We start from the raw sequence: 228428 nt of genomic DNA, 5'->3' as shown, positions 1-228428 counted from the left end.
AAATAAATTACCGAATCATCAGTAATTAAAAATCTAGACGATTAATTTTGTTTGTGATTTCTCAACATTATAAACACGCCATTTAGGATCAAAAATTCATTTTATTAACATTTAAAAGAGGCTAACAAATTTGTTGCTAGCATGTAGCATACAAAAAAAATTAAAAAAATTGTCGGAAGGCTCGCATTTGATACCGAATACTGTAAAAACCATGAAAAGAGTTTTAAATGCTGACAGTATTTCCGGTCCTATGGGAATTATTACATCTCTCCAAACTAATGAGCAGTCTCCTTCGCCAAATTCCTCAGACATCACTACCATCAGCGGCGTTTCCGGATGCCTTGAGTCGAGCTGGAAATATGAAAATAAATATATATATTGATTTCTGGTTTACAAAAATTTTCAATATTTAATGATGCATATAAGGTATTGTTCAAATAAACTTACTTTGATCCATTGAATTATTCCATGCATTGGGTTATTTTTTCGCATATCCCCCAAAGTTTTGTCTCAATGACGCTTTGAGCCTCGAGTTTGGTGTTTTCCCTTATGAGCGCGAGTGCTGTGATAAAATCGCGTTTTATAAAGCGAAGCATTCAAGCTTTTATTCAATATTTTTACTTGCAAGTGGTTCCACACTTCTTCGAAGATTATCCATATTTACCTTTTTTTCACTAGAGAATTTCATCAGAAAATAATCGCGCAATGCGAAGCGAAAATGTTACGCGGCAATAAGTGACAGCTGTTGTGCTGAATCTCGGCAATAGCTAGCGCATATTCCAAAATCTCGGCAAACGTCTCCGCTGATGCCGGCATATCTGTTGTTTACTGATAAATTCAACAAGCAATTATGCCAAATTTCGGCAAAGTGAAGCATTTTACCGAAATATCAGTGAATGCATTTAACGAAGTTCAGAAACATGCGTATTGATTACTGAGCAATCAGCAAATTTAAGCGTTGCTGATCAGTTTCGACATTTTATTATTATTTTTTGAACAATACCGTATATGCATCATTAAATGTTGAACATTTTTGTAAGCCAAAAATCAATATATATTTTTATTTTCATATTTCCAGCTCGACTTAAGGTGGTCGCATCTGGAAACGCCGCTGTTTTTTATGCTACATGTTTTCAGGTAGAGGCTTTAAGCACTACTGCCCGCATACGCATGGCTGCCAGATGGCTGACTAAACGCTGCCAGCTGGAAAAATATGGCTGGCAGACATTCTGGTGACCGGCTGCCTCATCGCTGCCAGGAATACAACTCAAACGATACAACCGTATCCACCAGGATTTTTCCACATTGAAATCTTTGACATTTCAGCGAAGGTGAGAAGATGAAAACGCTCGGCTAACTTGGATACAGGCGACTTTGTTTTGTCAAATTGGATTTGACAACCGTAACTGAATCAACTTTGGTAGCCTTCTGGTGGCCATGGCTGCCCAGGTAGCCAAAACGCTATGCGGGTGGCAACAAATTTATAAGCCTCCTTTAAGTGTTAATAAAATGAATTTTTGATCCTGAATGGCGTGTTTATAATGTTGAGAAATTACAAACAAAATTAATTGACTAGATTTTTAATTACTGATGATTCTGTAATTAATTTTTTCATTTTTTCGTTTTATTGGATTGCCGAATATCCAGTGAACGTTTCACTGAGAAAACAGTAAATCTTATGCTGACGATTTCGGCAATATTTGACGTTTGTCAAATTTGAGGGTGCCGAGACGCTCAGTAATTTTATTTTTGCCGAGATGATTGCTGATTACTCGGCTGTGCGAATCTCGGCATTTTTTTGCCCAGACTCAGCTAAAAAATTTAAGTGTGTACTTTTTAACCAAGCTGCCTCACTAGGATGTAAACAGTCCTACTGCATTAGGTTTTTTACCGTCACTGCTAACCTCAATCGGATGAACACATTTTGACAGTTCAACAGTACTGTTTGTGAACAGTTTTTTTTTTTGTTTGTCTGTTGACAATTTGATGAGACGATTTACGGTCCATATAGCCTAAATAGAGTTTTAAAACATTTGTTCACGATTGGATACGGTTAGTTTTTGAGATTTAGGCCCTTATTACCGGTGTCACAACACGGTAAAAACCAAGTGAAGTGATTGTGACCAGAGCTAATGAAAGTCATTTTCATTGACTAAGAATAGACGAAACTGACATGAAATTACTGTCACTCTCAGCTTCGCTTGCAAACTATGAGAACGAAATCCATGTCCAGTCAATGACATAAGCGAAACAGTAGTTTCAAAATTGTGCTTTTCTTCCATCTGTTCTTTCAGTCATTTGCAGTTCTCAGTGAAAATCCCATAGTATGCAGTGTCGATATTCAACGTCACGATAAAAAGTCTAATTAGGTTTTGCAAGATGACGTCACAAATTAATTTGTAGTGAATAAAGTTCATGTTTTACATGGACCAGTGATTAGTTTACATTTGCTGTAACAAGTATTCAAATTAGAATGAACACGTAAACAAACCATCGATAGCTGTCACATGATGTTCATTCAGTGAATTTTGAGAGGTTGTGTCATGTTCGTGCAAAACCTAATTAAATTTTTCACCGTGCCGTCACAAATAAACAAGCATTAATCCTTGACAGTCCAGCGGCCGTTTACAAACAAGCTTAAACAAAAATCGAAGAACACATCTTTAACAATCACGTTTACACTTTGCAATTAGTCACTTTTATTGAATAAGTCTTTGAAACAAACCGAATCGAGTCGTCAGCAAATGTTTTCAAATTATTTAGGCGAGATCGGAAATGGCAGATATTTTCATAGACGAAACTGTCGGACGTAAACAGAAAGGCGCACAAACCTTTTGATAGCTGTTTATTTTAACGCTTCAACTAAAGGGGGTTCACAATTAGTTAATTCACTTTTTCATTACATGCGAACTTACAATTTCAGTTTTCTAGTCGCGACAATATTTCTTCTGTACGTCCTATCGAAACTGCTTTCTGCAGTTTTTTCAGGTATTCACAGGTAAGTATTCGGGTAACTAAAAAGGTAAGTATAATTTTACATAACTTGAACGGTCACTTCAACGTATGATTAAAAAAGAAATTATCGGTGCAAAAATGTGATTTTGTCGATGACGGCTTCAGTTCTGCTGTCGATTGATTAGAGTGCCTATAACTAAAGTGACGACTTCTCATCCGTAATGTTGGCAACAATTCAAAACATTTAAACCGAAATGTTGGCACTGTCGTTAGCTTTACATTGCAATTGACAGGTCATTTGCTCGTTTGGAACTGCCACGCTTAAAAATAGTTACTCAAAAATGAGTAAGATCTCACTCATCTACATAAAAAGTGGAACAACTCTAATTTAGAGTAACTCCGAAGTTACTCAAATTTGAGTTCTTCCACTGGAAACGATATTTGAGTAAAATCTGCTCATTTACTGAGTAATACTTTATTTGTACATGTACCAAAAATAGAGTAACTATCACTCAAATTTTGAGTGAAATTTTATTTCACATATACCAAATTTGCAAAAAAAAAATGCTCCTTTCACCAGAGTGATACGCGCTAGAGTCAGATTTTTGCCACACCGAGGATGAAAAAAACGAAGCACCGCACAAAGAGGAAAGCGCACTTCTTCTCAGTGTCGAATAGACAGCATTTGAGTGTGTGCTTGTGGTTAAAGCAGCTGGCGCGAGTGAAACACATTCTCTTCGCATGAATCGCTCACACGCGCTCTCGTCTAAATACACCCAAGTGACCACTGGCGCGTGATGGTGAGCGAACACTTCTGTGAACTTCAATTAATAGAGAGTAGATCTGGCCTTGCTATGAAAAATTTGCAAGGAAAACTGAAAATTTTACGATAAATTGTTTTGTTTTGCTGATTTTGCGTGTCCACGCTTCATCTACGAAAACCATACAACAGAGTGCTCACCGGCGTGTACACCTCTGTGAAAGTATCTGCATCCACCTCAGAGAATTTATTAGCTAATGCTCTAGCACTTTGGTGCGATTCAGTTGAAGAGGTAAAAGGAAATAAGCAAACGCACAGAGGAGATAGACATCTCTTCTTTTCTGAGTGTATTGTATTAAAATATTAGGTAATTGAACTCAATACTATATCAAGTGGTGGTCGCTTGGAGTTGTGTGTCAATCGCAAATTAACATACATGTCAGTTATGCTCAGGCACCAATCATACACTTATTCCTCATAAATGACATTTGAGCATATTCGGTTCCATTCTAAAGCACAACACGTAGTTTATCATTCCGGTTTTGCAGACACAACACCGTTTGTGTTGAGCGACTCACCCTCGAAATACGCGATCTCACTATCAAAATATACAACCTGTTGCTACAAATGGTTATTACAACTTTTAGACTGATCTTGCGAATAGTAACAAAAAAAACGAGTTATTGCGTTAAACTCAAATTTAGAGTAGGAGTTACTCAATATCATTGATGATAACTACTCAATTTTTGACGTTTCCATGTATCATTTGAAAATGAGTAACTAGTACTAAAACTCTGAGTAACTTTTTCTAAGCGTGTGGAAGCTGTCTTTTCAAAGAACAGCTGTCGTCACTCTGGTTATAGGCACCAGCGTTGCCAGGTCATTTTTCCAAAAATCTGTATTCGACGCAAAAATCTATCTGTACCATATCGGTATCAGAATCTCGTCAACATAAGTTCACGGAAATGTCACCAAAGCTCATTTTGGTGAGCGAAAAAAAAAGGTCTCGTAGCAATCTTTTCTCCTGTATTTCTATACTATCAACGAAAATCGGTATTTATCTGCACGATCCGTGAATTATCGGTATTTTGGGAGAACATATCTGTATTGCGGTATAAAGGTCAAATATCTGTATAAATACCGATACCGGTATACCTGACAACGTTGATGGGCACTTTATATAAGATTGATGATGTCATGTGATGACAGATCGGTGTGTTGCTAAAGACCGTCACCTTCACGATTTTCTGTGTTGACAACCCTGTATAATAAATCTGTATTTATTTGTGTTCACTAATAAAATGAAATTTCTGATACTGAATGTTATTAAAAGATATCTCAACAGATTGGGGCTATACAATCCGATGAGCATTCATTCTCCACATCTTTGTAGCTCACAAGACTATACAACGACGATATTTTATATAAACATTTATTCAACAATTGAATTTCAATTCCATATACTATATCTTATCTAGTTTGAAAATGTTGACTTCATAAGTTGATATGGAATGCCAACACCTAATCTGCAACCTCCGTCAAGTCATAATGCTTTTTCATCGACCTATTTTCCATATTTTTTATGAAAAAATGCAAAATGCTGTTTGAATGATGCGTTTATTACGCAAAACATTTGAATTAATTTTTTTGAGCGATAACTCTAAACAAAAATATCAGAAATGACGTTTTTTTATCCCTTAGGCCCTAACCATGCTGAATGGGCGGCATGCCCTATGGCTTTCTATTGGCATGAACAGTGAGGAAGCACAAGAAAGTCGAAATAAATCAATTCACAAGTATGGGAACTCCATGCGCGGAAATTCATTCGTTTCTATAATCAGGAGGATATATATCCAAACAATTGCTTTTAACTTCAGATACTGTAATAGCATTATTATTAGCTCTATTAGAATAACTGTAACACTAAAACCGTTAGAGATACCATCGGCATCTTCGGCAAAGTTGATTGATATAAGTTTTCTTACAATTTTTCCGAAGAATGCAGTCCTCTATCTCAACACATTCGGAAAATATTGTTTGCAGCGACCTAATAATAAGAGCCACCCTCATACCATATGCATCAAAATATGGCTCATCTGTCACTGGTCTTTTTTCTGAAAACATCATAGCTCTAAAATATAAGACTAATGTAGTTTTCGCTTGATGCCAAACCTAACCCAGTCTCAATTCTAACTGCTGTCAAACCGTTTGTTTAGAGCAGGGGGTCATGAACCCCTTTACTAAATTTAACTTAGGCCTCAGACCCCCAAACTCCTTTGAAAATTAAATTTCTTGCTTTTTTATATTGATGTAAAATACTTACCAATTTCTGCGGATGGTCAAATGAACACAACTTTTTAGCTTTCACTTATTTCAAATAACAACTTATATCACGCAATAGGGGGTCGATTTCTAGACCTCGTCGACCCCCATAATAAGTTTTTGTTTACGTACACCCCCGCAAAAAGGATATCGACCACCTTGGGAACCCCTGGTTTAGAGCCAGTTTCGAACCTAGTTTCAACGTTGTTGAACTGAAAATCGAGTCAGTTTCGAACCTGATTTTTATCTCAGATTTGCTCAAACTCCATTTGCTACGTGCGAAATCAACACAGTTTCATGAAAAGTGTTTGATGACACTACTCTGGGTCAGTTACAGTTTTCTCAAGCGAAAACGACATAAGTTTCTAATGTTTTGTCCTCCTAAATTGTTGATCCGGACCACTGTGCATTGTATGCAAGCTTGAACACAAGAGCCCATAAGCGATTTCTGGGCTGATCACTTTGTCAAACAACCGTACAATTTCTTATACAAATCCAGATCTCTACTTGGCTGTCTGTTCTCTGTGATTACGTTTACTATTAAAATATATAAAGCAGTCTTGGCATTACATTCCTTTTGTGGAATTTGGCCTTTCTGTTTCGACAGACTTCGCAGCCGATTCTTAGTGTACAGAATCATTCCATGGCTAGTACTATGGATCCTACTGACAACACTAAGAATCCTTCCAGGTCGGGGCTCGAACATACGACAACTGGCTTGTAAGACCAGCGTCCTATGTATTGAACCGTCAACCCGAATATATCGAGACTCGAAATAGTGAAGGAGAAGTTTTACCGTAAACTGGAAAGGACCTAGAACAGCTGGTCATGGCGGGATGCGAAACTTGTTGATGAAAGTGCTCTGGTAGGTCCGGATATAAAACCAGCATACGCAAATGACCAGCGATAACATGGAATGGTAATTCAAAGCGACTTATAGTCATCTGAGCTTCAAGCAGAATACCAAATCAAACACGATTTCATCGACGTAGAATTCTCCTATTTCCTTCAGTAATTGAAACACATTTTGCTATATCTTAACAATTCAATTTATTGTTCTTCTGTTTTCCTCTTAACAACCTTCACCAGTCTCAATTAAAGGGCCTAAATAAGAATGTTTATAACATTCGCCAGCATAGATTAATTTTTTCAATTTCATAAGCACAATTTTACCACGTTTTGCGTTTTAACGCAACAGAATCCAAGCAGTTCAGTTTCACTGCAAAGGAATTTTGATCTTGTATTTCTAAGTAAATAGTTTTCAATTTCACGATTCAACCTTTAATTCGATTATTGGTTCGGAAAAAAACGAGACGGCAAGAAGTTAAGTCTCACAGCATATTCATTCGTTAGTTGAAGTATAAATCCTAGATTGCAATTCGATTAATGTAGGTATGATGCATAATGCGTATATTATTGGTTCCTATTCCTTCCACGGGTATCTAAAGGAAAAGCACTTTTCAACAGCCGGCGGTGAAATCCAACATTTGAAAAATCCCCATCTTAGTTCTTCTTGCGCGAGATTACCACCGGACCGAGATTATCCTGGCATTCCTTGTTGTGGGAACCATGCGATCCATCACAGTACGGCCACTGAAAAGAAAAGCGTTGCTCGTTACAATTGTTTCATCGATTAGTGCTACTCGGGCTACTTACATTGCTAGATTTCCAGCACCGACAGAAGGCGGCCTTTTCGGCAATATCTTCGATATCGATCATGTCCACCACCTTACCCTCGGACATCCGAATCTTCCGGTTGACCTTGGTGCTTGGCTTTGGTCGACCCTCTGGACAGAAGGCCAAATACGACATATAAACGAGACCGCCCAGTGCGGCGGTCGGCGGAATCAACGAGAGCCAATCTTTGACTGTTGGAAAGATGAGAAAAACGTTTGTTATTTATCGTAGTATCAAAACTTTAATGCGACCATTTAGAAACAGGTTCAGTAACCTTCCAGAGTGATTGGTAAATACTATGACTAACCTACATATACTGATTGACTAGTACTGCATGCGTACTGTATTCGAGACATACACTTACAAACTAGACTCGAAAACAAATCTTATATAATCGCAACTAGGTATTTAGCATCTGATGTTTTCTAGGATTTGTCATGATTGAAGAGCTAATGCAATAAAATGTTAAATGATCACACCTTCTTTTTCAATTTTACAACACCCTTCGCGGGCCAAGTCAACCGTTGCAAGAAATCGTGCCCAATTCAATTTTTTTTTCTCGCCACCTTTCTCTTCTCGCAACGGTCGCGTATGGCCTTCGCAATTGCCACACTAACTTGCCTATGGAATTTAGCTCACTATTGGAGGCCGGAGGGTCAAAATGGAGTCATGTACTTACAGCCAAGTCGAAACCATCCACCGATGCTGTCGGGAATGGGCAGTCCGGCTAGGTAGTTCGGTAGTGTAGTTTTAATCAGCCCCGAAAGTGTTTCCATGTTGTTCCGATGCCTAATACCTTCTCGAAAACATGAAAAAATCACTTACACCTGATGGAAATGACGAAATGAGAAGGAGAAGGTCTAACTACTTACCACTTTTTAATACTCTTAACAGACAGAACACCGTGATCCAATTCAGACAGGTGGAAAATCAGAAAAATGGTGCTCTGTTGTTTCCTTACACAACGATCAGCTACCGAATGATTTTGCAAGTATACCCACCGATAGCCCTGCGGGTTTCAGTTAGTACGGTTGACGGACGAACTAAATGTCAAAGAGTTCAGCTAAACCAAGATATCACATAATGGTGTTCACTTTTCTTCAAACGTGAGCGCAGTTGTCATTTTCAATATAAATAAAGAGCCACACAAAACAGGTTCAGAGGGTCGCAAAGTTTGAAGAAAAACATATATACAGGCTCACATATGAGCTGTGTGTAAAATTTGCTCTTCAGTGTGGCGAACACTTGCAGATGTCTTGTTATACTTCAATTGTATATATATTTTAGATTATTTTGATGATGCTCTTATGTTGAGAGCTTCACCGGAAGTGGCGGACACATTTCCTCAAATGTGAGCGCAGTTGTCATTTTTTAATCAACCGGGAAACAACTTGACACATGAGCTGAGTTTCACCAGACCCTGTCAGTTTGGAGCGAAATCAATCTTGAGTTCAGCAACCCCATCGCACGGCATCACATTCAACATATCATGTCAATTGTATGGGTGCGCAGTGCTGCTGTTTTGGCGCGCACGAATTTGACATTTCTCTCAACTACTTGTATGTACAAGATTCGATGAGGACTCGCCTGAGGGCGCCATGCTCGGGAAATGTAAGAGCTGGAAATGTAATAGCTGGATGTCTTGTTAATATGATGTCTTTGGTTTCACTTAATCACTTTGAAATTGTAGTCTGAAACTTTAATTAACTTGTAAAATGGAACGTCCATTGAACATGCAACTTTGTATTACTATAAAAAATCTTGTGTTTTGTAGAATCGTACGGACAAACAGTTGTTGATGGGCGTAACATATGACAAGGGCATACCTATAAAATTAATTGTATGAAATGTAATGCTTATTTACAATTTTTAACGGTCATTTCGAATATTCCTTTAGTTGGGAGAGTACTCGCATATATCAGACCCTGTCAGCTTGGAGCGATCTCAATCTTCAGTTCAGCAACGCCATCGCACGGCATCACATTCAACATATCATGTCAATTGTATGGGTGCGCAGTGCTGCTGTTTTGGCGCGCACGAATTTGACATTTCTCTTCCCTACTTCTATGTACAAGATTCGATGCGAACTCGCCTGAGGGCACCATGTTCGCAAAAAAGGATGTTGTCAATGATTTGTTCGGGAAATGTGAGAGCTGGATATCTTGTTAATATGATGTCTTTGCATATATCATGATCGCACCACGTTACTCTATCAAAAACATCAAGTCTGTCATCTAGACTGTGTTTATATTTTCATTTACCAACAGACTTGCCATTCATACAAAATTATCTATAATGTACTGATTTGTATGCGTCAATGCGGATTTCATGCAGGATACAGATTAATACAAGACTAAAGACAGAACTGTGCCTACTTCTCATCCTCCAACGCAATACAAAGTCGAACCCATGCTTTGTTACGATATTTACTTGCTTCTGGCCTGCCGCCTTCTAATTTTGGGTGAAAATTACCAACACAATCAAAACTAGCCTTGATGACTACAAGTTCATTTGTCATTGGATCAATATCACAGCTATGTCCCTTTACCCACAAAGAACACCAAAAAAAAATAGATTTTTAATTCAAATGAAAACTCTACAATAAGTTACTTACAGTTCATTGTTTTTAGGAAATTTATAAAACGAAATGTCGTCACTGCGTCACTTTCGATTCCCATGCAAGGGAAAACAGCAAACTCTAAAAACATAATTTAATTTAATAGCAAAACAATCACGACAATTTGACATGCGATATTAAGCTACACAAAAACAAATTTGCGTCATTGAAATCTACCCCTGAAACACATCTCAGACATCTGGGACTGTTCGCCACACCGAAGAGCAAATTTTACACACATCTTGTTGCGAATGCAACTAGACAAAAAGACAGTTTTCCGGTTTTTTGAACGTGTATTCCATTTTACGCCATTGTGTTGAGCAAACGTTAAGGAACGTTAAAAAATTCCTGCCAATACAACACGAATTTCTATAGCAAATCTTTGTATACATATTTAAGCATTAATCAAACATAATCACTGTACATAGTATATAGTTCCTTCAGTAATATTGCATATAGTTTATCAGATATAATTAATTAAAGTAAAAGAACTTACGTTTTAGTGTCCCTTTTCCTATTTAATATTAATGCTATCAGCCACGCTATAAGTAAATTAGTTTAAGGTTAGGTTAAGTTAATGAATTCACTTATAATTTTACCTTTCAGCAACATCAAATATAACTAGATATAATGATCCAAAATAACTATTTCATGTAACGGAGCTCACGTAGAATACAAATTACTGATTAACAGCTTAATACTATCGCAATATAAGTTCAATATATTCATACAGAATTTTCGACACCTCTTTTAGCAATGACCAGCAAATTTATACAAAATGTCTTACCCGATATCAAAATGACGTTTTAACGCCCAGCGGCTCACCATAAGAGGGGAATCCGGTTGACAATATCACGGTGTTGGATGTAAGGGCGTCGCAACGAGGGGTTTGCGACACTCCCCCCCAGTACTTCGAGGTCCCTGAGCCGACGTACTCACTGTTGCACCGACGTCCAACACTGCGAGTTTTACAGCTGGTCTTTCCAGTACACCATGCGCAGTTTGTACTAGAGCACGACGAACCTGTCCGTCCTTGGATCGATGCACATTGATCACCCGGCCTTTTGGCCAGCAATTCCTCGGTAGTGTCTCGTCCACCAACACAACAATATCTCCGACTTCGATGGGTTTTGCAGGGCTGAACCATTTGGATCGTCGTGTAAGTGTTGGCAGGTAATCGGAAACCCATTGCTTCCAAAACCTGTTAGCGTAGACCTGCGACATCTTCCAGACATGCTTCAGAGCGTAGCTACTGTTATCGTATGAGATCGGGGGCTTAGAACCGTCTGACGACCCGAGAAGAAAATGATTCGGGGTTAGTGGTGACGATAGTTCATCGTCTAGTGGTAACTCAGTCAACGGTCTAGAATTTACTATCAGTTCGACCTCGGTCAACAGGTTTCGCAGCAGCTCATCGGTTGGTGTACGTGTGAGTTGTAGGTGCTTGAGATTTTTCTTTACTGACTGAACGAGGCGCTCCCAGGCGCCTCCGAAATGCGGTGAAGCAGGAGGGTTAAAAGACCATTTTATTTCGGTTGTGACGAAGTGTTCCATTAACTTTTCCTGATCGCACTGTTCAAGTGCCTGCTTTAACTCGCGACTTGCGCCTACGAAATTCGTACCGCGATCACTGACTATTTCCAGAGGCGTTCCTCTTCGGGCGATGAAGTTTCTGATGGCTAGAATGCATGAGTCCGTCGTGAGGCTGTGTGCGACTTCAATATGTATTGCTCGAACGGTAAGGCAAGTTATCAACACACCCCAACGTTTTTCAGTTCGCCGACCAATGACGACGTGCATCGGCCCAAAATAATCAATTCCGATAAAGGAGAACGGACGACAAAAGGCTTTTAGGCGCAATGATGGTAAAGCTGACATTTCGGGTACATTCGGCTTAACAGCTTGATTCTTACAATGCTGACATCTTGCTCGTATACGATTGTATTCCGAACGGAGTTTTGGAATGTAGTATCTACGTTTGATCTCGTTCAGTGTCGTTTTATGGTTCATGTGACAGTATCGCTGGTGAGTATCGATAATGATGAGGTCTGAAACTGGATGGCCTCTAGGTAGCAGTATGGGTCGTTTCGTACACTCCTCTACAAATTCACAGGCGTCGATACGACCTCTCATGTGTAGCAATCCATCTGCCTCCAGAACTGGGCTGAGCTTGTATAACGAACTATCTTTCGGCAACACGTTCTTCCAGGGCAAGGTATTCGGTTTCGCAAGAAGATGAATCTCCTTCGCGAATTCAGAGTGTTGAACGAACTTCAGTATAGTCGACTCCGCCGCCTTCAACTCTTCTTGGGACAATGGACCGCTTTCGACAGGCTTGCTAGAGATTCTCCTGCTTAGATTTGCAGGGAACCGTTTCACGAAGGCTACGTGACGCAGTAGTCGTTTCCAATTAGAGAAATTTTCCCAGATGAAGGTATCTCTTGCAACAAAATGATGAAGCAACCGTTCACGTTTCTCTTCATCGGTTTGACCCAAATTCAAAGCCGTACTAGGCCATAGTTCTTCAGGTTCCCAAAGGAATTCAGGCCCACGAAACCAGCGACTAGTAGGAGCAAGGTCTGGAAATCTCTGCCATTTCGTGGCATCATCGGCAACGTTTAACTTTGATGGGATCCAATGCCATTCATGCGTCTCCGATAACTCTAGCATCTCGCTTACTCGTACTGCAACGAACTGGCTATATTTCCGGTGATCAGAAACATCAGATTTAACCAACATAGAACATCTCGTGCATCTATCCAGAAAAACCGTTGCGTTGGTTTCAACTTGTGAGACTCTATCACCAGCGTTGCTAAACGAGCTCCTATTACTGCCGCCTGAAGTTCCAGTCGGGGTATCGATACGAAACGTAGGGGGCCACTTTAGTTTTCGCGCCAACTAACGCACATTCCGTCGCGCCTTCCTCATTAAATCGAAGGTATGCTACCGCTGCCATGCCGTTTTCAGATGCATCGACAAACACATGAAGTTGAATCGAATTTCGGTCACCAATACTTGTCCTCATCCGATAACACCTCGGCACTCTGACTTTTTCTACTTCCGGTAGGACTTGTAACCAGACTCGCCATTTTTTCATTTGTTCACTGCTGATGGGATCATCCCAACTCACACCGCTTCGCCAAATTTCTTGAAGCAATATCTTTAAAAACATCAGAAAGTTCGCCAGCAATCCCAATGGGTCGTAGATCATCATCAATGTGCTTAATATCTGCCTTTTTGTCGGGATAGCATGACACTGAATAATTGCTGAATCAATCCGCGTGGAGACCTTGAACGTAAAGGTGTCGGTATCTGTGCACCACCATAAGCCTAAAACCTTTTCAGTGCCTAACGTATTCTGAAGGTTCAAGCTCTTCTCACCTGGACTTGATTCCAATTCCTGTAGAACTCGGTTCGAGTTTGATAGCCAGTTTCGTATTTCGAAACCAGCTTCGGCATGAATAAGCTGGACATCCTTCGCTAACTTAATTGCTTCATCTTCCGTTTCCACGCTAGACAGCATATCATCAACATAATGTTCTTCCATTATCGCTTCAACTGCTCTGGGAAAACGATCTATGAATCTTTGAGCATTTTGATTTTTCACGAACTGTGCACTGCTCGGCGAGCACGTTGCGCCGAACGCCATCACCTTCAATGCATAAACATCTGGAGCACGGTCGGATTCACCGTTCCGCCATAGAAATCTCAGACACTGTTGATCATTCTCGTTCATCATAACCTGCAAGAACATCTCTCGAATGTCACCGGTAATGGCAATTCTGAATTCACGAAAACGATGCAGAACAGATACGAGAGAGGTGAGCAAATCTGGACCGGTAAGTAAGCACGAGTTCAGGGACACTCCCGCCACCTTTGCAGCCGCATCCCAGACTATACGCAGTTTTCCTGGTTTATTGAGATTGGTCACAGGAAAAATCGGCAGATACCAGACGCGTGGGTACTTAGCGGACAGCTGCCTCTCGGTCAGTTTCTCAATGTAACCACGTCTTTCATAATCTCGAACTTTTTCTTTCAACGATTCGGCCAGGCAGGGGTCTCGTTGCATGCGCTTCTCCAGGCAAACCAACCGTCTCGAGGCCATCGGTTTGCTATCCGGTAGTTTAATATCATCGCCTCGCCACAATAATCCAGTCTCATACCGTTTGCCTTTGACGCGAGTCAATGACTTCAGTAATTGCTCGGCACGCTCATCATCCTTCGAAAGAAGTTGTTTACCCGTTTTCAGTCCAATGCTATCCAGAGTGAAGTAAGATTTTACCGCTTTATGCAATTCCGCATCGTTTCTTTCGTAACACGGACACACGTGAAAACTGTGGTACGCTGTCGACACAGGCTGGGAGAGAACAGCGCAGGGACCACATACTATCCAACCTAAACGGGTTCTAGTAGCAATCGGCTCTTGTTTGTCACCTTCTTTGCTGTCCAATGCATATCTCAAATGGCAATTGTCCATTCCGATAAGAATCCTCGGAGTCGCATCGCGATATGAATCAACAGGGATGCTCCGCAGATGTTTATAACGACGTGTCAAATCGTTCAGAGCTAGACTCTGCCGCGGCAAGGCTAGGCTTTGGACAGTGTGCACCTTGGGAATCGTATACAACTTTGAATCGTGCACTCCTGATATCTGCAACGAAAGTTTAACTGATTTCGGTTCTTGGCGCTGATGATCCGATGTCCAGCCCAAACACAGAGGATGCGCCTCGCCTTGAATTCCTAATTCTGATAGCAAACTGTGATCCATCCAAGTGACCGATGAACCGTCATTCAAGAATGCGAAGACGCGGATGGATTTTCCGCGTCCATGTAGTAGAACAGGAACGTAACGAAACAACACCTTGTTTACAGAATTCGAGTGCGTGTTGCAGGTTTCGACTGTAGTGTCACTAACTACTGGCAGTGATCTCTGAGGAGTGTCCCTGCGTTGGTATCTGGAATCATCATGTAGCAGATTGTGATGCATGTATGTGCAGCCATTCTTTCCGCATACTTTCTTTACGGGGCACGCATCAAAATGCTTCGATAAACATTTACGACACAGCTTGTACCGATTCAATGCCGCCCAGCGATCGCTGACCTTCATTCCACGAAACGTTCTACACGAACTGGGATTGCCACACGCTTCACGACAAATGACGCATGCAGTAGACGCTGAGCTGGACGCAACTCTAGAAGTACTCGCTGGAATTGGATCAGAATTACCTTCGGACTCAACATGTACGTACATTTCCTCTTTTCGACCTCGTTTATCTGTTTTAGATGCATAGCTGTTGAAAGATGAGGGAACTGTTACCGCGCATGCTGCTTCCACAAGCGTTTCCAGCCATGCACTGAAATCCGAAAGAGTAACGACATTCAATACTTGGCGGTATCTAGCCCAGTCGAGCTTGATAGTCGGTGGCAATCTTTCGACAAGTTCTTGAAGAAGTGCTACGTTGCAAAGATGCTCGTTTAATCCACAGGCAACTATTGTCGCACACATATTCTGTACTGCAACGCCGCAATCGATCAACGTTCCGAGCTTTTCCGTTTTCGGTGCTGGCATTTCACGTATCTTGCCAACTAGCGAATGTACGATAACTTCTGGTCGACCGAATAACGTGCGAAGCGTATTTATAACACCTTCCAGTCCTGTCGGATACAAAAGTCGGCTGCGTACAGCATTCCGCTGCGTACGGATTCCACAGCCTTCACTCGTTCCTCAAGACGCTTCGATTCAAAATCTTGCTTTTTTGCCATCTCTGCAATCTGCCTTTCCATCCGTTCGAGGACTTTACACATTTCATTAGACGTACGCTTTTCGCTGACTAATGTTGTCGAATTCGCCTTCGGCAGAGTAACGTTCGGTGGGACAGTCAATTCATCCCGTATTTGCTGCTCTCTAATCTCCATTTCTCGCTGGAATTGGATTTGCAAATCTTTAACCGCGTTTTGCATCTTGTAATGGCTGGCTAGCTAGTGGTTCTTTTCTCAGGGTCGGCTTACCACTGTTGCTCTAGAGGACTCACAACCGTTACTTACCCCGCAACTAATACGGCTCACAATTCAGAACGACACATAGAAAAGACTTGAGGGCTCAATAGTAAGAAAATAACAAGCAAATATCTTCATTTAACTAATTTATTAAGGGGTTCATACATATATTGGGAATTGGGGATAGGGATTTGATGCGGCCGAACCGGAACCGATGGAGCTCATGCAGTTGGATGCGAGAGGGTTATAATAATCTCATACCTGCGAGATAGCGATATTCCGAAGGAATTCGCTGATGAATAGAGCCATGCAGGGTCATATGTCAGTTCTCGCCTCCGAATACCACTGCAAGGGAAGCGATTGACTCTATTCCGGGTGCTCGTATACAGTGGGTAAACTCATCGGCCCAATCATCAGTGAGCGGGGGCCAGGCTCAACCAGACCTCACTGGGATCAAGCCTCCTAAACGTCCGTTTCCGCAAACCGTACACGTGTGACACGACGATATCGAAACGGGGCTCGCCGGCCACCAGCACCACTCGCAGTTGTATCGTTAACCGAAAGATGGACTCCTCACTGTCCTTGCCCAACGGTCGGAAATCGGCACACCGCCGATAGGTCGAGCACGTAGTTTTCTGGAGTACGATGATATAGGATGGGGCTCGCCGGCCACCAGCACCACTCGTAGTTGAATGGTCGAATTATCACCTCCGTTGGAAGCAGGATGCTTTGCTTTTAGACTGGATCCTTCTCCGGTCGAAATACGGACACGGTTATTTGTCGACTTCACCTGCTGAACCGACAATCCGATCGTCGTCCTCCTCTGCGTTGGCTTGCTGGATCTCTTCCGAATTTCACACCGCACGTGGGTAATCAAAAAAATTTGCCTTTTCTTGTGCACCGAACCGCGTCCGAAGGCCTCAGCAGTTTACGGCCGACTCCCGGTTTCCAATTCTTCGATACTTTTTCTCTCCATCTAACCCTCTTTTTCCTGTCCCTCTCGCTCTATCGGATACAGTGGTGTCGCGATGAAGAAACGGTGAAATGCGCACCCACGTTCGTTGTTGACATGTGAGGAGTGGGATTCTAGGTTATTCTTTCTAACGGGCCTATCCTTATTCTATAATAATCTATAATTGACAAACAACTAACTGACTAACAAAATTTTAATTCAATTCAAATTAATTTATGCAAAAAAAAATAACAAGAATATTTTGTGTGTGGGCCTGCCGAAATTGTGACCGGTTTATCAACGGTAACAATCATCCTCCCGCCAGGAAAAAAATTGCTGAAATCTGTTCAGGATTGGCAATTTTTCTCGATACACCGTACAATCCGCCAATGATCTCCCTCAAACCACTCGAATACATCGGGGCAATAGTCTGGAACAGGTTATCGTTAAAATGTTCTATTTGAAACACATCCTCTCGGACACCCGTGAAACAGTCAATATATTTATTTTCGTTACCTCTTCTCTTCCACCAAAAGCTCAGGAAAAACTTCCTAACTTTCCTGATTATGTCGACTTCCATAACTTCTTGAAATACTCTAATACTTATGGCCAGTCTAATCTAAACTCCTGACAAGCTATCAGTATTCACGCGGAAATATCTAAAACTACTCTAACCTAATTATTTCTACTGTCAAACTTTCTGCATTCACTCGGGTACCCTTAAACATACATTCGTTTCTCTTTCATTCATCTAACTTTCAAAAAACTATACCTATGTTAACCTAATTATCCTTGAAGTCTTTGTTTACGACTTCGAGGAGACGTTAGGGCCAAATATACCACCAACGAACTAAACTTTCTATACCTGATTCCTTGGGAAGATCAACGTTTTCTTATCAAAAAGATTAACTTCCGCAATTGACACGATGTTGATTTTTATCTCATTCATCTACAGGCCTGACGGTTACTTCAATAAAGAATCAGAGAAATCACGTTCAATGATAATTGATTCAATTTTATATAATGGTCACCCTCTTGGAATTGAAGATGTGAAGCGCTATTCTTCGTTAAATTAGAGGTAGGCCAACCGTGCGCATACTGCGAACCTGACGGTGGCTGTCAAAACAAAGATAAGATGGCTGTGGTATAATTGCGAATAAAAGAGGGAAGAGTAAATTCACTTTTTACTTCACCGGGAAAGGATGTTTTACCATTTCGAACTTTGATTATTGCCTCGAGGATCATGTGTTTGCTGAAAAGGGATGTTTTTCTTGTTTTTGTGCTGATAACAATGCTTTTCTCTATTTCAGGTTTCGAGTCGGGTTGCGGAATGAAAGTTACTACATTTAAGACTGATCATAACCCAACAGCTTCTATCGGATCGCGAAAAGATGAATATTTATACATTTAATTTTTTTTTTCGAGATCGGCGTCAAGTGGAACTATACCAATAGGATCATTGGAAACAAATTGAGATAAGGCTGGATCACCCCGGTTTCAGATGAACGGCCGGCCACACTCCCAGTGACTTTCCGTCGAGGTCTTCCAGCTCATACGAAGAAGAACCTTTCTTATTTTTGATTCGGGCTGGCAAATACTGAGGTCCGTATTTTGCATTATAATTTTCTAATGCGTTTGACAATTTCATGTTGCGTTTATACACCAATTGTCCAACCAGGAAAACATTACCGTGTGTTCGGTGTCTTAAATTGTATCGTTTCTGTCCCTCCCTGTGGGCTTTTGCTAAATTGCGCTGGACAAGATCCGAAATTTCATTAAATAATTCCTTCTGGTGGGACACACGATCATCAGGCGATTTATTTTCATTGTCAATAATCTGCTGATGTTCGGTCCCTTTCCAATACATTTCATACCCATGTGTCGTGAAGTAAGGGGTAAGTAGGGTTGCAGTATGTACTGATGAATTCAATATTGTTTCTATTTCAGATAGTTTACTATCCCACAGCTTTTGATCATTCTTTACATACGATCTTATAGCTGCGTTAACCGTTCTATTCACTCGTTCAACGGGATTAGCCTGTGAGTGGTAACGGGAATTGAGCCAATGCCGAATGTCAAAGCGCCGCAGGAGAGTTTTGAATTCTTTCGAGAGAAAGCAAGTGGCATTATCCGTAATTATTATCTCTGGGATGGAGTTACGGAAAAACCATTGATCCCTCAACGTTACGCATAAAACTACACTATCGATTTTCCGAAATGGTACTAGCATAATCCATTTACTAAATAAATCAACTACCGTAAGTATGTACTGGTTTTGTTTTCGACTTCTCGGTAGAGGACCGATGAAGTCCAGTGCAATAATTTGCCATGGATGGGTCGTTATGCGTTGTTCGCCCATCGGGGGGGTCATAGCTGTGTTCGGCGCTTTAGTTTCCTTACATAGACTGCAATTTTGTATATGCTCCCGGACTTCGACGGTCATGCGAGGCCAATAGTAACGCTGTCGGATACGGGAGAGTGTTTTATCAATTCCTAAATGCATAGATTCATCGTGATACTCGCGGATTATTTCTGGTCGTTTATCGGGATCGGGGACGAGTTTCCAATCGTGGCGAGAATCGTGGGGCGAGTCTGGTACTGATACATATTTGTAAAGATTTCCCTCTTTAACTTGAAAATCTACATAGTCTTCAGGGCTTTCCTGTAACTTTTCCACCCAACCTTCATACCAGGCGGATGCATCACTGACTGCAGCTGCGGAGACGGATCTTGACAACGCGTCAGGTACTATATTATCTTTCCCCTTGCGATGTACGACAGTCATGTTATGTTGCTGCAGAGAAAGACACCATCGACTACATCTTGATGCGGTTTTCCATTTAGAAGACATTATATGGGTTAACGCGGATGAGTCAGTCATCAGTGTGAAATGCGAGCCTTCTATATAACCTCGGAATGCCTCGATGGCTAATAGGGCGGCCAAAGCTTCCTTCTCACACGCATGATAGTTTCTTTGCGGAGTTGTCAATTTATGTGAAAAGTAGGCAATAACTCTTTCGTGTCCATCTTGAATTTGAGTTAAAACGCCAGCCACAGCGACATCACTGGCATCGGTTTGAACCACGAATTCTTGGGAAAAATCCGGACATGTCAAGATAGGAGCAGAAATTAATTTCTCTTTAATGTTATTAAAGGCTTTCTCAGCGGAGTCATTCCAGGCTATGGTCTTAGTTTTGGTCTTAAGTAAATCCGTCAAGGCGGAAGTTGTTCCACTAAAGTCATCAATAAATCGGCGATAATAATTAGCCATTCCCAGGAACCGACGTAATTTGGTTACCGTTGTTGGTCTCTCGTATTCCACGATAGCTTTAATCTTATCGGGGTTTGCGCGAAGACCTTCAGTAGTAAGCAGGTATCCCAGGAATGCCAATTCCCTAACACCGAACTTGGATTTCTCTAGGTTGATGGACAGGTTGGCCTCTGCTAGACGCCTCGCAATCTCGCGGAGTAACCTTATGTGCTCCTCGAACGTCTCCGAAACTACGACGATATCATCCAAGTATACGAAGACGTTCGGTTCCAATTCACCATGCCCCAAGACCTGATCCATAAGTCGGGATAGGGTGGCAGGACTATTGACTAATCCAAACGGGAGCCTAGTGAATTGGAACATCCCTTTGCCCTGGACGCTGAAGGCAGTATATTTCCGGGAGGTTTGACCCAAAGGAATTTGAAGGAACGCCTCCGATAAATCAATCGTACTTAAATATTGGGCGCGGGGTATTTGTCCCAGAATGCGTCCTGAATGGGGCAAAGGGTAGGCGTCACGTATGGTTCGCTCGTTGATCTTACGAGCGTCTAAGCAGAGACGGATCTTACCTGTAAGTTTGATTACCGGTACGACGTTTGATGACCAATCCGAATGAGCTCGTTCGATTATTCCGACTCGCAACATTCGTTCTAATTCCTTTCCCACTTTTTCCTGTACCTTGGGAGAAAGTGTGAAGGGGTACTGGCGCACTGGAGGTTTTCCTTTCCAGTGGTCAGCAATCTCAATGTGATGAGTTACTAAGGGGGTCGTCGTTAACTTCTCGGTATTAGCGACCAAGAACATTTGCTTTACTGATTCTAACTTATCGGTTTCGCTTACTGTGAGCATAATTTCTTCGCTTCTCTGGCGAAGTCCGTCTTCTTCACATATGCACATGCACTCTGATATGGTTGGCCAAATTTTAAATTTAACCCAGAAATCCATACCAAGAATGCAGTCCACGGTTAGCCCTTTTATCACCAAGGTGGGCACTATTTTGATCTGTCCCTGAAAATTGAAAGGGATAAATAATTGTCCTAAAACGTTGAGTTCCGATCCGCCGGCTGAGCGTACGGTAACCGGATGATATAGGGGTTTTAATTTCACAGTGTTGAACTTATCGTGCATTCTTTCACTAATCAGGGTGAGCTGGCTACGCGAATCGAGGAGACCTTTCGCAGGCTGACCGTATATTTTAATACTAGCATATGGTCTATTGTCATTTAGATTGGAAAGAGATATAGTAAGTATTTCGGGATATTCGTGTTCATAGTCATGTTCTTTAACGGGTTCCCAATATTTTGGAAGTGGGGAGTTCAATGGTAAGTTTCTTACGCGGGTGGCTGTGGCGGTCGGCGATTTTCGATCACCTGCAAGCCGTTTTTTTGGCAGTATGGACAATGCTGCGTTTCGAATCCTTTGAAACCACATATCAGACACATGAGACCTTTATAATATCTACACGTATCTAACCCATGATTGGGTTGTCGACAGTAGAGACATTCGAAACTTCTAGGTGGGCGATGAGAATTAATAAGCGTTTGCAAAGTGCGGGTCGGCTTAGAGGGGCCTTCTTTGGGGTCCTCCTGACCAACTAGTAATGACTTACTTTGATGGTGTCCCGGGGCAACTTTGGACTCATTCAACTGGTTATCTTTCTTTGAGTAATTACTATCTTTTTGTTTATAAGAATTATTATTCTGATCTAATTGTTTGATAGGGGGTTTACTTGCATTTCTGACTTTGTTTTCGGATTTACCATTTCTGGTTTCCGAAACCACGTTGGTGGATTTTTCAATACCAAACAGCTTTGAGTACAATGAAAAGTTAGACGCATCAATCACATGACCTGCCTCTAACAGTTCTGTAAGGTGACTTATTGGCTTCCACAACAGGGCTTTTTTGTAGTTCATCCTCATGTTTCGCTTTAAGATGTCTAACTTTTCAGCCTCGCTCATGGGTACTATCATTGATCGAAACATACTTTCCATATCATAATAGTACTCTTGGAAGGTTTCATTCCGCTGCTGCCTACGTTGATAGACTCGAGTGCGTACAAGGGAATCGAGTTCAGGATGAGCAAATGTTTTACGCAGCTCATTGACCAGATGAGACCAATTCAACAAGCGACCGGACGATCGCATAGACATGTACCAATTGAGAGCAGGTCCGGTAAATAAATGGAAAGCAGAATCAAATAATTCGGCTTCCGTAGTATGCTCTGATAATGCTAACTGTGACACCAGAACCAAAAATTCGTTTAATTTTAACCCTTGGTCAGTGCCTGCATATTTATCAAGCTTCCATCTTGACACAGGTAAGGACTGGTGATGACTAAGTACACGCATGGCGTTACTTGTGATCTGCGGAGTAACCGATGGCGGTATACGATCATAGGGCTGTTGAAGTGGAATGGTTGGAGTGGATAGCATATCTATGTTGTTCGAAATCGTAGTTGTTGGGTAATTTAACCGGTTAGACATCGGAACAGAGTATGGGGCCGGAGGAAACGACCAAGAATCCATCCAATTATTTGAACTTGATGTTTGTATATATGAAGAAGTTTAGGTTCGTGAAGTGTAAATGGGTTGATTATATGTGGATGTTGGATACCGTGCTGTAGTTACATTCCATGGATAGCGATCAACAGTTGAAGCTATACGTGGGGGCGAATAAGAAGAAGTTAATGTAGTTAAGGTTCGGCTAACTGAGTTGTACGATGAAATGTTGATAACGGAAGTGGGTATAGAAGTAACCGTATTATAGTCTTTACGGATGGTACCTGTGTATGTGGTACCCGGTAGTAAATTACTGGTGATCTCCGGGCAATATGGTGAAAACGAATTTGAGGGTTCTCGTAATTCGGGGGAAGCTTGCGTTTGCTTGAGATTTCTCAAGGCATACATGTCCTGTTCTAATTTTTCAACGGCTTTTTTTATGTCAGTTATGTCGGATTTGTCTACACCAAGCAGTCCTAACTTACTCAATAACTCAATTATCATTCCCTGATCATTTTTTAAGGAACTGTTCTGATGAGATGGTAATATTGGTTCCGAACCTGTTGTTGAAATAATTCCTGGAGGAAATTCGGGGAGAGAAGTAGATTTTCTAGGAATATTCCTGGGCTCCACGAATAGTTCGTGCAAATTTAGTATTTCCGGATCATGCAACTGGCTTGTTGCGGACCTTCCATAAAAATATTTATTCAAGTAAAATATCACACGTTCCTGCATTTTGTTTAGGGCGCCTATATCTTCTAAAGCTACATAGTTTTTTAATAATTTAATTCGGTTTCCCGGATGCAGTAATAATGACTGGCATCTAGGTGGTAATTCTTTTGGTGCTTGTTTAATGCTTCCTACAATATGTGCTAGTTTACTCTCGCACGCTTTCATTTCTTCACTCGGTGACCGTTTTAGTATTCTGGCATTCGGTGAATCTTCTTCTTTCTCTTGCTTAAGCCTTTCTCGCAGAGAACGGCGTTTTCTAGACATCGTATCATCACAGACTAACAGACAGGACACTCAAATTAGATTCTTCAATCATTTTAACGGTCATTTCGAATATTCCTTTATTTGGGACAGTACTCACATGTGTCATGATGGCGCCACGCTACCCTATCAAAAACATCCTGTCTGTCATCTAGACTGTGTTTATTTTTTCATTTACCAACAGAGTTGCCATACATACAGAATTACCTGTATTGTATTGATTTGTTTACGTCCATGCGAATTTCTTGCAGGATACAGATTTAATACATATTGCCAAAACTATATACATAATTGTGCCTACTTCTCATCCTCCAACGGAATACAAAATCGAACCCGTTTTGTTACAATATTTACTTACTTCTGGTGTGCCGCCACTTAATTTCGGGTGAAAACTACCAACACAATAAAAAATTGTCTTTATGAACAACGTTGAGTCAAATAAATGGTTATCTTCGCGAAAAAGTTAAATGTATTATCAACGTAATCCAATAATTTATTGTGTCGATTCATTCTCAAATATGTTGATGAAATCAGGCATCCCTGCAAGCAGCTGATCGGTGTTGACAAACGAGGGGAAACCAACTAGTAAAAAAACTTGTACATAACACAAGGGGTGTACAGATAGTAAATAGTTCGCGCAGTACAATATAGGTGGAACTAGTGCATCACGAAAAATTATTTTTAAAAGAATTTACTCATACTGTCATGTCTGTTAGTCTGTGGTATCATCCTTTCCAAAAAACACTTCCCTAATTTCTAGTTCGAAATCAAGTTCATCTTCATTGAGATGATCAACTCTTATATCATAAAAATAAGTCTCTAAATCATGTTCTTGTAACCCCGTCACTGTACGTTGAGCTTCTGCCATGTTAAAATACGAATTTACACTAGAAAGTGAATTCCAAACAATCAATGAAAGAAACAAAGCAACGATCTTATATCAACGTTCTATACTATTTCACAGGAGTTTCTTAAGAAGGAGATTAGAAAGCTAAGTGTCTGTGGGTGTCCTCAAGGTGGTGTACTATCCCCACTTTTATGGAACCTTGTCGCTGATGGTTTGTTAAGGAAACTTAATAACCTTGGATTTCCGACTTATGGTTTTGCCGACGATTATCATATATTGATGACCGGTATAAGCATTAACACTCTCTTTGATTTAATGCAGCAAGCCCTGCGATCTGTTGAACAATGGTGTTGTCAGGTTGGATTATCTGTAAATCCGGGCAAAACATCAATGGTGCTTTTCACTCATCGTAGGATAATCACAGGAGCTCGTCCGTTGCAGTTCTTTGGTTCAGAGGTCACTGTGGTCGAACAAGTTAAATACGTCGGGGTTATTCTTGACTCAAAACTGAATTGGTCTGCTCACATTGACTTCAGAATTAAAAGAGCTTGCATGGCTTTCGGCCAATGTAGACGAGCTTTTGGAAAATCATGGGGACTCAAACCCAGATATATTAATTGGATCTACACAACTATTGTTAGACCAATTTTAGCATATGGATGTCTTGTATGGTGGCAGAAAGGAGAAGTCGCGACAGTTCAGTCAAAGCTAAATCATCTCCAAAGGATGGTCCTAATGGCGATGACAGGAGCATTCACGACAACTCCTACTGCTGCTCTAGAGGCGCTACTGTGCATTAAACCACTACATGTGTTCCTAAAACAAGAAGCATTATCTTGTGCATACCGTCTTAAGGTTACAGGGCTTTGGAACAGTAACCCATTAGATTATGCTACCAGCCACACTCGCTTGTGGTCTCAAATGGTTACGTGGGATGAGTATTTACTCGCTCCTAGTGACCTAACTCTCACATGCAGTTTTCCTTTCAAAACATTCAATGTGAGCTATCCTTTTCGTGAGGAATGGTTGTCTGGTTGTCTGGAACGACAACTTGATGAACACATAGTTTGTTATACGGACGGTTCTCTGTTGAATGGTCGTGCTGGTGCTGGTGTCTACTGTCGTGAAATGAGGCTGGAGCAGTCTCATTCACTTGGTAGATACTGTACTGTGTTTCAAGCAGAAATCTACGCGATTCTGTGTGGAGTACAATCGGCACTTCAGCAGAGGATCTGTGGTAAGCGAATTTATTTTTGTTCCGACAGTCAGGCAGCCTTAAAAGCACTCAGTTCGAATGACTCACGGTCGAATCTAGTGATCGCATGTCGAACTCAAATTGAAGACCTCAGCATTTCAAATGCTGTTTACTTCTTATGGGTACCCGGCCATTCTGGTATTACTGGAAATGAATGGGCTGATGAGTTGGCTAGAGCTGGTGCAACGAATGATTTCGTTGGTCCTGAACCAGCTTTACCACTTTCAACTAGTTGGATAAAGCACAAGATTCGTTCTTGGGCTGTATCCAAACATGCCAGCTACTGGCGCAGCTTGCAAACTTGCGCTCAGGCAAAAGCATTTCTACCAGATTTAAATCTGAAAATGTCAAAGTGTCTACTGCATTTCTCCAAGCATCATTGCAGTATTCTGGTCAGAGCTCTGACTGGACATTGCAAACTCAATTATCACATGGCTACTATTCAACGTGCTGAGTATTATTCGTGTGATTTGTGTGAATGCGATTATGGTACTTCATATCATCTGATATGTAACTGTCCCGCATTGACGCAGCTACGTATCCGGGTTTTTGGTTCTCCATACATGGTTGAGTCTGTGTATGCGGAGCTAAAATTGAAGGATATTCTCTCGTTTCTTACCCAATGTGGTAAGGAGCTATAGTCAGAAGGGTTCATCGTTCTTCCTGGAGTGAATGAATCCCTTCTGTATTTACCTTAAATTGGGTTTAGCAGATTGTTTGGCATCTTTTAGGGGGTGCCGAATTTACTTCTGCTCGTACATACTGCGAATCGTTCTGCATTCTTCCGGGAGTGCAGAATGGTGTCGCTTTTGTAAGATCTTCAAATCCTCTCGGGAGTTGGAGGTTTTATTAACAGCGGACTGTTCGGGACCTCGTAGAGGTTCAGAATTTACTTCTGCTTCCACTAAATGTGATCCTCAGCAGATTGTTCGGCATCCCTTAGGGGTGCAGAATTTACTTCTGCTTTTATGTGTTTTTGTGTCGTCAATTTTTCCCATCCTCCTAGTCCAACCCTTACCATTTCCTTTCAATCCTTCCCTCTTATATATCGGGAAAATGATGCTAAAAACAAATTGATGGCAAGGCACAAATCTCCAAATATCAAGGGGAACGTGCCATTTGAGCCAATTTGTTCTGATTCCTGAACTAGTAAAAAAACTTGTACATAACACAAGGGGTGTACAGATAGTAAATAGTTCGCGCAGTACAATATAGGTGGAACTAGTGCATCACGAAAAATTATTTTTAAAAGAATTTACTCATACTGTCATGTCTGTTAGTCTGTGGTATCATCCTTTCCAAAAAACACTTCCCTAATTTCTAGTTCGAAATCAAGTTCATCTTCATTGAGATGATCAACTCTTATATCATAAAAATAAGTCTCTAAATCATGTTCTTGTAACCCCGTCACTGTACGTTGAGCTTCTGCCATGTTAAAATACGAATTTACACTAGAAAGTGAATTCCAAACAATCAATGAAAGAAACAAAGCAACGATCTTATATCAACGTTCTATACTATTTCACAGGAGTTTCTTAACGATGTGTTCCAAACAAAATTTCATTTACTGACGCCTTTTGCGTTTTTTCGCGTTTACAAGTCAAACAGACTCTTTGCTGATCCAATAATATCGAACAATAAGAAAAAGATCACGACAAGCTGCACGATACACAATAGGCGGTATCGTGAGTCTCCCAGAGCACGTGGAAAAAATATTCTCAGTAATGCTGAGAATATTTTTTGGTTTTTTTTTTTTTACGCGGATCGCCAAATGTAATGGCTGGCTAGCTAGTGGTTCTTTTCTCAGGGTCGGCTTACCACTGTTGCTCTAGAGGACTCACAACCGTTACTTACCCCGCAACTAATACGGCTCACAATTCAGAACGACACACAGAACAGACTTGAGGGCTCAATAGTAAGAAAATAACAAGCAAATATCTTCATTTAACTAATTTATTAAGGGGTTCATACATATATTGGGAATTGGGGATAGGGATTTGATGCGGCCGAACCGGAACCGATGGAGCTCATGCAGTTGGATGCGAGAGGGTTATAATAATCTCATACCTGCGAGATAGCGATATTCCGAAGGAATTCGCTGATGAATAGAGCCATGCAGGGTCATATGTCAGTTCTCGCCTCCGAATACCACTGCAAGGGAAGCGATTGACTCTATTCCGGGTGCTCGTATACAGTGGGTAAACTCATCGGCCCAATCATCAGTGAGCGGGGGCCAGGCTCAACCAGACCTCACTGGGATCAAGCCTCCTAAACGTCCGTTTCCGCAAACCGTACACGTGTGACACGACGATATCGAAACGGGGCTCGCCGGCCACCAGCACCACTCGCAGTTGTATCGTTAACCGAAAGATGGACTCCTCACTGTCCTTGCTCGCCGGCCACCAGCACCACTCGTAATTGAATGGTCGAATTATCACCTACGTTGGAAGCAGGATGCTTTGCTTTTAGACTGGATCCTTCTCCGGTCGAAATACGGACACGGTTATTTGTCGACTTCACCTGCTGAACCGACAATCCGATCGTCGTCCTCCTCTGCGTTGGCTTGCTGGATCTCTTCCGAATTTCACACCGCACGTGGGTAATCAAAAAAATTTGCCTTTTCTTGTGCACCGAACCGCGTCCGAAGGCCTCAGCAGTTTACGGCCGACTCCCGGTTTCCAATTCTTCGATACTTTTTCTCTCCATCTAACCCTCTTTTTCCTGTCCCTCTCGCTCTATCGGATACAGTGGTGTCGCGATGAAGAAACGGTGAAATGCGCACCCACGTTCGTTGTTGACATGTGAGGAGTGGGATTCTAGGTTATTCTTTCTAACGGGCCTATCCTTATTCTATAATAATCTATAATTGACAAACAACTAACTGACTAACAAAATTTTAATTCAATTCAAATTAATTTATGCAAAAAAAAAACAAGAATATTTTGTGTGTGGGCCTGCCGAAATTGTGACCGGTTTATCAACGGTAACAATCTCGCGTTCTTTCACACGAAGTAACTTTTCATACGATCGTTGTTGCTCGTCGAACCGAATTTGCATCGGATCCATCTTTTTCCGAAACTCGGCGAGTTGCTGGTTCTGCAACTGAATGCCATCCGATCTTGCGTCTACGTCACTCTGTACTGGTACCGTAATGATTGCAGGAACGCCGTGCGCTGTCCTTTTAGCTTCGCATTCTGAACAGTTCCAGTCAACTTCCTCGATGCTTTCATCAACGCCCACGCACTGAAAGTGATACCATAAACCGCAGTCGTCACAGCACACCATCCGGCTGTTGTCCGGATCATTGCACACTCTACAACTCACACTTGACTTAAGATCTTTTATCCGATTAACATTTGACATCGTTCTATTAGCCCCCGATCGCGAGTAAAACGAATTTTTTAAATTGTTGCGAATGCAACTAGAAAAAAAGACAGTTTTCCGGTTTTTTGAACGTGTATTCCATTTTACGCCATTGTGTTGAGCAAACGTTAAGGAACGTTAAAAAATTCCTGCCAATACAACACGAATTTCTATAGCAAATCTTTGTATACATATTTAAGCATTAATCAAACATAATCACTGTACATAGTATATAGTTCCTTCAGTAATATTGCATATAGTTTATCAGATATAATTAATTAAAGTAAAAGAACTTACGTTTTAGTGTCCCTTTTCCTATTTAATATTAATGCTATCAGCCACGCTATAAGTAAATTAGTTTAAGGTTAGGTTAAGTTAATGAATTCACTTATAATTTTACCTTTCAGCAACATCAAATATAACTAGATATAATGATCCAAAATAACTATTTCATGTAACGGAGCTCACGTAGAATACAAATTACTGATTAACAGCTTAATACTATCGCAATATAAGTTCAATATATTCATACAGAATTTTCGACACCTCTTTTAGCAATGACCAGCAAATTTTTACAAAATGTCTTACCCAATATCAAAATGACGTTTTAACGCCCAGCGGCTCACCATAAGAGGGGAATCCGGTTGACAATATCACGGTGTTGGATGTACCCAGTGAAATTTGTAGACCCGCATAAGTCCGATCATCGGTCCGATTATCGGACCGATTGAGCACGATATAGGGCCGATCGTAGCGCTTCAATCGGCCCGTCATCGGACAATTCTGCACCATTTGCATCAACCGCGTCGACATAAAAAAAAGCTTTATGTTTACATTATGCATCGCTAGAGAAACAGAGCGAAGGGATATCAAACAAAGCATTTTCGAGCCGACATCTTCCCGATAGGGTGTGAAAGAGTGTTAAACATTCTTTTGTTTCGATCATAGAGGCTTTAACCTTTAGGTCATTCGCCTCTTAGGGCCAGAAAAACTCTGACCCTATGTTCGAGGTTGGAAATCCAACCCCGATATATCTCATCACCTGAGTAATCAGACATCCGCTCTCTGCTTTGGTATATCTTCACTCTTTTGTTCTACCGATACACTATGCAAGCTCGAAACGCAATCAAAAGCTCTCTTGCACGATGCGTCCGATGTTCGGATTTACTGGGTAAGGGCGTCGCAACGAGGGGTTTGCGACACATCTCATATGTGAGCCTGTATATCTTTTTGTTTTGAAAATGAGCTCTCAGAAGGCCTAAATGGAAACAACTTCCCATATTACAAGATTCGAATGAATTCCGAATCGGTGAGAAATTTTCATAAATTCCAACTTAAATTTTCAATAAATTTGGTGTTGGAATGCAACAACCGATTCCGAATGAATTTTTATCTCTAATCGGTTGTTTCGGAAATCTATTCGAATTGAGTGAGAAGATGTGGACTGAATTGTCAATTCGTTTTCTTCCTATTCTTTCTCAATTTCGCACGTTTTTGTGATGATTTTCAGTTTATTTCTGAATAAAAACTTATATAACAAAATACATAAATTTAAATCTTCAAACGTTTCGCGTATACATAACTAGTAAATAACCAATTCTTATTAGAATTCCAGCATACACTGTTTAAATTTGCTGGAAAGTAACAAAAAAGCCTACCTTAGTCAGCTTCATCCATTCCTCTAGCTGGAGTATAATTAATGGCGTAAGTCGCCTGACTTTTACACTAACCCATTCATAAAATGAGTGAAATATCAATGACATTTACAATGTCACTGTCAATCGGGTAGATCGAGCACCCAAAAACGAGCAATCGATTAGGGCTGTGAGCCATTTCGCGGTTAATTTTAACTTTTGGTTGAAATCTGACACTCTTGCGGTTATTTTGATGGTGTCAGAAATAACCCTGCTCGAAAGCATGGTTATTTTTGACAGATCGATGGTTATTTGCCGACACTGAATAAAAAATCTTGCTAAGGAAATTCTAATATCAATTCTTTAGTCAAATTATTTCCAGTGCAAAATAGTGCAAGTGTCAGATTTCAACCAAAAGTTAAAATAACCCGCGAAATGGTTCACAGCCTAAGAATTCATTGTTCATTCCGTCATTTCGATAATGTGAGTCAAAGAGACTGAGTAGATATTTGGATGTTTGTATTCCACATTTACGGTGTAAAAAGTTCCATGCAAGATGCAAGTAAATTTTGAGTTCCACCGCTTGCACATGCAATTCCATCCGTGGTCGGCACTCATAGCATCCGCATAAAATCCAGTCGCTTGCGGGTGATGAAAATACAAGTCACACTCAGCCAGCCACTGAGCAAGGCAGGTTTTGTTTTCAAAAGTGCTCCTTGTGAATTCATTGTAAAAAGTGATTTAAACCTTTCATTCATCATCTTGTCGGTTGCAAGTTAATGGAATAGGAACAATACGGTACGACACCACGCAGAAAGGGTGAATTAGCAAGGTTCGGAAGTGAAAAGTGATTATTTTTCTTTGGATGTAAGTTTTAAGGTGTCTTCTTGCTGTCTGTCCGAAAGAGGAGGTTCCATCGGCACCCACACACGTACGAGAGTGAAGTAGGCGAACTGGAAAATGAGTTTTCATATCTCTCACTCTCGCGTAGTTCAAAAAGTGCTCAGATCTGCGGGCAGTGTTGCTGTTTATAGTACAAATTTGAAGGATGCACATTTGAAGCGGCCCTTACACGTGACAATATTATTGTCAATCCAAAGTATTGTCAATTCCATCAATCCAATTGGCTTGATAACTTGAGTCCGAGTTTTTCAAAAAATTCAAGCGTTTGGTACTTTAAATATTACAACAGAATGTCAAAATATTTAGAGAAGAGGTCACTGTACATATTTAACAGTTTCTCTCTGGAGTGAAATTATTGTCGGATTGCTGAGCAGTTTTGTTTTTTTGACAATATTTTCGTCAATCCAATGAAGTTTCCATTACACATACATCAAAAGTATTGTCAATACTCCTTGTATTGACAATAATATTATCTCGTGTAAAGCGGGTCTTACGCAATATTTTGTTTTCTGATAATGGCCAATAATTTTGAGTGATTTCAAACGAAAGAGGACCGTTTGAGAAAAAAAATTATTTCTCAATTACTGTTATGACAGAGTCTCGGCTAACGTTAACGAGTCACCCAGAATCGTTTTACATATACAATGTTGACATGGTTTAATGTCCGTTATCAGTAATAAAAAACGCGAGATCTCAGTATTGACAATGCCAATCAGATAAGCCAGTTCTGCAGATTTGTCTGCAAAATCTGCCGGGTTTTCAAACAAGTTGTGCAGACTTGAAAATCGCGTTTTTCGCAGACATTCGTCAAAATTTATAGACTTGAAATAGCCGCGGTCGCCAAGCCGATTCAGTGCATTATGCTTTAAAGATAACTTGAAATCTGTACGGAGCTTTCAACTGGCATTTCTGCTGATAATAGTTTTGATCGTGTAACAAAAATCTCATCGCATTGATGTCATGACTCAGCTGTCTTGTATCAAAGATATCATATTAACAAGATATCCAGCTCTCACATTTCCCGAACAAATCATTGGCAACATCCTTTTTTGCGAGCATGTCGCCCCCAGGCGAGCCCGCATCGAATCTTATACATAGAAGTAGGGGAGAAAAATATCAAATTCGCGCGCGCCAAAATAGCAGGGTTGCGCACCCATACAATTGACATGATATGTTGAATGTGATGCCGTGCGATGGCGTTGCTGAACTGAAGATTGACTTCGCTCCAAGCTGACAGGGTCTGCTTGTATTTAAATATTTCTCTATTTATAGAATAGTTTGAACCAACTTTTCTCCACTTTGAGAAGAAATTTGAATTTTTCGACGTATAGTGGGATGTCAAATTTTTTCTTAGAAATTAGCGCCGGAAATCAACTGTTCTGAAAAGAGGACGAAACTCATATTGACAAGTTGAGAAAAGCAGTCAAATGATCTGAATTTGATGATATTTGGTTTACATTTATAACATTTACAAATGTTTCCAGTTTACTTCCACTTACACTGAAAGTTTACGATTACTTCCATTTATACTGAAAAGAATAGATAACTATCATCCTTTTATAAGGAAGTCCAGTTCACTCTTTTGGAGAGTACGCGAAACAGTTCCTCTTTGCTGACTTCCTCTTTCGTCTACCATGGCATTTTGCTGTATTCGCTCATTATGTAACTCATCACGTCGAACTTTTTTATGAAGTTTTTTTTTTAAAGGCTTTAGCATTAATGTCATTCACCTCTTCGGGCCAGAAAAACTTTCTGACCCTATGTGCGGGGTTGGGAATCGAACCCAGGCGGGCTGCGTGAAAGGCATCGACTTACCCATCATGCTATACCCGTCCCCACTTTTATGAAGTTGTAATTCTTATTTCAGAGTAAATTTTAATTTGAATTTCAAAGGAAATCGTTTGGAAAAAATGATTACATTTAGAAATCGTATCGTGCGCTTTTTATTCACCGTAGATCTGAATCATATTTATAAGCCAACTTACATCTTGACAGCTATTTCGGTGAAGCTATAGATAAAACAGTAGTTATTGAGTGTATAGAGCAAGTAACAATGATTTGATACAGAATCTTTAAATTAATAGACCGAATAAATGAATACAAATGTTTGCCATATTGAAAAATGAAAAGATGGTTTACCAAAATTTCCTGCAGAATATAAAATACACGTAGAAATGTGGTCGGGTTTTAAGCACTTACAGCTCTGCGATTTGATTGGGAATATTTCGATTTGAATGTATCAAGCCACGTATTTTCAATTATTAATGTTTGAAATTTTGATTAGAAGCGAGCAGTGTCCTATTTTGTCTGCTAAAAATATCCGGTATACCGAATTTGCCCGCCATAGACGACGATTTTGGAGGAATAAGCGATATATCAAAGGGAAATCAACGAGAATTTATAAATAGAAGCGAAATTATAGCTAACGTTTCAGTCCTACCCGTAGCATGCTAGAGGTGGGTTGTTGCTAGACAGCAAGACAAATAGTGCCATACAACAGTTTGAAGCTTTATTTGGCTTGCTTTGATCTTGTGTCATGCGAGTTCGGATGAAATATTTTGTTAGGTCGCTGTGCAAGAATCTCAGAGTAAATTTTAAGTGCATAAGATTAATTTCTAACTTTAATAAGATGAGCTCGATTTATTATCGAAATCGCAGAATGGTAGAGAACTGAACGCTATAAAAAAAACTGCATGCATCCAAAAATTGAATACAAGCTTGGCGCAAATAAGGTTAAATATCGAAATCCGTTACGCTAGTATGCACGTAGGTATAATTGCATATATTTGGGCTATTAATGTAATTTCGTCGTATACAAGACAAACAGAGTCCGGGTTCGCGTGTTCGATGCTGGTTCTTAATACACTGAGGTCTTTTGTTACCTCGTAAAAAAGCCGCGTAACAAACTTGTTCCACATCAGTAGCTCGAACAACCCCATGGGGCTGATCCTTATAGTTTTTTCTGCTTTTTTTGAAAACAGCTGAAATTAGAATCTGAAACAGTATCCATTTGGCTATCGCTGTAGTTAGTTAATGGTATAGCGCCCATACTTTTTAGTAATAGGAAATAGGCTTTTTTTCCTATTGCTGGGATAAATATTCACGCGTTTTTTTCTGTTAGCGAAGCCAACATATTCACTTTGAAGTTGAATTCCGGATGAGAAATTCCTCTTCATAGCGGATGTTGACAGATGGCTTATTGACCGTTAACAGAAGAAAAAGGCGACAAAACGCAAGAATTGAACATGCAATTTATCTTGAAAAATACGTCAACCCGGCAGCACTGATTTACGCAACAAAAAACAGCAATCGAACTTGGTGCGAGCGTGATGAGAAATGAGTGCCCGGTTCTGCGTTCGGTGAGAGTGTGTGTGTGGACTGGTGTTAAAAACGGCATACCGTTCGAATGTCGCGAGGAACTCATCGACTCGCGGATTGGTCGCCGTCAGTCCAGTCTTCGCCGAGGAGCGTGTGTGTGAACGATACTCTCGCAAAGTACCAAAAGTCGCATCTCGTCAGTTCCATCCAACAGCCTGTGTCGACATAACAGAAACAACTAAAAATCAGGTTTTCTTGGTGCATTTTTTCTTCCTGAATTACCATTTTTTTCTGTACTCTTACTTCGTTCCCCCTGGCAAACAGCAGCAGCAGCCGTTCGGTGTTTGAAGAATAAACTTCCAGGCTTTCCAAGTGCCGTACGTGAAAAGTTTTATGTATGGCAGGGGAAGTGTGAAAGAAATCCGGGTGCGTTGTTTTGCCTTACAGCAGTCGAAATTTGGAGTTTTCTGAACTTTCCGGGTGTCGATAGAAAAGAACTGCGTTCCATCCAAGCCCAAGTGCCAAGGGAAGAAAAGGAAAACGCAATGTGCTAGGTGAAAATCGAATCAATCAATTCTCGAAGAATCAAATTTGTGATCAAGTGAAAAAAAATTATCGGAATATTGTGGTGTTTTGTGGCAGAGGAAGTGGTAGAGCAAGAAACGAAGAAGAGTTATTTCCTCAAAAAAAAAAGTTGTTTTACTGTTCAGGAAGTCAATCGGTCGAAGTTGAAAAAAAAGTATTTGCGGAAAATAGTGGAAACAAGTTTTCTGTGTTTTTAATTGTGTGTGTCTGTGTGTGCGAATTAATATCACGGAGTTTTCGAAGCCAGCGCCCCAGCGGTCAAGGAGGAGTTTCGTTCAGAGTCGAGCAAATTGATACATACGGCAGCAAGAAGAAAACAACGCAAAACTTAAAAGAGCGACGATTACGGCTGTGACCACGACGACTGCGATCGATGCTCGTTTAGCTGCTGGCTGTTCGTCATCGGTGGTGGTGGCGGTGACGGCCACGGCGGCCATATTATGGCTGAGGAAGAGTTGATGGTCGTGCTGCGAAAGAGCGAGGATGCAACGTTCGGGTTCTCGCTGCTCCGGACCGATGGCTTCCCGCACGTCATCTACGACATCGTGGAGAACTCGCCGGCCGCCGAGTGTGGTGAGGTGAGTCGCTTTGAAACCGTGGACTTTATTATTTACCAATAGTGCAGGGAGGGAGGTCAATTTGGGGTTTGTCAACTATGTAGGATGTGTGACAGTTCACTTTACGGCTCGGTTGTTGCCCCCTTTGAAAGGACATTACACTGTGACTTTGATAGGTTCCGAAGTGTGAAATGACGAATCTTTTCATGTAAGATATTTGGAGACCAAAACTTGAGTGGTTTGAATTACATTACAGCGATTAAATTGAGCGAATTACACTTCCCATTGCTTCCTCATCCCCCGTATAGTTCAGATCTGGTCCCCAGTGATTACTCGTTGATCTAAAAAAATGCTCACCGATAGAAAGATGTAAAAGACTTACGGCTGTTTCCGATAAACAATGCTTTGAGTAGATAAGATGTAACCAGTTTTTCTCAATATAGAGTAAAATCAAAGACATCATATTAACAAGATATCCAGCTCTCACATTTCCCGAACAAATCATTGGCAACATCCTTTTTTGCGTGCATTGTGCCCTCAGGCGAGTCCGCATCGAATCTCGTACATAGAAGTAGGGGAGAGAAATGTCAAATTCGTGCGCGCCAAAACAGCAGCTCTGCGCACTCATACAGTTGACATGATATGTTGAATGTGATGCCGTGCGATGGCGTTGCTGAACTGAAGATTGAGATCGCTTCAAGCTGACAGGGTCTGGTAAAATTTTATTAGCAGAAAAAGCCTCTTCATAATCCTCCTAGTGGAGTAGTAATACGTTTTTATTGCCATATAACACATGTGCTGAAAAGTCCCGAGCTTAACCCATAGATGGCGCTAGTTGTATTGCAGTCACCTTTTTTCAGTTAATACTAACTTTCGAAAGACAACTGTTAAAATTTCATGATATTCTATTAAATTAGTTTGTGAGTAATTTTGCTAAGAGCGACGCTACTTTTGTTATTTTCAGAACAACTGTTCAAAAAAAAGTCGTGTTTAAATTTGTTTGATGGGAAAAAATACCGTTCAAGCTAATCAATGGCTTGAAAAGTGTTATGGATACTCCGCTCCATCAGAAACAACAATAAAACGTTAGTTTGCTGACTTCAAACGTGGTCGTAGAGACACCGATAATGCAAAATGCAGTGGACGTCAAAATGATCGTTCTGAATGATCGAAAAATGATGCTGCGTGGAATAGCTGACATTGTAAAGATATCAAAAAAACGTGTTGGATTTATGAGCATTTGACTATGAGAAAACTCTGTTCAAAGTGGGTGCCGCGTTTGCTCACTGTTGACAAAAAACGAGAACGTGTTGATGATTCTGAGCAGCATTTGGCCATGTTTAAACGAAACATACTGGATTTTTTGCGTCGATATGTGACAATGGATGAAACATGGATTCATCATTTCCCACCGGAATCACAACGATCGTCATCTGAGTAGACAGCAACTGGTGAACTTCGTCTAAAGCGCCCGAAAGTACTACAATCGGCTCGAAAGGTTATAAATTTTCACCATAAACTTACCGAACTTGATGAAAATTTTGATAGTAGCATTTTAAAAAGCCTAATTTCATCAAAATTCATAGTAGTGCAACCTCCGACAAAATTGAGCGAAGTGAAAAAAGTGTGTTTTGTCGGTAAAGGTAGTTACGGCAATTTGATCTTTAAACTCAATCAATGGAGCAATAGTATTTTTCTGACATATTCCGATCTCGTTGAATGATAGAACGTCGAAACAAGGAAAAGCGTTCAGGTCTGATAGTCTTAATTTGGATGGTCTACTGAGGTGTTTTATTTTGTCGTATCCGGCAGTTGCTCCTGAAATCCCGAATTCAGAGTTCAGAAGGGCTTGAAAGGTGACTAAAGCAGGGTGGCAAGTGACCGGGAAAACCGGGAAAAAGTCGGGAATTTGATTTCACCGGGAAAAACCGGGAAAAAGTCGGGAATTTTAGTGAAAAACCGGGAAAAATATTACTAGCTCACCTATGAGTAACAGTTGTTAGCATAATGATTTTTTTTCAACAATTGAAAAGTAGGAGACAATACCCAACTTATTGTCCATTAGAAATTGGGCCAACACCCCATGTCTCGTCCAACGATTTTTAGAGGCTTGCAGGCAGTTTTAAATCAAACAGGAAGCATCAGTGTTTTTTTTAGTTGTTTTCAATAACAGCATAATGATAGCTCCGTTGGATTTTTATTAAATTTTTGAATAGGTATTCAACACACCCGGAAAATTTATGGCAAAATCTCAAGGTAACATGGGAAAATTTTTAATAAAATTATTGAAACTGGTTTCTGAGGAATCTTAAAATAATTTATAAAATGGATTGATTTGTTCCGTGAATCTATGTTTAATTTTCTTTTAAAGGTCCTCAACTATTCCATAGTAGGATCAGAAGAACGTTGATATTGATGTAGATGAAGGTGAATTGAATTTAGTTTCGCCGGCGAACGACCAAAATTAGGTTAAAGCCGGGTATAAATAAACGATAAAAAAATTAGTTTGAGCTTTCGGAAATTCAATAAGTAATGATTTAAATTATATACGGCTATATCTATATTTTCCAAAACAATTTCAAAGTTTACATTCGATAGTATTCTAGTCGATTAGTTCTAAGCTGGTAGAATATATAACTAATTGAACTAATCATTGCTTAATTTGAAACCCTGAATGTTATTGATTGATTTGCTAGAATCAGATCAATCGTAGAAAGATTTCTTATAGAAGATAAATTAGTTAAGCTATTGGAAATAAAACTGGTTTAAAACCAGCGGAGAGTACATCATGAAGAACTTGTACTTCCTGATTATTTTTCTGATTCCTCTACGAGCATTTAGAATCCTATTAGGAAAAAAACAGATCGATATATTGTGCATTTTAGCAACCCTGGTCTGGAGCATTCACAGTTATTTTCATGCATACAACTTATACAAAGGTTATATGCACATAGTTAGAATAAGCGGCAATAGTAAAATGATTCTATCACAATTATCCATTGCCCGTATAGAATCGTATCGCAAAACGAGAATAAGCGACCGGTTGTTGCTTCAGAGAGAAACCCCACAGCAGCGTGCTAACCCGTGATGCTCAGAGAGGCCAACGAGAGAAATTCGCTTTCGCACTGATGTCCATTCTATGTTATATGAACCATGACGGTGTTTTGTTGCTGAGATGATATCCGTCTCTCTTTGATGGCAATGATTGAATATTGTGAAGAGTTGGTAGAGAACGTTCTTTGATACGATAAAAGCCATCCTTAGCCATCATGACGTTTATAATTTGTCCGCCGAACTGAGATTTTCACTTTTACTTCCGGAAGGAGCGAAAAAAGCTCTGTACAAAATGAGTTGAAGTTGCAAGCATAGATTGTTGTTGTGTTTTTTTCCGAGTGCAAAGCATCCGTTTTTGGGATTGTTGTTCCTTATTGATTTATTTTCAATTACATGTATACCAAAAAAATTAAAAACAGTCATGTGCACTCGGAAGAAATCGGTTACGTGTAACCAAAACCCCTGAATGACTTGAAAAAGGCTTTGTGCTTTTCTTATATGCACATGTTATAATGAATATTTTTTATTTGTACATCGAAATGTCTAGAAAGTAATTGAATCCTCAATTAGCGGGCCTATTACAATGATCATTTTTGGACATGGGATATCTGTTTAAAGTTTAAATTAAAAAATATTTAAAAAAAACTAAGCAGGGTCGATTCGAGCCTATTCCAAAAACCGGGAATTTTTATCTAATAAAACCGGGAAAACCGAGAAAAAACCGGGAAATTGAAATCGGCAATTCACTTGCCACCCTGCTAAAGTCGATTTCTTAGAGTCAGCTTGATCGATTGTCACAGCTGTTAAATTTGTGATAGGATATTAAATACCTCTAGATGGCCCAATACCACATTTCATGACAATTTATCCACTAGTGTTTGAATAACAGCTGATCGTTCCAGGCAAGTTCTAGTTTTCATCAAGCTATGGGAAAAAGACGAGTTCCGTGTCTTGATAGAACACAGGGTTGTTACAAAAAAAAATCAAAATCAAAACGCGCGAAATCGGAGCGTAGTCGAAAACTAAGTCGCGCGAAATCCGCGCATAGTTGAAAACTAAAACGCGCGTTATTCGAGCGAAGCATTACACTACTATTTTTATGCAGGTGATACTTTCCACAGAACTTGAAAATCCAGTTAAATATAATTTAAAAATTTTAATAAGTCCGCATACAACACGTCAATTTGAGAAACCCCACGAAAACGAGTTCATGTTCGACGAACGACCAACCTTGTTCGTTGTCCTTAGTAAATTTATACTCTCTGATGTACGGAAAACGTTAAAGTAAAAATAGAATTGTTAACAATTGTGATTTTAAAAGAAGTTAAACAGATTTCAACGAAGACATTTTTTTGCTTCAACATCTTCTTGCTCGGTAAGTTTTTCTTTCCCGGTAAGACGAATTTTAAGGTAGACCACATCAGGATGACCTGATTAACTGTTTTTTATTTCAGTTTCAATTATTTATCGTCTCCTGATTCGCTTTTGTTTTCTAAAACAGTGCCTTCTCTTGTTGTCGGATTTTATTCTGAATGTCATTCTTTTCCTCCTCATCTTTTATTCATTTATTTGGAACAGGAAAAAACCCACTGGAGTTAGTTTCTGTCGAACTTGCTCTCCAGCAGGCATAAAACACCCTCATCCTTTGCATCAACAGATTACAATCATCCAAATGATACATTTCCTTAAATCTAGTGCTTCTATAGCAACTTAATTTAATGAGACAATAACATGAAGAACGATTACTTCATAACATTACGTGATACATGAAAGTCGAAAGAACTGAAACATATATTAAATATGTGTCACATGCTACCAATGGGCTCGTATATCCATAATTAGTTCTAACATAGGGAATCCGAAGAAAAAAATAGGATCGAACATTACGACGTCGAATGTCCAACTGTAACAATTGCAATAGCTCGGAGCAATTGATTCGCGACACTGACGTAGGTCTGCCACAAAACTAGCCTTACAAACATCGCGACGGACAGATAATAAATCGAGACCAATCAGTTTGTAGCGGAAAGTTCAAATGGATATCGTTTTGGTAATATTTCAAACTTGAGCGAACTAAAGCGCAATACAGAGCTATTACAAGTAATGTACATCGGAGATTTTTTAGTAACGCGAAAAACACTAAGAGCTTAGAGGCTTTGGAGATAGTAAACTCTATGTGCTACTTAAAATTCAACTTGGAATCCAGAACACCCAGAGGGGCTGGGGTCCACTAGGAGATTGATAGTACCTATTATCTTTCTCCGGATAGTACCAGCCTAGATGCCGTGTGGAATCCGGCGGAAAAAATAAGCCAAGAGTAGATCCACTGGGTTCCTGTCTCCATGTCGTAAAAGGCGACAATTGCAGGAGTTTCTTTTTCTTTTCAGTTCTCAGATATTTCCAATGTTTCACTTCTGATTACTCTATTTTACTAAATTATCTCTTCATTCAACTTATTTTTTTTATTTGTAATATTGTATGTTTCTTCTTACATGTTATAGCTTGTCTTTCATTGATTGATAAAAATCAACTAATGCGTAAAACCATTAATATTACCAAGTTAATAACATAGATAACATATATTTATATTGAATAAATAGTGAAAAATACTCGTTTGTTCGATAAAAATAATAATTTTTTCTCGGTAGCCGGCTGCCCAGATCAACCAATATAACCAATTAATAGTTTTAATAAATAATTAAAATCATAAAGCATAAATAATAAACTATCAAGTCGCGCGTGAGATCTGTTGACCTTTGTTTGGTGATTTAAAATGATTTTTTTTTTAAATTTTATTATTATGTCGCTACAATGAATCAACTATATTGTCTAAATCTTATTCACACGTTTATTTTGTAGCAGGTAATTCCATTTAAAAAAATAGGGAAGTTTATATTCGTTACGCGATAGTATTTCAAATTTTTCTTCGCGAATTAGAACTGTGACTCAAGACTTTTCGGAACTTCAGTATCGGATATTGTTGAAACGTACACTCGGGAAGTCAGTGAGCAGAGCTTAAAAGTGTCACACATTCTCAATGAAAGACTGTCTCATTCGCAAATGACCGACACCAGAACAAACGAAGAGAGACGAAGCATTTTAGTTTCATCGAAAAAATGAGAGAGCATAATTGTAAACTTCACTCTTTCCTCTATGACAAGACGAAACCAAACTAACTTCTTCAGGTAGCAACAGCAGAATTGAAATTTTCATTCTTGCATCGGTGTATTGAAAATATGTGACGCTTGGCTATAAAAAGTGACTAAAATATGGCAAATCGAAGTAATTACATCCCAGAACTTCTTTGAAAACCAAAACTACTACAAATTCGAGCACCAACAGTTAAAATTTATTGTGAAACCTTTTTCTGTCGTTTTCAATTCTCACAGCTTTGGTTGAATATCGACACTGAATACTATAGGATTTTCACTGAAAACTGCAAATGACTGAAAGAGCAAATGAAAGAAAAAACACAATTTTGAAACTACTTTCCCGTTTATGTCATTGACTGGACATGGATTTCGTTCTCATAGTTTGCAAGCGAAACTGAGAGTGACAATAATTTCTTGTCATTTTGAAAATGACTTTTATTAGCTCTGTCAGTGAGTTTAGTGGTGCATCCGGAGCATACTAGGTCGCACGCGAATATTATCGTCAATGAAATTTATACTAACAAATATCCTTCTCCAGTGACACTTGTGGAGTGCGCAGTGTACATTGAAGGATGATTTACCAGTTCCAGGTCGGATCATCTAAAAATTCCCTGTACAATTTCAGCTTATCCCGATCAGTAACGGAGTGGCAACCAGGGGTGATCGCTCAAGCTCAAGCTCAACTTGGAATCCAGAACACCCAGGTCTTTAAAAGAATATGCGCGTTCGAGAGCAGTTTGTGAAATCTTATAGTCGAACTTGAATACAGACTTTTTGCGACTGAAAAAGATGACGGAGCATTTAGTGACATTGAAAACCATTTTGTTGATGTTACACCAATTAGTTAAATTATCCAATTGTTCTTATAGGAACTCTGAATCTGCTGCAGATTTGATTATATGAATTATTTTAAAGTTATCGGCGAACCACAGTTTCATGAGTTTGATCGAACAAATTTAGATCGTTGAGGTACAATAAAAATATAAACAGTCCAAGGTGACATCCTTGAGGAACTCCAGAGGTAACAGCAAATGGTGAGGTTGTACAGTGTCCTATTTTCACTATCATTTCACGACCAGTTAGATACATCTTCTTTCGATTTCCACATTAGAACAGGGAAACGCAATCACATATATCGATTTTTTTTATAATTCCTGGTAACAGCTCTACTGAAATAGCAATTTATACCAGTCAAGTTCGGAGAGCATAAAATAGAAATTTTGTCCAATGAAGAAAACAATTGCTAGAATCGCCTTCTCGAGAATTTTGGTTTTACCACCAGCTCGGCCAGTTCGACCAATTGCTGACGCGTTCGCCCGTTACAGCTCAGTCTATTTTGTATCCATTATTCATATTATTTCATCATTTGATTGGAAATATTTCTATGTTTCGATTTAAATGTATCAAGCCACGTATTTTCAATCATAAATTATTGAAATTTTGGTTAGTAGCGAGCAGTATCCTATTTTGTCTGTTGAAAATCTCCGGCATATCGGATTTCCCTGCCACCGACGACGGTTTTGAAGGAGTAAGCGATATATCAAAGGGAAAGCATCGCTCTGATTGGTCAATCGATGCAAAAGCGAAGCTGTTGGAAGCACGCGAATCTATAAATAGAAGCAAAATTATAGCTAACGTTTCAGTCCTACGCGTAGCATGCTAGAGGTAGTTTGTTGCTAGACATCAAGACAAAAAGTGCCATAAAACGATTTGAAGCTGATCTTGTGTTATGCAAGCTCGGATGAAATTCCAAGTTATGTCGTTTCGCCTGAGAAATTGACAACTACCCTAGGGTAAATTTGGAGTGCCTAAAATTAATTTCTAATTCATATAAGATAAATTCGATTGATAATGAGAAAAACTTTATCGCTTCAACCGAAATCGCAGAATGGTAGAGAAACTTAACGCTTTAAAAATTACTGCTTGCATACAAAACTTGAACATAAGCTTGGCGAAGAGAAGCTTAGATATCGAAATCCGTATCTCAAGTATGTACAAAGATATAATTGCATATAAAGGGTGATTTTTTAAGAGCTTGAGAACTTTTTTAAACAATAAAACGCATAAAATTTGCAAAATCTAATCGGTTTTTTATTTTAAACGTTAGATTGGTACATGACATTTACTTTTTGAAGATAATTTCATTTAAATGTTGACCGCGGCTGCGTCTTAGGTGGTCCATTCGGAAAGTCCAATTTTGGGCAACTTTTTCGAGCATTTCGGCCGGAATAGCCCGAATTTCTTCGGAAATGTTGTCTTCCAAAGCTGGAATAGTTACTGGCTTATTTCTGTAGACTTTAGACTTGACGTAGCCCCACAAAAAATAGTCTAAAGGCGTCAAATCGCATGATCTTGGTGGCCAACTTACCGGTCCATTTCTTGAGATGAATTGTTCTCCGAAGTTTTCCCTCAAAATGGCCATAGAATCGCGAGCTGTGTGGCATGTAGCGCCATCTTGTTGAAACCACATGTCAACCAAGTTCAGTTCTTCCATTTTTGGCAACAAAAAGTTTGTTAGCATCGAACGATAGCGATCGCCATTCACTGTAACGTTGCGTCCAACAGCATCTTTGAAAAAATACGGTCCAATGATTCCACCAGCGTACAAACCACACCAAACAGTGCATTTTTCGGGATGCATGGGCAGTTCTTGAACGGCTTCTGGTTGCTCTTCACTCCAAATGCGGCAATTTTGCTTATTTACGTAGCCATTCAACCAGAAATGAGCCTCATCGCTGAACAAAATTTGTCGATAAAAAAGCGGATTTTCCGAATGGACCACCTAAGACGCAGCCGCGGTCAACATTTAAATGAAATTATCTTCAAAAAGTAAATGTCATGTACCAATCTAACGTTTAAAATAAAGAACCGATGAGATTTTGCAAATTTTATGCGTTTTATTGTTTAAAAAAGTTCTCAAGCTCTTAAAAAATCACCCTTTATTTGGGATATTGGTGTAATTTCGTCGGCTATAAAACAAATATAAATCAAGACAAACAATTTTCGGTCAGTTCGCTTTCACATCTCATCCAAGTCAGTCGTTAAAACAAAACCGCTTACGTTCGGCACAGAAGAAACCAAGTACAGTATTGTGTAGTGAACAATAGAACGACCTCGAAATGAGTGAACCAAACGAATAAAAGCTACCGCCGACACGAAAGAATATAATTGTTGTAGACTTCAGGCAGTGCAAAATTCGATCTTCGATACGAGAATTTGAATATCCACAAATTATTCACCTATTTGCGTTATCATCGGTGAGGGGTGCCTCGCTAAGTTCATGCTCATTTGGAGGACCGATGGGTTAAGTGCATCGCTCCAGGTGAAGATTTTACTAAAGAATAAAAAAGTTTCACGGTGGAAATCCAACGACAGTGGCTTTAATGTTTCAAATTGTTGATAAACAACACTTTTCAATGTTCGGTCCACAACCATTCAATCGTACTTGACATTACGGTGGAAACTTTTCAGCTCGGATTTCAAACAACGAGTACCACTTTCATTCCCGGCTGAGTGTCACTTCGTATCGTTCAACAACCGCCACGTTTGTTGCCGCAGTTCTTCCCGTACGAAAATATTGAATACAGCACCGTAGCAGCAGCAGCAGCAGCAGCAACAACAGTAGCAGAATCCGTGTAAGATGAGATTTACTACGCATTTGTTGTGTGACACATTGGGTCTCTCTCTCTCTCTCTGTCTCTTTCTTTTCTGACTCTGCCTCGTTTCTAATACCCTTTGAAGGTTGACGGAAGAGACAACGGCATCGCTAGGAACTGAAGCCGAACAACAATCCCGTTTCGACTCGGCACTGGTGTTTGCGCACCTTGCCACCGAATAGCTGAGCTCTGGGGTGTCTGTGTGTATGTGTTTGTGGTTTTGTGCTAAATTATGACAATCATCAAATGGAACTAAAAGTGAAGGCACAGGTTTGACTAAAGCAATAGTTGCGGATAGAGTCACTACTGCTGTCGAGGGGTTCGAACTTACAGCGCAACAGAACTTGCAGCCGGTACTGTGTCAGATCAGTGCACAATCCGAAGTACAGCACAGCGGCACTGCCTGGTCCTCGGTTTTCAAGTGTGCAGTTGACATCTTCAGATGTTATTTTTTCCTCTTTCTCTTTCATTCATTCACGGTGTGAGTGTGTTTTTGAGGTTATCATCTACTGCGGTTTGTTTGCCTGCACAGAATGTACTCAAAGCAGTATCGTTATAATCTTGAAATCCTGGCTCAGTAGCTACACTTCGAGTTCTGTCATTATGACTAATGGTAATGGGAGCTATAAAAAGCAGAAATGTTTTTTATTTCGGTTTCCAATAAGATTCACACACACACAATCGCAGTTAGTTCCCCGTTTTACCATCTGTTCGGGTCCCTTCCCCTAGGGGCATTTATGACCCGTAAATTTCGCACCATATGACGCAATAATGCGGTTATAGAAGCGCCCAAAATGCGCATTTTGTTTCGCTTCCTAGACCCGGAACAATGGCAGCTTAACAGTTTTTGGTCGTGAATACGACTTACTTTACTATGGGCCGCCTTTTCAAAATTTACCCTCTGGGAGAGTGATAAGTTTTTGATCGTGAATATCTCTTGTTGTATCTAACGAATCAACATAATGTTTGCTACACACCATCGGAAATATGATCTTAATTTTATGATAAAATTATCAGTTGTGTGACATAATCTCAAATAATTCAAAATTAAACTTTTCAGAAATGATTGGTATAAACGAGTATCAAAGAGGATAATTCATGAGGCGCGTTTACCTTTCTCGTATTTTTAAAGCTCCTAGCTCAGTGATCTGTGAAAGGATTTATATAATCTAACTACCAATAGAATCGAAATTTTTCAACTTAAACGTGTATAGCAACAGCATTGAAGTATTTCAATTAGTACACTATTGAAAAACCTGTCTCATTTGACCCATGTCAACACCAGCCAATCAGAACGCGTTCTGAGGAAGAGAACAAAATATCTGCTGCTGTACAACAAATCGTTCGAGAAAAATGTTCCGAACAGTGCTTAATATCGTAGTGAGTTCCACAATTTGGTCCTTCTGAAAGGCAGGAATGAATCCCGTACAGCATCCTGATAGTTGCTTTCAATGAATTATGCAAATCCGAAATGAAATAATCGACATTAAAATTTTGTATACGGCTATTTTTATAGCCGTTAGGACCGCCCATTAGTGAAAAATGTGAAAAAGGGGAATGCTTGCATAATTCATACAATTGTTCGAGTAATTGATATTCGGAAGTGTTAAGGAACATGTCAGTTGTTTTCGTATTCACGACATCCAGTTATGTCTCTGACATTACCCACCCGCCTTTTTCGATGATTTTTGAAGAACGAAAATTTTCAAACTTTGTCCGCCGGGTCGGACCACTTACCCTAATCCGATTTAGCTCAAATTTTGCATAGGGACTATTTTTTCAGCACTACCGCTTTACGAAATTAGAGATGACCTCTAAATATTGGCACCCTGGAATTAAAGGGTGATGTGCGTTAAAAAGGCGGGTGGGTAATATCAGAGACAAAACTGGATAACAAGTAAAACTGAAGTGTTTTGTTCACACTTCCTGTTGGGGAAGCGAAAGCCTATTCGCGCACCCCTGGTAGTGATGACAACGTTCCGGCTAAAATCAGTAATACCAACGATTCACCGACTTTACTTCAGTGACAGTTATTACCTCGTTGAAGTACAGTACGTTAAGACACGAGTAGAAAACGTGGTCGAATTGAATAAGTTATAATTTGTGCTATTATATTTATCAGTTAAATAAACGCCAAAATGTAATTTTCTTGAAATTATGCAAACATGTAAAACTAATCTGGAATAAATTTACAGCTTAAAGCTATATTGAATTACGCTAAAGGATTGTGTTATTTCTAACCTCGTCGTGACGGACTTCCACGACATTCTGAAAATTTCTAACCTCGTCGTGACGGGTTTCCACGACACTTCCGAATATCGATAATCGCCATCTCTGAGAATCTAGCCATCACTTTTTTCCTTTTTACCTTTTTTTATATATATAAAAAATAGGTATAGAATTCGCTCAAACTTTCGAAAAATTTTCCGAGGCCCGGAGGGCCGAATGTCATATACCAATCGATTCAGCTCAACGAACTGAGCAAATGTCTGTGTGTGTGTGTGTGTGTGTGTGTGTGTGTGTGTGTGTGTGTGTGTGTGTGTGTGTGTGTGTGTGTGTGTGTGTGTGTGTGTGTGTGTGTGTGTGTGTGTATGTGTGTGTGTCTGTATGTGTGTTGTCAACTAAGAGGTCGAGATCTCAGAGATGGCTGGACCGATTTTGATCAAACTAGTCGCAAATGAAAGGTCTCTCCGTCACCCAGAACGCTATTGAATGGTTTTGAGATCGGATGTTTACTTTTTGAGTTATACGAAGTTTTATGTCAAAATTTTCAGTTTTTTGACAGTATCTGTCACATTTGACCTTGAAAACAGAATATGTTTCCAGACTTAGATTTCGCTCGGTAATACCTATCCAACAAACCATAGATTGTTAAAATCCGTCCATTTTTAACGGAGATATCGATATTTTTGTGTAAGCCCTATTCCAGTAGACGGAATTTTGAGCGCTGTATGAAAAAGCAATGCTTGGGAGCAACATGAAACACGATTTTTTATACTGTTACATATAATTGTTTCTAAGTACCAAAAAGACTGTGTACAGCATCTTTTTTTATGACAATTTGCCTCGAACCAATTTTAGCACGGTTAATTTTTGGCAACATAATCTTTCGAATATGGCATATGTAAACCAGATGATACCAGCATTATCGAGTTGGAAGTAATTCCATAATTATATTGATTTAAACTATTTACAGCAATAAATGCTGGAAGAACATGACTTCCATATACCATACGACTCAGTTCGTCGAGATCAGCAAATGCGTGTGTGACAAATAAATTCACTCAATTTTCTCGGAGATGGTTAAACCGTTTTCTACAAACTCAGATTCATATGAAAAGTCGTATACTCTCAAACAAGGTTCCTGAATTACGTTTGGATCCGACTTCTGATTGCGGAACCACAGGATGATATGTGAAACGAAATTAAAATAATGCAATTAATTTTTCTCGTAGATGGCTGAACCGATCTAAGATTCAAATGAAATTTAAGAATCATCTATGATTCAAATGAGAGGTCTTAAAATCCTATAAAACCTCTTACTTTTTAGTCAGATCCGACTTCTGGTTTAGAAAATGCAGGGTGATTAGTATAAAAATGTCCATTTCACATAAATTAATCAGATTTATCGGGTTTGCAGATTTGGATAGTCGATTACCAAATAAATTTATTTCAGTTTGAGCGGTATTCGTTTTTGGATTCGGAATGTACCCCCAAATTTTAATTCGCACTACAATTTCTCAAAGATTCAAATCTACACACTGCTCAGGTGAATTTAACTGATTTCGGCTACACCGATTTTAGAATTCCGGTTCCAGTATCGAATCGATTCTCAAAGCTCAATCATTTTCTCAAAAAAGACCAAATCGAACTTCAAAAACAAATATTACATGACTTAAGGTCCCATACAAAATTGGTGAATTTTATCCGATTCTGGAATTACAGATGATGAGTTTATAAATTTTATGTAAATTGTTTGGCGTATTAATTTATGGTCAATCGAATCATTTTGGGTTATGCTAGTTCCTGAATACCGGCTCTGGAAGTACCATAAATAATGACGAAAAACTCTAAATTTTAACTTACTTCGACATGGAATGTTCAATCGATTGTCACACGTTAGGATTAAAATTTGATACGATTTGCAGTTTCGAAATTACAGGGTAATGAGTGATTAAAATCTCAATTTGCCGTTTAAAACGACGATAATTAAAATAATGTCATGAGAACTAAAACACCTAAGAATATCCATGCAAAAACACATGCATATTGATAAAAAAAAAGGTATCATCTCACTGCTAGGTGTATTAATCACGTTTTTTTGGTGCATATCACCCTGTAATTCCGGAACCGGAAGTCGGATCGGAATAAAATTCTATCGATCTATGGGACCAGTCCGATTTTCGGTTCCAAAATTACAACGTGATAAGTTTAAAAATGTCTAAACCTTCATAGCAAATCGTAAAAAAAACTAAGTTGGGCTCAAAACTGTTCCAATTTGTAAGTCATATTACTACCTTCTTGCCAAGCATTTATAGTCCCGGTGTGTCCTTTGCTCTATCAAGCACACGTCTCTATATAACTCGGTCGTCAGATACTCAAGGATCAATCAACCTTACTCGATTCAAGATCCATTTTCACTGGACTGTCGTCCGCTATTCTGAAGATATGCCGAGCCCATCGCAGTCGTCCAACTTTTGTTGTACGTACGAAAAGTGGTTCTCCAAGCAGCTGTTGCAATTTACGGTTCATACACCGTGGTTCCAGGACTCGTGGCCAAAGGGAACAACCGGTCTGATGAGCATCTTGTAGATGGTCAATTTCGTACGGTTTCGTACTTTACTCGATCGAAGGACATTTCTGAGCCTAAGTACGCATGATTTCCTGCCAGAATACGCCTCTGAATTTCTCTGCTGGTATCATTTGGGCCGCCAAATACACAAACTCTACAGCCAAAGGTCCATCAATAAAGACTGTCCCAGAAAGTATGCACGCAACCAAAAACCGCTGCCATTTCGCAATGGTTCAGAATCTGTCAATTTTTATGGCTGCGTCCTGTTGTTTACACTCTTTTCTAACCACTTGTGCAGTTGTTTATTCATTTTCATTAGTTTGTTTCGAAATGCGTGGACTTGCAGCAGAACAACTTCGAAAAATTGTGTACAAATGGTGCACAGAACGCGGACTGTCACTGAGAAAGATAGCAAAAATGGAAGGAGTAAGTGAAAAGGCCGTGCGAAATGCAATCAGGAAGTTCGGTGAGGATAACACCTTTGAGGATAAACCGAAAACGGGTCGAAAAAAAAAAGGTCCTGCTAACCCTCAGCTGGATAAACGTTTATTGAAGGCGTTCGAGCAAAAGAAGGAGGTTTCAGTTCGAGATGTGGCCAAAAAAGTGGGCACTTCGAAGTCAAATGCTCTTCGTGCTAAAGAACGTTTGAATCTTTGAACCTATAAGAAGCAGAAACAACCAAAACGTAGTCCGAAACAAGAAGCATCGATCAGGCCGAGGGTTCGAAAGCTGTACAATAAGATTCTTGCTGGAAATTTGAACTGCATAATCATGACGAAACCTACGTGAAACTCGATTACAAATCCTTGCCGGGACCACAATGTTATACCGTGCGAGAAGGGCAAGTGTTAAACCAGTCCGAGACATCGATTGAAGTCGAAAAATTTGGTAAGAAAACTGTGGTCTGTCAAGCAATTTGTAGCTGCGGTAAGATGTCGAAACCCTTCATCACCACTGCTTCAATGCTTCAAACAGCGAAATATACATCAAGGAATGTTTACAAAAACGACTTCTATCCATGATTCGAAGCCACAAGGATCCTGTTGTCTTCTGGCCAGATCTTGCTTCTTGCCACTACTCGAAATCAACGGTAGAATGGTATACTACCAAAAATGTCACTTTCGTCCCAAATGACATGAAAACACCAAATTGCCCACAACTTCGACCAATTGAGGAATTTTGGGCATTAACGAAGGCACATCTTAGGAAACATGTCTCGGCAGCCGAAACTATTCAACAGTTCGAAAAAGATTGGAAAAAAGTGTGAAAAATTTTCGCCAAGAAGTCTGTACGGAATTTAATGAGGAACGTTCGCAAGAAGGTGCGCCAGCTAGTCTACAATGGCTAAGTAGCAAATGTTGAGATTAATATTCTGTTGTTGTAGTCTAATATTATCAGTATATCGAAAAAAATTTGAATATCTTACACTTGTGAATTATTTACAGCGAAATCAATGTGCGTCCATACTTTCTGGGACAGTCTTTGATCGTGTTCGGAGGCGTAGTGTTTCTTCTCTATTTCTGTATTTTGTTTTCGATGCATTTATAGCCAGTCCGATACGCCTAGCTTCAGAAAAGCCTTTGAAAGGTCTTAGGATAGTTAGAAAAAAATCTTCAAAAAAGTATTAAAAATGTCTTTAAAAAGACATAAAAAGTTTTAGAAAAGTTTTAAAAAGTCTTAAAGTTTTAAAAAGTAAAAAAAAAACACAAAAAGTGTTAGAAATATTTAAAAAATGTTTAAATAGTGTTTATAAAGTCTTAAATAAGTTAAAAAAGTCTTTGAATAGTCTTTAAAAAAGTCCTTGAAAAATGTTAAAAAAAAAGTTTTTAAATGTCTTAAAAAAGTATTGGAAAAATTAAAAACAAATTTACTAAAAATTGTTAGAGATTATAAAAAGTCTTAAAATAGTATTAAAAAAGTCATACAGAATCATTAAAAAGTCTTAAAAATGATTTAAAACGTCTTGTAGATGTCTTAAGTGAGTTTCAAAAAAGCCTTTAAAATAATTTTAAAAAATCTTCTAAAAGTCTTGAAAAAATAAAAAAAAATTGCTAGAATCTGTAAAGAGTCTTTAAATAGTTGAAAAAAAAAATATTACAAATCTTAAAAATCTTTTAAAATGTCTCTAAAAATTCTTAAAAATATATTAAAAACGTCTCAAAAAGTCTTTGAAGAGTCTTAAGTTAGAAAAAAAATCTTCAAAAATGTATTAAAAAGACATAAAATGTGTTAAACAAAGTCATAAAAAATCTTTTAAAATAGTGTTAAAAATATTTTTAAAAATCTTTGAATAGTGTTTATAAAGTCTTTGAATAGTCTCTAAAAAGTCCTTAAAAATGTTTTAAAAAAGTTTTTAAATGTCTTAAAAAAATATTAAGAGACTAAAAAAATTTTACTAAAAATTGTTAGAGTCTAGAAAGAGTCTTAAAATAGTTTTAAAAAAGTCATACAGAATCATAAAAAGTCTTAAAAATGATTAAAAACGTCTTGTATATGTCATAAGTGAGTTTCATAAAAGCCTTTGAAATAATTTAAAAAAAATCTAAAAGTCTTGAAAAAATTTGAAAAAAAAATGCTATAATCTGTAAAGAGTCTTAAAATACTTTTAAAAAAGTTATGCAGAATCACATAAAAGTCTTAAAAATGATTTAAAACGTCTTGTAAATGGCTTCAAAAAGTCTTGGAAGGTTCCAGAAAAAAATCTTGAACTGTCATAGAAAGACTTTGAATTTGTTGCTCAATATTTTTTAAATTTTTTTTAGTACTTCCCTAAGTTCATATGAAGTTAGCGAAGCCCCCCTCCCAAATATGCTTCAAAACAAATCAAAGCCCAGTGAATAATTTGTTGCTAATTAGTTACGGTAATTTTGAATTTGTTGCTCAATTTTTTTATTATTTTTTTAGTACTTCGCTTAGTTCATATGAATTTAGCGAAGCCCCCCTTCCAAATATGTGAATAATTTGTTGCTAATTAGTTGCGGTAAGTTTGCGAAAATCGGTTCAGCCATCTCTGAGAAAATTGAGTGACATTATTTGTCACACATACATACATACACACACACATACTCTCTCTCACACACACACACACACACACACACACACACACACACACACACAGACATTGCTCAGCTCGATGAACTGAGTCGAATGGTATATGACACTTGGTCCTCCGGGCCAATTTTCACTAGTCGGTTTTTTCAAGTGATTGCATAACCTTTCTATATGAGAAAGTTAAAAATATTATTAGTTAAGATTACATATACTTGAATTGTTGAAAACCCTCTGGAAAATGAAAGAAGCAGAGAAAATTGTACTTCAAAAACGGGCACAAACTTTATTTGCGGGAGAAGAATAGTTCATATGAACTTAGAGAAGTACTCAAAAAAATAATAAAAATTGAGCAACGAATTCAAAATTACCGCAACTAATTAGCAACAAATTATTCACTAGGCTTCGATTTGTTTTGAAGCATATTTGGAAGGGAGGCTTCGCTAACTTCATATGAACTTAGCGAAGTACTAAAAAAATTTAAAAAAATGAGCAACAAATTCAAAATTACCGTAACTAATTAGCAACAAATTGGCAACAAATGTTTCGCTGGGTTTCGATTTGTTTTGAAGCATATTTGGGAGGGGGGTTCCGCTAACTTCATATGAACTTAGCGAAGTACTCAAAAAAATTAAAAAAAAAGAGCAACAAATTCAAAATTACCGTAACTAATTAGCAACAATTTAGCAACAAATTTTTCACTGGGTTTCAATTTGTTTTGAAGCATATTTGGGAGGGGGGCTTCGCTAACTTCATATGAACTTAGCGAAGTACTCAAAAAAATTTAAAAAAAATGAGCAACAAATTCAAAACTACCGTAACTAATTAGCAACAAATTATTTACTAGGCTTCAATTTGTTTCGAAGCATATTGGGAAGGGAGGCTTCGCTAACTTCATATGAACTTAGCGAAGTACTAAAAAAAAATTTAAAAAAATTGAGCAACAAATTCAAAATTACCGTAACTAATTAGCAACAAATTATTCACCTATTTGCGTTATCATCGGTGAGGGGTGCCTCACTAAATTCATGGATTTCCGTATGTTGATCAGGTGATCTCCAGATGGCTTTGTAGGTATCTTTGCAGGGGAAGAAGGTGCTTTGGACTACCATTCCTCGGGAAACTCGGCAAAATTCACGCATTGTTGGCCGTTGTTGTTGTTGGAAGCCGTGTGCAGGTTCTGCAGTCCGATTACAGACCTGTATACCGACGACGAGTTTCGCATCTCGCCGTGGGTAGCAGTCGTAGATTCATTCCAGTTGCGCGTAAAAATCTCTTCATCGGTCGGGTCTCGTTTCGCGTGGGCAGTGCACGTTAATGATGCTGTAATTGAAGAAGTGGCCTTTTATCTTCAATGCGCACATCCTGTTACTGATTGTCTGCACCCCAACCCCGTTCCTAACACGTTGGTTGTGTCACAGTTATGTTAGAAGGTACCCTGGTAAACCAAGCGATTTGCAGTTCCATGTACCGAATCAATTTACACCACTTACACCACTAGGTGGATTAAAACAAGTGAATTAAAACAGGTTTTTGTGTTAGTTTGAACCATTCAGTATCGGTTCGATAGCGCCATTGAAAGGCACCGAACGAGGGGATGATTGAAAGTCCTTTGAACATACGTCATTATCGGAGCGACCAGCAGAAGCATAGAAAAGGACGACAGGACGAAAGGAAAAATTATGCATATTATTAAGATGTAGACATTCTTTGCACCACGATGCTGCTCCTGCTGCACTATTGGAAAGTGTGTCGATCTCGTTATGCCTGCTAGAAAGCCTGGAAGAATCGGTGTGGTTCCCAGCGTCATCTCGTTTGTATGCATGCAATGAAGCAAGAAGTGATTAGTGGTGGTTGTGGTGATGGTGCAGATCTTCAATTCACCCATTCAAACATTGCAGTAGCACCGACGGTTCGTGTCATGACATCGTTATTAAATATGCTGGTGGTAACTGACAGCGTACCGGGGCGTTGGTGGCGGTACTTCGAAACCCGAGAAAGTGTCGTAAACCAATAAGTTATGTACTTCACGAGCACCACGAGCAAGACAATAGAGAAATCCCATCCAGCGGCAGCGATGTGCTATGCTTTGATGGAAATTATCGTAATCGGTTTATCTAAAACAAACGCTTACTGCGGCGGCGGCGTCGGCGGCGGAACTGTTGAACCTATCAGCCTACAAATGCAAAAAAAAAAAAAAATAAACTGATGGATGTTTGCCGATATCCTTACTGCGGATAAGCCCGTGCCGATGTGTGTCGGCTAGGTTGGATTGTTTATTTCCGCCTGTCACTCATAAGGCAGGTAAAAAAAAGAGAGCAACAAAATCGGTAAAAACGGTTGCGAGTTAACTTACGACACCTTTCTCACTCTCTCTCTCTCTCTCTCTCTCTCTCTCTCTCTCTCTCTCTCTCTCTCTATATATCTCTCTCTCTCTCTCTCTATCTCGACTCAATCGATTCCATTTTGCAAGTGAATGACTATTCATTTGCCCTGATTTTCGGGTTTTACGTTCGACTTGTTTCATCATATTACACAAGACCGCTGGTGGTTGGTTTTTCGCCTCTTCAAAGTATAACGAACTGTCTTGGGAATTTTCTACGACGTATATCCCAATTAACTAAAACCGTCCACGGTTTGCGGAAACACAACAGCAAAACCAATCCCCATTATATATTGGCTCTTGTCGGTGAAATGTGACTTGTGTCATCCCGTTCGAAATAATCGAAAGAAAACGATGCAAATTAAAAATTGATCGATTACCAAATTAAAAGGAAACAGTAGTGAGAAACGTCATTGTTGCTTTACGTACTTAACGGAAGGACGTCGACTTATCAAACTCTTCCATAATAAGTCTGGCGGTGTTTGTTATTTGGACGATTAATTTGAACGATCATTAAATAACAATCATTATCATGTGCATTTTTAATCATATAATACTTGATTGCTGGAGAGAGAACACAAGATTTGATATTTCATACTCTAGGCATCCGGCTGCTCAAAGTGGTCAGTAAGTTGTTCAAATAACTTTCGATATTTAGCTCAGAACTAAGCTTTCAACGATTTCGTCACCTGTTGATTTCAGACAGGAATGCCAGATTTCACGTGGTCAAGCTTAAACAACATTACATTTTTTTTACGTTAATACGTCTTACTTTACTATGGGGCGTCTTTACAAAATTTACCCTTTGCGAGAGTGATAAGTTTTTATTTCATTCGTTCCAGCTAGTGCAGTTGACTGAGCAGGAATTTAAGCAAGTAGATCATAAGCACTTCATTTTGGTTGGTTCAGGTCAAGGCTCGGTTCCAGAATCCATTTATTACAAAGCGTTACACGCGTTACATTGTAGTTATCGATGTTACGAAGTGTTACATGTGTTACTTTTTTGTATGTTATCGATGTTACGAAGCGTTACATGCGTTATTTTTTTGTATATAGGTTACGAAGCGTTACAAGCGTTACATTTTAGTTAGTTGTAGGTTACGTAGCGTTACATGCGTTACTTTTTTGTATGTTATAAGTGTTATGAAGTGTTACATACGTTTCTTTTTTTGTATATAGGTGTTACGAAGCGTAACAAGCGTTACTTTTTCTATTAGTTATATGTTACATAGCGTTACATGCGTTACTTTTTTGTATGTTATCGATGTTACGAAGCGTTACATGCGTTACTTTTTAGTAAGTTTAACTGTTACGTTGCCGTAACTGTGTTACTTTTTTACCTTTTTTTATATATATAAAAAATAGGTATAGAATTCGCTCAAACTTTCGAAAAATTTTCCGAGGCCCGGAGGGCCGAATGTCATATACCAATCAATTCAGTTCGACGAACTGAGCAAATGTCTGTGTGTGTGTATGTGTGTGTGTCTGTATGTGTGTTGTCAACTAAGAGGTCGAGATCTCAGAGATGGCTGGACCGATTTTGTTCAAACTAGTCGCAAATGAAAGGTCTCCCCGTCACCCAAAACGCTATTGAATGGTTTTGAGATCGGATGTTTACTTTTTGAGTTATACGAAGTTTTATGTCAAAATTTTCAGTTTTTTGACAGTATCTGTCACAATTGACCTTGAAAACAGAATATGTTTTCAGACTTAGATTCCGCACGATAATAGCTATTCAACAAGCCATAGATTGTTAAAATCCGTCCATTTTTAACGGAGATATCGAAATTTTTGTGTAAACGACTTTTCCCCCTATTCCAGCAGCAGAAGTTTTGAGCGCTGTATGACAAAGAAATGTTTGGGAGCAACGGAAAACACGATTTTTTATACTGTTGCATACAATTGTTTCTAAGTACTAAAAAGACAGTGTACAGCATCCTTTTTCATGACATTTAGCCTCGGACCGATTTTAGCACGGTTCGTTTTTGGCAACATAATCGTTCGAATATGACATATATAAACCAGATGATGGCAGAATTTTTTTGATTATATTGTTTTAAACTACTTACAGCAATAAATGCTGGAAGAACATAACATCCATATACCATTCGAATCAGTTCGTCGAGATCAGCAAATGCGTGTGTGACAAATAATTTCACTCAATTTTCTCGGAAAATTTCTTTTCTACAAATTCAGATTCATACGAAAAGTCGTATGCTCCCAAACAAAGTTCCTGCATTATGTTTGGTACCGACCTCTGGTTCCGGAACTACAGGATGATATGTGAAACGAAATCAAAATTGTGTAACTCATTCTTCTCTGAACTGATTCGGCTGAACCGATCTAAGATTCAAATGAAATCTAAGAATCATCTAAGATTCAAATGAAAAGTTTCAAGATTCTATAAAACATTTTGCTCTTCAGTCAGATCTAACTTCCGGTTTCGGGGATACAAGGTGATTGGTATGAAAATGTCTATTCCACATAAATTAATCAGGTTTATCGGGTAAGCAGATTTGGATAGTCGATAAAAAAAATAACTTTTTTCAGTTTTAGTGGTATTCAGTTGTCGATTCAGAAGGCACCTAAAAATTTAATTCGTGCTATGATTTCTCAAAGATGTCTTCACTGATTTTCAAATATTTTGAAACAAATGTAAACTACACAGCTACTCAGGTGAATTTGTCTGACTTCGGCTACACCGAATTTCGAATTCCGGTTCCAGTATCGAATCGTTTCTCAAAGCTCAATCGTTTTCTCAAAAAAAGCCTAATCAAATTTCAGAAACAAAAATTCAAACTTAAACAAACTTATATAAAAAAATTAATTAATTTTATACATACATGCAAAAATTAATTATTTTTTGCATGATGATGAATTTTCAAAATTCAAACCGATATAGAAGATGACAATCCCAAAAAGCTTCAAAGTTGGACTCAAAACTGTTGTAATTTATTCGTCATATGGCCATACGAATCGGTTTGGGTTATGCTGGTTCCTGAATACCGGCTCTGGAAGTACCTTAAATTACCGTAAACTTTAAAGTTGAGCTTACATATCATGGCATGTTTGATCGATTATCACAGTTCTAGATTCAAATTCGATCCGATTTGCAGTTTCGACATTACAGAGTAATGAGTGATTACAATCTCAAATTGTCGCTTAAAACGACGGTCATTAAAATAATGTAATGAAAACTTAAACACCGAAGAATATTCATGCAAAAAACACATGCGGATTGATAAAAAAAGGTAACGAGGTAACGTTACATGCATTACTGTTTTGTTATAGGTGTTACGTAGCGTTATTTTTTTATATATTACGTAGCTGTTACGTAGCGTTACATGCGTTACTTTTTGTATGTAATTGATCAGTTCTTGAATGTAGTTACAGGTTCAGAATTCAGTTCAAGACACAGAATCAGGCATTCAGTTCCAGATTTCAGTTTCAAATGGAGAAGACATATTCTGCTGTTCCTGCTTTGTACATCCGAAGGAAATGGCACCAATATTGTGAAGCATCAAAATTGCTTTTGGTATTAGCAAATCGACATTTTGCATATTGACTTGGTACGCCATTCGCAGTTCACGCAGTGTTTGCTTAGGCGTGTCAGTTTCGCTTCAAACAAGAACAATTTCATCAGCATTCAGCTGTTGGTCGTTTGTATAGGAGCAAAATACATCGAAAAGTGAACAATGACGTAGAAAATGTTTACAAAAGAGCTACAAGAAATAGTCAACTGTTAAAATATGCAAATCAAAAATGAAAATAATAAGTTTGATGAACCGTTCGCAATGCGAACTTCGCACCAAACGAATGCAAAAAAAAAACCAACATTCAGCTGCTTTGCGTTCGAGGAAAATGCATTGTGCGTTTTGGTTTGAATGCGTTTTTGGTGACTTCGGATTATGCATTGGTGTCAAATATTGTCAGGTTCTATTGATCATTACATCTGAGTTAAATTAGAAAAAAATATTCGTATTCCCTAGGCTTTGGATGATGAGCTACAGGGTGCGTACCCCCGCTTGGTGGATGGGGGTGGGAGTCAATTTACACTTCGCGTATTTACAAAGTCTGTCCATACCGAGATCGATCGTTAGCTTATAAATTTAAAAGATGAAAATTATTGTGTTGTCTGAATCGATCACGGAGTGGACAGGACTAATAATGCTTGAAATTGACAATAGGTCATTAGGTGGTTTCGAGCATTCTTATGCCTGGAATTGGTCACCAATTTGAATTATTTTGATCCAGTTGGGATGAATATTAATATATCATATTCGTCCTGAGCTTGGTGAATTTTATTCTAAAAGGAGGACTATTTTTATCAGGAATAGGAGTAAATTGATATCCTATGAACCGTTTAAGAACTTTCAAACCTTTCCGATCCGGCTCGGTATCGGTAATGTTTACAAATTGCAATGATGACGAAACTGATTAATCAAGTGTGAATACACTCTCATATCGGGAAAGGTTTGAATGTACTTAGATTTCTCAAACTTGGACACAGATGTCACCTTCTAACTAAGAGTGTGAGATGTGTGTTTCTGGAAGAGAGCGGTTCACGTGGACCATTTCATCCAATCACACCTAGTATTTCTTCACGAAATACATGTAGTTCTTGTTTCCTGGATGCGTGCTCAACACTAGAAGGCCCAACACTTAGTTTAGACCTAGACTGCTCAAAGGCAGTCAGAATGATGGAAAGAGAGAAAGTCAATAATATAAACTGTGACAGAATAAATAAAAGCTAGTGCAGTATTCCTAAGTGCATATATCGTTAAATAAAGAATTAAAAAAGTTCACAGAATTTCACGCGGTCCTTCCATTGTTTACATATTGTGACTTTCCTGGGCAATCTAGTGTTAAATGCGCATCCTTACATTATATAATTTAACAAGCTTACTAACACCTAATTTTCTTTTATTCTTATCACGAGAAAATATCAAAATAAAAGATTATAGACAAAAACGATATGGATATACTAGGATGCTACAGGAATACCAAAAGGAAATTGAAAACAAATCAAGAGCCCCAGTGAAACGACGAAACATTGGTATGTTATTGTAATAAATCTTTTGATGACATATTAACTTTTGGTAAGTCACAATATTTCTATTTTTATTATTACTTTTATTATTATCATTATTATTATTGTTGTTGTTATTGTAATATTATAAATATTTATTTCTTTATTCTTGATAAATTATCACATTGAGATATTAACAGGTTTCTCCGGCATAATAAAAAAGCGATGCAATGGGGAAAAGGAAATGTAACGTAACTTCGACAAAGATAGAATTAATCAGAGCAGATTAGAATGGATAGTGTTAGTAGATCAAACATATCTACATCTGTTTAGGAACTTTAAAGTAATAATCGTTTGTACCGCTTCAGACATATAAGACTATTTAGGAAAGCAGGGACAAGACCGAAGCGGATACAATGCGAAATTTGCAAAGTTTCATCGACGAGGACATTTAAGACACAGAAGCAGCTGGTAGGATGACAAAATACGAATACGACAGAGACGCACGACTCAATGATTGACTGGTTACAGGGTGAAGCACACACTTCCTGCTCAAGTGACAAATTCTCTGGCGAACTTGCAATAGAAGATACTCGTATCTTTCGTTGCAAATTGATAGCCGCAAAGGGATCTGTCGCTTGGGTTACATGCTGGAGGATTTCCTCCTTCGTTACTAGTGTTCATTTGGGCACCATAGCCTAGTTCGTCTGGTATGGAAAGTGTGGATCGTTGTAACCACCCCCCTCGGCCAGAGCAGCCCATAAAGGGAAAAAAAAAAAAAAAAAAAAAAAAAATATTCGTATTCACGTTAATTCAATTATGTCTCTGATATTACCCGCCCTCATTTTTTTTTCAATAATATAACGATAAAAAGTGACAGAAAAAGGTGGCAAAGGTTGCAAGTCAAGTTCCTCCGATTTGGATGAAACTTTGTGCACGCGTCTAGTATGGAAAACTAATAATTTTGCACGGGAAGAGGTACTAAAAATTAGAGTGAACTTTCCGTCTAGTTAGCAGTTTGAGTTAACCTGATTAATGGGAGTGGCGGTTTAGTTTTAAACTGCTAATGTACTGATAAGGCGAAGACAATAAGTAAAAGAAAATGAAACAAATTATGTGCGTTTAGTACAAACCATTTACATACCATTTAACTAAAACCTCTGAATGTTCGCACCTTGAATTTTTTTCGCAAAATCCTTATTATATACATGTACGTCACATCATTTCAAATATTTTTTCTATGCAAATATTAGAAGTGCCTCGTTTTTTATGCAAATTTTCAAAGATATGCGGAGTGTTTTAATGCGATTTTCAGTTTTGCGATTGTTTTGATGCGAATTTCCAAAGTTTTTCCAAATTTCCAAAGTTTTTAGATTTTTTTTCATGCGAATTTTCAAAATTCGTTTTTTTTGCAAAGTTATGCGGTTTTTCATGCGAATTTCCCAAGTTATTCGTTTTTTTATGCGAATTTCCCAAGTTATTCGTTTGTTATGCGAATTTCCAAAGTTATTCAATTTTTTTTCTATGCATATTTTTTCGTTTGTATGCGAATTTTCCGATACGCGAATTTTTTTCTAGACGAATTTTCAGTTATTCCATTTTTTTTATGCGAATTTTCAAAGTTATTCGATTTTTTAAAGAAAACTTAACTCTTAACTTCTTTTTAATGCGATTGTTTTGATGCGAATTTCCAAAGTTTTTCGATTTTTTTCATGCGAATTTTCAAAATTATTTGTTTTTTTTTGCAAAGTTTTGCGGTTTTTCATGCGAATTTCCAAAATTATTCGATTTTTTCATCCGAATTTCCAAAGTTATTCGATTTTTGAATGAAAACTTAACCCTTTTTTTAATACAATTTATTCCGTTATTCGGTTCTTAGGCGAGTTTTTAAAGTTACGCAGATTTTTTTAGTGCGATTTTTTTTCTAAACCGATTTTTCAGTTATTCGGTTTTATATGAAAATTTACGAAGATATTCGCATTCTATGCAATTTTTCGTAGTTATTTATTCGTTTATGCTAATTTATAAATTCAAAATTATTCGTTTTTAATGCAAGTCTTCAAAGTAATATGATTTTTGAGTGTGAATTTTCAAAGATATGCTGTTTTTATGCGAATTTTCTGTCATTCGTTTTTTTATGCGAATTACCAGTTATTGTTTTTTATTCATGCGAATTTTCAAACATATGCAGAAATTTTTAAGCGATTTTTCAAAGTTATGCGAACTTCCAAAGTGATTTCTTATTTACTGTGCAAACTTTCAATGTTATTCGTTTTTTCATGCGAACTTTCAGAGTTATTTAATTTTTTTTTGTGTCTATTTTTTTTCGTTTTTTTGAAAATTATGCAAGTTATGGGTACTTTTTTTTCTTAGCGAAGTTTCAAGGTTATTCGTTTTTTAAGTGAATTCCCACAGTTATGCGGGGTTATTTAATTGAATTTTCAAAGTTTCAAAGCTATTTGGTGTTTTTTTAATGCAAATTTTCAAAGTTAAGTAATTTTTTTAAATGCGAGTTTCCAACGTTATTCGTTTTTGCCTTCCTCATATAGAAAGGTTATGCAATCACTGTGAAAACCTACTTTTGAACCGAGGCCCGGAGGGCCGAGTGTCATGTACCATTCGACTCAGTTAGTCGAGTACGCAAAATGTCTGTGTGTGTGCGTATGTGTGTATGTAACGTTTTTTTTGCACTAACTTTTCTCGGAGATGGCGCGACCGATTTTCACAAACTTAGGTTCAAGTGAAAGGTCCTGTGATCCCGTACGTAATTCCTGAATTTCATCCGGAACCGGAAATATAGGGTAAACTGCGTTATTTTTTTTACCATCACTGAAAGGGGTGAAAAACCGTAGAAAGTTATCTAAATCGACCTCAAATCTTCTCCAATTGATAGTTTTTATTACTAGACGGTCAAACAAACTGATTTCGATTATTCTTTGAAGAATCGAAGAAAATTATTTTGAAGAGTACCACAGTATTGTATATGATAGTATGATTGATATGAGAAAGGCATCATTACACCACTAGGTGGATTAAAACAGGTTTTTTGGAAATTTTCAAAGTTATTCGTTTTTATGCAAATATTCAAAGTTATTGGTTGTTTTTATGCGAATTCCCGAAGCTATGCGGGTTTTTGAAATTGAATTTCCAATGTTTCAAAATTATGCGCAGTTTTTTATTGCGAATTTTCAAAATTATGCGATTTTTTCCTATGTAAATTCTCAAATTCGTATATATCGACTGATTTGAAGTTTTATCGGAAAAATGTTGCTTTCTCAGTCAAATGGAGATAGGCAAACGATTTTTTTTATAAAATTGCCCACGGCAATTTGCCTATCTTCATTTGACTGAGAAAGCCGCTTTTTTCCGATACAAATTCTCAAAGTTAAGCGGTTTTTTATGTGAAAGTAAGCAATGTTACAGAATCATGCGGTTTCTTATGCGAATGTTTTAAATTATTCAATTTTTACCTTTTTCATATAGAAAGGTTATGCAATCACTGTGAAAACCGACTTTTGAACCGAGCCCGGAGGGTCGAGTGCCATATACCATTCGACTCAGTTCGTCGAGTACGCAAAATGTCTGTGTGTGTATGTGCGTATGTGTGTATGTAACAATTTTTGGCACTAACTTTTCTCGGAGATGGCTGAACTGATTTTCACAAACTTAGATTCAAATGAAAGGTCTTGTGGTCCCATACGTAATACCTGAATTTCATCCGGATCCGACTTCCGGACTGACCATCACTGAAAAGGGCGAAAAAAGTTTTCTAAATCGATCTCAAATCTACTCCAATTGATAGTTTTTATCAGTAGACGGTCGAACAAACCGATTTCGGTTATTCTTTTAGGAATCGACGAAAATTATTTTGAAGAATACCACAGTATTATATATGATAGTATGATTGTTATGAGAAAGGCATCATTACACCACTAGGTGGATTAAAACAGGTTTTTATACAAATTTTCGAAGCTATGCGGCTTTTTTTATATATTCCTTCGCCGAATGTTTGTCAGCACACTGAACGAAATCGGTACTGTTTCCCAGCCAGGAACGCTTCACCCAAACTCAAGCCCTGATGAAGGTTTCTGCATCCGGAAAATTCTCCACCCAACGGTAATGTATTCAATATGAGTTGCGCTAAGTTAAGGTTTCGATTCCGAGCTTGTAGAACGGTATTGCAGATTAATTTCTCGTCAACGTCGCCTGATCGCGTTGAGGTTTGGGATATGAATCTTCTAGCTTCATACAGCAAGCGCAGAGTTGGGCTATGTTTTACCATAATTTACTCCCGGAATTCGGTTGTCCAGTTAAACCAAATATGCGGACAAACGTGTTCCCAAGGACTATAGTAAAATTATTATTATCTTTGTCGACGGCTTGACAAACACCACGAGTGCTGAAAACGAGATTAAACAAAATGGTATCCAACGAGAATTTTTCACAATTTTGACCCCCACTTGAATTAGTAAAATAAAAAATCAAATTGAAACTTACTTTCTACAATTCAATCTGGCTAAGTAAAACCCGTTTTTTATTTAACATTCATTATAGTTCGACCATCCCAAAAAAATGTACAGAAACTGGACGCAAATTTTTTTTCCTTCAATCAACACAAATTTTGTAAACCACACAACAGACTCCGATGTCATTCTCAAGTAGAAAAAACAATCGAAAACATTTTGCCTGTTCAAGTATCATCCCGGGGGCAAGCAGCAGCATCTCCACGGTGGTGGAACAAAGCAAGATGTCTAGTCGACAGCCGATAATAAATGCACTTACTTACAGACCATTTAATTCGCCGTTTTTCTTCTTAGCACTTCTGCACTGTTCGCCAAAGAAGGCGAGAGACGATGGATAGAGAGAGAAAGATTGCGGGAGACTTGGGGTAAGCAGTCAATGATGAGTTCTGTCATGAGTCATCACAGTGAAGTACCTACTGAAAGAGAGCCTCTTCCCGTTCATACACTTATAACCCACTTACGATTACGACGACGTCGAAGGTTTCGCATCCTTGGCTTCGTAGTAGAAAAAAAAGTGGACATCAATTCGAATTTTCACACTCGATGACATCTTCAATCTATGCGGAGCGTGTTTTTCTCGAGCAAAATAAGATTTGCATTTCATTTGTGTAATGTGATTTGTTTACCGAGCCGGCTCGCTTCCCATTTCCATTCCACATCCAATTGGAAGGATCAAATTTCTCTGTAAGCTATGAAATGCAGCAATTCAGTGCCAATCGCTGCCGGACGATGTGTATGACAACGGACAATCGAACAGGAGCCTCGTAGTACCACTCTTATTGGCCCTTTTATTAGAAAAGGCAGAAAGAAAATGTTGATTCACTGCAGGACTGATGTGACTTGATACCGTTGGTTTTGAGCTAGGCTTAAGCCGTACTGCATTCATGATGCAGTTGGGGACTGCATCTGGGCATAATCTATTCGGCTGTGTTAGATGAGTTTGGAAGTTGTTTTGGATTATAGAATGTTTATGTTTTCCATATTTTCTCATTTGGGTCAAGTGGATTCTGGGGATTTCCGATTACTCGATGCGGTACTATTTCGAGGAAGACAATCGAGATATAGGATTCTAAGAATTATGTGCAAATATCTACCGGATTGGAACTGGTGCTATCTGGTGGTTGAACATTTGCCACATTTTAACGCCCTGAAGTCAGGAAAACTCAAGCCCTAGACTGGAGTAAAATTGGAATTTCAATGCCGGAAGACTAGAAAACCGGATCTTCGCTACTTTCTACAATACTGATTAATTCACGTGAAATGCCTCGGGCATGCATGCTTGTAAGTGGTGCTATCCAGGCATATTTTGTATATGTGCTCCCAAATCGAAATCTGTATGCTGTCACAGAATGAATAGCGATGGCATAGACTGAAACTTTTACCATTATTGGGGTTCGTCTGTCGTTTAAGTAAGTGAAGGGCAAACAATTAACAAATATCGAAATGTTTTTTCTGTTATTTTTAAAAACGAAATTAAGATCAACGAGAAAGTTATTGTACTATACACTGAGGTCTTTTCTTTGCGTTTTTTATGTGTTTTTGTGCGGTCTTTTTTGTGCGCATTTTCGAAGTTACATGGTCTCGAATTTTCTAAGTCCCAAAATCCCGTTTTATTTCAAAAAAAAAAAAATGTTTTTTTTAGATTACTCCATATCTCAACGTTTCATGCATTTCTAAGATATTTGACATCAACAAAAATTCTTTAGATTTGCGTTTTTTACGCGAATTTTCGAAGTTACGCGTTTTTTCATACGAATTTCCGAAGTTACGTGGTTTTTTGTGCGGTTTTTTGCGCGGTTTTTTTTACGCGATACGTATCTCCCGCGTAAAAAGAGTACATTCAAGTTTCTTGTATGCCGAAGGCATAAAATCGAAAATTCGTATGAAAAATCGTATAATTTTAAAAGTTCGCATAGAGCACAGCATAGTTATGGAAATTCGCTAAACTAAGGTAAACAGTTTGTTGTCGCACGATGTTCGTCGAGATCTGGTATTATCTCAATTTTCTTTTTTGAAATATAGACGATTTTAAAAAAATGTCATTTCAAAAAAATTTTATTAATTATTTATTTTTCAAATTGATCGGCGACTCAAAATCTCAGTTCAAAAGCTGTTTTTTTTTCGAGATAACACTAAATAGTGACGTTTCATGTAATTCTAAAACATTTGGCATCAACAAAAAAATTCAATTTCGAAACTTTCATCCAATGGAAATTTTTTCAAGGCCGAACATTTTCAAACTTTGACCACCGGACGGGCACCTCTTACCCATATCCGATTTAGCTCGAATGTTGCTTAGGGATTTTTTTTTATTTTGAGATGACTAAGTTATTTGTTTGTTCGTTTTCGTTTCCGAGTCATCGGTGCATTAGCAAACTATGTTAAACTACTAATGCCACATCGTGGTTCAACATAAACTTTTAGACGTAAAGTTAAGGCCAGATTTCTCCAAAAAAACGTTATTTATATGAAATCCCATTAATTGTTTAAACATATTTCAAAAGCAAATCTTTACTCGTAAAAGTACGTGTAAACAAATGACCCATTCGGCAAAACGACTTTCGGCGAAACAACTTTCGGCGAAATGGCTTTCGGCGAAATGACCCACTCCCGTACGAATCATAGAGAGACGTCTAAAGAGTAAGATACCGCTTGGTTCGTGTTGATAAGTGTAAAAGTTTTGGAATACAAGTGATACCTCTTTAAAATAAATGTGGTTTTGAAGGTGCTCGAACGGTCGAGTCAAATGCCTGGGTGCATACACCGTCCTCTCTTTTCTCTAACAAGTTGTCGGTCGCCTTCGAGGCTAGTTCTATATCATTTCTAAGAGTATTTTATGGAAATTTATGGAGACAAAAATTCTGAATTTTTTTTTTGGAGGAACATGCCCTAAATGCTATTCACAAAACACATTTTGCACTGCGAAGTACTGCGTGCTTACTGACGTGCCGAACGAAAATAAGTCAAGACTTACTAGCTGTCCACAGATTGTAGTCATTTAGAGGTTTTAGTGCTCCATGGGTAATCCCGGCTTGTACAGTTAGTGCATTGATAAGTCGAAGAGGAAATGTAGAAACAAGAAAAAGAAACAAATGTAACAAACGATTGTTAATATTCGAAAGTGTAAAAAGTGAACGTCATCCAACCGGCTTCACTCGGACACTACCAACCGGCTGTCTTTAGTTACCATTTATGACTGAAGAGTCTGCAATGTAGTGGCTACTAGCCAAATTTGACAAGAATTTTACGGGGCCTTTGCAGATTTTTATTAATATAATAATGTGTTTTATTAGACCTACTAGCTGAATGAAAGGAAATGTTTCGGGAAGAAAAGGCCGAACAAAATTCCCGAAGTTGTCCTACTTAGTGTAATACTCTGAGCAGTTTTATGTTGCTATTCAATCAATTTTACCTTACACTTCCCATGTTTGGGGCACTTGCAACCTTTTAATCTACATTGACATAAAAGTAGTATCTGTCCGTCCTTTACTCCCCTTTTATTAGTGAGCTTACTACAGCTCTCCTTCATGATAACCCTTATGACCACCTCTTAGTAGTGTACGAAGTATCTGTGCTCTTCAAAAAGTATCGATTAATTCAGTACTACTTAATTCAAATTAACGATAGCAATACTATCTAGCACAATCTTGACCTTCTTGCCCCACTCTTATTTTGTTTAAAAAATCAAGACGAAAATTGATTTTCAAGATCCTCTTCTCCTAGTCTGAATCCGCCCCCCTATCTTGTTTGACGACGAATAAGAAAATGTTACAATAAACCTTTGTCATGAATATCTAAGCTTGTCGTGACCTCCTCTGAATAGTAAAAAGTATCTGTGCCAAGTTTGGCGATAATTTACTGAGTTGTTAAGATGGTTGTTATGTATGTATGGTTTTAAAAAGTATCAATTCTCTTTAAATAAGATAAATTTCGACATGGCCTCCTCAAATTAAGAACGCTTGCTACACACTCTCTTCCCTGAGAATGTCCTAATGATCATCTCTGAAGAGCAAGAAGTACCTATGACAAGTGTGATTGCAATACGTTCAGTAGTTTTGGAGTTATGCCGTTAAAAACATTACACCCCCCTTTTTAAAGGTACATCCAACCCCCATATAATCATACCTACGGAATTCAAAATGTTTCTATGGTTTTCAAAAAGTATCGATTCTCGTCAAATTAGACACATTTTTTCATGACCACCCCCCTGTTATGGACACTTGCTACGCTTCCTCCTCCACAAAAATACCCTTATGACCATCTCTTAAGATCAATAAGTATCTGTACCAAGTTTGATAGCAATCCGTTAATTAGTTCCGGAGTTATTACATTACAAACATTACATCCCCCTCTTTTTTTAAAGGCACTTGCTACATCCACCACCCATATAATCATATCTAATAAAAGGTGATTTTTTTGAGGTTAGGATTTTCATGCATTAGTATTTGCTCAGATTTTTTGAGGTTATGATTTTCATGCATTATTATTTGCTCAGTATGCTCTGACATTTCATCATGATTAGACTTACTAACGAGCAACGCTTGCAAATCAGTGAATGGGCCCTAGAAAAGTTGGCAGAAAATCCGCTTTTTTATCGACAAATTTTGTTCAGCGATGAGGCTCATTTCTGGTTGAATGGCTACGTAAATAAGCAAAATTGCCGCATTTGGAGTGAAGAGCAACCAGAAGCCGTTCAAGAACTGCCCATGCATCCCGAAAAATGCACTGTTTGGTGTGGTTTGTACGCTGGTGGAATCATTGGACCGTATTTTTTCAAAGATGCTGTTGGACGCAACGTTACAGTGAATGGCGATCGCTATCGTTCGATGCTAACAAACTTTTTGTTGCCAAAAATGGAAGAACTGAACTTGGTTGACATGTGGTTTCAACAAGATGGCGCTACATGCCACACAGCTCGCGATTCTATGGCCATTTTGAGGGAAAACTTCGGAGAACAATTCATCTCAAGAAATGGACCGGTAAATTGGCCACCAAGATCATGCGATTTGACGCCTTTAGACTATATTTTGTGGGGCTACGTCAAGTCTAAAGTCTACAGAAATAAGCCAGTAACTATTCCAGCTTTGGAAGACAACATTTCCGAAGAAATTCGGGCTATTCCGGCCGAAATGCTCGAAAAAGTTGCCCAAAATTGGACTTTCCGAATGGACCACCTAAGACGCAGCCGCGGTCAACATTTAAATGAAATTATCTTCAAAAAGTAAATGTCATGTACCAATCTAACGTTTAAAATAAAGAACCGATGAGATTTTGCAAATTTTATGCGTTTTATTGTTTAAAAAAGTTCTCAAGCTCTTAAAAAATCACCCTGTATATGCAAACTGTTTCTATGGTCTAAAAAAAGTATCGATTCTCGTCAAATTAGACAAATTTTTTCATGACCCCCCTGTTAAGGACACTTACTACGCTCCCTCCCCCATTAAAATACCCTTATGACCATCTCAGAAGAGCATGAAGTATCTGTGCCAAGTTTGGTGGCTATCCGTTCAATAGTTTCGGAATTGTGCCGTTTGAAACATTACACCCCCTTTTTAAAGACACTTGCTACATCCACCCCCCGTAAAGTCATATCTGATGTATGCAAAATGTGCCTACATCCTTCAAAACGTATCGATTTTCGTCAAGTTATATGAATTTTTTCATGACCCCCTCCTGTTAATTACACTTGCTACGCTCCCTTCCCTATAAAAATGCTCCCTAAACCATCTCTGAAATGCGAGTAGTACCTGTGCCAAGTTTGGTGGCAATCCGTTCAGTAGTTCCGAAGTTATGGCGTTACAAACATACAAACTTACATCCATTTTTATATATTAGACCTATTAGAGCTACATGTTCCTATACCCATTTGTAACGGAAACATGAATTTACTGAACTTATTTGCAAAATTTTCTTTCTTTTTTTTCTTTTGTGTATAATTTCACTAGCCTATACAACTTTTTGCCGGAATAGTTCTGGAAAATGTTCGGTCACGTGACAGTTTTAAGTTGAAGTTCTAATATTGGTACTCAAAACTGATGCCGTGGGAATGAAAACCTTCGCGTTGCCTGCTTCTAAATATCAACTGAATGACATAGCAGTTCAATATGCACTTTCGAAGCACGATTCAATGCTTTTTTGAAACGTAGAAAATCAACACTATCTAGAGATTGCTTTGAGCAACAATAACTCCAGATATATTTCACGTTTAGAAAAAAAAAATACAATGCATACTTGGAAAGTAAGAGCCTTTCGCGTGCACTACTCATATAGCTATTTCAGGTGTTGTTTTTGATTCATTAGTCATTTGCCTATCTGTGTGTACAGCAAACAATGTCCGCGATAGTTGTACCACCGCCAGCTATGAAGTTCGTGCTGTTATAGGATTTTTGTGTTCAAAAAGGATTTTTGTTCAGCGGATAGGATTTTTGTTCAGCGACGGAATTCTATTGAGAGTTATGCCTATTTTTTGGGCTTAAATATGTAATGAGCGTAGGCGTAGAAATTCTTCGCAGAAGGGTTAGTTGCGGTACGAAAAATTCAGAAATTGAAAGTTGAAAAAGTTAAGTAGATTTGTAGGAAACTAAATGAGCTAATAAGTTCTATTTCCTAAACGAAACGACTCTTTTAGATTGTGCTTCCAGTCAACAGTCTTATTACGATTATCTCGATTCATCTTTTGGACACTCTGTTCGCCAATTTCGACGGGCAGTTTCTTCTCTGAAGCACCTGGAGTTATTTTTACAATCTTTTTTCTGCTTCTGCTGAGCGATAGACAATGAAATAGACAGCTACAGGGCGAGTGGGGGACTTTGTTTCCAAATCCACTCGGTTACCACGCGGTACCCCTGAAGTGTGTTTCGACAGTAGCTATAGCTAACCAATTCTAGCTGAACAATTACAAAGCTTTTGTGAGCTACTAAGATTGATAGAAGGAGTTTTTACCGGCCTTCTTCTGTATAGACTCGCGTGATCGTAGATTCAGCTGCATCTGCAGGTCGCTTGCCAAATCAAATATTTTCTAGTAAGCTTATCTGAAAAAACTAATTCGAAAAATAAGTTCGGGACAGAATTGAAGATTACAAGGTATTTTTTCAAGAAACTGGGAGTGGCAATTATCAATGTTTCGAAAAAAATATCGTTTGGACGAAGTCTCGTTTCGTAATTTTCATTCATCGTGATAAAAACGAATATTATTGTTGCAATCTTCCATGCATGAATTATAGTTCGTACATAAAAATGCCTTTCTGTTTTCCAATGTCCAAACCAAAGCTTGCATTTTTCTCATATCACATCCATTGAAAACAAGAAACCTGCACAATTTTCCGCTGATAAAACAAACGACCTGCCTACCGTCAGTTGTACCACAGCTCATTATTTTTATTTTTTCTGTTTCTTTCCAACGCATGACTCAACAAACGAGACACGTTGCGACTTTGCCACATTTCCATCGACGTCGCCGAACTGCCCGCCCGTCCGGCACTATCCGGTGATTGCGTCGTCGTCGTCGTCTTCTTCGGTATTTGGATTTTATTTTGTTACGATGACTGACCGAAATAATAATGCTCGGGCGAGGTTGAGACCTGGGTCTTTGAAGCATTGCAAAATAACCAAACACTGACACAGTGGTTCACATAACTATACAACTAAGTAGCAGCAACCGTTTTTCTACAAATTTTAGTACCATTCAGAAGCTTCCAACGATGCAGCGCAATAATCCATCCGTTCACCTCAGCTCCGTCCTGATTGTGAAAATGAAACTGTGTCTTTAGTTTTGTTTTTTACTTTACCATTAAATAACCGGATGTGTGCTTTGATAGAAGCAGAAATAATGCTATGCAATGCACCAAAAAAAATGAAGAACAACGTCAAAGACGTCGAAAATAATGCACCCAAAATGATCTCGCTTTTTGGGTGATTGGAATTTGCCTTTTTCTTCATCCTGTTGTCGAATTTTTCGAATGCACTTCCGCTCTGTCAACGGGGTAATCTTCGAGTTAATATCCCTGTCACCAAATAAAAGATGTTTGTGTGTTAAAATTGCATTTTTTTATACTTCAGTACAAAAGTTGGAAGAGGTTGGAATGTGGAGTGTGTGTTAGTGTGTATGCAGAGTCAAAAGAGAAGTTATTAAATTATTATTAGTTTTTTTTTCTGGAGACGACTGATCCAACTGCATCAAATCTGCTTGCAATGAAATGCTCTTGAGTCATTTAATGTCAGGTCAAATTGTTTTTTCACTGTAGCATTCCTAGTTATCGGATCTGGAATGTTTTACCCGCAGTTTGGTTTTCAAAGTTTCTTCTTTCAGTGCAGCAAATTTCGTGACGATCTATTCTGTTTCACAGAAATTATATTGAATGGAAATCACGAGCCGAAAATTAATTTTGCACACCCACTTTGAAAATTGAACGTGATCGGGTTTAATAGAATCGCGAAGTTATTAAAATTGGCTAAATCGACCGTGTGCGCAGCGTTCTCAAACATTTTTCTAAGCGGCATACGTCTGATTGGTAGGAGCACATAGCAAGCGTCGAGGTGGCACTAAGAATCGGAAGCTACACTTGAAGATGTTGAGAACGATTAGCTGTCGGATAATGATACCGTCGAGAAATTTAATGGAAGCCAAATAACCGACAGAAGGAGTTTTCCGTACAAGAAGTTCTAAAAAGGCATTGGTCGAGGTGATGTCCCTAGCCAGATCAAATTCGTTATTGAAGATAAAATCACAAGAAAACTTATGATCTAGCAGAATATTTGCAGCTGTGGACAAAAAAACCTGGTTTCCTTGATAAACACGATAATGAATTTCCAAATGTACAAGCAGGAATACGTTTGGAAAGCACTTAGTGGACCTGGAAATTTTTTGGTCTGATTTGGCAAGCTGCCACTACAACGAAGATATCAAGTGAATACAGTGATATCAAGATCGATGGGGGGATTTCTTCGAAAAAGCCAACAAACCACCTTACTCTCCTAAATTCTGTCCTAATGAGGAATATCGGGCAATCGATAGGCTGTAGTTGAACAAGGATATAGAAGAGACTCGGAAGACATGGTGGAACAAATGACGAGCCACCAGAGTATTCGAAATATGATGAGAATTTAAGGAGTGTATCGAAAATAAGCTATCCACATACATTTGTGTTGTACGTATGTATTTGTGATGGTATATTACAGCATACTGTGCCTTTGGCTGTCAGCTTTCGTTTCTTTACTTGTTTGTGCGGTTGAAACTCTGCGTTTTTCAAATGTCGCGTATTGAAAAGGAAGTGAAAATTAAGGTTCTGGACATATGGCTAAGTGAGAAGGTTATTACTATGCGAAAATTGACGAAGCGGTTTGGAATTCATCATGCCAGTGTTAAAACCATCATTAATAAGTTTGGGGAACACTATTCTTTGGATGAGCTACCAGGAAGAGACAGAAAACCCGGTTCTTCCAACCCGAAACTGGACCAGAAAGTGGTATCTCTAATCATGAAGAACAAATCAATATAAATACGCGATTTGGTCTAAAAAGCAGGAACGAGCTTTGGAATGATCCAGCGTAAAGAGTAGAACACCAGAAGCGAGCAGAAACAAGGGCCCGGAAATTGTATTCGCGTCTTTTGCAGTGCCCGGATGCATGCGTTTTGATGGACAATGAGATTTATGTAAAGGAGGGCTCCAAAACCCTTCCAGGTCCACAATACTTTACTGTCGTCGTTGGGGAGGTTGCGAGCGATGCGGACAGGTCGATTCAAGTGCAGAAATTCGGTCGAAAGGTACTGGTATGGCAAGCAATATGTTCCTGTGGTTTGAAGTCAACCATTTTTTACACTACCGGAACTATAAATGCCGAAATCTATCGATCTTAGTGTCTCCAGAAGAGATTGCTGCCTTTGTATAAGAAGCATAGTACACCTCCACTGTTTTGGCTGGATTTAGCGTCGACTCACTGCCAAACCACTCTCAATTGGCTTGCGGAAAAGTGTATAAATTTCGTTGAGAAAAATATCAATCCACCAAATTGCTCTCAGCTTCGACCCATCGAACGTTACTGGGCAATCGTGAAGAGGGTCTTCAAGAAGACTTTAAGGCAGCTGGGGACATGCGGAAGTTAAAAAAAAGATTGGGCTCAAGCGTCAAAAAAATTCGATGCAACACTTGTCCGAAACTTGATGAAGAGCGTTCGATCAAAAGTTCGTAAATTTGTGATGGAATAACTTAAATTTCATCCGGTTTTCATTATGCTCAAGTTGAACCTCGTATTTTTAGTTTGAATAAAATGTTATTTTTTATCATAATTAGAAAGAAAAATTTGTGGATAGCTTATTTTCGATACACTCCTTATTCGCTATTTTTCTATGGAAGTACAAAAAATGACCTTCAATTTCAATAATCACCGTTTTTATGTTATTTGCATTATTAAGCAACAAATTATCCACTGGGTTTCGATGTCTTTTTAGGCTTTTTTAGGAAGAGTTCTTTGTTAACTCATATAAACTTAGCGAAGTACTCGAAAAAAATAAAAAATAGATTGAATAACATAATCAAAATTACCGTAACTTACTAGCAACTAATCAGCAACAAATTATTCACTGGGTCTCGATTTGTTTTCAAGGTTATTTAAGAGGGCTGTCTCGTTAAATATGTATGAATTTGGCAAAGTACTCGAATAAAATTGCAAATTGCCGTAACTAATTAGCAACTAAATAGCAACAAATTATCCACTGGGATTCGATTTGTTTTCGACGTTATTTAGAAGGGGTTCTTCGTTAAATACATATGAACTTAGCAAAGTATTCGAAAAATTAAAAAAAAAATTGGCAACAAATTTAAAATTACCGCAACTTATTAGCAACTAAATAGCAACAAGTTATCCACTGAGTTTAAAATAAATTGAGTAACAAATTCGAAATTACCGTAACTTCAACCGAAATCAGACAAAATATATTCTAATCTTTTTTTTTCTTTCTTTCCTTCACAGGTATGTGTTGAGCAAATCTTTCAAGGCTAGCAGTAAGTAATGGATATCAAATTTCTCGACTTAGAATTGCTGTAAGAAAAAGATTTTATTTTTCAACAAATGTTTATGAACATTGGTTTAGTTTTTCAATTGTTGTTTTAATGTTCTGTGTTGCTCCTGTTTTCTACGGATCTAACGACCGGTATAACTGCTATGTGAGAATGACGAATTTCACACCTCACATACAGAACAGAATTCCTATTCTGGAAAGGAGCAAACATATTCCGAAGAATAGTAGTTTTTTCTAATACACCACGAATTATAGTCATAATATCATGAACTATGAGATGTTGACAAATTTCACAGAAATTTAAACGTAACCCATCTTAACAGTTCATTAGCTTTTAGTTCTACAAACAAATGGCGTTGCTAATAAAACTCTCTAGCATTAAATTTAAACATCCTTCTGATATCATCTGTCAAAATTTCTTGATGTTTGGTTCATTATTGTGTTAGATATTGTGCTCATAATGATGTTTGTCCAATTGAGATGGCCACTCCAGAAAACTTCAGAAAAATCACAAATCTGGTATATCCAATCGTAAATTGAAATTGTTTGAGATAGCTGAGGCAGTTTGTTTACAATTATGCATGAACATTTGTCCATGTGAAAGCCCAGTTGGAGCCGTGTTTACTTACAGTCGATCAAAAACATCAAGTGTTGATGATTCACAGCAGTGTTTGGTCATATTTACAAGTAATAAATATGATTTTTTGCGTTGATATGTGGCAATGGAGGAAACATGGATCCATTACTTCATTCCGGAATCAAAACGATCATCGTTTGAGTGGACTGCAGCTGGTGAACCACGTTCAAAGGTACAACAGTCAACTATTTTGGGATGCACATGGCATAATTTTCATCAACTATCTTGGAAAAGGAAAAACAATCAATAGCAAATACTACATAGCGTTGTTAGATCGTTTGTAAAAATGTAAATGTAAAAATCACGACAAAGCGACCTCATATGTCGAAGAAAAAATTAGTGTTTTACCAAGACAATGCACCGATTCGTAAGTCGATGGAAACGATTATTAAATTAAACGAATTACACTTCGAATTGTTACCTCATCCACCGCATAATCCAGATCTGCCCCCAGTGACTACTGGCTATTCGATGATCTAAAAAAATGCTCACCGGCTAGAAATTCATCTCAAATGAATAAGCAAATGCGAAATTTGAAGCCTATTTTAAGGCAAACAACAAATCCGTCTACAAGAACGGCATCATTGTTTTTGCTCTTGAAGAAGATAACATTGATGAATAAAATCGATTTTTGATTTAAAAAAAAAATGTTTTCCTTAGTTAGTTACCATTCCAATTCAAAAGTAGCTGAACGAGCCTTTGTTAAAGATTATGATGAATTTTCAAGACAAATCTTCAACCCATGGAAACTAGACGTATCTAAAAGTTTGGAAATATACAGAAATAGTTCAAGCTCTTCTTTATATCATGAGCAAGGAAATAAATCCGCCTGGCTATTCAAGTTAACAACTAACTATGAAGAACGCACAAACATAGGAAATCTATTAATGTTCCAAGTTACTATCTACTATTATATAAAAATATCTATTATTCATGATTTATGTCGTAAAATTTTTCATGTGAGATGAATTACAATTCATGATATGAATCATTTTGTTCATGAAATCGTGACTAATGGGTATGATCTCATGACATGATTGTTTATTTTGTAATTTTTTCATCGTGGTACCGATCGATCAGTGTTGGGATAAAATCAAAATTTTGAAAATCGTCACTAAAATTTTCAAATGGATTTTCAGACAAAAAAAATCGATCAGAAAACTCACCGAAGAAAAATGCATTGATGATTTTTTGCAAACATAATTCTCACGGAAACTGATCTCACATGGCAAAAAAAATCAGCTGTGAAAAGTTCACTTGCGAACATTCTGCTCGATGATATTCAAGAAAAAAGTTTGCACATTGATTATATCTGATTTGATTTTCGAACAGAAGATTTTTAGGAACTGAATTTTCATAGCCAATATATCTCAATCCTTTGCAGAAGTCGCAGCAGTCGCAAAGCATGTTATGCAGCTGATTAAAAATTATTAGTCAATTTAGCTTGAATATCATAGGCAGATGTATCACGGAGCACGGGATGTCGTTATGCCAATTCGAACGCTGCGTCTACTGTGTGTTCGAAACATGCAAAATGCTGCGCTCCTGCTACTTCTATGAATCAAAAAGCTATTGGGTTTAATCTAAATAGTGTAATCAACCAGCTTCCTGTTTCTTTAAACAGCTTTTCGTCGCTATTATCACTATTTGGAATGTAGAAAAAATATTGTTGTTCATATTTGTTGAGCACTCGACGTGCATCGAAAATATCGCAGTCATTATTTTTCAGTTGCGATTCAGTGTCGAATTTATTCATTAGAGATTTTTTCATTGGTGAAACTATAATACCTTAATCTTGCACGAATTCATTCGTTGTCGAACTGAAGCGTAGCCGTAGTTCAGCATGGAAATATCATCGCAGACACCCCCTTCCTTTCGATTATTTCTTTAGCGATATTTCTGTATGTGAAAATTTCTCGGAAGTGATTTTTTCAGTCACTGAGTTTATTTTAGAAAATCTCTTGAACTGATTTTTTTGAAGAGTGAATGAAATAAACTTTTTCTGATCATGATATTTACAACACTGATACCGTTAATGGAACTAGATCTGTGATCACTGAGATCCTCGTAGAAAAAACGCAAAATTGAAGAATTTTTTGTATGCCAAGTGTCTTAAAAATGCATAAAAGATCCTGATCTGGTGAAATCTCGAACTCTCTCTCTCTTGAACTGATTTTTTAAGAAATAACTTTTTGTGATCATGATATTTACAACGCTGGTACCGTTAATGGAATAAGATCCGTGCACACTGAGAAAAACCGCGCAACTTCGGAAATCCTCGCAGAAAAAAAAAACGCAAAATTGAAGAAATATTTTTTATGCCAAATGCTTCAGAAATGCATAAAACGTTCAGATCTGGTGGAATCTAAAAAAAATTAAAAATCGACTTTGGGACTTAGAAATAATTTGTTAAAATGTTAAAACAGTATTCTAAGGAAAATTTTGAGATTTCCGAAATCAAAAATTTTGTTTTGATGCCAAATGTCTTAGAAAAATGCATGAAACGTTGAGATATGGTGAATATCAGAAATTTTTTTGGAAAAAACGGCTTTTAAATAAAAACCACGCAGTATAAAAATTTTTTTGAGGTCATGATTTTTTTTATTCAACTTTTTCGGATTATTTTGTAATTATTGAGAAAATAAATCAAAAAAAAAAAAAATTCAGTGTATATTTTTTCTTTAGAGTGCCCAATCGATTCCCTACAACTTCTTCCTGAACGCCTTTTTGTACAATTAACGGTTCCCTATAGCTCTATAGTGGAATCATTTTCAATTTATTTCCTTTTAAATCTATTCAGTTCTTTCGCTAACCGCTCACAAAAGTAATTTTCGAGCCTTGAAATGTCACAATGGCTAAATTACATGCGCCATTGAAAATTCGAATTGTTATCGCATCCACCATATTCACCAGATATAGCTCTCAGCGACTATTTCATGTTTAGTTAAGTTAAAAAAAAGGCTTGCTGTATAGAGATTTGCTTCGATTGATGAGGCCTTCGTTGTGCGACTTAAGCGTTGTTCCTATACTACGGAGAATTGTATAGCTTATCAAGTCATGGAACTAGAAATTGGGGTAGTAAACAATGCTTGATTCCTGAATAACATTTTTTTCTATTTAGTTGAATTCCGTTGTCCTACTGGATACTCCAAACCGCAAAATCGTCTTCGTTTCGAAATTTTGTTTTCCCACCGTAAGGTTTTCTCATTTTCTCCGGAATTAAATGGCTGCAACCGTGACAGCCATCATGAATCCATCCGGTGAGGTGGGTGTAATTACCGTGAACTACCGCCGAAATCTGCCCGGAGAGAAGATACAGCTGTCAGTCAGTATTAACCACCCACCCACTGACTGACTGCCTCGGTTAACAAGACTGTGTCAGACCGCAGATGCATCCATCGTTGTTTCTGCACGGTCTAGAGGGATAAAGGGCAAATGTCGAAGGTTATTACTTTGTAAGGTTCGTAGCCAAATTGAAAGGGTAAATTTTCCTCCTTTCCATGCCAGTGAGATGAACAATTTCGAAACTTGGCCGTGCTGTTGTGAGTGCTCGCTCCGTAGTAAAACGGGGGGATGTTTGAATGTATCAATTTCTTATCTGCTCCTGCTGCTGCTGCTGCTGGTAGGGATTAGAAGTGCTCCGAACGATTGAATTACTTCATACTCCAGATGGTACAAGCAGAATATTCCAATTTGGAAGCATCCAAAGTTTTCACTTTGGAGCCACAACGTCGAAGCTGCAAAATAGCTCCCATCTAGAATGAATGGCTATTAGTAACACACGAGCAGAGAATCGAAATGTATGTTCGCTATGTTCGACAGAGTCCAATCGACTGCGGCGTCAATGAGGCGCCAAAAGTTCTGACCCCGGTCCTGGTAATATGTTCAATGATTGAGAGAAGAAAGAAAAACGAGGCACAATTTATCACCTTCTTAGTAGTGGTTAATATCGTCACTAGGGAGTTCAATGGAGTTGAATTCATAAAATTGGTACAACGGAATCGGATGATGATTTATCCGAAGATCTATCGGTTGCATTTCCGGAATTCCGGATCTGGCAACTGTCTGAACTTTAATGCAAATAAAAACTGCAATATTCTGGACAATCGAAGAGAAACAAATCTCTTAGATGTTTCAAATATCCAATAATGGTACAATTTTATTGGCATTCAGAGTCTGACTGGCTTCCGGCAGGCAGTCTATGAACCGGAGCTAAGCTTCGACTGCGCCAAACCAGCACCAAACAAGAAGGATTCCGTTTCTTCTTTCACACCCGTAGACATGTATTGAAGCAGATGACCTGGAATCCTTTCCGCATTCGATATATCAGTATGTATGCAGCTTGAATGCCAGAGGTTATCCCGGGACTGATGCTAGAGCTATGAGCTCTAGCTATTGAAGCTAAGTAGCATTGGGTTGGAAAAGTTTTCCGACTTCTTACAAAGCCATATTCGAACAGTCAATTAAGTAGATGAGTGAGAGTAAATCAAATTACTTTTGAATGGTGAATCCTTGGAAGGATAAGTTGTAGTATACCAGGAAGGAAGAGCAGTGCTTTCTTCAACCGAAAAATGACGATGGAGTTTCACTGTGCTTATCGTGAATAATGGTTTAATTTTTTTTCCGAAATAAGCACTTCGTCCAGAACTGTTAATCTTCTTCCAATAAATAGAGTTACTCTTAGATACCCTTAATAAATAAAATCTATTAAATTATTTATATTTTATATTAATGAATCTGATCTAGCAGCATGTTCTTGGCGTATTACAAGAGATGGCGCTTCCCAGGAGATTTCGGATTGAAATGTTAGATTTCATTTGTCACATGCGTGAACATTTGTATTAGTATTTTTGGTATTATTATTATTGTTTCGATATATACAAGGAACTTTTCGGAAGACCAAAGTTGTTTGAAATTGATGAATTCAAAGAAATGTCGAAATCCCCCAAAAGCATCGAGATAGTTCGCTTTCGTACATCGTCTGAGACAGTCGATAAAATTACGACAGAAACAAAAGAAAAACAATACACTGGGTCTTATTTTATGCGTAAAAAAATCTCGCAAAAAATCTTAGAAATGCATGAAACGTCCAGATCAGAATTTTTTTATCTCGAAAAAAACCAGATCAGGATTTTTTTTATCCTAAAATTTTTTTTTAAACGGAAAATTTTTAAAATTTCTGAAATTGAAATTCGTTTTTTATGCTAAATAATGTCTGAGAAATGCATGATATGTTCAGATATTTGTATTGGAGAATTTGAGACTTGACATTCCTCAGTTGTGAGGTTTTTTTTCTACGTGGATTTCTAACAGTCTAAAATTCTCAAATTCAAATATCTGTACATTTCATTCATTTCTCAGACATAATTTGACATAAAATACGAATTTCAAATTCAGAAATTTCAAAATTTTTCTTCCAATTTTTTTATACCAAATGTCTTAGAAATGCATGAAACGTTGAGATATAATTCTTTCTAAAACAAATGTTTTTGGAAAAAAATGACTTCCGGTTTTGACAAAAATATGATGTTATCTCAAAAAACAAATTTTATTTTTTTAAAAAAACCGACTTTGGGACTTAGAGAGTTTGAGATCTCTTAACTTCGGAAATCCGCGTAGAAAAAAAAAACGCAAAATTGAAGAATTTTTATTTTTATGCTAAATGTTCTAGAAATGCATTAAACGTTCAAATCTGGTGTAATCTAAAAAAAAATTAAGTCCATCGTCCAGGTACCATGCGCGCGGGTGGTTTTAGGAAATTTTCGATGGAAACTTTGAACAATTTGCCAAAACCAAAAACATACAGACCTTTGAAAAGCTTTTATCTATCTGCAAGGCAAAGATGGCTGAAAAATTCGGAAGATTTTCCGAGTCTTATCAAAAATAGTACTGAAAAAATGAGCTTTTTTGTGATCTTTCACAATTATTTGAAAAATAATTCGATGGCATGAATTAAAAAAAAACTTATGCTGGCAACAAGGATCACATTCGGACACATTTTTGGAAAACCTTTTCACGCTTTTCATGGAAAATCAACGAATTTCATATAACCGATTCCGTTGGAATTTTTGAAATTCGTGGATTTTCTATGAAAAGCATGAAAAGGTTTTCCAAAAATGTGTCCGAATGTAATCTTCGTAGCCATCATAAGGTTTATTTAAAAAAAATTATTTCATCGCTTTATTTTTCCAGATAATTGTGAAAGATCACAAAAACACTCATTTTTCAGAGCTTTTTTTTGATAAGACTCGGAAAATCCTCCGAATTTTCCAGCCATTTTCACCCTGTAGATAGATAAAAGTATTTCAAAGGTCTGTATGTTTTTGGTTTTGGCAAATTTTTCAAAATTTCCATCGAAAATTTCCTAAAACCACCCGCGCGCATGGTACTTGGACGATGGCCTTAAATCGAAAATTGTCAGAGTTGACTTTAAAAAAATTTGGAATAACACCCGATATCGACGTTTCATGCATTTCTAAGACAAAAACAAGAAACCCGGATAACTTCAGAAACCTGCGTGAAAAAAAAAACGAGTAGCTGCGGAGATCCGCGTAAAATAAACCGCGTAACTTTGTAAATCCGCGTGAAGTAAGCTGCGTAACTTCGCGTAATTTTATTCTCCAAACTTGCCGGTATGAAAGCGGTGAGCGATAGAAAATATATCGAGAAATTAACATTGGGTGTGAGCGAGCCTTATTTTTTTGTTTATTTATTTGCTGTGCCATCTACCAAGCATATTGAATATACCTCAAGTCATTGAACAAACAACATCATATTGTTTCATCGTGTTTAAAATGACGAATTTTGAACTGGAGAGTGAAGATTTGCGAAAATCATTTTTTGTAATTATCATTCGTAGTAGTAGAGTCGCATCGAATGTTTTTCTTGCGGCATATGGTGATCATTTCCAATCAGAAGTAACATGCAAATAATGGTTTCAACGGTTCAGAGATGAATTTAATTTAATGTGGGAAATTGAGAACGTGAAAAACTATCAAACTTCTAGTCAAAAACGTATGACAGCAAAGTTAAATTTTACACAAACAATTTCCGACCATATAAAAGATATTGATAAAAAAGTTCAAAAGTGGAAAATGGGTGCCACATGAATTGAATGAAAGAAGGATGGAAAACCGAAAAAAACACTTGCTTCAAAGACACGAATCAGTTTTGCATCCAATTGTTACTGGGGCTGAAAATTGGATTTTTTTAAATCATAGGTTGATCCGGGACAATTGGAAAGTGGGTTGGTTTTATGAAATTTTCCAAAAAAGTAACAATTTTTTTATGCCAAATGTCTTAGAATTGCATAAAACGTCGAGATCCGCATCCGAATTCCGGCCACCAAAAGGATTGTGAATTGAGCAATTGTTTGCTGCCTTTCCTCAAGGTAGTGCAAGTGCTCCATTCTATTTTGGTCGAATTTGTCATCTCGGAATAATGAAATGGTATTCGCCGAATGAGGAAATTTTCCAAGAAAGCAGTACAAAACTTGATGGAGAGAGTCAAACGAAAGTGAGTGAATATTTTGTGAACACTCTGTATCAATTGAACTTGGAATATTCACATGATTTGAATTTTGAATAGAAAATTTGATCTATTTATACTCAGTCTTGTTGGATCAATTTTTTAACGTAACACCCTTCAAGCTTTCAAATGCTCACTTCAACTTTCCTTCTTATAAATCTCACAAGAATTTAATGATTCACTGTTGCACATCATATTTGCAACTGGAAGATTTTCTTAATACTGATAATTATTTTACAAATATTCTACATTAATAACTCCGTCATTTGTTGATTGATTGATGTAATTTAACAACCAATTGAATCGGAGACATTTAACTTTAACATGTATGGCAACGTCGTTTTAGTACTGCAATAGCATACTATTGAAACATTTGTTTGAATCGACCTATGTTTTCACGAATCAATCACAGCATGCCATAATGATGTCATCCACCTGCTTTCTCTAGCAAGGCGTACAATTTCGATCGTTGCCGAGTACCTAAATAACCTTCGCATAGTTCAGTCGGTAGCTGCCTGCGAACGAAACGGATGAACATGAAATTAGCGAGGCACCTCTCGTCGATGGTAACGCAAAGAGGTGAATAATTTATGACTAATTAGTTACGGTAATTTGGTATCTGCTGCTAAATTTTTGTTGAGTACTTCGGTAAGTCTATAGGAAGTTGACGGAGTATCATTCTTAAATAAGTTTGAAAACAAATCGATGCCCAGTAGAAAATTTGTTGTTGCATATTGGTTGCTAATTAGTTACTGTTGTTTTGAATTTGTTTTTATTTAAAAATTTTGTTAGTACTGCACTGAAAACATATGAACTTAACGAAACAACCCTCCTAAATAAGTTTGAAAACAAATCGAAATTCAGTGAAGAATTTGTTGCTTATTAGTTGCTAATTAGTTACGATAGTTTAGAATTTGCTGTTTAATTTTTTTATTGTTTTAAGCTTGAAAGTAAGTCAAAATCCAATGGATAGTTTGTTGCTAATTAGTTACGGTAATTTTGAATTTGCTGCTCAATTTTATTTTTTTATTTTCTTCAAGTACTTCGCTTATGAACTTATATGAAGTAGTCCAAATAGCAATTGAGCAACAAATTCAAAACAACCGTAATTAATTAGCAACTAATGAGAAACAAATGATCCACTTGGTTTCAATTAGGTTTCAAGCTTGTTTGGGAGGACGTTAGCCTAGTTTAATTTTAGCGAAATATTCGAAAAAATTAAAAACAATTGAGGTGAAATTCCAAACCACCGTAACTAATTAGCAACTAATAAGTAACAAACTATCCACTGGGTTTCGAATTGTTTTCAAGCTTTTTTACGAGCAGTACTTTATTAAATTTATAAGAACATAGTTCATAACTTCATATAAATATAGCGTTCTATAGTACTCAAAAAATAATTATAATTAGCGACACATAATCGAATTACCTAAATGAATTAAAAAATAAGCTTCAAATTGTCCACTGGTTTTCGATTTGTTTTCAAGTTTATTTGGGAAGGAAGCATCATTAACTTCATACAAACTCAAAAGAAAATAATTAAAAAAGATTTGCAACAATTTCAAAATTATCGGAACTAATTAGCAACTTATTAGTAACAAACTATCCGCTTTGCGTTCAAGTTTATTTAGGAGGGATACTTCGTTAACTTCATATAAATCTTCGCATCGCTAAGTTCGAAGTAGTCTAAACAATAGAAAATAAATTGAGCAACAAATTTAAAACTGCCGAAACTAATTAGCAACTAATAAGTAACAAACTATCCACAGCTTTTTTACGAGCATTACTTCATTAAATTAATAAGAACATAGTTCATAACTTCATATAAATATAGCGTACTATAGTACTCAAAAAATAATTATAATCAGCGACATATAATCAAATTACTTCAACGAATTAAAAAACTGGTTTTCGATTTGTTTTCAAGCTTATTTGGGAGAGGTGTATCATTAGCTTCATATAAACTTAGCAATGTATTCAAAAGAAAATTAAAAAAAAATAGGAACAAATTCATTCGATTTGCGTTCAAGTTTATTTAGGAGGGATACTTCGTTAACTTTATAGAAACCTAGCGAAGTAGTCAAAACAATAGAAAATAAATTGAGTAACAAATTTAAAACTACCGTAACTGATTAGTAACTAATAAGTAACAAACTGTTCACTGGGTTTCGATTTGTTTTCAAGCTTATGTAGGAGAGGTGCTTTGTCAATATCCTATGTAAACTTAGTGGAATACTCGAAAAAATAAAAAAAAGAGCAACTATTTCTAAATAACCGTAACTAATTACGAACAAATTATTCATCTATTTGCGTCATCAACGGTGAGAGGTGCCTCGCCAAGTTCATGTTAATACGAAACAGGTAGCTTGTCTAGTTTGGGGGATGACGAAATTGAAAATTGCATCCATTCGCTCGCTGGTTAGTGGTTTTTTGCACTGTGTGCGGTGTGTGGATGTCATTTTCCGTCTGCTGCACACCGTGTTCTCTTGAGTATATTGAATACCAATTAGCTGTTGATATTGGTTCTCCGGTAACTAGCGGGCTAATTTAGAACTGATCTTCACTGACTTAGTTTTCAATATTTTTCCGCCAAACAATTACAGAATGTTGTTCGAATGGTGCTTTGTATTATGCAAAACATTTGAATTTATTTTTTTGTACGATTGCTCTAAAAAATCGAAAAAACTGTGTGGTTTTTTTTCATCCGTTAAACCCTACTAGTAGTCCTCTATCTTGAAACGGCCGCCGACTGACTTAATGCGAAACATAAATGCTTCGAATTGGAGTGCATCTGAAGTACGCATACGCCATCCGTTGGGGTTTGTAATTTTTACCATCCTCTGCTCAACACCAGTTAAAGTCAGTTGAATGGCTCAAGCCGCCCAAGAACCTTTCTATCATAGGTGCCTGCCGAGAATAGCGCGAACCGGGGGCTCATGGCTGCGTGACTGTTGCTGCTGCTGCTGCTATTTTGAGCGATGGGAAAAAACTTCTTCTGATCGAAGCTATTCAGAAACTTGCCACCTTAGAACGTGTGTGGGCTCCGCACCACGCCGGATCCGTAAGCGCTGAAGAATGTTGTGCTTTTAGGTGCCGGGCAGCAGAACAAGTTCTACCGCCCATAAAACCAATTGTGACAGTCTAAGATGGCGCTCGGCAGAACGAGTAAACCTTGACATAAAAAAATGTGCTTCAACTCTCTGAGGAGTGGAGAGGCGCATTTGTTTGTTGTTGTTTTTTTTTTCGGGGGGGCTCGCACTGTTTAGCTTTAATGGAGAGAACTTGCCAGATGGTCGTCGCGGTTATTCGCAACGACTTGGCATGAACCAACGGGGAAGGGCAATGAGTTTGAAAAACAAAAAAAAAATAAAATTACGTACCAACTAATTAGCGAGTGCAGGAAGCAGCAAGCCTGACGTCACCTACGTGCACACCAACGTGTGAAGGTGGGACATGGGTTTAATTAAGTTTACAACGCCTAACTAGCGATTGGAACGACCCAACTGGGTACCGGACTGGATTATAAATAAGGTCTCATATGGTCAGCCAATTGTTTTTTTCTTCTTTTTTCTATGTTCCACCACTTCCATCCGTGTACTTTGCTATTCGCTCATAGGAAACCAACCGAAGTTGGTGTCACCGGGATCTGTATATGGGTGGAACCGGAGGATATAATACAAGTTGGTGCCGAGTGCCGAGACCAGTCCGACAGGAACTGTATTCAATAAGTATGGCTGCATGGATAGAAGGAGATAGGCACACTGTAAAAAGTCCACCTAACTACTGAATAGGAAGTTTTGATGAGTTCCTAGATTAGTTCATTTCTATGCACATGGCGAAGACTGAATAAGTTTGAAAATAATTAGACGAATCAACGTGGCAACGATTTGATGTGATTTTCTAGCACGATCCAGCATGAAAAAAATGCTTCATCACATTCTAAGTAGTTACATTTGCTAAATGGTTACCCCTGCGAAGAGAAAATGGCGGATTCGAGTATCGTCTCTGGGATATTTTTTCGCAAATTTACATTTCTGCTACTTCATTCAACAGTTTTTTTCTGGTCTGCTCTCTGTTAGATACGTGGCTTATTATTGTTTTTATAGCTGGATCATGTTGCTATTATTTCATGAAATCGGCTACATTAAATCAAAACTAAAAACCTTTCATTTGAACAAAAGTGTATTAAAATCGGACAGGTCGTTGTTAGTTCCATTTCGGACTAGTTCGACCTTCGATACTTTTAGAATTTTCGGAACCGAATATTGGAAACCAATGTGGATACGAGCTGAAAACGACCAGTTTGTAGTGAACCTTCTGACGTTCGGAACTTCATCAGTAAAGACATTGTGCTTCGGTACAAGGTTAAGTGTCTGACAGTGATGAAATAGTTCATCTACAGAAGGTTTAGAGAAGAAATATGTTTACATGTGTTTTGTTCATGCATGCAAATAATTTTAGTCCTGAACTCAGGTTGTTAGCCCTATCGAATTCCTTTGGTCCATTCCGGGTACAGAAAAAATCGCATTACTAGATCATCGTTCCATCAATTAGCCCCGCCTAAATGCAATGTTTGCATCAAATGGATTCATACAATAGAGAAAGACGTTCGATCTCTCACCACTGGCAAGCAATCGACGCGTATTTAGTGTATGTTCTTCAGTTTTATACCAGGTGTTCCAGTTAACAATACTATTTTTGCCTCTCTTTATAGAATGGTATTAGAATTGTTGGATTACTAAGAAAATTACAGCTAACACAAATCGACATATGACTCAATTCATAAGAACGTAATTCGTAAAACAATGGAATTTTACAGGAATGATTCACATATTTGTCGAGCACATCCAGCTTTCCATGCAAGCGTGTAAATTTACATGTTGCAGCACTTGAAAATATGTCAGATTGCATTAAATATGTGTTACATGTATAAGAGTTATTTTTGACGCTCGAATATGTCGGTCACAGAAGACGTAAATTTACACAGGTGTGCATAGTGTAATACACCATTCGACACTTAGGCTCGTTGGAAAGCTACTGTTAGGCTATTGAGTTGGAAGATCAAATGGCTATGACATCTGGTGCCGGAGATATGATGGCATAAGTGACGTAACAGACAAAACGCGTTGTTTTTTTACTGTTGTGACTTTTGGTTCCGGAGATATGATGGTTTAAGTGACGTAACCGAAAAATCGAGTTGTTTTTTTACCGCCCAATTTTCTTGGAGATGGGATCACCTCTAATCTCATGAAGCACCTCGAAAAAAGTTCCCATGAAAAATTTGAGCTAAATCGGATATTGGCAAAGGGTACTTCCTGACGGCCAAGGCTTGAAAATTTCGAAATCGAATTTTTTTTTTGCCAAAAGTCTTAAAATCGCACGAAACGTCGAGATTTAGTGTCATCTTGAAAAAAAAAAACTTTCAGGGACTTAAAAAAATCTCAGTCTTAAAAAGTCGATTTTTTTCAAAAAATAATTTTGGCATCTAAAAAAAATTTCGAAAATTTCAACGAAATTGAAGTTGCCAAATTGTGTGGAATGTTGAACGAAAAAACACTCAAATTCGAAAAAATGGCTCTGCAATAATACATGTAAACGTGATCACTCTCTAACCATAGGGAGGAAAAGTTGGCGGCCGTCCTGATACGGTAGTGCGACATGACCACGCCGGGGAAGGCTCAACCGATGATCAACAGACGACCAGTCTACTGGTGGAACGAGCAAATGGCAGAACCTCCTGCCTAAAGGTCAGAAGTAGGATGCAAAAAACTAGAAACGTTCAAAACGGAGAAGCTTACTCTAAAAAAGGCTATTCGTGTAAGCAAAAAAGTCTGCTTCGATAACCTGTGTCAGGGTGCTTTAACCCATGGGATGATGCCTATAGGGTGGTTATGGCCAAAACAAGAAGGGCATTAGCACCCCCTAGACGAAATCCAGCGAAGCTGAAGGAGATCATAAGAGTACCAGCGAACAAGGTGGACAGTGTGACGATCGAAGAGTGGTCAGTCAGAGTGGCGTGATCGCTAGATAGTAATCAAGCCCCTGGGCCAGACAGTATCCCGAAGGCGGCTTATCAACTATAGCCTCAAAACCGGATATATTCAAGGAGGTCATGCAGAGATGTCTGAACGAGCGCACGTTTCCTGGACATTTGGAAAAGGCCTTTGCCTTTGATACTGTTATCAAAACCTTCTGGGAACCCGTCGGCGTATAGACCAATCTGCCTGATCGACACCACAGAGAAGCTCCTGTAAAGAATCATCCTGAACAGGCTAGCCTCGTTCATAGAGGAGACGTGTAGACTGCCCAACGAACAATATGGATTGCACAAAGGAATGCCGACGGCGGATGCCAATAAATCGGTTGTAGCCAACGAGAAGGTCGCTACTGCGCGGTAGTAAGGCTAGATGTAAAAAACGCATTCAACAGTGCTTGCTGGAGGGACATTCCAGAGTCGCTAGCTCGACTAGGAGTAGCGGAAGGGCTATTCGAAATCCTGGAAAGCTACGTCGAGAACCGAGTGTTGCTTTACGAGATCGAGGAACGTACGTGCAGTACCCCCATCACGGCTGCAATACCATCCTAGGTCCTCTTATGTGGAACATCATGTACGACGGAGTTCTGCGGTTGACGCTGCCACCGAGCGTTAAGATATTTGGGTTCGCGGACGACGACACATTGATAGCGTACAGCGAATCCAGCGAGAAAATCGAACTGAGTGTATCAGGTCAGCAACCGCAAATCAGAGCAGGAGGCGTCGATAATTGCCGACGATACCGTGATCCCCTCCAACAGATCGTTGAAGCAGCTAGGAGTGATGCTGGACGATAAGCTCAATTTCAGCAATCACGTGGAGTACGTCTGCTAGCGGGCCTCAATAGCGATTCGCAGATGCGCTCCAGTAAACGCAGGTTACTGGCCGAAGTGGCAGTCTCGATCCTCAGTTATGGCAGCCCGGTATAGTCCACGGCTCTTAACGTGGAACGAAGCATGCAGATGATGGGAAGCACGCATCGACTGATATGTCTTCGTACGGTACCTGGAGACGCAGTCTGTGTGATGGCGAGCATGATGTCCATCATCAAGGAGGATGTGGAATGTTATTACACGCGGAGTGATAGTAACACCCGTAGGACCGGCAATGCTGCCTCTCTGCGCGAATGGCAATGGAAGTGGTACAGGTCAGCCAATTGCAGGTGGACAGCTCATTCCACTGCGAAGAGAACGAGACAGCTGAACACGTCATGTTCGAATGTCCCCGCTTCGCGGTACAACGCAGTGGTCTACTTGAGGTGTGCGGGATGGACACTACACCAGAGAATCTGGTCCAAAGAATGTGCCACAGTGAAGAGATCTGGAATGCAACATCGACCGCGATAACCCAGATTGCGAGCATCTTGCAGCGGAATTGGAGCGCAGAGCATCAACAGGCAACCGTGACCGCCTAGCGCTAAACCAGGAGGGGTGAATCCTTCGTTGGGGAACTCTCCGTCGGTGAAGTCTAGATCATTCGCCGGGTACTAGACGAGTATATTGCGATCTAACTTCGGTTAGAATCGTCGGGACACACTAGTGAACCAGAAGCCTTGCTTCAACCGGAATTCGTTTATGGGTGACGGAAGCATCAGCTCCGAGAGAACTTCCTGTGTAGCAGCCACAACACCGAGCGGCAGTGAATGGGAAGCCTTGCTCCAACCGGAATCATCGGATCGACCACGGCACTCTTTCAGGTATCCCGTGTGGTGCAATACGAGGATCAGTGTTGGAAGAACTTACTTCGTCGGAGGCTAGAAGAGTAGATTACGACGCAGTTCCGGCTAGGTGCATCAGGGCGCCAATAAGTTTCCTCTCGGTGTAGACTAGATTCATCGCCGGGAACTAGTCGAGTAGTTTCGCAACGTAAACCAGTCGTCAAGGCGCCAGTGAATCGGAAGCCATCCTCCAACCGGAAGCACTGAACCGACCCAGGCATCCTATCGATCGATTCGTTGACGGGTGACGGAAGTGTCGGCTCCAGAAGAACTGCCTTTTCGGGAACTTGTCGAGTACTGACCACAACACCGAAGTAGAGGCGTCGTGGTGCCAGGAAATCGGAAACCTTAATCCAACCGGAGTCATCGAACCGTCCTTGGCACTTCTTCATGTGTCCCGTGTGGATCGATGTCGGAAGAACTTCCTTCGTCGGAGACTAGACAAGTAGATTGAGACCCAGCTCCTCCGATTAGGTGCGTTAGGGCGCCAGTGAGAAGGAAGCAAACTTCCTTCATCGAGGAGCTTTCCTCCCGGTGTAGGCTAGATTCATCGTCGGGGATTAGTCAAGTAGTTTCGCGACGTAGATCAGTCATGAGTCGTCGAGACACCAGCGAATTGGGAGCCAAGTCAAGTCGATCCCCTGGAGTGAAACGAGTGGCTCTAAGTCGGGAGCTAAAGAGCTCAAAAAGTAGGGGGAGAGAGAGAGAGAGAGAGAGAGAGATGCAGACGTCCATACTGGCGATGCACAAAGCCGGGAACCTAATGGCGATACCGGGGAGGTAGGGTTGGAGGTCCAAGGTGTTTTAGTGCGTAGTTCTAATTATGTACAGTTAGGTAGTACTGTGAAGAGTTCCACACTCTGTGTGTAAATGCATTTCACCTTATAAAACAAAACAAAAATAGGTAACTTTTTGAAATATTTATACAGATAGAAAATAATTGATATGTCGTTTACGTCATTTATACGATTATATTTCCTAAACTCGTAAGTGTCAGCCGTATGATCTTCGAACTCGATTCACAACCCAATTTTAGTCTCAAACGAGCCTGAAATCATTGAAATCGGTTCACCCGTATCCAAGAAAATTAAGAGGTAATGGTCGTTTACGTCACTTATACCATTATATCTCCGGAACCAGAAATCAGCTTAAGTAAGTTAAAATCGGCTCAGTTATCTCCGAGAAAATTAAGCGGTGAAAAAACTCGTTGAAAGGTGTTCACACATACACACACACAGACAGACATTTTCCGATTCTATTACCTTTCTGTCGAGAGAGTCAAAAATGACTCTTTGGTGATTCCCCGATTTTTGCATGTTGGAAAATGCTGTTTTTTCAGACTTTGCTACAGAAAATGGTAAAAATACTACAGGGTCCGGCACTCGAAGTGTAACCAATTAAAAAGGCCATAAATTCAGTTTGGAAAATTACTTTTACTTAATTCAACGTACAAAATGTGTAAAAATAATACAAAATTCAGAATCAATTCACTTTTGCTCGATATGACTACCTTTTGCCTTGACTTGATGATTTGAGAGAGCGAAGGAGTTGCTTCGTTTGGCCGAAAGCGGTCAATTTCCGAACATTGTATTTTCTGACGAGAAAATTTTTCCAATTGAGCAATTCCTAAACTCTAAAAACGATAGGGTTTACTTGACCGACCGTTCATACGAGAATTTGAGTCATCGATTGGCCACTAGGAGGCAGCACCCGCAACAGATAATGGTTTGGGCCGCTGTAACCGCAGATGGGCGCTCTCCAATCGTTTTCATCGAGCCTGGCGTCAAGGTAAATGCGACATATTATCGGGAAAGTATTCTGGAGGTTGCTTTGAAACCGTGGGCAGACAAACATTTCGGTGGCAGACCATGGACGTTTCAGCAGCACTCGGCACCGTCTCACAAAGCTCGAGTGAACCAAGAACGGCTGAAAAACAACGTTCCGAACTTCATCACGTCCACACAATGGCTCTCGAATTCACCAGATGCGAATCCAATGGATTATTCTCTTTAGGCCATTTTGGAGAGCAAAGTCCGAACTAAAAGATACACCAGTCTCGAGGCGCTGAAAAAAGTTATTGTTCGCGAGTGGGCCAAAATACCTGCAAGTCACATTCGGCCAAACGAAGCAACTCCTTCGCTCTCTCAAGTCATCAAGTCAAGGCAAAAGGTGGTCATATCGAGCAAAAGTGAATTGATTCTGAATTTTGTTTTTTTTTTACACATTTTGTACTTTGAATTAAGTAAAAGTAATTTTACAAACTGAATTTATGGCCTTTTTAATTGGTTACACTTCGAGTGCCGCACCCTGTAACTTTGAATCCTTTGCATTATCAAAATGAACAATTACCGGTTCCTGCAGAATTTTGCTGAAACGAAACTCATAGCAATATTCATGGAATGTATAATTATTCGGATTCCGCATTCAATTAAAAGGAACATCCGTATCGAATTACCCGGGAAATCAGTATCAGTCGTATCTCGCTACCGGACCCTTTTGTTACCATCATCCCCCAAACTGCTGAGCTGACCTCCGGATCATGGTTGTTGTCATCGCGAAAATAGAATTCTGACCATTCTGCATTCTAGCGGTTGGAGGGGGGAAGCATTATCACTTGCATTATTGCAGTTACTGCCAATCAATGTGCTTTCTCCGAACTCAAATCTAACCAACCCCCTTTTCGTTAGCCGCCTGGGCTGGCGGGTGGCAAGCCTGGGGGAGTCAGAAAATGGCACGAGAAAAAAAAACATTTTTTCTCAGGCATATCATGCCGATTTTTTTTTTCTTTCATTTTTTTCGTTCATCGGCCGTTACGCGGTTTCGGTCGATTGTATCATCATGGCACCGTTCGGAATCGAGTGAGCGGCCGGGCGGAGAAAACTCTGCCTTTCCGAGTGATGATATATTGGCCGAAATTGGGTCCGAACCTCGTAGCAGTGCAGTGCCGCGGCAAACGTGAAAGGTTCCGCGGATAAATCAATGCTTTCAAAGCTGGCATTGGATTGGATTGGGAGAAGGGTGGGGGAGAGGAGGGTGGAAAATTGCACCAGTAGACGTGCCACGGCCCATTCGGTTGCGGTTATAAAGTGGTAAAATGTTCACCAAATTATGATACGCGATATCGCTGTGAAACATTGTAATTTATGACTGGAATATGGAATCGCTCTCCGGTGCCTGGTCTTCGCCAAACAGAAACGCCATGTCTTGTGAGCTTGTTAACAAATAGCGCGAATGTGTTCACGCTTTGGTTGGTCGAGTGGTTGGACGAAATGTCGAGACCGAGCCGAACATAGCGCAAGACAACTTCTGGCACCGGGCACGCGTTCGCGTGCCTCCCGGCTATTATTAGACCTTTCTCTGGTCGTCATCAGAAACCACAAGATTAAGAACTTGTTGAGAACAAAACTCCGTACCTTGCCTCGGTTCCACGTGCAAACGGTAGCCACCCAGTTTTGCTTTTTTCTTTTCTTTTTTGCCACGCTCAGTTTGTCAGAAGCCAGTCCCCGTGCAATGGCTTCAACTTGCTATCATTCAACAATTTCTTCATGAACAGCCGGGCAAACCTATTCAATGTTTCATATTACAAAATCCAATTACAATTATGTACTTTCTACCGTCCGGAGGGGTTTTTTCTCACTCACACATATACACATCTGTCGTTTCCAGTGAAAGAGACTCGAATGCCCTATCGGCCCCGCCGTCGTCGTCGTCGTCGTCGTCTTCGTCGTCGTCTTCGTCGTCGTCGTCTTCGTCGTCGTAATCGTCCTGGTCGTCCAGCCAATGTCCGTCCGTCCGTGAGAAGCGTAGGCATAAACCTATATCGTATGTTGAAATAGATTTAATCAAGTGTGTAACAAACTGTGGCTGTATGTGTGTGTGTCTTTTTACCTTTGAAATAAAGAAAGGATATGCAATCACTGTAAAAGTTGAATTTTTAAACGAGGCCCAGAGCCCATACCATATGTCACCATACCATTCGAATGTGGGTTCGTATGTAAAGGGTGTATTCGAGGAAAATGCCACACTCATATTTATTCACTAAAAGCGCAATTTAAGAAATTTAGAACAGAAAAAGTGGATAGAATCAGGATCGCGTATTTCCGATTTGAATGAAACTTTGTACACGTCTTCAGTATGACAAACCATTAATTTGGCACGGCTAGAGAAGCTCACTCAATTCGAGATTGAATCTACTAAAGGGTGAACTCATATTTAGCTTGCACTCTCTTCAAAACGTTGTAATTCAGCCCTAGGCTTTGGTTGATGAGCTACAAGTCGCGTTCCCCTTTCTTGGCTGAATTTACACTTCTTACATGGTACAGAAGTTGGACACAGTCAGACTTTGTAGTTTTCCTTTTCACAATACCAAATTTCTTTCTTACTCTAACTTGATCACTTCCAGCACGGAACAACGATTAATAAAATAATCAAATTATATATCTCAAAGGTCTAGAAAACTGGTCATAGTCCTCAGCACATTGCAATGATTATGATGGAACGGATACTACCTACTGATCTGTGAAAGAAATAAAATAAGCTAATCAAATCTCACATGATTGGTGGTATGTATGTATGCATGTATGTGTGCATCGATTGCAATAGGTATTAACTCAATATTTCTGTTTCCCCTGTCCTTTGGCTAAGAAAGGGGAAAGGAATCATGTCCTCTTTGTTACCTCTGGGAGCCGCAAACAGCATGAACAACATCGTCGAAAATCTGCACACCTAGTAGTTCGATTGCATGTTAAATGTAGCTCTCTCTTAGATTGCGTTGTACTTCCTATGACATTCGTTACTTTCACTCAGTTCCTGAGTAATGCTACACCCACTCATCAATCGTCATTCACCCTTTATGGGGATGCAGGAAAATACAAAATAATATATCAACAAAGATAGAAACAATCAGAGCATATTAGGAAAGTTAGATTTTTTCAAGATAATTAAAACAAATAATCGCATGTACCGCTTCAGACTTGATAGGAAAGCAGGGCCAAGACCGAAGCGGATACAATGCGAAATTTTCCAAAGTTCCGTCGACGAGGACATTTAAGACACAGAAGTAGTTGGTAGGATGATAAAATACCAATACTATACAGACGCACAACCCAATGATTGACTGGTTACCGGGTGAAACACACACTTCCTGCCCAAGTGACAAACTCTCTGGCGAACTTGCAATAGAAGATATTCGTATTTTTCGTTGCAAATTGATAACCGTAAAGGAATCTGTCGCTTGAGTCATGAGGGTTTCCACCTTCGTTACTAGTGTTCATTTGGGCACCATAGCCTAGTTCGTCCACTATGGAAAGTGTGAAGTCTTATAAGAGTAGGCCAGAGTAGCCCATAAAGGGATAAAAAAAAGAAATTCCCCGAGATACTACAATTCGAAAAAGTTTAGAAAAGAGTTCTGAAGATTTCTATTGCATAATACTACTTCATTTGAATTTAGTTAGTGAACATCTATGCAGTCATGTGTGAGAAAGTGAAGTGAGCTCCATTTTATCACATTTGATTACTATTTTCGGTACTTCCGGAGACGAAAGCTGGATATCGGCATATTGACATTCGGTTCATTCAACCATACTTTAATAAGACCTACCATTTTTTATGATTCTCTATGACGATTTGAATTTTTGAAAAAAAAGTATCGAATGCAAATCATTTATGGGACTATTAATAGTTTATTTGTTACAGACACTCATGGTCTGCAAACTACAGAAATTCACTATCCAATATAAAGAGGTCCAATGGTTATCAAAAAAAAATTCTTGAAAATGACATTTTTACACTGAGAACCCTACCTCCGGAATGCAAATTGGGATATTCTTATGGTATCTTAAGACCTTACATTTGAATCTAAGTTTGTGGAAATCGGTTCAGCCATCTTCGAGAAAAGTGAGTGACAATATTTGTCACACACAGACATTTGCTCAGTTCGTCGAGTTGAGTCGAATGGTATATGACATTTGGCCCTCCAGGCTTCGGTTCAATGATCGGGTTTCACAGTGATTGTATAGCCTTTCTATATGAGAAAGGCAAGAAGATATTAATCAAAATTTTGCTATATACTACCGTTCTCGAGATACAGCGGTTTTGTAGAAAAAAATCGGAAAATTTTTATTTTTGTGCGATAAATAAATCAAAGTCAAGAATAAACCGTTTTTCTTGCGCAAAATATAACAGTAGCTGAATGGCATATTGAATAATAATAATCAAATCACTATGGTCTGGATCCCAGCTCATTACTCTATTCCAGGCAATGAAAGAACCGACAATTTAGCCAAATGTGGTGCTCTTGAGAGTGAAATTTATGAGCAAATGATTGCTTTCAACGAATACTATAGCGCGTCTCCCCGAATAACCTGGTCCCGGTTTGGCGGTTCAATGCATAGGACGCTGATCTTACAAGCCAGTTGTCGTATGTTAGAGCCCCGACCTGGAAGAATTCATAGTGTCAGTAGGATCCATAGTACCTAGCCATGCAATGATTCTGTACACTAAGAATAGGCTGCGAAGTCTGTTGAAACAGAAAGGTCAAATTCCATAAATGGAATATGCCAAGACTTTGCTTTGCCAAAGAACACTCGCCAGCTGGCAAGCTTCTCGGGTCGGTGGATGCACTCAATTATCCCTAAAATATCGACAAAAGCATGGTTCAGGGGGCTGGATGTGAGTAGGGACTTCATTCAGGTGATGTCCAGACTCATGTCCAATCACTACACGTTAGACGCTCATCTCCTCCGTATCGGACTTTCCGAATCGCGATATTGATCATGTCGTTTGGCCATGCGTGGAGTATCGTGATGACAAGTCTCAACTAATAAATTCTTTGCGTACGCAACGTAGACTATCCAATGTCCCAGTTCTCGACATTCTTGCTTGTTGTGGCACATTTTACCCCGTAACTCCGAAACCGGAATGGTATATTATACTCGGCCTTGGTTCAAAAGTCGGTTTTTTTTAAAGTGGTTGCATTCCCTTTGTATATGAGAAAGGCAACAAAAAACATAAAAAATCTAAATTGGGCTCTAATTTTCATTCAATTTTTAAATCATCTTAGTGGCTGGCCATTAGAACTGATTTTGGCTGAACCGGTTGCTCAGAAAAATTAACTAGAATATATAAAGAGGCAGCTATGAAAAAAAAAATCTTGAAACTGACATTTTTACACTAAGCACTCTACCTCCGGAAGTAGGGGTGTAAGCCGAATGAAAATTGGAATCTAAGTTTGTCAAAATCGGTTTAGATATTTTCGAGAAAAGTGAATGATATTATTTTCACATATTCGATGCATATCACCCTGTAATTCCGGAACCAGAATTCGGATTGAAATGAAAGTCCATAACTTTGTATAGTTTTGGTGCATATCACCTTGTAGTTTCGGAACCGGAAGTCGGATCCAAATGAAATTCAGAAACTTAGTATAGGGTCATAATACCTGTCATTTGAATTTAAGTTTGTGAAAATCGGTTTAGCCATCTCCGAGAAAAGTGAGTGACATTTTTCCACATTTTCAAACCATTATTTCCACATTTTTGGTGCATATCACCCTGTAATTCCCGAACCGGAAGTTGGATTCAAATGGAATTGTGAAACTTTGTATGGGGCCATGAGACCTTTCATTTGAATCTAAGTTTGTGAAAATCGGTTCAGCCATCACACACACACACACAAACAGACAGACATTTGCTCAGTTCGTCGAGCTGAGTCGAATGGTATATGACATTCGGTCCTCCGGGCCTCGGTTAAAAAGTCGGTTTTCACAGTGATTGCATAACCTTTCTATATGAGAAAAAGGCAAAAAACGTTAACAATCGTCTGAATAGGATTAAAAACTAATTCAATTTGTAGATTATGTTAGTTGCTGGTCATACATTGGAGGCCAAACCGACTTCGGCTATACCGGTTTCAAGAATTCCGAATCTGGAAGTACTGGAAATAGAGGTCGCCAATGTGGAACTCACTCGCATTTATTGGAGGCTATGATTTTCAAAAATTTCAAAATTTTACGGTCCCTTACAAATCTCCTGTATGTTTTTTTGAATCCGACTTCCGTTTCCGGAATTATACGGTGACGAGTACCGTCAACTGCAAATCGTCACTAAGAGGGGTCATGCAACAAGCGTAAAAATCTTTCCAAATAGGTCATTTAGGGTTTAGTCGAGTGTTGTGCTTAGGGTAAAATTTACTTCATGTTTCGTCTTCGAGTCGTCAGCCCGGAACAGTTTATGCTGAACTGTCATACCACCTAGCAGTTCAACATAAACCGCCAAGCAAACGTAGAAAACTTTTTGTTTTGTACGGAAGTACAATGTCCTACTAGAAGCGTATGCGAGTCAATTCAAGTATAGGTTTTTTAGGGGTGAACCTAGGATGTTTTTGCTTGTACTTAGGGTGTCGGAAAAAAATGGCTTCGTTCGCGCAAGGCAGTTAGAACATTACACCTCGGTGCAAAACAAAAACAAAAACTCTACAACTAGCAGAAACTTAACGTCTGCTTAGTGGTTCATGTTCAACTGCTAGGTGGCATAATAGTTCAGCATAAACTGACATGCAACTGGCGAGTCGACGACGAAACGCAAATTGATTGTTCCAAATTGGGTTCAAAACTAGTCGAATCTGTAGGTTTTGTTAATTGAAGGCCATACAAACGTGTTTTGACTAAACCGGTTTTTCGGATTTCGGTTCCAGAAGTACCTAAAATAGTGGAACTTACTTCTTTTTCTCATAGATGACTTACCCGACCTGAGAAAGTTTTCATTTGTAAGTTATGCTAGGTGATGCCCAAACAAACTTATTAGTTTTTTTCAAGAGTCGACGAAAAGTGTTTCAAGAATATGAGAAAGGTATCATTTCACCACAGGTGTTTTTTTTCTCTCTATATTCGGTACTTTTATTCTGTTCAATCCGGTCGGAGATTGCTGTCCGATGCAGGAAAATCAAGGCCATTCGAGTAAGCTGCTACTGCTAACGAATTTATTAGTCGTCTCTGTTCAACTAAAATGTCGCTTTTTCAAAGTCCCAGCCAATCCATTCTAATCAACAGGACACTCCCTTCCCACTGCGATGAGGAGGGTGTTGAACTTGTTCAGTCCAACCATCGAACACTTTCCGGACATGTTTTCAGTCACCGTGATGGCATATTTTAAAATAACATCTGTGCGGGGGCGTGAGTCAACTTCGCTTGACGGTCCGAATTCCGAAATGATTTCTTGGCAGCCGCCAGTCACCAAAGTCCCGAGAGTCCTACGCTGTCTGTCTACGGCCGGCCAGCTGAATGAAAGTGAGTTTCGTCGAAGCATAAATCATAAACACGCGTTACTGACTGACACACATAGAAATCATGACGGGACAATCGCGGGATGCGATGCGTTCGTTCGTGCGTCGATGATCGCGAGAAATCAGCCTGCGGAATTCTAAAAATATACGCACCAGCTCCGGGCAAACGTTCGGTGCATGCTGCAGCTCGATCTGTTCCAGAAGAGAATACAACAACTCGAACGGTGACGGCTTCGAAGATGACTTGGCTGCCACAACAGAGAGAATGGATAAGTTGCTTGTTAGTGGAAGTGCATTCTGTATTCTGATGGGACTGTAATGAGGTTTTGAGTATCCGAGAATGGAAATCCTTCTTCGTTTCTTCCATCCTTTCCGCCGGAGCTGCTGATAACAAGGCTTTTCACAGTGCTTATTTACGGCAAGTTCATGGTATAGATTTGTAACCGGAGTATAGCCTAGACCAAACAATGGCTAATTGTGCAAAATAACACTCATCCGTCGACTAGTAAGTTCTCAATATCGGCGAAAAGGAAACGTGAGAACTACTTCCACTCAAACAAGCAGCCGTGAGACTGTAGAAACGGATATTTAACAAACAGACAGAATACCATTACTGTCTTGGATCCGGCTGCAGTTTCTGTCATCGTTGTTCTATTGAAAAGGCAGTTCAATTGTGGGTGCAGAAGGTGATGGCATTTATTTCTAGTTTGTCGAACAAGTACAATTGTTTTGATGTCAACATTTTTCGTTTATTCGATTCTGGAGACAGCAGAACAATCGAAAAACCAAACGATTTCCTGATACAGCGACAGCCCTCTGGAATCCTTGGTAGCAAAAAGAGTTCTCGAATGACAAACAGTCGAAGCAAAATACTTGCAAAGATTTCCTAACATTTAGAAGAAAATCATAAACTTGCACTTGGCAAGGCACCTCTCACCGAAGATAACGCGTGAATAATTTGTTGCTAATTAGTTACAATAATTTAAAACCCAGTAGATAATTTGTTACTTATTGGCTGCCAATTTGTTACAATGGTTTTCTAATTGTTGCTGAATTTTTCATTCGAGTACTTCGTTAACTTTATACAAGTTCAAAAGAGAAGTTCACAAAGAAAATTGAAAAAAAATAAGCAACAAATTCATAATTACCGTAACTAATTAGCAACAAACTATGAACTGGGTTTCGATTTGTTTTGAAGTTTATTTAGGAGGGGTGTTTTGTTAACTCCATATGAACATAACGCAGTACTAAAATAAATTGAGCAACAAATTCAAAATTACCGTAACTAATTAGTAGCGAATTAGCAACAAATTATGCACCAATTCGCGTTATCATCGGCGAGATATGACTCGCTAAGTTCATGTTCATCAGTATTTCGAAAAACCAAAGCAGCTAAGTTTCCGCAAATAATTTTATCGTTGTTTGTTGTATAATATTAGGTGTACAACTTTGCTTCCGCCGTTTTTCTTAAAAAATTTAAAGCTTTATTGCGAAAAAGTGCTTACAGATGTATTATTCAAAGTATTGTCCGTCGCTAGCGACAACTTTCTCCCATCTTTCCGGAAATTTTCGGATCCCGGCTCGAAAAAAGGAGTCTTTTTTTACGCTATCCATTTTTCCAACTCTTCGAAGGATTGAAAATGTTGATCTGCCAGGCCGTGTGCCATCGAATGGAATAGGTGGAAGTCAGAAGGGGCGACATCTGGGGAATACGGCGGGTGAGGCAAGACTTCCCATTTCAGCGTTTCCAGGTACTTTCTGACCACTTTTGCGACGTGAGACCGAGCATTGTCGTGTTGGAGGATGACTTTTCCATGTCGCTCTTGATACTCATCTTTGAAGGTTTTTTCTCTTCCACCATCATGTTTGTATTCGACATCGAAATCACCATTTTTAAAACGTTGAAACCACTCCCGACACGTTCTTTTACTCAGAGCAGCATCACCGTAAGTTTCTGAAAGCATTCGATGCGCTTCAGTTGCATTTTTTTCGAATTGTAACAGAAAAGTAAAACTTCCCGCAAATGGCGAGAATTGGGCACATAAACAGACATTTTCGAGCGTGAATAATACGACAACAACTGTCACTGAAACGGCGATGACAATTCGTTAGGCACTGTACGCACTCACTTTAAAGGCATTATCATCTATGTATTTTAACCAGCCTCAGCCGGTACAGTCACCTATCGGAAAACGGCGGAAGCAAAGTTGTACACCTGATAGATATTACATCAGATGGCTTTTATCGTATCAAAGAACGCTGACTAGCAACTCTTCACACGATTCAATCAGTGTCATCAAAGAGAGACGGATATCATCGCATCAACAAAAAACCGGCATGGTTCATTTAACATAGAATAGACACCAGTGTGAGATCGAATTTCTCTCGATGATCTATCTGAGAATCAAAGGTTAGTACGCTGCTGTGGGGATCCTTTCTGAAACAACAAACGGTCGCTTATTCTCGTTTCGCGATCCGATTCTATACACGCAGTTGATAATTGCGATAGAATCATTTTACTATTGCCACCTATTGTAACCATGTGCATATAACCTTTGTTTAAGTTGTGTCTATTAAAATATATGTGAATGCTCCACACAAGGGGTTTTGAAATATTACAACCTAGTATGAGAATCATCAAGTCGAATCATCATTTCGATTTTCTGCGATAATTGTCAACTTGCGATTCTCACTTGGTAAATTCCACACAGCACCGATCATTACCTGACTAAATTTCTTCAAGGGCCGTGAAATACTCAGAGCGAAGAAATGTAGAAAAATTCTCTCACGGTTCATGCATTGAGAGACACGAGTTCTTGTAGCTGCTTCTACCGGATTGAAAATGTTGTATACAATATACATAAATATCGAGCAGCTTCTGTAAAATTATCGGCAATCACCAACACTGGTAGCAACACAAAAAATGTAACCTCGACAGGCTACTGAATGGAATGAATACAAGCCAAGTATTATAGTTTATTTCAGGGGTGGATATAAGCAAATTTTTTGGTTCACAGTAAATAAAAATAGTCGGTATATTTTTTTCATATCACTTATTCATTGTAGATATTATAATGAATTATGAAACGAATTATTTTGGATAAGATAAATTTTGGTTTACAAAATGTCTTCATCGTTATCAGTATCACTGTCTGATTCGGAAAAAACATTTCAACAAAATTAGGCTCGTTTTAATGCTACTCTGTATTCATTAAACAGGTTTGAAGTTCAAATGGCAGTCACTTACGGTTCCGGTGATATAATGGTATAAGTGAGGTAAACGACAAAACTGATTACCGCTCAATTTACTCGGATATGGATTATCCGATATCAATAATTTTAGGCTTGAGTTTATTTCGTCGGTCGTCGTCGTCAGGAATGCAGGATTTTGCTACGCCAATTGATACGCACCATTCGAACGCAGCGCTCCTGTTTCTTCTACAAATCAAATTCATGTAAAAATGGTGGGTTTAATCTAAATAGTGCATAAACATTATCATAAGCATCAACCAGCAGGAAATAAAACAAGATCTTTTGTCGTATGTTTTTTACTAATGTTGCATTGTGTATTGCCATTGCACAGTGAAAACTGTTACATTTACATTATCAATGTGATTACGATCCAAACTGATTATTTCCAACATTCATCGTCAAGCATTCCCTTCATCTAGTGTTCATTTTATTGCGAACTCAACAACAGGTTGCGAAATCAAACACGGTTTGGAACTAACGAAAACATGTGGTGAAACTTCGTTAATCGTGCCGTAAACAAACCAATTTTGATGTGGAACACATCTTTATTTTCTATATAGGGGTGCAAATCAGAAGCTCAAGGAAAAATACACGTAGAAATGTGGTCAGGTTTTAAACACTTACAGCTCAGTCTATTTTGTATCAATTATTAATATTATTTCATCATTTGATTGGAAATATTTCTAAGATTCGATTTGAATGTATCAAGCCACGTATTTTTAATAATAAATGATTGAAATTTTGATTAGTAGCGAGCAGTGTTCTATTTTGTCTGCTAAAAATCTCCGGCATACCAGATTTCTTTACCATAGACGACGGTTTTGAAGGAGTAAGCGATATATCAAAGGGAAAGCATCGCTCTGATTGGTCAATCAATGCAAAAGCAAGCTGTTGGAAGCACGCGAATCTATAAATAGAAGCGAAATTATAGATAATGTTTCAGTCCTACGCGTTGCATGCTAGAGGTAGGTTGTTGCTAGACAACAACACAAAAAGTGCTATAAAACGATTTGAAGCTTTAATTTATATGCTCTGATCTTGTGTCATGCAAGCTCGGATGAAATTCCATGTTATGTGCTTAAGATTATTTCTAATTAATATAAGATGAACTCGATTGATAATGATAAAAAGTTTATCGCTTCAACCGAAATCGCAGAATGGTAAAGAAACTCAACGCTATAAAAATAACTGCTTGCATACAAAACTTGAACACAAGCTTGGCGAAGAGAAGTTTAAATATTGAAATCCGTATCGCAAGTATGTACAAAGATATAATTGCATACATTTTTATATTGGTATAATTTCGTCGGCTATAAAACAAACAATGTTTGGTATTGATTCCCAATCAAGAGCAATCTAAACAGACTCGTGCATTTGCGGATTCAAAAGTGTGACGTTTGATTGAACTGTTTGATAGTAGATCATTAGAAATTTTGGTAGCCTTGTTCGACATCAATGGCTCGAACAACCCCATGGGGTCGATCCTTGTGGTTTTTTTCCCAACTCTAGTGATAAAGACTGTTAAAGGAGCATTCCTGAAAGTTACAAATTGACAATTTTCCCCAATTTGAGCACCTACATGCTTATATCAATTGACAAAAATCATTAATCTACATGCTCCTATAAAATTCCTAATCACTAAGCTTCCCAAAAATACAAAATTGGCAATTTTCCACGACTTTAAAAGTCTCATTGACACGCGTTATCCCTAGTCACAAGTTCTTGTATGATTACTATTAACTGATCTTGCTCATATTTTCTTTCACAATGCTCAAAGCTGATCGAATCGTCCAGTAATTTCATCTTACAGGAATCACTGATAATAGTTGCTCAAAATCACTACCGATTTTGTGTGACGGAAGATCAGTATTGATTTTGAACAATGTGATTCAAAGATCACTTATCAACTGATCTTAAAAAGATTAGATCTGGAGTGATCTTTATTGGAAAAGGTCACAAGCGATCATCTTCGCTAGTGATTACGATTTGATGATCTTGATTGCCTAAACTATTCGTAGCTTCTCAGCAAAACGATCCATCAAATGAGCAGAAAAATCAAACTCGACATATTTTTTGAATATATTCGTAATTTTGTTTATATATTCGACATAAAATGTAATTTTAAATGACATAAAAGGTAATTTTTAAGGTATGTGTGTTCATTTATATGCCAGTTTTAATTTTATTTGGTGAAGTTTCTCTGATCCGGATAGGTAAATGACCATAAGGTTAAAAGTCTCATAATTCTGGAATTGCAGAATGGGAAGCTGGATCTAAATGAAATTCTATTCATAATAACTTCGTTTTGAACCGTAAGTAAGTTGTAAGTTCGTGAAAATTGATCGATACCAATTCCATTTTGGATTTATTTTGCTTTAGACTTTAACATCGTGATTTAAATGAGCGACAACAACAAAAAAGTTCTATTAACATGAATGTAACATTAATTTACAAAGCTTTTTATCAAAAGATCTCTGTGTGTGATACTGTTTGTGTAGAAATCTGATATGTTTACCTTGACGAATCAAGTTCGATAATATATGTATATTAAAATATTTTCGGAATCAAAATTCATTAAAGTATCAAAAATTACTTTAAAGTTTTTGAGAGAGCAGCTAAAGTTCTTCGCTTGCGCTTGGTTGTCTTCTAAGAATGAGAACAAATTTGTCTAAGCGCAATAAAAAAGAGCGCGGTATGCATAAGGTCTGCTGCTACTCTGTGTAATATACAGTTTCCACAATTTAGAAAATAATTTCAATTTTAGTTTTGTTGCCCAATTTTTTAATTCACGGTGTTCGGTTTTTTGATTCACAATCGGAAATCTTGATTCACATTTTCGTGCGCAAAATGAGCTTATTTCCACCTCTGGTTTATTTAAAACATTGAAACATACTACTGAGGGCAAAAAGTAGTGAGACTTTTGAATTATATTTCACGCGGAAACCTTATTCGTCGAAATTTGGTATGGTTGGTATGAATGTGCCAAGTGTTATGTCAAAATATTCACTAGTGAGAGAAATTCACAAATAATACCAAAACTCTACACAGAAATAGTCAAAGTTAAAGGTGTTCACTTTCAAGAAAATCGTTTGAAGTAACATTTTTATATTTTCCATGTTCTGAATTTGCAAAGTCAAAGTCTTGGCATTACATTCCTTTTGTGGAATTTGGCCTTTCTGTTTCAACAGACTTCGCAGCCGATTCATATAGCGTACAGAATCATTGCATGGCTAGTACTATGGATCCTACTGACGCTATGAATCCTTCCAGGTCGGGGCTCGAACATACGACAATTGACTCGTCAGACCAGCGTCCTATGCATTGAACCACCAACCCGGGACAATGTTCTGAATGTACTCAGTTTCTATAAAATGCACGAAAAATGTATGTATGTATACAAATAACTCAAGTGAATGAAGTGACTTGATTATAAAAAATAAACAAATAAACTCGAAAAGATTTCATGCAATTCTAAGACATTCGACAACAACAAAAAACTTCGATTTCGGAAATCTCAAAATTTTTCGAGGTAACACAAAATCTTGACGTTTCATGAAATTCTGACATATGATCAATAACGACGCCGGCTACAACCAAGGGCTGTGCTGCTGAGGAAAAGGAAGGAATGTTAGTCCGGTACTCGTTGTTTCTAGAAACCGCGGGTACCACTTTATCTCCACGAGCATCACGGGGTAGGAGATGTGTTCAGGAATCAGGAATCAGAACAAATTGGCTCAAATGGCACGTTCCCCTTGATATTTGGAGATTTGTGCCTTGCCATCAATTTGTTTTTAGCATCATTTTCCCGATATATAAGAGGGAAGGATTGAAAGGAAATGGTAAGGGTTGGACTAGGAGGATGGGAAAAATTGACGACACAAAAACACATAAAAGCAGAAGTAAATTCTGCACCCCTAAGGGATGCTGAACAATCTGCTGAGGATCACATTTAGTGGAAGCAGAAGGAAATTCTGAACCTCTACGAGGTCCCGAACAGTCTGCTGTTAATAAAACCTCCAACCCCCGAGAGGATTTAGAGATCTTACAAAAGCGACACCATTCTGCACTCCCGGAAGAATGCAGAACGACTCGCAGTATGTACGAGCAGAAGTAAATGCGGTACCCCCCAGAGGATGCCAAACAATCTGCCAAACCCTATTTAAGGTGAATACAGAAGGGATTCATTCACTCCAGGAAGAACGATGAACCCTTCTGACTATAGCTCCTTACCACATTGGGTGAGAAACGAGAGAATATCCTTTAATTTTAGCTCCGCATACACAGACTCAACCATGTATGGAGAACCAAAAACCCGGATACGTAGCTGCGTCAATGCGGGACAGTTACATATCAGATGATATGAAGTACCATAATCGCATTCACACAAATCACACGAATAATACTCAGCACGTTGAATAGTAGCCATGTGATAATTGAGTTTGCAATGTCCAGTCAGAGCTCTGACCAGAATACTGCAATGTTGCTTGGAGAAATGAGCGCAAGTTTGCAAGCTGCGCCAGTAGCTGGCATGTTTGGATGCAGCCCAAGAACGTATCTTGTGCTTTATCCAACTAGTTGAAAGTGGTAAAGCTGGTTCAGGACCAACGAAATCATTCGTTGCACCAGCTCTAGCCAACTCATCAGCCCATTCATTTCCAGTAATACCAGAATGGCCGGGTATCCATATGAAGTAAACAGCATTTGAAATGCTGAGGTCTTCAATTTGAGTTCGACATGCGATCACTAGATTCGACCGTGAGTCATTCGAACTGAGTGCTTTTAAGGCAGCCTGACTGTCGGAACAAAAATAAATACGTTTACCACAGATCCTCTGCTGAAGTGCCGATTGTACTCCACACAGAATTGCGTAGATTTCTGCTTGGAACACAGTACAGTATCTACCAGGTGAATGAGACTGCTCCAGCCTATTTCACGACAGTAGATACCAGCACCAGCACGACCATTCAACAGAGAACCGTCCGTAAAACAAACTATGTGTTCATCAAGTTGTCGTTCCAGACAACCAGACAATCATTCCTAACGAAGAGGATAGCTCACATTGAATGTTTTAAAAGGAAAACTGCATGTGAGAGTTAGGTCACTAGGAGCGAGTAAATACTCATCCCACGGAACCATTTGAGACCACAAGCGAGTGTGACTGGTAGCATATTCTAATGGGTTACTGTTCCAAAGCCCTGTAACCCTAAGACGGTATGCACAAGATAATGCTTTTTGTTTTAGGAACACATGTAGTGGTTTAATGCACAGTAGCGCCTCTAGAGCAGCAGTAGGAGTTGTCGTGAATGCTCCTGTCATCGCCATTAGGACCATCCTTTGGAGATGATTTAGCTTTGACTGAACTGTCGCGACTTCTCCTTTCTGCCACCATACAAGACATCCATATGCTAAAATAGGTCTAACGATAGTTGTGTAGATCCAATGAATATATCTGGGTTTGAGTCCCCATGATTTTCCAAAAGCTCGTCTGCATTGGCCGAAAGCCATGCAAGCTTTTTTTTTTTTGTTTCAATTATAGAGGTTTTAACATTATTGTCATTCGCCTCTTCGGGCCAGAAAAACTTTCTGACCCTATGTGCGGGGTTGGGAATAGAACCCAGGCGGGATGCGTGAAAGGCATCGACTTACCCATCACGCTATACTCGTCCCCCCATGCAAGCTCTTTTAATCCTGAAATCAATGTGAGCAGACCAATTCAGTTTTGAGTCAAGAATAACCCCGACGTATTTAACTTGATCGACCACAGTGACCCCTGAACCAAAGAACTGCAACGGACGAGCTCCTGTAATTACCCTACGATGAGTGAAAAGCACCATTGATGTTTTGCCCGGATTTACAGATAATCCAAACCTGACAACCCCATTGTTCAACAGATCGCAGGGCTTGCTGCATTAAATCAAAGAGAGTGTTAATGCTTATACCGGTCATCAATATATGATAATCGTCGGCAAAACCATAAGTCGGAAATCCAAGGTTATTTAGTTTCCTTAACAAACCATCAGCGACTAGGTTCCATAAAAGTGGGGATAGTACACCACCTTGAGGACACCCACAGACACTCAGCTTTCTAATCTCTGGCCTGCCGAAGCGATGATCAAAGAAGTTGATTGCTAAGCATTGCGTGTATCCAGTAAGGGAAAAACCCAAGATATTCCGTTCACGACTGCAATGTTTAACCTCCTGCAGCCATTCAGCCATCGGCACGGAAATACACCTTGACTTAGGAGTTCCTATTTTTGTGGCCTTTTACGACATGGAATAGGAAACCAGTGGATCAATTCTTGGTAAAAAATAATCCCGCCGGATGCCACACGGCTTACCTGTTTGGTGGACTTATACCACCGGTACAGGTGGACCGTAGCGTTATTCTTAGCAGTTGGGAAACCGCTACCGACACTACACGGCTATCTAGGCTGCTCAGAGAGGGAAGTTAACATTGATGGTCAACTTCCATGGATGGCCGAGCAGCGATTTCGGAAATCTCAAAATTTTTCGAGGTAACACAAAATCTTGACGTTTCATGAAATTCTGACATATGATCTATAACGACGCCGGCTACAACCAAGGGCTGTGCTGCTGAGGAAAAGGAAGGAATGTTAGTCCGGTACTCGTTGTTTCTAGAAACCGCGGGTACCACTTTATCTCCACGAGCATCACGGGGTAGGAGATGTGTTAGTAAACGATATGTATTGGTAAACAATATGATCTCAGCAAAAGCTGATATTCTATACTCAGGAGGTTATTAATAAAGCATTATAAGTATGATGAAACACGACTACTGAAAAAATAAATTAAGAAATCTGATAACAATGATATGCAGACGGTCGGTTAAAATCGTTGAATTTCGGGGTGGTGAATGCTCAGTTTCCGCCGCTTGAGCATTTTTAGTTTTGCGAATCAACATTATTCAATAAATAGCACTCTCACTACTAAACACACACTTACCACACCTGCACTATCACTCAAAATAACTATTTCAACTAACTTTTTTTACTTTAAGGAGTGTATCGATAAGTAGTTAGCAACATTCAAACCGTTTTACTCTGAAATGGCAGCGTGTTTTGCGGTGACATGTTTGTTTACATGTCAATAACAGCTGCGAAATCGATTGGTTTCGGTACGGTTTATCGTTTCAATGATGAGTCGAATTGATCCGGAAACGCGAAAGAAAATTCTGTACACTTGGTGCTCAGAAAGTGGTGTCACGTACAACGAAATTGCAAAACGAGTGAAAATGCACCACACCAGTGTCAAAAATATTATCGAGAAGTTCGGTAAGACCCTTTCCATGAAGGATTTGCCACGATCCGGTAGGAAAACGGGTCCCAGCCAGAGATGCCAGGTCATTTTTTCAAAAATCTGTGGTCAAATCCAAAACCTGTCTGTGAAAATCTGTGACCGTTTTCCGTACCCCATTAGCAGTTCAAAATCAAAATTGGTGAGCAAAAAAAAAAAAGGTCACACCACCCATTTTCCGTACCATTTCTGCTGATCGAATTCAATTTAGTGAGCAAAAAAAAAAGATCTCACCACCAACTCGCTGTAACTTTTTGGTGCTAAACTGTACTCGATTTCCAAAATCTGTGATTTATTCAAGAATCTGTGAAAATCTGTGATCATTTTCAAAAAATCTGTGAAAATCTGTGTAGAAAACTCAAAATCTGTGAAACACAGATTAATCTGTGAACCTGACATCCCTGGTCCCAGCCAGCCCGGCCGAGACTTTAAAGTGGTTGAGTACATCTGAAGGTATTGGTCTGGCAAGCAATTTGTACCTGTGGTTTGCGGCTCCTCCTCTCTTCTGGCCGGATTTGGCTTCAGCCCACTACGCCAACTCCGTTCTACAGTGATTGTCAAAAAATAATGTACAATTCGTGGAAAAGGACATCAACCCACCGAACTGCCCGGATCTTCGGCCAATTGAAAGGTACTGGGCAATTGTCAATCGGAAGGAAGGTACAGTGTCCAAAACATGCAGGAGTTGAAAAAAAAACTGGCCACCAGGAAAGTCACAGAAGTAACTGTGCAGAATTTAATGAAGAATGTCAAGTCCAAAGTGCGAGCGTTTCACAGGAACTAGGATTTTCTTCAATATAATCAGTGAAATGCATAAAAATGTAATTTTTCTACAATATATCGAAAACTGATGTCAAAATATCGTTTTTTCGCTTTTTTATTCAATAATCAATGTTGCTAACTACTTTTCGATACACTCCTTACGTATCGAACAACACATTGAAATTAGACTTTTTTTAGAGCAGCACTCAGACACTGCATTGTACTCCCAGTTATGCCTACTCTCTCCGTTTCATGTAATCCTGACATTTGACATCAAAAAAAAAAATTTCGATTTCGGAAATCTCAAAATTTTTCCCAGCCCCAGAAAATCGATTCAAAAAAAAAATTTTTTTTTTGAGATGACGCTACATCTGGACGTTTTATGCAATTCTAAGACTTTTAGCATCAATCATCATTTCGCTGATGATTTTTTATAGGAACTTTTTTGATGTGTTTAAACTTTTGAGCACTAGTGCTTACAGAATTTGAGATGACCCTAAGATATTGGCACCCTAATATACATATAAGATATACGGATCAGGGTCATTTCGCCGAAAACCGTTTCGCCGAAAGTCATTTCGCCGGAAGGATCATTTCACCGAATGTCATTTCACTGATTTCTGCAATTGTCTTAATATTATAATTGGAATTGATTTAAAATAAACACAAATGATTGAAAATACGTTTACGCCCGCTTTTTGACATACAATTGTACTTCTTGAATAAAGATTCTCGTACTCTGGAATAAAGATTAATCCATGAACCTCAGGACGGAGTTCCCAAGGAAACTTGTTGACTATTAGTCACTAAGCATCAAAGCAATTGCATTGTATCTACCAAGCAAATGTATGTGGTATTTTCCGTATACTAAGTGAAACAATATCTAATGCGGCTTCACCACATCGATTTGAGTCATGTGCTGTCCGACCTCGCTCCCGCTTGTTCGGACCTAACTAAAGCAAAGAAATCTAGCTTTGAGTAGACCGGGCAAACGAGGCGGTTACAGGTTTGTATGCAAAAATCCGCCGCTTCCGACGGCGGGTCGGCGGCCAACTCAGCCGGCGTCGCCTCGACAGCTTTATGCCGCCGAGCCATTTTGGCTTCGGTTATGTGGCAGTTATACAAGGGGGCATAATAACACAAAAAATTTTATGATGTATTCGAAATTATCCTTTCGGCGAAATGACTCTTTCGGCGAAATGACTCTTTCGGCGAAATGACTCCTTCGGCGAAATGACCCTTTCGCCGAAACTACTTCCAGCGAAATGACCTATTCGGCGGAACGACTTTCGGTGAAATGGCTTTCGGTGAGATGACCCGCTCCCAAGATACACCATCAACAACTGCAAATACCTTGCCATGTTCTAAGTTTTTTTGTACATTTATCGGCAAAAATGAATTTGAACTTGTTGAGGATGGTTGCCTGTCTGCCCATTTTCTCGTACGTTTCGCCGTGTATTGGGATGCATCCTTAGTATTTCGTGATAATCTCATGGTACATTTTTCGGGCCGTCTTCGGGCACTAGATATTATTTTAGTGTCCTTTTAACGATGCTTTGGCTGGCATTGAATTTCTTGATGATCCGCAATAATCCGACAGCTCTGTGTTAGCCAGAATCGTTCTTACTAACACTTTCAAATGCACCCTTTGATTCTTAGTACCACTTCGACGCTTGCCGATTGATGGTGGTATATCACTCACGAAAATGTTTCAGAACACTGCACACGGTCGATTTAGTCAATGTCAACGATTCCGTGTTTTTTGTTTTTTTTTTGAACTGCTGGACCAAGTCAAGTTTTCGAAGTGGGTGAACCGAAACTGAATCGTGACGTAATTTTTCGAGCACTGGAAATGAAAAGGTTCAAAACAAACTACTCTCGAAACATTCCAGATCTGACGACTGGAATCGCTACAGTGAAATAAACAGTGTGGCCAGATATTGAATGCGAAAAATTTTAGTTTGTGGTCAAATAAACTTATTCCGTTTACACCGGCCATCGATTTACAATTCCGGAAGCACCGTAAGTAGGGGTTAAAAGTGGTCACCGAAATGGAACTGAGTCAGTTTTCGATTGAGAAAACTGAAACTGAAAACTGGTTTCGTACTTAACAACGGAGATCTGAGCTTCAAACAAACGATTTGACAGTATTTAGGGTGGAAACTGTGTTGGGTTTGACATCAAGCGAAAACGACATAAGAGATGACTGAACCGATTCTAACAATCGTAGATTTAAATAAATAAATATATAAATAAGCGATGACTAAAAGTGATACCTCACTTTAGTCGATGGCCAAACTAACCGTAAAAATAAATGAGAAACAATAGTACTAAATTAAACTCCCTTTTTGTCAATCTATTTGCCTCTCAATCTATCGTTTCTGCTTTAACAAAAGCTTCTAAATTGTGACTTGACCTGTTCTCGTTGACAAGCTGGCACCATGAATCACAATGCTTTCAAATAATAATAATAATAAGACGTTCTCATCTATTCTCTCCCCTGTAGCAACCCCGCCATAGACTTGATTGCAGCAACAGTAGCATGAACAGCACTCTTCACAGATCACAATTGATGTCACCAATTTAACCTGGTCAACCCTCTTCCTCCTAGAGGGGCAGCAGAACAGGCAGAAATCTGAGCCATTTGATGTTTTGTCATTGGCGTCTCTCTCTGTCTCTCTTGTGGTGAAGCAAACGAACTCGATCCGAAGCATACCTTCGCACTTGGTCAAGGTCGTTTCTATTCAGTTCAGTGCCTAAGTGCCGAAGCGGGTCATTTCCGTTACTTTGTTTATGTAGTTGTTTACTCATCGGTTTAATTCGAAAAAATAAAAGGGGAGAATAGTAGTGGACAGTAGACGGGAATGAGTAGGATGTACTGATTTCCGGTGCTGGTGCTTCGCTGTTGTTTTTTTTTTTCAAAGTGAACCAGATACCGTCTAGGGGGATGGTTCAAATGATTTTGAAACGTAACGGCTTTCAGTTAAAATCGAACATATTGAAATGTGCTTTTAAATCCTTTCATCAAAAGATGCAAACGAAAGCTTTCGGGTCCAAAAAAAAAAAGAAGAGGTTTAACCTTCCCGGTAAACTCTGTCAAGAACTTCGTAAAAAAGACTGAAGTTGATCGTTGCCTAAAAAAATCTTGTATTCATCAGTTAGTAAAAAAACTAAAAACTACAAAAATACTGCGGCCTCCATATCACCCACACAACAACATATTAGAGTAGCGTGAGTACCATCGAGAGAGACCGATAGAAAGAAAAACGGAACCGATCTCCTCTATTCCGTGAAACTCAAATCAGCTTTCAATATTTAATCCACATATGAATATGAAATTAGTTGGGCGGAAACTATGGACAACCAAATGCAGCTGGCAGCCGTTTTGAGAACATTTCATTCAACTGAGGTGCCAGCTCATGACAGCGGCAGCAGCAGCGCAGTACCCAAAAGTGGATTCGCCTCCATTCGTCAAAACGTCAATTTATATGACCGCTCTGTGATTGGACTTTTTTTTCTCATGGAACCTTATTCAATCTCACAGTCTCAATAGTGGGAGTGAGCTAAGCTAACTGTTTTAGTAAGCTCAAACCTATTCTTACATGGGTAAACAAAATATTTTAAAAATATTATAAGAACCAGTCGAATACTCGAATCGAATTAAATCGAAAGTTCATATTCTGGTAAAATTTTTCTATTATATTCACTTTTCGTCTTCGACTCGACAGTGTCTAGCAGTTCAAATTGAAATCCTAGGACACCGTAGCAGCTCAACTTAAACCGATAGGAAAACGTAATTTAAATTCAAAGTTTATTTATCAATGCAATTCTGAGGAAGTATCCGTCACCTGCTTGCCCCATCCCCGCATCCCCCCAAGTTAGGTCATTCGATGGTGGAACCGTATTTCACTGCTTTGCTTGCTCTCTCGTATAACTGCTAATTTATTACAGATTTACGATAGTACGTTAATAACCGTGAGAAAGTTTGCTTATGGTAATCAATGTTGGTACGGCGGTTGTTAAATTCGGACGGGTTTTGTTTATATAAGATGCTAGTCACTTTTTTTTTGGTGATGGGTTGTTCTTCCAAAAGAAATCTTTTCATGATATTTGAAGTTGAGAGTTAGTTGACAGGCTTTGGATTTCGGGCTAGACGTCAAGTGGTATTTACAATTGAAAATTTTTCTGAATCGATTTGTAGCTTCTAAGGCTTGTTCGCGATAAAATCTGAACAGATTAAATTTGGAATAAAAGATGGGTGGATAATGTTAGAGACATAACTGGATGACGTGAATACGAATAAAACCGACAAGCTTGTTCACACAGTCTTTAGCTATTTAATAGAAAAAACGCAAAATTCGTATTCGTATTTTCATATTTTCCCAGACGTACCTTTTGGAAAGTGTAAAAAAAAATTTTTTTTTGGTTATAAATTGAATGACTAAATTGACCGTTTAAAACAACATGCACAAATGTGTCCCTCTCCTCTCAGATTAAAGACTGTCTCAGAAAGTATGGACGCAATCAAATACCGCAGCCATTTCGCAATGGTTCAGAATCTGTCAATTTTTATGGCTGCGTCCTGTTGTTTACACTCTTCTCTAACCACTTGTGCTGTTATTTATTTGTTTAAATTAGTTTGTTTCGAAATGTGTGGAATTTCAGCAGAACAACGTCGAAAAATTGTGTACAAATGGTGCACAGCACGCGGACTGTCACTAAGAAAGATAGCAAAAACGGAAGGAGTAAGTGAAAAAGCCGTGCGAAATGCAATCAGGAAGTTCGGTGAGGATAACACCTTTGAGGATAAACCGAAACCGGGTCGAAAAAAGGTCCTGCTAACCCTCAGTTGGATAAACGTATACTGAAGGCGTTCGAGCAAAAAAAGGAGGTTTCTGTTCGGGATGTGGTTAAAAAAGTAGGAACTTCGAAGTCAAATGTTCTTCGTGCCAAAGAACGTTTGAATCTTTGAACCTATAAGAAGCAGAAACAACCAAACCGTAGTCCGAAACAAGAAGCATCGTTCAGGCCGACGGTTCGAAAGCTGTACAATACGATTCTTGCTGGAAATTTGAACTGCATAATCATGGACGACGAAACCTACGTGAAACTCGATTACAAATCCTTGCCGGGACCACAATAATATACGGTGCGAGAAGGGCAAGTGTTAAACCAGTCCGAGACATCAATTGAAGTCGACAAATTTGGTTAGAAAGCTATGGTCTGGCAAGCAATTTGTAGCTGCGGCAAGATTTCGAAACCCTTCATCACCACTGCTTCAATGAACAGCAAATTATACATCAAGGAATGTTTACAAAAACGACTTCTACCCATGATTCGAAGCCACAAGGATCCTGTTGTCTTCTGGCTAGATCTTGCTTCTTGCCACTACTCGAAATCAACGGTAGAATGGTATACTACCAAAAATGTCACTTTCGTCCCAAAAGACATGAATCCACCAAATTGCCCACAACTTCGACCAATTGAGGAATTTTGGGCATTAACGAAGGCACATCTTAGGAAACATGTCTCGGCAGACGAAACCATTCAACAGTTCGAAAAAGATTGGAAAAATGTTTCAAAACATGTCGCCATGAAGAATGTTCGCAAGAAGGTGGGACAGTCTTTAACATAATATAATATAATACGACACAATACAATATACGATAGCATAATTCATTACAGTGTCATATGTACCATTATATATATTCCTCAGATGCCATCATGTCCTCGCTGGTACTCTCACTCTAATTGATTCAGTATTGTAAGTTTATTGAAAAAAATTTTAGTGCTCGATTGGCGTCACCCGATGGATACGCGCAACTGATGAAATATGCAACTGGTGATCAAATTACAACACAATTTAAATTGGCAATGATATAAGAAGTGGTGCAAAATTATAACATTGCTGACAAAAAAAATAGCGGCTGGGGATACGGACGAAGTGAGCTCATCACCACCTCATAAACTTCCTATATGAGAAAGGCTAACAGTATAATTTTATAGAAATAAATCATTATCATGATTTTGTTATACACTGAGATCTCTTTTTAAGCGGGGGATACGTACCGCGTAAAAAAAACACGCAAAAAAAAGCCGCATAACTTCGTAATTCCGCGTAAAAAAAACCCTCTAAACTAAAGAAAAAAAATTGTTGATGCCAAATTTCTTAGAAATGCATGATACGTCCAGATTTTGTGTAATCATAATTTTTTTTTGTGAAAATCGACTTTGGGACATAGAAAAAAAATTTTTTGATGCCGAAAAAACCGCGTAACTTCGGAAATCCGCGTAAAAAGAAACCGCATATGAAAAACCGCGCAGAAAGAGACCCCACTACAAAAGGTTCCATCTGCATATTTTAGCATAATTCTTTATGTTTTCTGAAATTTCTTCTAACTCAAAAAGATTGTGGTCTTAGTCATAATGTAAGATAGTTAAAAGAGAAATTATTGCCAATTACATCTCAATAACCACTAAACAAAATGTAACTCTAATTTCCAGATTCGATTTAAAGACTTTTTCACTTCGTTGCGCTTTAATTTCTTATCATTTTCTTGAACTGAAAATCTGAAAATAAAGAATTTTTATCCCCCGATGCAGATTTACAGATTTTTCTCCCGGAAATACAGATAAAAATGTGGGTACCTCTGTACGCTATACGAAAATGAACAAAGCACAAGGCGGTGGTGTTTTCTTCTGCCGTACCAGCATGTACCGATGTGTACCGGTTTTGCATCGTCATTTTGTATGACGGTTTGAAAGTTTTGACACTGAACGCCCTATAATTCCGGAACCGGAAGTCGGATCTGGATAAAATTGTGCAGGATCTTTAAAGACAATGAGAGCATTAATCTGAATCAAGATATGTGAAAATCGGTTGAACCGTTGCTGAGCAATCCTCCCTTCGATTGCTAGTAGTCCCGAAGTTGGTTTATATATCTTTTAACAAAGAAGATCTGCCAACTAGATGAATCTACCAGCAAGTTTTATACAAGTTTGCACCTCGTTTCGCCATCTCTTGTGAAGAAATATTCATGAAATTGAAATTTTTTGCACTTATCGCGCTGTAATACTGGAACCAGAAGTCGGATCGGGAACGACTTTTTAAAGAATTTCAAGACCTTTTATTCGCATCTTAGTTTGTAAAACACGATTAAGAAATTTCAGAGAAAATTGAGTGCACTTTTTCTCATAGATTTACACATATTACCTTGTAATTCCGGCACCTAAAGTCAGATCAAGATGAAGTTAAAAAGCAATCTATTTGACCATAAGACCTTTCATTTGAATCTAAGTTTGTGAAAGTCGATTCAGTCATCTCTGAGAAAAGTGAGTGACATTTAATTCCATTTTTTGTGCATATCACCCTGTAATTCCGGAACCGGAAGTCGGATCGTGATAAAATTCAATAGCAGTCTATGAGACCATTAGACGTTTCGTTTGAATCTAAGTTTGTGAAAATCTCTGAGAGCCTTGAGTGACATTATTTGTCATATACATACAGCTATACACAAATGGTATACGACACTCGGGCCTCTGTTCAAATTGGTTTTCACAGCGATTGCATAGCCTTTCTATATGAGAAAGGCAAAAACATGACCAGTCGGATTTCAAATGTTTCGTTTGTCATTTGACACCGGAGAACGCACATGGCTCTTGCCGTGGACGCTTCAATGATTTGCTGGCAAGACTCCATTTGCAAGGTCGCCTCTTTTTCTTTCATCCTACAGCAACTGCTGCTAATTAGTCGCCGTTTGCTCCCATAAATGAATGCCACAATCACCAACAATTTTTAACCTTTCATCGGCGGTCACACTTTGTTTGTTTCATTTGACACCTCATTCGAACAGTTCGCCCCAATCAACGCGACGAAGACGACGCAGCTACTTGGCAATAATTAACAATATTGGATAAGGATATTTGATCGTTGTGTATAGTTCAAAAGTCACGAAACCTTGCTCGATGCATGATGCATCAGTTAGAGTAGGAGCAGGGACTCGAGAAACAATTGCACAGTTGTCGAGACTGTCACGGTTCCATAACACGCTCGCCGCGTCTCGGTCGGCAAAGACGAGGTCAATCGGATGCCAATTGAAAATGATTAGCACAGATATTGTGCAGCCTCCGCACAACAACGACGTGATAATTGATTGTCTGCTAGGGGTTATAAACCTATATCGGATGAATGGAGATGTTTTTCTTTAGTTTACTTAGGTTTTACGATTGGAAATCAGAATGCAGCTCACGAATTCGTTTGGTGGTATATGCGGTGGACATACGCATTGTTGTGCTTGAGTCGAAGTCTGCTTATTTATAAAATAGAACAACAAGTCGAACCATTTCTGTTCATTTCATTTATTCATGTGCACTGATTCTGTAAGACCATTCTAACAAGTTGTCTGAGGCTCTAATCTGCTTGCATCGAACAAACAAAAACTTTCAAGCAGTTTGGAAAAAGTCACACCTAGAGCTGCGCAGGAGCTGTGCAACCGAACCGCTTTCACATCATAGCACCAGTCAGTTTGCTAGTATGAATTGGAAGAGAACGTCTAGCCGGTGGCTGAAGAAAGTGGTGAAATCCCCGATGCACCGAGTCGAACCAAGTTATGCACATCGGAGAGAGACATAGAGAAGAAAAACCGCATTTCCCGGACACGAAGCGCCGGCACCGCACCGCTTCTCGTCGGTATGGTCGTCAGGCCACGTAAATTGGTTCAAATTTATAAACTATTATTTCAGCGTCGATTAATAATGCAGAAAGTTAATTTGGAGCACGTTCGTCGTATAGCTAAGTATTTTACTGCACCAGACTTACGGACAAAGTGGAAACGTGGTGTGGTCATAACATTATTCGCTGGTTTGCCGGAGCTCGGGTGGGGAGGTCTGGAGCTTTCTCTGGCCGGGGTGTCTCGTCCGCCGTTGACCGACCCGTCAACTTCAACTTCGCTGCCGCAGAGTCGCTGTCCGCCATGTCCGTGCAAATTACGATCTGCTGTTGATTTTAATGGGGATTTATGACCGACCGATGATCCGCGCGCTGTTCCAGTGTCAATAATAATGATCCGCGAAGCTGGAACCAGTGCATGGTCGCCTTTTATGGCGGTGCGTCTATTAATTTATATCTCTATCCATGGATGATGTTATCGTTTTCGTGGAAGGTGAAAAATCTTCACACCGACTGGTGTCGTTGTTCCAGTGTAGACTTAAGCGGATGAGTTCAAGGAAAAAATCCGGTACACGACCAAACGTGACAGTGGCTTATTTGGATATCGTTTTATTTTTCTGTCGCTTCTGACTCAAATATAATATTATTGCTATTATCTATTCTTAATGCTACGTAAGAATAAAATTATTCCTGAAACAAACATTTCTTAGTAGAAGAAATTTTATCAATCTTTATACATCATAAGAATCTTATGGAAATATAATTTTGGGAGCACAAATTAGGTCGGTCAATTAGAACGGCCGGAATACAATCAAATACATGATAATATTATTCTCCAGCATAACAACGCTCAGCCCCATGTCGCAAAAGTCGTGACAAAATATTTGGAAACGTTCAAGTGAGACATTTTGTCGCACCAACGGTATTCTCCTGACATTGCTCCTTCTGATTACTGGTTGTTTCGACGGATGCAGCACGATCTGGCAGCTTATCGGCTTACTTCTTTCGTAGATATCGAAAATTGGCTTGAAGCTTGGATCTTGGACCTCAAAAGACAAGACATTTTTTTCGAAACGAAATTTGAAAATTTCATGAGAGATCATAAAAAGTAGTAACTAGCTATGGAAGAAGTGGAAGGAAGATGACGGTTTGCATCTAGAATTGGAAATTTTATATTTTTCTCAAAAATATATTTTCCAAGATTACACCAGATTTCGATGTTTTCAGTGGCGTCTCGTGACAAAATGTATGGTTTGTGCACTTCTTATGTGGTATGATATCAGATGTAACAGATCGTTGTAAGTGAAACTATAGATTTAGGAATGGATATTCGCTTAACATCATCAATAAAACCCCTTCGACTTTGCAAATGAGACAGCAATTTGTTTCCAACTGCCATAAGCATAAGCAATGAAGCCTCTCCTGGCAATAGGCATACAAGTTCTCACAGAGCAAAACGTGACAGAGAACAACAAATCTCAGAGCTTAAGCTTAGTAATAGCTTCTCTTGTAGGATCTGTGCTTTGACTTATGTGCACGGAAAAAATACTAACAAGAGATACTTGAAATTTTAAGTTGGGTTGTATATGAGATGTGTGAAAATACAGGCAATTTCGGTGCAGAGCGCCACGTATTATCTACAGCAATGCGATATGAAAAGATCGTTAAGCTGTCATTGACCAGCAAGCTTAAGTAACTTAGGGTGAATTTGTGTATATTGTTCTGTGGACAAAATCACTAATTATTTTATATTCGGTACCTAAAATCTGAAAACCTAAAAAAAATAATTGAGATGCAGTTAATTCCTTCAATTTTTCCGGTTGTGCAGTGCACGAGGTGCACATAAGGACGAGACGCCTCTGGATGTTTTATAAATTTTCGAAAATATTTGGTAACAACAAAATTTCAATGGTTCTGCGATTTTTTCACACGAATTTTCAAACCTACGCGGTTTTACCTTTTTATATATATATATAAAAAATAGGTATGGAATTCGCTCAAATTTTAGAAAAATTTTCCGAGGCCCGGAGGACCGAATGTCATATACCAATCGATTCAGCTCGACGAACTGAGCAAATGTCCGTGTGTGTGTTGTCAACTAAGAGGTCGAAATCTCAGAGATGGCTGCACCGATTTTGATCAAACTAGTCGCAAATGAAGGGTCTTCCCGTCACCCAGAACGCTTTTGAATGGTTTTGAGATCGGATGTTTACTTTTTGAGTTATACGAAGTTTTATGTCAAAATTTTCAGTTTTTTGACAGTATCTGTCACAATTGACCTTGAAAACAGAATATATTTTCAGACTTAGATTCCGCACGGTAACACCTATCAAACAAGCCATAGATTGTTAAAATCCGTCCATTTTTAACGGAGATATCGAATTTTTTGTGTAAGCGACTTTTTCCCCTATTCCAGCAGCAGAAGTTTTGAGCGCTGTCTGGCAAAGAAATGCTTGGGAGCAACATAAAACACGTTTTTTTATACTGTTACATACTAAGTACCCAAAAGACTGTGTACAACATGATATTTTGCCTCGGACCGATTTTAGAACGGTTCGTTTTTGGCAACATAATCGTTCGAATATGCCATATGTAAATCAGATGATGGCAGAATTTTCGAGTTGAAAGCAATTCCATAATAAACTACTTACAGTAATAAATGCTAGAAGAACATAACACCCATATACCATTCGAATGAGTTCGTCCAGATCAGCAAATGCGTGTGTGACAAATAATTTCATTTTTTCGGAGATGACTCTACCGTTTTCTACAAACTCAGATTTATATGAAAAGTCGTATACTCCTAAAAAAGGTTCCTGAATTATGTTTGGTTCCGATCTCTGGTCCCGGAACTACAGAATGATATGTGAAACGAAATTAAAACTGTGTAACTCATTTTTCTCGTAGATGGCTGAACCGATCTAAGATTCAAATGAAAAGTTTTAATATCCTATAAAACAGTCTTTTCAGTCAGATCCAACTTCAGAATAACTTGGGTTGTTTCAAACGCATCTACGTGATTCTTTCTCCATGCCATCAAAAATATGGTAAGCAATTTACGGTTGAATTTTCAACAATATAAGGCAACCTAAAATAACTCAAAAAATTAGTTTTCTCAAACTTTTGGAAACAATGAGGAAAACTTATCACTCTTGTTTACCTTTTTCGCACCCGGACGACGGTTTTAAGGTAGTCAAGTAAAATCTGGAATCTGGTTCTTAACTTTAAAAAAATCAATTTCAGTATTCAGTTTCAGATTTAAAATTCTGAACTTAGACTCTGAAAATGAATCCTAGCTCTAGATTGCAAATAAGCACTCCATGTTCTTGCAGATGGCTGAACCGATATTTGAAAGTAGTATCAGTCGCTGTCCAACTAACCCCAGTTCCCGGTTTAGGAAGCACCAGTTCAGAAACTTCATTTGATTTTTACAGTGATGACTTCAAATTATTAGTTTCGAATGAAAAGTCCGATGGCTCAATATAATACTGTTGATTTTCATCCGGATCTTCCTTCCGGTACCGGAGCTATAGAGTTAAGTGTGTTCAAAATTCTTCTAAATTTGGAGAAATTCTAAATATGATTATTCAAAACTGGTTCCAATTTGTGGGATATGATAGTTTATGCCCGAAAACATGATGTTTCATGAATGTTTAAAAATATCTAGTAAACGAAAAAATTCCTCTGTTATGCGTTTATTACGCGAATTTTCGATGTTATGCGAATCTTTTGAATGCAGCATATATCTTCCGCATAAAAAAAGACCTGAGTTTAGTATTGTTGTTCTTAGCTTCTGTCGTCCCGATCGTAGACGGTTTGTGACTGTGTCGTACGAAACACGAAAGTTGATCGAAGTAATCGAGAGAGAGTTTTATAATTACGAATACAAGAGGAATAAAAACGACCATTTTCTAATAATTCGTTGGAAAATAATACTAATTATTTATTAGGGCTTGTTTGCGTCAAAATTTAGACATACACTCAGGTCTTTTTTTACGCGGTTTTTATGTGTTTTTTACGCGAATTTTCGAGGTAACGCGTTTTTTTCTACGCAGATTTCCGAAGTTACGCGGTTTTTTAAGCAAATTTTTAGAGTTATACGGTTTTCTTGTTTTGTCTTTAGAAATATATGAAACGTTGAAATCTAGTGTTATCCCGAATTTTTTTAAGTCAACTCTGTCAATTTTCAATTTTTTCAATAAAATGTTTTTTGAGAGTACACCAGATCTCGACGTTTCATACATTTCTAAGATATTTGGAAACCAATTGTCAATTTCGGAGATCTCAATATATTTGTAAATCCCAAAGTCGATTTTTTTTATTCAAGTTTTTTTCGAGCTAACACCAGATCTCGATGTTTCACGAATTTTTGAAGACATTCGGCAGCAAAAAAATTATATAGTTTTGCGGTTTTTTGACGCGTTTTCCGAAGTTACGCGTTTTTTTTTATTGCAAAAGAGACCAAATCTTTCGGTACGTACCGTGGCTAGAAAAATAAAATTGTCTCCAACTTTCGTGCATACTTCCAAGCACCGGGGAAAAAACTGTACCGAACCGTAATGATAAAAAAAAATCGAGTTGCATCGCGAATATTTTACGAAGTTTTTCTGCGTGATAATGGACGATGGAAAGGCTTTAAGCAGCTTCCCAGAATGTCTTTATACTACCACGCATCGGAACGGCATAAAGGAGCGTACCAGGCCGAAGAAAAGGCTTCCGAAAAAAATATTTGGTTTGGCAGGCAATATACAGCTGTGGTCGAGCTAGCCGAAGCTTCATCACTACCGGAACGGTAAACAAGGAACAATACCGTGAAGGTTGCCTAAAAAGCGATTGTTATTATTCCTATCTACGCAGTTATGACGCTCCGCAGGGAAGTCTGCACAGACCCTAATGGCTGAAGTAAACTCCAAAGTTCGTAGTTTCTTCATGTAGCCTAATTAAGTAGCTGTAATTATTTTGAATATGAATAGTAATTGAATGAATTAAAAATCCGTATTAGATTGACCTACCAGAAAATTTGATTTGTCTTGAATACGACGGGCGTCGTATCATATCTTCTGTTATCTTCTGAATATCTTTTGTTGTATTTAAGGCAGCAACAAAATTTCTTCTCCATACCATCGGAAATATGTTCAGCACATAATGATGAAATTTTCAGTAGTATGAGATATCTAAAAATAACTCAAAGTTGAAGTTTGCTAAAATGTTTGCTATGAACGGGCATTAACATGCAATTTAGAGTAAAAAAAGTGCGCAAAATTTCAACCGCACGAACGAATCATCGCACAAAGCGTATCGTGCAAAACCGACACATGGAAATACGGAATAGCTATGGGCTTACGACACGTTTTGTTCGTTAGTAAAACAGGCAAATAGTTATAAAGAATGAGTATATTTAATTGACTAAAGACTGTCCCAGAAAATATGGACGCACTTTGATTTCGCTGTAAATAATTCACAAGTGTAATATTCATATTTTATTAGATATACTGATAATATTAGACTACAACAACAAAATATTATTCTCAACATTTGCCACTTAGCCATTTTAGACTAGCTGCCGAGACATGTTTCCTAAGATGTGCCTTCGTTAATGACCAAAATTCCTCAATTGGTCGAAGTTGTGGGCAATTTGGAGGATTCATGTCTTTTGGGACGAAAATAAAATTTTTGCTAGTATACCATTCTACAGTTGATTTCGAGTAGTGGCAAGAAGCAAGATCTGGCCAGAAGGCAATAGGATCCTTGTGGCTTCGAATCATGGGTAGAAGTCGTTTTTGTAAACATTGTTTGATGTACATTTCGCTGTTCATTGAAGCAGTAATGATGGAGGGTTTCGAAATCTTACCGCAGCTACAAATTGCTTGCCAGACCATAGCTTTCTAACAAAATTTTTCGTCTTCAATCGATGTCTCGGACGGGTTTAACACTTGCCCTTCTCACACCGTATAATATTGTGGTCCCGGCAAGGATTTGTAATCGAGTTTCACGTAGGTTTCGTCATCCATGATTATACAGTTCAAATTTCCAGCAAGAATCGTATTGTACAGCTTTCGAAGCCTCGGCCTGATCGATGCTTCTTGTTCCGGACTACGTTTTGGTTGTTTCTGCTTCTTATAGGTTCGAAGATTCAAACGTTCTTTAGCACGAAGAACATTTGACTTCGAAGTACCCACTTTTTTGCCACATCCCGAACTGAACCATGCTTACTGGAACAGTCTTTATAATATATTATATTCTATTCTATTATATTATATTATATTATATTATATTATATTATATTATATTATATTATATTATATTATATTATATTATATTATATTATATTATATTATATCACTTGAATAACAATAGTTGTTTTCGCCAGACGTTTCGACCACCAGTTTTGATGTTCATCTAAGAAAACATTTTACCGATTTTCGTCTGAAAATCAGCGCTCGAGGCGTTTAAAAAAATCAGTTGAAAAAAAACCTTTCGGTGAAGAGTAATCTCTTTTGACAAAATGACCCTTCCTACGACGAAACGGCGTCTGGCTACATGACGCATAGTGTCAAATTATTTTCGGCGATATGGGTTTTCGGCAAAATGACCCGCTCTCCGGCTACCATTCAGCATCGTGAGCCACGCATTTGTTGAAATTTAGGCAATCATTGAGGGACATCATCGTATGCCTCTACTGGGAAGCACATTTAAAATTGAATTACGAATTTTTAAAATATATCCGATGATTAAATTTTAATAAATTATGGAATAAACGAAATTTTCAAATAAATTTTATTTGCAGTACACTGAAGTCTTTTTTTATGCGAGTTTAGGTACCGCATCACTCTGAAAAGAGACCTTAGTGTACATGTAATATTGTTACTTCGCTCTGTGATATATACAAAGGCTCAGTCGTAACAACAGTTTTGGAGACTCTATAATGACGGTGAGTGTGTGTGTGTCATCGTTTAGCAGTGTCATTTCATCGAAGGTCAATTTGTCAGCTTTAATATTTGTCCACTGTTGGAATTGCCTAGGTAAATATTTCTCTATGTGTCATATTCTATCTGACGTCTCGGTCGAAAACGAGTGACGACCGATTACCGAAGATTTGACATTTAGGGGTTTTTGGTTTGTACAAAAAGTACATATTTCGTTTCGATTGCTTCGCGTTTCACCATCGGATCATCAGTGCTTAAAGCAGTTCGAAGATGGTGGTTCAATTTGAACTGCTTTAAGCACTGTTGAGCCGAGGGTGGAACGCGAATAAATCGAAACGAAATATGTAGTTTTTGTACAAACCAAAAAACCTTAAATGTACTAAGAAGATATTTAGAAATATTTGTCTAAATTTACATCTTCTGACACTCATTAGCCAAAATTACTCATTTTTGCAGTTGATCCAATGAATATTTAATGCATTCTGATATATTTTTAAATGCTGAAACATGTTTGATAAATATTTCAATCTTTCTTGTAAAATAAAGTCATTTTACGAATTATTTTCTTATGCATTGTTGTGTCATATGGGGTCTCGAAACTCTGGTAAATTTAGTTTTTTACAATAGTTATGTATTGATTGGGTTTTTGAATTTGATGCATTGTTGAAATTTTTAGGAACCTCTAATCCAATCGCAACCCAAATGGTCGGCTCGAACGGTCTAACTGTTCGAGCTAAACCTCCGTGTCAACAGTAGTAATCAATATAAACTGTTCGTTCAACGGGTGGGCCACTCATCGATCTTTTCCCACTACCCCATGAATGCGAGCCATCTATTTTTCGTTTCACACCCCACGAGGTATTTAAATGTACATTTCATTCCACGTGCTCCCATCTCATTTCCCTGGTTAGAAAACTACAACGAATTCACTTGGCCTAAATTCTTTCAACTTCCACTGCGGGAACTCGGAGATCCTCTGTCCCAGCGAGTGTCTCAACTTACCGGGTTTGTGATTCTTCCCGGTGTGAAAGTGTGCGGAGCACTCGTGGATCAACGACATTCGAATGGTTGGTTGCAAAACAAGACAACAAGCGCGGAAAACTGCAAAACAAACTGTTGCCTCATGATGCCGTTCGGTCGTTCTTTCGGTCGCCGAAGCACAGCTCCGTTGAGGTTGACAAGGAACAGATCAAATTAAAACTGATCAATCCGTGGGTGGAAATTTAGGCAACCGACGACGAGTGCGGGAAGTGCCCGAAGATTTCGAACACGAAAGTGAGGCGGAAGAAAAACAAACTGAGTATATGAAGACGACAGATCCACGGGTGAGTAATTGGAGCTTCTGGGGAGTTGAACGAACACGACATATGACAACTGTCAAATGTCGACACGATTCAGCGATTTCAGTTGCTCCGTTACGCGAAGCGAAAACCAGCTTGTTGTTTAAAAAGTTGCAGTGTGTCCAACACCCGATTGTTTTGGATTCTTCACGTTGCTGGTGTTATCTATTTGTTTTCGGTGTGGGTTCTTATTGTTTGGAGTGTCTTCAAAATTTGCCATTTGGATGAATGATAAGCTTTTGATTGCAAATATCTTAAGTTGTACTTAACATAACAACATCATTCTCTCCATATTACATCAGAAATATGATCAGCGATTTGTGATTAAATTTTCAGCAGGTAGCCGTAAATATTTAAAATACTGGGTTTTCTTAAATTTTTGGAATCAACGAGCGTCAATGAGCAAAACTCATCTCGCTTGCTCTCTTTTCTCGCACTCGGACATCATATCAGTTCTGCTGTTAAATTGGATGAGTATAAAAGGCTGTTGAATTGGACGAGTATTACTGGCGAAATCCAATCTTTTCTTCTTTTGTATAGGACCTGTTGGCAATTGTTATCATCGACCTCAACAACAACATCAAAGCCGAATATTCATGGTTCGAAGGTCATGTTGTGCATCTGGTGGAACCAAAAGGGTGTTATGTACTATGGGTTGCTACAACCAGGCGATACCAGAACGGACGATCTGTATAGGCTGTAATTGATGCGTTTGAGCCATGCATTACGAGAAAAACGGCCGGAATAAAGCAATGACATGATCAAGTTATTCTCCAGCATGGCAACGCTTGGCATCATGTCGCAATAGTTGTAAAAAAAAATTTAAAAACGCTCAAGTGGAACATCTAGCCGCACCCATCGAACTCTTCTGATATTGCTCCTTCTGATTACCTTTTCAGAAATCTAAAATTGACTACAAACTTGGATCACCTCAGAGGACGAGACATTTTTTTTTAAACGGAATTCGAAAATTGTCTGAGGAGAAAGTAGTAGCTAATTATGAACTATACTTTGATTAATCTTTAAATTCATTTTATTTTGAAATAAATGCATTTTTGATCTAAAAAAATGGACCGAATTAATTTATACTCCCAAATATGTCAATGAATAGTGATGCGAAAATTTAGTCAGAGTCAGATCTAATAAAAGTCCTTTCATTGGCTCAAAATGGATGAACATGAGGAAAATTAAATGTCAATTTTTATTTCGTTTGCAAATTATGAGAATGAGGCCCATGTCCAGTTAACGACAAATGCGGAACAGTAATTTTCAAAATTGTGTTCTTTCTTTCGTTTTCAGTGAAAATCGTACAGTTAGCAGTATCGGTAATGGAAGAATCGATTCACAACGTCTTTTAATGCGATCATGCAGAGGTAGTTAAAATGCTCGCAATTTACATATGAAGTCTTGTGCAGTTGACCAGGAAGATTTTTTAACATAATCATAGAAAATGGGTCCATCAAGGCACAAAACTTTTTTTTCTATTTCTCATAAAAAAGGTTATCCCACACTGCGAAAACCGACTTTCGAGTGTAATATGCTCTCCATTTTCTCGATGATGGCTAATTTGACACGAACTTAGATCCATATGACAGGTTTTACTTTCCAACCATAAGGCTCCTCACTTCTGGCTAGATTTGGCTTCCGCCCTCTATGCCATGTTGGTTTTACTGAAACTAAGAGCGTTTTCCAGAAACTAAGATTTTTGTTAACATAATCAGAGAAATGTAAAAAAAGGTTATTTTTCTCCTATATAAGTGTCGAAAACTAGAACCAATATATGTTTTGTCACTCTTTTATTACAAAGTCTATATTGCTAAACGTTTTACGACACACTTTCCAGTATTCAAAAATTCTGAAACAGAATTTGCACCCATTTCTCATATTACCGGGAATGAGAAAGACATCATTACGTGATTTAAAACATGTGTTTGGTATGATTTTGCAATAACATGAAAACTTTATGCGTAAAACAGTTTAGATGGATTACACGATGCGACACTGAAAATACACCTGAAAAATAACATACCACATGGAATGAGAAGTCCCGGGCATAACAAAGAAAAAGTCGATTTTTACCGAGAAAACTTTTTAATTCTCCATTTAGAGTGAAAAACTTGACCCATCGGTCCTCAAACATTTTGATGCCCTTTGAAAAAAAAAAGATTTGTCAAGGCCTTCAAAATAGGCTCCCGCTTTTGCAATGACCTCAGCATTCGATGAAAATTGCTTTCCCTGGAGAAACCTTTTCAGATTTGAAAATAGATAATAGTCGCTGAGGGCCAGGTCTGAAGAATACGGCGGGTGGTGGACGAATCCGTACCGCAAATCATTCAATTTCACCATTACTGTTTTATCAGGAAACGAAACTCGTCTTTTTCTATATCTTGATGAAAACTAGAACTGGTCTGACACGATCAGCTGTTATTCAAATACTAGTGGATAAATTTTCATGAAAATTGGTATTGTGCCATCTAGAGGCTTGTTCTCAACTATTCACGTCTTTTCTGTGAGAGTCCCGGGACTTTTCATTTCATGTAGTAATGAATTTTTTTGTTCTCTTCAAATTGTATGTATGGACAGTTGTTCATTCAAACATGATGGTCAAACGACACAAAAACTCGCATAACAATCAAATGTGACTCAGTAAACCAATTCTTTGTGTTTGAAAGCCATGGAAAAGATTTCGAAGGTCGGAAGACGGGTGCCGCATGAATTGACTGATAGGCAGAAAGGCAACCGAAAAACCATTTGTGTCAGGTACAAAGGGAAGTCTTTTTTCCATCGAATAGTTACTGTAGATATGAAAAAAAACTATTGTGTGAATCCCATACTAAAAAGTTCATATGTTTATGGTGGTGGCAGAACCAAATCGATCGCAAGTTGTGAGATCGCTTCGGAAAGAAAGCCATGCTCTGTATTTTCTATGAACATGAACTTAGTGAGGCACCTTTCGCCAATTATAATTTATTTTAGATTTAATTTTTGTGTACGTCACTAAGGGCATACGAAGTTAATGGAGCACCTCTCCCAAACAAGCTTGAAAACAAATCAAAACCTAGTAGATAGTTTTAGTTACGGTAATTTAGAATTGGTTGTTCAATTTTTTTTAATACTTCGCTAATTTCATATGAAGTTAACGAAACACGCTTCTAAATAAGCTTGAAAATATATCGAAACCTAGAGGATAGTTCGTTGCTAATAAGCTGCTACTTAGTTACAGTAATTTTGAATTTGTTGCTTAATTATTTTCATTTTTTGAGTACTTCGCTAAGTTTATATAAAGTTAAAGAATCACCCCTATCAAATAAGCTTGAAAACAAATCGAAATCCAGTTGATAGTTTGTTAGGATGCTACTTAGTTACGGTAATTTAGAATTTGTTGCATTTTTTTTTTAAATTTTTGAGTTCATTGCTAAGTTTATATAAACTTAACGAAGCGCCCCTCTCAAACAAACTTGAAAACAAATCGAAACCCAGTGAATATACGCGCTCTTAAACGGACGCGATCGTCAGCTCTTCGAAAATTTTGTAGTTTCCGATCTTCGTATTTCAAACAACAACTAAAAATCGCTACCAGTCAATACCGCCGTTACAATATGTTCCTATATCGGCGCTATATAAGACGTACTGGACTCAATCTCCGTCAAAACCCTAAACTTTTTTGGTCTTTTGTGAATTCAAAAAGAAGAGAGACTGGTCTTCCGCACTCGATGTTTTTCGGAAATCAAACAGCCTGCAACGAGACGGAAAAGTGTGATTTATTTGCGCATCACTTCAAGAATGCATTTCATGACAATTCTGCAACACAGATTCAAATTGACGAGGCAACTGCTGGTGTACCACGTGATATATTTAATTTCCATATTCCTCTCATAACTGAGCAAATGGTCGAGACAGCAATTCGAAAATTAAAGCTGTCGTTCGCTGCTGGTCCTGATGGTATTCCTTCATCTGTGTTGAAACGTTGCGCAGGAGCACTCAGTTATCCAATATCGAAATTGTTTAATCTTTCAACTTTACAAAGCGAGTTTCCTTCACGATGGAAGTTTTCTTATATGTTTCCGGTTCACAAAAAGGGCGATAAACGTGACATTTCCAACTATCGTGGTATTACGTCTTTGTGTGCATGTTCGAAGCTATTCGAAATTATCGTAAACGATATTTTGTTTGCCAGTAGCAAACATACATAGATAATGAACAGCACGGATTTTACCCGAAACGATCGGTTACATCGAATCTTATGATATTCACCTCAAAATGCGTGCAGACCATGGACTCTGGATGGCAAATCGATGCAGCATATATGGATCTTAAAGCGGCATTTGATCGAGTAGATCACAAAATACTTCTGTCCAAGCTTCAACTACTGGGTGTCTCAACGATGAGCGTAGAGTGGTTTAGATCGTATCTGACAAACCGTTCTGTACAGGTTAAAATCGGTTCTTCAACATCTGAAGTTTTCTCGAATTTTTCTGGAGTTCCGCAAGGCAGCAATCTTGGTCCGTTGCTGTTTTCGCTTTTCATGAATGATGTTTCACAGTTGTTACCACCGGAATCCAGATTATTTTATGCAGACGATGCAAAAATTATGAAGGTTATCAAGCGTCTCGCGGACTGTCTTGTACTACAACGTATGATACAAACGTTCGTAGATTGGTGTTCAAAAAATTGTTTGTGTCTGAGTATCGAGAAATGCTGCGTCATATCTTTCTATCGGAAAACTGATCCTATCTTGTATGGCTATGAAATCTCAGAAAGGTCCATGACACGAGTAGAATGTATAAAGGATCTTGGTGTCACTTTAGATCGTGAAATTACCTTTAGACTGCACTATGACGATATGTTGGCCAAAGCAAACCGTCAACTTGGTTTCATCTTCAAGGTAGCCAAAGAGTTTCGAGACCCACTTTGTTTAAGATCATTGTACTGTTCACTTGTACGTTCAATACTAGAGTCAAACGCTGTGATTTGGTGCCCCTACCATGCTTACTGGATCGCTAGGATTGAGACTATTCAACATAAATTTGTGAGGTACGCTCTGCGCCTGTTACCGTGGCGTGACCCTATGAACCTACCATCATACGAAGATCGCTGCCGTTTGTTGAATCTCGAGCCATTGGAGGTACGACGCATAACTGCTCAAGCAACTTTCGCTGCCAAACTATTTTTGGGCGACATAGATAGTCCAACGTTACTCATGCGCCTAAACCTTTACGCACCTGAAAGATCACTTCGCCAGCGGAACTTCCTGTCTCTTGAACCACGAAATAGATTGTATGGACAACATGAGCCTTTTCGGACAGTTTGTATGCGGTTCAACGAATTCTCTCAACTATTCGATTTTAATGTGTCGTCAACCGTGTTTTATAAACGTTTACTTGACAATTTCCACATAGTGAATAGCGATAGTTAGGTTTAGTTTTTAAATTTTAATTGTTTGTTTCTATTCATTAAGACAACATATGTCAGATGAAGTTATACAAATATACAAATATACAAATATTTTGTTGCTAATAAGTTGCTAATTAGTTGCATTAATTTTGAATGTGCTGTTCATTTTTATTAAATTTTTCTGAGTACTTCGCTAAGTTCATATGAAATTAACGAAGCACCCTTGGATAAGCTTGAAAACAAATCGAAACCCAGTGGATAGTTTGTTGCTTATTAGTTATGGTAATTTAGAATTTGTTGCACAATTTTCTAAAGTATTTTGAGTATGTACTTCGCTAAGGACATATGCATTTAACGAAGCACCCCTTCCAAACAAGCTTGAAAACAAATCGAAACCCAGTGAAAAAATTGTTGCTAATAAGTTGCTACTTAGTTACATAATTTTGAATTTGTTGCTCGATTATTTTTATTTTTTGGATACTTCGCTAAGTTTATATAAAGTTAAAGAAGCACCTCGACCCAAAAAGCTTAAAAACAAAGGTTATACTTGATTTCGACTGGGGTGATAAAAAAACCCTTGAAAACAAATCTAAATCCAGTGAATAGTATGTTGCTAATAAGTTGCTAATTAATTACATTAATTTGAATGTGCTGTTCAATTTTTTTTTGAGTACTTCGCTAAGTTCATATGAAATTAACGAAACACCCCTCTAGAATAAGCTTAAAAACAATTCGGAACCCAGTGGATAGTTTGTTGCTAATTAGTTATGGTAATTTAGAATTTGTTTTTAAAGTATTTTGAGTATTTCGCTATGGACATACGCATTTAACGAAGCACCCCTTCCAAACAAGCTTGAAAACAAATCAAACCAGTGAATGGTTTGTTGATAATAAGTTGCTACTTTAACTAATTTAATTTTAATTTAGACTTTGTTGCACTTTTTGTTTAGTACTTCGCTAAGTTTAAATAAAGTTAACGAAACACCCCTCTTAAATAAGCTTGAAATCAAATCGAAAGCTTCTTTTGCCAGTGACTAGTTTTTTTGCTGATAAGTTGCTAATTAGTTACGGTAGTTTTGAATTTTTTTAAACTTTTTTGAATACTTCGCTAATTGTATATAAAATTAACGAAGCAGCCCCTTTAAAAAAGCTTGAAAACAAATAGAAACCCAGTGGGTAGTTTGTTGCTAATTAGTAACGGTAATTTTGAATTTTTTACCCAATTTTTATTGTATTTTCTTTACCGTAACTAATAAGCAACAAATTATCCATTGGGTTTCGATTTGTTTTACAAGCTTGTTCAAGCGGGTGCTTCGTAAACTTCGTATGAACTTTGCAAAATACTAAAAAAAAAATAAAAGAGCAACAAATTCAAAATTACTGTAACTAACTAGCAACAAATTATTCACTTATTTGCGCTGTCATCGGTGCTAAGTTCATATATTTTTTGGGATGGTTACATCTGATATGACATTCTGAAACCTGCGGAAACGATTAACGGTGAACGTGTAATTTGGTGAAAATGCTCAAAATATGAGGCCAGGCAACAAATGGTAATTTCAAGTGATCTCATATTTGAACACCCTGTAATTAACGCCAAGGTGTACGAGGAAAAGTGGTTTAAGAAGAGAATGCTGCCACTGTACAGGAAGCAGAAAACTTTTACTATTTTCTGGTCGGTTTGGCTTCTGACTACCACGGTTTTACAGAAACTGAAAGCCTTTTACAGATACTTTACATTATTTGCTGCCAATATATCAGAAACTGTGGTCAAAATAAGGTTTTTGAAACCCTTTTAGTCTATAATTAGTAAAATATTTTTGGATACACACTTTAGTATATAAACAATATTGTAATAGAACTTCCCAATTGTGATTGTTTTTTCCCTTTTTTTGGGCTTCTCTGGCCGAGGGGGAACTTTCCAATTGTGATTGTTTAATGTCGTATTAATAAATAATACTGATTTGGACAAATATTGTGTTTACATACCTATTTTCTCACGAATATGAATATCACGATTATATTCACCGAGGACTTAAATAGTGCACTATCGACTATGTCGAAGATTAACAGTAAAAACCGGCTTTTTAGTGAGTGCCATTTTTTGTGCGCTCTCTGGCAGCACTGTTCGACACTTTCACAACTCCAAGAATGATTGCATCCATCGTCGCAGTTGTTCCTTATAAAAAAACCCTTACGCCACGAAACTATATTTATCTTCGTTTGAGTTGCACTACGTGTTAAGCTGCGGGAACGAATGGGGAAAAAAGATTAAAGCAACACAACAACAAAAAAATACATTTTGCGCGTCACGCAACCGTGATTTGGTCTGTGGCGGTGAGCGATTAGTCATTCGCTTCCCGGTGTGCGGTTGCTGATTTTGTTGTTGTTTTTGTTTTCATTGCCACCGACGCCACCCTAAACCTTTTACCGTTTTCGGAATCCCGTTCCCTTTTAGCCGTTGTATAGTGAAACAAATCCCCTAAGGATCACGATAATTTGTTACGTTGCTTGATTGCACCAGCCACCATTACTGCTCCTGCTGTCGTACCCCGACCAGCCCCTGAATCCCCATCCGAATTCTACTGCAAATGGAACATTTAATTAAAACGTTTTTCTTTTCCTCTGTTCTTTTTTAGGTAAGTGCTTTAATCCGGTTTCGTCGACGGACGGATGGCGAAATGCAATGTAAAATTACACACACACACAGCAGTAGAGAACCGACCTTCAAACCAGAACGGAGAGCAGCAGCGTAGGAGTTCCGGGCTTTTTGAAGCGTGTAATTCGTCAAGTAATATTTACTTCTAGTGGAAATTATGCAACTCCCCCACGACGGAAGTGTTGTTTTCGTGTCGAAACTTTGAACCTGTTCAAAAGTTGGCCTAAAATGCCTAAAAAACCCTTGCCTTTGCATATTCATTGCAAACACGACGATGTCAGTCAATGTTTGAACCGTTTTATTTGACAAACTACCTGATCATGAGGACCCCACCATCAGGCAAAATAAATCACACTAATCCATCCATCCAGCCAAACGCCAACAAGGAACACCGACCGACGAGGAGCCGCCATCCCTGGAACGAAACAATACCGAATTGCCGACCGAAGGTCGTCTGAAGCGGAAATGATTTTCGGTTTCAGCAGCTCAACTGACGGCAGGTGGTGGTGGTTGTTGGTTGGTGATCCCTTTCCTTCTTCGACCGAGTACGGAGTCTCCCGGGCCAAGGCGTAGGATATTTGGAGCCAGCAGTCAGCAAACTTGTCTCTGCCTAACATTCTGCTTTCATGAATGAAATTATCATTTGGCTCGTTATCGTGTTGGACCCCGAGTGGGGCGGTGGGAGTGACAAGATACTTACCCGACTGCCGCTGATGGTGTCTCGTCGAACGACGAGCAATATCGTGTATACATTTAGGCGATTTATTCGATGGCTTCGTCACGTTTTGTCACCGTACGTTGTTGGAACGCAAGCAAGCAGGCAAGCAACGCCTTTGGGTGTTTTTACGGTGCGGCCAACCGAAAAAAAATCAGTTCGTCAATGAGTTCACTAGGTTCGTAGATAGGACCGACCGAACGGGAGATCGAAAAGAAAATGTTTCGTCTGTAAAGATGGCAATAAAATCGGTCCTATCTAGGGGACGATGAAACACTCAGCCGGTGTCGTTAATTAATACAATTTATTGACTTTTGAGTCTGATATGTTTCATTGCTTGAATTCGCATGGATGCTGCTTCGAAACCGTCTGACCTATGGTTGTTAACGTTCGAAATAGAGCTGTTATTGGGGCGTTAGGGAACTTTGGCAAAGGGAGACTATGGAAATGCTCCTGATTGTGTTGAAAATGAGTTTTTCCACTCATCATGAGTCACTGTGCCTCACGAAATATGTTCCGATACGGCGCATGTTCCGGGCAGGAGAACAGGGTTGTCTTTGGAGTCATGAATAAAGCAAAGGGAAAGATTTTAACGTTTTTGCCATTTTCATATAGAAAGGTTATCGCTGTTAAAACAGACTTTACAACCGAGGTCCGGAGGGTTGAGTGTCATATACCATTCGATTCAGTTTGTCGAGGTCACAAAATTTCTGTCTATGTATGTATGTATGTGTGTTTTAATGTGTATGTATGTGACAAAAAATGTCACTCAATTTTCTCCGAGATGGCTGAACCGATTTTCACAAACTTAGTTTCGAATGAAAGGTCTTATTACCTCATACATTTTTTTTTGAATTTCATGTGAATCCGACTTCCGGTTCCGGAATTATAAGGAAATATGTTCAAATTTATTCAAAAATGGGCAATCAATTTTCTCGTAAATTTCTCAACCGATTATCACAAACTAAGAAGCAAATGAAAGCTCCTAAAATTCTTTAAAATGTTCCCGAAAAGTTGATCCGAATCAGACTTCCGGTTCCGGTATTACAGTGCGATTTGTGAAAATTGTCAATTTCATGAGTATTTTTTCACAATCGATGGTGAAACGAGGTGCACATTTTCATAAAACTTACTGCTAAATTCTTCTAGTTGGCAGATTTTGTTGGTTAGGGCATATATAAAACTACTTTGGGACTACTAGTCCCCGGTTTCCGCTTCTGAAAGCACCGATAATAGTGAAGAAAAGCTTCAAAAACACGGAACTTACTTGGATTTCCCAGCAACGGATAAACTGATTTTTACAAATCACGATTCAAATTGAAGCTCTTATTGTCTTTAAGGATACTATGCAATTTCATCCAGATCCGACTTCCGGTTCCGAAATTATAGGGCGATGAGTGTCGAAACATTCAAATTCAAAATGATGATGCAAAACTGGTACGCTTACGGTTTCGTTACGTGCGGCTTGGCTCCATTCATAGCGTGCTTTGTTCAATTTCGTATAGCGTGCAGGTTTGCCACATTAAAATTATATTTTTGAGGTGAAAAAAAGATAAATTTCTAATTAACAAATTCAATTTGTATCTGCCAAAATCATGATAACAATGCTTTTCTATAAAAGTACATTTATTGCTTGATGGTTGTAACGACTGGAAGATGAGTTTATATAAGTATTGACGGCTTTCTTAGTCCAAAATCACTAGGCAAACGATTTGATTCTTAAATTGCCCGACGTTTCGGCCGTTTTTGATAACCTTTTTTAAGGGAAATTTAGTCAATTCGTTTTTGTCGAGTACGTTTATTGCCAACGTTAAGAAGTTCAACAATTTTAACGTTTTTACGTTGGCAATCAACGTACTCGACAAAAACGAATTGATTAAATTTCCCTTGAAAAAGGTCATCAAAAATGGCCGAAACGTCGGACAATTTAAGAATTAAATCGTTTGCCTAGTGATTTGGGACTGAGAAAGCCGTCAATACTTATATATACATTTATTGCCTTTCTAGTGAAAATTGATCCAGAGCGCTAAGTGTTTTATATCATTCGACACAGTTCATCGGGTAAAGTGTGTTTAAAATTGCACACCGTCATTTAGATGGCACGATGCAAAAAGGGATAAGGTTCTTCTAGATTTAACTGATTAAATTTGTAGGCTATATTAGTTACTTACTAAACGAACCGACTTCGGCTATACTGGTTCCAAGTTCTGGTACTTCTGACCGGAAATAGCAGTCAAAAAATCTAAAGCGGTACTCACTCAATTTTCTCAGAGATAATTTGATCGATTTCCACAAACAGGCTCAAATAAAAGTTCCTATAGTTTCATAGGCTGCTGATCAGTTTCATCCTGGTCCGACTTCCGGTTCCAGATCTATAGGGTAAAGTGTATTGAATCATTTAGTGCGACGATGCAAAATAAAAAAAATCTTATTAACTTCACATAACTGTTTACAAATTGAAAAGGTTATGTTAGTTTATACCCAAAGAAAGTTTCTTATTTAAATCAAGATTGAGAACCTGTTTTAATCCACCTAGTGGTGTAATGATGCCTTTCTCATATTACTTATAACATCATAAATATTACTGTGGAATTTGTAAAAACAATTGTTCATTGAATAGAAATAGGAAATTTCGTTAGAACTTAATCTAACAAATTCTACAAATCCTATTTATCCTGTTTACCTACCCTTGTTTTACTAACATCACACACTTGTAGCAGACATCCGTAACCGTTTCGTTTTCTTTATAGCGTGTACGAAATAGAACAAAGCACGCATCGTTCGTTTTGTGTTTTCTTCTTCCATCGTTTCTCCGCGTACTGGTGTTGTACATATTCTATATTGTTGTATATATTGTACACATATGGCGATTTTAAAACTTTGATACCGCCCTGTAACTGCGGAACCGGAAGTCGTATCTGGATGAAATTTCACAGTACCTTTAAAGATAATATGAGCTTTAATTTAAATCAAGATTTAGGAAAATCGGTTCAAGCATCGCAGAGAAATCTAAGTAAATTCTTTTTTTCGGAGTTTTTTTTCACCACTTTCGATGCTTCCAGAACAGGAAAAGAGGGGGCCAGTAGTGCCGAATTAAGTTTGTATGCCCACAAACTAACAAGCTCTGCAAACTAGAAGAATTTATCAATCAGTCAGTTTTATGGGATTTGAACCTGTTTTTGACCATTGTTCGTGAAAAATACTAATGAAATTGGTAATTTTCCACTTATCACACTTTAGGTCCGGAGCCGGAAGTCGGATTTGGATAAAAGGTTCTTCAATTTTTCAGGAAACTAAGACCTTTCATTTGAATCCTAGTTTGTTAAAACTGGTTGAGCCGTTTCAGAGTAAATTGAGTGCACACTTTTTCTCTAATTTTCACATATTGCCAGGTAACTCCGAAACCGGAAGTCGGATCCAAATGAAATTCAATAACAGGCTATGGAACCGTAAGACCTTTTATTTGAATCTTAGTTTGTGAAGTTATCTCCGAGTGAGTGCATATTTTTTCCATTTTATTGGTACATATCATCCTATATCTCCGGAAGTCGGATCGGAATGAAATTCAATAGAAGGCAATGGGACCACGAGACCTTTCATTTGAATCTTTGTGGAAATCGGTTCAGCCGTCTCCGAGAAAAGTGAGTGCATATTTTTGTTACATACACACACACAGACATTTGCTCAGTTCGTTGAGCTGAGTCGAATGGTATATGACATTCGGCCCTCAGGGCCTCGGTTAAAAAGTCGATTTTCACAGTGATTGCATAGCCTTTCTATATGAGAAAGACAAAAATAATTTCTTCATAGAATCTTTTAGTGATATTTTTGAAAATATAGGTAATATGAGAAAGGCATTATTACACCACTAGGTGGATTAAAAAAGGTTTTTTAATGTATATGACTCAGACGCGTACCCAAAAAAAATTCAGATGGGGTTTCAGAACAAGATATAATTACTTGAAAAATTTTTGGATAAAATCGTTTGTGGAAAATTATTAATTTTATAATTGACTTAAATATGACGAATTTCACGTAAATCATATTCGCAGTTGGCAAAATTTTCTCAGATTTGAATGAGATTTGTTTTTCAAATAATTGACAAAAAATGTCTATAAAAGGTATTATACTAATGATTTTCACAAAACTAGTCCAATTTTACAATAAAAAACCTTCCATATCGTCGATAGTTTAAAAGTTTAAAATAAGTTAACAAAAAAAAATCATGTTTTATTTGAATAAAAAAAATACAGTGTCTTTTTATTGAAAACTAAACTAAACTGAAAGTCATTATCATCCAAGAATTCAATGAATCTCAATTTATAGCATATAGCCATTTTGTTCACACTATTTTTCCAAAATTTATCTAGACTATCTTTTGAAAAGACTAGAAATTTTTACCATTTTTTTGCAAATACAGTAGAAAAATGACCAATCCTGCGCTATAATAATTGTTGTGTTTATATTTTCAAAATAAGTTATTTTCAAATGAAAATACTGAAAAATTTATTAATCGAATATTACATAGAAAAAACGATCTTAAAATTATGAAGTAAAATTGCAAAAAAGATCCATTCTTTATTTGAATTAAAATTCAGCTCAGACAAGAAATAGTTTTTGTTTGAAATTCTTTTTTCCTTAAATGTGTCCATCTTGCAATGTATGATCGGTGGTAGGGAACTAAACACCCATCTTGAGACAAAAATTTATCAAAAACAATAACGGTTTTGTTTTGTAAATCGATTTAGAATTTTTCAAATCAATTTTCTCAGTATAATAATAATAATAAGAATTTGTTCAGTTTTTTATTGAAAAATTTGACTGATTTTGTGAAAATAACTAGTATAACACTTAGGGGTTAACCTTATTTTGTGCTAGGGCACATAACCAATTTCACTATCTTTACGTTTCGTCTTAAACTCGTCAGTGTAGAGCAGTTCAAATTGAACTTCTTAGTGCTAAACTCGACAGTTCAGTTTGAACCGCTAAGCAGACGTAACTTTACTTAACTTAGCGGTTCAAATTGAGCTGCCGAGTTTAGCACTAAGCAGTTCAATTTGAACTGCTTTGCACTGACGAGTCTAAGACGAAACGTAAAGATAATAATATAACACATTTTGTAGGATTTATTATTTTCGTTAACTCTTTGGAAAAAATATGTTAAAAATGTTTAGCCATTTTCAAAAGACAGTCTGGATCAATTTTGAAAAAAAAACAATGTAGGCAAAGTGACTTTTTGGGACAACCAATCGATTTCTCGCGAAATTCGTTATATTTATTTTATAGAAAAGAGTTTTCATAACATAAATATTGTTTTACGTTTCGGGAAGAGTTTGAACCCCTAATACTTCCCCTTGTATACGCGCCTGATATAACTGAATGGGTCATTTGTTTTTGGAAGGAACATGTCTGAGGTAATAAAAATCAGTCTAGGGTTTATGTTAAAATACATTAAAATAGTAAATAAATTTTCTGAAAGGCAAAAGACCGAGTCCGTATATGCCATTTAGATAAATTTATTTCAATGTTTTGACGTAGGACTACGTCTTTGTTTTCAACTTTTGAGCACCTACTGGACCAATTTCAAACAAAAGAACACTTTGGTTTAGATTCGAATTGCAACATCTTAACTGACGTGTCGAACGAGAGCGTTGTTTCGTTGTTAACCTATTATACTGACGATCTTAAGACAATATCCTAAACACAAAAATAGCTTAGAATCATTAGCTGTAGCTTAGTTCGTCGAGTACGCAAAATCTCTCTCTCTCTCTGTGTGTGTGTTTGTGTGTGTGTGTGTTGGACCGATTTTCACAAACTTAAATTCAAATGAAAGGTCTTTGGTCCCATATGTTGCTATTTAATTTTACCCGGATCGGACTACCAGTTCGGGAGTAACGGGATAAAATGTGCAAAATAAAAAGTAAAAAAAAAGCACTCAATTATCTCAGAAACAGCTTACCCGATTTTCTTCAACTCAGATTCAAATAGCCTGCTATTGAATTTGATCCGGATCCGACTCCTGGTTCCGAAGTTATGGTCAAAAACGTGCAAAATGAACTAAAAAAGTGTACTCGATTTTCTCGGAGACCGCTTATTCAATTTTTCACTAACATAGGTTCAAATGAATGGTCTACTATTCCATATAATCCTTACGACTTCCGGTTCCGAAATTACAGGTTGAAGTATGAAAATTTCATTTTCAGGAACGTGTTTTTATACATGACACGGAAAAAACAGCCTAAATACATTCAAATAGTTCTTCAATTAGGCAGGTATGGTTAGTTTATGACCCAATAGGTTGATTTTGAGCATACCAGATTATCTTTCCTGGTTCCGAAAGAGCATTGGCCCAGATGATGTCCCTTGCAAATTCAAATACTTTTTAACTGTTAAATTCGCAAGAAATAATCTGATCTTGCGAGATATTTGCAGCTGCGGATAAAAAACACGTTTTCATGACAAACAAGATGTGCAAGCAGGAGTGCCAAAAATGCATATTGCGTATGTTGAAGCTTAAAATTGCCATTCAGGTTAGCCAACAAATTTCCAAAATAAGATGAGACTGTTTTATTAGAAGTTTGATACTTTTATTATAGATCCAAGTATGTAACCGACCCTAGTTGATCTTTAAAAAGCGTGCAATTTAAAGCACCACTTCCTTCTTCGGAAAGGCTACACACCAAAATGTGTTTACCCAGGTGAGACTCTTCCTAGGGCGAATTCTCGAAATATCATTGTCGATGGTCATCTGGGAGCCCAACGTCACAATTTCTTCTTTATCTATTATATACTATGACACACATTTATAACCAGGCCAAGCTTCAACATTCAGTCGGATGTATGTTTCCCAATGTTCATCTAAAAGTTACGTGTCACAATATCAACGTTGGTTGCAGTTTCGAGAAACTGTAGATCATATCCCTCATGTAAATTCTCACACCTTCCAAAGACATGTTTAACAGAAGAAATGAGTAGTAACTCTCTCCGAAACTCGAGAGCAATTTAGATACATTTTTTTTGTTTTGATTATAGAGGCTTCATTCTTAAGGTCATTCACCTCTTCGGGCCAGAAAAACTTTCTGATCCTATGTGCGGGGTTGGAAATCGAACCCAGGTGGGCTGCGTGAAAGGCATCGACTTACCCATCACGCTATACCCGTTCCCCTTAGTTGTATCATTGCATTTCCAGGGTAGCTCACTGACAGAGCAGTACCACGAATTGGAACATACTTACAGATCTGAATTTTACCTCAGTGAAGCTCTTCCAAAACTGTTTAGAAGTGTTTTAACGATCGATATTCTATTGCTACTATTGTAATTGTAAAAAAAAAGTTAAAATTCAGTGTACATATTATATCAATTACTACTAAAATTATAGGATTATAGTAACGACGAGGGACGAACGACTCGCTAATGCAATCAAGCACAAACAGTAGCACGTTCCACGCCAGAAGTGCGACCGGGAATGCCGGAAAATTTACAACAGTCGCCGTTAAACTGGGCCAATCGATTGCACGCTCTGTTGGCTATTATGATTTTACTTCGAACAGTACCGAATTTTCTATCGATGAAATGGACGCGAATTCAAAACAAAATATACCAAAATGCAACTTATATTTCCGGCTGTAGAAGAGGGATTAACAGCCCGGTGATGAAATAAAAGCAACCGGAACCGCCATCAAGTTTTTACTGTCATGAATATTCATCTTCGCAGAGAGTTTCCCTGTTTGTGGCGATGGAACCGGATGGGAAGTATCCTTAGATCAAAGCGAATGAATTTCACTTAATATGTGCAAAACCAGATGTAAATGCAGCAGAATTTTATGCATTGTTTTGCACATTTTTAGCACAGGAATGTTCTGCGTAATTTATTCTAATGACTTGCTGTTTAAATATTGCTACCGATTAAATCATTGAACCAACTCATGCGTTCAACACTACGATTGCTTCGGAAGGAAACGCTGTCACCAACGTTTCCCAAATCGTTAACTCATCAAATTATTATTAAACTCTACATCATGTCACGCCGCGTACACACGCCTTGTCAACTCAATTCAGGATCGCAATATACTTCTTGGCCCTCCTCCAACTCCAATCGCATCCATCATCTTCCAGCCCCGAAAATGTGTTTCATAACCAACGCTCCATCAACTGGATAATTCAATTAGCCAGTAGATGTCACCAGCAGAGCGACAGGGAAGCCGTTGAGCGTTCAGTATAACCGTCGTTCAATGCACAGGGTCGGTCAAATAGAAATTTACTTCTAAAATCAGTTCTAAAAATTTCCGGGAGAAATTACTTAGACCTAGTTCATAGTATACGACACCCAAAATGAAAGAAGAAATTATACTTTTTCTTAGTGAATATTTCGCATCCGCTTGTCCTGAGACTAGTGAAGCTGATGTACAATTATTACGCTCAATTTCCATAATTTTGAATTAATCCCAATATGTTTCGAACATTTTAAGGGCTATACGTATATTCTATACGAAATATAGCTACAAATATTGTTCTTTAAGAGTTTTGAATGCCCTGAAAATGACCGTTTAGTTTGTTGGCTGTTGAGAGATTCTGATCAAGCTCATCCAGCTTGTCATCACTGCCACAGTTGATTAACAAGTTGATTGAAACAAATCATAGTCGGAGGGGGTCAAATCGGGGTAGTATGGCAGATGGGGCAAAAGGTCCCATCTATGTTCAGAAATGATGTTTTTGATTGCTTTTGCGGTGTGTACGGGAGAGTTGTCGTACTGCAAAACTACTTTCCCATGTCTTCTGCGACATTCTGGTCGTTTTTCGAACAATGTTTGATTAAATTTTATCATTAGCTGTCGGATATGTATTAACAGTTTCTCCTGGTTTGAGAAGCTCGTAGAACAAGACACCTTTTTGAACCTACCAAATGCACAGCATCGTTTTCTTTCCGAGGCGATTAGGGTTTGCGGTTGATGTTCTAAGAAAATTTTGATTTCCGGCAAAATCATGATTTTCTGCGCTTAGAATTCTCAAAATCCATTTCGCACTTCCTGTCACGATCCGGTACAGATTCTTAGTTGTAAACTGTGAAAGCACAATTTCTGAACCTTCTGAATCTTTTTCAGAAATTGCCATGACGAGTAACGTTCAACCTCGTCGCCGTTTGTTTTTGAGTTTGGGTCGTTCAATAAATCTTGCATTTCGACATCATCAAATTTTTTTTTTCAAAGCAAATGAATGAAATCTCTGCAAATGCTTTTTACTTGACAGGAATTTCGACATGTTTACTTCGCTAAATGTTTATGACACTAACTTGCAATTGACAAAACAGCAATGATTTTTTGGAACGTGACAGCACAAAGTGATGCAATAGTTTCAACGGTGAACTAAATCCTGTTTCTCTTGAAAAAATCACGAATTATTAACTGGCACATCGGGTATAGAAAGGGTGATTGTTAAAACGTTTGGTTCCTTGTTCAAAAACACACAGAAACATTATCAAAAAGTATATAACCTTTATTGAAAACAATAAAGTCAAACCTAGCCATTAACTTTTTGAAGATAATTTCATGTAAATGTTGACTACGACTACGTTTTAGGTGATCCATACGAGAAGTCCAATTTGGAGTAACTTTTTCAAGCATATCGGCTGGTGCTTAAGTCGATGCTAGTTCATCAACATAAGCAAGAGATTTGACTTACCCCCAAAAAAATAGTCCAATTGGGTCAAATCGCTCGATCTAGACGTCCAATTCACTGATCCGAAACGAGAGATGAATTGAATTTGATAAAAATGCATTTTGCAATAAGTTCATCGATTCGCGTGCTGTGTGGCATGTGGCACCGTACTGTTGAGACCACATGTCAACAAAATTCAGATCGGTTATGTTTAATAAATAAAAAATCGGAAATCATCTTTCGATAACGAACACCATTGACGACAGCGTTGTTCTCAGTGTTATCTTCGAAGAAGTATGGGTTAATTATTTCCCCCGGACCAGAAATCGCACCGAACAGTGCCTTTTTCGGAATGCATTGGAAGATATTGTATTGCTTCAGGTTGCTAAGCGCATCACCTACGGCAATTTTGCTTATTGACTTATCCGTTCAATCAAAAATTCGGATCTTCGTCCAGTTTTTCTAAGGTTCATTCACCGAAACGACGACACTGCGACAGATTCTCAGGCTTACGTACCGCGCAAAAAAAAATCGACCTCGGTATACATCTATTTGACAAAAATTGGTTGCGATTTTCAATTAATGTTTGAACACAATTTTTTTTTTAATATCTCCTCCGCCATTTTTTTTAATGAACATTCTTGAATGCATTCTCTATAAAATTCTAGAAAAACAATTCTTTTTTCGTTTGCCTCAACTTCAAATATAACATTTTCAAAATGAAAAAATGTTTCAATTCAAAAGCGCTATCTGAATGCATCATTCACGAAAAAATGTTGTTTTAATTTGCTCTACAAAATGTCCAAAGACACCAATCTATCTCAACACGTTCGGAAAATAACTATCGGACCACCCTAATGATAAGAACCACCCTAATACTGTCTGTATCTAAAGAAAGCTTCTTTGACACTGATCATTTGTCTTGAAGACATCGCAACTCTGAAGTACCTTATGATAAAAAAGAACCGGAATTTTATTAAAAAAAACGCAAAATTTCAATTTTTAATAAATTTCTTTATTATCGCCTTCAAAGTACTCTTCTCCTGCGACAATACATGCATGCCAACGCTTGATCCAATTTTCCATACAAGTTTTATAGGCCGCCGAAGGTATGGCCTTTAGTTCACGCAGCGAATTCTCTTTTATGGTCTCTATGGTCTCAAAACGCGTTCTCCGCAATGGCAATCTGGGGAAGAGGAAAAAGTCACACGGGGCCATATCTGGAGAGTACGGTGCTTGGTTGATGATATTGGTTGAGTTTTTGGCCAAAAACTGCGACGCAACCAACGCTGTGTGAGCTGGCGCATTGAATGAAATTCAGCTTTTTTGGCACCAGCCGAGAAGCGACGCGTTTCAAACCCAAAACATCAGTTAAAATGTGTTTGGCTGATCCATAAGAGATGCCCGACAACACAGAAATCTCTCTAATCGGTACAGAACGATTTTGCAACACGATTTGCTTCGCCGATTCAATGTTTTCTTCAGTAACAGATGTTGTTGGGCGGCCAGGGATCTCATCATGATCCAAGCTTGTACGACCACCTTTAAAGCGTTTATACAACTCGTATGCCTGTGTTTTTCCTAGACACGATTCACCAAAGGCCTTTTCTAACATTTTCAACGTTTCGGAATTTGATGCACGCACGTTGTTCTAAATTTTCATCCATTATAAAAATCGCCGCACGAAATTTTTTTAACTTCTTTGTATAGACGCCAAACAAAAACTAATCGTACGATATGCGAGAATAAAAGTTTACCGATTGGACAAGCGCGGGAATTTTAATATGAAAATTCCGGTTTTTGATCATAAGGTATAAGGCTAGGTCACAAAAACTTTTATCGTAGAAGTGACGTAACCGACAAATAGCGTTGAACAGTGTCTTCTTGACATTTAACTAAATAAAATAGCTTGAAGTCGTCTGCGGAGGATAGTTTGTGGCATTTCAATATGAAGTTGAGATCATTGAGGTAGAGTAAACATAGGAATGGTCCTAAGTGACTGTCTTGAGGGACTCCAGAGTTGACAGCGAAAGGCAGTGTAATTTTAAGTCTCCGATTTTCACTGACATTTCGCGACCAATTAGATACGACTCGAGTCAATTTAGCAACGATCCACTGAAACCAAGTCTTTTGACTTGCTACTGCAATTTGGTGGATTATTTTGTCAGAGGCTGTAGATTGCATCAACCTGTAGGCGTGCTTGTAGAGATCGAACTATAAAAGAAGTGTAGCAGAGTAAGTTTGCTTGAGAAATGTAACTATTGCATCTTCATCCTACGAGACGTGATCTCATAAGATGGATGATGAAGTTGGGATTTCACCCGCCGTTTGAAAATTTGGATGCTGGAAATTGTTAGACATCAACTATCATGGACGAGTTGGCTAGAGCTGGTACCACGAATGAAAGATCCTGCTTTATCACTATTAACTAGTTGGATAAAGAGCAGGATTCGTTTTTGGGTAGCATCCAAACATGCCAGCTACTGGCGTAGCTTGTAAACTTGTGCTCAGATAACAGTATTTTTACCAGATATAAATCTGAAAATGTCAGTTTTTGCAATTACTGAGTGGAAATATGAATGAAAAACTTACAGAAAAGGTGATTTTTTGGAAAAATAAACGCTCAGGGATAGGACTCGAACCTGTGTTCTTATTCATTCCGTGCATACGCGCTAAGAAGTGTATCGAAAATAAGCTATCCACATACATTTGCATTGTACGTATGTATTTGTGATGGTTTTTTATGCTCAAATCACAGCATGCTGTGCGTTTGGCTGTCAGCTTTCGTTTGTTTACTTGTTTGTGCGGTTGAAATTTTGCGTTTTCAAAATGTCGCGTATTGAAAAGAAAGTGGAAATTAAGGTTCTGGACACATGGCTAAGTGAGAAGGGTATTACTATGCGAAAATTGGCGAAGCGGTTTGGAATTCATCATGCCAGTGTTAAAACCATCATTAATAAGTTTGGGGAACACTATTCTTTGGATGAGCTACCAGAAAGAGGCAGAAAACCCGGTTCTTCCAACCCGAAACTGGACCAAAAAGTGGTATCTCTAATCATGAAGAACAAATCAATGTCAATACGTGATTTGGCAAAAAAAAAAGCAGGAACGAGTGTCGGAATGATCCAGCGTATCAAAAGGTGAAATCACATGAAGACCTACAAGAAGCAGAAAATCTCGAAAAAAAAGTGTAGAACAGAAGAAGCGAGCAGCAACAAGGGCCCGGAAATTGTATTCGCATCTTAAGCAGTGTCCGGATGCATGCGTTTTGATGGACGATGAGACTTATGTAAAGGAAAACTCAAAAACCTTTCCTTTACTTTACTGTCGTCGTTGAGAAGGATGTGAACGATGCGGACAGGTCGATTCAAGTGAAGAAATTCGGTCGAAAGGTACTGGTATGGCAAGCAATATGTTCCTGTGGTTTAAAGTCAACCATTTTTTACACTACCGGAACTATGAATGCAGAAATCTATCGATCTGAGTGTCTCCAGGAGAGATTGCTACCTTTATATAAGAAGCACAGTACACCTCCACTGTTTTGGCAGGATTTAGCGTCGGCTCACTATGCCAAAACCACTCTCAATTGGCTTGCGGAAAATGGTATAAATTTCGTTGAAAAAAATATCAATCCACCAAATTGCCCTCAGCTTCGACCTATCGAACGTTACTGGGCAATCGTGAAGAGGGTCTTCAAGAAGACTGGTAAGGCAGCTGGGAACATGCAGAAGTTCAAACAAATTGGGGCTCAAGCGTCCAAAAAATGCGATGCAACACTTGTCCGGAGCTTGATGAAGAGTGTTCGATCTAAAGTTCGAAAATTCTTGAAGAAATAACTTATGGCGTTTTTTATTGAGAAACACTGGTGGCGTGGATTGCTCTGGTTTTGCACTTTCGAGCAGAAATGGCAATGAAACACCGTTAAAATATAGCATTTCTGCTCGAAAGTGCAAAATCAGAGCAATCCACGCCACCAGTGTTTTTCAATGAAAAACGGCATTAAATTTCATCCGGTTTGCATTATGCTAAAGTTCAACGTCGTACAATGAAGGATCAATTTTTAGTTTGAATAAAATATCGTTTTTTAATTTGAATGAAAAATTTGTGGATAGCTTATTTTCGATACATTCCTTTTCATTTCGCCACCCTAAGCCTTGTGGTAGACACAGCTCTAACACACGACTGGGTATGGTGAAGCGTACGTCAAACATGGTCTAAATCCTAGGTATAGAGCGAGAAGACTGGTGTTTGTTTTCTGATAAACAGAGAAGATGTTTGGGTATGGGACTCGTGAGGCGGCTTTACGTCAAATCAACTAAAAATTAATAAATCGTAAATTAAATTATTAAATATCGTAATTTCAAGATTATGGTCAGAGCTCTGAAGGGATATTGCAAACTCAACTATCATCGTGATTTGTGAATAGTGTAAGTGCGATTGCGTACTTCCTAGCATCTGATATGTAACTGTCCCGCATTGACGCAACTACGTATCCGGGTTTTTGGTTCCCCATGCATGGTTGAATCTGTATATAAAGCAAAGCCTTGGTATTACATGCCTGTAGTGGAATTTGACCTTCTGTTTCAATAGACTTCGCAGGCGATTCAGAGTGTACAGAACCAGTGCATGGCTAGTGCTACGATCCTACTGACACTACGAATCCTTCCAGGTCGGGGCTCGAACATACGACAACTGGTTTGAAAGACCAGCGCCCTATGCATTTAACCGCCAACCCGGGACGATATACATGTATATGATAAGCTCAAATTGAAGGATATTCTATGGTAAGGAGCAATAGCCGGAGTAGTATTCGTTTTGAATAGTTCCGTGCGATTCGGTACAGCTTGTTAAGGTGATTTTCGTAACAACCCTAGAAGCCGTCATTTTGGATGCATTGCATTCTAAATTGTATTTGTCAAGTCCGTTTCGAGAATATATTCGTTGTTTGAAATTCTGTTCTAAGGAAATCAAAATGAATGTTGACAGAAGTCAATTTAGGCCACAGAAAAATCCGTTGTGATACAGCAAATGCTGATTAATTTTTAATTCGGTTGAATTGAAGTTCAGTAAATACAAGCTAGCTTTCTCTTCTGAATGTGTACGGTAATATTGTTGGCTCGGAATCGGAATCGTGATTCTGCCTCACTAGTGTTCAACGAGTATCGTACAAATTTTATAAGTTTATTGTTTATTCATGCTCCATTTTCAAGTTTAATTATGTTTATTTTGGCACTGGATCCGACATTTATACCGTGCAAAATATAACGAAAAGTGACTAGCAATTGACGTGCGAATGCGATGTGCTTTCCGCCGTGCTCGATTCGGAGCAACCCGTCGACGAACAAACGAAACCAAACAACCCCCCGGTGTCCGTGTCCGTATCGACCGATGTTTCCTGTCCGATGATCTCTCTCCGCAGTCCATTCATAGCGACGCCATCGGTGCTGGCATTGGCAAAGTTCGCCAAATCGGACTGCTGCGCCAAAACTATTTTTGCCCAACACGACGACGACGACGACGCGGCACGGCAGCCGTCAAGCTGTCAAGGTCTCTTCTGAGGGGCTGCTGCCTGCTGTTGGTGGTGTACAGAGTAGAAGGAGCTGTTCGAGAATATTTCCCGCGAGCTTACGCACCGCGTTCGAATCATCGTCGTCGTCGTTCAAAAAACAGTATATAACAATAGCCATCGCGTTTGATGGCCTTCTCTCGTTTTACGTCACGAATATACACCATATAAAATAGTCACGCATGATCTATTCTTTGGATCCTGCGAAAGGAAAGCTTCCCGTGCATGGTAGAAATTGATTGAAAATCAATTGGTTAGAAAAAGGAATATTTTTTTTTAATGGTTCCGTTCTGCGGTTGAATACGCATGGTTGTGTCAGATTAGATTTTTGTTTTTCATTGGATGTCCAAGTCCCAACAATTACAATCTTTCTGTTCGAATTTTTCTGGGTGCCAACCAAACCATAAACACAGTTTGTTTCGTTGTCATCGTCGCCTCAGTTAGCGAAAAGCGTTCCTTTCTAGGCCCCCCTTCTTTGCCAAGCAACTACGCAGAGTCTCAGTGCGGTTCGGTGTGTGTTGTTTCAAAGTGTCCGTCCGTCCGGCAAAGACAAAACTGAAGAGTCAAGAACCAACTTCCGTCTTGATTTTATTAGTGGCCATGGCAAATTCAATTAGCATCCGTGGTGTGGTCGAACGTTTTAAATGAAATTTTCTGGAATATTGTGATGCATTTTAGCGATGAGCGAAAAATAGCCACTCGACGACGACGACGATGCTTTTGCTATAATAAACAATGGTGATGATAGAGTCGCTAAATGCAATTTAGTAGCTGTGGATTGAGGATTGCTTCTGCGGCCTAACAAACGGTGATAAAATTAGAGCTAGGCCAAATTAAATGATGTAGGTCGAAGTCGAACAAATAAAACATCGCCAATTTCTGTGTGCGTGTGTGTTTGTGGACGACAGTTGAGTCGAGCGGCAACTTCTAGTGAAAATATATTGTTTTGTGATAGTAAATATTTGTTTTAGAGACGAATCCTAGTCCGATTTCCATCGAAGGCTTTTACTGCACAAGGTTGAACGCACAAAGAGACGCCCCCACCGAAGTAAGCTAATTGATCACTAAGGATAAACATACACAGTCGCACAGTCACACAGACACATTGTTTGAAAATGATACCCATTCGAAAGGATTGTATCACAATGAATCATCGTCGTTGATCCTTTTTTTGTGTTCTGGTTTAACATTTCCCGCTTCTGGTTTAACAGCCCCTCTCAAAAACGGCTTGGTACGTCGCTGAATAGACCGTACAACAACAATAATGATTTGGCAACGAAACGAACGGTAATCGGGGATTGTGTGTGTGTTGTTGTTGATTTCACTTGAAAGACTACAGCAATTATTGCTGTACTATATTCCAACCTACAGGGCTTATCGTCGCCATCGATAAGAGGACTACCGCCCATCGAGCATTCCAGCATTTGCGGCAGGAAGTGAGAAAGAGTGTGTGTGTGGGGGGTTTGCAACGGGGAACGGGACGAGCTTGTCGGTTTTTCGATAGTATCATGACATATAAATTGCACAGACGTTCATTATATGAAGCTGGTAATAATTGCCGTAATAGACAGGTTGAAATCGGAGAGCTCAACCAATCATTGCTAATTGATTAATAGTTTAGTGTGTTTCTTATCAGCAGTCATCGTCCGATAAGTGTTATACGGTTATACGGTAAGCCAGATTCTATCTTGATTTCGTGATTCTTTAAGGGGAGCAGGAGTAAACGCAGATTTTCATTTCTTTTTTTCACACGTTGAGTGAAGAAAAACTATTGGTTATTATTCTTTATTAGAGTGTAAATTTTATGTAAAAATGTCGAGTTATTCCTGGGATATGGTTACTTCGGTAGTATGCCTGGTAAGTACGATTGGAATCACTTCTGTCGGGGTGTTGGTGATACAAGATTGACTTGTATGGATAGCCCGTCGTATTCTCCTGACATTGCTCTATCTAATTACTAATTGTTCCGACGGATGCACCACGATCTGACGGTTTACTTCTTTGCAGAAATCGTAAATTGGTTTCCAACTCACCTCAATCAACTTCGCTCTAGGATTCTTCGCTTCACACGAACTAATGCAATTCTACTGGTTGAATATATTGGGAGTACAAATTTATTCGGTCCTTTTTTAAAAGATGGCTCTGCTTGTTATGAATATGGAAAAGTAAAAGCTGATGTCGATAGTTTCAAGAGGTGAGATATCTATCATTAATATTCAGTTCATATTGCTTCAAGTTTTTTTTTTCCAAACCTTGTTTTTCACTGTGTTAATTATGAGCAATTTTGTGTTAACTAAGCAGCATTTGCGGGAAGTTTTAGTTTTTTGTTTTAATTGTAATAAAAGTGCAGTTGAAGCGCATCATATGCGAATATCAGTATCATTGGATGTGTCTCAACAAGCAGTAGTCGATGCGTTTGAGGCGTGCATTACGAGAAGAACAGCAAATACATGATAAAGTCGCAAAAGTCGTGTAAAAATATTTGGAAATGCTCAGGTGGGACTTTGCTGTCGCACCCACCGTATTCTCCTGACATTGCTCTTTCTGATTACTGGTTGTTCCGACGTTTGTAGAACGATCTGACTGATCATTGGTTTACTTTTTTCGCAGAAATCGTAAATTGGCATCCTACTAAGATCACCGCAAAAGACGAGATATTTTTTCTAGATGGAATTCGAAAATTACCTGAGAGGTGGGATAAAGTAGTAACTAGCAATACTTTGATTAATTTGTAAATTCTTTGTATTTTTAAATAAATCCATTTTTTACATCGAAAAAACGAACCGTATTAATTTGTACTCTCAATAAAAGTCACCGTTCTCTCCACAAGCCGGTACAGTATTGATTCATCATATGTTTGGGGTGGAGCAGTTTAACTGAGAAAAATCCTTGAATTGAATTTTACACTGAAATAAATCGATTTACAGAAAAAAACACCATTTCTTATTTTGATGGAATTTTGTCCCAATATAGATAATTATGTTCCCTACCAACCGTTCAAACGATTCAATATGGACATTTTTAGGGGAACAAAAGTTCTTGTCAAAAAGAATTTTTTTCACAGTCTTTTTGTCGAAAACTAAACTGAACTGAAAATTATAATTCAATGAAACTCAATTTGGCGGGGAGACTTCACAGAATACTCTATCGATATTTGCAAAAAAAGCTATCAGAATTCGATAAGAAAATGTTTTAATTAAAAAAAATCGTGCCTTAAAGATAGGCTTCTAGAAATATTGGGACGGTTAGTATGGAACATAACTGTCTGTCTTGGGGCAAAGTTTCATTAATATAAAAAATGGTGCTTTTTTCAGTGTATTTTTTACCTTTAAACTTTGACTGATTTTGTAAACTTCACTAGTACAGAAATTTTTTGTCTCACTATATTTGAAAAATCAATATTCCGTCAACAACTGATGACTAGAAAATCTTTTATTTCATTCGATTCGAAATTGTATCAGTATGATTTATCAGAGTTTGAGCTCTGTGCAGTACCTCGCTTTGCCCCGAGGCAATATTTTCCTTTCCGACTCGTAGCAAACACAATCATGCTCGGGAACGAGAAACATAATACGTTATTGAAGTGCAAAAGAGGGCACTATGAAATGCTACAAAACTATTTTTTCAATATGGATTGAAATACCTCACGAGCGATTGAAAATGAACCAGAAGAGATATCAAGAAAACCCCACTTTGCTCCATTCCCCTAATAATTCAATATGAACAATGTTGATTACACTGCACTATTTAAAGTAAAACCCAATGAAATACTATTTAGCATGTATTTGATTTATAGAAGTAACAGGAGCGCAGCATTTTACATGTTTTGAACACACAGTAAGCGCAGCGTTTGAATTGGCGTAGCGATAACCTGCCCTTCTGTTTCGAGCTCAATCGGGGGAAAAATCATTCATACATTTCAAAATAAACATTTTTAGGGAAAAAAATTTTCTTGTCAAAACGCATTTTTTCGTGTCTTTTTGTCGAAAACTAAACTGAACTGAAAATCGTATAATCGTGCAAGAATTCGATGAAACTCAATTTGCGGGGAGGCTTCACAGAACACTCAAACGCTATTTGCAAAAAAATGCTATCAGAATCAGATAAGTAAATGTTTTAATTTAAAAAAAATGTCCCTTAAAAATACGCTTCTTGAAATTTTGGGACGGTTGATATGGAACATAACTATCTATCTTGGGGCAAAATTTTACCCAAATAAAAAATTGTGTTTTTTTCTTGCAAACCGTTCTTAAATTTCTTAAATCTATTTTTTCAGTGTAGGATTTAATTAGAAATTTTATTAATATTTGTTGTTTTCGAAAATTTGACTAATTTTGTAAACTTCACTAGTAAAGGAATTTTTCAATATGGATTAAATACCTCACGAGCGATTGAAAATAAACCAGAAGAGATATCAATTTCCCCTAACAATTCAATATGAACAACTATATCGATTGCACTGCACCATTCGAATTAAACCTAATGAAATTTTATTCAGCGTGAATTTGATTTATAGAAGTAACAGGAGCGCAGCATTTTGCGTGTTTTGAAGTAGGCGCAGCGTTTGAATTTATGTAGTGATAACCTGCGCTCCTATTTCGAGTGCAACATGCTTTGTATATTTATTAATGTTTTTGTTATCATTAATCAAAGCATATATAATCATATAATTCACTGTACTGCCCTTCTAAAAATAGAAAAAACTATGAAACCACTGTAAAACCGAGTTTTCAACCAAGGCCCAGAGGGCCGAGTGTCATATACCAAATGACTCAGTTCGATGATCTGAGCAAATGTGTGTGTGTGCGTGTATATGTAACAAAAATATTCATTCACTTTTCTCAGAGCTGGCAGAACGGATTTCCATAAACTTAGATTTAAATGAAATGTATTACAGGATCATAGCGTGCTATTGAATTTGATTTGGTTCCGACTACCGGTTCAACTGATTTTCATAAACTAAGATTCGAATGGAAGGTCTTAAAGATCTTTGAAAATTTCTAGATTATTTGATCCAGATCCGACTTCCTGTCCTGAAACTAGAGCGCGATAAGTGGAAAATTTTCAATTTCCTGAGAATTTTTCACAAGCGATGACAAAAACAGGTGCAAAACCCATAAAACTGACAAATAAATGCTTCTAGTATGCATAATTTAGATTTATAGTCCTAATTCTGCACTACTGTTATCTGGTTTCCTGTTCCGGAAACACCGAAAGTGTTAAAAACAAATTCCAAAAGATAAACTTAACTCGATAGCTCAGCGATGGTTGAACCGATTTTCACAAGTCTCGATTAGAAACAAAGCTCTCATTGTCTCAAAAGCTACTGTTTAATTTTTCCCGGATCCGTCTTCCGGTTCCGTAATTACAGAACGATGAGTATCAAACCGTCATATAAAGTGACGATGCAAAACCGGTACGCATCAGTGCGAAAGAAGAAAAAACGCCACCGCCTTTTCGAACGAATCACACAGTGGGAGGTGTTCGATGTCGTACATACAGCAAAGAAAACGAAATCCAACACCGAAGCTCGGATTTGAATACACAACCGAGTCTAGCGGCACCGAGCACGCATGAGTATGCGTTTTCAAGCGTGTTAAAGAAACCAAAACTACTATGGTGGTACGAACATTTGTTACCGGTGCTTGATTTTAGTTGAACTTTACTGGAAGTGTGAACGAAAGAATAATAAATTTTCTCAGCAGGTAGTCGACAATAAAAACAGCAAATAATATTAAGCATGCTGTGATTGTTAGTTACTATTATGATAATAATGACAAAAATAAAAATCTAATGATAGCATCAACGCTGCCACTGCTGTATGTTAGAAACATACAAAATCGTGTGCTCCTGTTACTTCTATAAATAAAAATTTGCTATTAATATGATTAGCTTAAACTTATTTTACTCCTCCTAGGGGTAATAATGCATTTTTCATGTTACTCACATTCTCAAAATCAAATATTTTGCCTATCAACTTACAATACCTGCACAAACGAAGAAGGACATGACTACTTCAAAGGATTTCGTTCGTTTTAGGATATTCTTGTATGGAAACTTATTCGCTGTTATTTCGAAAATGAAAGTCAGTTTGTAAAAACCGTCATTTAAAGCGACGATGCAAACATGGGAAAAACTGTTCTAAATATGACTCAAACCTGTTTCAGTTTGTGAGCTGTGTTAGTTGCTTGCTAAACGAACCAACTTCAGTTATATCGGATTCCAGTTCCTGGTTCCGGAAGTAGTGGTGGCTTCAAAACGGAACTCATTTATTTTTCTCAGAGATGGCTCAACCGATTTTCACAAACATTGACTCAAATGAAAGGTTGTTTAGCAGAATAGATTGCTTTTTATTCTTATTCGGGCCCCGGTTCTAGAACTAGAGAGCGAAGCGTATTTTAAAATCCAAGCTACATAAAAGGGTAAAATTTTTCTTATTTTGACAAATTCTAAAGTTTATGTTTGCTTATACCCAAAGAAACTTCCTAATTTTTATTCAAGTTAGCAATAGTTTTTTTGGTGGAATCATTTAGTGATATTTATGTTAATATAAGTAATATTAAGGTATGTTGAATTAATAAGAGGAAAATACACATCGTTGATCATCTCACTCCCGGTAACCGATAGTAGATCTATAGTTAGGCCACACACTAAACTAATACAAGAAAATCCAAAGATTGTTTGTTTGCTCGGTAGCCGGCTGCCTTAATAAACTTATTTGAAGATATCCACTCGAAAGCGGTACTCAACATAGTTTTTTAATGCGCTATACGATTATTTTGTGTTCGATATTCAATCGGTTGTTATTCAGGCTAAAGGTAGACGATGTATACCCGAGTTTCTCATCTAATAGGTGTTACTAAATTAGCAAGGCTTGTATTCAATGAAGCATTTTTGGATTGGATTCAGTTTTATCGGACAAATCGTTAAAAAAGTTGGTATGTGTGCTACCTTGACTTTCTCAGTGTTCCTCAAGGCAGTCATTTTGCACCATATATATTTTTGCACTATTTGAATGATGTTTCTGATGTGTCTAAAACTATTATTCGTCAACAGCTCAAATATATTTCGTCTCATAAAAGATACTGTATTCTTGCAGAAGTAACTGAATATAATTTCTAATTGCTGCGACGTTGATAGGATGTTATTAAATTTAATGAAATGCTACGTTATCGCTATATCTCGTTAGCAATATAATGGCACTTGGTTCCCTCTCAAAGATGGTTGGACCGTGTGCACAGCACCATTTTTTTTATTTAACCCGGATCCGACTTCCGTTTCTGAAATTTCAAGGTGGTACGTGTTAAACATTAAAATAATATCACATAGTTTTCTCTGAGATGGCCTAACGAATTTGAACAAACTTATCATCCGAATCAGACTTCCGGTTGTTGATGTTGTTTGAAATTAAAAGATGTTTTTTTGGTCAATTGGTTTCTCGTCGAAACATTTATTTTTCATTAAGGGCTAACGTTTCGAAGGTTACACCTTGATTTTCGGGGCAAAATCACAAATATTTTTCGCCAAGTACGGTGTAACATCAACCAACTATTTCGAATGATACACCACACTTGACGAAAAATATTTGTAGTCGTTTGCCCTGAAGATGAAGGTATAAACTTCGAAACGTTGGGTGTTAACGGAACAGAAATGTTTTGATAAGAAACAAATTCACCAAAGAGCCATCTTTTGATTTGATATTTTGAATGTTGCTGGGAAAAGCGTACAAGACCAAATAATTATATTTCGCTGGTAACGAACTTTTGAATGGAATTTGAAATTGGAATATTACAGGTGACTTAATCCCTCGCACGATGTAATTCATTAAGACCTAATTTTGGAAATTTCAGTTGTAATATCCTAATATTAGATCATCATGAATTCGACTGTAACTTGCATTCTGCTAGCAGGTGCGACTGTATGAATTTAAATGCACCTTTTACCAGCCAAAAGGATGTGTGCTTCTGTGGCTCAGTCGATTAACAGATTTACTTTGTGATCCAATGATTGTCGGATCAAGTCGCGCGGCGATCGCAATCAATATTCATTTTTTTTTGATTTCCAAGAATTTCATGTCATGGAATTTAAGACACAATATTGAATGTTCTTCCACGTAAATTTGCGTGAACTGTGACGCAAGTCCATCTAATAAAATGTAAAATCACAGGATTTTTTCGAAGTGTGTATCGTTCTTTAACAAACAACTTTTTTTTCACATTCTTCCAGAAGAACTAGTTATTTTGAACCGTTCGCGAACAGATTGCCCATCTCTAGTTTCACCCTCAAGCTCATTCTACTCTTCGGGTCAGAAAAGTTTTCTGATTATATGTTCGGGATTGGGATTCGAACCCAGGCGGGCTGCGTGAAAGACATCGACTAACTCATCACGCTATGCCCGTTCTCTACAACGCTATTGACTGCTGTTGAAATTGATTCGACTTCCGGTTCCAGAATTACAGAATCAGCGAATTGAGCGACGATGCAAAAAACGTGAGAATTGTTCTGAATTGGGTGCGAAACTATTTAGGCTATATCAGTTGTTGACGGATCAGGGTCATTTCGCCGAAAGCTATTTCGCCGAAAGGGTCATTTGGCCGAATCTTGAAATCGTTTAAAATCGTGATTAGAATTGATTCAAAATAAAGACAATAAAAGATGATAGCGTTACGCCGGTTTTGTTGACCTACAATTGTACTTCTTGAATAAAGATTGATTCTTGTACACTTGAATAAAGATTGATTCATGAACCCCAGAACGGAGTTCCCAAGAAAACTTGTTGACTATTAGCTACTAAGCATCAAAGCAATTGCATAGGTGTATCTACCAAGCAAATGTATGTGGTATTATCCGTTTATTAAGTGAAAATGAAAAAAATATCGAATGCGGCTACGCCACATCGTTTTGGTTCATTTGCTGTCCGTTCTCGCTACCTAACTAAAGCTCGGACCTAACTAAAGCAAAGAAACCTAACTTTGAGTAACCGGGCAAACGAGGCGGTTACAGGTTTGTATGTAAAAGGCTTTGAGCCGCCGAGCCATCTTGACTTCGGTTATGTGGCTACGCCTCATCAGTTATACACAAGACATGACCCTTTCGGCGAAACGACTTTCGGCGAGATGACCTATTCGGCGAAATGACCCGCTCCCGTTGTTGACCACACGAATCGACTTCACGACTCCAGTTAAAAAAGTACCGAAAATAGTGGTGTAAAATTTCACAATTGATTTTAATTTCCGGACAGCTGCTGAAGGGACCGATTTTTACAAACTGAGACTTCAATGGGGGGTCTAATTGCTCATGCCGAATTTCTGAATTGGAATTAGAGAATGATGAGCCAATACAAAGTTTTCTGAAGAATTATATGATTGATATTATTACATCACCAGGTGCATAAAAACAGGCGTTTCAGCACACTAAGGATTTGCTTTAAAAGGTTGAGTCGTATCAAACAAATCAATTGAAAAAAATAAGACAACCTCACATCCGATTAACAATTCAAGATAAACTGCTCAGTTTGCACTAGCAGTACAATTTGATGAGTCGAAGACGAACGTAACAGAAAACGAAAAATGATTATGCGCACTTCACACAGCACGGCTCATTAATCGTTGGCTTAGTAATAAACACGTCCTGAAAGAGTCTTCTTGACCATGAAACAAGGTTTGCGATTGGTGACAAATCGAGGCTCATTAAGCCTTGATCAGGCCTTGTTTGTCACAGTCACGATTCTCGTTCCAGAAGGTTTTATTAAGATTATTTACGTGAAAAATGCTATCAAATTAGTACTGATTTTTTTTTGTTTGTATATAAAAAGGTAAAGAGATCTTTACATATAGTTCTGTACCAGACTAAAATCAACATGTCAACGCGTTGAAAATCGAATCGGAAATCGCACAGCACTACTCACTACGTACTGTGCATTCTGCCGCGATTGTTGACAAACAATTCCCGTTGTCTCAAATCGAATGAAGAGGAGGAGGAGGCAGTAAGACGAATGACGTCCTCAAAATACATAAACAAACGACTTTATCCATTCGAAGCTCATATTTAAAAACAACCGGTCATATTTTAGCCGAGGGAGCTTGTCCTTTCTTCGAGGTTTCGCACCGAAACCACATCGCGAATTTTTTTTCCATTCAATTTCGGGGCTTCGTTTGTGGTGTTTATGTTTTTCTTTTCGAATTGGAATCGAAAGACAAAAAAATAATATAAACCGGTTCGTGTTTTTTGTTGTTAACGGGGGTCGCGGATCAAGCAGTCCTCTGTACAACAAAAAAAAACATAATTTGAAGTAAGTATTACTGCTGCTTGAACGAATGCTGTCAGCCAGGAATTATTAGGCTTAAGGGTGTCATGTTTCTCGGAACGATCGGTTACGGCTTTGATCGAGACAGACAGTTGCGACACAGGCTTTCTGCTGATATCGGTGATGTTGTTTCCTCGCACATCAAATCTGATTTTATCTCGACATCGGAGAAAATGGCGTTGCCGTGTGCTAGAAATGATAATTTGAATCTACTGATAACACACGATGTAAGCCGCCGCCCTCGCCGCATTCGCATTGTGAGTACTACGATTGAATGCGTTATCGCAAATGGAAATGCAAACTAATTAAAATTTATCCGGCCCGGAATGGCGCACAGTTCGGACCTTGAAACATGGGTTATGATTACCGAATAAAATAGCTCGAAACCCGAAAATAATGTAACTTAATGAACGGTGTATGCTTGGAAATTGAAGCTTGTTGTTGTCTGATAGAAAAAGTTCTATTGGAATATAAACAGTGCGTATATTGACAGTTCTTTTCAAACACAAATATTACAAAACGGATTTAGTAACGTTCGATCAATTAATTGGCGACGGCAGCCTTATAACCGGAATCTACTTCCAGATCACCGACGCTTGTAATGGAATCCGCTTCCTTGACATGTTTCCGTTAACTTTGTAACAAGCTACTGTGTCTTTTGCGCAAGGCACTGATGCCAAATTCTGCTAAACCAGGACTAGATTGTGATTTTTTTTTTAATTTCAATGATATTTTATTCAGGCCTATTTGCGTAAAAGCTTTACGTGGCCGATTGAGCTGAGGTTTTAGATAAACTTTTTGTATTGGATCTCGTTGTCACCCTTTTTCTAGGGGGAGAGGAGCTTCCATTTTCCTCCTGCGAGGATTGAGGGGCAGTTTGTTCGCGGTTCGTCTCGTCATCCATTGCCGTGGTATCGTTGCTAGTTGCTGTAGATGCGTCTTGTTGTACATTGTTTGCTGTTGCTGGTTGGTTGGATGGTAAGTTGTTAACTGCAGCTGGTGTACTTTGTTCTATAGGAGATACGTTGGATGGTTTCGTTGAAGGGGATGTTTCATTGTTGTTGGTGACTCACAGGTGTACTGGTTTTTTTGTGGGTGTTTTTTTTTGTTGGTGCACCGTTGTCCTTTGGTGTAGTCGTCTCCTTGTCCAGTTTATCACATGGCTTACCGTAGTGAGCAGCTTTTTTGCAATATTGACATGTGGCCATCTGATTGTCATAGGTAACAAGTGATTTGCACGGGACTCTTGTATCCTGACCGAAAGTCACAAATGAAGGTATAGGCCTCTTCAAGCGCATGCGTAACAAACATACGTCATTTAGAATACCGAGGAAAAAGTTCTTCCACTTTTCTTTTTCGGTAGAGAGAATTTCTCCGTATTGGGACATAGTTTTGCGAATATAAGGATCGATGACGCTTGAGGGAAGATCATGCACACGCACTTCTACAGTACTATCTTTCACATATACTAGAATGTTGTACTTGATATTTTCGTGCTCCACATAGTGCACATTATTATTGTCTTTAGCGAATTGAATTGCATCCAACTCTTTATGAAACTGGATATAAACAACATTATTGGTCTTATTTCATTGAAGTAAATGCACACGTTTAATGTCAAGATGCATTTGCTCCTTAAGCAAACCTTCAAGTTCTCGTATCGAAGGTCGAATTTTGCACTGCTTGAAGTCAACAATAATTGTATTCTTTCGTGTCGGCGGTAGCTTTTGTTCGTTTGGTTCACTCATTTTCGATCAGGATGAATTGTTGAATTTTACGGCGAATACCTCTCATCATTTTCTGCATAACTGTCAATATTACTGGTCATCTTTTTCCACAATTTTTCCAACTCGACGGTGTTTCGATTGCTTTTCTACACTTATTCAATTTACGCTTAACAATTTTTAGATAGGACGAACAACTGCACAATTTGACGGGTTCATATGTTCGCCATCAAATCGATATCATTCCGCTAATACGTCATTCGGTGACATTTCGACTGTACTGGCAGCTAACTGAGTCAGGCCAAATCTTCTAGGTATCGTTATGTGATCGGTTGAAAGATAAAATTTTCTTTGCTTTCGTTCCACATCTGCAGATTCCTTGCCAAATTATCAATTAACAAGTAAATTTATCTTCTATTTCTATTTTTCCTTGTCCGGGAAGGACTCACCATACTGCCGAATCGCATTACGATACTATTTTTACCAACTAACTCAGTGAAACGTCAATTAATGCTCGACCTCCTTGCGCTTTTTTGGGAAATTCATCGGCCCTAATCAGCTGTTTCAACGTCAACGAAAAACAACAACGGCTCTAGACCTTCTGGGACATCCTATAGACCCGCCTTTTTTATACTTCATACACACTGTGTATGATATATAAAAAGTAAAAATTTTGGATTCGGTTTCATGTGATGGTAATGGAACAACAAAGGTTTTCGCTTATCATGTTACAATTTCTTATATTTATTCCCAGTGGCGCACAAAGTTGCCTTCTTTGGCGATTTTATTCCATCAATTCTTCATCTACGCTAGCGTTTTGTATGATTGTTGCTCAGTCGTTTTTGTTGTTGTCTGAACTGTACATACATTATACAGTCGACGTCTATATTCTGGATCTAGTGGTAACTCGCAAGATCTGACCAAAATATCACCGGATCCTTATGGTGTGACTTGAGTTCATCGTTTTCTTAGTTACGTCAACTATAGTTTTTGATTTCTAGCCGCTGCTGCTAATTCTCCACCAGATCATCTATTTGCTCGATTAAGACCAGTTGCAAACGAAAAATAACAAGCAAAATCATTCGGATTTACTCAGTCAGTGATTTGCTAATGTTTAAAAGCAACGGGAATGATCTGAAAGATAGAAAATTGGGTACCGTTAAATTGGAAGCCAAGAGACGTCGAAAACCGTTTATTAACGTGCGTACAACTACTCCAACGACAAAAAAAAAGATTATTTTTTTCATCCAATTGCTACTGACGCTGAAAGTGGGTCCACTTAGATAATTCAAATCGTCGGGCAAGGTATGGGATATTCATGCCTTGAAGGGTTCGCTCTGTATTTCGTAGGACCAGCTGGTTGTAGCGTATTAAGAGCTGTTGCAACCGTGTGAAAGGATCACAAGGGACGTCTGCCGACAACAATTGATGCATGTGAGCCGAGTGTTGCAAGAAAAACGGTCACAATTCACCGATAGACACGACGTAATTTTACAACATGATAATTCTCGCCCACATGTTGCACACCTGTTAAAAACATACTTAGAAACGCTCAAATGGGAAGTCCTACATCCCCACCGTATATCCCAGACATTGCACCTCGATGCGGTATGGCATGGCTGACCAGCGCTTCTCTATGTTGAGTTTCAAAAAAAACGGCACAATTTTTTTCTAAACCATTATGATCATCATTATGATGTGATGAAAAAACACGTGTTTCGAATTTTTTTATATATAATAGTGCCAAGGGGGAGAAACATATCGTGCAAAAATGTTCGTTTTCATGTGTCATAGTGAAAGCTTGGACATCTGTCAAAAACATTATACTGTTACTTTCCCATTGGTGTTATTGGAGCTTATTCCAGAGGTTGGAAATCGGGTGCCGCACGATTATCGAACGGCTTTTTTCTGTTTGGATTATCGTAGTTTGAATATTAGCACAAAAAAAATAAATTAAAATAAATATATTAATAGTTCTAAAAAGAACCGCTTACTATAGTAAAGAAAATCTGAAAGTAGTTAGATGATTTTGAGTTTGTAGAGACTTATTCTTACTGCGAAGTTACTGAGCTTCTAGAGAGATGGAAACAGCTAGTAATTTCAAATGAACAATTTCTTGAACAAAATATTAGTCGTTGTTTGCATTTCAATATTCCTCCATGCGACGGTACTAATCAGCAACTGTTTTGCAGTGGAGTTGGATATTTTCTTATTCCACCATACACACAAAAATTAACACATACACATCTACATGTTCCTTAGCTCTGGCTACGCATAAGGCGCTTGTTCCCGAACAAAACAACCTGCGCTTCTCGATACGATATCGAAGCTTCATTTAATAGCGGCCTGTCTCTCCCTTTTCACACTCTCTTCTCTGTGTTTCTTTCTTCTTTTCGTTTGCTATCGTTCCACTCGCGACACTCCACTTTAATTAAGTAAGCGTGTTGCGGGAAGGGGGGTCCATCGTTTTCCGAGAAGATGTAATTTTGATAATTTCGTTCGTTTTTTTGCCTTCCCTCTGTCATCGTAACTTAAATGAATTAGAGAGATATGAATTTCAAAAGTGTTAAGCTGAAGTAAAATTGACGTAAACAGTTTTGTTTGCTGTTGTTGGACCCCTCGACAGCTTTGTTTTCTCTCAGCTGATCGCGTTCCGATGCTGGTGTTGGTGTCGGCCCCGACGGCTATCGGCCATGCATGCCACGCACATAGTTTTCGGAACGGGCTCTCTCTCTCTCTCGCCCTCACCTGAATCGCGACTGAATCAACGGCGGAACGGCGGCCGTCGCGTGTGAAAAACGAAAAAAAAACAAAGATATGTTCGACTGGCCCGAACCGTGTGTTAACTGAGGAGCAGCATTTCAGTATCGATATTTCGGTTGCCGTGTGTACATTCATTCCGAAGTGCGTGAACTCACCGAAAAAGCTTTCTCGGTTTGTGGCTGGCTTAAAGTTGAAAATTCAATTTTCCAGGTTCCCCCCCCCCGATGAACATGATGCGTTTATTTTGTGAGGAATTTCTATAAGTGGGTTGTGGAAATCCGCACCCAATTTTTGTAGGTCGCTGAGTGCTCTGGATGTTCTGGATTTGAACTGAGCCTGGCACACGTGTGGGTCGACGAAGCAGGGGACGATTTTTCTTCGTCTCGGAGAAAGTCGGAATTTCAGTTCCCCGTGCCGCGTGAGGTGTGGTGCCCGCTTAGCAACAGTGTGAGATCGTATTTTGGTTTGCAGTCAGAGCATCAGGTGGAGGTGCTTTCGAGTGCTTGTTTTTGAGGTTGTGTGGCAAAGGTTTTGCTTGGAAGCCGAAAAATGCTGGACGTGTCATCGTTTTGTACCCGCATGGTGAGAAGTTTTTTTTGATAAATTCTAAGTTTAAAACCGTTCAATTCCCGAGAGAGACCCAATTGAATGTGAATGATTAATGATTATTTTGCAGAAACGAAAAAAACGAAAGAAAATATATCTTCTCTCCCTTATTCTGTCAAACAAAAATATGCGCATTTCGCAAAATTTAACTAATTGATTTCGGCCATTTCTGTCTGAGCATAGCAATGGAAAAACATTAACGACAGCTCAACTTTAACATTTCGGTATCCATCAATGTCATCATTTATCAAGTGCCCATCACAGTGAGACTTACTTCGGAAAATGTTTTTCGGGCGCGAAAAAAGGGGTACTCTCGCCGTCAGTGTCGCTGACAGACAGAGCCATAGAGCGATGGAGAATTTATTGATCGACTGTGTGGATGGAAATATGAAACTTTGTTATAAGATTCCTTTGAGAACATATGTTTCGGATATTTACTAAATTGCGCTGTAAAGCAATGCCTATACGACTGTCTCGTATGTTATATGAATAAGTGACGATTTTCCAATCGTTCCCAGACTGTAAACATTTGGTGGTTTTTGTTACAAAGTAACTTATTTTTTATTAAGCGTGTTGCCTGAATATGAAAAAATCAGTATGAGTCTGAATCTAGAAGGATTCCCAGTGTATTTGTATTGTCTTCGATTAGAATTATTCATAAAAAATAAACAAATGTTTTGCCGCGGTTTCCAAATAACAATAATAATCAGGGAACGTGCCAATTTAGTCAATGTGTTCGGAAAGTAGTCTTCGAATTGCAAATAATTTCTGTACCTATTTGATCCGATTAATGCGTACATTGGGGAATGGGGCTGGATTGTAACTCCCTAATTCCGAATATTGCGTATTTAAAACTTCATTGAAATCTAGACTGTAGAGTTTGATAAGTCGCAAAACTGCATAGACCTCCTCAGTGGAAAAAGCAAGCTGTTCGATAGATCATTCACAAATAATACGAATAGAAGTGATCCGAGATGGCTCCCGTGTGGAACACTAGATATTACATTGAAATGCTTAGAAAACACAGTTCTGACTTTTTTCCACGGAAAGTAAGATTGAAGCTTTGCTAAATGAGCAGATGTACCGCAATGCGAAGAGAATGTGAAAAATTCAAGTCAACAAAACAGGTAGCTCTATTTTGAGGACGGGTATAGCATGGTGCATAGAACCATCGCTTTAACACTGTCTACCTGTGTTCGATTCCCAACGTCGCACATAGTTTATTTATTTATTTCGTCAAGCAAATGTAGACTACATATAAATTGTTTACAATGTTTACTTACATACTACGCATTATTTCTACGACAAAGATGTTTATATATATATATATATATATATATATATATATATATATATATATATATATATATATATATATATATATATATATATATATATATATATATATATATATATATATATATTTACTATATAGCAATTTTATAGTATATGGGTCTTGGAAATTATGATGTTAGTTTGGAGTCCAAGATTACACCTAAATCTCGCACAATTTTCCTTTTTCTACTATTTGATTTCCTAAAAAAATGTCTACATAATGGGTTTCGTTTTTCCTACTGAAAGTTATTGAGTTGCATTATAGTGCTTGGAATTATTTTTTCTGGCTCAAATGAACACTACAATCTAGATAATCGCAATGAAAAAAGCACTTAAGTATTTTTTTATGCAAGGAAAAACTTATAAGAAATTGAATTACTTCGAAAATCCGCATGAAAATCGCATATGTTCAAAAATACACATCAATTCGAAAATTCTCCTAAAAACTCGCATAACTTCGTAGATCCACATAATTTCGAAAATCTGCTTGAAAATTAGCTTAACTTCGGAAATCCACATAACTTCGAAAATCTGCTTAAAAACTCGCATAACTTCGGAAATCCAATTATTTCTAAAATTTGCCTAAAAATCCACATAACATCGAAAAACTGATTAAAAATGCGCATAAATTCGGAAATGTACATAACTTCGAAAATCTGCTTGAAAACTCGCATAGCTTCGAGAATTGAATTATCTTCGAAAATCTTCTTAAAAACTTGCATAACTTCGGGAATTCACATAACTTCGAAAATTTGCATAAAAATTCGCATTACTTCGGAAAGGGAACTCGAAAATTTGCTTAGAAATTCGTATAACTTCGGATAGGAAATACGAAAACCCGCTCAGAAACTCGCATAACTTCGTAAATCCGCTTAAAATTTCCAATTAACTTCGAAAATCTTCTTAGAAATTTTCATAACTTCGAAAATCCAAACTCACATAACTTCGTAAATCCACTTAACTTCGAAAATCCAATTAACTTCGAAAATCTGCTTAAAAACTCGCATAGCTTCGGGAATTGAATTAACTTCGAAAATCTGCTTAAAAACTTGCATAACTTCGGAAATATAATTAACTTATACCGTTTTCGTTTTAGAACCTAGATGCGGGCGACTCTGACTCCGAGTAAAACGAACACGTGGTACGCGCCCTAAGCAACAACTCATATAAAAAGGAAAAAATAAACAAACTCGCATGGATACGAGGTGCAAACCGAGAAAATTTTCAGAGCGAAACTACGCGATTGGAGTCCGATCTAGAGCGACCCCAGGTTGCTAAAACAAACTCATCAAAAGTTGTGGCGACTCTGGGTCAGCGCTCGGGTTGCTCTGATCAATAAACGAAAACGGTATTAGAAAATCTGCCTAAAAATTCGCATTACTTCGGAAAAAAAATTAGAAAATTTGCTTAAAAATTTGTATAACTTCGGATAAGAAATACGAAAACCCGCATAACTTCGTAAATCCGCCTAAAAATTCGCATCACTTCGGTAATCAACATAACATCGAAAATCCTCTTAAAACTCACTCAACTTCGGTAATCCACATAACTTCGAAAATCCGCTTGAAAATTCGCATAACCTCGGAAATCCAACTAACTTCGAAAATCTGCTTAGAAACTCGCATAACTTCGAAAATTCGCTTTAAACTCGCATAACTTCGAGTTACTCCGACAGCCATTTTCCAACGTTTAAAAGCAATGGTGAGGACTCAAAAGGTTGACAATTGGGTGCCGTATGCATCGGAGCCATGGGAAATGGAACGCTGATTTTTCACGTGTGAACTAGAGATGGGCAATTCGTTCGCGAACGGTTCAAAAGAACTGGTTCTTTTGAAAGAGTGAATGATCAATAGTTCTGTTTTTGAGAACGGTAGTTCTTCAGGTCAAGGTCGAGGACCTTTTTTTTGCTAGCGCAATCCTTTTTGAATCTACGAAACCTTAGTTCTAATTGAGATCTCGGTTAGTCATTCATCAGGCAAATTAACTATGAAAAGAACGAACGAACGGCTCTCGAAAACTAGTTCTTTTAATAGAACTCTACATCACTGAACGGTTCTTATAAAATGAACTGTTTTGCCCATCTTCAGTGTGAACATCAGCTCCAGCGGCGCAAAAGAAAGGTGGGTTTTGCATCGAATTGTTACTGGTGATGAAAAGTAGTGGGTCCATTACGATACGTCAGCCAAAGGGTGGAATTTTCTAGTCTTGAAGATTTTTGGTGGGTGTGATGCATTTTGAGCTGCCGCAACTGAATGAAAAGATCACGAGGGGGGAGGACACTTGATGCGTTTGATCCGAGCATTGCAAGGGAAAAAATAATTTAGCAACGACACATTGCACAGCCAGAAACACTCAAATGGGAAGTTCTACCACACCCTCCGTATATCCCAGACATTGCTCCTTCCGATTACTATTTGATCCGGCCGATACAGAATGGCTTGGCTGACCAGCATTTCTCCAATTGATCATGATGAAGTCAAAAAATGGATCGATTCGTGGTTTGCGGCCAAACCACTTGTTTTTTTTTCCAAAAGGGTATCCACGATTTGCAGGAAAGATGAGAAAAAAGTAGTTGTTGGTGATGGGAAATACTTTGAATATTGAATTTGTAATCGTTTTTTGTCAATTAAATTTCAAATTAAAAAAAGCATGAACTTATTATACCTCTATCGAAATTACGAAAATTTTTACTGTGGCAACATTGTCCATGAGTAGAACTCAAGATGGCTATATATGAACGACTAGGAAAAGATTGGTTTTCCATTCTGTATTTGGAAAGAAACATCATAGATGAATATTTCAGGAAAAAGTAGGCTTCGCAATTTTCAAAAAAAAACATTGTTTGGCAAGCAATTTACACACGTGACAGAGAAAGTTATTTTTTATCACTACAAAACCTGTTTACAAGCTACTGTACCGAAAGCTTGCAAAACATTGACACCGTCATGGATATTTTCATAACAAAATGACCAGTTTACTCTACCATTTAACCGTTTACTAATGTCCATACCCGAAAACCGCACAAACATGTTTTCGGTTGCGCCAATCAACACATCGTGACGATGTTGCTCTGACAGATATTCCCTCCCTCTGGTGAACGAAAAGCAATAATCAACTGTTTGCAATTTCTTCTTTTGCTGTATTCACCTAAACACACACACACACACACACTCTCGCCTCATTTAGGCCGGTTTGGGAATTCACAACCGCCTGTTGAGCGTGGTTGGGCTCCGATGGAACTAACCAAAGAACAAAAAAAGAACATTAATATTTGTTTCCCACAACCACCGCCACAATGCGGTGTGGTAGTGGTTCATGGACAGTCAAAGACGAGGCTCCCCCCTTTCCCCGGTCGATACGAAACCGGCTCAGCCGAACTGCCCACCAATCTGCGGCTAGTTTGTTGAGTGAGTATTCCCCCCGGTTTGCCCGTCATCGACCCACCACCCATCAACGCGCTTATCACATTCATTTCCACCTGCTCACCTTCAATGCCGCGATGCCGAAGAAGACGATCCGCCGCCGACTGGTTGAGTCTGGCGAGGTGTTGTTTATTCTTGTTTTGTTTTGAAGTTACCCCGAGTTAGTCGAGCTCGAGAAGGTGGCGTAATATGCCGAGATTTGCATATATTAGCACGCCGCCTCGGAACAGGTGGGGCGCATACCGGTCCTCCGTGGACGCGATGTTGCCGATGCTTCACGGAACACGGAAGCTGCTGCACAGCTGCTAGTGGTGCTGGAGGTGGTGGTTGATGGGCTGCATGGGTTATTAACCCATCACAAAGTTGCGGCATCCTCCAGCAGAAATCTGCACAATTACCGACGGCACAATCGTCTAATTGGAATGATTTTGCTAATAGCACACTTTTGCTAAACGTTTCTTCAGCAGAGATGCCATCATTGGGCTATTAAAGCTAAACCTATAATCACCGATTCCCAACACTAATAGCACACCCGGTGAAAAAGCGATAGGAATAGTCAAAACAGTAGGGCACTCAGTCCGATACTCAAGGAATGTATTTTTCATCGTCTCCGGGCACTGGACACGGTTTCACGTTCGTACAAAAAAAAAAGCTAAACATGATTTTCGTTGTAACTCGACCCCTGTCCTGGTGTTTCCTTGTGGGCTGCGTTCTACGGTTACTAAACGGCGGAATGCAAAAGCTAGTCAGTGAATTCCACAGTTTGTGTTTTTCTTTCTTTTTTTCCTCCAAATCGGTGACACAGTTCCCCTTTTTAAGGAAGGATTTGAGTTTTTCAAGGCGTTGTTGATACCGGCCCGGTACAGCTACAACATGTGCTGTTGCATTTTTTACACGAATTGAAGCTTGTCCGTGCGTGCTTTCGCCGTCATCATCATCATCGTTGCAGTATTGGCAGTTGTAAAACTATTTCCCATACAACCATGTTCCTACTACTGGTAGATTAAATATTTTTTGCTTCTAAGTTAGTTAGAGTTGGTTCCGTATAAAATTCATTATAATACATTGAAAGTTTTACTGCATTTTGCCGGTGTGTTTCGTTCCTGTTTCATTTATCTGCTGCAGTAGCATCGAATGCGCAGTGGTCGACTGGTTCTTTTGTTTCTGATGAGATGTGCTGCAGATAGTCATTAATCGGGTCTCGTATTTTCAATTTACCTATATTTTGATGTGGGAATACATGTTATTATTTGATTGATTGGAAATACTTTTTGATATAAAATAAATTCACATATGTACCATGTTGGGCAATAAGTTCCCGGCCTGACATACAGATGGCGCCACCAACTAAAAAAGCCAGCGAGTGCGAGGTCTACCCCGCAGTCGACGATCTCTCCCAGGTTCTCTGCTGAACATCACGTATCACGCCATTCTCTCTTCCGGCATTCTTGCTACATGTCCAGCCCACTGTAGTCTGCCGTGTTTAATAAGCCTTCCAATGTCAAAGTTGAAAGCGTGCGGCTGTACTACGCACTCCACCAAGTAATTGGAATGATATGGGATAGAGAGGAAATACCTTCGAACTGGCTGGATGGTATCATATGCCCTATCTACAAAAAGGGTCACCGACTTGATTGTAAAAACTATCGAGGCATAACACTTCTCAATACCGCCCACAAGGTCTAGAGTTCTGTTCAGCAGACTGCGTCCATTGGCAGAATCCTTTGTCGGCGAATACCAATGTGGTTTTCGAGAAGTTCAACGTTCAACGACGGACCAGATGTTCATCGTGTGACAAATTCTCGATAAGGCGTACAACTTGCGCACTCATCATCTGTTTGTAGATTTCAAAGCAGCGTACGACCCAGTGAAACGAAACGAATTGTGGCAGATCATCTTAGAACATGGCTTTCCGACAAAGCTAATTAGGCTGATTCGTGTGATGCTCGATGGATCGACATCAAGCGCCAAGATAGCTGCAACTACATCCGATGCTTTCGTGACTTAAGGTGGGTTGAAGCAGGGCGACGCGCTCTCAAATCTGTTGCTCAATATAGCGCTCGAAGGTGCCATACGAAGATCCGGCGTGCAAAGCAACGGAACCATCATCAATAAGTCTCACATGCTTCTTGGTTTTGCGGATTGCATTGTTCTAACAGATCGGCTGAAAAGTTCGTATCGTTTCTATTAGAGGGCGCCACTAGAATTAAATTCATACCATTTTCAGTTAGTACCAACCTTCAAAAGATACGTGTATAAATTTGACAGTTGTCTGATTATTAGTTTGTGAGATATTGCATTTTGAGTGAAGCTACTTTTGTTAATGTGAAAAAAATGGAAAAAAAGGAATTTCGTGTTTTGATGAAACACTACTTTTTGATGAAAAAAAGTGCCGCCGATACCAAAAAATGGCTTGATGAGTGTTATCCAGACTCTGCACCGGGCGAAGCAACAATTCGTAAGTGGTTTGCAAAATTTCGTACTGGTCATGTGAGCATCGAAGACGATGAACGCAGTGGACATCCAAAAGAGGCTGTTACCGATGAAAACGTGAAAAAAATCCACAAAATGATTTTCAATGACCGTAAAGTGAAGTTGATCTAGATAGCTGACACCCTAAAGATATCAAAGGAACGTGTTGAACATATTATTCACGAATATTTGGATATGAGAAAGCTTTGTGCAAAATGGGTGCCGCGTGAGCTCCCAATCGATAAAAAAAAACAACGAATTGATGATTCTGAGAAGTGTTTGGAGCTGTTATATCGAAATAAAACCGATTTTTTTCGTCGATATATAACAATGGACGAAACATGGCTCCATCACTTCACTCCGGAGTCCAATCGACAGTCAGCTGAGTGGACTGCACGCGATGAACCGAACCCAAAGTGTGGAAAGACTCAACAATCGGCCGGTAAGGTTATGGCGTCTGTATTTTGGAATTCGCATGGTATAATTTTCATCGACTACCTTGAAAAGGGGAAAACCATCAACAGTGACTATTATATAGCGTTATTAGAGCGTTTGAAGGACGAAATTTCAAAAAAACGGCCTCATTTGAAGAAGAAAAAAGTTTTGTTTCATCAAGACAATGCACCGTGTCTCAAGTCGATGAAAACCATGCTGAAATTGAACGAATTGGGCTTCGAATTGCTCCCTCATCCACCGTATTCTCCAGATTTGGCCCCCAGTGACTTTTTCCTGTTCTCAGACCTCAAGAGAATGCTCGCTGGTGAAAAATTTAGAAGCAATGAAGAGGTAATCGCTGAAACTGAGGCCTATTTTGAGGCAAAGGACAAATCGTACTACAAAAATGGTATCGAAAAGTTGGAAGATCGCTATAATCGCTGTATCGCCTCTGATGGCAATTATGTTGAATAATAAAAACGAATTTTGGCAAAAAAATGTATTTCTATTAAACGATACGAACTTTTCAGCCGAACTGTTAGGATAGCTTGCATCATAAAAATATCACAAGAAAGTGTATTCCCTATTTTGCATGAGTACTTGAATATAATATTTTTACAAAGTTTATGGCGCGTTTTCTCACAGCTGAAATCATAAACAACTTACTACTGAGGGCAAAAAACAGTGAGACTTTCTTCATAATTTCAAAATTCTTTATTTGTTCTTCGAAATCATCTATTTCGTCCCCCTCAAAGTAATCCCCCTTGGCCCCAATACATTTGTGCCAACGATTTTCCAATTCTCGAAACAGTTGTTAAATTCAATTTCCGGAATAGTATTCAATGCGCGTTGCGATTCACGTTTGATGTCTTCAATTGACTCAAAACGGTTTCGCCGGAGCGTTTGTTTGTTTGAGTTTGCTGAACAGCCAGTCACATGGAGCTAAATCAGACGAGTACGGTGGTTTCGGAACGATATTGGTTGAATTTTTGCCGAAGAAATCACGAAGAATCAATGCAGTATGCGACAGTGCATTATCGTGGTGCAAAACCCAAAAGTTGTTGGCCCTTAATTCCGGCCTCTTTTTACGAATAGCTTCACGCAAATGACGCATAACACTCAAATAGTATTCCTTGTTGACAGTTGACAGTCAGAAAGAATTCGGAGTGCACCACACATCGATAATTAAAGAAAACTGTCAACATTAGTTGATGTTGATGGCCTTCCTGGGCGTGGTTCTTCGTCAACACGTTCTCAACTCTCTTTGAACAACTTGTACCAATCAAAAACACTTGCTCGCGACAAGCAATCATCGCCGAAGGCCGTTTGCAACATGCACCCTGCCACAAGTCGATGAAAACAATGGCGAAATTGAACGAATTGGGCTTTGATCTGCTTCCCCACCCCTCATACTCGCCAGATTTAGCCCCCAGTGACTACTGGCTCTTTGCTGATCTTAAAAAATGCTCCAGGGAAAAAGATTTGGCTCAAATGAGGAGGTCATCGCTGAAACTGAAGCTTATTTTGAAGCGAAAGATAAATTTTTTTATAAACATGGCATTGAAAAATTGGAAAAACGTCGGAACCGTTGTACCACCCTAAAAGGTGATTATGTTGATGAATAAAAAAAAATTTTCAAAAAAATGTTGTTTTCATTGTTAGTCTCGGGACTTATTGATCCATGTGTTATAATGGAACTTCTCTGTTAAACAATTTTACTCATTGTAAAAATCGCGGATGGCACTTTTAATACTTTCAAAAAATAAACACAAATGAATATTTTTACGTGACAATTGGCACAGATGTCACTGACAATCATACCAATTCCGCACGAAATATAATTAAAAACTCTTACTACTTTTTGTCCACAGTGGTATCGTTACTATGGCGAAATTCCATGAATTGAAATTCGAATTGCTAAAGCATCCACTATATTCGCCTGATTTTGCTCACAGCGATTATTTTCTGCTTCTAAATTAAAAACAACTATTCTTAATCCACATAGTGGTGTGCTGCCCTTCTTATTAAGATAATTTCTAACATTAATTTCGGCTCATTTTTTGACACCAATTTATTCAGATTGATTCGAGTAGTTCACAAAGGCATGCTGCAGCGTTTATGTCACATATTCGGCTCTGAGAAAGCTCATTTCAAAGTACGTGCCGCGTTTGCTCACTGTTGACCAAAAATGAGAGCGTGTTGATAATTCTGACCAGTGTTTGGTAATGTTTAAACGTAACAAATCGGATTTTTTGCGTCGATATGTGACAATGGATGAAACATGGGTTGATCACTCCACTCCGGAATAAAAACGATCGTCATCTGAGTGAACAGCAACTGGTGAACCTCGTCCAAAGCGTCCCAAAAGCACAACAATCGGCTGGAAAGGTTATGGTCTCAGTATTTTGGGATGTGCCTAGTGTAATATTTATCGACTATCTTGAGAAAGGAAATACCATTAACAGAATATTATATAGCGTTATTGGAGCGTTTGAAGGCAGAAATTGCAAAGAAATGACCGCAAGACACCGCACTGTGTCACAAGTCAATCAATACAATGGCAAAACTACATGAATTGAACTTCGAATTGCTCCCACACATCCACCTTATTCGCCAGATTTGGCTCGTAGCGACTACTGGCTGTTCGCAGACCTGGAAAAAATGCTCGCCTATAAGAAATGACGAGGTTATCGCTAAAACTAAGGCCTATTATGAGGTAAAAGATAAATTGTTTTACAAAATTGGTACTGAAATGTTAGAGTGGCGCTGGAATGATAGGCTCGGGACTTTTCAGCAAATTTGATTTACGAACTTAATCAATGACCTAATAGTAGCTTTCAAACGAGCCTAAGTTTGTTTAAAACGGTTCAGCCATCTTTGAGAAAATTGGGCGTTAAGAAAAGTGCACACCCACACATACTTATTCCGATCTCGTCGAGCTAAGTCGAATGGTAAATAACACTATGGGTCTCTGAGGCTCCGTTCGAAAGTAAAGTAAAGTTTTCTATAGAGGAAAACTTAAATAAATCAACTGGAACGAGTTTTGTAGCGAATTTAATAGCTGAGACTGAAGCATTTTTGAGTTTAAGGAGAAATCGTGGTATAAATGTGGTTTGTGATCAATTTTTAAGCACTTCTTATAAAATAAAAAATATTTGCGTATAGCACTAAAAAGCCGCATTTGACTCGCGAGTCGCCGGTTACCGACCCCTGGTTTAGTTGATTGTTAAATTCCCGTGATTAACCAGAAACGAAGGCAAAATCTTAAAAAAAAAAAAAAAACGGGTGGGTAATGCCATCGACATAACCGGATTGACGTGAATAAGGAACCAAAGCCAATACGCTTCTAAGTAATAATAATCGTTCAATTGATTTAAAAACTGGCGTAAATTTTGACTTTTGCTGAATTCTTTCAAACTGTAAAGAGTACATTATGTCATAAATTTCTGAAGGGTTTTATTTAAACTGATACATATCTTGCTCATTCGAATAGTTATTAATCGAAACGCGTATAAGTCTGCTACACTAGTGCGTCAGTAAGTATGCTTCGTAAACGGTCGTTTCGCCGAACTAGCAATAGAGCATAGATGTCGCTTATCTCTTCTAAATATTATAAAAATATCCGTACTTGTAATGTAATATTTTGATGTAATCTGTTCTAGCAATCTTTTCAATAACAACGGCTGTTTTACTGCCCAGCTTGTTTTGGCTTTTATCAGGGGAACTGTATGTTTCTCATCTGAAACTCGTTCTCATTTAAGAAACCGAAAACATCAAAATAATAATTTAAAACAAATCAAGCGAAAGCAGTGGCCTCTTGCATACAAACCTGTAACCGCATCGTTTACCCGGTCTACTCAAAGAAACCTGCTTTAGTTAGGTCCAAACAAACGGCAGCGAGGTTGGACAGCACACGACTTTAACAAATATGCCCAGCCGCATTAGTTATTATTTCGTTTGTGCTCTGTTAATGTAAAAGTACAAAACTATAAAATTGAAAATGAGCATAGAATATTGTCCGTTAGATGAAATATTCTATATTTTAGATGTACGCATTTTGGTTAACGAGCGGGAACTCCGATATCTTTCACCATTTCTTTATTTTAAATCAACTTCAAAGTCAAAAGATAAATCCTCTGCATTTGAAATAAAAAAAAAAAAAACAAACAATTGCAATACAATACTAATACAGATGTATGATTCGGTGAAATGATTCTTTCGGCGAAACGAAATTCGGCTTGTACACGTTTCATATATACCTACCTTGAGTACTAGACGAAAAGTGAAGATGAAGAGAGAAAAAAGACCAGAACTTGTGAACACTGAACACTTTATTCATTTGAAATGTCCTAATCAAATCGTTGAAAATTTAATCGGTGAGGAAATTTCTTTCTCAAAAATTCTGAACAATTTATCCCCATTAGTGGTTCATGTATTCAAGTATTTATTCTGAACAAAGAATTGGAATTCAATTGATTCAAGCGACCTTTCAAGAGACATTTCTTTTGGGGACTTTGCTGCTGCCGCCTCCTTCTGATATCTCCGAGGAACGAACGGAATTACATTCGATACCTGCTTTGTTGGTGGAGCCTCTTTGATCTCATTCGACTAATTATTTCTTTTATTTTTTCTGCCTTCAATTTTCCTTCCAGGTCGAAGCTGGTGATGTAATTGTGAAAGTCAACGGAACCGACGTGCACGGATTCACGACTAAAGATGGTAAGTTACGTTTCTGTTACGATCATATTCTGTTCCACCTTTAAGGTTCCCGTCAACCTGACACAATTCTTCTCACCGTCCTGTTTGGATATTTTTTTCTTTCTTTTCCTTCGTTACAGTGCTAAAATGCCTTCGGCTTTCTACGGATCCAGTGACGCTAGAGCTGAAAAGAGGTCAGTATTGGTGCTGGGGCTTCAAATCGATCCGAAGTGGTGACGGGTGGTAGTCAAGCTCGATGCCTCTCCGGTTGGCACAGTGTCAATTCTGTAGAATTTCGTTGGGTAAATTGTAGAATGAATATATCAAATGAAAACATTCTAAGCTAGCGTGATATGTATATGATATTTTTTACTGACGTATAGGTGCTATAATTTGTTATTATAACTGAATCATTCGCACCACTGAGTGTTTAATGCATGTCAATTATATGTATGTTACCGAACAATACACGTTAGAAAACTTTCAAACCTCAGAATCAACTGTAAAAATGTGTCACTTTAGATGGTTCAATATGTCAGTATCTGAAAACATGAGTCTACCCAACTTCTTCTAAGTGTGTAGGCAATCCGTCTTAACTAGGGATTGTAACATTGCATAGTAACCAAAACCAGGACCAGACAACTGGCTTCTTTTTCCAGGAATTTACGTAAAAAACTGTGTGACTTCGGAAATCCGCGAAAAAAATACGTAAATTCGATAATTCGCATAAAGAATGGCGAAAATTGGCATAGAAAAAAAGCACGTAACTCCTCTGACCCGCTCTGAAGAAAAAGCACGTGACTTCGAAAATCAGTGTAGCTTCGGGAATCCGCGTGAAAAATAAAACGCGTGTCCACAAAAAAATTGTTACTTCGGAAATCCACGTAAAAAGAAGCGCGAGATTTCGAAAACCTGCATAGCTAGGGAAATCCGCGTAAAAATGACGTAACTTCGATAATTCGCATAAAAAACCGCGTAACTTTGAAAATTGGCGTGAAAAAAATGCGTAACTTCTGAAATCCGCTTAAAAAAACACGTGACTTTAAAAAAAAATCGCGTCTTCAGAAATTCGCATAGAAAATTTGTTACTTCGGAAATTCTCGTATAAAAGTCGCGAGACTTCGGAAATCTGTGTAGCAAGGGAAATCCGCGTAAAAGCCACGTAGCTTCGATAATTCGCATAAAAAACCACCTAACTTCTAAAATTGGCTTGAGAAAAAACGCGTAACTTCGAAAATCCATCCGCTTTAAATAAAAAAAAAACAGGTGGCTTCGAAAATCAGCATAGCTTCGGGAATCCGCGTGAAAAAAATCGCGTGACTTCGAAAATTCGCATAGAAAAAACGTAATTAGGAAAATTCGCGTGAAAAAAAGAAAAGAATGAGTTCGGTAATCCGCGTGAAAAAAATGCGTAACTTCGGAAATTCGCATGAAAACCGCGTTATTTCAGCAATCGGCGTAAAAAAAACAGTATGACTTCGAAATCTGTGTAGTTTCGGGAATCTGCGTGTAAAAAACTCGGAGTTCGGAAATCCGTTTAAAAACCACGTAACCTAGAAAATCAGCGAAAAGAACTGTGTGACTTCAGAAATCCGCTTGAAAAAACTCGTAGCTTTGGAAATTCGTGTGAAAAATAAGAAAAACGCTTACGAAAACACGTGAATTTGGGAATCCCCGTCAAACTTCAGTATTCACACAGAAATATTTGTGTGAAAAGTTTCACGTGACTTCGGAAACCCACTTAGAAAATCGAATGACTTCGGAAATCCGAGTAGTTCTAAAAACTCGTATAAAAAAACCCGTGACTTCAGACACCCACGCCGTTTCGAAAATCCTTATTAAAAAACTCGTAGCTTCGGAAATCTGTGTGATAAACAATGCGTGACTTCGAAAATCCGCTTAAAAACGTGAGACCTCGAAAACCCGCGTTTTTTCATAAAATAAATTTTATAAAATCCACGTAAAAAATCGTGAGACTTTGAAAACTTGCGTAGCTAGGGAAACCGCGTAACTTCGAAAATTGATGTGAAAAAAAAACGCGTAACCCAAGAAATCCGTAACTTAAAGAAAAAAACACGTGACTTCGTAAATTCGTAACTTCGAAAATTCGCTTGAAAAAAACGCGTTACTTCGGGAATCGGCGTGAATAATCGCGTGACTTCAGAAATCCGCGTAAAAACCGTTTGACCTCGGCAATCCGCGTGAAAAAAATGTGTAATTTTGGGAGCTCGCATAAAAAACGGCGTTATTTCAGAAATCGGCGTAAAAAACCATATGACTTCGAAATCCTTGTAGTTTCTGGAATCCGCGTGGAGAAAAAAAAACGTAACTTCGGAAATTGTGAAAGACGTCAAAACTTCGGAAATTGTGAAACTGCGCAGCTAGGGAAATCTGCGTGAAGACACGCGTTACTTCGATAACTCGCATTAAAAACCGCGTAACTTAGGAAATCCGCTTTAAAGAAAAACAGGTGACGTCGAAAATCAGCATAGCTTCGGGAAATCTGTGTGAGAAAAAATCGCGTAACTCCGAAAATTCGCATAGAAAATTCGTAACTTCGGAAATTCGCGTGAAAAAAAACCGCATGACTTCGAAAAATTGTGTCAAAAATACCGCGCGACTTCAGAAATTCGTATGAAAAACGCGTGGCTTCAGAAATCCACGTCACTTCTAAAATACGCAAGAAAAATTTCGCATTTTTTTTTAATCAGTACGAAAAATACCGCGTAAAAATCGCGTGACTAGGAAATCCCCTTGAAAAAAATCGTAGCTTTAGAAAAAAAAAGATAAAACCTTCGAAAATTCGCGTGAAAATAACCGCATTACTTGGGGAATCGACTTTAAAAGCGCTATATATTTAAATCCGTCATTTATTTCGGAAATTTGTATAGCTTCGGGAAACCACGAGAAATAAAAACGCGTAATTTCGGAAATTCGTAAGAAAACAGCGTAGCTTGAAAAAGAAACCACGTAATTTCGAAAATCTGAGTAAAAGTCCGTGTATTTTCGAAGATCCGCTTACAAAAATGCGTATTTTCTGAAATCCTGCGAATCCGAGTGTATCTTTGGAGAACCACGTAAAAAATGCAAAACTTTGGAAATCCGCATGAAAATGAAAAACGCGTAACTTTGAGAATTCGCATAAAAAACAGTATAATTTAGAGGACCCGTGTGAAAAAACCACGTGACTTCGGAATTCCACGTGAAAAAACCGTGTCTCTTCGCAAATCCGCGTATCTTCAGAAATCCGCGTAGCTTCGGAAATCCACGTGAAAGAGTTTCGTTGCTTCGGAAATCTTCGTGAAAAATACCGCTTAAAAACGCGAGATTCGTAAATCCGCGTGAAAAACCACATGACTTAAGAAATCTGCATAAAAAAACGTGTGACTCCAGAAACCCGTTTGAAAAGAACATGTATCTTCAGAAATCCGTGTAGTAAAAGGCATAGGTATCTGTGTAAAAATCGGATGTGACTTCGGTGATACGCATTAAAAAATCACATGAAAATTCGCGTAGCTTCGGAAATGCGCTTGAAAAGTTCCACGTAGCTTCGGAAATCCGCGTAGAAAAAGGCATAGCTTCGGAAATTCACGAAAAATACCGCGTGACTTCGGAAATCCGCGCGAGAAAACCATATGACTTCAGAATTTCATGTAAATAAACTCGTGACTCAAGAAACTCGTAGCTTCGGAGATCCGCGTGGAAAATTGCATAATTTCGGAAATTCGTGTAAAAACGCGTGACTTCGGAAATACGCGTAAAAAGGTCACTTGAAGACTTCAGAAATACGTTGAAAAAAAACTCGTAACTTCGGAAATCCGCATGAAAAATTTTCGTAACATCGGAAATGCGCGTAGAAAAATGCAAAGCTTCACATGACTTCAAAAATTCGTGTAAAAAAAACGCACGACTTCAGAAATACGTTTGAAGGAAAAAAAGCTCGTAACTTCGAAAAGGATGTGTGACGTTGGAAATACGCGTGAAAAAATTACATGGCTTCAAAAATTCGGAAATCCGCGTAAAAACAACCCGTACTCCAAAACGGAACATACTTCGATTTCTCATATAAGGCTGAATCAATGTTAACCAACTTAGAAAAATGAAAGATATTATAACACATAAGTCCCGAGACTAACAATGGAAACTACATTTTTTTGCAAATTTTTTTTTATTCATCAACATAATCACCTTTTAGGGTGATACAATGGTTCCAACGTTTTTCCAATTTTTCAATACCATGTTTATAAAAAAATTTATCTTTCGCTTCAAAATAAGCTTCAGTTTCAGCGATGACCTCCTCATTTGAGCCAAATCTTTTTCCCTGGAGCATTTTTTTAAGATCAGCAAAGAGCCAGTAGTCACTGGGGGCTAAATCTGGCGAGTATGGGGGGGGGGGGGGGGGGGGGGGGTGAAGCAGATCAAAGCCTAATTCGTTCAATTTCGCCATTGTTTTCATCGACTTGTGGCAGGGTGCATTGCATCAATCGCGGCACCCACTTGAAAAAAACCTTTTTCATGCTCAATTTTTCATGAAGGATAGTAAATACACTTCCATATGATATCTGTGTCATCTCAGCAATCTCACGGAGCTTCACTTTACGCTTTCATTATAATTTTTATCACTTCACTCACATTTTCCGGTGTAACGGCTTCCACAGGTCTACCCGAGCGTTCCGCGTCATTTGTGTCGGTACGACCACGTTTAAACTCGGCGAACCACCGACAAATCGTTGCTTCTGATGGACAAGAGTCCGGATAACATTTTTCAATCCATTGTTTCGCTTGCACGGTGTTTTTACCCATTATAAAACAATGTTTTATCAAAACACGAAACTCGGTTTTTTCCATTTTTTAAACAAACTACAAAACGACTTTACTCCAACCTCGAAAACTCAGCTGTTTCTGGTCGGATCGACTTGAAATTTTGACCCGTTTCAAGCAAAGTTTAGTACTCTAGAAAGATGTGGTTACTGGTTTACTACGAGCGCCATCTCTGCTTTAGTCTCGGAACTTATTGATCCACGTGTTAGGTCCACAACTTACTGTACAATTTTATCAGGACCCGACTTTCGGTTCCGTAGTTACAGGGTGAAGTGAGTTTGAAATTTTAAACCCAATTTTAGGCGACGATGCAATAAAACGAATTTTTTAATCAAAAGGTGACTCAAAACAATTTCAATTTGCAGTTTATGCTGGTTAATTGCCAACTGAATCGATTTCGGTTTTGTCTATTCCGGAAGTATCTGAAATAATGGACAAAAACATCAAAAAGGAACTAATTTCATTTTCTCAACCGATTTGCACAAACTTAGGCTCAAATGAGAAGTTCAAATTTTACATACTTCCCCCTATAATTCAAAAACCGGAAGTCAGATCGGAATAAAATTCCATGGTAATCTTTACGATTCAATTTTATTCGGACCGGACTTCCAGCTTCTAAATAAGCGTGTAAAAAATTGCACACTTTTGTTTAACGAAATGATACTGAAACCCAAAAACCCCCTCCTAATTTATCTCAAAACTGATTTAATTTGTAGGTTATGTTAGTTATTGGCAGACGAACTTTCTTGTTTTTTTTTATCCAGAGTCAATGATAAGTACTTTGAAGAATTCTACAGTGATATGAAAATGGTATCATTGCATAATTATGTAGATTGAAACAGCTTTTTTTCGTGGTAGTTGAGCTGGATATTTTTATTGAATATATTATAATTCATAAATGTTAACATTAAGTCACATAATTTACAACGGATTTTCAAGTACAAAATCGATAGGGACTAAGTCAATGAAGTTCTTGCAAACCATAGCTAAAGCAAACAATTCCAATGCCAGTTCATAGAAAATCTCTCACTAAAATGTCAAATTCCCATACGTTTGATCTCTTTCCTAGACATTCTCGGAATCCGTAGATCTACGAACAATTCCGTCAATCTGGCATCACTGGCCGTGGTGCATATAAGATAGAAATAAAATTACTGGACTAGAATTCCGGAAATTTCCGACAGTTCATTAGATTTAATTATTCAACCGCAATGGTGAAACACCACTTAGCAATTTCGGATCTATCTAAATCAACAAAAAGTGTCAAAACAACGCAACTGAGAAAACAGTAAAACTTGGTCACGTTTTGAGTTCATGATTAAAAACAACCTCGCAGCGTCTAATCAACTTGTTTCGCACGAAAAGCTTATCTTTGCTAGGACTTTTTTGTCAAATCTAAAAAAATCGACGCTTAAACGCCTACGCAAGCGTGTCTAGGATTACATGGTCACACTGTGACTGTCAACAGATAAGCGCATGGGGGGCTCAGTGGAGCAGAAAGCGACTCGCTTTGATTTACCTGGCTAATGTTGAACTCGCTAAATTCGGCATCTACCAGTCTGCTATTCGGCACGACTAGAAGACCTTTCCAGAATAATGACCAATTGTTTGTCCTGATTTGTCAGAGACGAATTGGGCATGTTTAGCACATTGCTAATGAAAAACAACGCACTTACTGCGTATCAAAGTCCCGTATCCCGATTTAGAAATATTTTCTTGTGGTAGCGAAACGTAAACAGAAACCAACCGTAGAACTCAGCCTACTGTGTTAATTATTACGTTACACCTCTTAATGACATTTGTTTACTTTGTTTGATGGCGAAAATGGCGAAAATAAACCTGCGACAATCAATCTGTTCTCAAATCGTCATCGACCTTTTTAGCGTTCTGTCATCGTATTTGAACAACTAAATAGCAACATTTGAATGACCACTTATTAGTTTTCTGTTTTTGCGAATTCTGTCCAAGTTGGAAACTAAACGTCATTTGTTTACGAACCACCCACAACTAAACACAGCACATTCCGTTTGTGTTTTTATCTATATATTCGTATTTTCAATGTTGCCATTATCAGCTCAGTACATAATGCCTAGGCCCATTTGCTCGAATATACTCTGATGCCGAGTGAAACACTTCAAACATTTGTTTGTTAGCTCCGGTGACGATTGGGAATGACGGTTTACGTAACGTTCTGTTATTCGCTGTGATGGGAATCGTAGAAGAAAGAAGATCGTTCTTTTTGGCAGACTCAGACAGCTACAGCAATTTGAATGGTCACTGAATGACAATTCAACCCAAAGGGTAATCTTCTAATTTTTTTCCCCTACCCGTTCACTTTTTCAGACCCGAAAATCAAAGCCCACGTCCGGAAGTATCTGGCCTCGATCAGCAACCAGCACCCGCACTCGGACGGCCATCAGTTGCAGTATTCTAATCCCTCGTCGCCAATTCACAACCGACACTCGCCGGCATCGCCACTTTCCGAGCGGGGTCCGAGCCGAATTCAGTCGCCGGCATTCACCGGCGGTAGCAACGCCGGTCGGTACGGGCACCGGACCTGCACATCCGATCCGTCATGTCGCCCGTCGCGCATTCCACAGGCCGTGCTGGCCCCGAAAAACTCCTGGAGTGCACCGCAGTCTCCGCACGGTGTCAAAGTGCCGCGCCCATCGCAAATTCCGACCGCCAATGGAACGTCGCCATCGGTGCTGCCACAGCAGCAAAGTAGTCATCATCAGCAGTCATACCAGCAACAGCACAGTAACCAGTATTCATCGTCGGGATCGCCGTTTTTCCAGCAGCAGCAGCAACCCCCGAAAAAGGGATTCGAAGCATACATGATGACCGGTGATCTTATCCTGAATCTCTCGCGGACACCACAGAGCTCGGGAATACTACCGCAGGCCAAGGCTAAGGTGAGGCATTTTTTTTTGTTTTCTGGATGTAGCTCTCGTTTTCCACGTTCAGACATAGTTCGAATAAATAAAACTAGAACGGCTTCAAATTTATTTTACGTTTCGTCTTTGACTCATCAGTGCTCAGAGCAGCCCGAGAGCTGACCCAGAGTCGCCCAAACAACTTTCAAGATGTTTGTTTTAGCAACCTGTGGTCGCTCTAGATCGGACTCCAATCGCGTAGTTTTGCTCTGAAAATTTTCTCGGGTCGCACCGCGACATCCATGCGAGCTTGTTTATTTTTTCTTTTTTTATGAGTTGTGTAGGGCGCGTACCACGTGTTCGTTTTACTCGGAGTCAGAGTCGCCCGCGTGTAGGTTCAAAATCGAAAACGGTATTATAGTAATTTTACATAAAAATCAACACATAATGCTCTTAAGTGATGCTTTCACGCAAAGTTCGATTATTGTAGGTGATATAGAAGTTGGTATAATGAAAACATTTGTCACTACTTAGAGCAAATTCAGCAGCTAGAAGTTTTATATGTAAGATCTATAATAGAACAATAGCAAGCCGTTCTATATTAAATTTGAAGGGGAAAAAACTTAAAATTTATGCAAGGTGAACATACCCATTATCAAATTTATTCTAGGTCTCATCTTTGACTCATCAGTGCGTAGCAGCTTATGTTGAACTGCTAGCGCGACCTGGTGGCTCAACATAAACTGCTAGTCAAAGATGAAACCTAGAATAAATTTGATAATGGGTATGTTCATCTTGCATAAATTTGGGGGTTTAAAAAATAAGTTTTTTCCCCTTCAAATTTAATATAGAACGGCTTGCTATTGTTCTATTATAGATCTTACATATAAAACTTCTAGCTGCTGAATTTGCTCTAAGTAGTGACAAATGTTTTCATTATACCAACTTCTATATCACCTACAATAATCGAACTTTGCGTGAAAGCATCACTTAAGAGCATTATGTGTTGATTTTTATGTAAAACTACTATAATACCGTTTTCGATTTTGAACCTACACGCGGGCGACTCTGACTCCGAGTAAAACGAACACGTGGTACGCGCCCTACACAACTCATAAAAAAAGAAAAAATAAACAAGCTCGCATGGATGTCGCGGTGCGATCCGAGAAAATTTTCAGAGCGAAACTACGCGATTGGAGTCCGATCTAGAGCGACCACAGGTTGCTAAAACAAACATCTTAAAAGTTGTTTGGGCGACTCTGGGTCAGCACTCGGGCTGCTCTGAGCTTGAGCTTGAGCTTGAGCGACCACCCCTGGTTGCTACTCCGTTACTGATCGGGATTAGCTGAAATTGTACAGGGAATTTCTAGATGATCTGACCTCGGACTGGTAAATCATCCTTCAATGTACATCTTCTGGTAATCCCAGAATTCATTGATCAGTATCGGCTAGAGATGGGCAATTCGTTCGCGAACGGTTCAAAAGGACTAGTTCTTTTGAAAAAATGAACGAGCTATAGTTCTTTTTCTGAGAACGGTAGTTTCTCAGTTCAAAGTCGAGGGATCTTTTTTTGTTTTTTGAGCTCGCTCAACCTTTTTTTCAAAAACGGTACTAATAAGAAAGTTTCATCACGAAACCTCAGTTCTACTTCGAGGGACCTTTTTTTCCTTGCTTAAGCTTTGAACAAACAAACCAACTATGAATATAACGAACGAACGGCTCTGGAGAACTAGTTCTTTCAACAGAACTCTGCATCACTGAACGGTTCTTTTAAATGAACTGTTTTGCCCCTCTCTAGTATCGGCGCCGGCCAGGCCCGAACGTAGATCGTCTAAGGAATGGGAAGGGATGTTAGTCCAACACATGTTGTTACTAGAGGCCGTATATACTACTGCGCACTCCACAAGTGTCACGGAAAAAGGATATTTGTTAGTAAAATTCAGTATTGGTTTCGCGCGCGACTCAGTATGTTCCGGTTTCAAGATGCTCGGATGTACCACTAAACTCACTGACTTCTCGAGTGAACGTTTCAACAATATCCTATATTGAAGTCCCGGGAAGTCTTGATTCACAGCTCTTATTCGAGGAAACTGAAGAAAAAATTGCAATATTACCGCGCAGGGAATAAAAACTTCCCTATTGTTTATAAATGAAATTATGTGATACAAAATAAACGAGTGAATAGGATTTAGACAAAATAGTTACTATTTTTACCTGGAGCTGTTAGCGGAATATATTCAACAGTTGCACTATTTATGTACCATTTAATTCCATTATAAAACCGATACACTGAAGAAGGATGTAAATAACATTCCGAATTACGCGTATCTGTATTGTAACGTTTGTTATGCTTTATTAAAGTGTATTGACTTTGTGAAAGTGTAATAACGTGACAGTGAAATAGTGGAATTAAATGGTACATAAATAGTGCAACTATACAAAATAGTTGATTCATTGCATTGACATATTCTAAACAGTTGTTATAAAATCATTTTAAATCACCAAATAAAGGGTAACAGATTTCACGCGCGTCTTGATTCTATACTATTTTCGCTTTATTATTTTAATTATTTATTAAAATTATCGATTGGTTATATTGGTTGATCTGGGCAGCCGGCTACCGAGAAAAATATAAATTTATTGTTTGAAATATTAATATCAAGTGTTTTTTTACTATGTATTCAATATACCGATATATGTTATCTCTGTTATTACCGTTGTAATATCAACGGATTTGCGCAATAGTTGATTTTTATCATTCAATATAATCCTGAAAGACAATCAAAAGCATGGAAGAAGAAAACATTCCAAATAAAACTTTTCTCCGAAGCTAGACGGAAATTGATAGGTTTTATCATAGAGGTTTTAACCCAAAGCAAAATTTTCTGATTCTATGTGCGGGGTTGGGAATCGAACCCAGGTGGGCTGCATGAAAGGCATCGACTTACCCATTAAGCTATACCCGTCCCCGAAATTGATAGGTTGAATGAAGAGATAATTTAGTAAAATAGAGTAATCAGAAGTGAAACATTGAAAATATCTGATAACTGAAAGGAAAAAGATAATCTTGCAATTGTCGCCTTTTACGACATGGAAGCAGGAACCCAGTGGATCTATTCTTGGTTTATTTTTTCCGCCGGATTCCACACGGCATCTAGGCTGGTACTGTCCGGAGAGAGCTAATAGGTACTATCAATCTCCTAGCCCCTATCTGGGTCAGCTCTCGGGCTGCTCTGATCAATAAACGAAAACGGTATAAGTGCAATGCTGCATTCCTTCTTAAAATGCAAGACTAATCACCTTTATCAAATCCGAACAGCATTAGTGGTGAAGTAACAGGTCAAATAAAGATGAATTTTTAAAACATGAACGTTTGAACAAATTGTGGATGAGATTTTCAAACGTAGTTTCAAGAATTCTCACTTATAATACTGTGGTATTCCTCTTTCCTCTCGATGTTCTTTTCGATATGGGATTTCTGGTTAAAGCATGAATGATAGGAATATTCAAAAAAAAAAATTCTATTGAACATAGGCGATTTGGACCTGTTCTAAAACCGGGAATTTCTATCTCGCGCCCGGGAAAACCAAAAAAAACCGAGAAATTTGAAATCGATTCGCCACCCTGAATTAGTTCAGCCAAGAATTGATCCACTAATTTCCTGTTCCATGTCGTAAAAAGCCACTAAAACGTGAGCTCGCAAATTAAGATGTATTTTCGTGCCGATGACTGAACGGATGACTGAAGAAGCTCAAATAAAGCAGTTGTAAACGGAACATTTGTGAACTTTACCCATGCAGATAAAAACTACTTCCGGTCACAGTAAGACCGACTAATTGAAATTGACCGACAGAAAGTCATTCCACTTGACGAATTCGCTGTAAGTTCCGTTTCGAGGTCTTATGAGCCCCTATTTCCGGAGCTTCCAGAACCAACAATCGAACACAAGTATAGAAAAATTGAGTTTTTAGACCGTCAACCTGCAAATCCGGAAAACTAGAGTAATTTGCTGACCAAATCAAGGAATTTGCTCTTATGCTAATAGTACCCTTTGATTATATGACAAAATTTTTGTGTATACGGCCTTCACGTAATTTTTTTTATTCGTAATGGTGATTACATGTTGCTTGAGACACCTGTCCCTTCTTGGGTGGTCTTTGGTCGAAACAATAGTTATTGATGTAAATCTTTAATCACATACGAAAATCATATGAATCTGCAACAAAGTTTTTTACCATTCAAAGACAATAATTCTGCACTAGTAATACAAATAATAAATCACTCTCACTCACATTATAGAGCTAATCATATTCTTGAATAATTATTTTTATGTCAGCAATTGTTAGACATCTGTAGATTTTTTCAAAAATCTACAAAAGCCGTACAAAACCTACATCTGCAAGACATCGGAGTGATTCCCAAGGTATCAACAATTTAAAAAAAGATTTCAAGTTTAAGTCGTTCAGTTATAACGAGAGCTTAAAAAAGTCACGCATTTTCAATGGAAGAATTCAATACAACAGGCACATATTCGTATTTTTAACGGTCTCATTCGTAAATGATCGCATCCAAAACAAACGAAGAGCGACACAACATTTTCGTCTCTCATTGCAACAAAAGAGAGTACCATTGTCAATGTCACTCTTTTCCCTAGGATAAGACGAAACAAAAACAACGTCTACAGGGAGAATTAATCGAATTTCATCGAATTCTTTCATTGATATAATCAAAATCTGTGACATTTGGTTTTAAAGAGCATCTAAAATGTGATAAATCGAAGTAATTGCATCCCAGAAATTCTTTGGAAACCAAAACTACAGTAGATACGAGCACCAACAGGTAAAATCCTTCTGAATCGTGTTATGTTATTATCGAAGCTTCGGTTGGATATCGACACTGCACAGTATACGATTTTCAACTGAAAACCGAAAATGACTGAAAGGATCAACGAAAAAAAGAACACCAGTTCCGCTTATGTCGTTGACTGGGCATGGAGTGACATTTATTTCTCGTCAGTTTTCGTCTATTTTGAGTCAATGAAAAATACTTTTACTAGCTTTCCTCAGAATCTACTTCTTTAGGAATAATCAATTCTTTATGAATAACATTTTTTGTGGTTTTGAGAATAGAAAAAGAAGGCGTTGGTAATGATAATATGCAACGTGCACATGGCTTTTTCAAAACTTACGTTTCGTCTTCGACTCATCAGTGCATCTGCAGACCAGCCCACGAGGTATCAAAATCCCTGAATGACTAAAATCTGTTAGCAGCCAGTAGGCTGTCAAATTGTTTCGTTCTTTTGCAAAACACGTCAGGATAAGTGTTTTGCAAAAAGCATCAACTTTACGTCTGCTCTGCTGATTATGTTGACCATGTAGGGAGGCATTAGCAGTGCAACATAATCTGCTAATGCACTGATGAGTCGAAGACGAAACGTAGGAATACGATTAGTTGTATTTCTTCCAACAACAAAATTACGATGCATTATCAATCACACAACATTAGAATGTTTATTGATTAAACTTCCGAAAATTTTCATGGGGTTAAAAATAGAAAAAAACTGGGCTTTTTTTCTGTGCACATTTGTAAACTAGTATCAAGTATGACGCACTTATAAAGTTAGAAAAATTCATGCGAAATTACGCCAAATTTAATGATCATAAAAGGAATGCGATGTTTTTCGTAATTTTACACGAGAATTAAAATTTACACGTACAGAAGCATTAAACATTTTTATGATTGAAAAAAGTTTTTAATGAAAAGGATTTCAGGGATTTCAATCTTTGTCAGGAGAAACATTTTTAATTTGGTTTCTCCTTTCAAAAATTTAAATTCCGATATTCACTTAACTCCATGCAAAGACATCATATTAACAAGATATCCAGCTCTCGCATTTCCCGAACAAATCTTTGGCAACATCCTTTTTTGCGACCATAGAAGTAGGGGAGAGAAATGTCAAATTCGTACGCGCCAAAATAGCAGCACTGCGCACCCATACAATTGACTTGACATGTTGAATGAGACGCCGTGCGATGGCGTTGCTGAACTGAAGATTGAGATCGCTCCAAGCTGACAGGGTCTGCTCCATGGTTGCAACATTGAATATCGATATTTTCTGTCAACGCTGTAAATTATCGATATCTTCAATTTCAAGTTGATATCAATATTATCGATAAATATCGATAAGCTTTTTTGTTTTTTTTTGTAACCATTTTCACCAATCTACCGAATTTTTGTGAAAAGCTGAAGAAATTTGGTAACCTGTGAATATTTTCTAACTGTGACTTATTATAATGTGTCGCCATCGAGAATTCTAATTATCTTCGTACAGAGAGATTGCAGTATTTGTCATATATATTCTAGCAATTTGATATGGTGTTTCAAGCTATTTAAATTGTACTTGCTTTTATGTGTAAAAAGCAACTAAAAGTTCCAAATACTGTTGTATCATATGAGGAAATATGCACTCCAATTAACTAATTTGAATTTTAATTCGGTCCGTAGAAAGGATACACTCTAAATGCCATTGTTTTGTCTATTCACTGTTCTGTTCTACTAATCCATTCGCTTGTCATTATCTCGACATTATTTACCTACCTTTGAACCTACCTGTTTGGCGGTCCACCATGCAGAAGGCAATACCTGTTCCTTTTAGTCATTCCGCGCCTATCATTACTTTAAATCCAATCACCACTTCCAGCATTCTTGTCGATGACGATTTTTACTGAACGCCTAATTTTCTTCCAGATCGACAGCCTACGGGACTCTCCCAGTCATCGGGCCAGTACGAAGCGGAAAAACGGTGCCATCGCACCGCACGCCAAGTGTGACTCGTCACCGTCGTCACCGTCAAGCGAGAGTAATTCGGAAAACCAGCACAGTAAACAGCAACAGCAGAGTGTTCAGGATCAACAGATGTCGAAGAAGAGAAGCCGCAGCCAGCAGCAGGCAGAAGAGGATGACGAGGATGGTGCCGATGAGCAGACACACAATGATCAGAATACCGGCAGTTCGATAGAGTCGATTGTGAACAGTAGCAGCAAAAAACTCAGTGGCGGTAGCTATCAGAACAACAATCACAACAATAACAACCGGATCGCGGAGGAACAGCACGAACAGCAGGGATTGAACTCGAGGCATGGCAGCAGTGGATCGGCGGCTGCTACTGCTGCTAGTGGTGGTGCCGGGCGAACCATTGGCAGCAGTAGCAACAGCGGAGGAAGCAGCGTCGATGCAGCGGATGAGGAGGAGAATGCCGATGATTTTATGGACCTAGGAAGTAACCGAACAAACACTAGCGGCTGTGTGTCATCCTCGCTGCTGGGCGAGCGCAACTCCGCCCGACGAGACGTCCGGCCCGGGCAGGATGGCAGTAATAATAGTGTTAGCACTCAGCAACCAGCCGTCGGAACGGGAAGCGATAGTGTTGATAGTAGTAGTACGGCTGTTACCAACGGAGATTTACGTCACCATCGCCATCATTATCATTCCGACCGGGAACGCATCAAATCTTCCTCGTCCGCTGCTTCGTCCGGCGGAGGAGCCACCGTTAAAAGTGATAGCTCACCGGAAATGAGCTACTCTGTGCCAACGTCTCCAACATCACTGTCGGCTGCACCCATTTTGGACGGGTATTCGTCTTCGCTGAAAAAGAGAGACATGCTGCTGGCAAATTCGGTTCCCACCAGTCCGGAAACGGGAATGCAAGAAAGCGTTCGCCGGAGCGGTAGTGGCCTTCCCCATCATCCTCATCACTATCACCATCACCATCACCACCACCATCACAATCAGCATCTCAGTGGCGCCATCAGCAATCAGCCTCCGAACAGTGCCGTGGTCGGTGGAAGTTCTAATCTCGTCAGTGCCACCATGAGTGCAGCCGGTGCCGGTATCAGTGGGGCAGTGGTGCGAAAGTGTGACGCCGCCGGTTTCCGCACCAGCCGATCCGAAGATCACCTGCAGCAAACACAGCGAGACGGTGGTATTGGGGCGGTGGTTCCGATCGATATCGACGAAGACGTGAACAGTTCGCTTAACACACTGCTCGACACACGGCATGATTCCGAGGAAGTTCAGGGTTCCGATCACGATCGGATCGTGTGGACGTACAATGCTCCTGTGTCGCAAAATAATGGTGGTGGTGGCGGAACTATGATGGGAACCGGAATTATTACATCTCCCATTTCGCACCCCAGTTCGATGAGTTCATCGCCTCAACGATCGGCCAGCGATAGTCCGGCGTCGCCTACTTCCGTGTCCTCATCTGTGATGTCCTCGTCGGGCGGTTCTAAAGGTGCCAATGATCATACCCACAACGGGTACAGTAACAGTGGTTTCGAGGGTGGCCGAGGGGGCAGCGGGACGCATAGTAATCTGCAAAGTTTAAGCTGCCAGAACGGTGGCGGCGGCGGCGGCCATGGGGTAGGCGGTGGAGGCAGCACAATGGACCAGAGTGTTTCGGAAGCGGTCTCGAACATTTCCAGTCCGGACTACCAGGATGAGCACGATCTGCTCAGCACACGGGATTTGGCGGCGATGGCCATCAGCGATCCCAGTGATTCCGATTCAACGATACTGGTTTCGGAGACAACCCATCGAGTGCACGATCGCGATCGTGACCGTGATCATAAAATTGTGATACAGGTTAAGGGAATGCAACAGCAGCTGCAGCAGCATGCCCACAACCAACAACAACAACTGGACAGTGTACGCTATACCGAGCTTAAAGATTCGGAAGACGAACTGGCAACACTGACCGACGATATGCCAGCGATGGGACCCCTGGGGGGACACGACGGTCAGTTCGGAAGTGGTGGCCGCGAATCGTCACCACCCGTTTCGGACGATGGTAGTGACGTGGATTCGCTGCACTCGTTCCATTATTCGCCGAAAGCGGTCGACCTACCGTCGGCCGAACGGCTGGCAAAGCGTTTGTACTATCTCGAGGGCTTTAAGAAAAGTGACGTTTCACGTCATCTAAGTAAAAAGTATGTTATGAATGTTTTTTTCCGGTTTTTGTTTTGTTACATTCGTCTTTTGTTTCTAGCAATGACTTCAGCCGTGCAGTTGCCGATGAATATCTGAAATTTTTCCTGTTCGAACGGTTAACACTTGACGAAGCCCTGCGGTTGTTTCTGAAACAGTTTTCCCTATCCGGTGAAACGCAGGAACGCGAACGGGTTCTGGTGCACTTCTCCAAGCGCTACCTCGATTGTAATCTGGGTTCTTTCAATTCGCAAGGTAAGGCCGGGAGCATGAAATCTTCTACAGGATTTAAAAAACCGTCTTTTTCTCTAGATGCCGTTCACACACTAACATGTGCAATAATGTTGCTCAACACGGACCTGCACGGTCAAAACATAGGCCGCAAAATGACGTGTTCGGAATTCATTGAAAATCTGAGCGAACTGAACGATGGAGAAAATTTCCCGAAAGATATTCTTAAACAGCTGTACCAAGCTATCAAATCGCAACCGCTCGAATGGGCTCTGTAAGTTTAGCGACGTGGATGTTTTTTTTTGCGTCTTTGTCGAAGTTTAAACCCGTTCCCATTTCGTTTCCAGGGATGACGATTCTCCGGATCAGCAGAAACTCGGACCCGGTCGCACGGAGGGTGGTAATCTGGGTGGAAACGGTGGCAACGGTAACGGCGGAAATATGCAGGGATGTCCGGTGGGTATGAATCCGTTCCTGGATCCTCCCCAGCCGGCTGCCATCGAGTACAAGAAAGGCTACGTGATGCGAAAGTGCTGTTACGACACGAACAACAAAAAAAGTAAGCCCCCATCAAACGGCCTCCAGTTACTGGAGTGGTGTACAGTAGAATTTTGGTTGCTCTTGCTTGAAATCTAACCCCACTAGAGACACTAGAGTTTCCCTTTCCCAAATAACACGTACCGCGTAGAAACCGGGTAATTTGCTGCATGCACTAAAATACTAATCTGCACCCGTTCGTAAATAGAAGTTGCAAACCTTCCTATCCACTCCCGTGCCACAGTCACGCCTATGACGCAGGTTGTTGTGCTTTTTTTACAGCTCCGTTCGGCAAGCGCTCGTGGAAGATGTTCTACTGCACCCTGCGGGATCTGGTGCTGTATCTGCACAAAGATGAGCACGGTTTCCGCAAAAATCAGATGTCCGACAACGTGCACAACGCGATTCGACTGCACCATGCCCTCGCGACCAAGGCCAGCGATTACACCAAAAAGCAGCATGTCTTTCGGTTGCAAACGGCTGAACAGTCCGAATATCTGTTCCAGACCAGTGATTCCAAGGAACTGCAGTCCTGGATCGATACGATCAATTTCGTATGCGCTTCGTTTTCGGCTCCACCCCTAGAGGGAGGAGTCGGCAGTCAGAAACGGTTCCAGAGGCCGCTACTACCCTGCACTCACACCAAGCTGCTGTTGGTAAGTAGTGATAATCTTATTTTTTTCTACGTTTCGTTTTTGATTCACCACTGCATTAGCAGTTTATGTTGAACTGCTAACGCCACCTAATGGCATTTTGACTCTCAATAAATAGTTGTTATTTAGACGTTTTTTCCAAGTTTTGTCTTCCATCTGCACTCCGACATAGATGATCCGCAGCACCTTTCCTTTGGAAAACAAGGGCGCGTTGGTCCTCTGTCAACTTAGTGCAGATCTAGTGACTATAGAGTAGCGTTTGTACGTTTTGTAGATGGTCAATTTCGTGCGGTGGCGTACTTTACTCGATCGAAAGGTTTTTCGGAGTCCAAAGTACGCACGATTTTCCTGTAGATATCGTACAAGAACGCATCTACCACCTCGATATCATCACCGGCTGTCAATATTCGGGCGGCGGGAGGCGTATTGTTTCATCTCTAGAGCCTCTTCCTCTCGTATATTTTGTTTTTGACGCCTAGCTTCAGCTTTCAGTCCGATGTATGTTTCCATCATCTTCTCGAGGTTACGTGTCAGCGAAGCCGAAAAGCTGTACGGACTTTTGGAAGATTGTACCATTCGTGACGATCCTCGTTCTTCGAATTACACCTTTCCAAGCAACATTAAACAAGAGACAAGAGAGTCCATCACCTTGTCGTAGCCCTCTCCGAGATTCGAAGGGAGTCGAGAGCGTCCCAGATACTCGTACGTAGCACATCACTCTATCCATCGTTGATTTAACCAATCGTATCAGTTTATCCGCAATGTATGTAACACAAATGTGCCCTCGATTTTCTCGGAGATGGCTTGATCGATTTCGGTAAACTTAGATTCAAAATAAAAAAAATCTCGTGGTCGAATTTAAGCTTGCCATTGAATTTTATCCGACTTCCAGTTACGGAGTAAAGAAATAAAGTGTGTTGAAAAATGAAAAATAAATTTCATACTGACATAGCCTGCTTTAGAATTTCATCCGGAACCGACTTTCGGTTCCGCAATAACGAGATTTTCCAAAAACCGCTGGACCGATTATTGCAAACTTAGATTCATATAAAAAGTCTCTTAGTCAATAATATTAAATTCGGATTTCGGTTTCGTAAAATGTGTACAACAAAAGAATAAAGAGCACTCGATATCCTGTGAAACCGCTGCGAAACAGTTTTCGCATACTAAGAATTAAATTGAAGGTGAAGTTGTTTACATAGTCTGCTATTCAATTTTACCTGGATCCGACTTCCGGTTCCGGATTGATGGGGTAAGGTGTGAAGAAATATGGACATAAGTGCACTCGATTTCTTCATAGATTTCTCAACAAGTTTCAATAAACGTATCTATAATTGAAAGCTCTTATAGTCCTACAGCCGGTCATCTATTTTAATCCAAAACCGATTTCCGTGTATGGCGGAGTAACGTGCAAAATGTAAAGTGTGCAATGGATTTAAAAAAAGGATATACACATTTTTCACTCTCAGAGACTGCTGAACCAATTTTTATAAACTTAGTTTCAAATCAAAAATCCTGCTATTGATCAGGCTCCTGATGTGCATAAAAAAGTGCACTTAATTTTCTCGAAAACCGCTTATTGGAAACTTAGATCCATATAGAGGGTCTCATAGTAACATACTATGACATTTTATGCAAATCCGACTTTCGGTTCCGAATTGACGGAGTAAAATGTGCGAAAGATTGAGAAAAGATGCACTCGATGTCACGGATACCGTCAAACCGTTTTTTGCAAGTTTTGATTGAAATTTAAAGTTTAATATTCACATTGCATGCTATGAAATTTTTTCCGGATCCAACTTCGTGTTCCAAAATAATCCGGTGAAATGTGCAAAAGAATGAGAAAGGATGCACTCGATTTGTTCAGGAGTTGCTGGAACCATTTTCGCTTGAAAAGATTCAAATGGGAGGTATTTCGTTTCCATGCCCTGCTATTGAATTTTATTCAAATCCGACTTTCGATTCCGGATTGATGAAGTAAAAGGTGCAAAAAATATGGAAATAAGAGCTTTCAATTTTCTTGTAGTTCGCTCAACCGATTTCAATAAACGTTTCTATGAATAATTTCAAATTAAAGATCCCATAGTCCCTTAGCCTCATAGCGTGCAATATAATTTTATCTGGAACCGACTGGAATAACGGGGTAAAATGTGCATAAAACAGTGCACTTGATTTTCTCGAAAATTGTGGAACCGATCATCGTAAACTTAGATTCATAACCTTTTTTTCATAGTCACAAAGCCTGCTATGAAATCTCATCCGTTTGTCGGTCCCAACAATTTTTATACATCAAAATTGTTCAAAATGGCGAACAAATGCTTCAAAGGAATGATATGGCGCGAGTAAATTCACAGGATCAATATCTCCAAAAATATTCAAAGTATGACTTCGAAAACTTGAAATTAAAGCTTGCTTCATTTAGAATTGGAACAAACATTTGCTCATATTTCGGCGCTCCTGGTGGACGGATTTGGAAGTTCTTGGCGCCCACGTGCCGGGAATTTTGTCAGCTTCACGTATGATTTTTGACATTCCGCAAATCGACTGTACTTTGTAAACAATCAACATGGAAACCGAAAGAAGGGAAAAAACTGTGCAAAGTTATTTGGAAATTCCATTGTGGTCTGCATCTAGGCTAGCTAAACAGCTGAAATTGCCCAGAAATAACATATGGCGCGTTATTAAACGGTATAAGGTCACACTGACGACAATTCGGAAGCCTCAAGCCAATCGTCGGAGTGGAACTGTCGATCGGAAACTGCGTGTTAAGATTTCGAAGACCATTAAGAGGAATCCTAATCTGTCGGACCGTGATTTGGCCAGAAAATTCGGTGCTGCCCATAGTACCGTGAGGAGACCTCGACTCCGGGAAGGAATCAAGTCGTATCGAGCTAGCAAACAGCCAAATCGGACCATAAAACAGAATAGTGTGGTCAAAATTCGTGCTCGGAAACTATATGACCAGGTGCTGACAGGTGTCTTCTGATGGAGGATGAAACCTATGTCAGGGCTGACTTCGGGCAAATCCCAGGTCAAAAATTTTACTTGGCAACGGCTCGGGGAGATGTTCCAGCTAAATTTAAATTTGTTTTTGCCGACAAATTTGCAAGAAAATTTATGATTTGGCAGGGCATTTGCAGCTGTGACAAAAAACGAAAGTTTTCGTTACAAATAAGACAATGACATCAGAACTATACCAAAAAGAGTGTCTCCAAAAACGAATTTGTTTGTTCATTCGATCCCACGACCATCCCGTAATGTTTTGGCCAGATTTGGCAAGCTGTCAATATAGCAAAGTCGTTCAAGAATGATATGCAGAGAAAGGGGTCCAGTTTGTTCCGAAAAACCTTAACCCACCCAACTGCCCCCAGTTCCGCTCTATTGAGAAATACTGGGCAATCATGAAGAGGAGACTCAAGGCAAAGGGAAAAGTTGTCAAAGACATCAATCAGATGACGACCTGGTGGAATAAGCTAGCTAAAACGATGGACGAAGAAGGTGTGAGCCGCCTAATGAGGAAGGTAAAATTACAGGAAAAATTCGAGAATTCCATCGAAACCGTGACGAATAATTTTATCTGTATTTTTTCTTAGAAGTATGAAGAAAACGCTACATTTGTATATAAAAAAGATTTTGAATTCAATAATAAATAACTGAAATACAGGCAATTGTCTTTGTTCCTATTCTATCTGAAGCAGGCTTTATGTTCTGATAAGAGATGGTTGGGTTTCGGATATTTATACTCGAATCCGACGGATATTTGTCGGGTTCGGGTCGGATACAGATGCCGATTTTTTTCAATTTTCACTGGTACGGGTCGGGTTCGGGTTAAAAAATTTGGTCGGGTTCGTTTTTTTCGGGTTTCAGAACATATTTCGGGTACTGGTCGGGTACGAGGTAACGGGTACGGGTCGGGATCAGGTATGCAAACAAATTAATCTCAGGTTCGGGTCAGGTACGGGTAAAAGTTTTTTATTTTCTATCGGGTACGGGTCAGGTTCGGACTTGAAAAAATGCTTACCGGACCATCTCTAGTTCTCAGACAACATATCTATCGGTTAAAACAATAAATAAAAAATCGTGTGCCCCCTTAAACCGATTTTCTGTCATAATTTTGAACGCTTATAACTCAGTCATTTGTTGATTGATTTATATTGTTTAACTACCATTCGATTCGGAAACATTTAACTTAAACATATGAGGCGACGTCGTTTAACTATTTCAATAGTATACCATTGAAACATTGCTTTGAATTGAGCTATGTTTCCACGAGCCAATCACAGCTTGCTATAATGATATCATCCTCGTCCATTCAGGAGAGAACGAACTATCGCACAAAAAGGAATCTTCAAATATATTTGCCGAAAACTCAAAGTTACATTCGTTGGCTCTATGAATAGTCGCTTTTGTGCTAATTGTGGTGTGTGGATGCCATTTTCCGCCTGCTGCATAGCGTGTTCGATTGAGGATATTGAATATCGATTAGCTGCTGATTTTGATTTCCGGTAACTAGCAGGCCAATTAAAAACTATCGGCAAGAGATTTTTCGGACCTAATTTGATGCGCTGGGATCTCGGTGATTTGTTGATGGATTTTATCACATTTATCGTCATTCGAAAGCATTACTTCAATAATAAAATGGATTGATTTGTCGACGTGGTCGTGTCCACACTGGAATCTCAATTTATGAGCGAAACGGTGACTTTCCAATGGATTCAGTTCAAAGCTGTAATATGAAGATAATCATAGATACTTATTTCGCATTAAATGTGATTAAAAAAATATTTTCTCTTTATTTATCTTTGATAGTGTGAACTATCTTTATCTTGATGATGATTTCATGTTTTGGGTCTAAAAAAAATTGATTATTTCATCTGACACATAAACTAACCCCCTCAATTGAAAATGATGATGCAAACTGATCCAACATATTGGTCTTGTTAGCTCGAAGCCATTCCGATTCTGAAAATAGAGTCAAAAAATCTGAAAAAAAATTTCATGATTATGAGAATGGCATCATTACTTAAAACCTTGGTTGATTAAAACAGGATTTTAATGTTTTATGTCGATTCGTCAGTGCATTAACAGTTTATTTTTGACCTTTTCGGTACTTTGGTTTTACAAATAGTATTAACTTTACGTCTGCTTAGCGATTTATGTTGAACCGTTAGGTGGCGTTAGCAATTAAACATAAACTGTTTATCCAGTGATGAGTTGAAGACAAAAAATAAAGCAAATATTTGCACTTAGCGCAAAATAAATAGTTAATACTACCGATGGATGCGATTTCTTAGTGTTATCTAACCCGAACCAAAATTCCAGCGTGAACAGTTGGCATCCCACGAAGATCAAGTCAACAAACTAGAAAATCTGCTGGCGGAACACAAGCGATCAACGATTCCTACCAAGGGCTTGGCTCTGCAGAACTACAAAGAGAAAGAGGCTTATCTGCTTTACGAGGTGCGTTTAAATTTGGCTTATTATCATTGCTTGGAAGTAGCTCTAATCTTGTTTTCTTATTCCAGCTGAAACGCTACAAAACGTACTACTACCTGCTGAGCTCACGCATGAACTCGGATCAGGCTCTGGATTTCGAGAATCTGCTGACGCTCGGAGAAAGTGGGGTTCTGATGGAAACGGACGAAATTCTACAGCGGAATCGGCAAAATAGTGCCGGTGGTGGTGGTGGCAGTGGCGGTGAACTGATGGTTGGTAGCTTTGGGAGCGCAGGCGCAAACCAGGCCATCATCCAGCAGCAACCGCTCAGTCAGCAAAGTCAGCAACAATTTCAGCTGCAGACTGGTGGTGGCGGTGGCGGCGGCATCGTTGGCGATAACAACTTGACTGGGCTGGGTCCTATCAGTAGCAGCACCACATCCAACAGGTACAGTTATCGGGCGGCAATTTACCGGAACGAGGTGCAGCACGATCTCGCCGGACGGGTGTAGGGCGTTCTCACTTCTGCTGCGTGTTATGGTGTAGGATCATTCCTTCTCGCACTATGTGCCTCTCACATTCGTTGTTGTAATAGTTGTTGCTACTGCCGCTGTTGTCGTTGTTGTTCGTAGTATAACATCATCTCACCTGCTATGGTTTTTCTTTCTGTCGGCTACCACTTGCGACCACAACGAACGAAACCTAGCTGCTCTATAAAATAATGAACCTACTAGTATCCTACTATCTTTACTCTACTGTGTACTCTGCTTCTATCGCTATGCAAAAAAAAACAATTATTCATAAGAAAACAATAAGTCAACTTTTTCTGGACGTATTTATTTACACTGTACTCACTATTGTAATTAGAAATCAGTTTTTTTCTATTGATAAGTTTTCTATTTGTAAATTATTTCTTCCATTGCTTCACTGAATGTTTGCTTAGTATGTGTGTATCATTTTCCATAGGTTTATTTTGTAAGATGAACTCTCTTAGATGTTGTCTTCATCATTGGTTTGTTTGATTGCTTGATTGTTTGATTTTCAACCAATACTGTACTGATTAGCTACCGTATCAAGTAAATCTGTTCTGAAGGTATGCGTCTGTCTACTGACACTAAGAATCCTTCGTGGTCAGAGTTTCAGTTTGAGCTTATGTTACCATCCCTACTTGCTACTCCTTTACAAGATTATTTAGAACAAAAAAAGGCAAACATTTGCCAATGCACAGTCCCTTGTTATTGCTGAAAACACGGATCAGTACCGGCCAAACTCAATTGTGAATCGACTATGGAATGTTACTCCTACACGCATTGCAAGTTTTCTCCATATAAAGAAAAACGTCATTTAATCAATTTAATTTTCAACGAGTCTTGAATTTAAACCACCTGAAAGGTTATAATACTGAGATAAAACTCGGTAAAATGACAAAAGTTTAGCTTTCAAGCATAATTATTCGCATTGCTTGAATTTGACATACAGTCCAACTGTGTAACCTGAGTAGTCGTACAGTTCCCAACAAGAAGGGGTATATAAAATAAAACTGGTTTCTTAGTCTGCAACCAGTGGAATAGATTACGTGCTGGCGAGCGGATTGTTCGTTTGCCTTCCACAGACCCAGTCAGTTTTATGAGGGTCATTCAATAAACAGTTAACCTGCAAATAAAACACCCACAAAACAGGTCTCCCTACTCATTCGATTCCAAAACATTCCCGTCGAGCGATTTTCAGATTCGGAAATGAAAAAAGTTACATGCGAGCAAATCTGGAGAATATGAGGAATGGGGCAACAATTTATAGTACTTTGATTTATTCAGACGTTGTTAGTCAGCGCTTGTCGTGGAGAAACGAGGAACAGCAACCTTTTTCTTCGACAAACGGGGCTGTTTTTTAATCTTGATTTGGATTGAATCGACTCAATAAGTTATTGGATAGCTTATCGTAGTTATGCATTATAATTTTTTTAGTCTTATTATAGCAATCGATTGGCCGATAAAAAACAGTCTTCGTCCTCTTCGGAGCACGTTGACTGTTCTTTGACTTCTGATGTGTACCAGTGAATTCATGTTTTGTCTAGTATTCAAGAATCATTTTTGAATGTGTTGAATAGATGCTTAAATGTAGCCCAGATCGGTTTATGAACATGTTTCAAAAATTATGATCTAGCAAATAAAATTCCATGTGAACATTTCATAAAGTCGCATAAACCAGTGAGAGTTTTTCTTTGTTTATTTTCACTTTTAAAAATAACTACTTAAATTTAACGTTACCTTGCTAAATATTCGTGTAAGACAGGGGTTTCCAAAGTGGTCGGTATAACATAGACCCCTTGGGGTCGATATCCTTTTTGCGGGGGTCTACGTAAACGAAAACTGACTATGGGGGTCGACGAGGTGTAGAAATCGACCCCCTATTGTTTGATATAATTTATTATTTGAAATATTTACGCTAAAAAAGTTGTGTTTATTTGACCATCCGCAGAAATTGGTAAGTTGTTTATATCAATATTAAAAAAGCAAGAAATCGAATTTTCAAAGAAATTTGTTGATGTGGATCTGAGGCCTAAGTTAATTTTTGTAAAGGGGTCCATGATCAAAAAAAGTTTGGGAACCCCTGGTGTAGGATGAAAGATAATATTTCCATTTTTCTAAGCGGATCAGATATGTAACGTAGACCCTTTTGAAATGTTCACGTCGAAATATCAATTAACTCGAAATCGAAAATGATGATAAAAATATCAGATTGGGGAGAAAAAAATTTAATAGTTTTACAGTATTTTTTTCAGCTGCATATTTGCCATTTCAACAATTAAATTTCTCTAAAGGCGATTTGCAAAAACTCACAATACTTCGAGCTAATTTTTTCATAATAGGGGACTTAGATGCGAAACATGTCCAGTAGAATTGTAGGCAAAATTACCGTAATGGAAAAATACTTAATAAACCAACCAACTGCTGGTTACTTAACAGTTCTTTATTTCAGTAACCTGACTTGTTTCTCTTCCGTGAAAAACCCGTCTACAATTGAACTGGTTCTAACATATCAAAGTCACATTTGTAGTCAACCGATTACACATGCTGACTTTGACTCAGATCATCTTCCTGTAACATTCAGATTTTCCAACGAAGCTATAATTAATAAGTAGTTCTATATTAATTACTATCATAAAGCTAATTGGTTTGAATACAGATCTCACGTTGAATATCACGTGGATCATGAAATTACTTTAGAAAATTCTACGGACAGCGACACAGCAATAGATAATTTGAATCATTACATTAGCTTACAAACTAGGAATCTTTCAGTAGCCAATAGCAGTGATCGATACATCGTGAAGAATCCGCCAGGAATATTCAGGTTTGTGCTTCTTGTCAAGTTGACATTTCGCACTAAACCATTACCTGTACTGTTCTTTGTTTGGGGAATTTGGTTGTGAGTTACAGGGTGTTAAAAATAGATTTTTTTATAGAGCTGAATATGCAAGCCAAATGGTCGTTCGTAGAAATGGTGTTCATGGTCCCGATACTAACGGGTGATTTTTTATTTATTTTTTTATTTTTATTTATTTATATATTTTAATCAACAGACAAACTAAAGTCCTAATGATTATTTCTAAGAATATTCAAAAAATTCGCTTTTATTCTGCTACGAGGAAAATGGAAATCGAATCCCATCGATACGCCATTGAAGGTTCGCTGCAATCCAATAACGGCACCGTTGATTCCGTAGTTAGTACGACGTAGAGGCATTCTGAGGAGGTTGTTGTTGCGAAGAGCTCTAGAACGAACGTTGATGTTGATTTCACTAAGTAGTGCAGGGCAATCAATATTGTTCGTCAAAATATCGGCAATCAGCATTGCACGGAACAGATCTCGGCGTACTTGTAGAGTATCGAGTCCGATGAGCATCGCACGGCTTTCATAACTAGGCAGCTGGTGAGGGTTATTCCAGGGCAAACGACGAAGAGCGAAACGAACGAATCTGCGCTGTATTGATTCAAGTCTTAAAGCTCCATTATGAAAGTGAGGGTTCCATACTGACGAACAATATTCGAGTGTTGACCGTACAAGCGAGCAGTAGAGAGATTTCAAACAATATATATCTGTGAATTGCTTGGCGGTTCTCATGACAAATCCTAGACAACGAGAAGCTTTTGCCACGATGTACGAAATATGCTGCTTGTAATTCAATTGTTCGTCGAGAAGAACGCCAAGATCTTTGACACAATTGACTCTATCAATCACTGATCCTCGAAGACAATAATTGAAACGAATTGGTGTTTTTTTTCGTGTGAAGGTGATAATCGAGCATTTGCTGATATTTAGCGACATTTTATTAATTTCACACCACTCGGAGAAAATTTCAAGCTCACTTTGAAGGAGACAGGCATCTTCAAGAGTCTTGATAATTTGGAATAACTTTAGGTCGTCCGCGAAAGATAATCGTGCACCTTTCAATGAAAAGTTCACGTCGTTGGAATACAGTAGAAATATCAGTGGTCCGAGATGACTGCCTTGTGGAATACCAGAAAAAGCAAAAAACTCCTTGGAAACATTTTCATTGATCTTAACCGCCAGCCGTCGATTGCAAAGATACGATTGAATCCACCGAAGAATGTTGGAACCGAAGCCCAGTCTGTCCAATTTGGCAATAGTGATAGCGTGATTAATTTTATCAAAAGCAGCAGAGAGATCCGTGTAGACAACGTCCGTTTGATGACCTTTAGACATAGCATCCGTTATAAACGTCGTGAAAGTTAGTAAGTTAGTGGCCGTTGAGCGTTTCGGCATGAACCCGTGTTGAGTTTCAACGATGTACTGCTTGCAGTGATTAAAAATAGGTTCCAAAACGATAAGCTCAAACAATTTAGGAATGGCGCTAAGAGCGGTGATACCACGGTAATTGTCGACGTTCTTCTTGTCTCCTTTTTTGTGCACAGGAAACATATAAGCAGATTTCCAGATATCAGGAAATACTCCAGTCATGAGTGACAGTCGGAACAGAAGACATAGAGGTACTATAATACCACTAGAGCATCGCTTCAAAATAACTGCCGGGATACCGTCGGGTCCAGCAGAGTATGAAGACTTCATTTTTGCGATTGCTGTTTTTACGGAACTTGCGCTTATGTTCACTGAATTCATTGACTGTCCCAAAACGGGAACGTTAAGTGCCGCCTGGGTGATTTGGGAAGGTGCTAAGATTTCTCTAGAAAATATCTCAGAGAATTTTCTCATGAACATTTCGCAAATTTCCTGCATGCTAGAACTTGTCTGTTCATTGTAAAACATAGATGAAGGAAGATCTGACTCCTTCCTTTGCTCGTTAACGTGCTTCCAGAATGATTTTGGATTAGACTTTAATCTCCTCTGTACACAGCGTAAATAGTTGGCATAGCAACGTTCAGCTGTCTTTTTGTAAACTTTGTTGATTTCTACGTAGTTTCGCCGGAGCAACAAACCTCCGTTCTTAGAATATTTCTTTAGTGCTGTCCTTTTTAAACTTTTCAGTCGTCGTAGTTCTACGGTTTGCCACGGTACTTGTTCGGGTGGCTTACTAATTTGTTTAGGGACATATTGGTCAATAGCATACATCAGAACGTTGGAAAATGTTTGAGCTGCAAGATTAACATCGCCATTGTCAAGAATTTCACTCCAGTCAATGCTTGTAAGAAATGCAATAATACTATTGTGGTCAGCTCTTTTAAAATTATATCTGACGATGTGAGATATCTTGCAATTGTTCAACGATCGATTCCATTCAAGCCCAATGTGCAGAGGAGGATGATGCCTAACGGACTTCACCAGAGGAGAGGGTGCTGCGCTGATTTTAGGTGCACAGTCCGAGTTGCTTGAAAAACATAGATCGAGGATTCTATTGTGCTCATTTTTAACGTGATTTACTTGACGCAGTAAATTAAAACTGTACCGGTCAAGCAAGTTGATAATACCAGCGTGAAACGAGGAATGCATTGGATCTGCAAACAGAAAACCATCGGAAGCTGTGAGCCATTTCAGGCTTGGAAAGTTGAAATCACCGACGATAAGTATTTCATCTGCCGGATGCATATGGGCAGCAATGACATCTTCTAATGACTGAATATGCGAGTCAATCAATGATAAATCGCGAGTCCGATTCGGTGGAATATAAACCACACAGAGAAACAACGAACAGTCGCTCAGTTTAATTTGCACCCATACCTGCTCGACACAACTCCCAGATGCGCTAATAATTAGCCGTCCTTTCAAGCGGCGGTGAATAGCAACGAGCACGCCACCACCGAAACTCTTCGAACTGTTGCATGGGTTACGATCGCCACGGAAAACTTCATAATTGGTGCCAAATGCTTGCGTAGAGAGGGTACTATCACTCAGCCAAGTTTCCGTTAACGCGATAATATCAAAACATTCATCCGAACAAGCCAGTAAGTAATCGGTCAGGCATGTATTCATACCGCCGACGTTTTGGTAATACAATAGAACCGATTGCGGGCTGGAAGCAGGAAAGAAGTCAATGCCGGTATTGTCCAAACGTTTTGTATACTTGCCGGCGGTGGCGGGTTGGAAGACCTCATCACCGATCTCGCACACAGGACCGGGACGTCTGATGAGCGCTGGCTGCAATGGCTCGACTGTAGCGAGCGGGTCAGAGGCTTCCATAAAACCAACTGCGGTGCGTCCCGGTGTCTGGATTGAAAAAATCGAACTGGAACCGGAAAACGAATCAGCACAAGCAAAACTAGAAATTGACGAATACTTGCCAAGGTGGAAAGTTTGGAAGCCCCCTTCACCACATCCGCCCGCAGGACCGGGACGACTGAAGAACGCTGGCTGCGGCGGCAGGACTGGGTCGGAGGGGTCGGAGGCTTCCACATTGCCATCAACAGTGCGTCCCAGTGTTCTGCATTCAGTTATTGTTGGACAGCTACGTCCGTTACTTCCGTTAATGTAGGCGTTGGAGACGAATTCGCAGGAGTAAGGTTCCGAAATTTTTGAGTAGACTTTTCCTCGAATTCTCGAAAATATATACCTTGTGGCCAAGTTGCTGGATCCAAAGCAACGGATTCCAAAGCAGGATCGAGGCCAACTTTGAACGAGACAAACGTCATGTTGCTAATGTCAGAACCTTTGGCAACCAACTTGACTACCACTGGATCCTGAGTCATTCCCAAATTGGCACGTACCATAGCGGAAATGTCATTGTTGGTGACATCCGGGCGAATGCGTGACAAATACAACCAAAATTTATCAATTGGTTGTTCACACACTGGAACACAAACGACACTTTCCCCTATTTGTTTCGACCCGGTTTGACACGCAAAACCTTCGAGATCAGGTCCGCGAGGCCTCTTGGCTGGACGACGATATTCAGAGGATGGCCAGGGCCGATTGAACGGTTTAGGTGCTTGTGGTATTGGCTTGGACAACGATTTGATCTCGCTTTGTAGGCCGTTTATTGCTTCCGTGAGTGACATCGATGGAGACTTTTCATCTGCCGCTTTTGTAATAGATCGAAGATGTGAATTCTCGAATAAATTCGCACAGTCATCACACATCCAAAAGAGATTTTTACGATGCGTAGTGAAATAGCCCAAAAGAGCACGGGAGACACCAGAACATGCCATATGAAACATACGACCGCAGTATCCACGACAGACAACTGAGTCGATGCCGGTGATAACCTGGCAGCACTTGGCACAATTCTTCTCCATGCTTATCTCAACGGCAGGAAAGCGCCTTTAACTAGGCTTCACACAGAACAGGGGTATGCGGGGAGCTTGATCGAGTCGGTTGCTTATTGTTCAAATCGCAGCACAGCGTATAGCACTAGGCACAGAACGAAAGAATGCAAATCACTATCCGATTTACAGCTGACGGCCAAAAACAACACTTTAAACCGGTTCAGACAGCAAACGGTCAATCACTCATCAAAAACTTAAGCGAAACGATTACGTAGAAACAACTTAAAAACGCATAAAATACGGACCGAAAATCACAACAAACTCAAATTGAACAGTGTTCCCAAATACTCTTTTTTAAGAGGTATAAGATTTGCTTTAGATGGCCCATGCGCAAGGTCCAATCGAATAATGCCACCGTATCCATTCAACCAGAAATGAGCTTCGTCGCTGAACACAGTTTTTCGATAAAAAAAGTGGATCGTCCTCCAACTTTGCCAGCGTCCATTCATGATTAAATTATAGACCAAATGACGATTCATGATTAAATTATAGACCAAACTGAACAAGTTTGACAATGACACAAGACACGATTTATGCGTGACTTGTTAAAAGCAGTGTTGCCAAAAAAATACCAGCAAAATAATCACCCTTTGTAGCAACCAACCACGAGCAATTTAGATCTCGTCAATTCCGTTTAGGAATTTTGATGTCGCGTTAGCAGAAAATGTAGATAAAATCACAGAGATTTTCAACATGCTCACCCGCATGTTGGTAGCCGTTGTAGCTGAAGATTAATTGATTGATTGACCTTATTAAACCATTTGCATAAATCTGGATTGGCATGTGCGAAAATGGCTGGAACAAAATCGCGATGAAGTCATTCTAACGGTGGATAAAGCTTGTTTGCCACAGAAGCTGGACAGAATAAAACAATTTTGCTGCTATATCAAGTTTTTATTCATTTAATTGTTCATTATTAGTCATCTTGAAACTAATTACAGCCATTTAATTAGGCTGCACTTGAAATCTACAAACTTTTGAGCTTACTCCAGCCATTAGGGTCTGTGCAGACTTCTGTGTAAACGATTTAGCTGCTGCTGTCCAAGATTTTCGAAATTTTTCTATAATTGTAATTTGATGTTTATATTGAAAGAGTTCTCTCTTCACGAGAGCCCAATACGCTCAAATAAATCGCTACTCACCTGGACTCTATTTGCTTTGTATCATTCCAAAACGTCTTTGGCATAGTGACAAGATGCCAAATCAGGCCAGAATAGTGAGGAAGCGTCTTCGGCGGCGTAGAAATGGTATCAATCGCTTCTTTAGGCATTCTTATATATTCACTTGTTTACCGTTCCGGTAGTGATGAAGCTTTGGCTTGCACGACCACAGCTGCATATTGCCAGCCAAATCAAATATTTTTGCCTTTCTCATATAGAAAGGCTATACAATCACTGTTAAACCAGACTTTTGAACTGAGACCCGGAGGGCCGAGTGTCAATACCATTCGACTCAGCTCGACCAAATGAGCAAATGTCTGTGTGTGTGTGCTTTTGTGAGTGTGACAAATATTATCACTCACTTTTCTCAGAGATGGCTGAACCGATTTTCACAAACTTAGATTCAAATGAAAGGTCTTATGGCTCCATACAAAGTACTTGAATTTCATTTGGATCCAACTTCCGGTTCCTTTCCGGTTATGTTGGCTAGTGATTTTCTCTAGTTTGTATACCATGAGAGTCTGTAACCAAACAAACCATAAATTATTTGCTGAATTTTATCTAAATTCGACTACCGGTACAGCTTTTCCAAAATTTAATTTGTCATAGAGAACCGAATGTCACTATGCCGATATCCAGCGTTCGGTTCCGAAATTACCGACAATAGTAATCAAATGTGATAAAATGGAGCTCACTTCAGGAGAAAACGAATAATATGAAAAAGGCAGCATTACATCACTAGGTGGAGGATTAAAACAGGTTTTTTTTGGGAAACTTGGCATTTTTCTTCGTCAAAATGCTTCGAAATGCTCCTCTGCACCGTTCCGTCCTGTCTAAAGTTTTCCAGCATATAAGTTTCAAAGTCACGCTGGAAAACTTCGTCAAATATACTATTTATCATTACGCTTCGGAGCAGTTTTTACATTGAACGCCATCTTCGATCTAAAAGCTTGTAGTATTACCAAAAATTGATATTATTTCTTGGAACTCATAATGAATCGGATCGTTCATTATGTGTCGCTTACATACGGTCAATCATTACGGATTAGGATCTCTGCTGTCTACAATTGGGCCGTTTAATGCCAGCGATTAACCAGAAACGTCTGAAAATAGTCAACAAAAATGGTGTCATATTCCATTATGGCCACGGCAAGCCACACAGATCAGTAGTTACTTGTCAGAAACTTCGGGAGCTTGGTTGAGATGTTTTGTTGTATCCACCATATAGTCGGAATCTGGAACAACGGGAATACAGTGTTTTTTCTTGCATTGCAAACCTTTCTTAGTTATAGGGGAGTGATATAATTTTCCTTCAAAATGGATTGGATTTGGCTTCCAATTTTTCAAATGCGAACTGCTGGCTTTTATGCTTCAGAATAAGTACCGCTGCTATTGTTATTTAATGCTAAACGCAATTTTGTTTAGAATTGCTGATTATTTTCTGAGTCGAATCGAGATACGAGGGTAGTTATTTATGTATTAAGCTCATAAATGAAAACAGTGTTATATTTGATGGGAAATGGTTTTATTCACCCTCATTCTTGTTTACGGCCGTATGCGATACGTTCGAAAATATATCAAATTCGTATTCCCGTTTACGTTCGAATCAATCACTTTTTCAAACATCGTACATGCATAAAAACAACGCCCATCCAACTTGAAACTATCAGTTCTGTAACAGATTTGAGTTGTAATTGAAAATCTTTGATATCATTTGTTATTTGACTTGTTTTTTTTTTCACTGATTTTGTATCATCATGCTTGCTTACGTCCGTATCGACCATACGACGAACACATGCTTTCGAACAAATGCGAACAAGCCATTCTTGTTTTCACTCGAACGTGTACATACGCGACTCCTGTGCAAAAGAAGGACCGGCAGCGCAGGTAGCTTTTTTAGGAAGATTCCAAGCATCAAGAAAGTGACGAATGCTACATAAGAAATAAATATCGTACTCAGGACCAATTTCATTCATGTCGGTAAATGAAATTTTCGAATTAAACTTCATGCAAAGTAAAAAAGCTTTTAAAATAGCAGTCCGATCAGTAGTATCGGCGAAAAATATGTTGCATTTTTCTTGCAATTTTGTCATGTTTTCGATAGTCTCCATATTTATTACATTGGTAAAATCATGCATTTAATATAAAATAAAGCATGTTTACCCATGGCGTATTTTCCATAAAGTACCTAATAGATGTAAAATTTGATGCGTTAAAACTTGGAACCGAGCATATATTCGAAGGCTCGCCAGAGAAAAAGAGCATTTTACTATACTGCTATGCTTTCTAAATGTTCTATGCAAAACACAAATGTATGATTTGATTACATAAATTTGTTGGAAATCGGTTAAACTTTTTTCAATGTGTTCGAACGGTTGATTCGCAACATTAAACTGACGAATCGAAACCACGGCATTTCGTCTATTCGTCCGTAAACGAGAATGGGACTTTTCGTTCGTACGAATGATATACGAATACACGTATCATTTGAAGCTAAACTGGCATACATTATAGTGTTTCACAAGAATTGAACTGATTTCATCAATGCTTAGCATTTATTGGAAGAAGTTTACTGATATTTGAATATTTTGTGGCAAACGAGTCTCGTTCGAATTCATTCGAGTGAAAACGAGAATGGCTTATTCGTATTCGTTCGAAAGTATCCGTTCGTCGTATGGTCGATACGGACGTAAACAAGAATGAGGGTGATTGTTTTTTTTTTCAAAACATTCCCCTAGATGATCAATACTCTTTTGCCTGAAACAATTTTTATAACTTTTTTCCACTCTTCTTGAGGTAATTCCAAAACACGGTTTTTGATCGCTTCAACAGCTTCTTCAGGAGTATTGAATCGTTCTCCACGAAGTTTATTCTTCATGGAAGGGTACAAATAGTAGTCGTTAGGTGCCAAGTCAGGACTATACGGCGGGTGGACTATCAATTTGACGTTATGGGTGCTCAAATATTCGGTTGTTTGAACCGATTGCATTACCATGATGAAGAATGATTTTGCGTTTGTTTTTCTTAATTCACGAAAAGCTTCTGGCAAAAAAATGGCGGTATTCTAATCAGAATTGACGGTCTTGCGTTTCTCTAAAACAGCAGTAGCGATATGTCCGCTTATACCGAAAATACAAGCCACCATATTCTTTGATGGCCCAGCACACGAGTTCTCCCACAGCCCGTGTGCTGTGCTTTTTGAAAAACACGCACACGAAGTCTGAAGCACACGCGTGTTCCGTGTTGCTACTAGATCGAGTGTCGTGTGCTTCGTAGAACCAGACCGCGATTCAACTGGTGTGCTGGATCATGAGCTGGAATGGGGGGCTGGCTCGTGAGCTGACTCATGTGCTGGCTCATGTGCTAACTTGAGTGTCCGCTCTTTTTTTATTCAATAATATAATATAATTTTCAAGCACACAGTGTCCGCTCTTGTCTTGTCTCTTGTCAGTAGGTGGACTACACAAATAAAGGGTGATTTTTTAAGAGCTTGAGAACTTTTTTAAACAATAAAACGCATAAAATTTGCAAAATCTCATCGGTTCTTTATTTTAAACGTTAGATTGGTACATGACATTTACTTTTTGAAGATAATTTCATTTAAATGTTGACCGCGGCTGCGTCTTAGGTGGTCCATTCGGAAAGTCCAATTTTGGGCAACTTTTTCGAGCATTTCGGCCGGAATAGCCCGAATTTCTTCGGAAATGTTGTCTTCCAAAGCTGGAATAGTTACTGGCTTATTTCTGTAGACTTTAGACTTGACGTAGCCCCACAAAAAATAGTCTAAAGGCGTCAAATCGCATGATCTTGGTGGCCAACTTACCGGTCCATTTCTTGAGATGAATTGTTCTCCGAAGTTTTCCCTCAAAATGGCCATAGAATCGCGAGCTGTGTGGCATGTAGCGCCATCTTGTTGAAACCACATGTCAACCAAGTTCAGTTCTTCCATTTTTGGCAACAAAAAGTTTGTTAGCATCGAACGATAGCGATCGCCATTCACTGTAACGTTGCGTCCAACAGCATCTTTGAAAAAATACGGTCCAATGATTCCACCAGCGTACAAACCACACCAAACAGTGCATTTTTCGGGATGCATGGGCAGTTCTTGAACGGCTTCTGGTTGCTCTTCACTCCAAATGCGGCAATTTTGCTTATTTACGTAGCCATTCAACCAGAAATGAGCCTCATCGCTGAACAAAATTTGTCGATAAAAAAGCGGATTTTCCGAATGGACCACCTAAGACGCAGCCGCGGTCAACATTTAAATGAAATTATCTTCAAAAAGTAAATGTCATGTACCAATCTAACGTTTAAAATAAAGAACCGATGAGATTTTGCAAATTTTATGCGTTTTATTGTTTAAAAAAGTTCTCAAGCTCTTAAAAAATCACCCTTTAGTATATGCTCATGAGTCTGTTTTGTCGTTGGACCAGTTTTTTTACAGTCGCATAGGTGGTACTACACTGCTAAAAGTTGTACTAAGTTGATTGAAGCACTCCACGACGAAAGTCGTAATAAATCAATACATGAAAATGTAAACTGTGTAAAATAGCGCTCAAATGACAGAATGTTCTGAAGATGGTAATGGTTAAAAATGTCAAACTTTATGATGGAAACGTCAAATCCACCGGGCAACACTCAGTATTGTCGAGGCTAAATACATAAGTAACAACCTACGTATCAGGTTTATAGATAAGAGCCAATTAAACTACCCTGAATATTCCACACACACAAAGAAACAACCTATTTTTGTAGTTTCCATTTTATAGTTGACATAGCGGTTTTTGTATTAACAAGACTAAAACAAAATCGTCATTTTTTTGCTGTGATATCAATTTTCAACGAAACTATTTCTATTCTGTCAATAGCAAGTCATGGTGACTTGTGAACGTTTGTTTAAAAAATTAAACAGTACGGTGCCAAACCATGTCTGATTGTCTATGCATCATGGGAAAGATTTAGAAGGTGGGGAAAAGGGTTCCTCGTGAGCGGAATGATGGACAATAGGAAAAGTGAAAACCGATCAGTGGAATTTTGCTGTCTCGGTTTTCTGCTCCGGATCGTGGATTTTTTTCTGAGAATCCCCGGCCAACCATTTTGCATCAACTTCAAAACCGTTTGTTTTCATCAAAGACTTACGTTCTTGCTGAGTAGCATTTCACTTAGTTATGAAGATGACTAAAAATGACTTGACGACTGGTTCGTTTGAAAAGAAAGAACAGTTCTTTCAACGTGGTATTCGTGAGTTGAAGGAAAGATACACGATGTTGATGTACGATTTGACATATCGAAAAAAAAGGGGTGCCACATCTCAAAACTTTTTGAGCAACTCTAGTACTTTTTCTTTGTGGTTTTTCTCATAATCTTCCTAAACTTATTCGTCTTCCCTATCCAAAATGATTGAAAAAGTTCGTGATTAGGTTGCGAATGATCGTAATGCTTCTTCAAAAGTGATAGAAGAGGCTTCGAATATCGGAAAGGAAACGATTCGTCTCATTCTTCACGAGGATCTGGGCAAAACGGATCAGGGTCATTTCGCCGAAAGCCGTTTCGCCGAAAGCCATTTCGCCGAAAGGGTTATTTCGCCATTGTAGTTCCCAAGAAAACTTGTTGACTATTAGCTACTAAGTATCAAAACAATTGCATAGGTGTATCTACAAGGCAAATGTAGGTGGTATTTTCCGTTTGTTAAGTGAAAATGAATAAATATCTAATGCGGCTACGCCACATCGTTATGGTTCCTAACTAAAGCAAAGAAACCTAGCTTTGAGTAGACCGGGCAAACCAGGCGATTACAGGTTTGTATGCAAGAGGCCGCCGCTTCCGACGGCGGGTCGGCGGCCGACTCAGCTGGCGTCGGCTCAGCGGCTTTGTGCCGCCGAACCATCTTGGCTTCGGTTATGTGGCTGCGCCACATCAGTTATACAGAAGACATAACATGCATGAGATATGACCCTTTCGGCGAAATAACCCTTTCGGCGAAATTACCCTTTCAGCGAAACGACTTTCGGCGTAATGACCTATTCGACGAAACGACTTTCGGCGAAATGGCATTCGGCGAAACGACTTTCGGCGATATGACCCGCTCCCGGGCAAAACAAAGGACTGTGTATGTATTCAATCGAAGGGAGAATTCTTCGAATAATAAATTTGAAAAACTCAGAAAATCTTATTTATTTTGCGCTTTATGGAATCAATCTCGAAACATAATTGATGCACTGTGTAAAAGCTTCTTTACAGCTGATCGACACAAGTAATGCCAATATCGATGGCTAAGCCAATGAAAATGTGATATGTTGATTTGAAACAATTGATCACATGAATCAGTCCAAAAGCCATGTTCCAGTACGATCTATCACATTTCGTTGCGTTTCACTGAATCGTACGCTGCTTTAAAATCTGCAAACAGATGAGTGTAAAAATTATTCTCGGAACTCGGAAAATTTTTGTCGTAATTTTGATTACCGACTGAAACATTTAAATTTAGATTTGTTTTTGTTCAAATTTAGAAACGTCGATGCCACGAGCGATTTAGAAAGGGGCTAAACCTAATTATGTTTAATTACTACAATGATATCATAGCCTTGATTAGCGTTGATTAGATGAAACCTATCGCATATGATGGTGCTGTAATAATAGCGTTTAAAATTAGAACTAGATTAGATTATAGGTACATTCGGAGACCTGCTGTGTGGGTCTTCTGAGCGATGCTGCTTCCACTGCACTCTGCATGTCTGTAGCTGTGTATCTACTTTGCTTCCGCTTTCCGATTTCTATCATTTGCTGCACTGTTGGTGTTGGTGTATATAATTTGGATCTCTCACGTTGCCCACTTGGGGGTCATTACCTAGAAACCGTTTTACTGTTCCTATACCATATTCTCGATATTTTCTTTTTCATTGTAGGAACGATAGTAGAATGTATAAAACCTGAGACGACGTTCTGTACATCACAACTGCCTTTGATCACTACCAGAACCATGCTCATAATCGAACCGACTATCATCACGATCACCATCACCATCACCTAGAATCCCTCGGCTCCGGTGGTTCCCGCGTGGACCCGGGCACGCTCCAGTTCACCGAAACCGCCGGCGATGGTGGTGCCGTCTCCTGTTGTCCGACCGTACTAGCCGCTATGATCGCCACCTTACGATCCCTGTCCTACCTCCTGCTCCCGCGAAATCACGCAGTCACAAATGGTGGCGATGGTCACTCGCCAGTGGCTACGACGCCGCCCCCCTACGGTAACAATGTGTGAGTATAGAAGCAGCATGACCCCTCCACGTTCCACCCTCCGTGCGTGCTCTGCGAATGTCAGCCAAAAAACGTTCCCTTCCTGGCAGCGTTGTCCAAAATTGTACATGTTCGAATTGTTACATATATGATTAGTTTGTTGTTTCCATCCGAATCGGAAGGCTTCCCATTTATCATCCTAAGTATGTCCTTCGACGACGGACTTCCTCGCTCGGACGATCGAAAGTAGTATTCGCTTGACAATTTATTTGAACGGTTCTAAGGAGAGATTTCATTGACGGCGCTTTATGTCCTTATCTTAATATAACATTGTTCATATTATCGATTAGGCTATTCGAACGATCACACACACAAACACCTTCTGAATGTACGAACATTAGAATGACTGAACTGAATGTGTAAACATTGGCGAGTGTTTGAAGCAAAGAATATTTTCATTATCCTACGAAAAAAAAACACGCAGATTTATGATATGAGAGAAATAGATTTTTCATGAATGTTGTATATTTTACAATTAAAACATGAATGAACCCATAGTTAAACAATGGCATTTTATACATCCAGAATCCATGCGACCGTGACGCAACCATTACGAAAGAGTACTGATGGCTGCTAGAGAGAGAAAGAGAGAAAGCGAGTATCTTTCCCGTGGGAGGTGGATCGAAAAGTAAAGAAAAAAAAAAACGGAATGAGACAAATCTTTTGACTAGTTAGCGAAATCCTAATAATCAAATGTCTCCAGAGAGTGTTAAACACCCGCATGTATAGGTAAGAAGAGCTAGAATAGTTTAACGATAACAAGTGCTGTCAACTGGTTGGGCACCAACCTACAACCTACAACTCAAATATGGATTCGATGGACCTAATAACTTGTTTTGCAAAAGTACTGCTCACAGGCCCCCGTTGACGAAAAGAAACCTATGGAAAGAGTTCAACAGTTAGAAAGGTTTTACAGTTTATTTACTTAGTCATGCTTTCAACGAAACCTTCTTCGATTTCCGTGAATATATGGGGCGATGCGATCCATGCGATCAATTTTTAAAACTGAAAATATTTCTTCCAGGTTTAATTGTGTTTACGTTTTATTAAAATGTATGATTATTTGTATTCTTTAAGTGGTAACATTATTTTTTGCCATTTCCTTCACATTACGAACTTCCCGAACAAGCAACAAGCACCAAAAGCGTTTTTGCGTGGAGTTCTTCATTGTTTCAATAGGATTAGGGTCATTTCGCTTAAAGCCATTTCGCCGAAAGCCGTTTCGCCGAAAGGGTCATTTCGCCAAATGGGTCACTTCGTCGAATGTCATGTCGCCGAATCCTGCAATTGTCTTAATATTATAATTGGAATTGATTTAAATTAAACACAAATGATGATCATACGTTAACGCCCGTTTTGTTGACCTAAATCTGTACAATTGAATAGAGATTGATTCTTGTACTCTTGAATGAAGATTGATTCATGAACCTAAGAACAGTTCCCAAGGAAACTTGATGGCTATTAAACACTAACCATCAACGTAATTGCATAGGTGAATCTACCAAGCAAATGTATGTGGTATTTTCCGTTTACTAAGTGAAAAAATATCTAATGCGTCTTCGCCACATCGATTTGATTCGTGTGCTGTCCGACCTTGCTACCGCTCGTTCGGGCCTAACTAAAGCAAAGAAACCTAGCTTTGAGTTGACCGGGTAAACGAGTCGGTTACAGATTTGTATGCAAGAGGCCGCCGCTTCCGACGACGAGTTGGAGGCCAGCTCAGCCGGCGTCGCCTCATCTTGGCTTCGGTTATGGGGCTGCGTCACATCAGTTATACAAGAGGCATAATAACACGAAAAAATAATAATATGATGTATTCGAAATTACCCTTACGGTGAAATGGCATTAGGCGAAATGGCTTTCGGCGAAATGACTTTCGGCGAAATGACCCGCTCCCTTTCAATATGAAGAAAACAGCCACCGAAAGTCATCGTATTTTGGTGGAAGTGTATGGTGTGAGCATGCTCTAGCTGAGCGAACGTGTCGGAGGTGATTTGGGGAATAGGTATGATGAGAAAATATAGAAAAAAAGGAAAGTTTCAAACAAAAACATTCAATTTTTTCAAACTACTTTCTGATCAAAACTAAGTCGGATTGAATAAAAAAAATATTTTTTTTCGATTTTAGTACATTTCTTTATTATCGCCTTCAAAATAGCCTCATTTTGAACCAATACAGGCATTCCAGCGGTCAATCCAATTTTCCATGCGCCTGCCATAGGCCTCGGCCGAGATGGCAGTTTATTCAGCAAATTTTCCAATTGGGTTTACGCGCGTGGTTTTTTAAATGGATCAGTCCGGGTCAATTTTGATCAGGTTTTTTTTTATTCATAAAACTTTTTATTTCGGCTTACCAAAAAAATGAATTATTTATTTTTATTACTGGATATCGTTGTCATCTACTTTCTTGGCGGAGAGGCGTTTTCATTGCTATCCAGCGAATGAGAGGGGAGCAGTGGTTCGCTATTCACACTCCCGTTCATTGGTTTGGTTTTACTGTTGTTTAGGGATGGTACTCGGAAGGTAAAGTATCGATACCTAGGGTATCGGGATACCAAAATTTTGGGTATCGATACAAGGTATCAAAGAGCAATGAAGTATCGATACCTGTAAGTATCAATTGATACTTGCGCAGCACTCATTTTGAAATTAAATGAAATTGTCGACTGTGACATTATTTTTTGATATACAGAAAGGATTTTCCATAAATTTGTTGTGCCACTAGTATTCGAATATTACCACGTCAAAGAATTTCCGCAAGCCACTTTGTGTTGGAGCCATGATACACGATACACGGATACTACCCAATTCCTATAGAACATTTAGGAGTTTTGTTGCTTTAAGCTCTGATGAGCCGAAGACAAAACGCGAAGAAATAGAAACAATTCCTACTGTTATTACGACGGGATCAGAAACGGACGGAGCGAAAGCACTAGGCTCGCGCAAGTATTGGTATGACGTGGGCTAACCGTCGTTAAAATTCGTACTCGATAATCTCGCGTCGTCTCACAGGCACACTGAAGAGAGAGTTCAATGAATGTGAAAAATTGAAATGATTGAATCCTCTGAGAGTACGGTCTTTATGTGCGTGTTTTCTTGATGGTCTTCGCTTATTTCACTCTCTTTCAGTGCACTTGTGGGACGATGCGAGGTTGTCGAGAACGAAAATCAACGACGGCTAGCCCACGTTATACCAATCCATTTTCTGGCCCGAAGAGGCGAATGACCTTAAGGTTAAAGCCTCTATAATTGAAACAAAATAAAATCCGTCGTAATGGGAATTGACTTTAATCCGTTGCGATACTTTAAGTATCGTGACCGAAAGTATCGATACTAACAGTATCGCCCTGATGCGATATCGATACCAAAAATACCCGATTCTTGAAAGAAAGTATCGATACCTCAAAGTATCGACTCGGTATCGGACATCCCTACTGTTGTTGGCGGAACGATCGTTATGGCTTATATTTGTCTGGAGGTTGGGTGCGTTGTTAGCTGTTGATGGATGTCTCCGATGTACTGGTTTTTTTTTTGGGTTGGAGTGAAGGAAGCTCTGTTGTTCTTTGGTGCAGACGTCTTCTTGTCCAGTTTTTCCATAGTGAATAGCTTTATGGCAATATTGACATGTGGCCATCTGGTTGTCATAGGTAACAAGTGATTTGCACGGGATTCTTGTATCCTGACCGAAAATCACATAAGAAGATATAGCCCTCTTCAAGTGCATGCGTAACAAACGTACGCCATTTAGAATACCAGGGAAAAAGTTCTTCCACTTTTCTTTTTCGATGAAGAGAATCTCTCCGTACTGGGACATAGTTTTGCGAATATAACCTTCAAGTTCTCGTATCGAAGGTCGAATTTTGCACTGGCTGAAGTCAACAGTAATTGTATTCTTTCGTAGCGACGGTAGCATTTGTTCGTTTGGTTCACTCATTTCGAGGTCGTTCTATTGTTCACTACACAATACTGTACTTGGTTTCTTCCGTCCCGAACGTAAGCGGTTTTCTTATATCGACTGACTTGGATGAGATGTGAAAGCGAACTGATCAGAAGGTATGTTCTAAATAAAATACTGACGAAGCAATCTTAATTCTTTTAGTTCAGTTTGAAGCTGCACATGTACTTAAAAAACTGTACAAATCTGAGCACAATCAGTCGAATAGTTTTCGAGATATCATGGTAGTAGTTTGAAAAAATTGTGTTTTGAGAAAAACACTAGCTTATTTGACACACTAGCTGACCCCCTTAAGTGACTGCTTCACCTTCCGCATTTATTTCTTAATTTGAATTGAATTTCTTACAGGTAAGCATTTTTTTCTGATCTGCTAATAGCCAGTAATCACTTGAACCAGATCTGAACTATACGGTGGATGAGGAAGCAATTTGGAACAGTAATTCGTTCAACTAAAAACCATCGTTGCCATCGTCTTGTGATTCGGTGCATTGTCTTGGTGAAACAGTGATTTATTCTTTGACATATGAGGTCGTTTTCCTATGATTTTTGCATTCAAATGATCTAACAACGCTAGGTAATATTCGCTATTGATTGTTTTTCTTTTTTCAAGATACCATGCGTATTCCAAAATTCTGAAGCCATAACCTTCCCAACTGCTCGTTGTGCCTTTGGAAGCTTCGGACATAGTTCCCTGGCTACAATCCACTCAGATGATGATAGTTTTGATTCCGGAGTGAAGTAATGGATCTATGTTTCATCCATTGTCACATATCGACACAAAAAATCTATTTTTTTACTTGTAAACTTGGCCAAACACTGCTCTGAATCATCAACACGTTGTTGTTTTTGACCACTTTGAAAAGAGTTGTCTCATGGTCAAATGTTCACGTATAATTGTAAACACGTTGCTTTCTGATATCTTTACGGCATTGGCTATCTTACGTAATTTCAATTTACAATTAGATATAATCAATGGTGCATTGGTTATATCTAATCGTAAATTGAAATTACGTAAGATAACGTCCGAAACGGGAAATTAGCGTGACAAAGATATTTTCACTATTAAATATTAGTTTTTTGTAGTTGGTGTCTTCACAAAAGTTGAAATCGGAAATCTAACTTTCTTAATTGAAATCAAAAATGATTTTGTTGTACAATAGTTGTAGAAAATTTTATTTTGGGCAACTTTGCTGAAAAAAACACTTCTCTAGCTTTTCATTTTATCGAGTTACATCAATTTTCCAGAATAAAAGTAGGGTAACTCCAGAAAATTCACTTTTTTGGTTCTAACTTTTTTGTGAAACGCTCTACGGAAAAGTTGTCTTCAGAAGAGTTGTTGTACTGTCTAGTTGGGCCCGGATTACCCAAAGCTAGGGGCCATCCCTCCGTTAAGTCCGAACGAGCGGCAGCGAGGTCGGACAGCAGGTCATTAAAAACGATGAGGCGTAGCCGCATTAGACCTTTCAAAATCGTAGTAAATTAGAACAAATTCTATTAAGCAGCATGTTGATCTGTTATGCCAAACGATATTATACCGATAATATTCTAGCGACTAATGCCTTCGGATGTATGGTTTTCTGGATTAATACATTCTGGGAATTTTTTTCTGGATTTTTTTTACTTTCTAGAGTTTGTATTTCTGGAGATTGGTACTTTCTGAGCAATGAATTTTTGCGGAAAAGCTTAGAATGGTTTTCGGGGAAATGTTATAGAATCTTGTTTAACATCGAAGAAATTGTCGATTCGGTTCTTTTTAGGACCAATAATTCGATCCTAAATAACTACGGTGTTTTCTTCTGCCCATAACTCCACAATGAAATTATTTAAAGAGAATCCTTTCACGCCACTAGTGTCAATATAGAATTAATTTGCTCTGTTTGTGATTTTCTGAAGGACCAATTTTATTATCTTGTTGAGGATTTCAACCTAAGCCCCGTTTTGCATCGCATTCCACTGATTCTTTGCATTCAAGGAAAATGCACTTAACATCAACGAATTTCAACAATCGTCGGTCGTTTCGATGACCAACAAAGGCCAAATCCAATCAGTTTAGCTCGTGTTCACGTGAATTCGATTATGTCTCTGACATTACTTACCCACTTTTGAAAAAAATATTTTTTTCCGAGACAACACCTGACCCGACAACAATTTCGGAAATTTCATGTACCAGTCTGGAGGGGTTATTTGTAACAGTAACTTTATAGTAGCTTATCGCTGATACAATTATTTTTTACCAAACAGTGTCAAGCCCCCAACAACGGTGTTTTGAGGTCACTAGCAAAAGTTGAACGTGAACCAGGCAGCGATAATTCACATCATTAAAGTATGGAAGGATAAACGTTGGCCTAGACAGCTGCCTTGTGGTTTCCCAGGAAGGAA

General features: G+C 38.7%; 4 protein-coding genes and 1 long non-coding RNA gene across 17 annotated transcripts; 2 read left to right on the top strand and 3 right to left on the bottom strand.

The window, feature by feature from the left end:
• Positions 1–7062: 7062 nt before the first annotated feature.
• LOC131425591 (CDGSH iron-sulfur domain-containing protein 2 homolog) lies at positions 7063–8743 on the bottom strand. The gene is made up of 4 exons (XM_058587601.1): positions 8587–8743; positions 8394–8510; positions 7694–7905; positions 7063–7630 (listed from the first exon to the last, which is right to left on the bottom strand). The coding sequence occupies exons 2-4, from the start codon at positions 8488–8490 to the stop codon at positions 7541–7543; spliced, it is 399 nt and encodes a 132-aa protein (XP_058443584.1). The 5' UTR covers positions 8491–8510; positions 8587–8743; the 3' UTR covers positions 7063–7540.
• Positions 8744–11183: 2440 nt separating this feature from the next.
• LOC131427946 (uncharacterized) lies at positions 11184–13001 on the bottom strand. The gene has a single exon (XM_058591543.1). The coding sequence runs from the start codon at positions 12999–13001 to the stop codon at positions 11184–11186; it is 1818 nt and encodes a 605-aa protein (XP_058447526.1).
• Positions 13002–13006: 5 nt separating this feature from the next.
• Positions 13007–15900, bottom strand: LOC131427935 (uncharacterized). The gene is made up of 2 exons (XM_058591533.1): positions 13713–15900; positions 13007–13086 (listed from the first exon to the last, which is right to left on the bottom strand). Exons 1-2 carry the CDS (start codon positions 15898–15900, stop codon positions 13007–13009), a joined length of 2268 nt encoding a protein of 755 aa, XP_058447516.1.
• A 15914-nt stretch (positions 15901–31814) lies between these two features.
• LOC131425588 (PH and SEC7 domain-containing protein) lies at positions 31815–228089 on the top strand. Of its 12 annotated transcripts, none has more exons than XM_058587593.1 (13): positions 31815–31973; positions 35810–36525; positions 182318–182384; positions 182504–182557; positions 189528–190099; positions 196808–199047; positions 199107–199300; positions 199358–199550; positions 199624–199835; positions 200075–200469; positions 205789–205926; positions 205992–206350; positions 222621–228089. In XM_058587593.1, the coding sequence occupies exons 2-13, from the start codon at positions 36388–36390 to the stop codon at positions 222670–222672; spliced, it is 4614 nt and encodes a 1537-aa protein (XP_058443576.1). In that variant the 5' UTR covers positions 31815–31973; positions 35810–36387; the 3' UTR covers positions 222673–228089. The 12 variants fall into 12 exon arrangements, with proteins under 12 accessions (XP_058443576.1, XP_058443574.1, XP_058443573.1 ...); XM_058587591.1 differs by having other exon boundaries at positions 35690–36525; XM_058587590.1 differs by having other exon boundaries at positions 35687–36525.
• LOC131425590 (uncharacterized) lies at positions 130318–131613 on the top strand. 2 transcript variants are annotated; one of them, XR_009229001.1, is made up of 3 exons: positions 130318–130599; positions 130951–131088; positions 131155–131613. It is a non-coding gene; the product is annotated as an uncharacterized LOC131425590 (long non-coding RNA). The 2 variants fall into 2 exon arrangements; XR_009229000.1 differs by having other exon boundaries at positions 130318–130792.
• Positions 228090–228428: the final 339 nt, after the last annotated feature.

Source organism: Malaya genurostris, chromosome 1, assembly GCF_030247185.1.
Source record: "Malaya genurostris strain Urasoe2022 chromosome 1, Malgen_1.1, whole genome shotgun sequence".
Taxonomy (NCBI): domain Eukaryota; kingdom Metazoa; phylum Arthropoda; class Insecta; order Diptera; family Culicidae; genus Malaya; species Malaya genurostris.
Note: the sequence above shows the minus strand (reverse complement) of the source record. Positions and strands in the feature narration are given on the sequence as shown.

Excerpts from the sequence above, each read along its gene's own strand:
- LOC131425591 (XM_058587601.1), bottom strand. The coding sequence starts at position 8,490 with ATGGAAACACTTTCGGGGCTGATTAAAACTACACTACCGAACTACCTA. Across the intron at positions 7,906-8,393 it reads TGGATGGTTTCGACTTGGCT|TCAAAGATTGGCTCTCGTTG; the intron begins GTAAGTACATGA and ends TCTTTCCAACAG. Across the intron at positions 7,631-7,693 it reads GGTGCTGGAAATCTAGCAAT|TGGCCGTACTGTGATGGATC; the intron begins GTAAGTAGCCCG and ends TTTTCTTTTCAG.
- LOC131427946 (XM_058591543.1), bottom strand. The coding sequence starts at position 13,001 with ATGCTAGAGTTATCGGAGACGCATGAATGGCATTGGATCCCATCAAAG.
- LOC131427935 (XM_058591533.1), bottom strand. The coding sequence starts at position 15,900 with ATGCCAGCACCGAAAACGGAAAAGCTCGGAACGTTGATCGATTGCGGC. Across the intron at positions 13,087-13,712 it reads GGAATTGGAATCAAGTCCAG|ATGCACGAGATGTTCTATGT; the intron begins GTGAGAAGAGCT and ends TTTTCTGGATAG.
- LOC131425588 (XM_058587593.1), top strand. The coding sequence starts at position 36,388 with ATGGCTGAGGAAGAGTTGATGGTCGTGCTGCGAAAGAGCGAGGATGCA. Across the intron at positions 200,470-205,788 it reads CTCACACCAAGCTGCTGTTG|CGTGAACAGTTGGCATCCCA; the intron begins GTAAGTAGTGAT and ends CCAAAATTCCAG. Across the intron at positions 206,351-222,620 it reads AGCAGCACCACATCCAACAG|AATCCATGCGACCGTGACGC; the intron begins GTACAGTTATCG and ends TTATACATCCAG.